This window comes from Amblyraja radiata, chromosome 26, assembly GCF_010909765.2.
Source record: "Amblyraja radiata isolate CabotCenter1 chromosome 26, sAmbRad1.1.pri, whole genome shotgun sequence".
Taxonomy (NCBI): Eukaryota; Metazoa; Chordata; class Chondrichthyes; order Rajiformes; family Rajidae; genus Amblyraja; species Amblyraja radiata.
In genome coordinates this window covers 2548623-2836980 of record NC_045981.1, presented here as the reverse complement: position 1 = coordinate 2836980, position 288358 = coordinate 2548623, and the positions used below count along the sequence as shown (strand labels likewise).

The 288358-nt window shown below is 43.1% G+C and overlaps 1 protein-coding gene and 1 long non-coding RNA gene across 2 annotated transcripts; both read right to left on the bottom strand.

Moving 5' to 3' along the window:
- Positions 1 to 149409: 149409 nt before the first annotated feature.
- On the bottom strand, positions 149410 to 263720 carry LOC116987811 (heparan sulfate glucosamine 3-O-sulfotransferase 3A1-like). Its single transcript, XM_033044049.1, has 2 exons — positions 262952 to 263720; positions 149410 to 150465 (listed from the first exon to the last, which is right to left on the bottom strand). Exons 1-2 carry the CDS (start codon positions 263482 to 263484, stop codon positions 149844 to 149846), a joined length of 1155 nt encoding a protein of 384 aa, XP_032899940.1. The 5' UTR covers positions 263485 to 263720; the 3' UTR covers positions 149410 to 149843.
- A 788-nt stretch (positions 263721 to 264508) lies between these two features.
- On the bottom strand, positions 264509 to 268406 carry LOC116987812. Its single transcript, XR_004415802.1, has 3 exons — positions 268111 to 268406; positions 267849 to 267861; positions 264509 to 264592 (listed from the first exon to the last, which is right to left on the bottom strand). It is a non-coding gene; the product is annotated as an uncharacterized LOC116987812 (long non-coding RNA).
- Between the last annotated feature and the right edge of the window lie 19952 nt (positions 268407 to 288358).

Here is a 288358-nt window from a genome sequence, read left to right as displayed (position 1 = left end):
CTGTGGCTACAGAAGTAGCTTACCACCACCGAGTGTGACTGAGGAGTGAATTAATAATGCGATGTAAAGCGCCTTGAGTATTAGAAAGGCGCTATATAAATCCCATCCATTATTATTATTATTATTATTATTATATTGCCCCTAGTTTATAGGAAGTGGCTGAGAAAGTGGTGTGACATAGAACTAGTTTGACCACGTGATCAATGGACAGTATGGACTCAGTGGGCCGAAGGACCTGTTGCTGTGATGTATCTCAAAAGTAAACATAGTGACTATGACAACTTCATTGTAATTTTTGCAACGGGGATGTTGAATTGCACCATTTGTATGGCACACTCCAATGATTATTGCAATTCCAACATTAATACCCAAATATGATAAATGTGCACATGGCAATGATTTCTATATTGTATCCCAGTTTTAGTGAATGGTGATGGATACAAAACTGTTCAAGCAATACCTCTGACTGACATCCAAAACCCTTGATGAGATTACTGCTCTGTAATCACTTCCAGGTATCCATTATATTCCCTGTAAGTAGATACTACCCAAAGGATTCTTAGTCATCAACACATGCTTTGTGATAAACTTGCACAAAGCAACCACATTATTAATGATTTAATGCAAAAATGAACTTGTCTCTTTAAAACAAACTATTGATATCCCTACAATTGATAGACAAAGGTCAAGGAAAACAGAAATGAGGAATAGCCACCCAGTGAGGATATTTATATATCTGGGGTCAAGACTGTGTATATTCCTGCCATGACCTTTAAATTATTTTCTCAGATCACAAGCCTTTCAATATATTTGATAAAAGATGACTAGCAATGTGTTTAATATAAAGAAAAGATCAACAATGAAGCACCCTACAATCAACATCGAAATTGATTCAATTATCATTTTCGGTCCCATCATTTACAGCACTTATGGAGTTTACTAAATGATAAACTGTGCAAAAGGCTTGCTGTTTGAAAGACAAGCCTGCACAAACTACATATCCAGAAGCAATGGTAAACCTTCCTGGCGTAATATCAAGATTAGATCTAATTTCACTCTTCAGGTGGCAGCTATTGTCCTTCTGAGTGTTACTCTGACATTGATGTACAGTAGTTTGAACACCTCAATCAGCTTTCTGCCTTGCAATCAGCCTCAGGTAACAAATGTTTCACTGACAATGGCTGAGAATTTCTTCCTTGCAATTTTTGCAGAGTACTTAGACTGGTTCTGAGCTCATGAAAATATATGTCCACATCATTGTTTTGCTTTGCAATCTCTGACCATAGGATTTCCAAGATAATGGACAGAAAGACAAGATATTTATTTGATAAAGAGATGAGAGGAATTTAACCAACTTCAACAACAAATCAACCTTTATTGTCATCTTGCAAAGCAACAATTGTACAGTGCAAAATGAGAAGACGTTTCCCAGGGAATACCGGAGCATCGCACATAAAACCTAAACATTTCACACATAATAACAGTAAAAACAATGCAGTCCCTGATGAAACAGTATAAATAGTTAAAAGCAGGTAAAACAGCAACATTAAAATACAGTAAAAACAGTCATTAAAATGTCCAGGGCAGCTGATTTGAATGGCCAGTGCCAGAGTTATTAAAATGTCAGTGCAAAGCAGCAGAATCAGGTGGAGTGACTGTTTAGCAGCCTCACAGCCTGTGGCAGGAAGCTGTTTAGCAGTCTGGTAGTCCGGGCTTTGATGCTACGGTATCTCTTGCCTGATGGCAGGAGATCCAGATGTATGTGGAGGGGGTGCAGTTTGTCCTTAGCTATTCTCAGAGCTTTTTTCAGGCAGCGGCTCTGGAACAGTTCTTGTACCGAGAGTAGGGAGACGCCAATGATCCTCTCTGCTCCCCATTCATATTCAGTGTCGATTAATTAGATAGACACAAATTGCTGGAGTAACTCAGCAGAACAGGCTGCCACTCTGGAGAGAAGGAATGGGTGACATTTCGGGTTGAGAACCCCAGAGTTTGAAGAAGGGTCTCAACCCGAAACGTCACCCATTCTTCTCTCCAGAAATGCTATCTGTTCCGCTGAGTTACTCCAGCATTTTGTGTCTATCTTCAGTGTAAACCATCATCTGCAGTTCCTTCCTAAACAGTTTACATTAGAACTGGTTGGATAAAGAGTATTTTATTTTTCTGGTCACCTAAATATACTGTCCAGGTATACTGGCAACGGAAAGATATTAAGCTCTGAGAGGTAGCTGATGCTGGCAAGACCCGTGTGAGGAGGAGCAGCACACTTTGCACATCTCTGCATCACAGAAAAGATAATGTTCTTATCTATAAATGATATAGTCCTCCCTCACACATGGGGGAAACTCACTGAAGTGAAATGTGCAAGAGCAAAAATGAGCCAAAAATGTAGAAGATTTCTATGAATATAGGAAAGATTATGTTTTCATCAGCCAGGAAGATAACATAGAATATCTATTCATAATATGACCTCCTCTCTCACTTGTTACTTTTGTAGAATTAAGATAAGTAATTAAGGAATAAGTTAAGTAGCATCTGCAGTTTTATTTATTTCTAATGGGTGGCACGGTGGGGTAGCGGTAGAGCCACTGCCTTACAGCACCAGAGATCCGGGTTCGATCCTGACTACAGGAGCTTGTCTGCACCATCTCCCCATGACCTGTGTGGGTTTTCACCGAGATCTTCGGTTTCCTCTCTCACTAGAAAGACGTACAGGTTTGCAGGTTAATTGGCTTGGTAAAAATGATTAAATGTAAAATAATTGTCCCTAGCGAATGTGTAGAGTAGTGTTTAAGAAGGAGCTGCAGATGCTGGAAAATTGAAGGCACACACAAATGCTGGAGAAACTCAGCGGGTGCAGCAGCATCTATGGAGCGAAGGAAATAGGCAACGTTTCAGGCCGAAACCCTTCTTCAGACCCTTCTTCAGTAGGTGTTAATGTGCTGGGATCACACGTTGGTGTGGACTTGGTGGGTTGAAGGCCTGTTTCCACGATTAATCTATAAAAACTAAAACTAAAACTATTGATTTAAGAAGACATGTTTTGGTGCAAGATGATTAGAACTCAATCTATTCTTTCCGATAGACCATCTAATCCAAGGCATAATCTGGTATGTATGCTGCAATCCCAAATGATTCTCAAGCGAGCTGTGTTCAGCTGCCAAATGCCACAGAAAATTCATTTCTCGATAATGAGATTATTTTTTGCTGAGCCCCAAATAATTCAAATAAGGAATGTGTGAGTGTGTGGGGCATTATAGACGAGCTAGACTGACTTACCACTCCTGGAATAAAGGGCTACTCTTGATTTATCTGGACTAGGATGCAGGCTAAAGAGAATACCCACCAGGGACTGTTCAATAGGAACATGACACATGAATTTCAGTAAGCCTGTTCACAAGGTTTTAAACTTGCAGATGAATGACTAAACTCCTAACTTCTTTTCTTTTCGTGTCCATCTTGTTACAAATGTTGACATCGCTGTCATCGTCCGTCCTGAAAAGGACGCAAGCTTCCGGCGACAATCAGTGGGAGCCATCACTTGTCGCAAATGAAATTATGGTGGTAGCAGAATTAGCTCAGGATACGCCCAGTTTCCAGCCCCGCGATGAGGATGCTTCTTTACGGGGCCAACTCCAAACTTGGCTGACCGTAGACCAACACCAGATTGAAAAAGAAAAACTGGAAAATTCGGAAACATTGACCATAGGATTGCAGGACTTGGCCTGGCCAGGCGATGTGTTGACGTCTTCTACTGCTATTTGCCATTAGTCCACTGCTCCGCCATTCTGTTTCACTGCAGGCAGCATCTGTTCAGTACTCAGCACATGTGACAATAGTAAACCTAAATCTAAAACTAATCCAAGCAGCATTCTGGTAGACTAGTTCCGCATCCTTCCTGCAATGGGGCGACTTTGTTGCTTAACTTTGCTTCACTGTTCTGCAACACTTGTCTGCTTGAAGGATGCTTTGAAGGATAACAAGTACACCCAAGAAAAAGTCTAGAAACTAAGAACTAGAGATGCTAGTTTATTTACACCAAAGATGGACATGAAGTGCTGGAGTAACTCCGCGGGTCAGGCAGCATCTCCAAAGAAGGTCTGAAGAAGGGTCCACACCCAAAATGCCACCCATCCTTTTTCTCCAGAGATTCTGCCTGACCCATTGAGTTACTCTAGCACTTTGTGCCTATCCAAGAAAACAGTAGCAGGATAGGCTCCTGAAACCAGATGTGCTATTCATTGTGATCATGGCTGATCCTTCCCCTTGCCTCAGCCCTTTACTGCCAGTTTTATTAGCCCTCAATTTCCTGATCTTTTAACAATTCATCTCACGCAATTTTATTTTGACTCAACTCCAGTGGTTTAGCCTCCTCGATCCTTGGGGTTACAGAATTCCAAAAAATGATCATCCAAGATTTTCTAGGCACTTTGACTTATGAATTCACATAGACTAACCACTGACGGCTAATAATTACAAGGACTATTTCCAATTGACATTTTAATATTTCTTTCACAAGCTCCTTTGCAAAATACATTGTATTTGCAAAAGAACATTGATGCTATTTCCAACATGGGTAATTAAAACAATTAATAATTTCTAAGCAATTTTTTTGAGCAAATGATTTAAATATGGTTCTGGAGAATTGAGAGGACCACTTATGCCTCGAAGTAGAAAACTCCCTGTTTAATCTCTTTAAAAATTGTTGTTTAACCAAATACTGCATTCAAGAACAAATATTCTCGCCTTCCTGTGCAAAAGGTTTCATCCAGGTGTAATTACCACCTTGTTAACCAATAGGCAATGTTTCTTATCTTATTATCTTATTAATATTATATTTGTGGAACACATTTCACCAAAAGAGTAATCAGAATGTTAGTCTAAAGTGTCACCCATAATATTCCATGGAGTTCTGATACATTTTAGGCAATTATTTAACTCAGCTTCTGGGTCTTTATGCCATTGAGTATTTCACTATTTCAAATCATTTGCAGCATTTTGGAAAATGGTTCTCCATTTAACCTGATGGCAGTGAAAATGCTTCAAGTGAGATTTTTTTTGCAGTATTGAACTTTAGACAGGCAGATCACAAGCCATATGGAACTCATTCTTTCACATGTCGCTCTTTGTTGAAAAATATAACATTTCAACACAATAATTGGTGTATCTCAAACAGTAATATGACGATTATCTTAACTCATGCAGGCAAATTAACTCCAGGTTACTTGTTTTTTCTGCAGAGAATTGTCTGGGAGCACAAATTATGGACAAGTAGCAAAAATAAATTGAAATTCCTTGGCAAATAATTCAGACAGTTTGGGTCTATTCCACTCGCAATGGTCCAAAATGGTGTCCTGGCACAGAAGCAGATTTTGGGGAAGAACCACACCTGATGCCACATGGATCAGGGCATTAATGAGGCCCAGTGAGCTCGTGTTGGATGTTGGAGAAGGGTTTGCAGATTATGCCAACATCACGGAGGGAGCCGGAGGTGTTGGATGCGAGAAGCAAAGTTACTTGGTAGTTACTCCAGCACTTTGTGTCCATCCAAGCAAATAGTAGCAGGATAGGCTCCTGAAACCTAATGTGCTATTCAATGTGATCGTGGCTGATCCTTCCTCTGGCTTCAGGTTTCCCCTGCCAGTTTTAGTAGCTCTCAATTCCCTGATCCTTCAACGTCGGTTCGCGGGAACCACTCCAGTACATCGAGCATGCGGGCTGACTGGACTTTAGACTTTGAATAATGGCGCCAAAAATGGAAGCACGTGCATGTGTGATATATGCAAAAATAATTTCACAGTGCAGTTGCACATGTGACATATAATGTACTATTGAACCATTGGGAAGCTGATTAAATGCTAGCATTCCCAGTATTGGGAGTCTGAGGGGAGACCTGATTGAAGTAAATACTATGATGAAAGGTGTAGATGGGGTGGCCAGGCAGGACCTTGTTCCCCTTGGTAGAAATGCCAAAGACACGAAACCTTTGCTTTAAGATGAGAGGGTCATTGTTTAACAGAGATGCGCGGGGCAAGTATTTTCCACAGAAGGTGGTGCGTTCTAACGTTCTACCAAAAGTGGCGCAGTGGTAGAGTTACTGCCTTACAGAGCCAGAGACCATGGTTCGATCACGTCTACAGGTGCTGTCGGAAAGGAGTTCGCACGTTCTCCCTGTGATCACGTGGGTTTTCTCCGGTTGTTCCGGTTTCCTCCCACACTCCAAAGCCTCATAGGTTGTAGGTTAATTGGCTTCAGTAAAAAGTGTAAATTGTTCCCAGTGTGCAGTATAGGTGTTTATGAGGTGATTGGTGGTTGGCGTGGACTCAGTGGGCTGAAGGGCCTGTTTCCACGCTGTATCTCTGAAGTCTAAAGTAATGTCTAAAGTGGTGGTGGAGGCAGACATGGCATCGGCAGCTAAGAGGGTTTTAGACAGACATGGATATGCAGGGAAGAAGGTGTATGGATCCTGTGCAGGCCAATGAGATTAGTTTATCTTGGCATCATGTTGGTCTTAGACTCTGGGAGCTGTAGGCCCTGTCCCTGTGCTCCACTGTTCTGTGTTCTATGTTCTTCATCTCTGTTCTCCGGCCTAATCTTGCACATTTAAATGCCCATTCTAAAACCAGAAGAACACCACAACAATAATGTCTAGGGGAATTATTCACTGCCTATAGCTTGCTGTGTTTCATGTCTATTCGGTGTTTTTATTAATCCTACACTTCACATAGTTATTTATTGTTTCATTGTCTGCAGGGATAGTTTTGACTGCTACTGAAGGAATAGTTGTTGGCCTCAAGGCTTCTGCAGGAACGAGTGAGGGGGGAAGGGGAGATGGGCTTTCAGTTGGAGATCCTATGTGTCCTGGGAGTTCACCAGCTAAATCTCCCACATGGTCTACATCCTCTGAGAATGCCCTCACTAATATTTGCTTCTTATTCACAAAGAACTAATCTAATTCCGCCTTACATAGAACATAGAACATAGAAAAATACAGCACAGGAACAAGCCCGTTGGCTCACAATATCTGTACCGAACAAGATGCCAATCTGCCAAGATGCAATCTGTAGGTCCCGCACTATTTGTGGACAAAACAGATTCATAAATTCAGTGTGTAGGAAGGAAATAATCCCGGCATTCCCTCTCTCTCTCCATCCCTCCCCCACCAAAGTCGCACCAACTTCTCATTTTCACCCAACAAACAGCTAACAATGGCCTGTTTCCTTTTTTGCAAATCTTTCATTCATTGTTCTATATCTCTCTACACCATCGTCTATACCTCTCAATTCCCTTTCCCGTGACTTTCAGTCTGAAGAAGGAACTCGACCCGAAATGTCATCCATTCCTTCTCTCCAGAGATGCTGCCTGTCCTGCTGAGTTACTCCACCATTTTGTGTCCATCTAAGGAATTGCAGATGCTGGTTTAAACCTAAGATAAACATAAAATGCTGGAGTAACTCAGCGGGTCAGAGAGCATCTTTGGTGACGTTTTGGGTTGAGACCCTTCCTCAGACAATAAATGCAGTATCGACTTTTCATCAGAACAGTTTTCTGTAAAGGACAACACCTTAAACTACGCAGAGTCTAAATTACCTGAATGTTCACAACAATTTACTTTTAAAGTTTAGAATCACAAAGAACAGGGACCACCAAGGACATTTTCTTCATTGGGGTTGAAGTTTATTGTGATCAATAAATAAAGATGCTGTCAGACTGTAATTGTATAATCATTTCCATCCATACAATTCTTGTTATTTCATTATACTGCCGAAAACTAATGTTAACTTTCATTGCATGCGCGTTAGGGAGCGTGTTATAATTCTGAAGAAGGGTCTCGACCCGCAACATCAGCCGTTCCTTCTATCCAGAGATGCTTCCTGTCCGGCTGAGTTACTCCAACATTTTGTGTCTATCTTCAAATTCTAATTAAAGAGATTTGACACCTGAAGCATCCTTTACTTTTATGAAATGTCTGTAAGCACTTCAAAACGTTGGTTGTGGTAACTGCAATTGCTCAGCAAGGTCAAGTGATGAAAATGATTTCAACACACTATAACATTCTCTGGTCCTTCATTGGGCATCTGTGAGAAAATTGAATTGCCTTTGCATGGGTATATTATTCCACTGTATAATTCCTGCAACGTGATCTTGGCCACCGTGGTCTGTTTATTATTTTGCATTCAGGCTCAAATCTCTCCCAGATATTGCAAAGTTGGGGCAGAGATGTTTGTTTAGCTGTAATTGTTACTTGTAGCCTCTGCACTCCAGCCTGTACTACTGTCAGACGGGATGTGTTTCGCTCCTTTGAACTGGTCCACGCCACACGTGAGGAACATTATCTAGAAATGCCTCCTGTAAAGACCATTCACACTGTCATTGCTACTTCTCAGATTACTAGCTGGCGATGTGATGAAACATTTCTTGGTTGCTATGCGAGCAGTTCAAATACTTTTCTTTTAATTAAATTTGAACAATCTTTAAGCAGGAACTTCTCAACATGAATGGCCTGAGCTGATGTTTTCCAAACTATAATTAGAAGTAACTGCATCTAAGTCAAAGGTCCAGTAAAAGGAATTATAGACTGGTAAAACTAGATGATACTTTGAAAGTTGCGTAATTAAAATGACCACAGTTTCAAACATACTAAGGAGGGTGGAATGAAGTCTTCAAAGACAATTGTGAGATCTCCCTCTTCGTGTCATCATAATTATGTGCAAAGGCAGAATAAACAGCCTCAGGAAGAATCTGATGGGCTTTACTAATCTATTGACCTGGCTTTGACTGGATCAAGATCAAGGGCAGCATGGTTGCGCAGCGGTAGAGTTGCTGCCTTACAGTGCGAGAGACCCGGGTTCAATCCTGACTACAGGTGATGTCTGTACGGAGTTTGTACGTTCTCCCCGTGGCCTGCATCAATTTTCTCTGGGTGCTCTGGTTTCCTCCCGCACTCCAAAGACGTACAAGTCTGTAAGTTAATTGGGTTGGTAAAATTGTAAATTGTCCCTAGTGAGTGTAGGATAGTGTTAGTGTGCGGGGATTGCTGGTCAGCACAGACTCGGTGGTCTAAAGGGCCTGTTTCTGTGCTGTAGAAGAAACATTTCACATGCAAGAATAATTTAGGGGGACTCTTGTGTTATATAAGGAAGAGTTGAGATTTTATCTCAGTTCTGGATTGTGTCAGGAACAGCAAAAATGGTATGTGTTGTTGTTCCAGTTCTACAATTGTAGTTTCCCTCCCAATGAATTAGTTGCTCTTAAAGCAATCAAGGATAGAATTGGCAGGTTAGTTTCAATGCCAAGGGAGAGAAAGGGGAGAGGTAAAGAAGGGCTGCTTTAGCTGGGTAAACCTCTGGCCAGTTCCAGTCTGGTGCGTACCAGAGGCTCGTTGACCTTGGATGTATTCTCGGTCCCTTCAGCAGAATAATACCAAGATGTAACCGATTAAATTATGTGGACAGTTTGCTCAAATCTAGCCTTGAGATCAGTAGATAGAAGTGCAATCTAACGTACACGTCGAAAATGGTAAAGGGAGTTGATCGGACAGGCATAGAGTAAACTCAGCAAATTAGAGCTAGTTTCGTTTAGTTTAGTTTAGTTTAGTTTAGTTTATTGTCACGTGTACCGAGGTACAGTGAAAAGGATTTTTGTTGCTTGCTATTTTGACCTGACCATTATTGAGCACAGTATTCTGGTTGTGGACAAGCCAACGTTTTATAAAATTAAAAAAACAAAAGATTGGCAGATCAGTCAGCACATGTGGAAATAAATGGACAGATGGTGTTTTGGGTTGGGACCCTTCTTCAGGCTGGGAGTGGAGGGAGATAGCTGGAAGTAAGGTGAAAAGAAAGGGTGAGGCAAGTGATAGGTGGATCAAGGTGCCAGAGGGCTTGATTGGGAGATGAGTCAGGTGGAGGAAAAGAATGGAGAAGATGATAACCAAGGCTGGAGGTGGAGAAGACAAAAGACAGAAATTTGTAGAAACTGATGAAGAAGGAAGATTCCATCCCACAGGGAGGGATGGGGGTGGAAGTGAATGAGAAGGGGAAGAGAAAATGGGCGGCCCAGCGTAGGGAGGGATGGGAGATGAGTGGATGGGGAAGATGTGGGAGGGGGACAAACTGGGTGACATGGGTTGGGAGTTGGGGAGGTAGGGATAGAAATATGTGCCCAGTGGGGAGGGGGATGAAAAGTGGAGGGGAACTACCTGAAATTGGAGATTTCAACGTTCATGCCTTTGGACTGGAGGCTACCCAAGGAGAATATGAGTTTGTGTTCTTCCAGTTTCTGCTCACTCTGACATTGCATGAGACCAAGGACAGTGGTTGGTGCGAAATGAGAGGGGAATTTAAACGGCTGGCAACGGGAGCCCCAGCTAGCCCTGGCAAATGGAGAGCAAGTGTTCACCAAAGCATTTGGCTGGACTATGTTTGGTGTCAGTGATGTAGAGGAGGCCACCTTAAGAGCACAAATTGCAATGGACAAGGTTGTAGGACATGCAGGTAAACCTTTGTCTCATCTTGGGATATCAAACTGTATCACAACTTCTCGATATGTACATTCTATATCCTGGCTAATGAAGGTCAACGTCTTGTATGCCTTCTTCATTGCCTTATCTACCTGTGCCACCAGCTTCAAAGTTTACCAAAGTTTATCAATGCTCTGAAGATAGACACAAACTGCTGGAGTAACTCAGCGGGTCAGGCAGCATCTCTGGAGAAAAGGAATAGGTGACGTTTCAGGTCGGAACCCTTCTTCAGACTATTCACTGTGTATTTCTTATCATGATTCAACCCCTGAAAGTTCATCACCTTATGTTCCATCCCCATTCCTCTGCTCATTTTATTAATTGATTAATATTTTTCTCCAACCTAAGACTATCTTCCTCACTATCAACAACACCAGCAATGTTAATGTCACCCTCAAACTTACTACTCATGACTATCTAGACCCGTAATCTACATCAGAATCAGCAAGGGTACCCGGCGTTACCCCTGATCACAGGTTTTGCATTCATAAAGGAAAGCAAATAAATGGAACAGTCAGTAAAATTAGTAGCAAATAAAAAGCCAAATCCAATTGTGAGGGATAAGATGATTAAACCACCATCATTGTGAGGGGCCGAATGATTGTAGTCACCAACCTTGTGATGGGCCGAGTAGTTGGAATCACCAACTTTGTGATTCGAACAAACAGTCAGACCTTCAGAGCTGTTGATAACATTGTAGAATAACAAGATGAGGTAAGGAATGTAGCTGACAACACAGAAGCTATTCTTTAGGTCAAAGGCAATTAAGTAGGTTAGGGCAACAGCTACTGAGCATGCTTAATAAGTTAAATGAATATTAACTTTACGCCCCTCATGACAAAGAACCTAATTTAAATGTACATGCGATGTATGATGTGGGAGGAGAGGGAATGATTGATGACGCACGGAGGGGAGGGTTGGAAGATTGTGAACCTCGGTACCCTGATTGGAAGGGGTCAGAAGGGGAGGCGTCCGATCAATAAAGACTGTATACTGAATTGTATTAAAATAGACGTTTTTCCTTTGCTTGGGGTGTCTCAACTTGGAGAGGCACCCGATTCTGCAGACTCGCAAATAAAGCATTTCTTGTTTCCACGATTTAGTCTCTGAGTAGTGATTGTGAGCACAAACCATATATCTCACACAATTAATGTCAACTGAAGATGATGCAAAGTGGCATCCAGCCCCAGACCAATTAACATGGGAATCTCAGCAGTTATGACAAAGCATTGGAATCATTTAGTTTATACATTGAACAGATGGAGATGATGTTTAGTTCAGTTTAGTTCAGTTTACTTTAGTTTAGTTTAGTTTCATGATGTGCCGAAACTGGCCCATTGGTCTACTGAATCCATGCCGACCAGTAATCCCTGTGTACTAGCACTATCTTAAAGGGCATATCCCACTTGGGCGTCATTTGCGCGTCATTTACGCAACTTCATTTATGCGTCATGACGAACGGGATGCGCGCATGCCGTGCATTACGTGCACATGGTGCGTGGTGATGTAGGCAGTGATATGCGGCTGCGCGCGGCGCCCCAAGATTTTGGGATTCACAAAATCTTTGTGCGCCACCTGCGTGACACGCAAATGACGCCCAATTAGGTCAGGCCCTTTACACACTAGGGGCAATTTACAATTTTACCAAAGCCAATTAACCTACAAACCTGTAGGTCTTTGGAGTGTGAGAGGAAACCAGAGCATCCAAAGAAAACCCGCGCAGTCACGAGGAAAACGTACAAACTCCATACAGACAGCACCCGTGGTCGGGATCGAAGACGGTCTCAGGTGCTGTAAGGCAGCAACTCTACCGCTGCACCACCATGCTGCATTAGGGGGGAAGAAGGGGCCAATGGCATTGCCAAAACTGGGGGTGGAGGGTGAAAATGCTCAGAATGAACCATATGTGAATGCAACAAGGCAATCTTGTTGGTAGAAATAGGACTGGATGCTGGCAAACATACTTGGAGGGCATCCTATTTAATGAATAGAAAGAAAAGCTGCATGTTTAAACGCAATATTGGAGGTTATGGAAAGGTGGAAAGCTTGGAAACTGTATCCAGAGCCCAGGAGAGGTGATTAGTGATTATATAATCATTCCAAAAAAAAACAAATGCAGCATTGTAATTTTGGCCTGTTCTTCAATTGTTTCCTTGTGACAGCTTCCAAGGAAACCATCTCTGAAAATTGAAGGAAGTTTGGTCGCCACAGACTGTTAGTGGTTGTGATTAGGGGCCTGTAGCAGAAGCAATGGCCAAAGCTCCAATTCAGAGTACAGGTCATATGAAGGTGAGTGATGCAAAATGTGGATCTGATGGAAAACTCCGCTACCATTGCAGTGGGAGTCATTGTAACATTAATGGGTTGTTTCAGACCCATTAGATGCTTTCATTATAGAGATCAAGTGGTAGCGGTACACAGTGGCTGCCTGCAGGGCTTAGCAGGGTAAAGTGAGCCAATGTAATGACCATCGATGATTCTTCAGACTTTCTAGGAGCAGAATTAGGCCATTCGGCCCATCAAGTCTACTCAGCCATTCAATCATGGTTGATCTACCTTTTCTTCTCAAATCCATTCTCCTGACTTTCTCCTCACCCCCGACACCCTTACAAATCAAGAATCTGTCAATCTTAAAAATACCCATTGCCTTGGCCTTCACAGCCATCTATGGCAGAATTCCACAGATTCACCGCCCTCTGCCTGAAGAAATTCCTTCTTATCTTTGAAAAGATACATCCTTTTAAACTGAGGCTATGACCTCTGTTCCTAGATTGTCGCACTAGTGAGAACATCCTCTCCACATTCACTCTTTCCAGGCCTTTCACAATTCGGTAAGTTTCAATGAGGTCTCCCGTAATCCTTGTAAACTCTAGTGAGTACAGGCCCAGTGCCTTCAAATGCTCATCATATGTTCACCCAATCATTCCTGAGACCATTTCCGTAAACCTCCTCTGGACCCTCTCCAACACCAGCACATCCTTCCTCAGATTCGGGGCCCAAAACTGCTGACAATACTACAAATGCCATCTGACCAGTGCCTTATTAAGCCTCCGCATCTCACCCCACCAGGAAGGTCACAAGGCCCTTCGGTTCTTCCTCAAACAGAGGCCCAAGTAATTTTCCTCTACTAACACTCTCCTCAACTTGGCGGAACTTGTCCTCATCCATAACAACTTCTCCTTTGGTTACTCTCATTTTCTTCAAGTGAAAGGTGTGGCTATGGGCACTCGCATGGACCCCAGCTACACCTGCCTTTTTGTCGGTTACAAGGACCAGTCATTGTTCCAGGCCTACACTGGCATTATCCGACAAAAACATTGTTCCACTTAAATCTACAAAATATCTAAATGTTCCATAACTACAATTTTATTTTTAATCTCAGGAAAGGATTATTTTTTTGTAATATAGCAGGTCAAAAAATGGTTTTATATGAATGTTTGTTTATAAATGCTCTAATCTATATCTCTAATCCTAAAACCAAGTGTGCATTATGCCAGGTTAATTTTATTTACTTTGAATTTTTAACACCAGATTGGTCTCATAACCTTTGTTTTGCTGTGTTTCTATATTTCAGCTGCTCATCTGAGTAGAAAGAAGTTGAAAACCAAGGAATCCCAAAGATTTGTTGCCTTTGTTTAGATTAGTTTTAGTTTAGTTTTCGAGCGTGGATAGGTCCTTCCGCCAACAGGTCCGCGCCAACCAGCGATCCCCGTACACTGACACTATCGGAGACACTAGGGACAATTTTATAGAAGCCAAGTAACCTACAAACCTGTATGTCTTTAGGATGTGGGAGGAAATTGGTGCATCCGGAGAAAGCCCATGCAGTAACACGAAGATCGTACAAACTCCGTACAGACAGCACCTGCAGTCAGGATTGAACCTGGGTCCCTGGCACCGACAGGATCAACTCTACCGCTGCTCAGAGTTAATTGAAATTATATTTGGCTCTTTGCACAACCCAGGCCCAGACCACGGATGAACATCTGGGAAGAACGGAGGGGAGGCTGGCTGGACTATGGTGCCTTCCTCACCTTGGTGCCACTGTGTTATGTTGTGTCGTGGACTTTCTGTGTTTGTGCTTTTCTTTTTTTAATTGAATTTTATTTTTAATATGTTTTATTATTTATTATTTATTTATTTTTGTGATACTGCCTGTAAGGAAAATTCATTTAGTTGTCTCTAATTGAGACAATGACAATCAATTTGAATACAATACAATATAATACAATGTCATAGATGATCCTGTTTTTAGCTTGGTGCTTGGTGCTCAAATTCACATCAAGTAAAAATAGGAATGCAACCTGCATTAGCTTCCCTTTTTCATTATGCAGCATGCCTGGCTGCAGGCTGTCTCATTGCATGCGATCAAATATTCTGTGTGCACTTTAAAGGCAAACTAAAAGCCTATTAAAATAATACTTTCAGCTAGCTTTCTAAGGCTTCTTAGGAATTTAAACCACTTCTGTTTCATGGTTGGAGCAATCACATGCGTATTTGTTTTCATTGTACCGACTCCAAATTGAAATGGTTCATTTCAAAGGGTGTGCACATTTCTTGAACATATGTGGTGTGAATGTGTGGAAACGCAAGCATTGCCATTAGAGTCTGGATTGTAATGTGGTCCTGGATGTTATGTTTGCAAATTTCCTATTCTCTAATTCTCCACTAGATAGGCCAAGAATGTCATACTCAAAAATAGACACAAAATGCTGGAATTAACTCAGCGGGACAGGCAGCATCTTTGGATTCGGATCGCGACCCTTCTTCAACCCATCTTCTCGAGGGTGGGAGATTGCAACCTTCACGTGGTCCGCCCTGTTTTGACAAATGCAATCAACCTGGCGTGCACAGTCCAATAAGATCAAATAGAACAAGTTGTCCTACAACTTTAGGCTGTGCACGACATATGCAAGAAGAAGAAGAACCCTTCTTCTCAATCTGAAATGTCACCCATTCCAGAGACGCTGAGTTACTCCAGCATTTTCTGTCTAACAGAGGCTGTATGCCGTCTTAGACAATGACCGCGAAGAAAGCAGCGAAAATATATTCTCCAATCCACCAGTAAAGATTGTGAGACCTCAGTCTGAAGAAGGGTCTTGACCTAAAACATCACCCATTTCTTCAATCCAGAGATGCTGTCTGTCCCACTGAGTTACTCCATCATTTTGTGTCTATCTTCAGTGTAAACCAGCAGTTCCTTCCTACACACAACGTCATACTCAAACTTGTACAGCTCTGGATCCATCATAAACTACTCTGACATTCTGAAAAGAAGCTGTTTTCAATGCAGGTTTGCTTGCATGTAGATCACAACCTGTATGTTTAATTCCATCGTCTTCCCAGGAACATACATTGCCACTTTATTTATATATTATCCAATTGAGTTATCCAGAAAAAAGAAACGTTCCTTAGTGTGTAAGATGGTAACCCATAGTTTTTTCTGTATTATTCTGCAAAGTAGTTTCTCTGCGTGGCTTTCAAATATTTGAACATGTCAATACTCAACAAAACCAATACCAGAAGAGCTACACAAGATACTTATGAAAACAATCTCAAAGAAGATTAATATTCTCCACTTTTGATTCATATTCAGATTCAAACTTTATTGTCATTGTGCAGTGTACAGTACAGAGACAACGAAATGCAGTTAGCATCTCCCTAGAAGAGCGAACATAGAATATGAGCAATAAATATATTTACGTACATACAATACAATACAATACAATACCTACAATACCTTTTATTTGTCATTTGAACCTCACATGAGGTTCAAACGAAATTTGGTCGTAGATAGCAGAATTGGCACTCGATAGTAAAATTAAGAATAAGCTTATATCTGGAAACTTCATAGCTAAATGGATTCATATTTCCTTCATGATATTTCAAACAAGTGCAAAGTTCTAAATCTACTGAAGCAATGCAACATTAAAACCCTTTTGTGTGAGACTTAATTAGGCTGCGACCTCAACATGTTTATCAGAGAGTTTTGTTTGTAATCTCAATAAAGTTAGAACATTCATTAAAAAATTGCAATCTGCAATATCAGCTAACTTTCCTAGTTCATTCAATTATGATAGCAATCATTTTCAGAACATCTAGAATTTCTGATCTTCATAAACAGGAAATCTGAAGACTTGAAAGAAACGTTACGCTGCTGGAAGTCTTTGTGGCTTCTGACATTTTCAGTATTCATTCTCACAGGCCAGTGTAGTATTGGATTGCCTTATCCATCTATATTTGATCCATCTACGATAGCAAGCACTTGAAAAATGCAGTTTATGATAGTTCACTTGTAGACACCAGCCTGTGGTGGTTTAGAACTAAATGGAATTTCTAAAACATCTGTCTCATCATTTATCCATCAATTTATTAGTCAATTCTTCTTCTCATTTTAGGTTTATATTTCTTTCCTTCAAAGGACAGATTAAAAGAAGACATTTTAGTTTTAATCAGACTAATTACATCCATCATCTTATACTTTGACCGCATTATCCAACGTGAGTTTGTGAATTTCTTTGTGGATGTATAGTATATCCAATTGCACATAGATTCAAGGAACATGGGCCCTTTACAGAACAGCAATAGGCAACCATCAAGCTGGACAGGATACAGAGAAGATTTATGAGGATGTTGCCAGGACTCGAGGATCTGAGCTATAGGGAGAGGTTGAGTAGGCTGGGACTCTATTCTTTGGAGCGCAGGAGGATGATGGGTGATCTTATAGAGGTGTATAAAATCATGAGAGGAATAGATCGGGTAGATACACACAGTCTCTTGCCCAGAGTAGAGGAATCGAGGACCAGAGAACATAGGTTTAAGGTGAAGGGGGAAAGATTTAATAGGAATCTGAGGGGCAATTTATTCACACAAAGGGTGGTGGGTGTATGGAACATGCTAGGTAGTTTAGGCAGGGACAACTGCAAAGTTTAAGAAACAATTAAACAGGTATATGGAGAGGACAGGATTAGAGGGTCACACACAGACAGGTGGGACTAGTGGGACATGTTGGCCAGAGTGAGCATGTTAGGCCGAAGGGCCTGTTTCCACACTGTATGTTTCTATGACTCTATGACCCTACTGAAGCAATGGTTCAGATCTGAAAATATGGGGAATACTGTCCTGGTTGTGTTACATTTGATTTTAATGTCCAATAAAGTATATTGTAAAAGTATGTACACAGGACTTTTGCAAACTCAATGTCGAATGGTGAATGTCACTTTATTGTCACCTGTACACAATACAGTGAAATTCCCTTTTTGCAGACAACTCAGTGACAACCCTACTATACAATAGGCATATAATCTACTAAATCTACTAAATCTGTGTGTAAGGTAATAAACCACATTGAGTCAGTATATAAGAGTCGCCATGTTCACGCAACATCCCTCCAAGTTCGATTTTTAAAAACATTTTAGCCTTCTACTCAGCCATAAAGGCTTGATGTCTTCTTCTTCTTCTTGCGTATGGCGTGCACAGCCTAAAGTTGTAGGACAACTTGTTCTATTTGATCTTACTTGATTGTGCACGCCAGGTTGATTGTATTCGTCGAAACAGGGTGGACCATGTGAAGGTTGCAATCTCCCACCCCGGCTTGATGTCTTGATGGCAGCACTGAGTCGGAGTTGCAGGGTTCGGCCTGGCTACATGATGTGTTGACATCCTCTACCGCTGCTCCACGGCCCCGTGCACTGGATGCCCCGATCTATTGGAGCTACAGCGTGGCACAGGGCATCCAGTGACCTACTGCATCAACTCTACCATTAACCTCACATTTATCTACATAACTTCATTGGCACCTGTGAAGCCATGGACAAGTGATGTTTTGGGTGAGGACTCTTCTTCAAACTGTTGGAGTAGGATGGAGAAGGTTGGAAAAGACAGGTGGTGATGGGGCAACATCTGGCAAGTAATACGTGGGTACAGGTGAAGAGGGTTTGACAAGCAAATGTGTGGAGTAAGTGACAAAGAATAAAGGGGACAAAAAGATGGCTAAAAGGAAAGAAAGGAGGATTTGGGTGGAAGGGTATGGGAAGAGGGCGATAAAATGGAAATATGTGCCTCGGGGATGGGCCATAACAAATTATTGTCCAGTCTAGGTCAAACTAAAGCTGCATTCCTTGTGCATTGTTTATTCTGAAGCATTGCTGGAGAATTTATCATGGCAACTCTCCGAAAACAATATGGCCTTCACCCTTTGGTACCAATAGCATCATAGTGTCACAAGCATGGAAAGAGGCCCAAGAGGGAGTAGTGTAGCTGGGACATGTTGCCCGGTGTGGGAACGTTGGGCTGAATGGCCTATTTCCACAATGTATCACTCTATGACTATGACTCTATGACTCTACTCCAAATGCAAGTACATAAAATACTTACCCACATACCTAGCCTCATCCTCCTTCTCTGCTGCAGCCCCTGATTCCCAACTGCGCTGTACACCTTCACAATCCACAGCCTGTGTCACAATCCACTCCCCATTAAATACTACAATCCTCCGCTCCTGTCCACATGTGATGCCACCTCACATATTTACAGTATCACATGTCTACATTATCATCTATACTTAAATTTAACAATTGGGAGATCACAGCTGATTCAAAATTACACAAAGATTATTTAAAGATTTTTATGTCTATCTAAAAGTGCTTATGAAAAGGAACCTATTTTGTCCTGGCAACCAGATACATGCAATAGCTGTTCTTCAGTGGCTGAATTTCTGGTGACAGTGTAAGCATAAGTATTTAATTATATATGCTGGAAGCTTGGTTCTATTCAGTGTAAATAAGGAAACTAATCATGACTGTTTGGGGTATTGTGTTAAAACAAAGTTAATCCATACCTACAGGAGCACCAGTCAAAGTGAAATCACTTTTATTTAGTCAAGTCATGGTCCTATATATTGGCATCAAATTTCAACATTCAGTCTGACTTTAAATTGAAAGGATGGGAGTGATATTCAATGGCTTGCAATGGATAATTGCAAACATCAGGTAGCGACAACTTTATTTGACATTTGAACTTTGTTCCAGGCTTTTAATTTCAGTTACAGAGATAAGATTAGGAAATGGTTTGGGTATTAAATGTGCAGCACTGTTTGAGAGATTGTACGCTGAACTGAAGTAAATTGATGAATTAAACAGCAATGTTTTTCCAATTGAAGATCTGCTTTTACTGTAAGCGCTAAACATTGATCAGCACAACAAGATGAGTCATGTTGTGGAATGAATGAACATGCATTTAGTGTTTAATAGAAAAAAACCAAGGCATTGCATTCCAGTGGATGATTCAAAGCTCATATAACTTTGTAGTTCAGACAAGAGAGTTTCATGTTGACGTGGTGGGTCTCATAGAGAGCACGCTCAGATTTCGTAACGACAATTTACAGTTTCCCTTGAGTGCAAGTTTATTTTACAAAGGCATTTCTGTAGATGCTTGTGGATTGATTAAAATAGAATGTCTCTCCAATGTAATTAAAGATACCATTGAACATCTGAAGTTAAATGTATCAGAATTTGTAGTGTAGCATAATTGTTTAAATCATTTATCATAGACACTGGAAGTTTTGCCATGTCAGGAATAGGCAATAATTAGTTTTGTTTGGTTTAGAGATACAGTGGGGAAACAGGCCCTTCAGCCCTCCGAGTCCGTGCTGGCCAGCGATCTCCATACACTAACACTATCCTACACACAAGGGACAATGTTTACAGAAGCCAATGAACCTACAAACCTGCACGTCTTTGGAGTGTGGAACGCAACCGGAGCATCTGGAGAAAACCTATGCGGTGATGGGGAGAATGAAGGAACTCTGTACAGTAAAACTGGCAGGACAACTAGGGTGGGGGAAAGACGGAGAGAGAAGGAATGAAAGAGTTACTTGAAATGAGAAAAATCAATGTTCATACCACTGGGTTGTAAGTTACCCAAGCGAAATATGAGGTGCTGTTTCTCCAATTGAGAAGAGGAACCGAGCTCCATTAGGATCATCATTCCTAGTCGTCCCGTCTGTACATTGGCTGGGATTCAGGCCAGCGGTACGAGCTGACAATGGAAATCCTTCTTGCCTATTCTTATGAAACATCAATAAAGCAAATACAGCGTGGAAACTCCCTCCATATGTGCCGACCTACCGTGAGGTGTATTCCCCCCAGATGTTAAATGGGGAGCTGTAAATTCAGAGTTTAATAAGAGTTGTGAGTGAATTGTTCCCAGAATGAATGAATGAGGAGGAATTTCTTCAGTCAGAGGGTGGTGAATCTGCGGAAATCATTGCCGCAAAAGGCTGTGGAGGCCAAGTCAATGGATATTGTTAAGATGGCGATTGATAGATTCTTGATTAGTTGGGGTGTCAGGGGTTATGGGGAGAAGGCAGCAGAATGGGATTGAGAGGGAAAGATAGATCAGACATGATTGAATGGTGGAGCAGACTTGATGGGCAAAATGGCCTAATTCTGCTCCTATAACATGAACTTATGAAGGATGTCACTGGTGGAAGATGGAATATTAGATATGTGTTTTCAGAACCAAGTGCCAGTGGTCTGGATACATGTGTAAGTTTAATGCTCATCCTCGCTACCCAGACAATGTCTCCACATTGGAAAGTGTGCTTGACCCCCATTGCGGTCATGAATAGTATATTAATAGTTTACAAATACCGTAAAGGACTTCATGGCCTTTCAAATGAACTTAGTAATTGTGTTTTTATTACTGCCAAGTGGTTGGGCACTACTTAATGCATAATTCCAACTCCAAGCAACTAAATGGAGTCTAATTTACTCGGCTTGTACTCGCTAGAATTTAGAAGATTGAGGGGGGATCTTATAGAAACTTACAAAATTCTTAAGGGGTTGGACAGGCTAGATGCAGGAAGATTGTTCCCGATGTTGGGGAAGTCCAGAACAAGGGGTCACAGTTTAAGGATAAGGGGGAAATCTTTTAGGACCGAGATGAGAAAAAAAAATTTCACACAGAGATTGGTGAATCTCTGGAATTCTCTGCCACAGAAGGCAGTTGAGGCCAGTTCATTGGCTATATTTAAGAGGGAGTTAGATGTGGCCCTTGTGGCTAAAGGGATCAGGGGGTATGGAGAGAAGGCAGGTACAGGATACTGAGTTGGATGATCAGCCATGATCATATTGAATGGCGGTGCAGGCTCGAAGGGCCGAATGGCCTACTCCTGCACCTATTTTCTATGTTTCTATGTTTCTAATGTTACCTTGGATTCTTAAGGGCTTTCATATTTGAAATTAAATTCCCCAGAGTGAAAAGACAGAACGACGGGCTACTGACCCAGCGCCTGCTGCTTCTTACTAATCCTATTCCTTGATTTGATGACATCAAGAAATGTCAGAGGTCATTTCTATTTGATTCTTCCCTGCTTATAATTAAAAATCCAATCAAAATTGTCAGAGCATGACTTGGCAATAGCACGTGACTTGACTGAGTCTTGACTGGTGGTCAGATCAAGTGGTCGGTAGAGAACGTGTGGAAGTTTATCCGCAACTGCAGTTGTACAGGGTCTTGGTGAGACCACACCTGGAGTATTGCGTACAGTTTTTGTCTCCAAATCTGAGGAAGGACATTATTGCCATAGAGGGAGTGCAGAGAAGGTTCACCAGACTGATTCCTGGGATGTCAGGACTGTCCTATGAAGAAAGACTGGATAGACTTGGTTTATACTCTCTAGAATTTAGGAGATTGAGAGGGGATCTTATAGAAACTTACAAAATTCTTAAGGGGTTGGACAGGCTAGATGCAGGAAGATTGCTCCCGATGTTGGGGAAGTTCAGGACAAGGGGTCACAGCTTAAGGATAAGGGGGAAATCCTTTAAAACCGAGATGAGAAGAACTTTTTTCACACAGAGAGTGGTGAATCTCTGGAACTCTCTGCCACAGAGGGCAGTCGAGGCCAGTTCATTGCCTATATTTAAGAGGGAGTTAGATGTGGCCCTTGTGGCTAAGGGGATCAGAGGGTATGGAGAGAAGGCAGGTACGGGATACTGAGTTGGATGATCAGCCATGATCATATTGAATGGCGGTGCAGGCTCGAAGGGCCGAATGGCCTACTCCTGCACCTAATTTCTATGTTTCTATATTTCTATGTCTATGTTAACTCTGGCTCAGCCATTTCAACCACCCATTGCTTCATTCTGTGCCTCCTCAGTTTGGTTCACGCATAAAATGGACACCAAATACTGGAGTAACTCAGCGGGTCAGGCAGCACCTCTGGAGGCAAGGAATATGACTGAGAGTCAGGGGAGAGGGAAACTAGACATACAAAAAGGTTCAGAACCAATAAGAGCTGGCACCAATGACCCAGGAAAGGTAGAGCCCACAATGGTCCATTGTTGGTTGTGGAAGAGGTGATAACAGAGGGATACAAACAGTGAAGCTAGCAGGACAACTAGAGTGGGGCAGGGATGGAGAGAGAGAGAGCGAGAATGCAAGGGTTACTTGAAATTAGAGAAATCAATAATCATACTGCTGGGTTTTAAGCTGCCCAAGCGAAATATGAGGGACCATACAAAATATTGCTGCCAATATCATGGACTCCTGCAAGCAGAATGTAACTGAAACATCCTTCAAGGTGACCGAATACTCCATGAATGGTTGCAGCATTTCATAGCCATAAAGTCAGAGCATATTATGGGTTTGGCAATAGCATCTTGTAATACATGGCAGCTGGTCGTGATCAGGGACCAAATGCACACAATTTCTGAAGGTACGAAGGCGTTATCTTTCTTGTAACAGCTGGGCTGAAAGTCTTTGCACATTTGCTTCAGTAGAGCACAGTAGTGGTTCCTGCATCATCCGTCCTATGTCCACCTCAGTCAGTCACACAGTGCAGACCTCAATCAGATAAAAGCCTCATTGCAGACACCAATGCATCATCGTAACTGCCGATTTTCCTAATGGGAATATATATTACAACAGCAGTTTACATTTTTTTTAAACAAAATAAACTTTATTCAGAATAAAAAGAATACACAAAATAACAACTGTGCAAAATTCCTCCAACATTCTAAGCGGCTATATATACATTCATCAATGGTGTATTTAGTAATGTTCACAAAAACTATCATTTTACTTCGGAGTCACGTGAGTGATTCCGTGAAGAACCCGTTCAGCGCGCATGCGCGGCATACTTCAAAGCAGCGGTGTGGAATCACAGATAGACACAGTTGTTGAAGTAAACATAGTAAAGATAAGGAGACATCAGTTTATGAATTTGACCCATATTATTGAGGGTGGGAGCGGAGGGCACGTAATCCCTCATCGTAACTCCTCATAAAATACAGATCAAACTTCAAACTGGTAAGTTCTCGTTTAATCTTACTATTTTACCAGGCACCCTTGCCAATCATGGGGTGATGTATTTCTTCCCTTGTTTTGGGGGCATCTCCCTGCCCCCCAATATGCGGCACAACTGCACCTCACTGAACAGATGCAAAAGGGGTCAGACTTTGATCATTTCGTGACTACTGTCACCAGCAGCAATCTCCTCATCTCTTTGGTCACTGCCCATTAACTAGCTGAAATTCAGCGTTGTATCGTTACTTCAGTAGTTGGCAACATCTCAGTTGTACTTTGTATTTATTTACCCTTTGTCTTTCTCTTCTCTTGTTCCTGAGCAACTCCTGGCTGCAAATCACTTTAATGCTTTAGTTGTTGAAACAAAAAAACATCATCTGCTCAATTGCCCTTAAACTCCACGGAAACCACACTTCCACTCACGTAACTTATGAGTTCCTTTGGAACTTCCTTAATTACTTCTGCCATTGATGATTATTTTGTGCCTTCTATTATAAATACATCAGTTTTTCAATATATGCATTTTCCTGCATTTTAATATAATACAAAATTCCTCTTTCAGTTCTTATTTCGTGTCCTTTTGCCTGTATATTATCTTGTTCACTTAATTAAATCTGCATACAGCCAGCGGAACTGCTTTTAAACTAAAGCTTTTCTTTCCAGAATTGAATTTAAAAGATTGACTTCACTGAGTTTAAAGCAATAATTCAATTTTGAGATTTTTCTGGAGATTATAAACCATTTGTATCCTACTCTGTTTTGCTGATGTCATTCAAAGCATTTGATTTGAATTCGACTTTAATTAGAAAGTCGAGAGACTGACACAAAATGCTGGAGTAACTCAGCGGGTCAGTCAGCATCTCTGGATAAAAGGAATAGGTGACGTTTTGGGTTGGCACCATTCTTCAGGCTGAAAGTAGAGGTGGGGGGATTAAGCTGGAGGCGATAGAAGGCCAGAACAAATCAGGGCTGGCAACAGATGACCAGAGGAAGGTGGAGCCCACAATGGCCCATTGTTGGCTGATAAGGTGTGATAACAAGAGGGATACAAGGATGTGAACAGTGGAAGGTAGACAAAAGTGCTGGAGAAACTCAGCGGGTGCAGCAGCATCTATGGAGCGAAGGAAATAGGCAACGTTTCGGGCCGAAACCCTTCTTCAGAACTGGCAGGACGTGTTCAGAACTTGTTAGGACATCAAGAGTGTTAATAACTAAACAAAATGCATCAATAATTTATGAACCAAATGCTTGAATACAGAGAGATTTCAAAAACCACGAGTGTATAAATAATAGAATCTTCAGTCAGAAGAAGGATCCTGACCCGAAACGTCACCTATTTATGTTCTCCACAGATGCAGCCTGACCCTCTGAGTTAATCCAGCGAACCCTTTAAGTAATGCTGGCAGCATGTCTTTAATTGTTGCTGTATGTGTGTTCAGTAGAGCGAGGTTAGGAGAAATGATTAAGCATCAAAATGGTAATGTCTACATTATATCAGTTGATTGACGGCTTGATTTTCCTGATATGGAGATGAAGCAATTCAAGACATTAATCAACTGTGATTGTCTGCTCAAACTAATTCCCTCACGCACAATGTGTAACCCTTGCATCCCCTCTCTCTCTCCGTCCCTTCCCCACCCTAGTCGTTGTACTAGTTTCACTGTCGTCCTATTGAGTTCCTCTGTTGCCAACTATCCCACGGCCAACAATGACCTATTGTGTTTCCCACATTTCCTTGATTATCATTCATTTTTGCATATCTTCCATTAATTTCTCCTATGTACCATCTATATCTCTCGTTCCCCTTGCTATCAGTCTGAAGAAGGGTCTCGACACGAAACGACACCTATTCCTTTACTCCAGAGATGCTGACTGACCCCCGGAGTTACTCCAGCCCTTATATGTCTGTCTTCCGTCACGCACAAGATGCCCTGTCCATTTTAACTCGTATTTCACCTGGGTACCATCAAGTTCTAGGGGCTCTGCAATCCCCCAAATTGGGCAATATTGAGCCCGATTACACCAGTGCAACTCCACTCACATCAGCTTGTGTTGGAATGTTCGAAGGAGTAGTTGTGTCGGAAACACAACATGCCTGGCATTTGTCCTGCTTCATTCACACCATTTCATTCCACGGAGAGATTACACACATGTTCATGGCTGCTTCCTGTGGTAATAGCCAGCAGGGGATTGTTCCAGGGGATATATTAATTTGGTTGCAGTCTCTGTTGGATCTTTTAATTAGCCCCCATTAGTGAGGAATAGAAGCTACGCCATTCAAAAAGCAGATACACATTAAAGAGGTTCATAGCAATTTGCTACTTGATATAGTTTTCCTTGAGTTGGACTTGGAATGAAGCCAAGGTCAATCTAATACATTAGCTTAAGACCAAAACTGTGAAAAATGTGGAAGCTAAGCATCCATCACAATGCCTTTTGATTTGATATTGTTTCTTGGATTGTGGCAAGAAATAAAATAAATAATGACCATTTGGGAATCATGCCAAGCACTGCATTTCAAATTGTCTTTAGACTGTACTTTAGACTTTCACAAATAAAGCATGGAAACAGGCCTTTCAGCCAACTGAGTCCACGCCGACCAGCGATCCCCATACACTGGCACTATCTCACACCCTAGGGACAATTTCCAATTTTACTGTAGCCATTTAACCTGCAAACCCTCGTGTCTTTGGAGCATGGGAGGAAACTGGAGCAGCCGAACAATGCCCATGCAGTCACAGTGAGAACTTGAAAACCCCGCGCAGACAGCACCAGTAGTCAGGATTGAATTCGGGTCTCTGGCGCAGGAAGGCAGCAACTCTATCACTGATCCATTGTGCTAACCTCAACACTGTCTTCAGGAAGGAAATAGTGCTATCCAAAGACTGGGCTGGTAGTTTCTTTCATTGACTTGAAAATTCTTACTTAGTCTCCATGTTTTAGACTGTTCAAAGGTGAGCTCAAATCTTTGAGATAGAACACAAAGTGTTGGAGTACGTTGCTGTGGGTCAGGCAGCGTTTCTGGGTCTGGATCCTTCGTCAGACTCTGCTTGACCTGTTGCTCTAGCATTTTGTGTTGTACGCAAGATTCCAGCATCTGCAGTTCCTTGTGTTTACATCAAGGTTAAAGTTTAGGTTTATTAATGTAATGTGTACCACGCTACAGTGGAATGCTATCCAATACAGTGCAGATTATACCACAAAAAATATATAATCAAGTCAAACTCAAGTACAATACATAGAGCAAAGGGGAAGATACAGAGTGCAGAATATAGTTCTCAGAATTGTAGTTGCATCAGTTCCATTGACAAAGTCTAATGTCCGCAATGGTGTTGAGGTGAATCGGACATTACTCTGGCATATGGAAGGTCCTGAATCTGGTGCTGCGCACTTTCAAGCTTCTGTACCTTATGGCCAATGGATCAGGGATAAGATCGGGATATGATAAGATATAAATAGGGTGTGCCTTAGTTGCATCTTTAATATTGTTCCACTTGCACTTGGCAAATTAGCACTACATCAGAAAACCTTTATTAAATATCATATCAAACAGTCACAGTGGCGCAGCGGTAGAGTTGCTGCCTTACAGCGAATGCAGCACCGGAGACCCAGGTTTGATCCCGATTGCAAGTGCTGTCTGTACAGAGTTTGTATCTTCTCCCCGTGACCTGCGTGGGTTTTCTCCAAGATCTTCGGTTTCCAACCACATTCCAAAGACGTACAGTTTTGTAGGTTAATTGGCTTGGTAAAATGTTTTTTTTTTTAATTGTCCCTAGTGGGTGTAGGATAGTGTTAATGTATGGGGATCGCTGGTCGGCGCGGACCCGGTGGGCCGAGGGGCCTGGTTCCACACTGTATCTCCAAACTAAACTAAACTAAAGTTTGTTCTATCAAATCCTCCCGTGGAACCTACATCTTTGAAATTATGCACCACTTCTAGAGCTAGTCCTCTTGGACACCCTCTTGACCGTTTAATTTCTAAATGCCGGAAGGACATCAACCATCATAACTTTTTGACTACCCTCATCTCCTCTATAGAGTCTGAGGAAGGGTTCCAAACCAAAATGTCACCTATTCCATTTCTCTCGAGATGCTGCCTGACCCGTTGAATTATTCCACATTTTGTGTCTAACTTTTAGAGCAAACATTATTTTATGTTTCCATTGTAGAGCAAATTTATTAAACATGAAGAGGACTGTGAAAGAGTAAAAGCAAAATCTTTATTTCTATAACATCTATTTGTTAATTCTTAAACTCTGCGTTAGAGATTTACTTCTGGATAACGTTGCTTTAATCTTTGCCTTAGTAACAGTAAAGATTGGCCATCTTACCTTGTTCTCCTCAGAAGTGCTGATCAAACAATCTCTGAAGGCTCTAAATTAAACTCAGCTGATTTTCAAATAGAAACTGATAAATATCTCGTATTAACCAGAGCTTCAGCAATTTAAGCAACTGTTCAATTTCAAAGGGCTGTTAATCAGACACATCAACCAAATGAATCAATCTAAATCAATGGAATGCAGATGAGACTGCATTGTGAGTGGTAAATGCAGACTACTAAAGTAAACCAAACTCAAGGGAGGGAGGGAAGGAGGGAGGGAGGGAAGGAGGGAAGGAGGGAAGGAGGGAAGGAGGGAAGGAGGGAAGGAGGGAAGGAGGGAAGGAGGGAAGGAGGGAAGGAGGGAAGGAGGGAAGGAGGGAAGGAAGGAAGGTAAAAGAGGTGCTGCTTAGATGGGTAGGTGTTGTGGGTAGGAGGAACAATGGCAGATGGGATTTGAACTAGAATGGGTAAATGAATTGTGTGGGAAGGAACTGCAGATGGTGGTTTATACCAAAGATAGACACAAAAAGCTGGAGTAACTCAACGGGTCAGGCAGCATCTCTGGAGAAAAGGAATAGGTGACGTTTCGGGTGGAGAGCCTTATTCAGACTGAAATGGATTGTCACTTTACAGTGCTGAAAGGGGATGCAATCGAAGAAGAATGGACATTTTAATTTGTTATGGAGCTGCTGAAAATGGAGAATGATCACGTCAAATGTGGATCATTTGGGTCATTCGGACTCCCTGCTAACCAAACTCAGTACCAAACACAAAGTGTTAGAGGAACTTAACGGATCAGGCAGCATATGGGAAGGTAACGGACAAGCGATGCTTCAGGTCGGGACTCTTCTTCAGACTGAACAAACTCAAAACTTGTTTCATCACTAACTTCTTCCAGTTCCATGTGAAAAACGATTGACCCGAAAGGTTAACACTGATTTTTGTCCACAGACATTGTCCGATACATTGATCATTCTAGCACTGTCACTTTTAAATCATGCAGTATGATTGTAAGTGATTTATTTGAGCTTGGCTTCCTCTGCAAGAAAGCAGTTCAGCATATTATTAATTGTTGTAAGTTTACCGCCAGATACTGTTAAACGACAATTGTTATAGTCAATGTAGCTAATTATGGGATTATTTTCATTTTATGCAATTTTACTGAATTCAGTAGAGTAACATCAAGCCAAAAGTCCAGCAAATGTTTACATTCTAATTCCAGCGCTTAAAGTAACAGCAAAAACAAAGCCATTTTTTTATTATCGCCTATTTGGCCAGATTTACCATTTGAAACCAATTCAAATTTCTGCATGTCCATCCCTAAAACCAAACATCTCCGATCATAGTCAGTAAGAAAACTGTTGTAATATTGGAAAAGGTCATCTGTCACACTGTGTGTGTGTTCCGTAGCACCCTTTGTCAAAGTGGATAAAATTAACCTGCTCCAGCATCTCCCGGCCAATGTCCACTTCTCCTGCCAACATTTACTGCTTTTGTTTCCCCTGGACATCTTCTGTTTTTTTAAATTCACATTCTATTTTCCGGTTACACGACCTAAACCACGGAGCTGTCCCTGTCTCTCGGCAACGGAACCACATTTTTGATGTCATATTTGACCACAAGATTAGCGATGATTGTGCTTATTATCATCTTACCTAATGGTACGTTGGCGCAGCGGTAGAGTTGCTGCCTTACAGCGAATGCAGCGCCGGAGACCCGGGTTCGATCCCAACTACGGGTGCCGTCTGTACGGAGTTTGTACGTTCTCCCCGTGACCTGCGTGGGTTTTCTCCAAGATATTCAGTTTCCTCCCACACTCCAAACATGTACAGGTATGTAGGTTAATTGGCTTGGTAAATGTAAAAATTGTCCCTTGTGTGTGTAGGATAGTGTTAATATGCGGGGGATCGCTAGTCAGCGCGGACGCAATGGGCCGAAGGACCTGTTTCCGCGCTGTATCTCTAAACTAAAAAAGCGAAACTAAACAAACATTTCCTTATGTGACTCAATTTTAACTTTTATTTGATAATATTAATATAAAGTGGCTAGAGACATTTTGATACATTACTGATATTATACATGGAAGTTCCTGTTGAGTCAACCATTTTAAATAACCCCCAGGATGAAAATAAATCCTCAGACAACATTTATGAAATTACCTGAGAATTATCTATAACCAGATTCCCCGCTCTCTCGCCTGCTGAGCTGAAATTTCAAGTACAAAGGAAATTTTCCTAAATAAGAAATGCTATTCAAAAACCTGTGTAGGAAGGAACTGCAGATGCTGGTTTACACCGAAGATTGACCCAAAATGCTGCAGTAACTCAGCGGGACAGGCAGCGTCTCTGGAGAGAAGGAATGGGTGACGTTTTGGGCCGAGACCCATCTTCAGATCGGAGTTATTCCAGCATTTGTGTCTATCTTCTACTCAAAGAGATTTTATATAAACCTGAGTATTATGGTTACACACAAATAATTTACGCATTCTATTAATCTTTACTTTATCTAATTTCACGATTTACTGTGCACAGATTTTAAATGGAAACTTGTGTTTTTGGGAATCTATTTTCTATGAATATGAGCAAAAGAACATCCTGACTCTCTTCTCAAAATAGGATGTCTTTCAAAAGAACCAACCATTATAAAACTCAATTTTAACTCACTACCTATTGCAAATATTTAATTTGCACGGTACAATCACAAAGTATTCAATTTTATTTTTCTCTGCACAACAGTGTGGGGCTATAATTTATTTCTGCACTGTAATCTACAGCTTATGAACTCCACAGGGAACAATTATGCACAACCATTAACTGAAATCATGATTATTCAACGGTGCTTTCAAGGTGCAGAAATAGCAGAAAATTGCTATAGCATGTTGTTTAATTGAAATAGTATTGAATAGCTATGTGACAGGTTTCTGCAACCCATAGACCACATCTCCTGCTTCTGCTGACATCAGTCGCATAAGAAACAATCACAGAATGTTTAATGATCTTAAGATGGTTTTACAGTGCAAATTGGCAAATATGTATTCATAACTAACTCTCCCCAACCATTCCGACATTTTAAGTTCTCTTTCTGTATGAAGAACACTTCAAAGGTGCAGCAGCTAATGTCAGACATGATAAACTAAATCAATAATCGCTCTAGAAGTGCATCAATCCTATGAATCATTCAATTTTTAACTTCAGACAATTTCCTGTGCAAACGTTCTATGTTTGTAAATGAGATTGAATGCGATGCTTTGCTTTTTTTTCTGCGGATCCCTAGCTCCTTGTCACACTGCAATACCTAAACATTTGTACATCACGTGAGCTTGCTTAATGATCCCAATCAGGTACAAGCAATCAAACAAGGATGTTTTCCTTCAACTCCATGATATTACACCCAATGTTTTATTTATGATTCCTGTGGCTATAAACTTACCAAATGAGGAATGCTAAACAGTCTCGTTCACTCGGGGTGAGAACCTAGTTGTCCTGCTGATAGCTTCTCTTCCCTGTGATAAATGTTCCTGAACGATTCCTTTGCATCTCAAAAGTCTGTGTCACTGATGTTCACAAGGCCTGAACTGACACACATAGTGCGAGTCGCTGGAGGAATTCACCATTCGGTGTCCCCGTTTTGGTGTCAGCCATTCAGCGCCATGCAGTGTGGGTGTTTGATGTTCGTCATTGCATTTTCAGAAGGGAAGCTCCTGGCGGGCAGGAGAGGACCCAGCAGCCGGCCGAGAACAAAGACCCTGCAAATCTCAAATACTCTCTTGAACCTCTACAGTAGAGAAAATATTGGCTGGTTGCATCACGGCCTGGTTCGGCAACTCGAACACCCAGGAGCGAAGATGTCTGCAAAAAGTGGTTAACACTGCTCTTTTCCAGGGATGCTGTCTGACCCATTGAGAAAAATAGCCTGTTCCACTTAGGCTATATTTTAGGCAACTACAGGTGACTAGGCTGTTGCCACATGGTTGCCGGGGTGTTGCCTGTATGGTCGTGAGTTGTCTCCTCAGTCACCCAAAGAGTCATAGCGTCTTTCTGGTCGCCGCTGGATTTTCAACATGTTCAAAAAAATTTGCCGACAGTGGGTTGACACCAATGAGCGTAGCTTGACCTCTCCTGATGTAGGTGCTGTCGTAGGTTGTCGCCAGGTGATGCAGGTTGTAGCTGGTGCTGACTTCGGTGAATTCCATTGGCGACTACCTACGTCAACCGGCGACAGGTACCGGCGACTGAATTGTCTTCAGTTGTCGCCGACAGGGTCGTTGCTTGTCGTAGCTTGTCGTGGGTGGACGTAGGTTGACTTCGGTTGTCGCCGGTATGTTCGTGCCAATGTCGTGGGCGTGGTCATAGATAGACGTCCTTACGGGTCGCCGGTTGTCGGTAGCTTGACGTCGACTAGGTGGCAGGTTGTTGTAGCTTGTCGTAGACATTGTCGTAGGGTGGTCAAGTCGCCGGATTTACGGTGACCTGCTACGGCTATGACAGTCCCCGGCAGTCGCCATAAAAATTGCCTAAGTGGGACAGGCCCTTTACTCCAGTATTTTGTGTCTATCTCCAGTCCTGAAATGTTGGCCGTACATTTCTGACCATAGATGCTGCCTGACCCATTGATTTGTCTCCGCAGTTGTTCTTTACTCATGAATTGAGGACCGGCAGTCTTTTGTGCCAATGCCTCCATGGATGGCACAGTGGTAGAGTTGCTGCCTTACAGCGCTTGCAGCGCCGGAGATCCGGGTTTGATCCCAACTAAGGATGTTGTCTGTACGGAGTTTGTACTTTCTCCCCATGACAGTGTGGGATTTCTCCGAGATCTTTGGTTTCCTCTCACTCTCCAAACATGTACAGGTCTGTAGGTTAATTGGCTTGACATAAATGTAAATTGTCCCTAGTGTGTATAGGGTAGTGTTAATATATATTTTAATATTAAATTGTTTCAATATCAGAAAAAATATATTGATTTTAACGTTGGAACAGCATTCCTGCATCTGCTTTGCAACTTCCATTATAAGTCTGAAGAGTGGTCCTGACCCAAAACTTCACCCATTCCTTCTCTCCAGAGATGCTGCCTGTCCCTCTGAGTTACTCCAGCATTTTGCATCTATCTTCGGTTTAAACCAGCACCTGCAGTTCCTTCTTCCACATAAGAAAGGTTTCATTCCTTTAGGCAATTGCTTCTGGCTGAACTGAAGACATGGATCTGTGGTGATTTTAACTATTAGAGAACAAATTATTAAACCGTGAGGCAATGGTTGTCACTGTCCAGATATAACGCGTTCGAGACTGTAAGAAGAAGTTAGGAAAGAGACAGCTTAAACATTGCCAGGTGTCCCTGAGAATTGCCAGCAGAATTGCAGTAGCACACTTCAGTGTAAGAATTTTAGGATTTCTGCTTAACATAGACAGTAAAGAAACCTCAAACTCCCTTGCGAGAACCATTCTGCCTAAAAGCCCTGACATATGCTCCTTGTGGAGTCTTGCTGTCTCGATGTTGGAAGGGAGCGACTGTTAAATGTAAAGGTAGTATACTCTCTTATGAAGTTAGTTTTTTATTAACTTAAGTGAGTTAACTTAAATATATCGAATTTAAAAAATACCTTCCAGTCTTTTCAGGTTAGTTTTAAACAATTCAGTTGTTTTTAAAGCCTTAAAGGCCACTTAGGTTTAGGAATGCTGGTTTAAACCGAAGATAGACACAAAATGCTGGAGTAACTCAGCAGGACAGGCAGCGTATCTGGAGAGAAGGAATGGGTGACGTTTCGGGTTGAGACCCTTCTTCAGACCGGTTAGGGATAAGAGAAATGAGAGATATAGACTGTGACGTGGAGAGATAAAGAACAATGAATGAACGATATACAAAAAGGTAACAAAGATAAAGGAAACAGGCCATTGTTAGTTGTTTGTAGGGTGAAAATGAGACTTGGGTGGGGGAGGGATAGAGAGGGAGGGAGGGAATGTGGAAGAATAAACACAGTAATGAATACAAATGCATATTTCCTTGGCAGTACTATTTAATCTGATGATCTATAAAAAATAGCCAATGGATTTTGCTACAGGGGCACCTCAAGGCTTCATGCGTAGGGTTCTGCTCTACTCACTCTATACTCATGAATGTGTATCTGTACACAGTTCCAACTCCATCATCAAATTCGCCGACAACATCATCATTGTTGGATAAATTCCAGATGGCAATAAGTCAGAGTATAGGAGGGAGATCGATCGACTGACCAAATGGTGCCAGAACAACAACCTTGCTCTTAACATCAGTAGTTAATCAAGGAGCTGAATGTTAACTTCGAAAGGGGAAGGTCGAGGATCCACAAACGATGGGACAGCGATGGAGAGAGTCAAAAACGTCATATTCCAGAACATTGGTGCTATCATAAAGAGATCCCATCAATGCCTCTACTTCCTTGGAAGATTGAGGAGATTTGGTTTGTCAATGAATATTCTCTAGGACTTCTACAGATGTAGTAGAGAACATATTCACTGGTTGCATCACAGCCTGGTTCAGCAACTCAAAGATTGCAAAAAATGGTGAGTACCCAGTCCATCACGGTTACTGACCTCCCCACCACCAAAGCAGTTTACAGGAATCATTGTCTCAAAAAGGCAGCCAGTATCATCGGAGACCCACACACCCAGGACACACATTTATTTCAATCCTGCCATCGGGGAAAAAGGTACAGGAGCCTGAACGCTGTAATGTCCAGGTTCAGGAGCAGCTTCTTCCCTACAACCATTAGGTTATTGAACATTACAACCTCCAACTAATCCCTCGTTCTCTCATGTGTCAGACGATGCCTAGCTCGGTGTTGGCTTTGTCCAACATGTTGACAGAATTGGTCACCCGACGCGCCACTGACTGCATCGTGTCGTCGTTTCCGGGGATCGCCACGAGGAGAGTTCTGTCATGATCCCCAAACTAATCTCTGAACTACATAGAGCAATGCACAACGACATGGGGGCATTGTTTCTGTAGTTGCACTATTCTTGTTTGTCTTTTTCTTATATATAATTTGGTGCATATTATGGTGTTTACAGAATGCTATGTTTACATATCTGTTGTGCTGCTGCAAGTAAGAATTTCATGTTTCCTTTATCGGACATATGACAATAAAACACTGTTGACTCTTTGCTCTTCAGTCTTGCCTCCTGACTCTAATAAATGGAGGCACAGTATGAAAACACATCTGCCTTAATTACTGCCTCTGGCAGCTTGTTCCTTATACCCACCATCCTCTATGTGGGAAAAACTGGCTCTTGGATTCCTTTTAAAATTTTCCCCTCTAAGTTTAGTTCTAGTTCTTGACTCGCCTAATTTGTGAAAAGACTCTGCATATTCATTGTATCAAACCCCCTCGTGATTTTATACACCTCTATCAGATTGAGGAAATGGTCAGCTCTGGAATACAAAGGAAAAACTGAACATTTTGGAAGTTCTATTATGAAAGGACTGTTGGGGTCATCAAAGATGCACACCACAGGAACATATCATGGGTGACAAATTATAATGTTTCAAATAAAATACCATTGCCATTACCATATAACCATATAACCATATAACAATTACAGCACGGAAATAGGCCATCTCGGCCCTACAAGTCCTTGCCGAACACTTATTGAAACTCCAATTGAAACTCCAAAGATTAATTGAATATTTCACAGTGGTTTTAAAGGAGTTTTATGGTGAGAATCAGGAAAATATTTCATTTGGTTGTTTAGTTTAGTTTACTTTAGAGATACAGCTCGGACACAGGCCCTTCGGCCCACCGAGTCCGTGCTGACCAGGATCCCCGCACACCAGCACCATCCTACACCCTAAGAACAATTTACAATTTTTCCGAAGCCAATGAACTATAAGTCTTTGGAGTGTGGGAGGAAACCGGAACACCCGAAGAAAACCCATGCGATCACAAGTAAAACGTACGAACTTCGTACTGACAGCACCCATAGTCAGGATTGAACCCGGGCTCTGGCGCTGTAAGGCCGCAACTCTACCGTGCAGCTCTGTCATTCCAGAGTGCCCCATAGAGTTAACTTTAAGTTACATTGTGCAAAAGTGGGACTGGAAAGGAGGAGGTTAACAGCACAGTACAGGGGAAGCATTTTAAAAGCAATCATCTCCCAGCACCTCTGGTGCATTAGCTAGTCATGCTGTGTTAATGGCCATTGCTACATTAATGTGTTTGTTGGAAAGCAATCATTTCATGTTCTCTAGCCTGTCAAACATGGACATGAATAAAATCTTTGTATGTGTACTTACCTTCTTAGCAGGTTGCAATAAAATAAAATTGATTATGTCTTGTACCGAGGAAAATAAATAATCTTATTTATATAGTGCTGAGGTGACTAGAATGAGCTTCCTCTGTGAGTCTCCTACAGGGCAGAACCTTCATCAAACTAATATTAAATCTTAAAATGTACGCTTCATAACCTCCAGTGCCCAGAAAATTGCAAATACCTAAATTTTCATTTTAGAATCGTCTTGTAAATGGTCTAAATCAAATATCTTGTATTCCTCAGAGTTGATCATTTATCCTGGAGCACCCGTGTAATTTGGTTTACAAAATACATTAATCCTGAAGTGTATTTGATCACCCACTCTTACCCTTTCAAATTACGAGACATCTCTGGTGTGATGGCTGCATTTGATCAAGTACTTGAAGGTCCTTTAATAACCAGTGATCCTTTGATTACCGCCATGTTGTCGTTCCTTACTTGTAGACCTTCTGACTCATTGATAGTCATTTTAACCACTGGCTTTTAATAACAATTTATTCTCTTGATTAATATAGATTTATTTCATTCTAACTGTTGCCTGTAAATTTGATAAATCAGCCCCCCCCCCCCAAACTCCTTTCCTCTTTTTCACTTGAGCTCCCCTTTCTTTCTTTTGTTTCTTTCCTTCACTGGTTTTAGAAAAAATATTGCTGAGTTTAGTTCATTGTTATGTGTACCGAGGAACAGTGAAAAGCTTTTGTTGTGTGCTAACCAGATATTGGGGGAAGTATTTCCACTCCTTCTCTTTGCACACTTAATGCCCCTGTCCCACTTAGGAAACCTGACCGGAAACCTCTGGAGACTTTGCGCCCCACCCAAGGTTTCCGTGCGGTTCCCGGAGGTTTTTGTCAGTCTCCCTACCTGCTTCCACTACCTGCAACCTCCGGCAACCACCTGCAACCTCCGGGAACTGCACGGAAACCTTGGGTGGGGCACAAAGTCTCCAGAGGTTTCCGTTCAGGTTTCCTAAGTGGGACAGGGGGCATTATGCTCTCAATCAGTTTTCCCTCTCTCCCACTTCTCTCACCATTGTGCTTTCTGTAATCACTTTCTCTATAATTTCCATTGACTTTAATCTCCTTCAGCCCATGCTGTCTCTAATCTCTCCCTCACAGGTGGTTTCTTCAATCTATCTATCCCCTTCTCTCACTCAAGTGTCAAACAGAAACATAGAAAATAGGTGCAGGAGTAGGCCATTCAATATGATCATGGCTGATCATCTAACTCAGTATCCTGTACCTGCCTTCTCTCCATACCCCCTGATCACTAAAGGTACAGGTCGCTAAAGTCACGCACTGCCAGACTCAAGAACAGCTTTTACCCATCAGCAATCTTGGAACTGAACTCTGTCTCGGGAGCGGGTTATGGGGAAGGAGGGGGGGTGGGAGACAGTGTTCATTTATGTAAATGTGAATCCATGGGTGGGTTTGGGGAGGGAGGGAGTGTAAAAAGTATGACTATGTGAATGTTTGAAGTTCTTTTAAATGGAGAGAGACAGTAATCTCGTTGTATGTGACACATGCAATGACAATAAAGCATTCTGATTCTGATCCCTTTAGCCACAAGGGCCACATCTAACACCCTCTTAAATATAGCCAATGAACTGGCCTCAACTACCTTCTGTGGCAGAGAGTTCCAGAGATTCACCACTCTCTGTGTGAAAGAAGTTTTCCTCATCTCGGTCCTAAAAGATTTCCCCCTTATCCTTAAACTGTGACCCCTTGTTCTGGACTTCCCCAACATCGGGAACAATCTTCCTGCATCTAGCCTGTCCAATCCCTTAAGAATTTTGTAAGTTTCTATAAGATCACCCCTAAATTTTCTAAATTCTAGCGAGTACAAGCCGAGTCTATCCAGTCCTTCTTCATATGAAAGTCCTGACATCCCAGGAATCAGTCTGGTGAACCATCTCTGTACTCCCTCTATGGCAAGAGTGTTTTATTATCATACATCCCAAACAGAACAATGAAATTGTGTCAGTAGGAATTGTGCAGATGCTGGTTTACACTGAAGGTAGACACAAAAATGCTGGGGTAACAGCGGGACAGGCAGCATCTCGGGAGAGAAGGAGCGGGTGGCGTTTCGTGTGGCGACACTTCTTCAGACTGATGCCTAGTTGTGTTCTGGCAGTTTAACATGGAATCAGAACTACGCCAAGCTTCACAGTTCTCTGATTCCAGTGAGATCTGCACTTTCAACATAACTTTGTAAATTGTGCCCAGAAGCATCTGAACGGTGGAAGATGCCCCTAACTAGAGAAGGTGCTTGTGGTTCACAATCCCCATTGGTAGAAACATAGAAAATAGGTGAAGGAGGAGGCCATTCGGCCCTTTGAGCCAGCACCGCCATTCATTGTGATCATGGCTGATCGTCCCCAATCAATAAGCGAATGGTATGTTAGCTTTCATAGCAAAAGGATTTGAGTATAGGAGCAGGGAGGTTCTACTGCAGTTGTACAGGGTCTTGGTGAGACCACACCTGGAGTATTGCGTACAGTTTTGGTCTCCAAATCTGAGGAAGGACATTATTGCCATAGAGGGAGTGCAGAGAAGGTTCACCAGACTGATTCCTGGGATGTCAGGACTGTCTTATGAAGAAAGACTGGATAGACTTGGTTTATACTCTCTAGAATTTAGGAGATTGAGAGGGGATCTTATAGAAACTTACAAAATTCTTAAGGGGTTGGACAGGCTAGATGCAGGAAGAATGCTCCCGATGTTGGGGAAGTCCAGGACAAGGGGTCACAGCTTAAGGATAAGGGGGAAATCCTTTAAAACCGAGATGAGAAGAACTTTTTTCACACAGAGAGTGGTGAATCTCTGGAACTCTCTGCCACAGAGGGTAGTCGAGGCCAGTTCATTGGCTATATTTAAGAGGGAGTTAGATGTGGCCCTTGTGGCTAAGGGGATCAGAGGGTATGGAGAGAAGGCAGGTACGGGATACTGAGTTGGATGATCAGCCATGATCATATTGAATGGCGGTGCAGGCTCGAAGGGCCGAATGGCCTACTCCTGCACCTAATTTCTATGTTTCTATGTTTCTAATAACCCGTGCCTGCCATAGAAACATAGAAAATAGGTGCTGGAGGAGACCATTCGTGAGGTCACAGAGGTGACGTGCAGGGGCCTGTTTTCTGTACGTATTTTTCTGTGCTTGCCTCACATTGCCTGTTTGCTACATAGAATGTGCTCACTTTTCAAAGCCGTTGAGTGCTGCATTAAGATTGATGCTACTTATGGGTGGCCATCTTAGTGTATTGTTACACCACAGGAACTGGGGCAGCACGGTGATGCAGCGGCAGAGTTGTTGCCATCCAGCGCCCGAGGCCCAGTTTCGACTCCGACTCCGACTTCTCTGTACGGAGTTTGTATGTTCCTGCTGTGGTAACTTAAATTTCTCTGTACCATAACTGGTACATGTGACAATAAACTGACCTTGAAACCTTGAAACCCTTGACCGCGTGGATTTTCTCCGGCCTCTCTGGTTTTCTCCCACACTCCAAAGACGTACAGGTTTGTAGGTTAATTGGCTTTGGCAAGTTGTAAGAAATATCCCTAGTGTATGCAGGTTAGTGTGCGGAGATCGCTGGTCGGCGCGGAGTCGGTGGGCCAAAGGGTCTGTTTTCACTCTATGTCTATACTAAACTAAACTAAACTAAAAACTCCTGCTTATTTGGGGGAATCTCTGAACCATCGCAGTAATAAACACCTCAAGAGAGTATCATATGGAGTCATGGACGAAAAATGCTGGAGTAACTCAGTGGGTCAGACAGCATCTCTGGAGAAAAGGAACAGGTGATGCTTCGGGTCAAGTTCAAGTTCAAGTGAGTTTATTGTCATGTGTCCCTGTATAGGACAATGAAATTCTTGCTTTGCTTCAGCACACAGAACATAGTAGGCATTTACTACAAAAGTGTGTCCATATACCATGATATAAATATATACACACATGAATAAATAAACTGATAAAGTGCAAATAACAGAAAATGGTTATTAATAATCAGAGTTTTGTCCAAGCCAGGTTTAATAGCCTGATGGCTGTGGGGAAGTAACTATTCCTGAACCTGGTTGTTGCAGTCTTCAGGCTCCTGTACCTTCTACCTGAAGGTAGCAGGGAGATGAGTGTGTGGCCAGGATGGTGTGGGTCTTTGATGATACTGCCAGCCTTTTTGAGGCACCGACTGCGATAAATCCCCTCGATGGAAGGAAGGTCAGAGCCGATGATGGACTGGGCAGTGTTTACTACTTTTTGTAGTCTTTTCCTCTCCAGGGCACTCAAATTACCGAACCAAGTCGAGACCCTTCTTCAGACTCTGGTTTCGCAACCCGAAACATCATCTATTCCTTCTCTCCAGAGCTGCTGCCGGACTCACTGAATTACTCCAGTTTTTTCGTGTCTATCTTCGGTTTAAGCTGGCATCTGCAGTTCCTTCCTACAGATCACATTGAGGCATCTTGATGCATTCTTCATGTTCTGGTGGTTCCCTATGAGACTGATACTTCTTCTGCTAACTTATAGTATGGGCTTACAATTGTAATCACACCTCTGTGTTCATTTTTAATCCCTTGAACTAGTTTCTATTAGCTTGAATAGGCAAAACCCTCAGTGCTTTTTTGAATGGATAAATGTAAGATTCTAAATACCTTTTCGAAAGAAGAGTTATCCAGTTGATAATAGGTCGTCTAACATTTTGTGTTGGTGACCTGGAGGATTAGAGTTGATGCTGTTATGGCCTGCTTGTTGTCTCAGTATGGCTTATCATTCACGGTCCAATGTATATTAGAGGCTTTAATATACATTATTGACCTCAAGACGTATCCCTCGTGTGCTTAGCAGTCATCAAATCAGTTGGGTTAAATGCCCGTAATTTAAATTGCTCAAAGCCCAAGACTAAACACAAATGCATTATCCTGCACTCAAAACCTTTACAGGGCATTTAACCTTAGAAAATGGACTAAGTACTTAAGCCAGCAAAGCAAAGTAGCTGTGTAGAGCTTTGACAGTCATTTGAAGTTGCAGTGAGCTCTGTTGGAGACTAACGTGCTTCACTGTATTTTCCCATTAGGTAGTTTTGCTTTCAGCTCTATTTACTGAATCATGTCGAATGCCAAAAGACAATTCTCAGGATCATTCCTGATCCATTGACTTGACTATCCTGAACAATTGAGTTGCTAAATGTTAACTGGTGGCGATCATTTGAAGATGATGGTTTGTTGTTTGAACTGAGTGAACAAGGTAACTTTCTCAATCAGGGTAACTCTCTGTGTAGGAAGGAACTGCAGATGCTGGTTTAAACCGAACATAGACGTAAATGCTGGAGTAACTCAGCGGTCAGGCAGCATCTCTGGAGAAAGGGAATAGGTGACGTTTCGGGTTGAGATGAGGGGTGGAAGATTGCAACCTTCACGTGGTCCGCCCTGTTTCGACGAATGCAATCAACCCGGCATGCACAATCAAATAAGAACAAGTTGTCCTACAACTTTAGGCTGTGAAGAAGATGAAGAAGGGTTGAGACTTCACATTCGGGTTGATTCTTCACTTTCTTCACTATGGTCTGCTCGAAGTTTGTTGACCTTCCAGCAGACCGCGATGTCCATTGGGGAATGTTGCCGACTGGCCCACTCCAGACTGCAGCAGTATGTGCTGAGGGACTCACTGAAGTTTTGTGCTCTGTGGGGGAGGACTCCAGTCTGGGTTAGAGTCTGGTGGGGACATACTCCTCCAGATTCAGGGACAGTTTCTTCCCAGCAGTTATCAGGCAACTGAAGCATCCTCCCACAACTAGAGAGCAGTCCTGAACTACTATCTACCTCATTGATGAACTTCAGACTACCTTCGATTGGACTTTGCTGACTTTATCTTGCACTAAACGTTATTCCCTTATCATGTATCTGTACACTGTGAATGGCTCGATTGTAATCATGTATTGTCTTTCTGCTGACTGGTTAGCACGCAACGAAAGCTTTTCACTGTACCTCGCTACACGTGACAATATACTGAACTGATTCACACTCCAGAGGCACAAAAGAATGGCGTGGGTGCTTGGTTTAGGGATATTTGCGAACATTACTGAATATAACGCTAATGAATGTCTAGATGCTGAGAACTTCAGAAGAGTTTTTGCACTGCTTTGTTATGTATATATTTGTATTGTGAATAAAATGTATTTTTTGAAATTAAAAAAAACTTTCTCAAGGAGTGGCACAATGGCGCAGCAGTAGAGTTGCTGCCTTCCAGTGCCAGAGACCCAGGTTCAATCCTGACGGCAGCTGCTGTCTGTACATTCTCCCTGTGACCGCATGGGCTTACTCCGGGTGCTCCAGTTTCCTCCCACTCTCAAACACGTGAATGTTTCTAGGTTATTCTGCTTCGGTGAATTGTAAATTGTCCCCAGTGTGTAGGACAGTGCTAGTGTATGTGGGGGGGGGGGGGTCAGCATCGACTTGGTGTGCAGAAAGGCCTGTTTGCGCGCTGTATCTCTAAAGTCTAAAGTAAAATCAATACGAGTTGCAGGAGGAAGTGGATGAAGTCGGGGACAGCGAAAAATTAAAAAAAGTCGTAGATCAAGATTCATTTTGAAGTCTGAGGAAGTGACCTGACCCGAAACGTCACCTATTCATGTCCTCCAGAGATGTTGCCTGACCTGCTGAAATACTCCAGCACTCTGTGAAACGTCACCTATCCATGTCCTCCAGAGATGTTGCCTGACCTGCTGAAATACTCCAGCACTCTGTGAAACGTCACCTATCCATGTCCTCCAGAGATGTTGCCTGACCTGCTGAAATACTCCAGCACTCTGTGAAACGTCACCTATCCATGTCCTCCAGAGATGCTGCCTGACTCGCTGAAATACTCCAGCACTCTGTGAAACGTCACCTATCCATGTCCTCCAGAGATGCTGCCTGACCTGCTGTAATACTCCAGCACTTTCTGCTCTACGCAAGATTCCAGCATCTGCAGTTCTTTGTGTCTCCAGGATTCAAGCCTATGAGGTTGTTTTTTTTTTTGCTTTGCCATGAAGCAGAGTCCTTGATATAGCTTTAATGGAGAAAGATACTTTTAGTCTGACCTGAGGCAAGGGATTAGAGGAAATTAAGCCAAAGCCACAACAAATCATAAATGGTATTTCACTTTGGAAAACTGATCACTTAATTTATATCAGGAAGGCCATCAGCCTTGGGTATAGTTCAATACGTGTGTTTCATTAAAACATTTAAACAACTGTCACCCAATCTGACCAACTGAGACAGTGTTTATTGTCTCCTTAATGCGTCTTGACATGATTAGAGCCTGAAATGGTTCCTAACTATGTTTGGAGATGTTTAACTTGCACTTTTTTTATCCCAGTAGGTATTTATAAACAATCGATTGCACTTGGAAACAAAGTGCTCTCTTTCCTGAGCTGCTCCCTCATCAGGAGCCTTCTAGTCTATAGGAATCAGATTGCATCATGAATTTCAATTGAGTCAATGGTGAATACAAATTGAAAGCAATTTTCATTCTTATGCCTGCAAAGGCATTGTGGATAACAGTTCTATTTTATTTAAATCTCTGAGTTGTGTTTGTAATTGAAAAGGTGTGCTACTTCCTCTATTGTTGTCAATTTGCAGTTCTTTCTGTCATAAGGTTTAGCATTAAGTTCAGGTTTATTATCAAGGGAGGTTGGTTTGTGTGACTGCCTGGGTTATGTCCACAACTCTCTGCAATTTCTTACGGTATTAGATTGAGCTGTTCCCAAACCATTCTGTAATGCATCCTGATGAAGATGGAAGATTGATGTGATTGGGTATGTCAACAAATACTCCCTTGAACTTCTACAGGTATACAGTAGAGAGCATATTAACTGGTTACATCACAGTCTGGTGCGGCACCTTGAATGCCCAGGAACAAAGGATGTAAATAATTTGATATCAATACTATTGATATCGGTGGCACCTAAATTAGAAACATTATACCATCTAATGGGGGTGCTTGTTATAATTGTTTTTAACTTTCTGATCCAATACCATAAACATTGAGCAAAATAACAAGACATTAAAAAAGCTGCCAAGCCCATAAGTGGCGTGTTGGATTAATCGGAAATGGACCAACAAAATATCCATTCATTTAATACCTACTGTGGGATTTGGTGCGTTGGGTTGAGATTAACTGTCTTCTCATCTGAACTATTCCCGTCCAGCTGATGATAATTGCAAGATAATAAGTTTATATCTTTCCTTCATGATTGGAGCCGATTTCAATTAATGAATTATGTTTTAAAATATAAACTATGAAGACTAGACTGTTGTATTTGTGCTACTTTTTATCGTGGCCTTGTTGATTTTTTCCGATGACTTCTGCTTGGAGATTTTGGTTGGGTAATGGCCCATTGTGTTGATGCAAATGTTGGGAGACCAGTTCACAGAAAAAAATATTAGTGGAGGAATTGGATTTTTCAGTGAATTGGCATATGGAAATATATGGGAAAACTACCTAGAGACTCAAAGAACAGCAGACACTGGAATCTTGAGCAAAATAAATATACTGGAGGAGATTAGTGGATCAGAGAACATCAGGGGGGGGGAATGGACAGTTGATGCTTTGGTAGACATAACATGCTGGAGAAACTCAACGGGTGAGGCAGCATCTATGGAGAGAAGGAATTGGCGACGTTTCAGGTCAAGACCCTTCTTCAGACTGATGTCGGGGGGGGAGGGGGAAGAAAGGAAGTAGGCGGAGAGCAGTGAGAGAGGATGTTGCTAAACTGTCTTTGGAGAGAGGAGGAGAACTTCTTCAAAGTAGACATTCTTTGCGTTGGGATCTTTCTTCAGACTAGCGTAGAAAGCTAAATAAGAGAGGTGAGGACGGGACAGAGCCTGCGAGTAAAAAGACAGGTTCTGTCCCATCTTCATCTCTCTTTCCGCTTGCGTTTTGGTAACAATGCATGTTGAGATTCCCGTTCAATGATTGCTGACACTTCCTCACAGATCCTCCTTGTGGATGTTACTTACTGCTAGAGACCAGTCCTGAACTATTATCTGCCTTTTTCGAGACCCTCGGACTATCTCCGATCGGACTTTACTGGACTTTATCTTGAACTAAACGTTATCAACTGAACGTTATTCCCTTTATCATGTTTCTGTACACAGTGGATGGCTCGATTGTACTAATGTGTTGTCTTTCCGCTGACTGGTTAGCACTCAACCTTTTCACTGTGCCTAGGTAGATGTGACAATAAACTGAACTGAAAATCAAACTCAAAATCTAAAGTTAAAAAAAATCTCATAATATAATTTTGCTGGGGTCTACACTTCTGAATTGGCCAACATCACCTGTTCGCCTAAGATCCCAGGAGTATCTATTATCTGGTGTAGAACGGAATACCTGGTGCTTCAATGTCTTTAGTAGTGTATGACAGGGTTGAAAGAGAGGTGGTCCACAGAAAGAGCGTACACTATTTAAAATTTGATACCTTTGTCCCTGATCTCATTCAAACTGAATCCACTTACAAAAAAAAATCTACTATTGCAGGTGAGTAGATATTAAATTGTCACCACCTGTTATTAAGGCAGCAATTATGGGGCAAACCAGTAACTAACTGGTGGGTGACATATTGAGGTCCCATTACACAGGGAGTTGTTGCTGAGCTACAATAAGTCACGTGCTGTAATTAGTTAATTACAAATAAACTTTAATCAATGGTTTATAAGAGTAGAGTGTAGCGGTGACAGATCCTTCAAAGCTCAAGCCCAGAAGTGGAACACAACGTGCTTTGTGTTTGCGACCATGGCTGAATTTGTTGAAAGTTAAGTTTCCATTAAGATGGGATATGTTGGAATGTACAGCCAGTCAGCTGTACATTCCAGGATAGACACAAAATGCTGGAGTAACTCAGCGGGACAGGCAGCATCTCTGGAGAGAAGGAATGGGTGGCGTTTCGGGTCGAGACCCTTCTTCACACCTCCTTTCCAAATCTGCGGTGAATTAACTTGCCAAAGATTCCTCGTGTTTTGTCCCTTTCTCGTAACTGCGACCAATATTTGGACGACTTTATCATTTGAGTGGCACTTGTTTCCAACAGCACAGAACATGGAATATAGAAGAGTACAGCACATGAAAAGGTGATTCAGCCTGCAATATCTGTGCCGAACATGGTACAAAAACACAATTGATTTAAAAAACTTACATAGACAAGAGATAAAGATACACTTTTGGTTATTAGTGCTAAAGGTTTCTATAATTTTACTTCGGAGTCACGTGAGTGATTCCGTGAAGAACCCGTTCAGCACGCATGCGCGGCATTACGTCCAGCAGAGCAACAGCGGCGCAGCGGGAGTCGGGCTCTCCCGCTATGGAGGTGAAAGAACGGACCGTCAGGTAAGCTGACGTCGGTTTCCTTCACAGGGAGCCTTCTGCTGTCCGGCAGAGAAGAAAGGCTCTGCAACAAACCTGTTCCCCGCTCGACTCCACGGAGGAGCCTTCCATCAGGGGGGGCAGCAACGGAACAGACCTGTCCCCGCTCGACTCCACGGAGGAGCATTTTCCATCGCGGGGGCAGCAACAAGCCGGTAGGACCGCTTACCGGGCGGTCCGCTACCCCGACACCGCGACCGAGCCCAGCCCCGCCAGCGCCTGAGCAGCGGGCTGGATGTACAAGCCAAGGAAGAGGCGTTTCCGGCCGGTGGCTCCGACTTATCGGACGGGGACGTCTCTCCACCCAGGCGTGGAGAGACAGCCGCCTGAGCCGCGTGGAGCGGCTCTTGGAGCAGGAGCTCCAGCGAGGTGCACCCCAGGAGGGGCGCTCTCGCAGAGGGGGGTCAGGCACTCCCTCCACAGTGCCTTGTGCACTGTCCATTGCTTCCTCCTTTCCAGAGGATAGCTTTGGTGACCAGGACTGGGCTGGTCAAGAACAGGGGCAATGGCTGAAGATCTCGGGAGTATGCAAGGGGTGCAGGAACAGGAAGAGCTGCTAGGTGTGGTGGACAGCTACGTGGAAACCCCACGTGCAGGAGGCCGTTAAAAGCCTGACGACAGCCATCACATCGTTTTTTCTCCTCGTTCCATGGACAAATACGGAGATGACCACAACCTTCGTAAACAAGTCATAAGACCTGCCATAAAATCCTACATTGCGGCGTTGTGCATACCCCAGCCACTGAGCCAGACCCACTGCTCTTTGGCAAAAACATCACAAAGCATATGAAGGACATGCAAGAGGTTTTACAAAACCTTTGGCTCATGAGGGCAGGGCCGGGACGAGTAACCAAAAACAGCAATTCCTACGCAGCAGCACCCCATCGCATCCTTCAGTCAACGTCTACCATATGGGACTGATGAAAGCTTGGGGTCCGCATTCTATCACCGAAAGTCTTCTTTAGACCAGGGCCCAGAGCGGACCCCATGGAAAATGTGCCACCCCCCAACGTCACCGCCACGTCAGACAATGTGCAACACTTGTTGGACCGGCAGGAAACAGAAGAATACCCATAACCATGGAGGTAGGTGGGTCTGGTTCCTACCAGTATATAGAGTAATACTAACACATGGGAGTCTATCACGAGTGATCAGTATATACTCAATGGCATTAGTGAATACAAATACAATTCATACTAGAAAAATTGCCACCAGGTCAATATTCACCCCAGAGGGTATTTTTCCCCCTCTCCGTTAAAGAAACAAGAGGGACAAGCTGAACTGGTGAGAATAATTACAAAGGGTATCATGGGAAAACCTGAACCCTTGCAATTCGTATCAAATATATTCACTAAACCCAAAAGAAATGGTGGATGTCGCATCATCATTGACTTAACATCACTAAATATGTTTGTTAAGTATATACATTTCAAAATGGAACCGGTTGTTACTGCCAAACAACTAAATTCCAAAGGATACTTCATGGCAAGCATTCATCTTAAAGATGTTTACTATTTAGTACCATTCACAAGGATCATCGCAGATACCTGAAATTTACCTGGATGGGGCAGCTATAGCAGTTTAAAGCGTTACCCAATGGGTTCACATCAGCCCAAGAGTGTCACCCAGACACTAAAACCAGCTCTGGCAATATTCAGAAGACAAAAACATATTGTCATGGCATATCTTGATGATATTCTAAATGGTAGGCAAGACCATGAAATTGACTATGTTAGCTGTTCAGCTACCAAACAGTTATTCGAAACCCTGGCATTGTCTTACATCCAGATAAATCTAAGTTGAAGCCATCCTCTATCATGGACTACTTGGGCTTCACAATTAATTCAGTCTACGTGACTGTAACATTGCCAAGAGACAACATAGTTGAATTGGCACAATCATGCAACAATTTAATGGTCAACAAACTACCAACTACTCGACAAGTAACAGAGTAATTGGGATAATGGTAGCAGCATTTCCGGCTACAAAATTCGGACCTTTGTACCAAAAACGACATACAGGTCATTATTGATCGTTTCATGAAGTTACCCACTGAAGTAATATCAGAACTATAGTGGTGGGCAAAAAACGTTTGACATAGTTTCAGCCTATTATTATCACTAACCCTACGTCAGTTATCCAAACAGATGCCAGTACTCAAGACTGGGGAGCAACTAGCTCTATATCCAGTACAAGTAGTAGATGGACTAACCCAGAATCATCGTTACCACTTACACAGAGCATTAATTATCTAGAGATGTTTGGGTGACTTTTATGGTTTAAAAGCATATGCATCAATATGCATCACTTGCATGTACGGTTATAAATAGATAATACTACGGTGGTGGCCTACGTTAACCATATGGGCGGCATAAAATCGGTATCATGCGACAAGTTGGTCAACACAATTTGGCAATGGTGTGTCCAAAGACATATTTGGCTATCAGTAACTGACCTGCCAGGTAAGTTAAATACAGTGGCAGACACCAGGCCACATAGATTTAATGACAACATCGAATAGATGTTAAAACCCCCCAAATAAATTCACAAAAATTATCAAGCAATATGGCACGCCAGATATCAATTTATTTGCATCAAGGCTAAATCACCAGGTACCTATGTATGTCGCTTGGGAACCAGACCCTGAGGCAGCAGCGGTAGATGCGTTCGCGCTGGATTGGGGAAATTCTTCTTCTATGCATTTCCTCCCTTCTGCCTCATCAGTCGGGGACTACGCACAGTACAAATGGACTCTGCTTCAGGTATTTTGATAGTACCCGACTGGCCTACACAGCCATGGTTCCCAATACTCCATGACATGGTTGTTGTAACTCCAATGGTATTCCCCAGTGACCCAGAGTTATTAACACCCAGTGTCGGGCACAAGCCACCCGTGCCATGAAAAAATCAAACTCCTGGGTTGCAGATTCTGCACAAATCACTTCTGGGACTGGGATTATCATAACAAACCGTCGACACCATGTCAGCATCCCTCCGAACATCCACTAAAAAACAGCACTTGTCCAGCATCAAAAAATGGGAGAAGTACTGCTTAGATACAGGGACCACCTACTCAACCGCTACAGTTACCAACGTACTGGAATTCCTGGTGAACCTTCACCACGATGAAGGACTTCAGCTACAGAGCCAGCAACACAGCTAGAATTGCCCTGCCTGTCTATTTCAAAACCACCTCCAGGACAACAGGCCATGGGGTCCCACCAGCTGGTGGTCAAACTAATGAAGGGTATTTACAACTCTAAACCCCTAGACCAGGTACACCCATATATGGGATGTCAGTGTGGTCCTGACATACCTCAGGGGATGCCCACCAGCCAGATCCCTCAACCTGAAACCATCTATGCTCAAAACACTCATGTCGATGGCACTTGTAGCTGCACAGAGGGTCCAGTCACTACACCTATTGCGACTGGACACCATGCTCACAGCTCCAGACCAGATCTCTGTCGTTGTCCAGGGAATGGTCAAACAGAGCAGACCAGGAACACCTAATCCAGTCGTGGAATTCCGGGCTTACCCGCCAGAAACACGGTTATGTGCCATGACCCTATTATCCTACATAGACACAACCAAAATATTCGAGGGAGATGAAAAGCCTTGTGGGTCAGTCATAAAAAACCTTATGGTCGGGTGACGAGCCATTTCGGGATGGCTCAAGCAGGTGCTAAAAGCTGCTGGGATAAAAACTAACATGTACAAAGTTCATTCCACCAGGGCAGCATCCACGTCGACGGCTAAAAGAATGGACGTGCCTATAAACCACATCCTGGCTACAGCAGGATGGTGGGGGGAAAGACCGTTCAGAAATTTTATAATAAGCCGTTGGCAAAACCTGTTTTATTTGCAGAAAAGATTTTACAGACTGCAAATATTTAATTTAAGCCCAGGGGAACAATTTAATTTCTTTGTTGTTATTGTTAAAAAATACCATTGTGTTTTTCTACAAACAGATTCATTGGTTGATTACGATAACACACTTCCTCCCTCAAAGACTTCGGCAGTGATGTAGTAATAACTGTTACACGGTTTGAAATCACAGAGCTTTGAAATCTTCACGGAATCACTCATGTGACTCCGAAGTAAAATAGTAAGATTAAACGAGAACTTACCAGTTTGAAGTTTGATCTGTATTTTATGAGGAGTTACGATGAGGGATTACGTGCCCTCCGCTCCCACCCTCAATAATATGGGTCAAATTCATAAACTGATGTCTCCTTATCTTTACTATGTATACTTCAATAACTGTGTCTATCTGTGATTCCACACCGCTGCTTTGAAGTATGCCGCGCATGCGCGCTGAACGGGTTCTTCACGTAATCCCTCATCGTAACTCCTCATAAAATACAGATCAAACTTCAAACTGGTAAGTTCCCGTTTAATCTTACTATTTCAGCTTACCTATGTATTATCCCCACTCCAGAAGATCTGTGGGATTGAGTTCAATGGAACTGAATTCTAGGAGATAGACACAAAAAGCTGATAACTAAGCGGGACTGGCAGCATCTCTGGAGAGAAGGGTCGAGACTCGTCTTCTGAAGGGTTCTGAAGTTTCTGAAGAAGGGTCAAGATCCAAAACATCACCCATTCCTTCTCTCCAGAGATGTTGCCTGTCCCGCTGAGTTAGTCCAGCTTTTTGTGTCTATCTTCAGTTTTTAACCAGCATCTGCAATTACTTCCTACACATGAATTCTATGAAAGTTAAGGATCGGTTTGTAGGCAGCAGAACAATTGTCCCCCTTGTGTTTGTTCTCATCCCCTGGAGCTTTAAGGTCAGCCAATTTGGTCAGTCCACATTTTCATTCCCTGATTCCTGTCCACTTGCCTTTATCTACACACTGGGCTTAAGTGAACTGGTTCACTCTTTCATCTCCACTCTCCTTCTCTTGACAGAATACATTGCAGGACCAGTATTTGGTCCAATATGATCACTTCCATGGGAACCAAACGCTGCTTCCATGGGTTTGGAGCTTGGGTTAATGCACTGCCTTAGTGCTGATAATGTGGTCTCCCTTCTACTGGGCCAGACAAGAGTGAGTTTCTAGCCATATGTTTCTTTATTTCCCATTCTCACTCCCGTTCTTTCCTTAGGCTCTTACATTGTTCCACGGCAGCTCAATGTAAGAATGAGAAGCAACTTCCATCTAGGCACATGCGATTCAACACTGAATCCAACAATTTCTGCTAACCAGCCATTCCAGTCGTCTCTCTCTGTCGGAAGAAGCGTCCTGACCCGAAACATCGCCTATGTATGTCCTCCAGAGATGCTGCCTGGCCCATTGAATTACTCCAGCACTTTGTGGTCCAGGCAAGATCCCAGCATCAGCAGTTCCTTGTGCTTCTCTTCACTCTCATTTTCATGGTTTTGGATTAATATCTCTCTTGCTTATTTCAGATTTCATCCAACAGCTCATATTTACAAGTCTGAAGAAGGGTTTCGGCCAGAAACGTCGCCTATTTCCTTCGCTCCATAGATGCTGCTGCACCCGCTGAGTTTCCCCAGCAATTTTGTGTACCTTCCAGCTCATATTTACAGCTTGCGCAGCACAAACGTCATTATTCATTCATCTGTACCAGCTATTCCTACCACTCTTTCCAACTTTCCATGCTATCACAAACGTTCTCTTTTGAGTTTTCTATTCCTTTCTCTGCAGCCTTTATAACTAAGGTTTGTAAACTTGGTTTGTTTTCTAAGTTATGCTGAAAAGCCATTGATCTGAAAAGTCACACTTTTTTCTCCCCCACTAGTCCTCCCCGATCCTCTGCACATTTCAAGCATTTTCTGCTTTTTTTAAATGTTCAAATTTCCAGCATTTGGCTGTTGAATGTTTTAACGCAACTATGTGCTTGTGTGTAGTGAATTAGCAGTAAAATCTGAAGCACACTTTTAAACACTGGTCTCCAGTGTGTGTTGGTGCTTGAAATACAGGGTGATAAATCTGGAATCTGGTAGACAACATAAACCACATTTTCTTGATGTAACAAGAAGGCTGTAAAAAATGCACTCCTGCTAATGAGCAAAAATGATTCCACAAGACAGGGGAGACACGGAATGTATGTTTGTTGAGGTGTTCTGTTTAATATTCATGGGCTCGTGATTTATATGTCCGGAATAATTACATCTGCAGGCAGAAGCTGTTTGCGTTTTATAGCATTGTCTTCTTCAAATGATTGTACAGAACTATTTTATTTTACATTTTATGACTCTCTCTTGCTAATGCCATACAGGTTGCATGCTTTAAAGCTAATGTACTTATCAAGGCAAACAATCTCCAAGACTTAAAAATCTAATTTTATATATTTTTCAAATGGACCCTTGGGGGATGCTTTTAACTATTAATTGTGAAAGAAACGTTACCAGATCATCTGCCCATTGCACATTCCGCCTGATTTTCAGACACTCTGCCTGAAGAAGGATCCAAAGCTAAATCATCGACTGTCCATTCCCTCCAGAGATGCAGCCTAAATTCCTCCAGCACTTTGCATTTTGCTCAAGATTCCAACATCTGCAGCTCCTTATGCCTGACGTTCCCTTTTGTTGCTCGAAATGAAATTGGGGGGGGGGGGGGGGGGGGGGGGGGGGGTCAAATAGATCAAAGACGAGGAATGCATTGAGATTTTTTTCTGTCTTCGCTTTTTAATTGCCTTTCTCACTCTGTGTGAGTTCTAGGCTTGTGTTCACAATTTAAGACTGATGCGCATGGAATAACAGAGGCAGTTCAAGTTGGCTCATGGATAGAAAACAGTGAGATGTAGTTCTGGGATAGGCCCAGTCTACAAAGAGGCAGGCACAGCTGGGGCCCATACGATTGCCAGTGGCTACGCCATGGATTTTGAGGAAGTGGGAGGAGTCGAAGGAGAAGATGTTTAGAGAACTTTTCTCTAGAGAAAAGGAATCGGTGACGTTTCAGGTTGAGACCCTTCTTCAGACCCTTGCATTGAATGATTTTCAAAATTTGCAAATGTTTCCAAACGTGAGCACTACGATTTACCACAACATGACATCACTGGGATATCAATAAATTGGCAGACCAGTGGCAAATGGAATTTACTGCAGAAAAATGTCTGATGCATTTTGGTAGAAGGGAAGAGGTTTTTTGGACTTGCTGGCACACTTTTAGTTTAGAGATACAGCGCGGAAACAGGCCATTCGGCTCACCGAGTCCGTGCCAAGCAGCGATCCCCGCACACTAACCCTATCCTACACACACTCGGGACAATTTACATTGAGGTCAATGAGGAGAATTACCAGAATGGTTTTGCGGATTAGGAATTGTAACAACAAGATGTTGTTGGTGATGATGGCATGGTGGAGTAAAGGAGATGGGAGTGATTGAGATAAGTGAGTATCACCATGCCAGTGAGACAATCCTATTCAATAAAGCCTGCACACGACCAAACCTAACCAAAACTCTGTCAATGTAAGAGTGGATGATAAGTTTAGTTTAGCTTAGTTTAGTGATACAGCATGGATATAAGCCCTGTGGCTCGCCAAGTCCATGCCAACCAGCGATCGCCGCACACTAATACTATCCTACACACTAGGGACAAGTTACAATTCTTACCAAAGACAATTAACCTAAACACCTGTACGTTTTTGGAGTGTAGGAGGAAATCGAAGATCCCGGAGAAAACCCACACGGGGAGAGCGTGCAAACTTCATACAGACAGCACCCGTGGTCAGGATTGAACCCAACTCTATCGCTGCGCCACTGTGCTGCCGGATGTCTGGACGTTTTGCCCGTACATAATGTTTTCTTATATTTAAAAAAACGCTTCTTAATCCTTTTGCAGTAGTTAAAAGGCATTTAAGTATCTTTACTGCATTAAGGTGTAATTAGTCCTACATACATCTGTTCATCCTCCATCTTACCATCACTCACCTTGGCTCTCAAGGGCAACATTACAACATTCACAGTTTAATTTTCAATGATGTAAGATTCTTGCTTATGAAAGAAACATATGTACCTTACTGTATCTACCATTAGTCTAAGTCTGGTTTAAAGCACAGTGCACTACGTTGGAATAACCTTTGGAAGTTATGACTTCAAGATCCCTTGGGATGTTTGGAAGTGAATCATTTGTTCTATTTCTTTTGGCTTTGAGTTAGATTAACATGCTGGTCAGGAAACATGGAAAAGTTATAACCCAATGCCTCCTATAACCTGTAAAGTGCTCCTGATATGTAACTATTGCTGTAGAATAGGAAATGTAGCTGCATGGAGGTCCCACACAAGACAATGTGATAAACGCCCAGGTGATCTGTTTGGTGTGGTTCCATTAATACATTTTGACCAGGAAACTGAAGAGGCTGCACTTCAATTCTTGCCATTGGAAAGTTCTCCCCCACAGGGAGCAATGTGTCATGCCTCATCCCTGCAACGTATATATTGACATGAACCCATGGGTCGATGAGTCAAAGCCAAGGGCTGAGCCAAGCCTGACACCTTGGTCCCTGCTGCTCTTTAAATAAAGTAATGGCTGTAATTTCTACATGGTGAAACCAAAATGTATAAAAATGGCCTTTATTAAAATCTGACAATGAGCACTTGAACCAAATGTGATTTTTTCTATTACAAATCTCAAATTGTGGAGCGCAGAGGCAAATAAATAAATGAGGGGTCTTTGTCCCAAACATTATGGAGGGCACTGTATGTATAACATTCTTCTTTTAATTCATCTGAAGGAGAGTTTAGAGTTTTGAAGTTTGGACTTTTGTTTATTGTCACCTGTTGCAAGGCACAGTGAAAAGCTTTTCTTGTGTGCTAACCAGTCGGCGGAAAGACAAGACATGATTACAATCGAGCCGTCCACAGTAAACAGATACATGTTCAAGGGAATAATGTAAATGCAAGATAAAGCCCAGTAAAGTCCGATCAAAGATAGACTGACCGTCTCAAATCAGGTAGATACTACCTCAGGACTGCTCTCTAGTTGTTGGTAGGATGGTTCAGTTGCCTGATAACAGCTGGGAAGAAACTGCCCCTGAATCTGGAGGCGTACCTATACCTTTTGCCCGATGGGAGAGGGGAGAAGAGGGAGTGGCCAGGGTGAGACTCGTCCTCCAAGCGCTCCCTCTTTCCCCTTTCCCATCGGGCAAACGGTATAGAAGCGTGAAAACGCACACATGATGAGTTCTGATGCCACATAGTTACTGTAATAAGTTGTCAGTCTAAATAATATACCCAGTGTTAGAGAATACTTGAATCCATGAATTGATGGCCACGGTATAACTACCATTTAGATGACACAGATGCATTCAAAGTGTACTATTTTCAGAGGTGAAGAGTACAACTAATTCAAATTGCACTTCAGGCAGCTGAATGCTTTTGTGATTTTAATTTTTTGTTTGACAATAAAAGGTGGGTGATTTTTTTTAAAGTTTTACACAGCTAATGCATCCCAGGTATCAGTTTTGCACCAGTGCTGAGGGAAGGGTTCCCTTTCTCCTGACTCTCAGTCTGAAGAATGGGTCTCGACCCGAAACAGCACCTATTCCTTTTCTCCAGAGTTGCTGTCTGACCGGCTGAGTTACTCCAGCTTTTAGCATCTCCAAATCAGCATCTGCGGTTGTTTCCGACACGCCAGTGCTTTAGATCCACAGTAAACACCGTGGGCTTCCCTTTCCCATCGGCCAACCGGCTCCCCCAGTGTATTTGTGTTGTAGCAAGTCATTACAACCTTTATCAGATGTTGGTGACATTCTTGCTCTCTATTCATTATTGTTGTCACAAGAACCTCCATGACAGGCCATACAATGGCAGGCTCTCAGCGATAAAGGAACAAGTGATGGACTGAGGGCGCACAGCCTTGTCATACAGTCACAGCATTTCCATGTAAGCAGGAACATCTGTTTAGCTCTTGATTTTCAATAAAAAACCAACTATCCCTATCGACACTATTAACCCTTATTAGTGGGAGAACAAAAAGACCGGGGTTAATAGTAAAACAATGGGCAGGATGATGGAAGCCATTCCCACGTTGCCTTGGTGAGGAAGGTATGTGTAACAAGTGAACCGTTCTCAGGGTTGAACGAGCACTACAGTTTCCCAGTATCTTGAAAGAAAAGTCACTGTGGTGACTGAACAAGCCAGCATGCATTAACAAGGCGAAGAGTAAAGGCACTGAAAGAATAGTTTCTCCCTCGTGTTCAACATGCGGAAGCCCCCAAGAAATCTGCAGGTAACTTTCCTGTTCATTTGTTGAAGTACAGAATCTTTGCTAAGTTAAGGGCACATTGGATCAAGTCCGATGCGAGTGGAAGGAATGTGCGTGACTTTCTTGAAGCGCTTGTACTCCACATCCTTGTGTCTCCATCCCGTTCACTCATCCATTGGTACTGGTAAGGAACGAGCCCTCATTAGCACACATGACACATGGCACATGACACATGACACAGGGCACATGACACATGGCACATGACACATGACACATGGCACATGACACATGGCACATGACACATGACACATGGCACATGACACATGACACATGACACATGGCACATGGCACATGGCACATGGCACATGGCACATGGCACATGGCACATGACACATGACACATGACACATGGCACATGGCACATGGCACATGACACATGACACATGGCACATGACACATGACACATGACACATGACACATGGCACATGGCACATGGCACATGGCACATGGCACATGGCACATGGCACATGACACATGACACATGACACATGACACATGGCACATGACACATGGCACATGACACATGACACATGGCACATGACACATGACACATGACACATGGCACATGGCACATGGCACATGGCACATGGCACATGGCACATGGCACATGACACATGACACATGACACATGACACATGGCACATGACACATGGCACATGACACATGGCACATGACACATGGCACATGACACATGACACATGACACATGGCACATGGCACATGGCACATGGCACATGGCACATGGCACATGACACATGGCACATGACACATGGCACATGGCACATGACACATGACACATGACACATGACACATGGCACATGACACATGACACATGGCACATGGCACATGGCACATGACACATGACACATGGCACATGGCACATGACACATGACACATGGCGCTCATAACAGCTTCAAGAATTACCAATCGACAAAATTATCAACTTTGCAGCAACGACTAATGCAGTTGGTCAGGGCAAAGCACTTTTAGACTTTAGACATTAGAAATATTGGGCGAAAACAGGTCCTTCTGCTCACCGAGACCTTGCCGACCAGCGATCACCCCGTACACTAGCACTATCCAACACACAAGGGACAATTTACAATTTTACCAAAGCCAATTAACATACACACCTGTATTTTAGAGTGTGGGAGGAAATCGGAACACCCGTAAATAACCCAGGCGGTCACAGGGAGAACGTACAAACTCTGGACAGATTGAACCGTAGTCAGGGTCGAACCTGAGTCTCTGGCACTTTAAGTAAACAGCTCTACCATTATGCCATTGTGCTGCCTAGTTCCAATCTAGTTACAAAGAGAGCAGACAAATCAAGTACACCTTGCCGAGCTATTCAGGATATGAGAGACTTTAAAAAACTGAATTTTGAAAGGCAGTATTAGTTTAGTTTATTAATACAGGAAACAGGCCCTTTGGCCCACCGACTCCACACTGACCATCAATCACCCGCTCACACTAGTTCAGTTACCCTGCCTTCACATCCACCTCCTACACACCTGGGGCAATTTACAGAGGCCAATTAACCTACAAACCGGAACATTTTTGGGATGTGGGAGGAAATCGGAGCACCAGGAGAAACCCATTGTGGTCACAGGGAGAGCGTGCAAACTCTACACAGACAGCACCCGAGGCCAGGATCAAACCCAGGTCTTTTACACTATGAAACAAAGGCTCTACCGCTTTGCCACTTTGTAGTCCTGCAACACATTTTAAAGCATTATATTTTTGATTCAGTTCATCCCTTGTTGGCATTTCATGTTTTCATTCCCTGGATATGAATATGTTTTTAGCCACTGTTGTAACGATTTACTGAGCAGCTGGATGGTATTTAGTGCAATACCTGTGCTAATGGGATCATCATATTTACTGTACCATCAAGGGACAGCTGCCATCATTCAAACACAAGCCTCTCGTGTCAGCTTCATGTTTTACCTGTGATAATATTCTCACATTGCGGAAACCTGTGAGGTGTGAAACAAAGTTACATCAGCATTTATTCAAATTGATTAATTTGAATTGTCCAACTCTTTTTCCAACCTTATTTAAATACTGTAGGAAGGAACTGCAGATGCTGGTTTAAACCAAAGATAGACACAAAATGCTGGAGTAACTCAGCGGGACAGGCAGCATCACTGGAGAGAAGGAATGGGTGACGTTTCGGGTCGAACTGTAACGTCACCCATTCCTTCTATCCAGAGTTGCTGCCTGTCCCACTGAGTACTCCAGCATTTGGTGTCCATCTTATTGAAATACTTTTCACGGAAAACTGTTCAGTGGCAGAAGGAATAGATAAAAGCTCAGAGACAATCCAGTAGCAGCTGTTATCTGCTATCATACTTGAGTTTTAAGATTCTGTCAAAGTAAAGGAGAAAAAATGAAAAAGAGAAGGTGATCCACATAATGATTTAGAGTAAATGACAGCGTAATAAAACATTAGGACATTCTGGTATGATTTACATGCTTAGAACATAGTTGAAGAACAGCTCCTTTAACTCACATGGTTTGTGCCGAATACAATTCCAAGCTAAAGGAATCTCCTTTCCTCTGCCTCATATGATCCATATCCCTCTATTGCTGATCTAAAAGCCTCTAAAAACCCACGAGAGTGTCTTCCTCCACCACCGGTCCTGACAGCACATTTCAGGCACCCACTGTGTGGAAACAACTTGCACTACAAATTCCCTTTAAACTTTACCCCTCCCTTGTTAAAGCTACTGTACGACCTCTGAGCTCTGACATTTCCACCGTGGGACAAAGGTTCCGACTGGCCAGCTTATCTATTTTTCTCTTAATTTTATATACCACTGTCAGGAAAATATATATCCTTGCTTCCACATTGTACAACTGAACAAGTTGGAAACTTAAGATAGACACAAAGTGCTGGAGTAACTCAGCGGGTCAGGCAGCATCTCCGGAGATAAAGAAATGGATGATGTTTCGGGTTGGGACTATTCTTCAGACTGAAAGGTAGAGAAGTAAGGTAGAGCCTTCTCTATCTTTCTGAATGAAGAAGGGTTCCAACCAGAACGTCACCTATTCCTTTTCCCAGCCCAGTCCATCATCGCAGTCCAACACTGCCCAGATCTATATCGGTGAGACCAAGCGGAGGTTGGGCGATCGTTTCACCGAACACCTCCGCTCGGTCCGCTATAACCAAGCTGACCTCCCGGTGGCTCAGCACATCAACTCCCCCTCCCACTCCGTCTCCGACCTCTCTGTCCTGGGTCTCCTCCATGGCCACAGCGAGCAGCACTGGAAATTGGAGGAACAGCACCTCATATTCCGCTTGGGGAGTCTGCATCCTGGGGGCATGAACATCGAATTCTCCCAATTTTGTTAGTCCTTGCTATCTCCTCACCTTCCTCAGTCCCCCTGCTGTCTCCTCCCATCCCCCAGCCTTCGGGCTCCTCCTCCTTTTTCCTTTCTTGTCCCCGCCCCCCCCCCCACCCCCGATCAGTCTGAAGAAGGGTTTCGGCCCGAAACGTTGCCTATTTCCTTCGCTCCATAGATGCTGCCGCACCCACTGAGTTTCTCCAGCTTTTTTGTGTACCTTCGATTTTCCAGCATCTGCAGTTCCTTCTTAAACACTGCCCAGTCCATCATCGGCTCTGACCTCCCTACCATCGAGGGGATCAATCACAGTCGCTGCCTGAAAAAGGCTGCCAGCATCATCAAGCATCCACACCATCCTGGCCACTCACTCATCTCTCCGCTGCCTTCAGGTAGAAGATACAGGAGCCTGAAATCTGCAACATCCAGGTTCAAGAATAGCTTCTTCCCCACAGCCATCAGGCTATTAAACTCAACTCAAGCAAAACTCTGAACATTAATAGCCCATTGCACTTTATCTGCTTATTTATGTGTGTATATATATATTCAATGGTATATGGTCACACTGATGTATTCTATATTTATTTATGCCTACTATATTCTGTTGTGCTGAAGCAAAGCAAGAATTTCATTGTCCTATCTGGGACACATGACAATAAACTCTCTTGAATCTTGAATCTTAAACTAAGTGCATGTAAGAATTAGATTGATAGCTTTCCTGACATAAAATGACACACAGGATACATGGAGAGAATGGGAAGGTGAGTTTGTAGTTTGGGGTCAGTCCTGAACTTATTGAACGGTGAAGAAGGATTGTAACGACATGACCTACTACTGCATCTTTTCCTTTCTATTTTTAAACAAATATCTCTCTGATTGCAAATTTGATCTACATGTATATTTTGAAATTGAATAAGGAAGTTTTAGCCGACAATTTAAACCATTTAAAGAAAGCAAACTCTTAATCTTTGTTTCAACGGATTGGAGTTTTAATTAGACTCTGTGAGTGACACAAACCATGTGGAATAATATTTCTTTGCTCTGCAAACAAACTCTGTTCAAAGCGGGAATGGATCCCACAAATTACAACAATGGCACTTTAACATATTTTCAGACCACCACTAAGCTTGTGAGAGAAAAAAAAAATACAATTAAACAAATCCATCACTACGATAATGCGGTTTGGATGTGGTTTTAGTTGTCAGGACCGTGGAATAACAGCTAGATATGGATCAATAAACGTTTGTGGAATTTGGAAGGAGAAATGCCTCCTGCTGGTGTTACAATCGTATGCTTATGGTATTATTTTGAAACTTCAACAAAGCCTTGGTCCGTTAAACAGTTCAGACTTTCGAGCTTCTGCGGATATTTTTGAGTCGCAGTCTGTAATTAAATTGTGCGTCTTTTCAAAAAAAAAAAAAAAATAGCCATTGATGTCAGTTTTAAAAATTGCATTCAGTTTTCTGAAAACCAAACGTTTGCGCTAACAGTATTTAGAATTCAACTCGCTTGTGTTCCACTACTGAAAAAAAGTTTGCTTGTATTACTGAGCTGAAAGGCTAGAAAGTTCCTTCTGGAGAAATGTATAGTGTGACATACTTCAGTATGTAATTATGTCGTAATTGCAATTTTTTCTAAATTACCACAAAACCATCTTTCTTTCTATTTTAAACCCAAGCTAAATCCAGCATTTAGGTTTTTCAAGGCTGTCACTTTCATCAATTTTAGAAACATAGTAAATAGGTGCAGGAGTAGGCCATTTGACCCTTTGAGCCAGCACCGCCATTCTATATGATCATGGTTGATCATTTAAAATCAGTATTCCGTTCCTGCTATTCCCCCACATCCCTTGATTCCGTTTGCCCAATGAGCTATATCTTAAGGGCCCGTCCCATTTAGACGATTTTTTCAGCGACTGTCACAGTCGTAGCAGGTCGCCGAAAAACAGCGACTGGACCCCCCCTACAACAATGTCTACGACAACCTATCATCTAGTCAACGTCAAGCTATGACAAGCTACCGACAACCAGCGACCCAATCGGTGCAACTTAGGACGTCCACTTACGACCACACTTATGACAACCTACGACCACACAGGCGACAACCTACGTCCACCCGCAACAAGCTACCACAAGCTACAACCCTGTCGGTGACAACTGAAGACAATTCAGTTGCCGGTACCTGTCACCGGTTGACGTAGGTTGACGTAGGTAGTCGCCAACGGAATTCACTGAAGTCAGCACCTGGCGACAACCAACGTCACCTGGTGACAACCTGCATCATCCTGGCGACAACCTACGACAGCATCTATGACAGGAGAAGACATCAAGCTACATCAAGCCCACAGTCGCCAAAAGGTTTTGAACATTTCAAAATCTAGCGGCGACCAGAAAAACGTTACGACTCTTTAGACGACTTGAGGAGGCAACTCACGACCGTACAGGCGTCGCCCCGCGACCATGTGAAAACAACCTAGTCACCTGTAGTCGCGAAAAAATCGCCTAGGTGGGTGGGACAGGCCCTCAACTCTTTCTTGAAGCTTTTCCAGGTAGATTCATATAATGGATAATTGTGTGACCTTACAACACAATAGAGAAAGCTTGTCAGTTGAAACATACTCTGCCAAACACTAGCCGAGGACTTAAATCTATCAGCTGTAAGCCATTTGTGTCAAATGTGCTTTTTTTCACCAATTCCGTCTCACTATGAAATGCTAATGCATGGCATATTACAAAGCAGCAGCTGTATTTAAGTGTATTTATCTATGTATTATTCATAGTGGCTACAGGAGACCAGGTGTGAGTTACAAAGTAACTAATGATTAGGTTTCCAAAATGATCACCTAGAGGTAGGTGTCGGCAGCAATATAAATTATTCACATTTCAAAATAGCAATGAATAATACATTGAGGTACCAAGCAAACGGACTTAGCTCATAAATCCAACTTCCATCAACACAGAATTCCAACAGAATAGTGAAGTCTATTAAACCCGAGCGCACAAAAGGAATAAATCTCAAAAATATTTAATGACAACATCACATAGTTTGAGAAACTGGTATTTCCCTTTAAAACTGAGGGCTTTCTTCTAATAATTAAATCGCTGCAATTTTCTTCTGTAGTGCAGTACCATGTTTTCAGCTATATCTCACCACAATGCAGCTGTGAAGGTATTAGAATTATACAGCAGATCTATAAGCATGTAAAAAGTAACGATATTAATACCATGGGTGAAAGTACCCAGGAGACTCGTGTGTAGGAAGTCACTGCAGATGCTGGGTATTATCTACCCAGGAGACTGTGTGGAAACTCCCATGGAAATCCATTGCCACCGGTCAGAAGAAGAAGAGAAAAACTAGGAAGAAAAGCAGAGAACTAAATATAGATCAAATGAAGGTTGAGGGATGGGAAATGTTGAAATAAGGTCAACGTGAACTGTCAAAGGAATTCAAGAATTAGGATGGCCTGCAGCCAAATTGTTCTCTCTTATTTGTTTTACATGAGTTTAATGCCAAGTTCTAATGTGTTATGACTTTATTAATAATCTACTCAGTGTTTGAAATTTCTATGTATTGTGTACATTTTCTGCCATTCCTTTATTTTGGTTATGGTTTGAGGATTGGCTGCAAAATTAGGATATCTGTTCCATTTTTGATAGTCAAGTGAAATAGGAAATATAACATAGATCTTTATATTCTTAATGTGAATATTTCATAATACTATCCCGGATACACAGAGCCGAGTTGGAAAACAGATTTCTGCAACAAATCAGGGCTTGTTTTAAGAAGGAACTGCAGATGCTGGAAAATTGAAGGTACACAAAAATGCTGGAGAAACTCAGCGGGTGCAGTAGCATCTATGGAGCGAAGGAAATAGGCAACGTTTTGGGATGAAACCCAAAGGAAATAGGTAACGTTTCGGGATGAAACCCAAAGGAAATAGGTAACGTTTCGGGATGAAACCCAAAGGAAATAGGTAACGTTTCGGTCCGAAACCCAAAGGGTTTCGGCCCGAAACGTTGCCTATTTCCTTCGCTCCATGGATGCTGCTGCACCCGCTGAGTTTCTCCAGCTTTTTTGTGTACCAGGGGTTGTTTTAAGTTGGTTCCTTTGCGTTTTCCATTTTAATCAATTGTTTGCTTATGTTACAACCCTGGGATAATTTACATTGTTTCACAAATAGATACTGTCAGGTATATCGAACAAAAATCCTGTTTGTTAGTATTTTCTATTTGATGAACTAATTATATTCTAATTTTAAAATGAACTAGAAACACCAATTTAGTTTTGTGTAGGAAGGAACTGCCGGCAGTTATACCGAAGACAGACACAAAATGCTGGGGTAACTCAGCGGGTCAGGCAGCATCTCTGGACAGAAGGGATAGGTGACATTTTGGGTCAGAACATTTCTTCAGACTTGGGTTCCAACCCGAAACGTCAGCTATTCCTTTTCTCCAGAGATGCTGCCTGACCCGCTGAGTTACTCCAACATTTTGTGCCGATTTAGTTTTGGTTGCGGAGTTTGATTGTATCTCTTCTGAAATAAATATGCTCCGAGCACCAATCTTCCAAGTGCATTTGTGTGTGAACCTCTTCATATCACCTGACCGGGTCTAATTAAGAAACAAAAAGGACACCATCACAAGTTGAGTATAAACTCTTGACGAGCAGAGATCCTCGGAGATTTTCCTCCCACACTCCATAGACAAATCTGTAAGTAAAATGATCAGGAACTGCAGAGGCTGGTTTAAACAGTAGACACAAAGAAGGGTCTCAACCCGAGACATCACCTATTCCTTTTTTCCAAAGATGCTGTCTGATCCACTGAGTTACTCCAACTCAAATTGGGTCGAAGGGCTTGTTACCACGCTGTAAAACTCAGTGACTCTATGAGAATGGGGTCCTACAGATTGTATGAAGATAATTTGTGAAATGTAATTGCTTCATCAAGTAATGTTAATTGATGTAGTCGTATCTCCTGTGTTTCAGATAAAAAGGCTGAATATTTATTGGTTGAACTTAATGGAAATAATTGATATCCTTGTGATGGAGTTATTCACCGTCCTGAACAAAATGGCTATATCTTAAAATATCTGATTAGTTATAAGTTCCAATGCAATTGCAAAGTAGATATTAGCACAAATTAAATAGAAGTTAACACAGTGAAACAAATAAACACGTCCAAAATACTGGAATAGAAGAAAAGTCCAGGGGGTTATGGTGGCGCAGCGGGAAAGCTACTGCCTTACAGCGCCAGAGACCCGGGTTCGATCCTGCCTATGGGTGCTGTCTGTACGGAGTTTGCACGTTCTCCCCGTGACCCGTGTGGGTTTTCTCAGATATGTTCGGTTTCCTCCCACACTCCATAGACGTACAGGTTTGTAGGTTAATTAGCTTGGTGTGAATGTAAAATTGTCCCGAGTGTGTGTGTGGGGTTAGTGTTAATGTGCGGGGATCGCTGGTTGGTGCCGACTCGGTGGACCCGAAGGGCCTGTTTCCGCAATGGGCTAAGTGTTCGGCTGGCGACCGGAAGGTAGCCGGTTCGAATCCCGCTTGGAGTGCATACTGTCGTTGTGTCCTTGGGCAAGACACTTCACCCACCTTTGCCTGTGTGTGAATGTGTGTGAATGTGTGTGAGTGATTGGTGGTGGTCGGAGGGGCCGTAGGCGCAGATTGGCAGCCACGCCTCCGTCAGTCTGCCCCAGGGCAGCTGTGGCTACAGAAGTAGCTTACCACCACCGAGTGTGACTGAGGAGTGAATGAATAATGCGATGTAAAGCGCCTTGAGTATTAGAAAGGCGCTATATAAATCCCATCCATTATTATTATTATTATTATTATTAAATAAAAGGCAGAACGCTGTTCCTTACTGAAGAGTCACCTCAAGTTCGGCTTTCTGATGTTGATACAGTGTATTATCATGTAGCTTTTGTTTTGACGTTAATGGAATGTACTGACAATTTTGTGAGGCAGCTGATCACCATAATTAGGAGTCCAGGTGCAGATTTACATAAGTTCAAGGAGAATATTGGCGGAAGGAGGAGAAAATCGCAAACAACTGAGTTTTTTAAGGATATGGATAATTGCGGCAGTACGGAGAAATTTTGAAATTCTTTAGAAAGTCTGTATCGGTATTTCAACCCTTTGGTAGTCTTGATCAATGAACCATTCTATAGGAACGAATTTTGACGAGGGATGGGCTTGAGAATTGGCTGACAAAATGAGGGGAAAGCCACACGAAGGTGGAAGGTGGAAGGTGGATTGACTCCCGCATTTGAAGTCTGCAGCAGAATTCAGTAAACCCTGGCGATGACATACCATATATATAGCGGAGATGGACATGAAACGCTGGAGTAACTCAGCGGGACAGGCAGCATCTCTGGAGAGAAGGAATGGGTGACATTTAGGGTCGAGACCCTTCTTCAGACTGAGAGTCAGGGGAGAGGGAGATTAGAGATATGGAAGGGTAAAGTGTGAAAACGGCAGATCAAAGCAGACGATGATCAAGAAGGTAGACAAAAATGCTGGAGAGACTCAGCGGGTGCAGCAGCATCTATGGAGCGAAGGAAATAGGCAACGTTTCGGGCCGAAACCCTTTGGGTTTCGACCCGAAACTTTGCCTATTTCCTTTGGGTTTCGTCCCGAAACGTTGCCTATTTCCTTTGGGTTTCGTCCCGAAACGTTGCCTATTTCCTTTGGGTTTCGTCCCGAAATGTTGCCTATTTCCTTCGCTCCATAGATGCTGCTGCACCCGCTGAGTTTCTCCAGCATTTTTGTGTACCTTCGATTTTCCAGCATCTGCAGTTCCTTCTTGCACACGGGTGATCAAGGAAGTATAGACTGGTTTCACTTGTTGGCGGAGGGGGAGGTGATAACGTGGCCTACAAACAGCTAAATTAATCAGGAGCGGTTTTCGGTTGTAGTGGACCTAGGGTCCTGTTGAGGCGCCCTTCACCCCCGCTTCCACCAGTTACCCAACGAGCTGACGTCATGTGGCGGGAACGGAGAGAGCGAGCAGCATGAAGGGGGTGTGAGTACCAGGCCCATCTCTGGCGCACTGTGTGTGGGGCCTGGGATTCTGCGGATTCCAAGCCTGTGAATACCCTTATTTTTACCCCTTGCCCCCCCCCCAACATCGCGTTTCTTCACCCTTGAGATAAACTTTGCGCCTCTCACTCAGTTATAGCGGTCAATCAGCACCAATGGGCACCATTCCCCCCCTCCCTTGCGAGGGTTTACTGTATAACGCTGCATACGGGTGACTATAAAGTGGGCGGACTCTTGTCCTCTACAGTGGGCCCTTCTCTTTAATGTTACCACAAACTTGCAAAGAAAAGGAGGAAAGTTTCAAGCCACAACAGAACTTTCCAATCACCAGGTGAATGGTTTATTTGTTCTTCTACCTCAAATACTCTGTGACAATCAATAAGATGAGCATGTGGACCGGCTAAATGCAGTTCTGCATCGCTAAATCACAACCAACTGTTCCAGAAATTACAGTTATGCTTGGGATACATCGTCAACTAACTAGTCGATGACGCTGGAAATCAGATGTTTCACATAAACCCCCCCACATCATATCTATTAGTGTAGGAAGGAACTGCAGATGCTGGTTTAAACTGAAGATAGACACAAAAAGCTAGAGTAACTCAGCGGGACAAGCAGCATCTCTGGAGAGAAGCATTGGGTGACATATTGGGTCAAGACCGTACAGAAATGTCTCGACCTGAAAGCATGTAGAGAGCAAAAGAGAGAGCATGTTTTTCATTTGATTATTTCATTTTGTTGGTTAGCAGGCCCACAGTCATCAGTAGATGTCAACTATAAATATAAAAAGCACCTGAGCATTGGTAGTGGTCAATTGCTGTAACAGCTGTAAACATTTAAATGTACAATACTGTACCTGAAAACCTTTGGACTTTTGCTAAACTCTAAGAACATAGGAGAAGCCATCAAGCAGCAAGTTTTCTTGCAGAAATAGACTTTGTTGGCTGTTTGAATTCAGTGGATTAAGACCTTTAATAAACCATTTTCTAACTGGCCAAATACAACTTCCAGCTCAGTTTAGATCCCAGCTGCAGCTCTAAATTCAAGGTCCATTTCCAATTTGTCGGATTTCCCCTTCCTTAGCACATAGACTTTCCTCTGTTTAAGTATATTCAATAGGAAGTGAATCTAGATTTTTGGAATCTAATCATTCAACACTGTTTATACACAGTGCAGTTAAAACCCTACTTACCCCCAGCCTTGGTAAACCATGTCCTTGTTTCTGATCAGCACGTGTTTTGCTTTTGATAGCTGAGTGGTTTTCCCAAATATTATGCTTCCCTGGTTCTTACCTGAATATTTGAACCAACACATCCACACATTTTTAAGACACCAATTCATAGCTGCATGCAATTAAAATAACAGTGCAGTCTCACCAATTACCGGCCCAAATCCATCCACTGCTATATTAAATGAACCTTTCTTTATTGCTGTCAGGTCAGGGGGAGTTCCCTCTGCCACGGGTACCATGTAATCCCGTGCTACCTGCTCCATGGTCGGATAGTCGGCGACTAAACCATCTCCCCCACCTGGTTTGCCAGGTGAGGTGGGGGCTGTGGACCCCCAGCAGGACCAAAAACAAGACCTGTCAAAGGCGGATGAGCTCCTAGTGAGCCAACGGCCATACACACTTCAATAGAAGTTGCGATCACTGTCGTACATAGCATTGTAAGGAATGCCCATCGGAAACCAGCAACACTCCGTCGCTAATGTTTTCAACAATTTAATAATAAAAAATAATAATTCTTTATAGTAAGTGGAGCAGCCTCGGTGAAGACCATCTTTAAGTTGCACAGTGGTGCAACTGTTGGAGCTGCTGCCTCACAGTGCCAGAAACACAGTTTTGATATTGACCTTGGGTGTTGTCTGTGTGGAGTTTGCACGTTCTCCCTGTGACCACTGGGTTTCCTTTGGGTGCTCCAGTTTACCTCCCGCATCGCAAAGACGGCAGATTTTTCAACATAGCTTGTGTAGTTGAATGTTTGGACAAACTCAGCGAAGATATCATATGAAGTAGCTTAGCTGTTTGACAAATGAACATCAGAGCAGGAACAGTGTCCCTGTTTTACCATTCAACTGGATCACAGCATGTAGCGCAAGATAATGGTTTCAAACCACGGCCAGCACTAACCTGAACTAGCAAGCTAATAAAGTACTGAAGAAATGTTAGCCTTTCAAACTTGCCTTTTAATGAAACCCAGCTGTGGGTTAAACTAGTTCACATTGAGTTGAGTTTAGTTCAGTTTACCAAGGGACAGTGAGAAGGTTTTGTTGCGTGCTAAGCAGTCAGCGGGAAGACAACACATGATTACAATCGAAGCATCCACCATGTGTAGATACATGATAAAGGGAATAACGTGAATAGTGCAAGAAAATGTCAAATAAAATCCGATCAAAGATAGTCTGAGGGTCTGAAATGAGGTGGATAGTAATTCAGGACAGCTCTCTAGTTGTTGGTAGGATGATTCAGTTGTCTAATAACAGCTGGGATGAAACTGTCCCTGAATCTGAAAGTGTCCGTTTTCACACTTCTGTGCCTCTTGTCATTTGGGAGAGGGGAGTAGAGGGCGTGGCCGGGATGTGTCTCATCCTTGATTATGCTGCTGGCCTTGCCGAGGCAGAGTGAGGTATAAATGGAGTCAACGGAACATAAGGCTGGCTTGTGTGATAGTCTGGGCCGCGCCCACAATCCTCTGCAACCTCTTGTGGTCTTGGATCGAGGTGTTCCCAAAATTAAAGATTCCATGGCTGGAAAAACAAAGAATAAATAGAGAACTCTTTGAGTAACTGGACCAATATTCTCTTCCCAACCAGCAAAAGCAGGAAGAAACAGATATAACGGATCATTTCTCACCTTCCTGTTGGTGGGTTGTACAGTGTTGAGGATAGTTGCTGGGTACACTTACAACACAACAGCAAGTTCAGTTCAAAGTAGCTCAGCGCATGTGAATCACTTTGAAGTGTCCCTGTGAGACAGAACAGACTATATAAGTGTAGTTCGTTTTTTCTTTTAATCATCGCTAGTTGACCATTGTTTTAACTTTTCTCATTAATAGCACCTTCTCTCTTGTCAAAACTGATCAAACAAATATCAGGATCCCAGCAAGACGAGAGGAGGATGAAAAGGTGATCTAAGGGAATAAATCATCTCGCAAGGTCCCCAGCCTATTTTACAAAGGTGGGTGGTCATGAAATGAGACTGTAGTTAAAAATTGGCATGAAAAACAATAAACAATGAAGTGCAATGTACAATCTGTTGTAATATAAGACCTTTGCAGACAAAGGCTATGTTCATATTATCCAAAATGAAAAGTTTTATATTCCTTTCTGTTTAATGTAAGGGAACTTTATCTTTCTTTATCCATAATATATTTCTTCAGTTGGGGAGCAGTAGCATAAAGGATCAGTGTGTGTCTTTGATCTAACCCCTTGTGAATCAGTAATGATGGGAAATGTATCTTGTACAGTACCCTAGCCTTCACCACTCATTAGTTCAATTGTATTTGTTTTCCAGAAGCAACTATGAAGAATTAAGTCTCACATCAAAAAGATGGTTCAAGGTTAGAACACAAAATCTAAAAAAAAGATGCATGGCCTTGTATTACATGCAACCATTTAAGTTGCCATTAAACCATTACATGCAACCGTGAAGTGTTAGATTACAATTACGAAACACAATTCATCAGCGTTTATTCATAGTCCATCGCCTAGCATTCCACTTGCCTTAACCATAGAAAAAGATTTTCAAGATATACTTATCCAACTTCATCTCCTATATTTTTATTACTTTGTCTAACTTGATTACTTCATTAAGGTTCAACGTGTGTCCCAGATATTGCTTATGCCTGCGCATAATTGGACTTCCAGTGATGTAGGCATCACATTCCACATCAAGGTGACACGTTATTTTCTATACATGGCACCCTTCATTATTTTTATACGAGTTCCTCTTTCCATTTAGATTTCAATCTTTCTCCTTTAGGAACTCCTGTACACTATATTATTGCATGCAATAGTGGAGAGAGTTTCTTCTGCGTGGATATCCTGCTGAACAACAAACTCAATGTAGGTCATGTGAGGGTTACTTTTACATGTGTTTATCTTAGGACTTAGTCCTTTTACCTTAAGATGAATGTGATTCTTCATTGAAAGCCATGGCTTCAATGAAAGCATGTCATTTTCCAGCTCTTACTGTTTGTTTCAATGTGTCATCATAATGTCGACAGGTGAATTTCTGATGACAATTCTCAGCTGTTGTTGAAACTCAGCAAACCTAAAAACATAATATCACGTTAAATGTCAGATTAAGTATTATGAAGTAATTGTATACACTGGTGAGCTATGGTGAATGCCGTCTTTGTTCAAATACTACTCGACTAATTTTAAAAAAACATCAGTGTCATGACCATGGAGGTCAAATGTTCATCTCTGCACAAAGTCAGTGCACTGGTACAATGCAAACCCATTCATTACCAATTACTTAATTTGAGCAGCTTTGGGTTTTATAAATATACTAGACCAAGTGCAGACCCGTTGGGTCTGTTTCCCCAACGGCGTTTGCGGGGGGGGGGGGGGGGGGGGGTGGAGAGGAGGGAAGGGAGGGGAGAGGAGGAGGAGGAAACGGGATAGATTTGGGAGGGAAAGGAGAGCGAGGTAGGGGTTGAGAGATGGGAAGAGAGATGTCGGGGAGGGGGGATGGGGAAGATGGGGAGGAGGGAGAGGGGTGGGGAGAGAGGGGAAAGAGTGGGGAGGGAGAGTGGAGGGGAAGGGGGAGAGAAATGGAAGAGTGAGGAGGGAGGGAGAGTGATGTACCTGCCTTCTCTCCATACCCCTTGATCCCTTTAGCCAACGCTGCCGTACCCTACCCGTAGCCCCCCTTGGGGGGGGGGGCGGCATCACCCCCACTAACCACCCCCACACACAGAGTTGGAAAAGTGTATAAACACCGTTCCCTACCTGTAGCCCCCAGCGGAGACGTGGTCGTCGAAGTCGGGTCCCGGCCGTCTTAAAATAGCGTATCTTGAAGTCGTCAAAGTCGGGTCCGTCTCGGCAACGGGGGGGGGGGGGGGGGGGGGGGGGGTGGCGGGGCGGCATCACACACACGAAGCATCCCCACACACAGAGCCTTAAAAGTGTAATGCCCCAACGCAGCGGTTGCCTACCCGCAGCCCCCACGGGAGACGTGGTCCTCGAAGTAGAGCCGTTCCCGAAAGGCCGTTTTTAAATGGCGTCGCTTGAGGTTGTGCTGCGGGCGCCAGCAGCCGTTATGGTCGCTGGCCAGCAGGATGCGACAAAATGAGTGAGTGGGGCGGGGGGGGGGTGAAGGTTTTAATGAAAAAAATGGACATAAACATAACGAAATGTAATGAGGAGTGGATAGCTGGAAGGGAAAGTGAAATGTCTACCGAAATGGCTGCTTGTATGGGTGAGAAGCCAGTTTTTATTTGAAAAACTGGGGGGGGGGGAGGAGGCATTACACTTTTGCGTTGGGGTGCAGGCTTGAAGGGCCGAATGGCCTACTCCTGCACCTATTTTTCTATGTTTCTATGTTTCAAACCACGAGCAACCAAGTCCATCAGGCATTGAAAAGCATGAGCGGTGTTTTTAAGTCCAAAAGGCATCTGCAGCCACTCAAACAGGCCAAACGGAGTAATGATTGCAGTCTTGGGCACATCATCGGGGTGGATGGGTATCTGATGGTAGCCACGCACCAGATCGACCTTTGAAAATATGGTAGCGCCATCCAAATGAGCCGTGAAATCCTGGATATGCTGGACCGGGTAGTGATCAGCGGTTGTGACGGTATTCAGGTGGCGATAATCCCCACATGGCCGCCATCCCCCAGATGACTTAGGAACCGTATGAAGTGGGGAAGCCCAAGGGCTGTCGGAACATCGCACAATCCCCATGTCCTCCATCTGTTGGAACTCCTCTTGCGCTAACTTGTCGGGCGGGAGGCGGCATGCCCTAGCATGCAGTGGAGGGCCAGTGGTGAGGCTGTGATGCACCACCCCATGCTTAGGAGCAGCCGAATGGAATCGCGGGATCAGGATCTCCGGGAACTCCGCCAGGATCGGGGCATAGGCTCGAGCCGCGCTATCATGGTGGCTGAGCCCGAAAGTGTGCAGCAGCAACGCCTTCAGGGCTTCGTACTTGCCAACGGCAGGCGGATTCTGCAGGAACTGCAGCAACTGTGATGCCGTCTCCTGGGTGAGAGCGCCCAACACTTTTAAGTGGTGAAAGTTCTGACATCCCAGGAATCAGCCTGGTGAACCTTCTCTGTACTCCCTCTCTATGGCAACGATGTCTTTGAACATTGGGCATTGTGACATCACACGATGGAACGTTCACCATTGGCTGGGGCTCCTGCATAGGCATATGTAAATGAATCCATTCCGATTGGACATATGTGAAGATTGGGCATTGTGACATCACACGATGGAACGCTCAGCAGGGGCTGGGGCTGGTGAAGGTTCTGTGGGTGTGAAGCCAGTTTAGTTTTGAAATATTGGGGGGGGGAGGGGGGGTTAGGATTTGATTAAAAACGTACACTTAAACACGTCGAAATGTAATGAGGAGCGGATACTTAGAAAGAAAAGTGAAATCTCTATCAAAATGGAAAAGATGTCGGCGATTCAGCGTTCCCCCTTATCCTTAAACTTTGACCCCTTGTTCTGGTCTTCCCCAACATGGGGAACAATCTTCCTGCATCTAGCCTGTCCAACTCCTTAAGAATTTTAAACGTTTCTATAAGATACCCCCTTAATCTTCTAAAATCTAGTGAGTACAAGGCGAGTCTATCCAGTCTTTCTTCATATGAAAGTTCTGACATTCCAGGAATCAGTCTGGTGAACCTTCTCTGTACTCCCTCTCTATGGCAACGATGTCTTTGAGCATTGGGCATTGTGACATCACACGATGGAACGTTCACCATGGGCTTGGGCTCCTGCATAGGCATATGTAAATGAATCCATTCCGATTGGACATCTGTGAGCATTGGGCATTGTGACATCACACGATGGAACGTTCAGCAGGGGCTGGTGCTGAAGCTGAATCTATGAGTGAGAAGCCAGTTTAGTTTTGAAATATTTGGGGGGGGGGGGGGAAGGATTTGATTAAAAACGTGTACTTAAACACGACGGAATGTAATGAGGAGCAGATACTTAGAAAGAAAAGTGAAATCTCTACCGAAATGGAAAAGACGTCGGCGATTCTGTGTTAGGTTTCGGAGTTGCAGGGAATCAATGGAAGAAATGTGGCCGGAAGCCAGGCCGGAAGCCGCACATGTAAATGGATCCGTTCCGATTGGACGTCTGCGAGCCTCGGGCATCGCGATTGGACGTCTGCGAGCATCGGGCATTGTGACATCGCACGGCGGGAACGAATCGAAAGGCAGGCAGGCAGCCGGACGGAGTTCCGTTTCGGAATCTGGGGCGAGAGTTTTATATAATATAGATATTTTTTAAATTCATGTCAACACCGTTGCCAGAGTGGATGATTTCACATTTCTTCATGCCGTTATCTCCCTGTCACCTTTTTACAACTTGCTTTCTCATCTGACTTTACCTTATCGGCTAACTGGATATATCGCTCTCTGTGTCCTCAGCTACAGATATTGCTACAGATATACAGCTTGAGAACGAGAGCAGCACGGCGGTGCAGCGGTAGAGTTGCTGCCTTATAGCACTTGCTGCGCTAGAGACCCGAGTTCGATCCTGACTAACGTTGCTGTCTGTGCGGAGTTTGTTCGTTCTCCCTGTGATCGCCACGGGGTTTATCAGAGAACTTTGGTTTCCCCTCGTACTCCAAAGACGTACCAGTTTATCGGTTAATTAGCTTGGGTTTGTAAACTTGGTATAAGTGTAAATTGTACCTAGGGTGTGCAGGCTTGTGTTAATGTGCAGAGACTGCTGGTCAGTACAGACTCGGTGGGCTGAAGGGCCTGTTTCCGTGATGTATCTCTGAACTAAAACTAAACTAAACTAGATGGAGGAAAGAGTTCCTTCGGATTTCTTTCGGGATGGCATGGTGGCGCAGCGGTAGAATTGCTGCCTTACAGCGCCAGATCCTGACCACGTGTACTTTCTGCGCAGAATTTGTATGTTCTCCTTGTGACCACGTGAGTTTTCTCCAGTTATTCCGGTTTCCTCCCACACTCAAAATACATGAAAGACAATACATGACTACAATAGAGCCATTTACCATCAAGGGATATGTTCTTCCCTTATCATGTATCCGTACAATGTATATGGCTAGATAGTAATCATGTATTGTCTTTCTGCTGACTGGATAGCACGCAACAAAAGCTTTTCACTGTACCTCATGGCTATTCTTTGCAGATTTTTTTAATTCACACAACCCTGGGATGGTTTAGCTGCTTTTACACTATCACCATCCCTGGCCTCTCCAATGTGCATAGAAATAGCATTGTTTCCCTGGAGTTTTCATTTCTCAAGTATAATAAATAATTTTCCCCATTGCTTCCCTGTCATATTGCCATTAAATTCAATTTTTCAATATGCCTCATGAACTTTCTCTTTAAATTTTAATGCCTGTCATTGTTTAAATTTAAGGCCTAATTTTTGGACTCAGTGACTGAATTCCCAAATACAATTTGAAAAAGTATTGCATTATGATAATTTACTGTAATGTTACTAATTAACCCTGATCTTATTAGATGATGTGAAATAATTAGTATCCATATGGGTCTCCATATATTGCTGTACAAAATGATCTTGTGTACATTCCATGGACCCACCCTCCAAGTTGTCTGTATAATAATTTCAATCTCACGCCATGGAGATTGGAATAAAGGAGTAGATTGGGTAGATGCACAGAGCCTCTTGCCCAGAGTAGATGAATCGAGGACCAGAGGACATAGGTTTATGTTGAAGGGGAAAAGATTTAATAGGAATCTGAGGGGCACCTTTTTCACACAAAAGGTGGTGGGCGTATGGAACAAGCTGACAGAGGAGATAGATAGACACAAAATGCTGGAGTAACTCAGCATGACAGGCAGCATCTCTGGAGAGAAGGAATGGGTGAGGTTTTGGGACGAGACCCTTCTTCAGAGGACATAGTTGAGGCAGGGACTATCCCAACATTTAAGAAACAGTTAGACAGGTACATGGATAGGATAGATTTGGTGGGATATGGACCAAATGCAGGCAGGTGGGACTACTGTAGCTGGGACATGTTGGCCGGTGTGGGCAAGTTGGGCTGTAGGGCCTGTTTTCACACTGCATCACTCTATGAGTCTATGACTATAATTAGGGGGACTAAGTTATTTTCAACAGTGTTTTGTTCTCTGTGTGTCACCAATGCATAGCCTGCATCTTTTATTTGAGTTACCTGTATCCTTTCCTATTTTGTGTATTCCTTCTGAAAAATAATATTCTGGACTATTAGATTCTATATTCAATTACCCTGAAAATATACTGGGTAAATAAACAGTTTTGGCATCAAATACATTCACCTTTATATGTACCATTTAAGATCCTGCATAAGAAGAGTTGTTTTTCTCTCTCTCTCTTTCTGTCCATGAAACTTCTTTTCCCCAACTCTGTCTTTTGATCCTAACTTCCGAGGTAAAAAAGATGAAAACACTGCCTTTATATACTGAATTTAAGATTCTGTATCCCAAAATGCAATGCTGATGTATTGCGAAGGACCTTAGAACAAAGCATGCCCCGAAAATAATATTCTGCACATTTTTGAAGTTCGTCATGTGACATCATTCCATCCACATGCTACATAACTTCTTCCTGAGTCGAATTGTGGATTTATTTTTGTCTAATTTTAGTTTAGTGTAGAGGTACAGTGCAGAAATTGGCCCCCTCAGCCCACCGAGTTCGCATCAACCAGCGATCACCACACACTAACACTATCCTACACACACGAGGGATCATTTGCATTTATACCAAGCCAATTAACTTACAGACCTGTACGTCTTTGGAGTGTGGAGATCTCGGAGAAAACCCACGCAGGTCACGGGGAGAAGGTACAAACTGTGTACAGACAGCACCCGGAGTCAGGATCGAACCTGGGTCTCTTGTGCTGCAAGACGGTAGCTCTACCGCATCTTTACAGGTCTCAATAAAAAATCAATTAAACAACTGCAGCTTATCCAAAATGCCACTGCCAGAGTCTTGACCAACACCAAGAAAATGGACCACATTACACCTGTCCTTAAATCTTTGCACTGGCTCCCTGTGTGTAAGAGGATAGATTTTAAAATTCTGTTACTGACCTACAAGGCACTGAATGGTCCAAAATACATCTCTGACCTACTTGTTGTATATGAGGCACCTAGACTCCTCAGGTCTTCAGGGACAGGTTTACTCTGTGTTCCCAGGGTCAGAACTAAAAAGGCTGAAGCAGCATTGGGTTTTTATGCTCCACACCTGTGGAACAAGCTCCCTGAACACCTGAGGTGTGCACAGATTGCAAGCACATTTAAATCAGGCCTAAAAACACTGTTGTTTACTATAGCTTGTCCATAACCCGACATGCAGGTAATCTTAACCGTCTAATTTTAACCCTTTTATGTGCTTTTTAAAATCGTTTTATTGTTTCATTGACATTGTTTTATTATTCATACATTTGTCGCATTGCTTGTTTTGCAATTTTTAATTATTGACTATTTTATTTTTTCTTTCCTGTAAAGCACCTTGAATTGCTGTTTGCACGAATGTTGCTATACAAATACATTTGCCTTGCCTTGCCTTGCCTTGCCTTGCACTACCGTTACGCCCAATTTAAAATAATATGGATTAAAAACCCATCTAGAGATGTGAACCCAATCACTAAAAGAATAATTCCCTGCAGATCAGATGGAGTGCCACTTTGTCAAAAGAACAGGTTTGGGTGATGGACACAAATTGTTGGAGTAACTCAACGGGTCAGGCAACATCTCTGGAGAAAACATTTGGGTGAGATAGGAGCATGTCAAAATTGCACACTTTATACAACGCAGGCAAATTATTAGTTCTGTCGAGGTCAATATGTTATCCTTTGGCTAATGGTGCTGAGAACATTAGTTGGCCATTATGACAAGCCCCTTTGATGGACCCAGCTGTATACAGGCCGTTTGTGGAACTTCCTACATTCCAACAATAATTACATTTTTTAAATCTAGCACTGGATTTAAAGTGCTTCCCGGTGCCTTGAAGCCATGAAAGGATATATTCAAGTTTTATCCACTCTGCTTGTTGTTTTATTTGGGATGGTAAACTCAACTTAGATCTGCATGCAGCATAGTGGAAAATATTAATATTCAATAATATTTCTGCAAGATGGAAATGATAGGCAAATATTAAAGTGTAATTTATTACCCACTGGTTGCTGTAAAATAATGTAATTGTCAAACTGAATTCAGATGAAGTAAGGAGCAATGAGCAGGCATATCAGATTATACTCTGCTATAGTCCATAAGTTTATGTATTTCCTTTTTATTTTCCCCAGTTCAAGAAACATAACATACCTAAGAAAATGTATAATGATTCATGTATGGTTTTTAACTACAGATATATATTTTATGTATAAGTTCCATATGATGTAGAATCGATCAGTAGCAGCAACGTCAAAAGTGAATGTGGAAAGTCACTTAAGCTAAATGTATAATAGAATCATTTCCAGCACAGGCCTCTTGTGGTTTCAGCTAAAGTATTAGCGCAGGCTACAAAGATTCCCATTAAAGATGCCTTCTCGGCCTTTGTAGTCAAATTAGTGCACTTTGAAGATCAGAGGATGATAAAGTGGAATACAGAACAAATGAGAATTCTTTCTCCTTGCCGTGGTGAGATGCAAAGATCTCCGAAATCATTTACATGCCCGCAGGAAATCGATAAAATGTTTAAACTGTTTGTTGTATCAGGTTTGTAATGTTATTGAGCTCCAGCTGCCCCAAGCATTGAGATTACGTACAGATCTAACATTAAGTATTATAGCTCATTGGTGGCAAATTAAGAATAACATTCAGATGTTAAGTAACAACTCATAAACACATACATGGACAAAGACCATTTTCTCTTAAATAATCCAGATGGCATTCCCAGGGAAGCAGGCAATCTGCCTCTGTAGATTTTATTCATTGTAGTTACTTAAATTCAGCCAAAAATGTCAACAACAAAAAAATCACATTTAGTTCATGCTCTTCTTTTTCAACAGGAAATGAAAACAATGAAGCAAATCTTTCTCCTTTCATGCTTTTTGTCTGTTTGCCCTCCTATTATCAGAAACCCAAATCACTAATGGATGGCAAAGCTGCAGAAAACCAAAGCAGAACTGAAAGGAAAGCTTCCAGTTGAACAGCAGAACTTACAGCGCTGGAGACCTTGGTTTGACCCCGAATACGGGTGCTGTCTGTACGGAGTTTGTACGTTCTCCCCGTGACCGCATGGGTTTTCTCCGAGATCTTTGGTTTCCTCCCACACTCCAAAGAGGTTTGTTGGTTAATTGGCTTGGTATAAGTTTACGTCGAACAATCCTTGTTCGAGGCGTACCGTGGCCCTATCCCTCGAACTCTACCTCTGCTACATCGACGACTGCATTGGTGCTACCTCCTGCACCCACACACAACTCACTGACTTCATCCATTTCACCACTAACTTCCATTTTCCAATTTCTCCGTCTTCGCCGCATCTGCACCCGGGATGATGTGTTCCACACCAGGGCATCGAAGATGTCCTCATTCTTTAGGGAATGGGGGTTCCCCTCTTCTTCTATAGATGAGGCTCTCACCAGGGTCTCTTCTATACCTCGTGACTCTGCTCTCTCTCCCCATCCCCCTTTTCCCCCTTGTCCTCACCTTCCACCCTATCAGCCGTCACATACAACAAATAATCCTCTGACATTTTCGCCACCTGCAACGTGATCCCACCACTTGCCACATCTTCCCATCCCCCCCGTCTCCCTCCGTAACTCCCTGGTCAATTCATCCCTTCCCACCCGCACCAACCCCTCTCCGGGCACTTTCCCTTGCAACCGCAGGAAATGCTACACTTGTTGCTTTACCTCCCCCCTTGACTCCATTCAAGGACCCAAGCAGTCTTTCCAGGTGCAGAAGAGGTTCACCCACACATCCTCCAACCTCATCTATTGCATCCGCTGCTCTAGATGTCAGCTGATCTACATCGGTGAGACCAGGCTCAGGCTTGGCGATCGCTTCGCCCAACACCTCCGCTCAGTTCGCATTAACCTACCTGATCTCCCGGTGGTTCAGCACTTCAACTCCCCCTCCCGTTCCAAATCAGTCCTTTCTGTCCTGGGCCACCTCCATGGCCAGAGTGAGGACCACTGGAAATTGGAGGAGCAGCACCTCATATTTCGCTTGGGCAGTCTGCACCCCAGCGGTATGAACATTCACTTCTCTAATTTCAGGTAGTCCGTACTTTCTCCTCCCCTTCTCAGCTCTCCCTCAGCCCACTGGCTCCACCTCTTCCTTTCTTCTTCCTACCCACCCCCCCCCCCCCCACCCTCACATCAGCCTGAAGAAGGGTCTCAACCCGAAACGTTGCCTATTTCCTTCACTCCATAGATGCTGCCTCACCTGCTGAGTTTCTCCAGCATTTTTGTCTACCTTCTGGTGTCCCTAGTGTGTGTAGGGTAGTGTTAATGTGCGGGGATCGTTGGTCGGGGCAGACTCGGTGGGCCGAAGGGCCTGTGTCTCTAAACATAAAAGTAAACAAGAGCAAAAGACTGCTCAGATATAAACCTGGATTGATGGACATGTTATGGACATATAACTTTGACATATATTAACTGTCTTTCCAAGCACAGCCTGAAGAAGGGTCTCGACCCGAAACGTCACCCAGTCCTTCTCTCCAGAGATGCTGCCTGTCCCGCTGAGTTACTCCAGCTTTTGTGTCTATCTTCAGCATCTGCAGTTCCTTCCTACAACGTTTTTAATTTATCTGGCTCGGGAAGTTATTCATTTGACCTTGAAAGTCTACTACTACTGCAGGGTGTGATGTCTATTTTTGATCCCAGTTCTGGACAATTCTTGATGTGAAATTAAATTTGTTTTAAGCATGTCACTGTATAATATTTTCATTATTTGGTCAATTTGATTTGAGGAAGCACACTGTAGGAGTTGTGTCTGGTGGAATGTTGCTAGCTGAATCCTAACAGTACATTCATTATTTTTTTGGAGGTTCAGTCTACATATTGAATCAATATTTGTCGATATTCCAGACACAGGAGGTTCACAGCATGAGATTTCGGAAGATTTGCACCTTCACTAGAACACTAAGAATGCAGTCCTGTGCCAGCCTGCTAAAGGATCCAAATGCTCTTCCTTTCACAGCAGCGTTAACTGCTATACAGACAGGTTTCTGGTCCAAAATAAATAGACATTAATGGCACAAGGCACCTAAGTCTCAGTGAGTGAAAATTTAAATAGGTTGATGCCCTTCCTTACCTGTCAAAAAGGTACCTCTCCTAGTCTTGAAAATGGAGTGACTGACTTTGGGAGATTTTGAACATGTCAATTGCCCTTTGCACAAAATGTACTTTTTGAATCATTCCTGAATGCACCCTGCTCCCCTGCTCCCCCACTGTGGTCCATGGCTGATTCGCTCACCAGAAAATAAAATAATGAAGCATAAATGACACTGTTCTAAACTAAGGCCAGATGGCTCCAGTCTTGGATCTAACTAAGTACGAAACAAGTGAACAAACAAAGTTGCAGCCGACTTTTTCTTGAATCTGACACCACTAACAAAATTAAGTGGGAAAGACACCAGCTTCGCCACTTGTTATCTTTATTTGGAGAACTTGTTAACAAGGCTTTCCAAGTTTTTTTAAAGGGTGGCACAGTGGCGCACAGGTAGAGTTGCTGCCCTACAGCGCCAGAGACCCAGGTTCCAACCTGTCTATCGGAGCTGTTTGTATGGAGTTTGTGATCACTCATTGTGACCACGGGTGCTCCGGTTACTTCCCACACTTCAATGACGTACATGTTTTAGGGCTAATTGGCTTCGGTAAAAATTGTTAATTGTCCCTGGTGTGTAGGATCATGTTAGTGTACGGGGCAATCGCTGGTCGGTGCGGACTCGGTGGGCCGAAGGGCCTGTTGCCACGCTCTCACACTAAAGTCTAAAGTTCTTCCCATGAAGACGCAAACGCAAGCTGGGCAATTATTCGCTTCATTGCACCTTCTTTGACAGACTTCTGGAGAGAAACATTCATTCTCTCTCATCTTTACCATTGACTTAATGAAAGGGATGTCATCAAGTTGAAATCATGCCGACCTGGGTAGTTGGCTTATTATTGTCGACTGATGAATGATAGATTGGGCAATTCATTCCTGCGTTTGAATTCCTGCAGAGCAAGGATACGTTGGACAATCCTTTAGAGTCAAGGATGATTTGCTTCCATTCCAACACTTTTAGAACCAACATGTGCTCTGTGGGATGTGCAGACTAGGATACAGGTGGGGTAAATCTTTGCGATGTTGGGCACCCCCTTTCATTCTTACTGCTTGTCCTCCATGTGTTCACAACAGGGACACACAGATAACGGGTAAATGGTGATTCTCGGCACTTTGAGTGGTTCCGGGCGAGGGATTCACTGAACCTTATGAGGATATTATAATTGTTCAACAAGATTTGAAGGATAATAATTAGGGCTTTATTCCTTGGAGGGCAAGAGATGAGGGGTGATCTTATAGATGTTTGAAAGATCATGAGAGGAATAGATAGAGTAAATGCACAGAGTCTTTTACCCAGAGCAGGGGAATCAAGAACCAGAGGACATAGGTTTAAGGCGAGGGGGGAATGATTTAATAGGAACCTGAATGGCAACATTTTTGCAGGTATATGGAACGAATGGAAACATTTGGACAGGTACCTGGATAGGACAGGGTTAGAGGGATATGGGCTAAACACAGGCAGGTGGGACTAGTGTAGATGAATCATGTTAGTATGCATGGGTAAGATAGGTCGAAGGGCCTGTGTCCATGCTGTATGACTCTATGAATCTATGATATCCTTGAATCATATTCTCCCTTTTCCTGGAGTCTGTGCTCAGCTTGAGTTGAGAGCAGAGTCAGGAGCTCTACAGGCAACTCCCTCAGTGCAGAGAGGTAGCAAAGGTTGAGCAGCATTCAGGGAATTAATAACTCAGATGAATTTTGTCAAAATGAGCTTTCCAGATTCTGTAATTCCAAATGGAGTTGAAATTTCAATTGCCTTTAGGGTTTTTTTAAATGTTAACACATTCAATATGGTATTGCTCATAGATAGCCTTGACTCGAGAGCCTGTTTGTAATTAGCTGCCAACAAGACCTGAACCTTTAAGGTCACCCTCAAAGCAGGAAAATCCATTGTAATGGCAGCTTCTGTTCAATTTCTGAAGTCAATCAATTCTTTGAATTTCAGGCAGAGCAGTAATATTTCCATGCTTTTTGTAATGGAAATAGGATGTAGTGGATCTAGATTGTAAGCAAAACATTTTGAATCCCCCTTATATCCCCCCCCACCCCCCCCCCCCCCCTTCCCACAGTCCCCTTTCATATCCTTCCCTCCAGTTTTGCATTTCACTCCTCCTCTTTAGCCTTTAGACTTTAGAGATACAGTGCCCTTCGGCCCACCGAGCCCACACCAACCAGCAATCACCCCGCTCACTAGCACTATCCTACACACTAGGGACAATTTACAATTTTTACCAAAGCCAATTAACCTACAAACCTGTAAATGTGGAAGGAAACTGGAGCACTTGGAGAAAACCCACGTGGTCACAGGGAGAATGTACAAACTCCACAGAGATAGCACCCATCGTCAGGATCGAACCATATCAAACCGGGTGCAAGGCCACCAAATTCAAGTGCAGTTTCCTACCATTTCAAGCAGGGAGCAAGGCCACCAAACTTGCGTAGGCGGCATTTTTGAATTTTTTGAGGGATACGGGTGGAACTTAGGTAAATGAGACAAATGTAGACGGGCATCTTGATTGGCATGGAGAAGTTGAGCAGACGGGCATCTTGATTGGCATGGAGAAGTTGAGCACTCTATGACATTTTTGGTTCTCTGGTCAACACATTTTCCAATTAGATACATACTTCATAAATAAATTAATTTTTAATCAATTTCTTGGTTTTCCCTAAGCACAATAGAAAGACTACAGAACAATGCAGCTTGGGGAAGAGTATAAACCATCATTGGCAAGTACTTGGGGGCTTCCAATCTTACCGTTCATGTGTGGAAATTACAAACAAGCTACAGGTTCCAGATGTAACAATGGCAAACACTCATATTTTAATTGTAGTTAAAACAGGAAAATCCAGGCCAATTATAATTATAAACTGGATTTTTGAAAATGTATCTTGGTCTTAATCAAAATTTAATTTTCTGTAAATTAATCGTACCCACATGTTCAAACAGGCAGATAACCTTCGTGATAACGGGCCATAGGGGGGGATGAATGGTGTCCATTATTGCCGATTGTCCGGTATAACTGAGTAAGGGTGGGGGGGGTGGAAGAATTTGTACAGTGTTGGTGAAATAGCCATTAAACCCTTCCTTCCCAGCCTCTTCCTAAATGGTTTTACTACTTCTGTTGATGTACTGGAAGCATCACCATGTGACCATACTACCTATGCCATGGTGATTTCTGCATCATAGCCACCCATCACTAGCTGTAAACTTCTCCAGTCCCACATGCCTGGATAATTTGCCTGCTGCATTTTTGACTTCCACACCACGGATGTCTACACCACGGGAACGTTCTTGCTTGTACCATTTGTAGATGGCTTCCTCAAGATTTTTATCTCGCCCAGCTCTCATATGCTTCCGTCCACCAACAGAATCTACACCGAACCTTAATGAAAATGCAGTAAGTCTGTCATTCGCTTTTCGTATGTCTGACACTGTTTGTTTTTTTCACACCATATTCTTCACATACATAAGGTCATAGGGTCATAAGGTCATAAGTGATAGGAGTAGAATTAGGCCATTTGGCCCATCTAGCCTCCTCCGCCATTCAATCATGGCTGATCTATCTCTCCCTCCGAACCCTATTCTCCTGCCTTCGTCCCATAACCCCTGACATCCGTACTTATCAAGAATCTATCTATTTCTAATGGATTAAAAATATCAATTGACTGGTCGAGTGATCCCATACGAGTTGATGTGAGGTCCGAGCGAAGTCCGTCGGAGGTTCGCGCTAGGCGTACGCCATCAAGACGCTGTGTACGGCGTCAAGACACTGCGTACGGCGTTGAGTCGCTGCGTACGGCCTCAATTGTGGCTGCGGGCCGGCAGGCCGTTGCCGCGCGGAATTTTTGGACAGTGTCAGTTTTTCGGAGCCCCGCGCGATGTCGGGACCAGCTCCGCACAACTCCATACGGCTCCGGCGATCGAAATGGGATCGGCCCCGTGAGGCCGTACGGCTCAAGCGACCACGTTAGGCCGCACTTGCCGCATGCAGTCGCATGCTCGTGGGACAGGCCCTGTAGTCGACCACTGCACTGATAAATTAAAGCAAGCGGAGTGAACACTGTAGTCAGAGTGAGCACACAACAATGCTTTGGCACTGAGCTGAGGTAAACACAGACTGAGACAGAATTTGCTCCAACCGCTGCCCGCACGATCCACACAGCAACAAACTCAGTCCTTTAGCCCTGATACAAATGGATGACTCGGTTACATCAGATTTTGTCCGCTATAGCTGAAATCCGTTATAAAGAGGTCTGTGGGAACAAGGGTAGACCATATTGATTATATTGATTATATTGATTCTATTGATTAGTGCTTCCATTGATATACAGAGCGGTTTATCTAGCACGTGATGATATAAAACAACGTTTGATCATCGTTTCCTACTTCATCATACATCCAACCACCCACAATGAATAGTTAATATTTCTCTAAAAATGTTCTGTTAACAGCAAACCCCTTCAGAGGGGGAACAGCTAGCACTGGACTATTTCATCACAACAATAATAAACATATCTGTATTGTCACTTAACTGATGACAGCTCCACATACCAATGGAGAATTAATTTAAGGTCATTGAAGGTTTTTAAAAAACCATTTACTCCAGCAGAATAAACAGAGTATTCTGTTGGAGACTGATCTCCGTTCTATCTTTCACTGCCTATGGCCTTTGAGTTATGGGTCTTTCAAATATGTCATGTACGTATCCTGCATGCAATCATCTCAGCTATGAACCACAATAGGGTTATTTGTGTGCCAGCTCTCATAGCAACATTATGCATTATAAACGGAGAGAGAGGAGAGGAAAGACCCATTAACGTATCAAACCGCAACTGAGAATATTAACTTTAAAACAAGTTTATTTCAAACTAATTCATTTACAGGTGCATCCCAAATGCACATGGTCAATGTGACCCACAACTGCTTGCTGAGATGCAAATCACTCTGGAAATATGAAGCGCATGGAAGGCAGACACAAGGAACTGCCGATGCTGAGCACAAAACACGAGCGCCGGAGTAACGCAGCGGGCCAGGCAGCATCTCTGGAGGACGTGGAAAGGCGTGGAAGGGTCTCTCCCTCTTCTTTTCCCTCTCCTCCTCCCCTCCCCCACTCCTTCCTACACATCTCCCTCCCTCTCCTTTCCCCTACCCTCAGTCACTCCCTCCCTTAGTCACTCCCTCCCTCCTGCATCCCACTCCCCCACTCTCCCTCCTCACCTCCCCCAATTTCCCCTTCCTCTCCCCTCCATACCCACCTCCACTCTATCCCCCTGCTCCCCCACTCCCTACCTCCCCCCTATCCCACCCCTCTACAATGAAACACATATGCACATACACACATATGTCATATATGTACAATTAGTATGTAGAAAAATTATTCTCTGATTCTTCTATTGCAAAAATATTGTTTTCCTACAAATCCATTAAAACCCACCAGGAACAAACATTAACATTAAATATATTTGCATGGAATAATCAAGCTGCTTTACCCATCAGCATGTATAAGATGAAAAAGGAAGTGGATCAAATGTGCAAATTAAAACTGCACACAGTGAAATGTATTCAGATATATTCTATCAAGCTCATCACCACCAAGCGCGTTGCTTTATGATCATAGACTTAAGGCTTCATGTTGGGCGAAACAGTAATTAAACATTCTCCAATCCTGGCTCCGCATCAAAAACATCAACAATTATTCCTAATAACCAAGTCTCTAACATTCATTTTCTATCTTATGTTGCAATTGTAAGTAACTCATTATCACCCATTGCTGGACTATAATCTGCTTATAATAGAGAGAATTCTCAGCAGATCAAGGTCGTGTATATGAAATGCCATTCATGTACAAAGTTTTAATTACAGGGGTCATTTTGTGGCAAGGCCAATATTTGAAATTACTACCATTATTCAATACCCTGCAGCTCCGCTCTTGCTCCCCCTCCCCCCAGTTGTAACAGGGACAGAGCTCCTCTAGTGCTCACCTTTCACCCCATCAACCGTCACATAATGCACATAATCCTCTGATATTTTTGCCACCACGAACGGGATCCCACCCCTAGTCACATCTTCCCATCTCCACCCCTTTCCACCTTCCGAGGAGACCATTCCCTCTGCGGTTCCCTGGTTAACTAATCCCTTCCCACCCAAACCACCCCCTCCTCAGGTACTTACCTAGAAGGAGATGAGGAGAAATTTATTTAGTCAGAGGGTGGTGAATCTGTGGAAACTAGGGGCTTCCCTGGATCGGGAGCCGATCCGGTCGACAGAGCAGACGACTTTAGACTTTGGAATTGATGTCAAAATATGGCAATGCCCGCATGTGTAACTATGAAAAATAATCTCACTGTGCAGTTGCACATGTGACAAAGAAAACACTATTGAACCATTGATATTTGGGACTTGCAAATATGTCAAATCGCAAATTCACAAGTCACAAAGCACATTTAACGCACCAGGATAGACAAACATGCTGGAGAAACTCAGCGGGTGCGGCTGCATCTATGGAGCGAAGGAAATAGGCGACATATGTATTGTAGGCTTTCATCCCATATATCTTTCGAAATGGGCTGACCCAGATCGTCCTCCCATGCTCGCCTATAGATCTCAGAAGGTGGAGTGTCAATATTTAGAAGGGTATTATAAATGTAAGATATCAACTTGCTTGTATCGGCATGTATATTCAAACAGTCATCTAATATATCAGGGCCCATAAGAGAACAATCTTGTGTATATGTTTTCACGTAATCTCGAAGTTGGAGATATCTAAAAAAACTATTGGCATTCAAATCATTGGCATTCTCCTGCAGTTCTTGAAAAGAGGAGAGAGTCCTCTTCTGATAGAGGTCTCCAACAGTATTGAATCTCTGATTCTTCCATTGAGCAAACACCACATCTAAAGTAGACGGTTTAAAAGAGGGATTATTTGCAATGGGAAGAAGGAGAGACATGTTTCTCAATTTAAGACTGAGTTTCAGCTGTTTCCAGATACGAATAACACTATGTATAATCGGGTTTTGCTCATACGTTGACTTATTCAGATGTATTGGAGATAGGAGAATCGAGCCTATACATTCATTTGTTTTCTTTCAACTTAACATGCATGCTCAAGGATGTAACCAATGCCAACACCTAATAATTATTCTGCAGTTGTGGCTTGGTGGTCACTGAGGAATCTGATGTTGCTTGTCATAGTTTCGCTTTTCTTGTCTTGAGAAGAAAAATAACGATCAATTGAGATCAGTATATTGAGGATAAACTGAGAAATTTATTTACGGAGAGAAGGCAGGAAAATGGGGTTGAGAGGGAAAAATAGATCAGTGATGATCAAATGGTGGAGCAGACTCAATGGGACGAATTTCCTAATTCTGCTCCTACATCTTGTGGTCTTATGGTTCTATTTATAGATTTGAATGTGTAGTAGTTAGATAGCTAATTACAGCATTTATAAAAAATTATTGTCTAGGAATAATATAGAATTGTGGATATAAATTAATGTGGGGGAAGGAACTGCAGGTGCTGGTTTAAACCGAAGATAAGCACAAAATGCTGGAGTAACTCAGAGGGACATGCAGCATTTCTGGAGAGAAGGAATGGGTGACGTTTTGGGTCGAGATCCTTCTTCAAATTATTGTGGGTTTTATTTAGAAGACCCTACTAGCGATGTCAGGAGACTTTGGTTCATTGACCTCTGAAATCAACCATGATCTGCGGGTGAAGTATACTCATGTAGGACCAATGTACTACACAATACCTAAATTTGAAAGGATGGATGTAAGAGTATTTTACATAATAGTTATTATTTTAAATGACCAATGTGACTCCTGTATTTCTCAGAATGTTTGCTGCTAACGTCTATTAAGTCCAATGCAATATTGATGTGTAATACACTTTTAAAAGCTGTAATACGTTATAACTTTGAAACTATTCGGAAGCATAACCATCCGCAAAATTGCAGCAGATATATTCCCATCTGGCATGTTGGATGGCCTTCATCTGACCTTGTGTAGTTGCCGTCTTGTGTCTCAAACATCTACGATGAAATGAACTGATTATAGACAAAACTCACCTCACTCTCATCATTCGTGTCACATGAAATGTGTATGCAACTTTGAAGCAATTTAATAAACAAGCAATCATGCTCATATTAATCAAACTAATATTTACAAATGTGAAGTCAAGGATTATGTCCATGGGGAGGGTTTCAATGTCTCAGTGACATTCAGTTACAGAGCATTGAAACGTCAGGGATGAACAATGGAACACCATCAATCATTTTCTTAAATAAGAATGCAGCTTAAAGCTATCAATTGGATAAGGCATGTTGAACATCTGAAGGTGGGTGAGAAAAGGGAGACATCTTTGGAAAGCACATATAATTTTATACATGACGTTGATTTTGAAGCATACAAAGTTGAATTTTGGACAGTTAAATAGATTAATGAAGGCAGTCGAGAAGTTAGACTTCAGAGATACAGCATGTAAACGGGCCCTTCAGCCCATCAAGTCCGTGCCGACCAACAATCACTCCATGCACAAACACTGTCCTGCATACTAGCGACAATATACAATTTCCAAAAGCCAATTAACCTACGAACCTGCAGGTCTTTGGAGTGGAGGAGAAAACCGGAGCATCCAAAGTAACCCACGTGGTCACAGATAGAACGTACAAACTCCGTACACATACACACATGCGCGCACATACACACACAGACACACACATACACACACACACACACACACACACACACACACAGACACACACACACACACACACACACACACACACACACACACACACACACACACACACACACACACACACACACACAAACACAAACACACACGAGCGTGGACACACACACTCATTTTTTAAACCCTGTAAAATGACTTCAAGAGGCAATGAGTCTCCTCACCACCCCACCCCACGCCAACCCTACATTATGCTCAGAGGGGTCAAAGTTATCTGTCGGATCAGGGCATTAGAATGTCGATGAATGTGTTTGTCATTATACATCACTTATACAAGAACAGTAACTCATTCCTGGTGAGTAAATTACAAGACTCACGAGGTTCTGCGATGTACCTTCACCACTATGAATTGAACAACCCTCCATGGGGCAGAGAGTGCCCAATGCAATGTGGCAGGGTTTGGATAAGTGCTCTTAAGTAAAAAGAGGGAAAGATTTTTTTTTAAATTCTAATTATGCTTTCAGGAACCTGGCAAGGATGAACCCATTCTAACAAAAGATTACTGAATTGAAAAATATACCCTCTTTCCATTTCCGCATGTACTGGGTACTTCCAGCATTTATTCTATTTCCAGAACCTATTTTAAAGCATAGAACATGGGAAAGCCCAGTGCAGGACCAGGCCCTTCGGCCCACAATGTCTGGGCCAAACGCGAGCCAAACTAAAATAATCTCACCTGCCTGCATATGATCCATATCCCTCCATTCCCTGCATGTCCATGTGTCTTTCTAAAAGCCTCTTAAATGCCACAATAGTATCTACCTCCACCACCATCCCTGGCAATGCGTTCCAAGCCCCCCCCCCCCCCCCCCCCCCCACACACTATGTGTAAAAAACCTGCCCGCACATCTTGTTTGAATTTTGCTTCATTCACATTAAAGCGATCCCCTCTAGAATTTGACATTTCTACCCTGGGAATTAAAAAAAGATTCTGTTTACCCCATCTATGCCTCTCATAATCTCATAGACTTCTTCCATCAGGTCTCTCCTCAGTCTCTGACAGCTTCAGCTCCAGAGAAAACAATCCATGTTTGCCCAACCAAAAATATTTGTTTTCCATGCAGCATTGTGATAATATTATTCACACAAATCTGATTAATAATCAATCAACCATTACCCCAGCCATTCATTTCCTCTTCGGCTGTTTGAAATAAACACACACTCTGCAAGTAAAGAGGCAATATTTAAGAGAAAGATTGAGTGGAGGGGTGAAGGCTTTTAATAAATGGTTGGGTTGGAAAACTATCATTATACAATGGAGAATATTTCTGACTGACTGAACGTTGACTAAATAAGCACAGGACTAATCATCATTATATCTCGTCAATAATGCCTGTATGTATATGGAAAAATTACCATTGGCCTGAAGTGTATCAAACATTGTCCTTTATGTAATTGGGGTAATGTTTTTTTTCCCCCATACATTTTAACTAAGTTCTATTTATTTACCATAATTTCTATCTTCAACTGGAAATGGCATCATTATCATTTAACCATCGAGCAACTGTAATTCAGTCTTAGTAACATTATCATCGCAAATGCTTTCTCTATAAATAGACTTGAGAAAATGCCTTTTCTACTCATCAATATGTTTTGCATATATTAAGTTTGCTGTGTGTTGCTGCATTTTATATTTTTCTCCCTGTATTTTCCATTAATAGATAACCAAGTTACATGGTTTTACATCTCATAGAATGCACTCTGAAGATGATCAGTTTAATTTATTCCACCTGACAAACACGAGTTGTTACACAAAGGTTAGTGCTTTGCATGTCAGACTCTGTCTAACTGGGTGCTTGATAGTCCTTGAAGTGTCCTCTGGCATTCTTTAAATGAAGCAATAAGGCATGCCATTAAAAAGTAATGTTCTTCCCTTTCTGTAGACAAATTGGCAGTAACCCCCGTCTCCATTGGTAAAATGTCACGCATGCCACTGCTTTGCTATCTTGATGTACAGAAATGTAATTCCATGTTCTCAGATGGGCACTGTCCAATTTAGTTTTTTTAATTCAGTCCTTTTGATACTTTTCATCCATTATACTGAAGAGCTGATTCTATAAAGTGCCTTCTGATGAGGTTAAAGATGGAATCTTGGCCTTTGATCATCTTTTAGAAGTTAATTAGTTCCTATTTAAGTTAGATTTGTAATATTTACTTTCATTTTTCAGTTTGAAAAATGGTGCTTTGGGGAGTTGCTGAACACTATTCACGTCGATGATTTGAAGCAATAGGCCAAGTTTGCTCTAAGACCACCAGCGTTCACTGTTACAATGGGAGAAATCAGATTGCAATTCCTAGCGTTTACAAATGCACAGTTAATGACATTGCAGTCACTGATTCTTGCTACTCTAAGAAGCAGAGTTGCAGTGGGCTTGAAGGGAACTCATGGTAAATCTGTAAACTCTCAGAATCTTCAACTATTTATCCTCTACCTTAACTGAAAATAAGAATTTTACTTCGGAGTCACGTGAGTGACTACGTGAAGAACCCGCTCAGCGTGCATGCGCGGCATTACGCCAGCAGTGCAACAAGCGGCGGCAGCTGGAGTCAGGCTCTCCAGCTGCAGGTTTAAAAAACGGACCGTTAGGTAAGTACACTGAAGGTGGAAACTAACGGAGAGGAGAGTTGTGTGCGTTCTTTCTATTTTACAGAGATGAGTACACTGAGGAAAAAACTCTCAAAGAGAACTGCCCCCCGCGAAACTCCACCAGAGGAGCGTTCAATCTCAGGGGGACAGCGTAGAGCGGTTCACCATCCCTGACACCGTGCCAAGCCCAGTCCCGCTAATGCCTGAACAGCGGACTGGGAAAAAATCCGCCAGTAAAACCAACCGGCCGGTGGTTTCCGACTCGTCGGACGGGGACACGTCTCCACCTAAACGGAGGAGACACAGTCGCTTGAGCCGCATGGAACGGCTCTTGGAGCAAGTACTCCAGCGAGTGCAGGAAAAGCGCTCTCGCGGAGGGAGGTCAGGCACCCCCTCCACAGTGTTCTGTACACTGCCCTCTGCTCCCTCATTACTGGAGGCTAGCATTGGTGACCAGGACTGGGCTGGTCTGCAACAGGGGTTGGCGGACAAGATCGGGAGTATGCAGGAGGTGCAGGAGCAGGAAGAGCTGCTGGGTGTGGTGGACCGCTATGTAGCAACCCCACATGCTGGAAGACCGCTGGAACCGAAATTAGCGGCCAGCGTTAATCAGCTTTCAAATAAGCCCTTGCAGGACAAGGTGCTCTCTGAGGCAATGGATCTCTACAAAACACCAGAGAACTGTGAGGCCCTCAGAGTGCTGACTGTAAACAGCCAAATCTGGGGGTACGTGGGGGCACACATGCGCAACTATGAAGTTAAGCTACAGCGGATCCTAAGGCTCCTGACGTCGGCCATCACAGCCTTTGCTCGTTCTGTGGAAGACACGGAGATGGATACCTGCCAGCAGGATGTACTGGCATTAATGTGCAACACGCAGTACGAAATTAACAACTTCCAGCGGGAAATCATAAGACCTGCCCTCAATCCCAAGTTTGCTGGCTTGTGTAAAACCTCAGCCGCAGAGACGGACGCTCTGTTATTCGGGACGGACCTCAACAAAAAGTTGAAGGACATGGAAGAGACATCAAAAACTTTCAACCTCATGAGGGCAGGCCCCGGGACGAGCAAACCAAGACTTACAATACCCAAGCAGCAGCACCCCACGGCATCCACCAATCGACGTCCTCAATATGGGACTGGTGAAAGCTCAAGGACCGCATTTTATCCCCAAAGATCTTTTTTAGATCAGGGCCCAGAGCGGACCCCATGGAAAATGCGCCAACCCCCAACATCGCCAACACGTCAGACAAGAAAAATCTTCACGAACACAAGGAAACAGAACAAATGACAATAACCCTGGAGGTAGGTGGGTCTGGTTCCTGCCAGCATATAGAGAGTAAGGGTGCTTTACTAACAGGAGGGAGATTACACTTGTTCAAAACAGCATGGGATAATGTCACGAGTGACAAGTTTATACTCAACAGCATTAGTGGATATAAAACACAATTCATGTCAGAAAAATCGCGGCCAGTTCAACATTTGCCCCAAAGGGTATTTTCTCCCTCCGTCAAAGAGAAATGTGAGGGACAAGCTGAACTGGTGAGACTTATCACAAAGGGGGTAATCGAAAAGACCAAACATGAACCTTTGGAATTTGTATCAAATATATTCACTAAAACTAAAAAAGATGGTGGTTGTCGCATCATCATTGACTTAACATCACTAAACAAATTTGTTAAGCATATACATTTCAAAATAGAGACATTTGTTACTGCCAAACAACTGATTTCCAAAGGATACTTCATGGCAAGCATTGATCTTAAAGATGCTTACTATCTAGTACCCATATACAAGGATCATCGCAGATACCTAAAATTTATCTGGATGGGGCAGCAATGGCAATATAAAGCATTGCCTGATGGCCTAACTTCAGCCCCAAGATTATTTACCAAAATATTGAAACCAGCCATGGCAATACTAAGAACACAAAAACATATTGTCATGGCATATCTGGATGATATTCTGATAGTAGGGAAAATTATGGAATTGGCTGTGGCAGCAGTATCAGCCACAAAACAGCTCCTGGAAACTCTGGGGTTTGTCCTACATCCAGATAAATCTAAATTGAAGCCATCCACTATCATGGACTACCTGGGCTTCACAATTAACTCAGTCCATATGACTGTTACCTTGCCAAAGGCAAAAATGGTTGAATTAGCACAGTCATGCAACAATCTAATGGTCAACGAGCGACCAACTATCCGACAAGTAGCAAGAATAATTGGGAAAATGGTAGCAGCATTTCCGGCTACACAATTCGGACCTTTGCACTATCAAAATTTACAAAGAGCAAAGGTACAGGCACTAAAACGACATAAAGGTCACGATGATCGTATCATGAAATTACCCACTGCAGCAATATCAGAGCTACAGTGGTGGGCAGAAAACGTTTGGCATAGTTTCAGCCCTATCATTATCACTAACCCTACTCTAGTTATTCAAACGGATGCCAGTGCTCAAGGCTGGGGAGCGACTAACTCCATATCTAGCACAGGTGGGAGATGGACTAACATAGAGTCATCATTACTACTCACACTGGGCATTAACTATTTAGAGATGTTGGGCGCCTTTTATGGTTTAAAAGCATATGTATCTAATATGCGGCACTTGCATGTTCGGTTACAAATTGATAATACTACGGTGGTGGCTTACATTAACCATATGGGCGGCATAAAATCATTATCATGCGACAAATTGGTCAATATAATTTGGCATTGGTGTGTCGAAAGACATATTTGGCTATCAGCTACTTACCTACCAGGTAAGCTATACACGGTGGCCGACACCAGGTCACGCAAATTCAATGATAACATCGAATGGATGTTAAACCCTAAAGTATTTGCGAAAGTTGCATGACATGGTGGTTGAATCACCAATGGTTTTTCCCAGTGATCCAGGATTATTAACTCAACCAGTATCAGGCATAAGCCACCCATGCCATGAGAAAATCAATCTCCTGGGTTGCAGGTTTTGAACAGACCTTACCTAGAACTGGGACTGTCCGAACAAACCATCACCACCATGTCAGCATCCCTTCGAACATCCACCAAGAGGCAGTACCTAACCAGCATCAAAAAATGGGAGAAGTACTGCCAGGAAACAGGAACAACGTATGCAACAGCCACAGCCACCAATGTACTGGAGTTCCTGGCCCATCTACACCATGATGAAGGGATCAGCTACAGTGCCATCAACACAGCGCGGAGTGCGCTTTCTGCTTATCTCAAGCCACCGCCAGGACAACAGGCGATGGGATCCTATCCACTGGTGGTAAAGCTGATGAGGGGCATTTACAATATCAAGCCCCCTAAGCCCAGGTATACCCACATCTGAGACATCAGTGTGGTCCTGACATACCTCAGGGAATGGCCACCAGCCAGATTCCTCGGCCTCGAGCAAGCTACACTAAAGACACTCATGTTGATGGCACTGGTATCCGCTCAGAGGGTCCAGTCTCTACACATGCTGAGGCTGGACAACATGGTGACCACCCCAGATCAGATTGCATTCAGCATACACGGTCTGGTGAAACAAAGCAGGCCAGGAACAGCCAATCCAGTAGTGGTATTCCGGGCCTACCCACCAGAGCCACAGTTGTGTGTGGTGACCCATCTACAACATTACATCGACACAACCTATAATATGAGAGGGAGTGAAAAAGCCTTATGGGTCAGCCACAAGAAACCTCATGGCCGGGTAACGAGCCAAACCATTTCAAGATGGCTCAAACAGGTGCTGAAGGCTGCCGGAATAGATACTAATACATTTAAATCTCATTCCACTAGGGCAGCATCTACATCAACGGCAGAGAGAATGGACGTACCGGTTGACCATATTCTGAATAGAGCAGGATGGTCGAGGGAAACGACATTCAGAACTTTTTATAATAAGCCGTTGACGAAACCTGATTTATTTGCAGCCAGAATATTACAAGCTGCAAATATTTAATTTAAGCCCGGGGGAGCAATTATTTTTTGTTATTGTTAATAAATACCTTTTGTTTCTCGAAAAACAGATTCATTGGTTGGTTACGATAACACTTCCTCCCTCAGGAACTTCGGCAGTGAGTGAAATAAAACTGTTACACGGTTTGAAATCACAGAGCTTTGAAGTCTTCACGTAGTCACTCACGTGACTCCGAAGTAAAATAGTAAGATTAAACGACAACTTACCAGTTTGAAGTTTGATCTGTATTTTATGAGGAGTTACGATGAGGGATTACGTGCCCTCCGCTCCCACCCTCATTATATGGATCAATCTAAATAACTGATGTCTCCTTTTCTTTACTATGTTTACTTCAAATAACTGTGTCTATCTGTGATTCCACACCGCTGCTTGGAAGTATGCCGCGCATGCGCGCTGAGCGGGTTCTTCACGTAATCCCTCATCGTAACTCCTCATAAAATACAGATCAAACTTCAAACTGGTAAGTTCTCGTTTAATCTTACTATTAAAATATTGCATGTGCTGAATCTCATGCCATAATTCATGTTGAACATTTATTCTGGTCCTGAAAAACTCCATTTAGAGTCATAGTGTCATACAGCATGGAAACAGGCCCTTCAGCCAGCTTGCCCACAACGACCAACATGCCCCATCTACACTAGTCCCACCTGTCTGCATTTGGCCCACATCCCTCTAAACATGCCCTATACATGTGCATGTCCAAATATTTTTCAACACGTGGACATTGATTTCCAAAGAATAATTATTTTTAAATCCCATAGATTCCATGGATTTTAAAATACAATTTTGGTTCAAGTTTTTTTTAATTGGCTTTTCCGTTTCTACTTTAATCAAAGTACTTCTTCCAATCTTTAGTTTGGCCTCTCTATCATCAATTAAAAGTGTATTAATAATGTGTACGATCTTCTCCCATTCCTTCTCTTCAGGGATGTTGCCTGGCCCACTGAGTCACTCCAGCTTTTTGTGTCGATTCAGAATCTCTAATCTGACTGCTTGCATTGTTATAGAACAGTGGGATTCTGATACCTTGAGCTAAATGAAATGCCGGAAGAACTCGATGGGTCTGCCGGTATTTGTGGTGGGAAATGGACAGACAACATTTTGAATTAGGATCTTTCTTCAGACCAAAAGCTTTCTGCAGACTGATACTCTGACAATGGTTTAGCTCCAGTGACCAGGGACAGAATGCTTCCACGCCCGTGAACAATCCGTTCAATGTCGTGGCACAATGTCGGGCAGCAATAATGCACTAACAATCTTCAGACCACAGAGAGAACTGGAGAGAGAAAAATATAAGAATCACTGCCTTACAGCACCAGAGACCCGGGTTCGATCCTGACTACGGATGCTGTCTATACGGAGATTGTACGGTCTCCCTGTGACTGCGTGGGTTTTCTCCGGGTGCGCACACTCCCACACTCTAAAGATGTACAGATTTGTAGGTTAATTGCCCTTAGTAAGTTGTAGGGTCCCACATAGCAGAAGTGTCCACGTCATGGGGATGGAAACTGGAAGTATCCTGAGCTAATTCTGCTACCACCATCATCTATCGCGACCATTGATGGCTCCCACTGATTATCGCCGGCAGCTTGCGTCCTTTTCAGGACGGACGATGACAGCGAGGTCAACATTTGTAACAAGATGGACATGAAAAGAAGAAGAATTTAGTTGTAAAATTGTCCCTCATATGTAGGATAGTGTTAGTGTTCAGTTTTTGTTGGTTTAATTTAGAGATACATTGTGCAAACAGGCCCTTCAGCCGACCAAGTCTGGACCAACCAGCGATCCCTGTACACCTGCACTATCCTACACACGGGGGGCCAATTTACAATTTTTTTACAAAGCCAATTAACCTACAAACCTGTATGTCTTTGTAGTGAGGGAGGAAACTGCCTCCCACACCCTGAGAAAAGCCACGCGGGTCACGAGGAGAACGTGCAAACTCCGTACAGACAGGGTCAAACCTGTGCTTCCGGCGCTGTAAGACAGCAACTCTACCACTGCTCCACCCTGCCACATGCCCGTATACGACATGATCGCTGGTCAGTGCAGACTCGATGGCCGAAGGGCCTGTCACCGCGTTGTTCCTCCGAAGTCTAAAGAAATTTAATACATGATGCATTTTCTGAAATATTAGCCTAGAAATACATCAGCCTAGAAAGTCCGCAGCGCAAACACATCTTATTGTAATGGCCTCACGTACTACTCTGCTTCCAATATTAAGTTTCATTAACATCAATGAATAAAACAGTGTGGAACAGAAAGTACATCCAGTACAATAAACACGGTTACTGCTACCGACCAGGGAACAATCATTTGCTCCTTTAATTAAATTATTTCTCCTGTACGAGAGGGAATAAATATTTGACAGGCAATTTTCCAGCAACATTGTGCAATCTTGAGTCTCCATCTTAGTTATCTCTTCAAATTTGTTTTAAATTTCTGTATTTTTCACACATTCAGCTCAACAAATCCAAAGCATTGTTTGATGATCATTTTAACCTGGCAAGAAAATCACTTCTTTTTTTAAATGGTATTGGCACCTGTTGGGAAGCTATTTGATATTATAATCAATTGTTAAACTATTTATAAGGATTTGACATGAGTAAATATACAGTGATTACAGTCATTTGTTATTGAGTCATTATATTTGTTTATGCTGCGTTTCAATGAAGTATTAATTCCTGCTTTGAAAGTCACGACTTTAAATGTTACCATTCTTTGACACGTTATAAATGGAATGTTGGTTCGTAGGGCGCTTATCACTGTTAATCCGAATTTTAGTTTAGTTTAGATACAGCACGGAAACAGGCCCTTCGGCCCACCGGGTCCGCGCCAACCAGCGATCCCCGCACACGAACACTATTCTACACCCACTAGGGTCAATTTTTACATTTACCAAGCCAATTAACCTACAAACCTGTACGTCTTTGGAATGTGGGAGGAAACCGAAGATCTCGGAGTAAACCCTTACGCAGGTCACGGGGAGAACGTACAAATTCTGTACAGACAGCGCCCGTAATCGGGATCGAACCCGGGTCTCCGGCGCTGCATTTGCTGTAAGGCAGCAACTCTGCCGCTGGGCCACCGTGACTGCCTTCATTAATTATTCAAGGATAACATTGTAAAAGCAATGGTTAGTGCTGATATTCACAGAGTTGCAATCCTGGACTAAATAATTTTTTTAGAGATACGGCATGGAAACAGGACCATTTGGCCCACCGAGTCCACATCGGCCAATGACCACCCCGTACACTAACACTATCCTACACACTAGGGTCAATTTACAATTTTACTGGAGCCAATTAACCTACAAACCTAATAATAATAATAATAATGGATGGGATTTATATAGCGCCTTTCTAATACTCAATGCGCTTTACATCGCATTATTCATTCATTCAGTCACACTCGGTGGTGGTAAGCTACTTCTGTAGCCACAGCTGCCCTGGGGCAGACTGACGGAAGCGTGGCTGCCAATCTGCGCCTACGGCCCCTCCGACCACAACCAATCACTCACACACATTCACACACAGGCAAAGGTGGGTGAAGTGTCTTGCCCAAGGACACAACGACAGTATGCACTCCAAGCGGGATTCGAACCGGCTACCTTCCGGTTGCCAGCCGAACACTTAGCCCATTGTGCCATCTGTCATCCCGAACCTGTACATCTTTGGAGTGTGGGAGGAAACCTGAGCACCCTCGATGCTGCCGCTCAGTATTCTCAGTGCACTGTGGGACCAGGAGACTTTATGATACAATTTCTGACCTTCATGTAGGAGGAGACTCCAATTCAACTCGACAGGCCAAATCATTGTGAATATGTCCCATGATTCCAAAGGGAATTTTCAGGCAAGTCTAGATTGATTGAAATTGGGGACTTGGGATGATGAGTTGGTACTTCAGACCTCATCCAATGTCACTTACCCCAATGTGACTGAATTCCAGATTCCAGAAGTCATCTCGTGAGAGGCCATTCTTCATGAGTGACCACTGAAGGTGAGTTTGGCTGTTTATTGGATCTTGGAGCAAATACCACACCTAACACAGTAACCACTTCCATCATTGACACACAGTCCAAATCAGGAGTGGCAATTATGTTTTCCTTTTGTCTTATTCCATTTCCCAGACTGGAGCATCGAAGGCCAGCGGTAATGCTCCATATTTGACCATCCTGACTGAAATCAGCTACCTGAGTTCAAACTAGAGATTGAATCTGGGACCATCTTGTCTGTCAGGATCAACACCTTATTAATAGGTTCCTTTAACTGGAGAGCCAATAAAACACAAATTAGCCACATTCTGATTGATATCCTTGTTCATTCCAGTAAAAATTCCCATTGTTTAGTTTAGTTTAGATTAGAGATGCAGCGTGGAAACAGGCCCTTCGGCCCATCGAGTCTACGCTGACCAGCGAACACCCTGTACACTAACACTATCTTGCACACGAGGGACAATTTACACTTTTTACCAAAGCCAATAACCTACAAACCTGTATGACATTGGAATGCAGGAGGAAACCGAATCATCCAGAGATAACCCACGCGGTCACAGGGAGAACGTACAAACTCTGTACAGTCAGCGCCCGTAATCAGGACCAGGATTGAACCCAGGTCTAAGGCGCTGTAAGGCAGTAATTTACCCTCTGCGCCACCGTGCCGCCCATTGTACTTTGACTCCAGGATGTTTTTGCTCTGGCAGCATGATTTTACACTAAAAATATCTGCAGTTGAAGATCCCAGATCCAGTTAAAATCTATGGGCAAAAAATTTAAACCATCTCTTTGTCACTTCATTAGGGATGATAATCCCTTTCCAGTTTAGAAAATTAAACAAATGAAAGGATGGCTTGAAATCCCAGCTCCCCTCAGAAGAGAACGTCGAAATGGGCTTTCATCTGAGCCTTTTAAAATAAACGTCATTATAGACAGTGTAAATAACATTTCCTGTGGTATGAAGCAGCCATTAACACCAGTTACCATTACTGGAGATGGCTATTCTAAACAATTTATACAGCCATATAAATGTTCATGATGAACACATGACTATTAATCTGTTAAATGACTTTGGATTTTGGAACTAAAACATAATTTTCTGTAATATTTACATGATTACATTAGGGAAAGCCATTGAAGTGAAAGGATATCACTTATGTATTATGATGACATTTCCAGCTGTCATTCTTTAGTTACCGAGTTATTATGACTGCTTGTAGCCAATGAAGTAATAATGAACTTGGAAGCATCATTAAAAACAGGTATAACATTAATGCACCAGATTTTTAAACATCAGGTTGAGAAATGTTATGAAGCTTGAATAGAAATGTCTGCTGTGAAATGTCCCACATTATATGTCAAGTTAGGTCAAGTTTATTGCTATATAGTACGGAGAGGCACAGATGCACAGACTCCGACAACACACAAGGACATAAATCATACATATATTACCACAGATTCTGCATCACAGGAAAAATAAAAAATAAATTACATTTGTGCAAAACACAATTAGGTTTCATATAACAAATTCCAAGGATTCATCACCCTACTGCTGGTGTCTGGGTTTTCCTGTTGTCCAGTCCTGCATTCCTGTGCAAGGCTCACCCTGTTTCTCAAGTGTGTAATTTATATGTGACATGACCGACATCAATCAACATTAACGAGAACTGGCATTTCCAATGTATGTCCTGAGGTCAGAGGGCGTATAATTTAATTTTGCATTGAGGAGCGATATAGTGTTCCCATCCTGAATCATGATCAAAGCGTGCCAGGAACAAGCAGAAACAACCACAATTCTAACAATGCCTTCAGAATTGTTAAGAATATCACCAAATTAAACCATTCTGATTATGTAAAAGGTAGACAAAAGTGCTGGAGAAACTCAGCGGGTGCAGCAGCATCTATGGAGCGAAGGAAATAGGCAACGTTTCAGGCCGAAACCATGAAGGAAATAGGTAACGTTTTGGGCCGAAACCCGGAAGGGTTTCGGGCCGAAACGTTGCCTATTTCCTTCGCTCCATAGATGCTGCTGCACCCGCTGAGTTTCTCCAGCACTTTTGTCTACCTTCGATTTCCAGCATCTGCAGTACCTTCTTAAACAACTGATTATGTAAAACCTCGCTTACATTCAGTGAAGGCCATATACATCTGTGTATCGTTGTGCTTATGGGCCTGTTCATCAGCAAGTAAGAATGTCATTGTTCTGCACTCTGTATCTTTGCTTTTGTTCTATCTATTGTACTTGATTTTAACTTGATTATATTTATGTAAGGTATATCTGATCCATATGGATAGTATACCAAACAAAGTTTTTCACTGTACCTCGATACATGTGACAATAAACCTAAACCTAACACTCCAAATAGTGAAAGGCCTGGATAGAGTGGATGTGGAGCGGATGTTTCCACTAGTGGGAGAGTCTAGGACCAGAGGCCGTGCCCTCAGCATAAAAAGGATATTCCTTAGAAATGAGATGAGGAGGAATTTCTTTAGTCAGAGGGTGGTGAATCTGTGGAACTCATTGTTACAGAAGTCTGTGGATGCCAAGTCAATGGATATTTTTAAGGCAGGGATAGATAGATTCTTGATTAGTACGGGCGTCAGTGGATATGGGGTGAAGGCAGGAGAATGGGGTTCAGAGAAAAAGATAGAACAGACATGATTGAATGACAGTGTAGACTTGATGGGCTGAATTGCCTAATTCTGCTCCTATCTCTTATGAACATGAATTTATGAGAATGTAAATGGCTTCTACCCTACCTGCGGGTTTGGTGGGAATTTAGTGGGAGTGTTCTGTGGGTCAAAGTTAAACTTCAAGGACCGCTGATATTTACAGTGTTGTCGGGGGGTGGAGGGGTATTGTCATGGGAGGGGTATCATTTGAGTGATTTAATAGTGACTACATTGGTTTCCAGCAGGACCAGTAACATGAGGCAAAGGGAGAGGAGAAGCTGCCTTGCCAGAGGTGTCTGAAAGAGGGGGAGGGAAAGTGGGGGGGAAGTAATCTGGGCAGATAGACCAAACCAAGAGCCTAATGTAGGCAAATCCCTGATCATACATCGGATCGGTTTTGTGTCTGGAGATCAAATTCTTCAACATAGAATATAGAACATGAAACGGTACAGTGCTGGAACAGACTCTTCAGCCCACATTGGCCATGCTGTACATCAGAGTGGAAGTAGAGGGTGATGATGTTGCCACTTGACTCATGGTCTCATGGGTGATAGCGGTCACATTTCTAGGAGCTACTGTCAAGAAGGCCGCAACTAATTGCCAAGGTGCAGCTCGTAGATGATTAAGGGCAGCAGAGTGGCTCAGCTGGTAGAGCTGCTGCCTCACAGCCAGAGCCTGACCTTGGGCGCTGTCCGTGTGGAGTTTGCACGTTCTCCCTGTGACCGCGTGTGTTTCCTCCGGGTGCTCCGGCTTCCTCCCGCATCCCAAAGAAGCGTGGGTTTGTAGGTGTCTTGGCGTCAGTAAACTGCACCTAGTGTGTGCGGAGCGGATAAGAAAGTGGAATCACTTAGAACCATTGCAAAAGGGTGATCTATTGTCAGCATGGACTCAGTGGGCTGAAGAGCCTGTTTCCTTGCTGTATCCCTAAACTAAACTAAACTATATGTACTGCAGCCACAGTATGATAATGGCAGACCAATTGCTTTGAAATTGCACAGTGAAATTATTTTGCACAACCCACAAACGCACAGCCGCCATATTTTGGTGCCATTAACAAAGAAAAAATAAAAAGTGCAAAGTCCGCAGTCCGCATGCTGGAAGTACTGGAACGCACCTGATCCAGGTAAGGCCCAGGCTGCTGTAGGCTCACGTTCTGATGCCCCTCTCCTCGCCCGACTGGCTCTGTGTCCTGGGGGTCACCTCCTACTGCTGATCTTGAAGGCGCTGGAGGTGATACCCTGGTCCCTCTCCCAGCGAGCCACTCCTCGGATCCATCGTCTCCCTCTCCCACTAGCAGCTCCCTCCTCGAAGCACCAGTCTTTGGGGCTTCCGAGCTTCCGCCTGTAGGCAGCGGCCCACTGGGTCCATCTTCGCAGCGGTGAATCAGGCCTGTGGTCACAAGGGGCTATGTTCTCAGTGGCCACTGGACCCATCCTTGTTCTCATTTAACCATACTTCTCATTCTGGTTTAACCATTTAATCCAATGGAACTACACGCTCCAACTCCTGTTGATAAAATTAAACATGAACTATTAGCGTATGGGAGGCTGACTGGATACATTTTACATTGCCCTTCAGTCATAGGTGGACCTAGGTATTAGTGACATACAGTGCAAACAATAATACTTTACCTGTTCAGAAGAATTCTGAAAAATCTTATATTTCAGAACATATTGTCGCCTTTGCCAGTAAAATTATTACAGCAATGGTTTTGTGATTATCTTAGGCTTTTAAACCAATTACCCAAAGACTGCACAAAGTTCTAAATAAATCATGACTTTTAAAAATATAGATGTTTCCACCGGATATATTTTATATATATATTCAATATTTTTCATTTTTATCAACTTACTTCCAGTGACTTTTTAAAAAAAAGTTTGGCATTGCAGCTGGAATGTGTATATATATATATATATATATATACAATACAATACAATACTACAATACAATATTTATTGTCATATTGTCGCCTACATATATATAGGTAGTTGGATGATTTACATTACATTAATCTTCTGCTGTGCAAAAGCATGTTTTGTGAGTAAATGAGTAGGATCAACTTAAAATAATTGTTTCAATTCTGTGGAGGAGTATACAGCAACAAAGAACTCTCACACTAATTACCTACCAAATCAATGAGTCAAAGAGCTGAAACCATTTACAATGCAATACATTTCTGAGACAAACTAAGTGTTTGTCACTATGCTGTGCACTGAATAAAGTGAAGGCTGAAAATTGTGCTTAATGTGTTGATCTGCCATGAAGAATATTCTTTGTATTCTTCAAGAATAATCCTGTATGTTAGCTTACTGCCAAGGATTCTCGATTGGGGGTTTGCCTAACTCAGCGGGTCAGACAGCATCTCTGGAGAACACGGATAGGCGACGTTTTGGGTCGGTACTCTTCTTCAGTCCAAAAGCTGTGGAAGTAATTTTTCTGAAGTGTCAATCAGACATGGCAGGTTGTATGGAATAATTCTGTAGCCAAATTAATGAAATATATTTAAAACACAACAAAAACTGAGGAGGCAAATATAAGTTTTTGTAAGTATTGCTATGAATATGGAGGTATAAGGTTTAATGATCATCATCAATTTGAAAAGGAATTAACAAGGAATCAGAAAATGGTTGCAATATGTCAGCAATTTCTTGCAAAGCTTATGCCCGCCTTGTTCTTTCTTGTATTCTTGTTAGGTAACAAAGCATTATCAGCAGTGCCAATATTGATTGTGCAATCCTAACAGAAGCAATCTGTTGGTGGAATACAATGGGTCAAGCCAGGGCCGGCCTTAGGAGGTACGGGGCCCAATTGGGAACAATTTTGGTGAGCTCCAGGTTCCCAGGTCTGTAGAATCATAGAAATATAAATAAAGTCTATTATAGATATTATATCTAAGCTACATTTTAATATATAATTGCATACATGTAAGCCTACAAGTAACAAACAAAATGTGTAGATCGCCTCTGAAAAGTACATAGAGAGTAGATGACTCTAGCGCGGGGCCCACTTAGGCACGGGGCCCAATTGGGAGCAATTGGTCCAATTGGCTTAAGGCCGACCCTGAGTTAAGTAGCATCTGTGGAGAGAAAGGAATTGTCGACATTTCGGGTTGAGCCCTTGCATGCGAACAACCCCAATTGCCCTTCAGATGATGGTGGTGGGCTTCCTTCTCGAATCGCTGCAATCTTTCTGGTGAAGGCCCTCGCACTGCGCCATTGGTCAAGGAGTTCCAGGGTCTGACCCAGCAACAATGAAGAGATAACGATATAGGCCCAAGTCAGGATGACGTGTGGTTTGGAAGGGAAACTTGCAGGAGATTCTCATGTTCTATCTGGCCTATACCACCTCCCCCCCTCCCTTGGTGATGGAGGATGTATTTGGCAGGTCCTGTCGGAGTAATCTAGATGAATTATTACAGTACACATTGTTGATGGATTTCACTGGAACCATTGTGCGCTTGTAGATTTATTAAATATAAGTACTTTGTATCTTTCTTCTTCCCTGTGGCTATCAAACCGTACAACTCCTCCCCTTTCTGTCGTGGGACATTATGGACTTCCAGCGCCTTGTTATCAGTACAGCACGCTGAGGACAGTTTTGAGCTGAAAGCCAATTCCTATGGAGTTTCTGACAACTCTTTATTGAGAACTGTGTGCATTCAATTCAACACAGACACTACTCTTTGACTGCATAACCAAATGAACACACGAAGGCCACATTTACCATTCTTAAGTTCTCATTCTCAAGTTTTCAGGAGCCCAACACAGGCAAGAAATGATACCACCTGCCTCAATGACCACCTCCAGCTGCTCGTTCCATACACCCACCTGTGTGAAAAAGTGACCCCTCAAATTCCCATTAAATTCTTCCACCTCGCCTTAAATCCGTCTTTAATCATTGAGGAGTTTAGGAACTGAGCCGTTCTTGTCATTCGAAAATGTAAACAATCTAATGAGAGGTCTGGAAGGATTTGCTACAGTTAACTTGACTTTAACAATGATGTGCCAACAAAGTGCATCTATTGTCCTTTTTACCATCTATTTCATCATTTGATGCTTAAAAATAACTCTGCAGCAGGAAGTCAGTAAAGGAGTAAATCGACATCTGGCCTGACTTCAGTTAGACTGCCGTTGTACAGATGATCGGACAAATCTTTATATCTTTGGCTTCCCGAGACTTGAATGAAAATTTTATTCCATTAAATCAACTCTCAGAGACATTTTAGTCAACCAAACAATGCAATAATTAACTACTTTAAGAGCAGTTAATGGTCATGAAAGTGCATTGTTTGTGTGGTGACTAACTCTGGTTTGGAGTCAGCACTTTCACCTAATACTAAATATATTGCTGCTGTTATGTATTATACCACAGAGGGGCGATGCACTGAATCATGTCCAGCACTTTGCCCCAGGTAACGTTCCCGTCCTGGGCAGTGCCATGAGAAGGAACTAACTCATGACTAAAAATTAATGAGAAGAATAAAAAGTATTCTGTGACATGCTCCTTCTAGTTGTATGAGGGAGAGCATGAGATTACATTTTCCAACAGTTTAACTGATGAATCCGCAAAACACGAAAATGTCTCAGTGAAGGGGAGTCAAGAGGAGAGAGCACTGAGGAGAGAGAAATAGACTGAAGAAGGATTTCGGCCCGAAACATTGCCTATTTCCTTCGCTCCATAGATGCTGCTGCACCCGCTGAGTTTCTCCAGCACTTTTGTCTACCTTGGAGTTTATACATTCTCCCTGTGGCCATGTGGATTTTCCCTGGGTGCTCCGGTTTCCTTCCACACTCCAAAGATGTACAGGTTTGTAGGTTAATTGGCTTTGATAAAATTGCAAATTATGCCTAGATTATGCCTAATGTTAGTGTATGGGGTGATTGTTGGCCAGCGCAGACTCGGTGGGCTGAAGGGTCTGTTTCTGCACTGTATCTCTAAAGTAAAGTCTAAAGGAAATCTCCCTCGCAAACACTTAGGGCATAGTTGGGACGATGGCCACACAGGAGCCGGAACAGTGGGTGTACGACTGGATCTGTTAAAGAGCAGGAGTAAGTCGCGGTGAGCAATAGAGATGGGAGTCTCCACTGAGACTCCAGGATGGTGCATTTCCTCCCTTGTGCCAGGGTCAGCGATGTCTCTGAGCAGGCACAGGGCAGTCTGAGAGAGAAGGGTGAACAACTATTGATCGTGGTCTATATTGACACCCAATGACATAGATCGGAAGGGAGAAAAGGTCCTGTAATGAGAATTTAGAGAGTGAGGAGGCAAGTTAAAAAACAGGACCTCAGGTGTTGTAACCCCAGAAATACTATCTATGCCATGAGACAATGAGGCAAGAAACAAAAAGATAGTGCAGTCCACCACATTGGTGCAGAAGGGAGGATGTTAAATAAATGTCCTTAAGTTTTAACACAGTGGGTCAGAGAGCATCTGCTGAAATGGAATAGGTGACATTTTCTGAACAAGGGTCTTGACCCGAAACGTCACCAGTTCCTTCTCTCCAGAGATGCTGTCTGACCCATTGAGTCACTCCAGCTTTTAGTGTCTATCTTCAGTTCAAACCAGCATCTGCGGTTCTTTCTTACACATACTCCTTCAGTTTCTAGATAGTTAATGTGGGCCTTGGGGGAAAGTATTAAATTGGGGAGAGAAAATTACAGCGTTATTAATAAGGAGCTCGGCAGAGAAAATTGGGAGCAGCTGTTATCGGGTACGTCCGCATCTGACACGTGGGAGTAATTTATAAACCAGCTGCTCAGGCTTCAGGAACAGCATGTTCCCATTGGGGGAAGGGACTAGTGTGGCAAGGCAAGGGAGGCGGCGATGATGGGTGAGGTGGGAGATTGGGTCAAAATGGAAAAGGTTTCCATATGTAAAGTTTAGGAAGATGGAATCAGACAGGGCCTTTGAGGCATACAGAGAAGGCAGGAAAGTACACAAGCAGGGAAGTAGGAAGCCCTAAACAGGGCCATAAGATGTCCTCGGCAGATAGGATTAAAGAGAATCTTTATACAAGCATTAAAACATACGGGTAACGAAAGAGAGGGGAGGGTCAATAATAAGTGGGGAAATGTATCTTGGAATCAGATCATGTAGATGAGGTATTAAATGAGTATTGTATATCGGAATTCACCAAGGAGAATGAATGAATATTTTATTGACACGTGTGACAGGTCACAGTGAAATTCTTTGCTTGCATGCCCAACGTATGCAAATAGTCGCCCATAAAGGGCGTTTACAAAGTTACAAAGTACCTCTGCGCCCGATCCCACTTTGTTCTCCCCCCCCTACCCCTCCTCACGGCGGTACCCCCGAACCGGGTCCCCATTGTCCATTGTTCTTCCCCCGCCTCACGGAGACCCCCCCCCCCCCCCCACACCGGGCCCCCTTCGTTTTCTTTCCCCCTCCCTCATGACGGTCCCCCCCCACGCGCATCCTCCTTTGTTCCTTCTGCAGCGGCATCCTCACCTCCACGTTGTCCATCCTCACCTCCACGTTGTCCATCCTCACCTCCACGTTGTCCATCCTCACCTCCACGTTGTCCATCCTCATCTGTCCGTTGCTGCCATCATCGACCGCCGTACCGGCCTCTCCACTTCCACTGCCGGGTCCTCTCCAGACATCTCCACGCACACTTGTGCAGAGTAGGTCATGTTTAGAAACTTGATTGAGTTTTTGGAGTAGGTGATGAAGATGATTGAGAAGTTAGAGTCGTGGATATGGTCTGCTTGGGGTTTACTAAGAGATTTGACAAAGTCCCTCATGGTAGACTGAACCAGAAGCGTGGAATCTTGTTTGGATTCTGGTCTACCCATAGAAGGCAGAGGTTAGTGGTGTAATTCTAGCTGGAGGCCTGCGACCAGTGGTGTTCTGCAGGGATCAGTGTTGGGACCTCTGTTGTTTGTGATAAATATATGCATGATGTGGATGAAAATTAGATGGATTGATTCATAGGTTTGTGCACTAACAACAATTGGTGGAGTTACAAACAATAAAGAAGGCTGTCAACGAATACAGCAGTATACGAATCAGTTGAAGAAATGAGTGAGAAACCTTGTATCCTCCCTAGTCACAACAGAGGTCCCAGAATGTACAAACTCTGTACAAACAAGCATCCGTGGTTAGAATCGAACCCAGGTCTCCGGTGCTACTCTACCGCTGGGCCACCATGTCACCATTATGGAGTTTGTGAGCTGCAATGCCCAACAGTTGGCCAAGAGTAGTGAGTTATAGACTGTTGTGATAGAATGGGCTGTTTAGGTTGGGTAGAGGCTGTGACTATAGACTTGGGCAGCAATTGGTATCAAAAGCTCTTGAATTTAATACCAGGTGATTCATGGAGATTGTTCCCCAATCATCTTCACATGGGCAACTGTGGATGGATGGTAAATGTCCATCTCACTGACTACACTCTCATCCTGAAAAATGAATTAAAAAAAGATTGCAGAAAGGGTCCTGCCAATTTATACGTGCACATTTTAAAATGTAAGCATGTGATGTGCAGTTTAATGACTGCCGATGTAGAGTTTAGTTTAGTTTAATTCAGAGATACAGCGCAGAAACAGGCCCTTCGGACCACCGAGTCCACACTGACCAGCAATCACCCGCACACTAAAGCCCCTGTCCCACTTAGGAGACCTAAACAGCAACCTCTGGTGACCTTGCCCGCCACCCAAAAAAAAAAAAAAAAATCAAGGTCGAGGTGACCTGCAACCTCCTACCACCTCCCACGCATATGTTGAAAACCTTCCTCGACGATGAAGAAAACCGGCTTCGACTAGACCTGCGACTAAAAAATAATCGATTTTTAAAGCGGCAACCTATTTTTAGTCGAGGCCGGTTTTAAACATGATGGAAAAAATAGCAGCGACCTAGATGAAGCCTCGACCACGCGGAAACCACTTTCGACCATTAGGGAGAGTGGTCAAAACCTCCGTTGACCTCATGGAAACCTTGGGTGGTGGGCAAGGTCACCAGAGGTTGCTGTTTAGGTCTCCTAAGTGGGACAGGGGCTTAACACTACCCTGCACACACTAGGGGCCATTTACAATTTTTATTGAAGCCAATTAATGTCCAGCTACCGTTTCAGTCCAAGGTGTCGATTGTTCTGGCCTTTAGCACTGTGGGAGGTGATACACATCCAGACAGTGCTGTACACCACATTCCCACCATGTCAGAGGCTCGATGGCCATTTCATACCTGAAAGACTGGTGGTGGCTCGGAGTGCAATATCACAAGCCCGAAATACAAAATGTGACTTAATTTTCCAAGAGCTTTCTCCATTCATTCAGAATTGAATGAGATGTAATGGAGGAATCTCAACATTAAGTGCATCAAATGTTTGCATATATTTTCTTAAAAGCATATTTATTTGCCCATTTCAATAGGTGTCTGGTTATGTGAAGTGTGTGAAGTGCGTGACACTGATATTCAAACATGTGGTCTTTTGATATAATGCCTTGAGCTAACATTTGAAAGTTTTGATGTATTGGCTTTAATCTTTAATCTGGCCTCCATGAACAGTTGCTTTAAGTCTGGAAACTTTCCCTTTGTAAATACAAGGTAACATTTGTCTGAGTACATTTTCTGTTGTACATATTTCTTCGTGTTCAATGAACATTCAATGACGTACGAGTTAAGGAGCACAGTTAGCAGCAGAAATTATCACGTTAGATTCACTTCATTAATCAGCTAAACTTAGAGCAGACAAAATGTGCAGGAAAGAACTGCAGATGCTGTTTTTTGCCAAAGATAGACACCAAAAGCTGGAGTAACTCAGCGGGTCTGGCAGTATCTCTGGAGAAAAGGAATAGGTGACTTTACGGATCGGAACTCTTCTTCAGATAGAGAAGGCCAGAACAAATCATTGCTGGCAACAGATGACCTCAGAAAGGGTGGAGTCCATAATGGCCCATTCTTGCTGGGGAAGATGTGCTTACAATGGGGATAAAAGGATGCAAATATTGGAACTAGTAGGAAGACTAGGATCGGGGATGGTGGGACGCGGGGGGAGGAGAAGGGGGGAAGGAATGTCGGACTTACTTGAAATTAGAGAAATCAATATTCATTCTGCTGGGTTGTAAGCTGCCCGTGAAATATGGGGTGGTGTTCCTCCAATTTGCATGTGGCCTCACTCTGACAGTGGAGGAGGCCCAAGACAAAAAGATCAGTATGGGAATGGGAAGATGAATTAACAACCAGAAGATAGCGTAGGCCAAGGTGGAATGAGTCTAATGCCCCTGTCCCACTTAGGAATCCTGAACGATGTGTGTGTGTGTGTGTGTGTGTGTGTGTGTGTGTGTGTGTGTGTGTGTGTGTGTGTGTGTGTGTGTGTGTGTGTGTGTGTGTGTGTGTGTGTGTGTGTGTGTGTGTGTGTGTGTGGATCAGTGGGTCGAAGGGCCTGTTTCCGCGCTGTATCTCTAAACTAAACTAAACTAAACTGATGTGGCTAAAATACAGGGAGAAAGAGAAAGATGAGACACCTGAAGGTTATTCCTTCCAATGTAATTGTTCATATCTACTCTAAAAACCTGTAAGTCAGCAAAAGTAAATATCGCGCTCCAGCCCGCTCGCATAAAAACTGAGAGAGGAGAAAGCATTCGCCAGATTCTGCTTTCAGCGTAACAGTGAGACGAACGGTGTTCTCCATTATTTATGTGTTAATGGGAGAGTGACTTCAGGCAAGGGACAGATGTGCAGTCAAACTCAAATATCTAAACATTTGCCTTGCTGCAGCACCACTATCAGCTTGCATGTTCAGCAATTCACTACCCCATTTTAAATCCCAAGGACATGTCCCACGAAAGGCGAGGTTTTTGTGTTCAACTCTCAGGAGAGGTACTTCAGCCAAAACTTTCTACTTTAGAGGTAAAAGCATTCTCATCTGATCCAGAACCAGCCATTCGCCTCTCTCTACATTTATCTATCACTATCTATATTATTTGAAGGATATCACACAGTTTCATACTTCAAATTAAGTTATTTTGGAATATAATCACTGTTTGCATTTGATAAAAAACAGTAGAGCAAGTTCTCACACATACCTTAGCGATCATTATTACTATATCAGCCATGAATGAACGGCGGAGTAGACTTGAAGGGCCGAATGGCCGAATTCTACTCCGAGAACTTATGAACATATTCTAAACCTTATGTGGTTTCACTAATAAAGAATGATCCTTTCAACAATACAGCAAAAGTAAATATTGCAGCTCAAAAAGACTTGAAAGAGAAGTTACAAGAGGACACTGGACTAAACCTGTCCAAGGGGACTGTACAGCAGAGTGCAGAAGCTTGCATCCACCTGATAAGATTTCAATGAGAAGCAAGTGTCAAGAGTGATGAGTGTTGAACTGTTATATCTATCGGCAACAGAGCAGTGACATTCTAACTTGCTGCAGCTTAATAGGCCCATTGAGGCAATACATGTCTAGATAAATATAAATAATCAAGAGTACAATAAATGAATAATGCAAGAAACAGAGTCTGTAGTGCAACCAAAGACACAGTCCATGGAAGATCATATTTGTTAAGGTTAGTGTTGTGTCGTGTTCATGACGCTGATGGTTGTCGGGGTGAAGCTGTTCATGAACTTGGTGGTCAAGGTTTCGAGGTTCCTTAATGCCCCTGTCCCACTTAGGAAACCTGAACGGAAATCTCTGGAGACTTTGCGCCCCACCCAAGGTTTCCGTGCGGTTCCCGGAGGTTTTTGTCAGTCTCCCTACCTGCTTCCACTACCTGCAACCTCTGGCAACCACCTGCAACCTCCGGGAACCGCACGGAAACCTTGGGTGGGGCGCAAAGTCTCCAGAGGTTTCCGTTCAGGTTTCCTAAGTGGGACAGGGGCATTAGCTTCTTCCTGATGGTAGAGTAAAATGAGAGTGTGGCCAGGTTGGTGCAAGATTTCAATGTTACTTTTTGAGGCAGCTATTCCACTAAACCCCTTTGATGGTGGGAGGTGAGTACCTGTGATGCACTAGGCAGTGTCTATCACTCTCCATGGTCAAGAAGGAGAGCAGGACCAAGGATGCCAGTCAATAACCACACATCGAGCCACTCGTGTGGCCACATCAGTGATAATGAAGATCGTCTGGGAGCTACAAATAAAGGAACTGGTGCAGTTGGCTGGGGCCAGTGGTGGGTAACTTGTAGTTGGTAGAGTAGTCAGCCAAGTCAGTTGAAACTGAGAACATACACACAGACTTGCTATCTTAGGAACACTTATACACAGCAACTAAAAACTAAAGTTAGGATCTGAAAGTAAGGGACAGAAGTTTAGGGGTAACCTGAGGGGGAACTTCTTTACTCAGAGAGTGGTAGCTGTGTAGAATGAGCTTCCAGTGGAAGTGGTGGAGGCAAGTTCGATTTTATCATTTAAAAATAAATTGGATAGGGATATGGACGGGAAAGGAATGGAAGGTTATGGTCTGAGTGCAGGTAGATGGGACTAGGGGAAAATAAGTGTTCGGCACGGACTTGAAGGGCCGAGATGGCCTGTTTCCGTGATGTAATTGTTATATGGTTATATGGTTATATGGTTATATGGAAAGTAGAGTACTTTAAGAGATTTGTATTAATAGTAAAAGTGATACTATTTTTAGCAGATGTAACACATGATGGGGGTGACACAGTTACCATTAGCTGGGGTCCCAAGTTCAATCGTGACCTTGGATGTTACCTGTGTGGAATTTACATCCTCTCCTAGTGACCATGTAGGCTGCCCCAGGGTGCTTTGATTTTGAGCGCAAACCAAGGAAGGACAGGCTGACAGCTGCATTAGACACTGCAAATGGTTGCTTCAGCTGGGGGGGGAGAATCAGCGGGATATGGCAGACATGTATAGGGAAGGAAATTAGGCTGCTGTAGGTCAGTACATGATGGTCAGCGTGAACTTGTGGGGGGAAGGGTTGTTGCCATGGTGATTAGAATAAATTTACTTGGTTATGGTTTTCCTAGCCATCTGCCTCAATATATAGTACAAAATCAAACTATTTAAGATGGGCGTAATTGTTGGAAATGTTGAGGAGTAAGTACTGGTCATGGAATCGTAGAGTCGTATAGCATGGAAACAGACCCTTTGACCCAACTTGCCCATGACCACCAAGGTGCCCCATCTACACTAGTCCCACCCGCCCACATTTGGCCCATATCCCTCCACACCTTCCCTATCCATGTACCTGTCCACATGTCTTTTGTCTGAGGGGCAGCACAGTGGCGCAGCGGTAGAGTTGCTGCCTTGCATCGCCAGGGACCCAGGTTCAATCCTGTTTGTTCTAAACGTTCTAAAATAGTTGGCAGGAGAGATAGTGGTTGCATTGGCTGTGATCTTTGAATTTTCACTAAATTCACCACAATTGCTGGAAGGAGAATAAACAGGAAGAAATGGCCTAACATTAGTTGCGTGATAAATGCTGCAATATACTCTAAAATAACTTATGACGAAGAATGCTTTGAAGAGTAAAACGATTATAAAGAGCCCTCACGCTTTTATAGATTGAGTACCATATATATAATCAGCATTCGAGACTTCTTTGAATATGTAATCAGTAAAAGGGAAACCAATAGATGCAGTGATTTTAATTTTTACAGTATCGTAAATATGTACAAGCATCCTTCAACATTGAGTGTGTTATGTGGTGAGATAGTTGATTGTTTGATCAGGTATTTCTATTCATTTGAGAGATACTGCCTTCAAGAAAGGAAGTTCATTATGTAGATCTTTCTTTGCTTATTTGCTTGTGCAAAATAATAACACAAAGGAGATCACAGACTGCGTTGGTACTGAGGGCGGTATGTTACTGTTTGAAATAACTAGACTGCGAGACACTTTGATGAAGATAGAGAACAGGGTTCTTTAAATAGAGAAATGACTGGTTGCATCTGCAACTCAAACGCCCAGGAATGAAGGAGATAACAAACAGTAGTGAACACTGCCCAGTCCATCACGGGTACTGACTTCCTCACCATCCATGCCTGACCCATTGAGTTACACCAGCACTTTTTGTTTTCCCTTTAAAAAGTGTTCAGTTTGTTTCTGAACTATTCCTCATGCCAACATCTGAGTAAATGTCTCCTCAAATTGCTTGGCTTAAATTTCTGTTTGATAATGCTTGTGCTAGGCAGTCCCATCTGTCTTGGGACTGTTTTGTGTGTTAATTGTGCTGAATTAAAGTAGAAAATCATGGTTTTATTTGTCCAACTCAATCATGGTAGAGTTGATGGCAAATCAGAAAAGCCAAAGGATATCAAATTATTAACGAAAGCACATTCTCCCTGTGACCCTGTGGGTTTCTCCGGATGTATCAGTTTCCTACCACATTCCAAAGACGGCAGGTTTGTAGGTTAATTGGCACCAGTAAAATTGTCCCTAAGGTGTGGGATAGAACTAGTATATGGGTGATCATTTGATCGGCACGGGCTCAGTGGGTCAAAGGGCCTGTTTCCACACAGCATGTCTAAACTTAACTAAACTAAAGTCTTTGAATTCAAACTTGATTTGGCAAAAGGTATAGTTCAGAGGCAAATTGGTGAGACCACGGATGGCAGAGCTGGCATTTTAGCAGTGTCTGTGTCATGGGATATCTTGGTGCTGCTGGGAAGACATTTGCTGCAGGAGGCAGTGTTCAGGCATTGTTCAGTCTTGCCTTAGTCAGAGGAAGGTGAATCTGTGGAATTCATTGCTACAGATTTTTAAGACGGAGATTGACAAATCCTTGATTAGAAAGGGGGTTATGGGGAGAAGGCATGAGAATGGGGATGAGAGGGAAAGATAGATCAGTCATGATTGAATGGCGGGGTAGACTGGATGGGTCAAATGGCCTAATTCTGCTGCTAGAAATTATAAACATGAACATATAGTGTTATCTACCCATAGGAAAATACATGGTTGCAACCCTAGATGTTTGCAGAATGCTTAGGTCAGCAGGTAACTCCTTCCTGAATATGACGGAATTACCTCCTTTCCGTTATTGTACTCCGACCCCATGTTTTGTGGCTTAACCTTCGCAGTAAAAAGAGCAGCCTCTTATGCTTTCTGTGTTCTCCCATTCACTTATTGGTACCAAGGCTTGGTGCCCCCCCCCCCCCCCCCCACCCATTTACAGCACCCCCCTCCAAGGCAAACTCATGGGGATCCCAGCCAGATGCCCTTTGGCTCCATAGCCAACCCAGACGTGGCACAGGGGAGAGTATCATTTCACATGGAAGCTTTAAATATACACAGAAACCCACTTACACAAAATTCATGGCATCTGGCAGACACACAGCAGCACTTTAAGAACATAATGTTTTTCATTGGAAATATACAAAATAAAAAATACTATCCCAAACTAACTCATGCACAGATTTTAACAGACTGCCTCTTTAATGGTTTACCCTTGAGACCGAAGAACGGCCAGACTTCCTTCAAGATCCCCCATCTGTGGCCAGTAATGTCCCCACATTCACCTCGTATTTTTGGTTGGGTCTGAGAGCATATTTCTTTGCTGAGTCACAGAGCATAGAGAGCACCTTTGGTGCACTCCAGGATAATTGTTCCCAGATACTGTTGGGAGAACAGTCGACATAATTCTCAAGAATGGTGCCAATAGACATCTTAAATTCATACTTGCCTTTGGAATAAGGCCTTTAGAGAATGCAGTTAACTGACCATAACATATATAGTTAGAAGCCATAATTACGCAGGATAAATTCCCTGACATTTATATTTGCTCATGCAAGCCATTTCCAGCTAACCTAACATTGCACAAACTAAAATTAGAAATGGGTTCAATCAATTATTTCAAAGCAACATATCTCCAATGTTGGTCCCATTCCTTTCCAGTGTACAATAACATTTCAGAGATTTAGATTCAGTCACCACTGTTTTCAACTAAGGTCAATCTCTGATCATTCCCTCTTCCGAACCCTCCCAGTGAGGGAATGTGGAATTGACCGATCTCACGTTACTCCGAGTTATCAAGGCACCATATTTCCATAATGATTTTGTCCTGTTTTGCAAATATTTGACCTCCCATTAGAAAACATTATACTCTCTCAATTAAATTATTCATAATCTCAACGGTACAGCCCAGACTTTCAAGATTTCACATAATTGACAATGCTATGGAGAAATGATCAGGTTACATTTACTATCAAATTATTAGACTCATAGAGTCATAGAGTGATACAGCGTGGAAAAGGGCCATGCGGCCCAACTTGTCCAAGCCGACCAACATGCCACCTGCCCCGCATTCAGCCCATTTCCCTCTAAACCTGTTCTATCCATGTACCTGTCCTATCCATGTACCTGTCCTATCCATGTACCTGTCCTATCCATGTACCTGTCCTATCCATGTACCTGTCCTATCCATGTACCTGTCATATCCATGTACCTGTCCTATCCATGTACCTGGCCTATCCATGTACCTGGCCTATCCATGTACCTGTCCTATCCATGTACCTGTCCTATCCATGTACCTGTCCTATCCATGTACCTAGCCTATCCATGTACCTGTCCTATCCATGTACCTGGCCTATCCATGTACCTGTCCTATCCATGTACCTGTCCTATCCATGTACCTGGCCTATCCATGTACCTGTCCTATCCATGTACCTGTCCTATCCATGTACCTGTCGAAATGCTTCTTAAACATTCCAAGAGTACCTGACCCAACTGCCTCCTCCAGTAGCTCGTTCCATACATAAAACACCCTTTGTATGAAAAAGTTCCCATTAAATCTTTCCCCCCTCACCTTAAACCTATCTCCACTGGTTCTCGATTCCCCTGGGAAAAACACTCTGTGCATTTACCCAATCTATTCCTCTCATGATGTTGTCCACTTCTGTCTGTCGACCAAAGGCAAGCAACACAGCTGGTAGAGCTGATGCCACACAATATCAGATACTTGAGTTATATCCTGATCACAGGTGCTGTCTGCACCTAGAACTAGTGTGAATGGGTGATCAATGGTTGGAGTGGACTCGGTGGGCTGAGGGGCCTGTTACCATGCAGTATCTCTAAACTATAAACAATGATTAACACGTAAGCTTTCACGTAAACTTGGAGTGGCCCAGTGGCGCCAGGAATAGAGTTACTGCCTTACTGCGCCAGGGACCCAGGTTTGATCCCGACAATGGGTACTGTCTTTCCGGAGTTTGTACATTTTTCAAGTGACCATGTGGGGATTCTCCAGGTGCTCCGGTCTCCTCCTACACTCCAAATACATACAGGTTTGTAGGTTAATTGGCTTCTGTAAGAATGTAAATTGTCCCTAGTGTGTAGGACAGTGTCAGCATGCGGGGATCGCTGGTTGGCGCGGATTTCCTGGGCCTAAGGGCCCGTTTCCACACTGTATCTCCATAATGTGAAGTCTAAATTAAGCATCACAATTACCTGATGGGCAGAAAGTGCCCTGAGATCTCGTCTGGTCGTGGTGGCTCTTTCAGGAGCTGCAAGGGCCGAGGGGAAACCTTCAACTTATTAAATCATTTTTCATTCATACCCAATAACTTTCGAGGAAGTTACCTCAGTGATTGGACAAATTACCGCGAAAGAATAAATCTTTCATAACATTACCTACGGAAAGAAAGTTCTGACTTCAGCATCATGTTTTCATTTGCCGTTTGTCAGGACGACAAATCAGAGCTTAGTCAGTGATCCTCTGTAAACGTTCCACAGCAAGGGTGCCCAAATATATCTGCATACCTCCTTTGAAAGGTGTGCGCTCTGACATTGCCAAAATATACTTATGGATCAAGTGTGAGGTCTAATACATGAAATATGACTTGCATTAATGCCACATGCTGGTCCACACAATGGAGTGGGTTGAAAGCTGTGGTAACAACAGCAGCTTGTAGTTGAAAACCAAATGTGCAGTTTTCTTTATTTGACTTTTCCAAACCCCTTTCAGTCAGTTCAAATCCATGTCCCACTCAGAAGAACTTAGACCAAAACATGCAGATGTTGCACAGACTTTATTGTCATCAGATACAATCCCTTTTCTATTAAAATGATTGCGGACTTGCGAAATAAATATTTTGTGATTTTACTCTCCCAGGGGCGATACTGATAGTTATGGGGCCTGTCCCACTTACGCAACTTTTTCAGCGGCTGCCGGCACCCGTCATAGGTCGTTGCCGGTCGCCGAAAATATCAACATGTTGGAAATCCAGCGGCGATCAGAACGACGCTACGACTCTTTGGGCGACTGAGGAGACTAGTCATGACCATACAGGTGACACCCTGGCGATATTTCACGGGGTGAAGCCTGTGTGGTCGTGAGTAGTCGCCCAAAGAGTTGTACCTTGTTCTAGTCACCGCTGGATTTTCAACATGTTGAAAAAGTTGCGTAAGTGGGACGGGCCCATTAATTTTAGTTCATGTTTAGTTTAGTTTAGTTTAGAGATACAGTACAGAAACAGGCCCTTCGGCCCACCGAGTCTGCACTGCCCAGCGATCACCCCATACACTAGTACTATACCACACACTCGTTACAATTTACAATGTACTGTCGGGTATCATCTTACCAGGATCCTCCGTCCGCACCATCAGTAAAGTGATTATAAGAATATATTATAAAATATCTCATCATCAGTAATCTGCCCGGCAACTCACGGTTTAGTACAGGTGAGTCTTCTAGATCACTTTCCCATTGTGAACCAAACATAGATGCAGCAGAGGAATGCAAGTGTGCATGGCTGCGTTTGGCATTTAGATGTATCGGCCACAAATACATTTCAAAGGTTATTTTCGTATGAACTTTCCACTGTAAAGGAAGGTGTCCATGGTCTACCTGAGCCCTACAGTCGTACCTGGCCAGTCCACAGGTGAGACTGTACCAGATTTCTGCTTGCCTTTCCTCCTGTTCTGTGCCAATTCACTTGTCGTGGTCAGTGCCGGCTGCAGGGGTGGGGCTGAAACCCATACATTGGGAATGTCACAGCAGAAGACTAGCACCAGAGGGAAGTGTTTAAGAAAGAACTGCAGATGCTGGAAAATCGAAGGTACACAAAAATGCTGGAGAAACTCAGCGGGTCATCATAGATGCTGCTGCACCCGCTGAGTTTCTCCAGCATTTTTGTGTACCACCAGAGGAAAGTAGCAGCATTAAGAAGGCAATACAAATATCCTCTTATACTCCAGATCCAAGAGCCATGAGTCGAGTCAAGAGTGTTTTATTGTCACATATCTCAAAACGGAACAATGAAATTCTTACGTGCAGTAGCACAGCAAATATATAAACATAATGTAATAATAATAATAATGGATGGGATTTATATAGCGCCTTTCTAATACTCAAGGCGCTTTATATCGCATTATTCATTCACTCCTCAGTCACACTCGGTAGTGGTAAGCTACTTCTGTAGCCACAGCTGCCCTGGGGCAGACTGACGGAAGCGTGGCTGCCAATCTGCGCCTACGGCCCCTCCGACCACCACCAATCACTCACACACATTCACACACAGGCAAAGGTGGGTGAAGTGTCTTGCCCAAGGACACAACGACATAATAGAAAGGAACTGCAGTACTGGTTTATAGTAAAGATAGACGCAAAATGCTGGAGTAACTCAGTGGGTCAGGCAGCATCTTTAGAAAGCTGATCACTTTCTATCTTGAAAGTAAAATTTAAAAAAATGTTCAACCTTAGATTTCAGAACAAGTCACAGAGGTATCAGAGACTCAACATGATGCAGCATTCTCTTTACTAATGAAACCAAGATGTTTCAATAGCTGCAGTTTCTCTTCTCTGTAAAGTTGTAACTAGGGTTGTTGCAAGAATTTATGGGGAATAGTTTTAGAAACTCTGCTATTTTTTTAACATGCCATTCAACCTGCTTTTCGTAAGGTCTTAATGACAAATAAAGGATCTAATTTATGGAAAAGCAAATGCTCTAGACATTTGTATTCAGTAGCTTGCTTGCTTTTCATATGCTTTGTGCCCTTCTTCAGTTTTTTGTATAATTCATCTCATCAAGCATCAAAGCAAATATTCTTGATAATGAATCTCAAGGAGGTGTTCTTATTTCCGGCTGAATCTGTCTGCATAATTATATTGGTGAAGGCATGCGGAAATCGTTCCACAAGCCGAGTTGCCACAATAGTGTCTATAATGGTCAACGCACTCAGGCAGCGTTTGACTACAAAGTGCCCGCCGAGTCCACACCGACCAGTGATGCTTGCTCATTACTCACATCGCAGCGGCCTCTGCAGTCCGTTTGTCTTTTTGTTATTTTTTGTCCCGTTTTAATGTAGTTTTTATTTATATTTTGATGAGGTATGTGTGTGTGTGTGTGTGGGGGGGGGGGGGGGGGGGGGGGTGGGGGGGGAAACTTTTAAAATCTTTCCCCTGCACGGAGAACTCGACCTTTTCCCTGTCGGGTCTCCATTGTCGTTGGGGCTGCAACGTGGAGCGGCCTCCAGCAGGAACGTCCTGGGGCTCCAGTCACGGAGCTGCGGAGCTACTCACCATCATGGAGCTGGCCGAGTCCGGAGCGGGTGGAGCGGTGGTGGCGCACTGCTGTGATTCGGAGATTCGGAGGCTCCAACCGCAGGTCTGGCAGACAGTAATATCGGGAGCCCGCGGGTCCCTGGTGGGAGACCACTTTTCGAGGCTTCTGCAACGGCGACTTCTCCCGCCCGAGTAGCGGGGTCGAGGATGACCTGGAGCGGGGCCTTACATCACCGCCCGGTGTGGCTTCAACGGATGCGGGACTTTGCTAGTGCTCGCTGGGGGCTCCAACAACAAGACCCGGAGCGTGGCCTTGCATCACCCGGCGCGGCATTAATGGCCGCGGGACAATTGCCATCGCCCGCCGGGGGCTTTGACTCTGACATCGGGAGGGGAATGGGGAGTGCAGGGGAGAGATAAGTTTTTTTGCCTTCCATCACAGCGAGGAGGAGATGCGCTGTGATGGATGTCTGTGTAAATTGTGTTGTGTCTTGGGTCTTTTCTTCATGTGTGTATGACTGCAGAAACAACATTTCATTTGAGCCTCTATGAGGTTCAAGTGACAAATACATTGTATTGTGTATTGTGTATTGTGTCATTAACACTATCCTACACACACTAGGGACAATTTACACTTATACCAAGCCAATTAACCTACAAACCTGTAAGCCTTTGGAGTGTGGGAGTAAACCGAAGCTTTTGGAGGTGAACCACGTGGGGGACGGGAAGAACGTGCAAACTCCGTACAGACAGCACCCGGGGTCAGGTTCGAACCTGGGTCTCTGACGCTGCAAGCACTGCAAGGCAGCAACTCTACCGCTGTGCCGCCGTGCCAACGTGCTGGTGACAATGCGAGTTTCTCAGAACCTTCCTGGAAAGTGAAAACAGGCATTTCCCATTTTATTTAACTGGAGCCAAGCTTTTTAACAGCTGATCAAAGGATGGTTTAATAGGAACTATGTGAAAAGACAGATATCGCTAACAAACAACGCCATGTTCCATTTGGTTTTAACGATTGCTCGGTTCCCTCTTATATTTATAGATTATACCGGCAGACATATATCCACATTTGTCATTAACAATGAGAACACATGAAGAAAAAGCATGATGTATATTAGTACTGGCTCCGTCCTCATGTGGTTTTCATTTCAATGTAGGTGGAATATTGACTGATTCGAGCCATATCTATTTAGTAATCCAAAGGCACAAACTGGAACAATGTTTTATTGTCCAGCTGGGATACTGACTGCAACAAGATAAAAGCCTGAAACTGCATTAGCCCTTCTCCAGATTATAGGCAGACTCACTGGCCCACTAACACCCAAGTCACAAAAGCTCCTTTCTGAAATCCACTTTGCTATTTCATCTGTGTTGCAGGAAATGAATGAATGACTCAGACAGAATTTTATAGTTAGATTTATCTACAATTCAAACCTGGATTTTTGTTAGTTCGTTAAATCACTGAACCATATCTGTACCTTAAGCCAAATATAACAATCCTGAAAAAAAATAATTTATAAAGACAGCTATTATTGTTTTCAAGAAACATCTTGAAGCTTGGCTGAAAGGATTAGATCTGTTCATCAAATTCTTCAAATTAATGTCATTTCAGATTCCATTAATGATAGTAAACTTGCTATGGAGTTTTCATTTCAACACAATTGGTGATCAGGATTACAATATTCAAAGCCATGTTGATTTTAATAAGTATTTTTCTTTTAGAAAGTTTTAGTTCAAATTTATTTGCATATAAAAAGAAACTCTGCAATGAAATAACACAATTGAACAATGTCATAGAGCATTTATTTTAAATGTATATATATGTGTGTGTGTGTGTGTGTGTGTGTGCGTGCGTGTGTGCGTGCGTGCGTGTGTGTGTGTATATGTATTATGCGTGTATGTATATATGTATATATATATACACTGTGTACACACACACACACACACACACACACACACACACACACACACACACACACACACACACACACACACACACACACACACACACACACACACACATATGTGAAGTAAATGTTACCCAGCCATACTGCTGGAGTGTGTGCAGAAAGGATTCACAATGACATTGACAGGACTTGGACTCCGTTACAGAGAGAAGTTGGGCAGGCTAGGGCTTCATTCCTTGGAGTGTAGGAGACCGAGGAATGATTTTATAGAAAGAAGTGTATAAAATCATGAGGGCCATTGATAGGGTGAGTGTACAGAGTCTTTTCAACAAGGTAGGGGAATCAAGAACTGAGGGCATAAATTGTGAAGGGAACTATTTAATAGGATCCTGACTGGCAACTTTTTTCACACAGATGGTGATACAGATATGGAATGAGCAGCCAGGTGAAGTGGTTGAGGCAGCGAGTGTAACAACTTTTAAAAGTAACTTGGACAGGTAGATGATGAGGAAAGGTTAAGAGGGAGATGGATCAATTGCTGCAAATGGGACTTGCGCAGACTGGCAGCTTATGCAACATACTCTTATACTCTTGCTTAAGCAAAGCAAGAATTTCATTGTCCTATACAGGGACACATGACAATAAACTCACTTGAACTTGAACTTGAACTTGAACTTGAACTTGGACAAATTGGGCTGAAGGATCTGTTTCTGTCCTATATGATTCTTTTTGAGAAAGGTAACTTGATGCAGTTTGATTTCTACAGATGTAAATTGATCAATCACAAACAATAAACACTTTTGAATGACCAATTTTAATAAAAATCGGGAATTTTTTTTTAAAACTTGTACAGAACCACTTGCTAGTTATGTAATTGTGCAACTCTTCTTCGGATGTAGAGTCAGACTCTCAGTCTGAAGATGGATTTCAACGAGAGATGTCATTTTTTTTCTTTTCTCCAGAGATGCTGCCTGACCCTGTTCAGTTACTGCTTTTGTGTCTATCTTCAGTGTAAGCCACCATCTGCAGTCCCTTCCTACACATTTTGTCTGTTTCTCTCTCCAAGTGCCTGACTACTGATTGCCTGCACCGAGCCGTCACTGCCGCTCAGTTGGCCCTCGCTCTGAGCCCCATTTTAGATCCAAGATCATCTCCGCAAACGCTGATCTCTCCCCCTCATGACTTTGAATGAACGGACAAGTTCTTTGACACAAACCACATCCTGAAGATTTAACAACAGTTTCAAGATCTAAAAAGATGTATTGGGTGGGTGTAAATTACCAATGCTCTTGTCGGAGATCGGGTTAGCAGCACGAAGCATTCTGCGAAATTTCAATGTACTTTTCAATGGCACTTTATTTGTCATATGTACTGAGGTTCAGTGAAATTAATTTTGCATAAAGTTCATTACAGTACATAAGCACTTAGATGCATCTTGGATAAGCATCTCAGATACAGTACAAGTAGTACACTAATGCCCCTGTCCCACTTAGGAAACCTGAACAGAAACCTCTGGAGACTTTGCGCCCCACCCAAGGTTTCCGCGCAGTTCCAGGAGGTTCCCAGAGGTTTTTGTCAGTCTCCCTACCTGCTTCCACTACCTGCAACCTCTGGCAACCACCTGCAACCTCCGGGAACCGCACGGAAACCTTGGGTGGGGCGCAAAGTCTCCAGAGGTTTCCGTTCAGGTTTCCTAATTGGGACAGGGGCATAAGATAGTATCCAGAGCCGCCAGTTTTTGGCGCTATTTTTAAGTCTTAGTTTGTAAGTGCAGGGTTCTTGACCTGACCATGATGGCCCGGTGTCCTGGCGGGCATTGTGTGGTCAGCCCGTTCAAGCGTAGCCGTGGTGTCTTCATCTGCTCCTCCACCGCTGCTCCTCCCCCCTATAACCTGGGTCCGGTCCACGAGCTTGGCCACTTGGAGCAGCGCCTGGTCCAACCGAGTCCCAGGCTGCTGAATGGCCTCCAGCGGCCCACTCCACCGTTGATGCAGTGCACTCCCTCCCACCGCCAGTCTGCCTAACAGCCCTCTGTCCGACTTCACCGTGCAAAATGTTAATGCACTGTGCAGAGTAAAAGATGACTTGTTTAACAACTACTTTAGGGAAAGGCTACTTCAATCAAAAAGTTGTTTGGAACAACTGAAAACTGAAAGTTTGCTGCCAAAAACTGGGTGAGACAACTTGTGAGTACAATGATCCATTAAAGGAACTTATCCTTGCATTACAGATTTGGTGCTGCGTTAGAGCATGTTTGATTGGGGACTGTGGATGAATGAATTCACTCAAAGCCCTCTTTTTGGCTCTGGACCTGCATAGCACTTGACTCTGTTGAGCTTTAAGTGCTGTTGATTTGTGTAGTTTGCCCCACACCCAGAACAATCGCAGGCACAGATGAGTTTCCAAGCTACTGTTTGTTTAGCTCTTATCAATCCCCATTGCGCTTGCAATAATACAATAGCTTGACCATAATTCCTCCAAAGGAAATGTCCAATAAATTATCAGGATAATGGACTTAGAAGTGAATACATTGTTCAGGGAGAAAACCCAATTTTGGGATCATTGACTGATATTTGACAATCTGCAGAGAAACTGCAGTTTTAATGCCACAACATAAACTTTCCTCGACGTAATAAATTGTTCAGTGGCACCTTTACACATGGGCACATTGTTCTTTTTTCATTCATTCGTATTGTGATTGTGACTGAGCGGAAGAGTTATGTAGTGCACCAGTTGTGCAGTAAAGTAGCAATGTCACAAACTGGCCAGAACATTCAACCTGCAGCAAGACTCGACTATAAAGAGTGAAAACACCATGTACTGGAGTCACTCAATGGGATGCTGTCTGACCCGCTGAGTTACTCCAGCTTTTTGTGTCTATCCTCTGTTTAAACCAGCATCTGCAGTTTCTTCCTACACATCTGCAGAGGGAATGTCTTACCTCTCAAGCCCAAGGTTTTTTCTGTAACCTTTGACAGCCGTACTAATCAAGAATGTATCAATCTCCACTTGACCTCACAACCTCCATAAATTCACCGTTGTCTAGGTATGTTGACCCAATTATCCCAGGGATCTTTATCTTCTGGACCCTCCCCAATGCCAGCACATCTTTCCTCAGATAATAGATGCAGGTAAAATGTTCCCGATGTTGGGGGAGTCCAGAACCAGGGGGTCACAGTTTAAGAATAAGGGGTAGGCCATTTAGGACGGAGATGAGGAAAAGCTTTTTCACCCAGAGAGTTGTGAATCTGTAATATTCTCTGCCACATACGGCAGTGGAGGCCAATTCACCGATGTTTTTTAGAGGGAGGTAGATGTAGCTCTTAGGGCTAACAGAATCAAGGGATATAGGGAGAAAGCAGGAATGAGGCACAGATTTTGGATAATCGAAGGGCCAAAAGGCCTACTCCTGCACCTGTTTTCTTTGTTTCTATAGTACAATCATGCCAAACTCAGTTCAGGCCGAGCAAAGAGAAAAGTCCCATAGTCCAGAATATAGTTATTCAGTATTGTAGCGTAACAGTTCCAGAGAAAAAGTCCAAGGTCTGCTATAAGGTAGTTTGAAAAATTAGGACTGTACCCTAACTTATGAAAGATTCATTCAGAAGTCTGATAACTGAGGGCAAGAGGGCAAGAGGTTTTTCCGGACATCATGCTTTCAACTTTTTGGTTCTTCTGCCTGACAGGAAAAGGATGAGGATAGCATGACACAGATGGAATTGTCCTTGATAATGTTGGCTGCTTTCATGAGGTGGCATGAAGTGAATATGGGGTTCACAGTGAGGAGTCTGTTGGGCTACATCCACAACTCTCTGCAATTTCCTTAGCAGGAGCTGTTTCCCAACTAAGCTGTGATTTACAGCAGTAATGACCTACTGGCATGTCTTTGGATCTGGAAGGGAACCCAAGCACTTGGAGAGGTGGGGGTGGCAAGGGGGGGGGGGGGACGGGGTTAGTGGGGGGATATCCACACAGTCGCAGAGAGCACATGCAGACTCCACATAGATAGCACTGGAAGTTAACAGTGAGCCCAGGTTGTGGGTGCTGTGTGGTGGCCTCAGCACTTCCCATTTGCACAAAATGACAAAGTGTTGGAGTAACATAGTGGGACAGGCAGCATCACCGGATAGAAGGAATGGGTGACGTTTCGGGTCAAGACCCTTCTTCAAACGTCACCAAGAGATGCTGCCTGTCCCACTAGTTTACTCCAGTATGTCGTGTCGATCTTCGGTGTAAACCAGCATCTGCAGTTCCTTCCTGCACACAATGACAGATGCTCCTTTAGAACAATATCATCTAATGTTACCCACCATAGCTCTGAATAAGCTTTGAATACCAAATGGCATCATTACTGAGCGCCCAACGTACAAAACAACTCATTCACAGAAATACAACTCATGACTGGAAATTCCTGCGTGAATTTCCCGAGTGGTTCAATTCAAACAAGAAATCACATTTCATTCCGGAAAACATCAATTTTCATACATACTTCGAATGTCAAATATATCAAGTATGTCTTTCAATGCCTTTTAACTCTCTGTAAAGTTTCACTTTGAAAATGTAACATATTTGAGATATTGTTAACATATGAGTAAAGGACTGCTCCTGTTACAATGAGATGCTGTTTCTATTCCCTTTGTAGACTCCACGAGCAATAATTCCTGTTCTCGTGAAGATGGTGGTCTATTTCCTAATAACTACTGCTAGGAGGAAGAGTCACCTGGTAGCCACACGTAATGGAATGCAGGTGTGGGGTGCCTGGCTTGCACTAGGCAGTCGGATTAATGAATGGTAAATTGTGGACAACAGTCCCATAATCTCCTGATAGTCTGGGCCATTGCACCTGTCAGCCTGCCCACAGCTCAATTTGCCAAACCCAACGTTACCCGGACGTGGCACAGACATACAAGAAGCCGTAGCAAAGAAGTCGAAGCCAAAGAACGGAATGGAAACGAGGCCGAAACGCCAATAAGCCGAAAGCGTCCGAAGACGAAACGCCTACTAACCGAAAGGATGGGACGCCTAAAAGCCAACGAACCGTAAAGCTGCGTCGCCTAAAAGCAAACTCCCGAATGGCCGCTCTGTCGAAACGCCACCTACCTGAAAGGTGGAGTCGCGCGGTTCGCAGACTCGCCAGCCGCCTGCCACTTTTGCGGGCTGGAAGAGTCTGTGTACCACGTGTACATGGAGTGCGTGAGGCTGCAGCCACTGTTTCAATATCTAAAGGGGCTGCTCCTTGCCTTCTGGCTGCATTTTTCACCCACCATCCTCATCTTTGGACACCCTGTGCATAGGGGAGAGGGTAGGGCTGAAGATGTCCTGGTTGGGTTGCTCCTGGGCCTGGCCAAGCTGGCCATCCGTGAGTCAAGGCACCAGACGTTGGAGGGCTCTACCCGAGCCAGCTGCCTGCCCCTTTTCCGGGGATACGTCCGTGCCCGGGTGCGGATGGAAAGGGAATACGCCCTGTCTACGGGCACCCTGAGGGAGTTCCGGGACTGCTGGGCACCAAGGGGGGTTGAATGTATCCTTGACAAGGATTGCAATATAATTGTTTAGCAGTTGCTTAGCATATTTGTTCGTCTTGTATTATGGTGGTGTTTTGTTTTATTGTAGTGTCAATACTATTTTAATATTTGAATAAATATTTTTGATTAAAAAAAAAAGAAAAAAAAAAAAAAGAAAGGTGGAGTCGCCTACAAGCCAACGGACCGACTGCCGCTCAACAGAAAAGTCTAATAACGGACATGACGTTGCCGGGGGGCGGGACTTGTTAGCGATTGGTCCAGACCCCCGCATCCATCACATCACTGTGAAGGCATGAACATTGTCCCAAACCTCCGCTCCACCCGACCCGCAGCCCGCGGATGGTGGCCATGGGAGAGTGGGGGCTGACCCGATGGATGCACACCATCATTTTCCCACACAAGCCATAGGTTACTGGGCAATCTGAACCCAAGCACCAAGTTGAAAGCGGCCGAAGGTGTGCATTCCTCGGTCTCCAGGGAGGAAGCAGCCGTTCCAGACATCCAAGCCGCTGAAGAGTGTTCTCCCGACGTCGGAGCTTCTTCATCCGGTGAGAGGGCCCAAAACATCGGGCCGCCGTCGCGGCGACTGCGGAGGCCTCAATAGGCCCCGACCACGGGTGAACAAGAGGAAGAGGACTGGACTTTGTTGCCTTCCCTCACAGTGGGAACCATTGTGGGGGGATGTTCTTATGTTTTATGTTAAATTCTTCTTTAATGTGGTGTTTTACTTTTATTGGTGTGCTGCAAATGGCAACTCAAGTTTCACTGTGACAGTAAATGTCCTTTGTCCTTTGGGTAGTTAATGGACGCTATGAACATTGAATTCTCTAAATTTAGGTAACCTCTAAACTCTCCCCCACACGCTCTTTTCTCCCCCCTCCCCCCTCCCCCCTCCCCCCCCCCTCCCCCCACCACCCTCTTCCCACCCCTCCCCACCTGGAATTCCACCTACTTCCCGCGCCTTTGCGGTTGCAGCTCCTAGACTGTGGAACAGCATCCCCCTTCCCATCAGAACTGCTCCCTCCATCGACTCCTTTAAGTCAAGACTAAAATCTTATCTATACTCCCAAGCCTTTCCTGACGTCCACTGAGCGAGGGCTATATGTATATATGTATGTAGTTTGTTTGTTTATACTATTCTTATAACAAATGTAAAGCACTTTGGCCAACGAGAGTTGTTTTTTAAATGTGCTATATAAATAAATGTGACTTGGCTTGACTTGCCCTCTCCCTCCTGTTACATTCCTCCCTCTGGTTTCACAATTCGCAACTCTTCAAATTTCTGCTTTTGTTCCAACCATCCGCCTTGCCTATGCCCACCTATTACCGGCACACTTTGGCCTGCCTCTCCCCTCTTCCAGTTTTCTCTCCCCCCACTCTTCCCCCCCCCCCCCCCACCCCCGCCCACAATCTAAAGAAGGGACTTGAACTGAGACGTGGCCTACCCCTGTTTTCTAAAGAAGCTGCCAGACCTGCTGAGTTACTCCAGTACTTTTTAATTCGTTTTCTACATTGTCTTAACTTGCTATCATGAAGTCCTTTGTGGCCAACAATACAGGAGGCTTTCACGTTCATCTGCATGGATTGGGTTTAAACAGAGGCCTGGAAATAACAATGTGGATGAAGGAACAGCAGGTTTAAGCCGAAGATAGACACAAAACGCTGGAGTAACTCAAGGCGACAGGCAGCATCTCTGGAGGTACACAAAAATGCTGGAGAAACTCAGCGGGTGCAGCAGCATCTATGGAGCAAAGGAGATAGGCAACATTTCGGGCCGAAACCCTTCTTCAGATTCAGAAACACAGCATCTCTGGAGAGAAGGAATGGGTGACATTTCGGGTCGAGACCCTTCTTCAGATTATAGGGGGGGTTAGAAAGCTGGAAGAGGGGAGAGGCAGGACAAAATGTGGCAGGTAATACGCGGACATAGGCAAGGGGGAGGATGTTAGGCAGATGATTGCAACAAAGACCAGAGGTAAAAGCAGAAGGTGTGAGACAGGATTGGAGAGCTGCGAATTGTGGAACCAGAGAAAGGAAATAACAATGAGAGCCTTCGCCTGCTGTGCCAGTCAGTTCCCCCATTGTGGCATTTATATTAAACTTGCTTGATGCCAATGGCTTAGTCATGAACTAGGCCCAAGGGACTTCACTAATGTTCAGGGATACCTTCACATGTTGGACCACTTAGTATTCTGTTTATGTAAAGTGCAAAGCTCTTACTGTGCAATAAGTTTCCAATTATGTTTAAAATCACTAAATATCTTATGGGAATTGAATGAATGTTTTTCCCTGATCCTCGAATCCTCTCATTTTGGTGCTTAAGTTTGAAATTAGTTTGGTTCACACAAGTGTGGAACTGTAATAGGAAATTTAATTAGCCGCTGCCTTCATCCTTCTCTGAAGTATAACGACAATTTCACTCTGTAATTTAAGTGGTGAAAGTCAGCAGGATATCACAACGGAGGAATGTGCGCATAATACCCTCCACTGCCAGACAATGATGCACCACCATCTCATTTACAGCTTATTAAATGGATAATAAGACACACAAGGTAGACAATAATGCTGGAGAAACTCAACAGGTGAGGCAGCATCTATGGAGCGAAGGAGTAGGCGACGTTTCGGGTCAAGACCCTTCTTCAGACTAAAGAAGTCTGAAGAAGGGTCAGTCTGCAGTCGAGTCTCGACCCGAAACATCGCCTATTTCTTCACTCCGTAGATGCTGCCTCACCCGCTGAGTTTCTCCAGCATTTTTGTCTACCTTCGATTTTTTCCAGCATCTGCAGTTCTTTCTTAAACATAAGACACACAAGGATTGTTTAAAGGCACATTACAAGCCATCGTTCAGTAAAATTGCAGTTGATGGAAAATGTTGTACCCTCTTTCACCCTCAAGTTTCCCATCCTTTTCTGAGGGTACTAACTTAGACCAGTGTGAGATTTTGCATGTACACAAAAATGCTGGAGAAACTCAGCGGGTGCAGCAGCATCTATGAAGCGAAGGAAATAGGCAACGTTTCGGGCCGAAACCCTTCTTCAGACATTTTGCATGTTGTTTATACATGTAGAGAGGAACTGCAAAAGCAGGTTTACACCAAAGATGGACACAAAATGCTGGAATAACTCAGCGGAATAACTTGGTCTTGCCAAGATATAGGATATATATATAAAATGAGTTGATATGCCTATTTGTGGCATTCATTCCAATCAAGCTGTCCACATGATGCATGAGAGGAGAAATGCTGCTGTTGCAGTGGAGGTATAAAAGAGTGGAGCGATTGTGATCAATGATTGCAGATCAAGGGTGGCACGGCGGGTAGAACTGCTGCCTCACAGCGCCAGAGACCTGGATTCAATCCTGACTATGGGTGCTGTCTGTACGGAGTTTGCATGTTCTACCTGTGACCTGTGAGGGTTTTCCCCGGGTGCTCTGGTTTCTTCAAAGTATGTAGCATAGTGCTAGTATACGGGGATCGCTGGTCGGCGCGGACATGGTGGGCCGAAGGGCCTGTTTCCATGCTATATCTCTAAACTAAAATAAACTAAAAAAAATCACTTCTGGGACCAGCACTCAGAGCGTCGCCTGGATCAGGTGGCACGTTGGGTTTGAGCAATCTTCTCTAGAGCAAAAAAACAAAGTCCTTGGTGCAACCAAAGACAATTCATAAAAGTTGATAGTTGCTGAGTGTCCCCAGCATTTTCTGCTCATGTTTCAGATTTCCAGTGTCTGCAACCTCTTTTTTGCTTTGGCATTATTTTATGGGTAGAATGGGTTGAACTAAACAAAATCAATCATTTGATTGAAGAGGTGTTTGGACCCAATCTATTCTGCAAAATGCAACTCTTCCAAAACTTCAATGACATAAATTCCAGCTTTGACAAACTCTCCGACAGTTTCAGCAATAGGATTGATTTTCAAAAATGTTGATATACAGACATCAGTTATCATTTTTACCCGTGTTGCCTCTTTTAGTTCGGTCTTGAACATTTAATTTCATCAATTCTTCTACAAGTGTGTCCTGTGACTTGATTGCTTGATACCTCTGTAGTCAGCAGTTTTTCAATGAGGATATATACTCCTGACTTTCCCTCAACATCTTTCATTCTGATCCTGAAGTTGACATTTGCGCTCTGTAAGCTAACTTCAGAATTATATTTCCTACGTTTTTAGTTTAGTTTAAAGATACAACGAGGAAAGCCCTTCGGCCCACTGAGTCCGTGCTATGGTACACTTGCTAGTATACCAGCGATCACCCCATACACTAGCACTATCCTACACACACTAGGGACAATTTACAATTTTACCAAGCCAATTAACTTACAAACATGCATGTCTTTAGAGTGTGGGAGGTGACCGGAACTCCTGGAGAAAACCCACGCTGGTCACGGGGAGAACGTACAAACTCTGTACAGACAGCACCCGTAGTCAGTGAACCCGGGTCTCTGGCGCTGTAAGGCAGCAACTCTACTGCTGCGCCACCGTGCCAACCCTATAAAATCTTATTTTGTTCTATAATTCACCCAAAGGCTTCTTTGTATGGCAACTGTGTAAATAAAAATAAAAATAATTTATTTTCACCGCTGAATCCAAACTTAATAAATTGTATGTTTTGAGCATCAGTAACAACTAATATCCAGTTTAAATGTAATGGCAAAGAAGGTTGCCAGATTATTTCTGTGGCAAACCCACAATCATAATGGGTGGCACAGTGGCACAGCTGGTAGAGCTGCTGCCTTACAGCACCACAGAGCCAAGTTCGATCCTGACCTCAGGTGCTGTCTGTATGGAGTTTGCACGTTTTCCCTGTGATCATGTGAGTTTCCACCAGGCACTCCAGGTCTCTCCCACATCCCAAAGATGTGCGGGTTTGCAGATTAATCGGCCTCTGTAAATGCCCCTTGTGTGCAGGGAGTGGGATAACATAGGACTAGTGAGAATGGGTGATCGATGGTTGGTGTGGACTCAGTCTGTTTACATGCTGTATCTCTAAACTAAATAACTGGCATCTATCGTGAGAAATAAAAATACATCCCCTTTTTCCTAGTTCTTCTAAATTAGAGTCAGAATCATAGTCCTCGAGTCATAGAGCGTGGGACATGACACTTCCGCCCAACTTGCCCACGCCAACCAACGTGTCCCATCGACACTAGTCCCACCTGCCTGCGTTTGGCCCATATCCCTCTAAACCTGTCCTATCCATGTACCTGTCCACTTGTTTCTTAAACATTGCAATAGTCCCTGCCTCAACTATCTCCTCTGACAGCTCATTCCATATTAAATCTTTCCCCCTTCACCTTAAACCGAAATCCTCTGGTTCTCGATTCCCCAACTCTGGGCAAGAGACTCTGTGCGTCTGCCCGATCTATTCCTCTCATGATTTTATACACCTTTAATAGATCACCCAACATCCACCTGCGCTCCAAGGAATAGTGACCAGGCCTGCTGAACCTCTCCCTATAGCTCAGCCCCCCTGAGTCCTGGCAACATCCTTGTAAAGGGGCTGTCCCACTTGGGCGACCTAATCCGCGAGTTAAGAAGCGTGTCTTCGACCTTCAAGCTCGAGGGCACTCGCCTGGAAAGCCTTGACCTGGGTCGACCATCCGCGTTGAAACCGCGAGCTGAATCGACAGACCGCACACAAACACAGCGCTTCTAAACTCGCAGATTAGGTCGCCAAGTGGGACAGCCCCTTTAATCTTCTCTGTATCTCTTCCAAATTGACAACATCTTTCCTGTAACTTGGTGCCCAGAACTCAACACAATACTCTAAATGCAGCCTCACTAGCATCTTATATAACTGCAATATGACCTTCCAACTTCTCTACTCAATACTCTGACCGATGAAGGCCAATGTGCCAAAAGCCTTTTTGACCACCCTATCTACCCATGATGCTACCTTTAAGGAGCTACATATTCTTAATATTCTTAATATTCTACATCTTAAGTTTCTTAATATTCTTAATATTAAGTCAGTCTGTAATTCTTAAGTTAAATACAAAGCTCAAACCAGATGGTGTTTGACACTGTTTGGCACAATGTACTTCCTGACACAATATCCCATTGTTAGTTGGCTATTACAAAGCAGTTGTCCCATCCCCACTTATTGATGCTATTCTTTTGTTATAAATGTAAATTTAAAGTTAGGAGAAAACCCAGGGAACAGCAAAATCTTTCAGATAAGAACGTCATCTGCTAAATGGATAGTTTGTCCAATCAACGTTTCTATGTTAAATTAAGCATGAATTGAATGTTTTGGGAAGAGGCTCACATTGTAACTTGATAATTCATGTTATGTTTCCATCTTCGTAGGCACCTTGGCTGGGGATAATCCATCATTTACAAACTGCATAAGGTGTTCAGGGGAACGAGTCTCTCTCTGTGTTTGAAGATGAATGTATGTGTTAATGGTAATACATCAATTTGGCTGTTACAGGAGACCCCGACTTCATTGTCAAAAAGACAAATATGTAAAAGCTGCAGTCTTTTATTTTTCCTAATTGAGCGATATTACATAATATCCATTTTAATTTTTGCCCATTTACACAGAAAACATCATTAGATTTGTGAAATATGGTTATGTTAAATCATCCATCATGTTTCTAAGAACAAAGATAAATGTTCCCTTTTCACATGAAAATAAGTCTTCAGAATTTTGCCAAGGCAAGATATTTTTGTGTGTGCAATAGTTGCAGCTGTGCAGTGTCATCCAGACAATTATCCTTCCAAGAAGTCAGTTCACCAAACCTTGCTGCGAGCTTGAACAACTGTTTAGTTTATCAGCTGAACAAGCTCTTTGAGATTCAGGTCATGAGGAATACGAGCAAGGGCAGATCATTCAGCCTCTTCAGCTTTCAACAAGAGCATGACTGAGGACAGAACGACTGCAGATGCTGGGAACTTGTATAGAGCACAAGGTGCTGGAATAACTCTGCGGGCCAGGCAGCATCTCTGGAGGAGGGCATGGATGACTCAGGAACAGTCCCAACCCAAAACGTCACCTATCCATGTCCCCCGGAGATGTTGCCTGACCCGCTGAGTTACTCCTGCACTTTATGTTCCATGCAAGAACATGACTGGCATCCACACACCATGTTCTTGATCTTTTCCTTGATTCCACTGTTCTACATAAACCTATGGGTCTGTACATCAAATGTGTCAAATTTTAGTTTAGTTTAGAGGTACACCACGGAAACAAGACGGGTTGCACCCTGGTCACTCTCCCAGCTCCCCACTCCCATCTGGCAAGAGGTACTGAAATGTGAAAACGCACACCTCCAGATGCAGGGACGGTTTCTTCCCAGCTTGTATCAGGCTAATAATAATAATAATAATAATAATAATAATAATAATAATAATAATAAGTACTTTATTGATCCCCCTCAGGGAAATTCAGAGCCATTCTAACTGAACCATTCTACCACCAACTAGAGAGTGGACTTGAGCTACCATCTACCTCATTGGAGATCCTTGGACTATCTTTAATCAGACTTTGCTGGACTATATCTTGCACTAAACGTTATTCCCTTTATCCAGTATCTGTACACTGTGGACTGCTTGATTGTAATCATGTATAATCTACTAATCTGTAATGTCCTCTTCTGGGCTAGCATGTAACTTTCAAGTCTAAAGATCCCAAATCAAGTCTGTTTTTGGCCTAAGGAGATATCTATTTACCTTCTCATCTGCTGTCCTGATAGCACTGGGTTGATTGTGCAGGGGTGGGCTTGGCCAAGCATGATGTTGTTGGTTTCATTTGCAGCTGCTGTCACTTGCCCAGTGCTCACTCACCTGGCAACTAAAGGTGGTCCATCGGCCACTTCATCTTTCCATTCTAAAACAATAACCTGTGGCCACTGCATCTGTACAGCCACACCTCCCAGAGATGTCTCTCTGCTCCAGTACACTGAGGTCACCATGTCATGCTTTCACAAACTGACCACAAAGCCACCATTTTGTTCTGGACTGATCGCAGGAGAATTTGGGGAATTGATGGGCATGTGAGAGAGAATACGTTACTGGGAAATAAGAGGGAAATGTGACTGATGGATTGCTCTGTTGGGACCGAGCGTAGTCAAGAAGGACTATAATCCTTCCTTCTACACTGTAATGCAGTAACTATTCGCTGACTATTCTTAACATCAAGGCAGCCCTGTTAAAACTGCTCAATAGGCATCAAAAGGAAATCACACCAATGATTGTAGACATACCTTGCACAAAGAAATGTGGTTGTGGTTAGGGATGCATCACCCTAGCACCAGGGTTATACTCCCACAGTGCGTTTGGGAGGTGAACTCCAGAATAGGTGGCACGGTGGCGCAGCGGTAGAGTTGCTGCCTTACAGCGCCAGAGACCTGGGTTCGATCCTGACTACGGGTGCTGTCTGCACGGAGTTTGTTCGTTCTCCCCGTGACTGCCTGAGATTTCTCCGGGTGCTCCGGTCTCCTCCCACACTTCAAAGATGTACATGGAAACATAGAAACTAGGTGCAGGAGTAGGCCATTCAGCCCTTTGAGACAGCACCACCATTCAATATGATCATGGCTGATTATCCTTATCATCCTGTATCAGCATCAATGGCTGATACAGGCAAACCTTCAGTAAAGATTGTAAATTGTCCTTAGTGTGTAGTGCCCAGCATACGGGCATCACTGGTCACCACTGATCCAGTGGCCTGCTTCCACGCTAAACTCTAAACTAGACTCAACTAAACTAAACTCCTTCCTCAGATGGAGCCATCCAGTCACTGCACAGACAGTGCCTGAGGCCAGGAGTGTACACCAGTCTCTGGCAATGTGGGGCAGTGGCTCCACTGGTTGGGCTGCTGCCATGCCAGCCTCAGTCTCTGGGATTCTACATCTCGGAGGGTAGTGAGGTAACATCAGTAGAAGTATTGAAAGTGAACATAGATAAAAGGCTGAAAGATCAGCCATGATCATTTGAATGGTGGAGCAGCTTTGAAGGGCTAACTGTTTCTACTTAATTGTGTTTAGTTTTAGTTTTAGAGATGCAGTGTGGAAACAGGCCCTTCGTCCCACTGAGTACGCGCTGATCATCGATACCCTTACATTAGTTATATCCTTCAGACTAGAGACAATTTAGAGAAACCATCAATAGTAACTCATGCGTTCCTTCCCACACCGCCCCTCCACCCCCCCCCCCCCCACACTAGTCATCCTACTGGTTCCACCGTTCACATCCTTGTATCCCTCTTGTTATCACACCGTCCCCAGCCAATAATGGGTAATTATGGGCTCCACCCTTCCTGAGGTCATCTGTTGCCGAACCTTGATCTATTCTGACCTTTTCTCGCCTCCAGTTTATTCCCCCCTCCCCATCACCCACCACCTTTACTCTCAGTCTGAAGAAGGGTTCCAACCCAAAACATCGCCTATTTTTTTAATCCAGAGATGCTGCCTGACTCGCTGAGTAACTCCAGCATTTTGTATCCACCTGCACATCTTCGAAGTGTGGGAGGAAACCAGAGCACCCGGAGTAAACCCACGCGGTCACGAGAAAAACATGCTGCCTCCACGCAGACATGCCCCCGTAGTCAGGGTCAAACCCGGGTCTCTGTTGCTGTAAGGTGGCAACTCTCCTGCTACGCCCCTGTGTTCTTGTTTGTGTTCTAGTTTTACTCGCATCTCCATTGAATTATGTCAAATGTATTTTCCAATTGAAATTCTCCCAATTTTAAAACACATCCCAAAGAGGTTATTTTGAATTAAATGCTGTCTATTCCATTTTATTGGTGATCGTATTAAAATAAATGTGAACAATATTTCTTCCAAGTTTTCCTTGTTGTCGTAATTAATACAGGACAAGCAGGAATGTCAGGCAATCATCCGAATGCTGTTTCATTTGGATACACTGGTACTGCTCAATGTGTCATTCTGTCACTTAACAAGAACTGAGATAATTAAATTAATAACAAAAATGAAAAGGGCTCGGGTGGACACTTTATTTGTGTACTATCTGTGTTTTATTCGGGCACTGTTCAAGACAGAGCTCCCTCGATAAAATATTGCAATAACTGAGTCAAATAAATGGTGTTCTCTTTCTAATGAGAATGCAGGGGAAGTTATATATGCTGTACATTTCACATTCAGTGACTTTAATAAACTGGTAACTGATTGCTATAATGCAGCCATAAAAAGGGTAATGAGATTGCATGAAATAACATCGTGAGGTTAGCTATCAGTTTCCAAAGCAGCTACTGTGAAATGGGTCTGGTTTAAATGACATTTGAGTCAATTGACTTTTCAGTGTAAGGAAGACATTCTACATTCCTCCAGACATTTAATTGCATTCTATTATCTTGAACAGAAGAGGCACTGTAGCCAAACCGTGTCAATTAATGGCTTTGAAATTTAATTTATCTCTTTAGCATGAAAGCCTACATGTCTGAAATCGTATATTCTGTCCATCTCAACTGCAAACAATGGCTGCAGTTCAACGCCTTTGTTGTGAGTTATGAGAATCCAAGGTTTTAGAATGCATTGAAAGTTTGTGCAGTGGCCAAAGTGGCTCAATGGTACTTCAATGTCACATGTACCAAGCAACAGTGAAATTAACTGTTGTAGTATTGCTATACATAGCACATGTTAGATACTGTACAGGGGCCGACTTTGCGGGCAGGTGCCAGGGACCCCTCAGCGGCCTAGGCGGGACGTTCCATTGCCGTTGAACCTCATGGAGGCCGTGGTGGACTTGCCCTACAAACGCAAAAACGCTCGTCATTATGCTTGCATACATAAGCTGAATGTTGGAATAAAACATATAGTTTGGATATAACACGCTTGTTAAGAATTGAGTCTGCCAATTGAGTCTGCCAATTGAGTCTGCCTAAAACAACTGTGGGCTTTATACTTACTTTATCAACAGTTTGTTACAAACCTCCTTGCCAACCAGAAAATAGCAAACAGGATTATTTTTACCATTTTATTATTTCAGTCTTCTTTTAGAGTCATGGCTTTGTTTAAATCAATCCTAATCAGTTACAATCTAACCATCTGGACTCCAGAACCCTGTAGAAATCGGTAAATTTATACTTGCAGTTTGATTGACCTCAAGCACGAAGAACAGCATAGAAGAGTATAGCACAGGAACGGGCCATTCACCCCACAGGTCTGCATGGACCATTATGCCAATCTAACTCATTCCATCCTCCTGGACATGATAGTATCCTTCTACTCACAGCCATTCTATGTCTAAATATCTCTTAAACGTTGCAGATGTATCTCCTTCTATCACTTCTGCTGGCAGCACGTTCCTGACACCAACCATTCTCTATACAAAATGCTTGCCTCACAAATCACCTTTAAACATTCCCCAGCTCGCCTTGAACCTACGACCCCCACTCCTTGTCATTTCCAACCCAGGAAATAAAGATTCTGACTATCTAAGATAGACACAAAATGCTGGAGTAACTCAGAGGGACAGGCAGCATCTCTGGAGAGAAGGAATGGGTGACGTTTCGGGTCGAGACCCTTCTTCAGACCGAGAGCCAGGGGAGAGGGATTCACAGAGGTAAGGAGGGGTAAGGTGCGAAAAAGAGGCATCAAAAGAGATGAAGATCAAAAAATGTAGAATAGATCTTTGTTGGCTATGTAATCAGGGGGACAGTCAGACTGGTCAGAGAACCAGGAAGGGGAGGGATGGGGAGAGAGGGAAGGCAAGAGTTACTTGAATTTAGAGAAGTCAATATTCATACCGCTGGGGTGTAAGTAGCCCATGCAAAATATAAGGTGCTGTTCCTCCAATTTGCGCTGGGCCTCACTGGCGAGAATGGAGGAGGCTCAGGACAGACAGGTCAGTGTGGGAATGAGAGGGGGAGTTAAATTGTTTAGCAACCGGGAGATCAGGTAGGTTTAGGCGGACTGAGCGCAGGTGTTCAGCGAAACGATCGCCGAGCCTGCTTTTGGTCCTTTCCGCTGGCTGATCGCAAATGTTAATACTAAATTAAACACACCTCTCCTCTGGAACCAGTGGTAATACAATTGAAATTGAAAATAATCTTTTATCTGAACTAAAAAAAACGTGGGACTTTTCTGTTTCTTCCTTTAAAAACATTTTCAGGGCAAGTAATCCTTCTAGAACGATGATGCATTGAATGATGTTGAAATCAAATTGGCAGACACATGTTTAGCATCTTACTGTGGTCAAAATAATGACATCAATCTCTCATCGGAGTTACATTAGCCAAAACAGGTGAGGCAATAACAGGAGCCATGGGTGTTAACCAAAATTGATCCAATATGGAAATATTTTAACAACGCTTACATCTTCACTCAGTTTGCATGGATCTATGGCACAAAATATATTCCTGCAAGCCTTAGTAATACAATTGGTAAACACAGGTATACATTTCAAAGTAAAAGATGAAGGGTTTATTTTCCTAACATGACGGAATTCTCATCCTCATTTGCAAAGGGACAATGAGTTCATTTTACTTTTTGTAATTAAACAATTTGTCATTTTTCAATCATTACTCATCTCAGGTTTAAAAGTGCCAGAAATTACTTCAAAGAGGAAAAGATATCCGTGTGACTTGGTTGATAAAAAACAAAGTAATATCCTTGATATCTGGTCCACCAATAAATAATGGAAGCATACCTTCGGGCAATAAGAGCTCCTCGTCACTTCAGCTTGGTGAGGATGTTCGTAGAATTGTAATGTGACTTTGTCAAGTTCTGAGCCAGTGAGAAGTAATTTCAGTTCCTGGAACATGGTCTATTCCAATAAAGCTTTAAGGATTGAAGGTGACTTCGAATGAATAATACAAGACAGATGATAGAGGGCAGGCATGAGATGAATGTCTCACTTGTGACTTTTTTTGTCCAAAGGTAATATTCTGTTTTTTTGTTTTTTTTCTTTCAGAAACGATTGCCCTCTGACTGGAAGAATCCACTTTAGAGTAATAACAACACTTGCTTTTCAATGGTAAACAGAATAACTAGTAAACCAAAGTTTGAAGTACCTTATTTATATAAATATATATTTTTAATCATAATGAACCATCTTTTTAATTGCTTGGGCAGAGAGAGGAATGGGAAATGGAATTACATTATTTTCTCTGTAAATCTTCTATGATATCTTTAATTATTTCATGAAGAAAAATGACTGGCTACAGTGTACTTGGTTTCACTTCATGTTATATAAATAGGTGTTTGTGTTCATTTTAATGTAAATGAAGCCAGTGCAGAGGAATGATTTGTAATCGTTTAGTTTAGTTCAGCATGGAACCAGGCCCTTTGGCGTAATGAGACCACGCCGACTATTGATCACCCATTCACACTAGTTCTATGCTTTCCCACTTGTGCATCTAAACTAGTGGCAATTTACAGAGCCCGATCAACCCACAGTTGCACATGTCTTTGGGATGTGGGAGGAGATGGGAACACCCGGAGGAAACCTACGTGGTCACAGAGAGAACGTGCAAACTCCACGCACACAGCAACCGAGGTCAGGATCGAACCCATGTCTCTGACGCTGCGAGGCAGCAACTCTACCAGCTGCTCCACTGTGCTGCTTTGAGTACAGTACAACACTCTCCTACAGCTGAGCATTAAACACCAACTGCAGAGTATACCTTCCTCTATTCTGGCAGCTAGTTGTTTCAGAGTGATAGTTTTCACTTTAATACCAACTTCTCTGAGTGAAATAATTAAATGGCAGTCAGTATTGGATTTGTACTTTACTCTTATAAATACCTAAGGAGCTGATAAACATAGTTTCATCAGTCCATTTTCTAAACCAATGAGATCTGAGGACATAGAAAGAAATGGAAAAAAAGACTGAATTATATATGGATTGCATGCAGAAAGCAACATAAAGAGAGCTAAAGACTGATTAAAATGAGAGAAAGTGTGCAAGGAGACAAAAAACAGTGAGAAAAGCAGAAGTTATAAACAAAGAAGTGTAGATGCTACTTTATACCAAAGATGGACACAGTGCTGGAGTAACTTTTGAATAATCTTTCAAAGTTTCTACATTTTAAAGGCAGCATCTCTGGGGAAAAAGGATGGATGACACTTCAGGTCGGGACCCTTCTCCAAACTGAAGAAGGGCCCCAACCCGAAACGTCACCCGTACATTTTCTCTAGAGATGCTGCCTGACCCGCTGAGTTACTCCAGCTCTTTGTGTTCATCTTTGTAGTAAAACCGCTTGACTTTAAAATATAGAAACTTTGAAAAATTATTCAATTTGCCGGAATGAGACTCCGTAGTTTCCAAACTTCCTTTCCCAGGAAGGAGTGACTGACTGAGTGACTGACAACGATTGAACATAAATCTCTTTATTAAAAGCCTCCCTGAAAGCCATCCTTTACTCTCTGCGCTGAGTTTAATGGATACTAAATGCACAAACGCAGCAATTACTTGAAATTCATGGGGCTGCTGACAGCAAGCTTTGGTTTTTGTGAGGTTAATGGAAAAGCAATCCAGATTGTGTCACAATTTGTGGCAATTGGCAAGTCGTGGCATAAATCCCCCTCACCACAAATTACCGGACAATTTACACATCGATAAGGACACATTTTTCAAATTTGCCAATTTTTTTTTGAGAGTATTCGTTGCCTTTGTGTGAAATAAATTTGCAGAGATCATGATCCATAATATAGTCTGGTGGTGAGGGAGAGATTTATATACCCACACTGACAACGAAGAGAGGAGAGCATTTTACTTCCACTTAGTTTAATTAATGACATAGTTTAAGGTGAATCACTTTTTCTTCATTCACAATGTAGGTAACACATCTTTACTGTATTGAATGTTCAATAAAATGATACAATAAATTGGCAAAATACTAGAATTAAATAAATACTAGATAATCAAAATCACAGGGAAGTATTTAAGAAGGAACTGCAGATGCTGGAAAATCGAAGGTACACAAAAAAAAGCTGGAGAAACTCAGCAGGTGCAGCAGCATCTATGGAGCGAAGGAAATAGGCAACGTTTCGGTCCAAAACCCGTTGTTTAAACAGGAAGGTTTCAGATGCCCTTTCTGTGTGTTTATTCATCCGTCATCTTCCAAATACCCAGGTAACAGTAACAAATTAATTATTGATTCATCAGCCAAAGACAGCAGTCAAGAGTGGCATTGCATTGATGGTGGCACGGTGGCGCAGCGATAGTGTTGCTGCTTTACAGCGCCAGAGACCCAGGTTCGATCCTGACTACTGGTTCTGTCTGTATGGAGATTGTACATTTTCCTTGTAACCTGCGTGTGTTTTCTCCGGGAGCTCCCGTTTCCTCCCACACTCCAAATACGTCCAGGCTTGTAGGTTACTTGGGTGCGGTAAAATAGTAAATAGTTCCTACTCCTGTGTAGGATAGTGTTGGTTTGCGGGGATCGCTGGTCGGCCCAGACTCAGTGGGCCAAAGGGCCTGTTTCTGCACTGTGTCTCTAAACTCTAAACTAGGAGCATAAAGAATGGCAGATCAGATATTTGAAAGGTCCTTAAAATAGGACACAGATCATTAAGCACGATTTGCCTCTGTGAATAGCAACTGACACAAGCAGCATCTCAACAGCATTCCAACAATATTGTGGGAATACTTTCATGTTTGTGTAAGCTGTGCTGGTTGTGTGTCTTGGTTCTTTTCTTGTTGTATGACTGCAGAAACCAAATTTCGTTTGAACTTCATTTGAGGTTCAAATGGCAATAAACGGTATTGTATTGTATTGTATATTGGATAGGATGGACTGCAGTGGTTGCAGAATGTGGTTCGCCATCACCTTCTCAAAGACAGTTGCCATGGACAATAAATATTGACGTTGCTAGTGATGTTCATTCCAGAACAATTAATTAAATAAAGTTTATATAAATATTGTGTGTGGCAGCAATAAACACGCAGATCAACGCTCAAGGGCATCTGAAGATTAAGACCTCAGACCTTCGACAAAACTTATTGTCTACCGGCTGTGATGCAAGAACGTCAATCATATGATGGGAATGGCCAAGAATGCAGTATCTATCTTTATATTACATATTTGACCAGAAGCTGCATCAGTTAACTACCCTCATCATTCAGCTACCAGCAACCTCCATGGAACTGCCATCACACCAGTCATTTGTACATACTGTACTACCACACCCTCACACACGCAGGTCGTAGGTAGGTCGTAGGTAGGTCGTAGGTAGGTCGTAGGTAGGTCGTGATGCTAGTCGTGGGTTCTCGTGGCATCAAGTAGGTCGGGCCGTTTTTCTAGCCTGACGAAAAATGTCCACGAGTGAATTAGGTCGTGAAAGTGGGACAGGCCCTTAACTATGGCCAGTTCCTGAATGTAATCAAAGTTAAGAACGCTGTTTTTAAAAATTTGTGGGAAATCTACCGAACCAGCATAAATGATCAAGTAATCTCAAATATATTACACTCTGTGCAAAATGTGTTTCAGTGATTCATTGCTTTATTTATTTTAAAGTCCATAAAGGTGCACAGCCCCTGCTTGAATCCATCACCATTGTGAGTCTTCGCTCATTGTGTCCATAGGCCAGAAATGTTAAGTTATATTTTTTGAGCTTTAAGGGCATTAATAAGCATGAATTAAAATCTTGTAGATAGACACAAAAAGCTGGAGTAACACAGCAGGACAGGCAGCATCTCTGGACAAGAGGAATGGGTGACATTTCGGGTCGAGACCCTTCTTCAAACTTGTGTTAACTTTTAATTTATCCATGTTGCAGAGTAATGTAATCAAAGAATGTTTCATTGTAGTTATTTAGAAAATTTGTTTTCACTTATTTATAATCAAGATTACTCTTGGATTGGCCACTCCAATTAAAATGATTATTTCTTATGATAAACCCGTTTCCAAAACACACAACGTTGCCACACTCAAATATATCAAAGGATTATTAAAAGAAAACATACACTTTCAAACACTGCCCAACTGTGCTGGGCCGTGGCAGTGTTTGCATTTGATGATTTGTAAGGAAATTTGAGCTAATCTAGGGGGAAAAAAAGCATTTCCAAAACTGGGCGCTTGGCTACTACATCACTAATTTCACTCAAAGCAGAAATTTTACTCATGGTTGTCGAGGTGTGATCGGTTCCCAAGGTTATCATGTGAGAATGAAAAGAGAAACTGCCCCTTTATGCTTTATGCTATTTCAAATGATGCATCTGACAATCGATATCTTTATATTTCTACAGAAAATGGTGGCATGGCGGCGCAGTGGTAAAGTTGCTGCCTTACAGCGCCAGAGACCCGGGTTTGATCCTGACTATTGGCGCTGTCTGTACGGAGTTTGCACGTTCTCCCTGTGACCTGCGTGGGCTTTCTCCGAGAACCACGGTTTCCTCCCACAATCCAAAGACGTACAGCTTTGTAGGTTAAATGGCTTGGTATAAAAGTAAATTGTCCCTAGTGTGCGTAGGGTGGTATTAATGTGGGGGGATCGCTGGTCAGGGCGGACTCAGTGGGCCAAAGGGCCTGTTTCCGCTGTATATCTCTAAACTAGAACAAAAAAAATTAACATTGAAGGGCAAAGGGAGAAAGTAATATTGTCCAAATAAATAATATTTTGACTGTTCTTTTGCAGAAGCAACTATTTGACTTGATTGCTCTGTGCAGTTGATGTTGTATTGAGTTGGATGTGCAGTGCCTCAGGGTTGCTGAAAGTAACATGTAACATATTAAGTAGAAAATCAGATGCTGTACCTTATGTCAAATATCTCTTTTTCTGGGATCATCAAGCTCGCAGGTCTAATTGCATATAAAATTCCACAGACCTTTAAATCCTGGATATCATTCATGTGACAACTAACGGTGAGTTGAAGTGCTCTATAAATAGAAATCAGCCTTCATCTTCATGACAAATAAATGTCTAGTATCGAGGAAAGGGATGACCAGTGACAGGGCATCTTAGAATACCGCTCACCCCTAAAATCTGCACTTCTTTCTATTGTATCGAACTTTATCTCCATACCCCAGCAATCATAAAGAATTTATGTTCAACCTGTCAGCTATATCAGTGGGGCAACTAGAAATGAGTAAGCAATGTTAGGATGAAAGCAATAACATGCCTAAGGCATTGGTGATTATTCTGGCAACTCTATTAGTTTACATGGGCTGCGAACCTGACACAAAAATGCAGCTTATTTGGGAACAGCAGAAATTCCACAAGGTTAATAGATTCCACTAAAACACTAATCAGTTTTTTATTTATCCCACTAAATAAAATTGTCGTTTAGAAATTAGTTTTCGGGTGTATAGGCCAAATGAGTAATATATTGGTGTCTGTCACTGCAATCCACTTCTGTAATATTGTTCTTCTGGTTACAACAAATTCATCTTTCAGAAATGGACTACAATGCACAGCTAATACCTGTTGTGATTTAGGACATGCAATTGATTATTGTTCGTATTGCTGGTTCTCTGAGTTACAAATACATTGCCCTGTTCGACAAAATTAAAACTGATGTTCTTCATATTCTGACCTCACAATTTGTATAAATATATTAAATTCATTTTACGGAAAGTTAAGCTAAATATATTTGGGGCACATACATACACATGCTGAAAATTGAACAAATATATTTCTTCCGATCAAGAGAGATTAAGTTTGACATGTCATTTCTACTCACTAGATTTTCCTTGAGTTAACTCAAAAAACGCAATAAATACCAGATGCATAATCTTCCACCTCGTCACAGGGAAGTAGAGACTGCTGATTACAAATGATATTTTTATAAATACCCGTAAATTTTATTAAATGTGTGCTTTTTAAAAACTCATAAATGAGGTAAAAGAAATAATCCGGTACAGAAGTAGCACCCTTAGGTAAAGAAATCTGTGAATAAAATATTAAAGTAACACAAAGAATTTGCAATTCTGTAAAAATAACAAGATTTTGGTAGTTTTGAGATAAATGTCTAAACCTCTAAATAATTATGTTAAACTGAACTCTTAATGCAAAGGTCTAAATTGCTCATTCTATATTCTCGTTTAATATGTGACTATTGGTTTAAATAAATAATTCAGGAAAAATCGACCTTTGAACAAAGGGATAAAGCATCCTCGCTTGCAACAGATTTCTGCTTAAATTTATCAGAATATCTCTCATTTTTTTCCAATTATTTTATTATTTATAGTCCTGTGGTGAATATCTTACATTTTTAACATTTCAGTTATCCCAGCCAAAGTTCTGTCCTGTCATTTGGTAAAACTTCATGTTGAAAGGCCTGTAGAAGTCTCTCAGCCTTCGAATGACCTCTGGATCAATGTTGGGATGAGTTCTGCCCTTGGTCTTGCCCAGGCAATGGGGCTTACTGCTCCCCTCAGGCTTCTTCAAGCAGAGGAAGCCCTTTGTCTTGTTGAAGTAAAAATGTTTGTCTGTGATGATCCTCTTCAGACCCAGGAAGTCTTGTACTTTGCCCAGTTCTCTGGCTGGGTCATTGATTAGCCTCTCGCCACTCACAAACAAGATTTGTCCCATTGGGAAATATAGAAGCCAATTCTCCAGGTGCTTGGCATAAATACCAATCTGGATAGCATTCCAGGAGGTATCAATTAACCCCGAAGTCCTGTTTTTGAAGACCAAACTCTCAAAACTGGGTATGTTGGGTTTCTTTGAGAGAGCTTGTGTGTAGTCAGAGATAGCTCGGGTGACAGGATCCCGAACCACCAGTATCAGTTTGGCATCCTTCGACATTGCATAGATTCTGGCAGCTGATTCCTTGGTGACAAAATAACTAGGGGTTTTCTCCATGGTGACTTGCCCATCGAGTGTTTTCGGCATCAGGTTTCTGTGGAAATATAAATTTGCATTTTATAAAATTATTAGAATTTTACTTGTGCTCATTTGTGAAACAACTCACTAAACCCTGTTCTAATATGATCAAAATAAAATTTAGTTTCATAGTTCAATGTAAATGTTATTGTCACATGTACCTAGATGCAATGAAATTCCCTTTTCGCTCACAGTTCATGCGAGGTACTCATCATACCTTGTGTTCAAAAGGGAACTGCAGATGCTGGAATATCGAAGGTACACAAAATTGCTGGGGAAACTCAGCGGGTGCAGCAGCATCTATGGAGCGAAGGAAATAGGCAACGTTTCAGGCCGAAACCCTTCTTCCCATCATACCTTGTTGATTTCCCCTTTGAAATCACGGGCAACACAGTGGTGCAGCAGTAGGGTTGCTGCTGAAGAGTACCAGATCCTGACTACGGGTGCTCCTGTACGGAGTTTGTACATTCTCCCTGTGACCGTGTGGGTTTTCCACGGATGCTCCGGTTTCCTCCCAAATTCCAAAGACGTGGAGTTTTAGAGGGAAATTAATTTCTGTAAATTTTCCCTGGTGTGTTGTATAGAACCAGTTTACAGCAATTGCTGGTGGGCACGGACGCGGTGAGCTGAAGTTTCTGCGTTGTATCTCTAAACTAAACTATTAAGCAATAATATTGGAAAGTCATTACAGTGACATTGACATTCCCAATAATAATTTACCTCAGTTTCTGATTTATGTTTTCATCTCGGTAGTTCCATCCTGCACCCCTTCCCCAGGGCTTGGAACTTTAGTTCCCTGTTTGCACTCTTTTTTCATCCTGCCCCTATTTCCCAAATCATTTACACCCAATATAGATAATGGCAGCCACAAGATTGATCACTCTCTTCCATTCCAAACTAGTTCCATTTGCAATTATCCTTTATTTTCCCAAATTAAATCAATCTTCAATCCTGAGATAAAGACAAATTAAAACGCAAGTCTGTTCGTAAGGGAACCCAATTATTCACACAATGCACTCACTTCAGCTCAATCCTAATTGAGTCTTCATAAATCTGCCAAGGTATTTCGAGACCTGAACAAGACTTCAGAAAAGTCGGAATTAAAATATATCCAATTTGCACGTCTTTGCATCACAACCCTCTAATTTTCACTTGGTAAGTTAAATTCAAACGTAAATAGCTGAATGTTTTCCAAAAAAACACTGATTGTTCACAGTATTGATTTCATGTGGTTGGCTGTGAGACACACTGGCCATTTTCTATTTGCTGTGAGCATTCATAAAAGAAAATAGCTGGACTGTGTCTTATGAATGATACATGTTTTGGCATCATTACATTTTACACTGTAAATTAATGACATGATTTGGTTCAGTGCAACTATGTGTTTCAATCACAAATATACTTGGTTTAAATTTACGTTAGCCAGTAATGAGTACAACAAATGCTAGAATGTACAAACTGCTATTTTATGTTTTAGTTTTAGTGATATAGTAGTGAAAAGTCCATGCTGACCAGTGATCACCCCCGACACTAACACTATCCTACCCACGAGGGACATGTTTTACAATTTAATCAAAGCCAATTAACCTACAAACCTGTACATCTTTGGAGTGTGGGAAGAAACTGGAGCACCTGGAGAAAACCCATGCACCCACGGGGAGAATGTACAGCACCCGTAGTCAGGATTGAACCCGGATCTCTGACACTGTAAGGCAGCAACTCTACCGCTGGTCCACTGTGCCACCCTAATGTATGCCTGTAATCCATGTAAACTGTATTCCTCTCTGCATAGACTTGTAACATCGGCCAGAAGTTAGCCTCAAGGCACTTTACAGTCAACAAGGCACTGGCCATTTGGTGGGCACAATAGCAAGGAGGACTTTGATTGAAGAGAATTGCTTTCAATCCTCAGCACCAGTCAGCTCTCCTAAAATGTGGCTTCAATGTCAGGACTATTGTTCCCCCAGCAAAACCTCCCAAATCACATCTCCGCAGAGGCAATTGGAGTGAATCGGAGAGGCAGAGGGGCGATGTTTACCCCAGTAACAGACTCACTCCTCCCAGATGGAAATGTTGGGTCTTGGAATATTGGGTCTTGGGTCTTGAAACAATACTTCGCCACTCCTGATTTTCATACCAGCAGGGGAAGCAGATCAACACTGAGTTATTGCTGACTGATTTCTAAGAGGAGTCCAATTGCAATGCAGATGGTGTGAAGTTATTACCCCTGTTCAGTCTGAAGAAGGGTCTTCTATGTATCACTTTTACTATAAGAACATTTAAAAGACATTTGGACAAGTATATGGATAGGAAATGTTTAGAGGGATATGGGCCAAGCGGCAGGCAGGTGGAACTAGTATAGATGGGGCATCTTGGTCGGAATGATCAAGTTGGGCTGAAGGGCCTGTTTCCATGCTTTATTACTCGGTAACTTTATTTTCTGTGGCCAAGCCAATTTTGTATCCAATTTACCAATTCACCATGGATCGCATGTGGCTTAATCTTCTGGACTAGTCTATCATGAGATACCTTGTTAAATTCTTTACTAAAATCCATGCCGACAGCATCCACTGTCCGACTATTATCACTCATCTTCATCACTTCCTCAAAAATCTCAATAAAATCCATAAATCTGGACCTTCCCCACACAATGTTGACATTCCCCAAAGGTCCACGTTTTACCTAATGTGAATAAATCCTGTACCTTCTCCGAAACATTTCTTGTTTTCATGTCTACTAACATTTTCCATTCTGCTAATGTAACACTAACCAGCCTCTACTTCTTTGTCTTCTCTCTACTCCTTTCACAAAGTAGTTTGGTTACATTCATCACGCCACAATCTGCAGGAACTGTTCCATAATCTGTAGAGTTTTGCAAGATGACAAACAACGCAACCTCTGTTTCCATGGCTTCCACTATTAATATTTTGGGATACGAATTACCAGAGACTTCCAGTCCATGGATTCCAGTCCCGTTAATTACTCTAGCAATATATTTTCACTAAATCTACTTTCCTTTCATTCCTTTTCGATACTTTCTATCCTGGCATTTCTAGAAGGTTAGTTGTCTTCTTCTTTCATGAAGACAGAATGTATTTGCACCTTTTTCTATGTTTCTAATATAAGTCCTGATATCTCAATTGCCCACTACAAATCAGATGAGCACTCCAGCGAACAACAAACCATTGAAGATCAGTCTGAAGAAGGGTCTCTACCTGAAACGCCACCCATTCCTTCTCTCCAGCGATGCTGCCTGTCTCGCTGAGTTACTCCAACATTTTGTGTCTACCAAAGTATTTGTATAATTGTTGTGTCATTTCTTTGTTCTCCATTCTCCCATTTCCGTAAATCCATTGTTAAATAAGGACACCAAAACATTATCATATTCCAGGTTTAGTCTGTATAACTTTAATTTAGGTTAGTTAGATATAGTAAGGAAACAGGCCCTTCGGCCCATTGAGTCCTTGCTGACCATCCATTACCCCGTTCGTACCAGTTTAATGCCATCCCACTTCCTCATCCACTCCCTATGCACTAGGGGCAATTGACTGAAACAGATTAACCTACAAGCCTGCCCATCTTTGAGATGCGGGAGGAATCCGGAGATCGAGAGAAAACCCACACAGTTACAGGGAGAAGGTGCAAACTCCACACTGACAGCACCCGAGGTCAGTGTCGAACCTAGATCTCTGGGGCTGTGAGGCATCAGCTGCAGTAATGTGTGGCACTAACCAGAGTTATACCGTGTACCCTAACATTGTTTTTTTCTCCATGTCCTCCAATAGATTTGTTTAATGCAAACAAAGTTCTTGTCGGCGTACATGGCGAGTAGAAATCCGAAAAATGTTCGGATCGTCGGGGTCACCAAATATAGCGAGGCTACACAGATCGAGCAAAATGATTTTTATCTTCAATAAAAATGAAACAAAACTCGTGAAGTACACGTGTCTGACTGAACTAACAATAATAGCTCCTGTTGCTGGGAGGAGCGCTGACTAACTGACCCACCCTAAAAGCCCACGAACGAACCCCCGCGGTCATGTGACCGAACCGACCAATGATGAGGGTTCTGACCTCCCCACCCCACCACTAGGTGCCGCTACAATATCTTAACTATGATATATTTAAATTATCATCTTAACATTTAATTGTCACAAGGAAGCGAGTTCCAGATTTTTACAATGCCTCACTACTGTAAGGTTGTGACCATCAAACAGTGAAAACTGTGTATATTGTGTCGGAAGGAACTGCAGATGCCGGTTTAAACCAAAGATAGACACAAAAAGTCACAGGTCAGATAGCATCTCTGGAGAAAAGGAATAGGTGATGTTTTGGGTCGAGTCCCTCCATCAGACTTTCTCTCTATCCACCACATCAGTTCCTGCTAATACCCTAAAAAAAGTTATGATCTAAGCATTAAAAAATAGTTGTCAGGCTTTCTGATATGAGAATGGCTCTCTTTGTGAAAAATATGAAGATGATCATTTATTTGTTCCGTGACAAAGCCTTATTTAGAGCACACTTCTGCTTCAAGGCCGCATTTGTAAATATACTGCACTGCAAATTGGACCAAAAAAAACCCTATCGTACAGCACAGAAAGTGGTCTTTAGGCCAATTGAGCCTGTTCGGGCTGTTTGAAAGAACAGACATAAAAACAGTGTGGCTTATGGCCTGAATTTTACAGCATTGCACTTCTTTTGAGATTGTCACCATACATGCATCTGTTTGTATGTTTGAAATCTATAGCGATGTTGTACTAAAGCTGGCTGCTTTTGGCAAGACACAAAGGTTTCTTTTATTTACAGTTAATGTGCTCATGGTTATAAGATTGTGGGTTGGATCAGGAGTGCAAGAGTAGATTATTAATGATTTACAGCCATTTTCAGCCACTTCAATCTATTCTGAAGTTCAGGGAATTCAAAATCCGAAAGTCAAAAGAACAGTTTAATTATTTATTAAAACCGCTGGCACTGCTTGAAGGAGAGCTTTGTGTACAATAATTCAACCCATAATAGCAGTGCACAGCAAAGCATGTTACATTCTGAAAGCTAAATCTAAAATGAAAGGGACTTGCAGGAACCACTCAGTGCGATGCTTTGCAGAAGACCGACTGTGGATATTCTTATAGATTGACGCTCGCTGGGAATCCGCTCAATGATCCAGACAGTCCCTGGTGGGAGACCGCTTTTCGGAGCTTCCGCAACGGCGACTTCTCCCGCCCGAGTTGCGGGGTTGAGGATGACCCGGAGCGGGGCCTTACATCGCCCGGCGCGACTTCAAATTGCCGCGGGACTTGCTAGCGCCCGCCGGGGGCTCTAACATCAAGACCCGGAGCGCGGCCTTGCATCGCCCGGCGCGGCTTTAATGGCCGCGGGACTTATTTACCATCGTCCGCCGGGGGCTTTGACTTTGACATCGGGAGGAGAATGGGGAGTGCAGGGGAGAGATAAGACTTTGCCTTCCATTAGGACGACAGATGGCACAATGGGCTAAGTGTTCGGCTGGCAACCGGAAGGTAGCCGGTTCGAATCCCGCTTGGAGTGCATACTGTCGTTGTGTCCTTGGGCAAGACACTTCACCCACCTTTGCCTGTGTGTGAATGTGTGTGAGTGATTGGTGGTGGTCGGAGGGGCCGTAGGTGCAGATTGGCAGCAACGCTTCCGTCAGTCTGCCCCAGGGCAGCTGTGGCTACAGAAGTAGCTTACCACCACCGAGTGTGACTGAGGAGTGAATGAATAATGCGATTTAAAGCGCCTTGAGTATTAGAAAGGCGCTATATAAATCCCATCCATCATTATTATTATTATTATCACAGTGAGGAGGAGATTCGCTGTGATGGATGTTTGTGTAAATTGTGTTGTGTCTTGGTTCTTCTTCTTGTTTGTATGACTGCAGAAACCACATTTCTTTTGAACTTCTGGGTTCAAATGACAACAAATAAAATGTAATCTAATCTAATCTATCTAAGGTGAACACTAGTTTCCACTAGTGGAGAGTCTAGGACGAGAGGGCACAACCTCAGAATAAAAGAACGTACCTTTAGAAAGGAGATGAGGAGGAATTTCTTTAGACAGAGGGTGGTGAATCTGTGGAATTCATTGCCACGGACAGCTGTGGAAGCCATTGTGTATTTTTAACGCAGGGACTAACAGATTCTTGATTAATACGGGTGTCGGGTGGAGGCCGTAGAGAGGGAAAGATAGATCAGCCATGATTGAACAGTGGAGTAGACTCGATAGGCCAAATAGTCTAATTCTGCTCCTATTACGATACGATACAATACGATAGAACTTTATTTATCCCAGGAGGGAAATTGATCTGAAAAAAGTCATGAAACACAACATCCATGAAATATGAAATCAAAATAATGATTGCACAGGATTGGGGATGTGCAAAGATTTGGGGAGATGGGGGGGGGGGGGGGGGGGGGAGGGGAGTCAGTCTACCCCATTACAGAAGGGGGAGGAGTTGTAGTTTGATAGCCCCAAGGAAGAAGGATCTCCTGTGGCATTCTGTGCTACATCTTGGTGGAACCAGTCTGTTGCTGAAGGTACTTCTCAGGTTGACCAGTCGGTCATGGGGGGGGGGGGTGAGCTGTATTGTCCAAGATGCTCTGCAGTTTGAGGAATTACGTTTAAGAAGCCAGGCTGTGAAGCTCGGCGGACATTTAACATTACCGGTTGGTTATCCTTGGTTCTGAAAACTACTGCTCATCTTTTTTTCCCCAATGTGCCAAAGAAATTCACCGGTCAGCACCGGCTACAACCTACCAGTACCTCCGAGAACCTTCGACCTCCTGACAACCCACTAGGACCTCCTGGCGACCCACCCACAGCTCGAGAATTCTCGCTACTCTCCATGGCGGCTTCATTCTAGTCACCGCTAATTTTTCATCATGTTAAAAAATTCACGGCAACCATGATGAGGTCGCGACTAGTTCCCAGAAAGCGGGAACTCCTCACGACCATGAAGGTGACTCCCCGGCAACCACCCGCGAACATGTGGCGACTGCATAGTCTCCGGCAGTCACCGAAAAAGTCGCCTAAGTGGGACAGGCCCATAAGTTGCCTAATGTAGAGATGCTGCAATTATTTTCAACGATGACTGTGGACAAATGTGAAGCGTAGGAAAAGTGCTAGCAGATGTTGTAGGCTAAATATTGCTGTTCCTTTACGAGATTTTTAATTCATGCACCTTACTGCAGGGTGAGTTGTTTCATTAGCAAATAGTTTAGTTTATCATCACATGTACCAAGGTACAGTAAAAAGCTTTTGTTGCGTGCTAACCAGTCAGCGGAAAGACTATACATGATTACAATCGAGCCCTCCACAGTGAACAGATACATGATAAAGGAAATAACATGAATAATGTTTAGTGCAAGACAAAGCCCAGTAAAGTCTGATCAAAGATAGTCCGAGGGTCTCCAATAGGGTAGATAGCAGTGCAGGACTGATCGAATGGTTCAATTGCCTGATAACAGCCGGGAGGAAACTGTCCCTGAATCTGGAGGTATGAGCTTTCACACTTCTTTACCTTTTGCCTGATGGGAGAGGGGTGCAGAAGGAGTGGCCTGTGTGAGACTCATCCTCGATTATGCTGGTGGCCTTGCCGAGGCAGTGTGAAGTGTAGATGGAGTCAATGGAAGGGAGGTTGGTTTGTGTGATGGTCTGGGCTGCGTGCACAACTCTCCATAGGTAAAGACAAGAGGAACCACTGTACACCAGATGATGTCAGGCGATGCATGACTGATGTGAGCCAAGGTTGAAGCATTAAGCAGCATCATGCGTAGGCGACCTACCTCCGGATCACTGATACCAGATGTGACTGTTTCCAACATCTGAAGTATGGTTTATATGAGCAAGGTATCTTTCGTCATAAATCAATCCAGCTTGCAGGAATAATCTGTCAGAAATTGAATAAAAACTAGCAGAATCAAATCAGGTTCCGATGGCGTTAAATGCTTGTGGACCAGTACACTGTGATACACAAGGAAACTTGACGCAATCAAGGATACGTATCCCAGAAACTTCAGCATTTTGAGACAGCAGTGGATTAGCTGGACAGCACTGCAAAAGAATATGAACGTTGTCCCATTATGTGTCAACTTTAAATCCAAGGTGTTCATCATCTTTAATAAATTACAAAGTGCTGAAGTAACTCAATGGGTCAGGCAGTATCTGTGGAGGCCATGGATGGGCGACGATTCAAGCCGAGATCCTTCTTCCGGCTGATTGCCTTGACCTCTCCAAGGCTTTATTTTGTCCAATATTCTTTGAGAAGTCACGAAGCTGGCACTCTCACATGGGCCCAGTCTCATTGTGAAATCCTATTTCCTTTGACCCCCATCCTCCTTCACTACCACCAGCACCACCCTCCACCACCTTCTCCCCCCCAACACAACTTTCCAAATGTTGGGGGCACTTTCTCAGTTTACTGCACAAGGCACTGTGGACAATAAACACGGACAACCTTCCTTGGAAATTTACTGGGAAGAACAGCAGGATCAATGTACGGGTTGAAAATATAGTTCCGCCCAAGAAGAGATGTGTTATTTTCCGAGATTTTAGATTGAGATTGACTGATTAGATCTTTATTGGACCAGTCAACTGATAAGATAAACGCTGTGAACAGCTATTACTCCAGCAAACATGAAATAAGTTAAAAAATAAAGATGACCTTTATTATTCATGGCGAGACTGAAACATATTATTTGTGGCTTGAATTTTTCAGTTCAAGGACACAGAAGGGTCTCGACCCAAAACGTCACCTATTCCTTCTCTCCAGAAGATAGACTTTAGGCTGTAGCGACATAGTTCAAAGGGTGTTTTAGTTTAGGGATACAATGTGAAAACAGGTCATTCGGTCCACTAAGTCCACGTCGACCCCGCACACTAGCACGTGGAAACTCTGTATAGACAGCGCCCATAGTCAGGATCAAACCCGGGTCACTGGCGCTGTGAGGCAACAACTTTACCACTGTGCCACCATGCCACCCTTTGAACTACGCCGCTACTGTCTAAAGCCGACAGTAATTCTCCTGGTCTACTTTCAACATTGTTGAATAATTTATTCCCACCCTCCACCCTTCCACATTTGTCCTTTTTCCCCCTTGCTCGTGTCTCCCAAAGGAGATCAGAAATCCCATGGGTAGGTATTAAGGCTGTGAGGAATTTACTGGTAATAATAATAATAATGGATGGGATTTATATAGCGCCTTTCTAATACTCAAGGCGCTTTACATCGCATTATTCATTCACTCCTCAGTCACACTCGGTGGTGGTAAGCTACTTCTGTAGCCACAGCTGCCCTGGGGCAGACTGACGGAAGCGTGGCTGCAAATCTGCGCCTACGGCCCCTCCGACCACCACCAGTGACACAACGACAGTATGCACTCCAAGCGGGATTCGAACCGGCTACCTTCCGGTCGCCACAATGGGCTCACTATGACCATGCATCGTTCTCATTGGTTGACAGTATTAAGATCAATCCTATCATGACTGGAAATATTAATCAACCAATCTGCATTAGGCTTTCTCAGTGATCAATGTTCCCATTTGATCGTTTGCTAATCAAAGAGAAATTATCAATAATGTGTCAATAAGCTGGCTATCAACCAAAACGTTGTGATCGACATCTAAAGGACCTGGTAGAAGCAATAGATTCTATAACCTGACCTTCAAATTTCATATAAGAGCACAGAGCCTAATTCTCTTCGCAAAAATCCAATGGTCTTTATTGCTATCAATGAAAAAGGCCATCTATAGGAACACAGATATTACTGTAGATAAATTGAAACTTTCACTCGCCTTTTGGTGATGAAAATCCTGCAGAGGACTGTGTTAAACAGCAATTGAAAGCAATTGAAGTAAATGAAAATCCCGAGGAGAAACAGTAATCTATTTCTGTTATTGGAAAAGAAGCAGTTGATATGAATTGCATCTGTGAAGAGATGGAATACCTGGTATTGATAGAATAATGAATAGCTCTGACAGTGATAAAGGATATCAGAAACGTGAAAGGCTGAGATTTTTTATGTTCAATAAGCAGGTCAAACCATCAGTTATTTGAAATTAAGTGAAGAATTTGAGGTAAACTTATCTTTTCGGCCAAACGATAGAAATAGCAACAGTGGCTGAGTAATTGCTGAATAATTCTGAATGTTACTCTGTGACTGGGCTGGGAATAAAACCTCTTGTTAGACAATGGAATACATATGTGGAAAAGAGAAAACAGTGAATGAGTAGGATTGGGTTCCTGGAGTGAGGAAAATGGAATTCTGCTGGGATTACTCCAGAGAGATTAATAAACCGTCAAAAGTGAACATTGAAATCCCATCGATCAAATCTGATGAGGAGAGTGGGAAGAAAATATAAAATAAAATGAACACATAATGTCTATTTCACCAGAATGCCATTCTCTGGAAAAGAACAAACATCGAAAATGTAATATTTGCACAATGGAAAAAATGTCAAATATGAGCTTGGAATTAGAAGCAATTTGTCATTTCTGAAAAATTCTGAATTTTACACCGTGAAAGGGATGGCAACAAAATCTCATGTTAGATCAAACTGAAGCATTGCCCAAGAAATATAAAGTGGCTTAAATAACTCCAGTCTTACAGAAGATTGGAAGACTGGTAGATTGGAAGATTCTCTATATCACCAACTATACCTCTCGTTTTCCTTTCCCCTGGCTCTAGTCTGAAGACCGGTTTCAACCTGAAACGTCACACATTCCTTCTCTCCAGAGATGCTGCCTGTCCCGTTGAGTTACTCCGGCATTTTGTGTCTATCTTCGGTTTAAAACAGCATCTTCAGTTCCTTCCTACACATCCAATCTTACAGAGGTGCACCAAGAAATAGATGCAGTAAATTGCTGTTGGGATCATTTTAGAAGACATCTTGAAAGAGGGTATAATGAAAGGCTAGGTTAAGTATAGCGCCATAGGATTAGCACAGATCGATGGGGAACAAATATTCTGTGCTTCTTTGAGAAAGTGATATTGGTAATCGAAGCCCAGACTATGATAGATTCAGATATCACTGAGGCGACAATCTTTGACACGTCTGCAAATGCAACTGTGTTATTAACAAACCCACGGTCACTAGTGGAATGCTGCAGAGATTGTCACAGAACTCATCCATGTCTGCAGTGCTGATAAATGGTTCGAACTGAAGGCAGAAATAAAGCGAAAGAACTTTGCAGATATCGCACTAGAATAATGGACAAAGCTGAGGTAGTGTGTCCAGGGAAGTGAAAAAAAACTGTTGCAATATAAATTTAAGTTGCAAACGATAACAAGCTCACCAAACCCTATAGCATTGTGCAGCAGCAGCAGCAGCAGCAGCAGCAGCAAGGAAAGCTAATTGAATTTTGGGATTTATATCCAGACTGATAGAACATAAATCCCAGGAAGTGATACAGAGTTGGTAGAAGGGATTTGCTATTGCAAATATTTCTCCTCGCTCTCCTACAGAGATGTCATTTAAGAGTTGCGGCTAAAGCAGAAACAAGCAGCTGAACTAAAAAACCAGGATCTAATCTGTGAGCTGAGGTTGGGGTTGGCGTTGCCTTGTTTACTTTGAATGGAAAGTTTAGAGAAATATAATTCAAATATTCAGACTAATATTGAGTCCGCTTCAGTATTCTGCTCTCTCTCTCCCATTCCCCTTGCCCTACTTGTTCTACTTGAGTTAGGCTTGATTGCATTTAGACATTAGGATTTAGAGATATGGTGCAGAATCAGGCCCTTCGGCCCACCAAACCCGTGCTGACCAGCGATTACCGCGTACACTGACACTATCTTACACACTAGGTGTCCTGGCGAATGGGGTTTCTATTTGCATATCAGTTCTCTTTCTTGTTCTCCTTTCTGTTGAGTATGTTACGTATCTATCTGCAGTTATGCCCACGATCCCCTTTTGAATCTTGTACAACATGGCTAGTCTCTTCCTTGCCCTTCTTGTTTCCAGCGTTTCCCGCTGCAGGCCGGACAGCTACCTCTATTGTAGTTCCCGATGCAAAAACGTGCTGCGTTCCTTTGTAGCCCTTCTAGTTTGTTGATATGACCAGTTTTGTATGGGTCCCAGGCGCATGAGGTTCTAACCAATGTTGTATATGCTGTGGTTTTCACTTTCTTTGGGCAGAACCAGAGGTGAAGTATTTGTCCACAGAAGACGTGGTCTCGAGTAGGTGGTTTCTTCTTGTTTGAAATGACCATAATTGACCATTTGGTTGGGTTGAAGCTCATCTTCCATGTGTTTTGCCGTAATTCCAAAGACTTAAGGTCTTCTTGTAAGGAGTTCATATCTTCTACATCAGTGACAGGTGTATATGGATGTAGCAGGTGTATGACTGCTTCAATTTCGTTCAGACTTCGGTCTGAATGACAATAAAGGCTATCTAATCTAATCTAATCTAATATACAAGACAATCATCTGCGAAGAGTCTTGTTTTACAATTGATGCGTTCAGGTAGATCATTAATGTACGTCAGGAACAACAGTGGCCTGAGGACCATACCTTGCCATACACCTGCCAGTATTTGTTCTTCTAAAGAAATGTTTCCTTCACAGGCCACCCGCTGCGTCCGATTTGTGTGAAAGTCCCTAATCCAGTTATGTAGACAATTTCTGATGCCATAGTAATCAACACGTCACAACGTGTAAATTATGTTGTGTAAATGATGCGCAAATGTCGCCCAAGTGAGACAGGCCGTTAGTGAATCAAGCCACATCCTGGAGAATATAGATAGGTGATACTTCAGGTCGGGGGGGGCGGCGGGATGGGGGAGGGGACGGACGGGGGTGAACTGGAAGAGAGGAGGGGCAGAATAAAGCCTGGCAAGTAATAGGTGGATACAGTTGAGATGAGAGGGGTTTTTGATAGGCAGATGATTGGACAAAGACATGAGGTGTGAGACAAAACAATTGAAGAGATGTGAATTGTGAAGCTAGAGGATGGAATGCAGGTGGAAGGGGTGGGGGAGCGGTGAAATAGGTGTGGGCCCAGGTGGAGCAGAAGGGAGGGGGAGGGGTGGAGCAAGAAAGGAGAAGGGGATTAGGGTAGTTACCCGACAAAGACATGTTTTTTTAAACACAGCTTTATCAAGTCTACTCATAGTTAGTTGAGTTCATGAAAATGTCAACTTGTGCTGTATAGAAATTCATGGTAAACTAACATAGGAAAAGATTTGATTCAAGTACAAAATGGGGAGCCAGTGTGTAAAGGGGATAAGTACTGTGCCTCTGGTGATTCGTACTGGCCTCAGGCATCATCTGAATTCTGTATCAAATCTCCCTCCAACAGGAGGTGGTAGCTCCAGGCACCAACTGAGCATCCCAGTACAGTTAGTAATTTGTGAACTGCGGAACCCTGGCTGATTCTGATTAGGTGCAGCCTGCGGCTACTTAACTCTGAGGTGGATTTAAGTTGAGGAGTTAATCCCAAGACAGCAGCAGTTCGTAGAATTCCTGAAGAAATAGGAGGTCTGTTTACAAGTGGTCCACACTGGTTCTTTGCAGGGGCTGTGGAATCACTTCTGTTCTTTTGCAGTCCACAAGTAAATCAAACCTTACCTTGAATTATGTCCCAAGAGACCTACGCCTGACTTTGGAGGTATTAATGCCATTGAGTAACCTGAAAATACCAACCCACCCTCCTTCAAGATAGCTCTCTGAAAGTAAACTCTGCAATGCTCACATAGAAATAATCCCAGGAATGATCGGGTCAACATATGATGAACTCCACTTTAAATTCCATTTGGAATATTTTGGAGGACCAGGAAACCAAGAACTAAGAACTAATGATAATAATGAAAGGCCTGGATAGAGTGAATGTGAAGAGGATGTTACATAGAAAGTAGGTGCGAGAGTAGACCACCAGGTCCGTCGAGCCCGCACCGCCATTCGCTCATGGCTGAACACTAAACAGACACACTTACCCACAAACAGTAGACACAAGACACAGAACACAAGACACTACCCTCCCCTTTATACCGCTATCACCCCTTTCCACCCCAAAAACCTCGTGATCTCCTGGGAGAGGCAAAAAACCGGATAAAAACCCAGGTCCAATTCGGGAAAAAAATCCGGGAAATTCCTCTCCGACCCCAATCCAGGCGATCGACACTTGTCCAGGAGATCACTCAGGTCTTACTATACTAACCATACCTAGGTCCATATCCCTGCCCTCTCCCCGTAGCCCCTTATCCCCTTGGCAGCTAAAAAACCATCTATTTTAGTCTTAAATATATTTAAAGTTTCTGCTTCCACTGCTCCCTGGGGCAGTGAATTCCATAAATTAACCACCCTCTGGGTGAAGAAGTTCTTCCTCATCTCCGTTTTAAAAGAGCCCCCCCTTATTCTGCAACTATGTCCCCTAGTTCTAGTTTCCCCGATCATTGGGAACATCCTCGGTGCATCCACCCGATCAAGGCCCCTCACGATCTTATATGTTTCAATGAGATCGCCTCTCATTCTTCTAAACTCCAAAGAGTAGAGTTCCAGCCTACTTAACCTTTCCTCATATGTCAATCCCCTCATTGCAGGAATTAATCTTGTAAACCTTCGCTGCACTGCCTCCAGGGCTAGTACATCCTTTCTTAAGTATAAGTATGTTTCCACTAGCGGGAGAGTCTAGGACCAGCCATAGCCTCAAAATAAAAGGCATACCTTTCGAAAGGAGATGAGGAGGAATTTCTTTAGTCAGAGGGTGGTGTATCTGTGGAATTTATTGCCACAGACGGCTGTGGAGGCCAAGTCAATGGATATTTTTAAGGCGGAGATTTACAGATTCTTGATTAGTAAGGGTGTCTGGGGTTATGGGGAGAAGGCAGAAGAATGGGGTTGAGAGGGAAAGATAGATCAGACATGATTGAATGGTGGAGTAGACAATGTGCCAAATGGCCTAATTCCACACCTAGAACTTATGAACCGTATTATATTGTTTCCTGAAAAATCTATTATTTTAGTAGGCCTCTTATTTCAAAAGTGACAGGCCTATTTTGAATATTATGAATTTGAAAAATAAAAGCAGCATATCAAAATTCTAATATTGATGTAGAGCCATCAACTGCATGCGAGAAGAGAATTTCACATTCAGAACACAATGACCTTGATGGTAGAGTTCATTAAAGCTAAACCTTTAAATTCATTTTTATTCATTATTTAACTTCTAACATTATTATTTCATTTGATGGTAGCCGTGACTGCAGTGTCCCCTGAATGATTTTCATTTCAAATAAATTGTTGGGACACATACAATATGAATATAATTTCCAAATGAAATTAAATTCCTAGCACCTAATGGGTACTGTAATAGAAATAGTCAACTTATTTCCAGAGACTGCTATTTCACTTAAATAAGTCATTTTTTTTGTCACAATGCTACAGCACATCTCCCAGGCCTCACCTGACAATTGATTGTGGCTGTTGCTTTCGACAGAAGGATAGAAAGCAAAATAGTCCCAGGTTTTTACATAACGTATAATGCAAATTGCATTAAAATTTAGAGAAAATATACAACAGCAACTAACTACGGTCTCATCTTTTTAGGCTGCCATGGAGCATTGTAAATTTGTTTTCTCAACTAATCAATATTTCCATCATCTGGTCATCAATAAAATTTAATCCAAATTTTGTTCGAATAGAAGTTTTATTTTCGTAGTCAGGGAGCTGTACGTAACTTGCCAACATTTTATTACTATTCAAAGATAATTTACCGTACTTTCATCAACATCAATAATATCTGACCTTCAGCTGAATTTATCTCCTCCCTCAGTTGCGTTAATACTATTGGGATTCCATAGAATGAGAAAAATAAACTCTTGCATTTCATGTCTCCTGGGTATCAGAAAAATATTCAAAGCCAATTAAGTATTTTTGAAGGTACACAAAAATGCTGGAGAAACTCAGCGGGTGCAGCAGCATCTATGGAGCGAAGGAAATAGGCAACGTTTTGGGCCGAAGCCCTTCTTCAGACTGATGGGGGGTGGCGGGGAGAAGAAAGAAAAAGGAGAAGGAGCCCGAGGGCTGAGGGGTGGGAGGAGACAGCCCGAGGGCTGAGGAAGGGGAGGAGACAGCAAGGGCTAACAAAATTGGGAGAATTCAATGTTCATGCCCACAGGATGCAGACTCCCCAAGCGGGGGTTTGAAGTTGTTATCAAGGAAAATGTAGTAACTAATTGGACCAGGTTAAGGACAAACAAATAGAAGTTAGATAAATACTTAGGAAATCTGTGAGTCTGCAGAAGGATCCCGATCTGAAATGTCACCTATTCATTCCCTCCACAGATGCTGCCTGACCTGCTGAGTTCCTTTAGCGCTTTGTGTTTTGATCTAGGAAATCTGCTGCTGCTGATGCTGTGTGAGAGATAACTAGTGATCAGGACAGAATGGGTGTCTCACAAACTTATTTGAAAAAGGGGCTGAGCGAACTTTCATTTCACCTGAGATGGATTTAATGTCTTACTGTCAGCATAGATTATCTGTTTAAGTGTTTAGAGTGGTGTTCAGATACCTTATTCAAAGACAACAGTGCAACCACTGAGAAAATAATTCAGAAGAAACGCGCTGAACCATATTTTATGATGTGTTCAATACAGACTTAATATTTGTACCATGCATGTGAATAATGTGAATATTGGTACATACGTCATCTAGCCTTCCTGATTATAGATTATGGGGTTAATGAGGAAAAATCATGATAGTTATGTAATTGATGTGTAAATTAAGAAGGTGAGATGGGTAAAGTTTAAAAGAGATGTGTGGGGCAACTCTTTGTATAAAGAGGGTGGTGAGTGCCTGGAACGTGCTGCCAGGGTTGGTGATCGAAGCAGATACGAGAATGGTATATAAGAGCTTTTGGATAGACACATGGATATACAGGGGATGGAGGGATATGGATGATATGCAGGTAGATAAGGGTTGGTTTTGGCATCATGTTCGGTACAGACATTGTGGACCGAAGGGCCTGTTGTTGTGCTGTTCTGTTCTATGAGTTAACTAATGCACGCACGGAATCAGACTAGGTGGCACACCACAGTTGCTACATTTTATTACAGATAAAGCATTTCTTTTGAGACAATAATTTATCTGGAGCTTGAAACTTACAAAAAATGTGATTGTTCTCACGTGTGTAAATTCTGCACACACCTGATTTGCCCTGGAATAGTGATAGGATTGTCACACTCAAAGCCAAAGTCAACTCGAGCAATACAATGAGAGCTTTACGAATATAATTGAGAGGTTTTGACACTGATCAGCTTAGAGATGGAAATGTATCTCATGTGGAGATGTAGAATGTGTGGGGAGCTAATTCTTCTGAAGTTAAGCCGTTTCCAATTCTGCAATGAAGGATATAATATGAATGCTTAACATTCCAAATTAGCACATACCATTCACACGCAGAAGATTTAGGACATGTGGATATGATAAAACCAATTGGTTTGTCCTATGATCATGATTTTTCACAACATATAATAACATCTATATCTCAATGTGCATTTAACCAATAATCAATAAGCCACCAACAGCCAAGTGCAAATCCGTGCATAAAATATTATTTAATGCACAGGAAACATCTGCTAAAATACATCAGACCTAAAGGGAAATCCTCCAAAGTTTGGTTGATTTCACCACAAAGCTACAAAACAAAAGGACTGGAGTTTACTGCATGAAAAATAGATCACAGGAGTGGCCTTGTCTCTGGAGAAAAACCATTGATACATATGACCTTGGCTCTGTGTGAGACACAGCATGCCACTATCCTACAGCTAACTGTCTTCTGTGCAAGTAAGTAGCCCTTTAAATCCATTCTGCCTTCATTTCTTTAAAGGCTTGAATAACCGTTCCATGATTCAACAAGGCATGGCGTGAATCCTATTCATTGAATAGAACACATTTCAGTGGGGCATGTTAATATTCTGCGCTTGAACAGGTAATAAAATATGAAATCATTCATTCATGAGATACTTTCATATTCTTGTCACGTTCTATATCTTCTGTTTACTTCATTTAACACTGTGCCACAGAACAAATGCAGTTACACAAGCTTGCGTTACGCTCAGCTGCTGCTGGGCAAGAGGGGGTGGGAGAATAATACGTCCAAATAATTAAACATGGCAAAATTCACAAGGTTACGAGATTACCAAAGCACAGATAACCCCGCTGATAACCATAAACTGCTGAACGGTTAGATTTCTTAAACCGCTCATCAGCCTGAATGATATGTGAGTTGCGAATATCCAGTTGAAGCACAAGCAATGGAAATTTGCATTCATCTCAATGGAAGGAGCCACTCAAAATAGATAGCTGCCTGATTAATATAATTAGAATGGAGTCCATGGCCTATTCTGGAACTCATACAATCTTCCTTTGCTCTTCTAAGAAACACAAACTCCCCGCCTGGTGGAATTAAGCATAATTTTGGCCGATTATGAGTAAACTGGACCTCAAATCAAATCAAAACTTGCTCCAGAAATGGGACAATTAGACATCATCACTTCTTATGAAAGTATACAGTCTCATCGCATTTAATGACTATACGGCCACCAGGTAGACTCAGGGAGTCACAGAGTCATCCAGCATGGAAACAGGATTGTCCATGCCGACTAAGATGTCCCATTTACACTAGTCCCACCCGCCCACATTTTCCCCATATCCCTGTAAACCTTTCCTATTCATGAACCTGTACAAATGTCTTTTAACTGTTTGCATAATCCACCATACACATAGATCTTCCAGATATACCCCTTGAGATAAATTATCCACATCTATGTGAGAATAGCAACGGTAAAATCAACAGCAGGCAAATAAAAGCAGAGAATCCCATGAAGTTCAGATCAATACTGTTACAGCCGAGGGATATAGTTTTGGTGAAATATGAAAACCATAGAAACAAGGAAGCATCTCTGTATGACATGCAGCCTTTTTGAAGAGATCACCATGAAAGGATCCACAATCAGAGCATCAAATATTTCACAAAACTCTATTCAATTGTGTAATTCTCTGAAGTATTCGAAAAGCTTCTATTGGTAGGAAAGAATAATAGTAGAAACAGCAAAACCAACGCCTCAGCCTATGCATTATATCCCAAATCATTAAATATTACTTGTGAGCGCAAAATGTTTTTCCCCCTCCACCCCTTGTGTTGATTGATTATGTGAGATACAACAAGGAAACAGGCCCTTCGGCCCACTGAGTCATGCTGTCTATCAATCACCCATTCATTACTTGGTCTATGTTAACCCATTTTCTCACCCACTCACTACACACTACATGTTAGGGGGCTATTTACAGAAGCCAAGTAACCTTCAAATCAGCACGTCTTCGGGATGTGAGAGGCTACTGGAGCATCCAGAGGGTAGGTGGTATATGGAACAAGCTGCTAGAGGAGGTAGTTAAGGCAGGTAAAATACAGTTGGACAGGTACTTGGATAGGGAAACTTTAGAGGGATATGTGTTAAACGCAGGCAAATGGGAGGCTTAGATGAGGCACTGTGATCGGCATGGACAAGTTGGGCCAAAAGGCCAGTTTTCATGCTGTTTGACGATGACACCCTGAGGTGATCCATGGGTTCACAGGGAGAATATGTGAAGGACCAACAAACAAAATGATACAATATCAAAGAATATCAGATTGTTTCTTTGAATTAACACAGGGAGAAGTGTATGCTTGTTATGTAATTAGATTTTGTTAACATTTCCCCTTTTTAAGCATATTCTGTTTCCTCCTTAATGCTGTGTGCATTTCCACCCTCAATATTATAGGTGTGGTTATCAAGAAAGCAACCATTGTTTTACACCCTGCACAGCAGTGAGTCCAAATAATTATTCACAGATACAAGGGCAAGTAAACTTGTAACTTGCACCTTCAGAAATGGTATAAAAAAAACATAATTAAAGTCAAAGTCAAAGTATCCTTTATTGTCATTCAGACCCTTTGGTCTGAACAAACTTTTGTTGCCTTGCAGTCATACATATAATAAAAAATAACAAAAACACACAATAAACACAAATGTAACATCCGCCATGGTGAGTTCACCCGGCACCTCCTCACTGTGATGGAAGGCAAAAGTCTTAAAGTCTTTGTCTCTTCCCTCCTTGTTCTCCCTCTGCGCTGAGGCGATCCAGGCCTCTGATGTTGTGACCCCACCGGGTGATGGTAATTAACATGTACAAACAGGCTGCATTTCATTTGAAGAACCCGAAACGTCACCCATTCCTTCGCTCCATTCACTCCAGCATTTTGTGTCTATCTGGTTTAAACCAGCGCCTGCAGTTCCCGCCTACTGCATTTCATTTTACACATTTATTGGAATTGTGTCAAGATTTTTTTTACAATCAAATGGACACATGCCTACTAGTTGGCAGCACAAACAAAACATTTGCCACTGTTTATGGAACAGATAGAGTGATTGACACAATGGCTGTGAGCAATGAAACACTATTATAGTTTTGACAGCAATGACCAATTGCTTGTGGCTTTGACCTTTCCTTGCTGCCTACACCTGCCCATCCCAGCATGTACTCAATGATTGTTCCTGCAGCTATTTATTGGCCCCCTTTACATGTATATCGTATTGGGTCTCTGTGACCTTCACGTGATCAGACTCGGAGGTCATGTGTCTGCTCTCAGGAAGTGGCTGGGTTTGGCCCACACATGTGAAAGTCATTCATTAGATTGAAACAAAGGTTCTCATGTGACCCATTTACTTTCTCACCTGACTAAACAATTGGGACATTTACACCCCTTGGAGTACTGAGTTTCCTTGCTACCTTGAAAAAAATCTGTGTGTAGTTTTCGTAATAACTTCAACCTACCGAGCTTGTAACTCTAGACCTCTAAGCATTATAATTAAAAGAACAAATGGAACCATTTTCAGTCTAACTGAATCAAAACTCTCAAAAAACCAGTGTGCAGTTTAAATTTGATAGACAAAATCCTGCCTTTGCCCTTAAAGGTGAGTGCAATGTAATACAATTTAAACATTGATGATCATAAGGTAAACAGATTAATACGTTCCAACCAGATCGTAAAGGAGAATTAAGATTTATGCATTTGTCCTCCACCAATAATTTAAAAACATGTCTAGCTTTGTATGTATTGATGCTAATGGAGGCTGTGCACAATTTGGGTTGCCTTATTTCTTACATTATAAAAGTAACCACAAATGATATAACTTTGTTGTAAAACATTTTGAAATATACCTTGATTTGTTCCTTTCATACCTTTCATTCTTTTGTTCTTTGTACCTTTTCCTACCTCCAGTTTCCCTCTCCCCTGACTCAGTCTGAAGAAGGGTTTCGACCTGAAATGTCACCTATTCCTTTTCTCCAGAGATGCTGCCTGACCCGTTGAGTTACTTCAGCATTTCGGGTCTATCTTCAGTGTAAACCAGCATCTGTAGTTCCTTACTACACACTCAGATCGAGATATGTGCTTTATAAATATTTGTCTTTTCAACATATTGCAAGATAGTGCTGAGTAGCAAAAATCATTCCTTGATTTGCTAACTGATTTGATACGTAAAGCTGAAGGTCACCCATGGTTTTCATCCTGAGACAGTTGGTATTGGATTACCCAAACAATGAAAGTTTAGTGATTTTTTTAGGAAAGACCAGTAAACTTTCCCTGCCTTGCATCGAGCATCAAAATAAACTTAGAAAGTCACAGGGTCATACAGCACAGAAAGAGGCCCTTTGGCCCACTGAGTCTGTGCCAAACATCAACTAACTATTTACACTAATCCATCATTAAAGCCTGTACTAATCCTGCATTCATCCTATTTTAAATATCCCCACATTCGTATCAACTCCACCCAGATGTTACCACTCACCTACACACTATAGGTGGTCAATTAGTTTACAGACTCACACATCTAGGGCGTGAGAGGAAACCGGAGCACTTGGGTGAAAATGCAAACTGTGCAGGGAGCACCTGAGGTCCTGGGTCTCTTGCCCTGAGAGACTGTGGTTCTACATTGTGCCTTCCCCCACAGTGGTATCCATTGTGGGGGGATGATTTTTTGTGTGTAATGTGAATGTGTTAGTTTGTGTCCAAGATGGCTGTCGGAAGGGAGAGTGGACGCTGGCGCGCTTTAGCTGCCGCTGCTCTCTCTTCACATTGTGTTTTTGATTTTTTTGTCTTTGGAGCGAATTCCGTCTTTAATGTGTGTATTGGTGATGTCCTTATTATTTATTTTACTCCGATTATATGTTTTATCTCTCTTGTTAATTTTCTGTAAGGTGTCCTTGAGACTTTGAAAAGCGCCCTCAAATAAAATGTATTATTATTATTATTATTACTTTCTGCGTCAGTGTGCGGCTTCAGAAGATGTTTTGGGTGTTAAAGGAAACGTTATCTTTAGTTTCAGTTTTCGAGATACAGCATAGAAGCAGGCCCTTCAGCCCACCAAGTCTGTGCTGACCAGCAATCCTCATACACCAGTTCTATCCTACACACTAGGGACAATTTACAGAAGCGGAATAACCTACAAGCCTGCATGTCTTTGGAGTGTGGGAGGACACCGGAGCACATGCAGAAAACCCACGCAGTCACAGGGACAACGTACAAACTCTGTACAGACAACACCCGTAGTCAGGATCAAACCCAGGTCTCTGCCGATGTAAAGCAGCAACTCCAGCACTGCACCACTGTGTTGCCCCTTTTTCTATTACAAAAGTTGACTACCAGAGTTTAATCATACATTAAATGGACCATTTCCCGGCAAGTAGTAATATAGTTTCCCCCGCTCCTCTTCACTCAGGCTGGTGACTGACTTCACTATAGAGGTATGATTTTCCAGCAACTATAATTGTAGGCTTCTCCAGCTCAGATGAATCTCCCTGAGGTTCTAGTTTTGTGGCTTCTTTTGTATTGAACTCTTCTTCAGATTCATTTGTTTCACTGTCTGATTTTCATTTGAATTGAGGATTGAAGTTAGATTTATTTTCAGTTGACATTTCTTCATGCCTTAGAACTCTGTGTTAAACTGGGCTATTCTTTTTTGGTTGCTACTGACTCAAACCCCTGTTGGGTGTCATTGGAAACATTGGTGTGACCTGTACTCCCCTTTCTCCATCAGTAACATAGAAACATAGAAAATAGGTGCAGGAGAAGGCCATTTGGCCCTTCGAGTCAGCACTGCCATTCAATATGATCATCCAAAAACTATTGGTGAGGAGCTCCTCACAGGTCCATCTATAGCATGCTTCCACACCCGCGCATTGCAGCTCCTCTGATGGGTAGGAAGGAACTGCAGATGCTGGTTTACACCAAAGATAGACACAAAATACTGGAGTAACTCAGCGGGACAGGCAGCATCTCTGGAGAGAAGGAGTGGATGCTGTTTCGGGTAGAGACTCTTCTTCAGACTTGGATTCAGTCAAACATGACCTGCTCATTATGAAAAAATACATATTCAGCAAAAAATGCTAAAAAATGCAAAGTAGTAAAGGCCGTACCTTTAACATTTGCAAACCTGTCGCTGAATGAAACTGAATCTTAGTAGTGCTGTCCTTCCTATACATGGGAGCAATAAACATGTATTTGATGCAAGTGACTAGAATGGAATTTTCTAAAATCCACTTAGGAGTGTGAGTGTGCAAAAACAATCAATAACAAGTGTCTTCTTGTAATTGATTTTATGAGGACCACCATGAAGTGAACATTACTGAAATACTTCGAACATATGCCTTTATGGAAAGATAGCGTGACATTTATATTCTGTGGTTATTTGGGATTATTCCAAGCAACCAAGAATTTAGATTTGCAAGATACAACTACTTGTGGCAGTCCCTGGTTCCGACTGCGAGCCCGTTGAATCAAATTTCAAGTCGAAACTCAGTTGGTAACATCTGTCTGTACAGGACTAATGGTGTAATTGTGAACATTGAAATAATTTATCTGCAGTACATTCAAATAGTTCAACAATCCCAGTAAATTGCAGTTGCAGGGCAAGGCCTAAATTGAAGCCTAATTTACCGTTACTCTGTAGAGGTAGAATTTTTTTGCATTAGTTTGAACAACATTCTTTTTCATGAGGTTTTATATATTGTCTCAGTGATCTTCAGTCACCCTGCAGCAATTAATTGATCTGGGGGAGATGTTGGTTGGTACATTCACATTTTTCCCCCTCTGTTATCAGGTTCCTAAACTGTCCTTCCATAACCTAGGGTACTGTTCGATTCATCTCTACCCCACTATGGACATTGGACTTTGTCTATGGAACTGATGGTACTCCAATGCTCAGAACTATATTCTGTATCTCTGCCACTCCATATCAGTCTGAAGAAGGGTTTCGGCCCGAAACGTTGCCTATCTCCTTCGCTCCATAGTTGCTGCTGCACCTGCTGAGTTTCTCTGGCATTTTTGTGTACCTTTTCATAATGATATTATTTCTTTCGTTAAACAAGAAGACTAGGTCGTACACAATACTCCAGGTGTAGTGTATCCATTGCATGTATGAAGGGATCTGGATCATGTACAGGCAGATGAAATTAGTTTACCTTGTACATCATGTACAGTACAGACATTGTGGGCCGAATGGCCTGTTCCTATGCTGTATTTCTCTATGGTCTATCTACTTTGCTCTCCGTGCTCCTTACTTTAGTGTTCCAGCCCTCTGCAATGAAGGCCAACATTTCACCCACTGTATCTGCATGCCATATATTTCTGAACACCAACATTTAATAATCCTGCACCTCTTAAAGTTCTGCACTGCTGACTAAAGTACATAGTTTTACACTTCGGTTTAGTTTTGAGATACAGCGCGGAAACTGGCCCTTCGGCCCACCAAGTCTGCGTTGACCAACGATCACCCCGTATACTAGCACTATTCTACACACTAGGGCCAATTTACAATTTTTACCCAACTCAATGAACTGACAAACATGTATGTCTTTGGAGTGTGAATGGAAACCAGAGCACCCGGAGAAAACCCGTGTGGTCACGGGGAGAACGTACAAACTCCGTACGGCCGGCACCCGTAGTCAGGACCGAACCTGGGTCTCTGGTGATGTAAGGCAGCCGCTCTACTTGATTGAAGCAGAGTTGTTATTTTAGAGGATTCAGCTTCACCAGTAATTAGTGTCAACAACCCAGGGAAGTCTGTGGAATATTTTGGGAAGTCGAGACAGTTGGGTCAATTGTATTTCTCATTTTTTCCAAAAGAAAGTAAAAATCTTTTGAAGCGTGGATGTTGCTTACATTTTCCAGCCTATTTTAGAGAATGAATTCTAGGCTGCAGACACCTCAGGGAGTGGGGTATTGGTTTACTGCAACCAGGGAAGCATTCATTCGTCATTCCCCACTGCCAGCAGTCAGCTCATTGTTTAAATATTTAAAATCTCACTGCTGGTATTCAGTCATTTAATGGCCAAAAATGAACAATGTCAACAAAACAATGTCAACAATGGCCTCACCATGACATCCGGCTCACCAGGACAGAGAACCACATCTATCCATATTGGGAACAAACAAGTCACAGGCCCCTCCAAATAAACATGGCAAACATGTTCTGTATATAGTGTGACCATTTAGTTTAATGTTCTTTTATAGAATGCAGAGTATAATGTTTTACTTATGAAGGAATGCACATAAAAAACAACAATGATTCCAGGTACTTTAATACCTACGTAATCATATTTCTATAATTTAAAATGATTTCCCATTGAGAAGGTGCTCGTGAACCACTAGAGTGACCCATCTTCCTGTTACCTTGGAAGTCCCGGGATTCTCATCAAATGGAATGAAGCTTTCCTAATATACATCCATGGGGCGATACAGTGGAGCAGCGGTAGAGTTGCTGCCTTACTTGTTGCTACAGGTTCGATCCTGACTACAGGTGCCGCCTGTACAGAGTTTGTATGTTCTCTCTGTGACCAAGTGGGCTTTCTACAAATGCTCTGGTTTTCTCCCACATTCCAAAGGTGCACATATTTGTAGGTTAATTGGCTTTGGAAAAATTGGACATTTTCCTGTGTGTGTAGGGTAGTGCTAGTATACGGGGAGATGGCTGGTTGGCGACGACTCTGTGGGCTGAAGGGCCTGTTTTCCCGCTGAATCTCTAAGGTCTGTCTGCTGTTTGATTTTGAGGCAATGGTTTTGCCACATGGATATTAACCCTGATTCTTCCACATTAGAGCGTCTGGCCTGTGACGAGTGTGCTCTGTAGTGTCACGGTTGGTAACTGGGTGCAAGGCTAAGCTTTGGGAGAATAAATCCAGCTATTATATTGTCATAAATGAGACACTGAAGGTAAACACAAAATGCTGGAGTAACTCAGCGGGACAGGCAGCATCTCTGGAGAGATGGTGACGTTTCGGGTCATGACATAAATGATTCTTAAGTGATCTTGCAGCTTCACCTATCCAGGTAAGCACACTACATTCGATCACACTACCGATTTGAGTATTGCTGGTAACAGAGAGAATTTATTGATTTCAAAAATGAATCTTTGCAGAATAGCCGGCAAAATATTTGACCATGTGATGCAGGCTTAATTTAATTTAGAGATACAGCATGGATACAGGTCCTGTAGCCCATCGAGCCCAGACTAACCATCACCCTTTCACAAAGGTTCTGTGCAATCCCACTTTTTATTTTAGTTTAGAGATATAGCATGGAAACTGGTCTAGCCAATTGAGCCCACGCTGACCATCGATCACCCATTCACATTAGTTCTACATTGTCCCGCTTTCTCATGCATTCTCTACACAATTTACAGAGGCCAATTAACTTACAAACCTGCACATCTTTGGGATGTGGGAGGAAACCGGAGCACCCAGCCAAAACCCACACTGTCACAGGGAGAACGTGAAAAACTTCACACAGGCAGCGCCTGTGGTCAGGATCGAACTTAGATCACTGGCGCTGTGAGGCAGCGACCAGCCGTGCGATGTCCACAAGCAGCTCAGTGCCAACTTGATGGAAAAAAAGTTACCACAATTTACATCTTTCAGGTTAAACCTTAAACTATTCAAACACAAATAAAACAGATTCCCTGGCACCTGTATCCTAGTACGGTTCATTCCTCACCCAGAGAGTTGTGAATTTATGGAATTCCCTGCCACAGAGGGCAGTGGAGGCCAAGTCACTGGATGGATTTAAGAGAGAGTTAGATAGAGCTCTAGGGGCTAGTGGAGTCAAGGGATATGGGGAGAAGGCAGGCACGGGTTATTGATAGGGGACGATCAGCCATGATCACAATGAATGGCGGTGCTGGCTCGAAGGGCCGAATGGCCTCCTCCTGCACCTATTTTCTATGTTTCTAATTGGTTAACAAATTGATCATTCATTTCGCTGCTGTTGGTTGACCACTGCTACAGCAAACAAGCTCCTTTAAAGCTCCTTTGCTTCAAAAAAAATTGCCATGAAGTACTTTGGTGGGCGAACCCACAAGAATGGATAATCCTTGATAGACACAAAATGCTGGAGTAACTCAGCGGGACAGGCAGCATCTCTGCAGAGAAGGAATGGGTGACGTTTCGGGTCGAGACCCTTCTTCAGACTTTCTTCGATCTAAACCAGCATCTGCAGTTCCTTCCCACACAATGGAAAATCCTTGTTCTTCCTTCTGGATGAATAAAAGGGAATATTGCCAACATTCTGCTGGCTCCCCACCACAACCTAAATGAAAACTATTTGATGCCCCAGAGAAATTGTGGAACGAGTTGCCAACCAGAATAAACCTTGTAGAAACTCAACCCTGTCAAACGTCAACACCAAGTATGATAAGATCTATTCTTAGGGCTTTAGGTTGTTGATCTAGAGAAAAACACAATGTTCTAGAGCAACTCCCTCAGAATAAAAGGACGCAACTTTAGAAAGGGGATGAGGAAGAATTTCTTTAGCCAGAGGGTGGTGAATCTGTCGAATTCATCGCCACAGACGGCTGTGGAAGCCAAGTCAATGGGTATTCTTATGGCGGAGGTTGACAGATTCTTGATTAGTAAGGGCGTCGGGAGTTATGGGGACAAGGCAGGAGAATGGGGTTGAGAGGGAACGATAGATCAGCCATGATTGAACAGTGGAGTAGACTCGATGGGCCGAATGGGCCACCTCTGCTCTTATGACTTATGAGTCCGGCAGCATCTACAGATAAGTGACATTTCAGATCAAGAGAAGTATAATTACATTCGCACCCTCCGAGCCAAGTGTAAATCGGTACTGCGTCTTAGACATATGTGTTCCATAGTTAATTTATCAAAACGTACAGGAATATAGACGGGAGGGAAATCACTGTAGTAGTATTGTCAACAGATAAGTATGTACACTATTGAACAATTTAGCAGTCATGGGTTGTCAGATCATGTCAATACTTCAAAATATCTACTGCCACTTATCACAGAATGTTCCATTAAATATATGCACAACATGAAAATATCCTGGCAAACTAATTGCAGTTAATTAGATGCTTAAAAATGTCATGTCATCCTGTAAACAAAAATGAATAGCGTGTTTGTTAACTAGATGTCCATGCTAATTGTTAGTGGTCTGAGTAAGGATTTAATTTTTGCTGATATTGTAGACATAAATAAAGACTTTAGGTAAAACTATGGGGGCAGTTTAATCTGTGTTTGTCTGTTGGAATGCGTAGAATGATAGTGCACAAGTAACTTGCCTGTTTCCCGCACTAGAAAGGTTCACTAGAAGAACTGAACATTTGCAGCAAAACTAACAAGATTGCCCATGTGTCTATATATTTAAAAAAATCACATTCTTGGTGGAATAAATATTTCAAACTCCCTAGTGCATGCACACACACACACATTCATTGCCAAAACTGGGTAAGGGCCAAAGGCACTGTTATGTAAATCACAAACCATATTCAGAGTTCTGACAGTGATTTTGCGGAAAGTTTCAAAGGATGTACAAGTCTCATGGCAAGGCTCGTTCTACTGCAGCTTTCTATTCCAGCTTAGTTTAAGTTCTAGCCCTTGCATTCAAAAGGTTGAACGAGCCTCTGCATGCCATCTATAGTCTGGGTTGATGAAAAATAGCTGATACGTCAATTAGGATTCCAATAACGTCAATGTTATCATGTTATCTCTGGAAATGTAGATACTAGGGTAACATTGGTGTGTCATAGAGTCATACATCATGGAAACAGGACTCAGTGGGTCGAAGGGCCTGTTTCCATGCTCCATCTCTTAGCTAAATGAATAAAGGCAGGCCAATGCATACAGATCATTGTGGTTCTAACGTGCAGCGTGAGAGTAGCGACCTGGTCCAAAGTACAGTGAAGGAATCGCATCAATCTTTATGTGGCTATAAAGATCTCCTAAACTTTAAACTAACACTTGGAGGTCATTAAACATTACCGCCCAACAGAGAATGCATTAAAATGACTGTAGTAAGAGTCTTGCCTATATTAATACCATGTACATTAATCATAAACATTTTAACTTCAGTAGGTTTTTTTATTAATATTTGCTCTAAACCAAACACAGCTGTGTGGATCACCCCATTAATTTCATTTAACATTTCTGCTCTCCATAAACTGTGTTCAATCTTTGACAATTTCGGCCCAATGAAAGCAGTGGAGTCGAGGTTTCCCCAGCTGTTAACAACGACACGCTAAAGTGTTTTCACTTTCTGTCGTTTGCGGTCATTAGAGAAGAGCTACAGATTTCTCCAACCTTCACTTTGTAAAAGTTTCATGGAGCAGCTGGAGAAGTAATTGGTTTATTTAAAAGGAGACCATGTTAATATAAGACAGAGGAATTTAGATGCACGTTAAATGGATGAAGGATGGCTGAGCAGAGTGGATTGCGGGGGTACATCTGTGTTTTGTCCTGGTCCGTCACAAATGCGAGATGACATCCCTTTCCTGTAATGAGCCCGTTTAGTAACTTATGGAATATCAATCTAGCTTTATTTACAAGCCCAATGCACAGAATTAGTGTCTTGCAGCAGAAGATAAGCTTAATGGAATAAAGGAAAAGCTAAATATAATTTCGATCTGCATTCCTTCGCAAAGTTTTATATTAGAATTTCACAGAAGGTCTGTGCTCCTTCAATACAACAATTATCTGCTTTCTATTTAAGAAGGAACTGCAGATGCTGGAAAATCGAAGGTACACAAAAAAGCTGGAGAAACTCAGCGGGTGCAGCAGCATCTATGGAGCGAAGGAAATAGGCAATGTTTCGGCCCGAAACCCTGAAGGAAATAGGCAACGTTTCGGGACGAAACCCGGAAGGGTTTCGTCCCGAAACGTTGCCTATTTCCTTCGCTCCATAGATGCTGCTGCACCCGCTGAGTTTCTCCAGCTTTTTTGTGTACCATCGGCTTTCTATTGTTTGTTTGCTGGATTGCTCATCTGATTTGAATTGAGCCAATTGAGATAAACGGACATATTAGAAACATAGAAAATAGGTACAGGATTAGGCCATTCGGCCCTTCGAGCCAGCACCGCCATTCAATATGATCATGGCTGATCATCCAAAATCAGTACCCCGTTCCTGCTTTTGCACCACATCCCTTGATTCCGTTAGCCCTAAGAGCTATATCTAACTCTCACTTGAAAACATCCAGTGAATTGGCCTCCACTGCCTTCTGTGGCAGAGAATTCCACATTCACAACTCAGTTCACCTGTCCTCAGTGTCATAAACAGCCCACACTTGTACTGGCATGGGCAAATAGTTGGTCAAACAGGTCCATGCCCACATGCCCAACAACTTCACTTTTGATTCTTTTTGCCATAATCCAATACCAAATGGCAATATTCCATCTCTCCACCAATTCCAATATTGGTGGCCAGTGGGGCGGAGGGGGGCTTTCTGGAGCACTAGTATGCGTGTTGTGGGCTGAAGGGACTGGTTTCCAGAGGGCTAGTATGGACATTGTGGCCCCAATGGATTCTTGGGCTAACAGCACAGTCACTCAGGCCTGGCAGGCTGGCAGCTCAGTCACTCAGGCCTGGTGGGCTGGCAGCTCAGAAACTGCCAGAAATTTTGCCCAAAACAGGTGAGAGACTGTGAGAGAGAAGGGGGGAGAGGGTGGAGAATCAATTTTAGACATTTTTCTTCTTTTTCTGCAGATCACAGCAATGAAGGAAGAAAGTCAATCCTGGCCTGGATATCACAGAGAGCCAATGAAGGAAGGGAGAAAAATACTGGGGTGAGGTTTAATACTTGCAGGGGGAATACTTACAGATGGGCCAAAGGGACGACTCCTGGGCTAGTCAGGCCTGATGGGCCGAATGGGCTCTTAAAAAAAAAATCTGCGAAATCTCAGTGAAAGGCACTTTTTCTGGACTTTTCCCGGCCTGGCACGGGCCTCAAATTCTCCTCCTGGGCTAATACGGGAATTTTGGGCAAAAGGGACTGGTTTCTCGGCTAATGTGGGCCTGTGGGCCGAAATTAGTGGTTTTAGGCTGGCCAAATAACTAATTTCATTTCATTTCCATTTCAATTTCAAGCACGGGGCAGGCCAAACTGATCATTGCATTTTCATTTCATTTCCAATTCTATTGCAGTTTCAAGCACAGGGCAAGCCAAACAACTCATTGCATTTTCATTTCATTTCCAGTGGCATTGCAGCTTCAAGCACAGGGCAGGCTCAAACAGCTCATTGCATTTTCATTTCACTTCCATTGGCAATGCAGTCTCAAGCACAGGGCAGGCCGAACAGCTGATTGCATTTTCATTTCACTTCCATTGCCATTGGCACTTATTCTTTTTCCCAGGAGATGCTGCCTGTCCCACTGCGTTACTCCAACATTTTGTGTCTGCAAACTGATCTGTTGCAAACATTTCATATATTTACTTTGTTCCAGTTGTTAATATTTATTATACATTCAGTGTTTTCCATGAACTGAATTGTGTCAAGATAGATCATCTTGTTTAAAACTGTACAATCACAATGCAGGAAATAGTATGGAAACGTTTGCACAAATGACTGATGGGCACGGTCCTATGTAGCGTAAATATTTGAATGAAGAGTATAATTTAGCCAAAAGAGTACAATACTTTTGGATTCAGATTATACTGTATGACCACTGGTGCGTAACTGTCAGATTGTGATATAATGATTTATAATTGCTTACACATGAGCTTCAAGAGTAACAGCAAAACAAGCATCCATGGATTGACATTATCATAACTCCAGTGGACCTTGGATGGAATCTACTTGAATATATTACTTTAAATTAGCTCAAAATCTGCTGTCATCTTAATTTATGTGTGAGTGTTTTCATTAGGATGTCAAAACATCAATTGTACACTCTTTTGAAAAAATTTCCAATCCATCTGCTTTTTCTGGTCATTCCTTGTATCATTATTAGCTGGGTAATGATGGAACAGAGTGGTTGCTGTGCATACAGAACAGACATTACCCATTAATATGAATGTGTGGATTATATTAGGCAAGGATTTCAAAGACTGGAGGCAAAATTATTTTTTTAGCAATCAAATAAAAATGTTGGAAAAAATGTAAGAAGAGAAATTAGTTTTGCTGATATTGACAGGGGAATCCTAAATGCTTTCATGGGACATTTGATCCTAAGTTCATTCATCTATTGGCAGACTGCTGCAATGCTCTCTGTGAAATAAACGTCAAATAGACAGCAAGGAAATGTAGACGCTGGTAAATACTGGGGTAACTCAGCGGATCAGGCAGCATCACTGGAGAATAGGAATTGGTGACGTTTTGTGTTGGAACCTTTCTTCAGACGTTCAAATAGTTTCATCAAATAGATTGACCCATCTTAGAACCCAGTCACACCTTAAAATTGTTGCTAGGAATTCCATGAGCAATCCTGCAAACCGAGGAGTGATTCTATATTCATCAGATGAGAAATAAGTGAAAGCGAGTGAACAAAAGAAGTGGACTCTCCAATCTGTTCACAACATTGGCCTCAGGAAATAGTCCTTTAAGACTCATGCCACACAACACTTGTGTTAATTTGCTGCTTCAGACGATCTGTGATCTCTGAAAACCATCAGAACATCTCACATTGTTCATGCTAACTCTTAGAAACCTTGCTTCAGGCCATCTCCACTAAGCTCTGCCACATTTGACTCTGTCCTGCATCGCACAAACCAAACTGCAATTGAACAGGAAGATGTTTGGTGAATTCACCTCTCTTCCTTTTACCTTAAGTGCTACCGGAAGTGTTTTTAGCGCTAGGAGGATGCCTCCTGCGTGCAATGTTCTTCTGAAGCTTTTGCAGGGTTTTTGACGCCTTGGGAGGATTTTATCCAGGGCAGGGAAATCAACGACCAGCGGACATAGATTTATGGTGATTGGGCAAATATTTAATAGGAACCTGAGGGGCAACGTTTTGGGTCAGAACCCTTCTTCAGATGTATTCCTTTTCTCCAGAGATGCTGCCAGACCCCCAGAGTTACTCCAGCATTTTGTGCCTATCTTCGGTATAAACGAGAATCTGTGGTTCCTTCTTACACATTTGCAACCCCTGGCTTGCTTACAAGGCCAGCAGTAAGGTCATCATAAAACAAGGATTCAAAAAGGAAAGTAAAGACTTAAGCCTTTATCAGTGGAAGAACATAGAACGGAAAACATAGAGTGCAATGCAGGACGGAAAACATAGAGTGCAATGCAGGACAGGCTCATTGGCCACTATGTTCATGCCAACCATTAAAGTAATCCACGTAAACCATCCATATCCATCCATTCCCTGCACATCTATGTCCCTATCTACAAGTCTCTTAAATGTCACTATCGTATTCTTGCACCATCACAGCTGACAATCCATTCCATGCACCCATCACTCTCTGTAATAATCTTACTCCACACATTTCCTTTATTCTTTGTCCCTCTCACCTTAAACTATAAATGTGAAGTATGTTAGTTTAGTTTAGAGACACAACACGGAAACAAGCCTTTGACTTACTGAGCCCATGCTGACTAGCGATCCCAGTATACTAGCACGATCCCACACACTAGGGACAATTTACCATTTTTACCAAAGCCAATCAACCTACAAACCTGCACGTCTGGAGTGTGGGAGGAAATCGGAGCACCCGGAGAAAACCCACATGGTCACAGGGAGCACATATAAACTCCGTATAGACAGAACCCATGGTCAGGATCAAACGTGGGTCTCTGGTGCTGTAAGGCAGCAACTCTAACGCTGAGCCATCGTGCCGTCCCTTTTGACCTAATTCTACCTGTATAAAATGTATTTTGTACTTCCATTTGTATAGTGCCACACACAAATGTAAACGCAGTGCAAAGTTCTTGTGCTATCAGGCAGAACTTGGCATTATGCCAGATATAGATACAAGACTGTTTAATCAAAGAGATAAGTTTCAATGAGTGAGTTAAAGGAGCAAAGAGAACAAGCAACAAGGTATACCCCAAACGTAGTGACCAGCAACAAAAGCAAGGTGAGCAATAGAATGATAGAGAAACAGACTCTTCAGCCCATCACATCTATGTCAATCTTTCAGCACCAATTTACACTATTCCCATTTACCAGCACTTGGCCCATAGCTTGCTTTGTTTCCAATTCACTTCATCAGTGATGGAATAATGAATATCAGTGTTGCAAGTTGTGGAGGAACAGAATACATTGGAGGACTGGAAATGTTATTCTTGAGAATGTGTGGAAAATGTGTTCAAGTGGACAGGTTACAAGGCACAATGGCTACATTTAGCATGGAATGTCTGCTGCTTTACATCTAATCGTTCTATGCCAAAGCTAGAAATATATTCACAGTTTCTCCATTGCCTGTAACAAATATGAGACGATCCCTTCTTCATGACACCTCTGATGCAGTAAACAACAACCTAAAACTTCACCAAATTCTCAAATGGCATCAAATGTCATGATGATTGAAATTGTGCAAACTTTGCATTCAGTGCAATGGAGAAAGTCAAAAAGCATGCACCAGGGATGAATGCAGAATATCACACTGGAAGCTCTGCGATCTGTCACGACAGGATGAACATATCAAATGGACGTAGAAAGCCATTGGGGCTGGAAGCAGCAATGATCTTTGACAAGTGCACAGCACATCAGACAGTTTCAAAACTTACCATCCTTGGGTAATACTTTTGAAGTGTTCCTTAACTTTCCTAGCTCCCATATGAATTTTTAACGAGAAACATAAATTATGCACATGTAGTTTTCTTTTGGCTGGTTAATTTATCCCATTATAAAGCGTGAATATTTGCACATTGTCAGAGAATTACTTCAGAAGCTCCATAACACTGGAATACCTTCCCATGTTTTCCATTAGCCACTTTGAACAAAAATCCAATTACTGGTATGTACACTTTGTGATCCAGTAACATTATCATTTAACGTTGGTGTCAAACAGGATTGATTTTCAAGTGGTGGAAGTCTTTGTGCAAATTGTTTTCTGTTTTCTTAAACAAAATGTAATGGGAGGTAAATGTGATCATCCCTTGTGCCCTAATCTAACAAGCTTTATACGTGCATTAAATTACGTTCCAATTTCCATCCGCACATCGCCTCTTTTTTAGAATATTAAACCACACAAAGATTAAGGGATTCCTGACAGCTTTTTTTTATAAAGGACCCAGGGAAGTCCACAATGTCTCCTGTCCTGCATCCAGAGGCACAATTCTTCACATAAGATTAAAGTATAATTGCTTCATGTTGGCATGGTCTTTCTTTTAGTCATCGAATGACATTGGCACTGGTGCTGCCTCTGGTCAGATCACCAGTATATGTTGACACCAAACTCTTCAACAGGAAGATGCCCAATATATGCTGGTGGGGTGGTGTTGGGTTGTGCGGCAACGGAGTGACTGAGGGATAGCCAATTACATGGGAAAGTAGGAACAAAAACCAGACACCATGCCCTTGACAAAGGAAGACGTGGCCAAGGATAATATTTCTGGTCAGATTCTGTGAGTTCTGCTGGACCCCCTGTCCCACTTAGGAAACCTGAACGGAAACCTCTGGAGACTTTGCGCCCCACCCAAGGTTTCCGTGCGGTTCCCGGAGGTTTTTGTCAGTCTCCCTACCTGCTACCACTACCTGCAACCTCTGGCAACCACCTGCAACCTCTGGGAACCGCACGGAAACCTTGGGTGGGGCACAAAGTCTCCAGAGGTTTCCGTTCAGGTTTCCTAAGTGGGACGGGGGCATTAGTTTAGTTTATTGTCACATGTACCGAGGACAGTGAGAAGCTTTTGTTGCATAGTAACCAGTCAGATGAAAGACAATAGATGATTACAATCGGGCCGTCCACAATGCACGGATACATGATGAAGGAAATAACGTTTAGTACACGACAAAGTCCAGTAAAGTCCGATTAAAGACAGTCCGAATGTCTTCAATGAGATAGATAGTAGCTCAAGACCGTTCTCTAGTTGTTGATAGGATGATAAAGTTGCTTGATAGCAGCTGGAACAAAAGTCCCTGAATCTGGAGGTGTGCGTTTTCACACTTCTGTACCTCTTGCCCGATGGGAGAGGGGAGGAGAGGGAGTGACCTGGGTGAGACACCGTGTGCACATGTGTGAGTGTATGTGCATACATGCATGTTCACAAAACAGTGTACACTCAATTAACTTGTACTGGGTTACATGTTTTTTCAGGCTTCGCATTGTCTCTAAAGAGAGCAAGTGCTGGCCACGGCTGTTGCTCCTGACTAGTCATCAATACTGGTTTGATGTCCAGTGAAATCCAGGGCAGCCTCAGTTGGGTTGCTGTGAAAATGACCTTGTTCCATCCTCTGCACTCTCTTGTTGCCCTTAGTCACTCGAGCTGCACCTTAAGCAACATAACTTAATAGCCAGACTATTTCATAAACTAATTCAGAAGATAGAGGTGCCAAAGGACTTGGGGAGTGCTGGACAGGATTCTCAAAAAGTTGATTTGTAAGTCAAATCGGTATCAAGTAAGGCGAATGCAATGCTAGCATTTATTTCAAGAGGGCGAGAATGCACAAAGAAGAATGTAATGCTGAGGCTTAATAAGGCGCTGGTCAGACCGCATTTGCAGTATTGTGAGCAGTTCTTGCCTCCATTCTAGAATTCTAGAAACATAGAAAATAGGTGCAGGAGGAGGCCATTAGGCCTTTCAAGCCAGCACCGCCATTCATTGTGATCATGGCTGATCATCCCAAATCAATAACCCGTGCCTGCCTTCTCCCCATATACAGTTGCTTGCAAAAGTTTTCATACCCCTTGAACTTTTTCACATTTTGTCACGTTACAACCACAAACGTAAATGTACTTTATTGGGATTTTATGTGATAGACCAACACAAAGTGGTGCATAATTGTGAAGTGGAAGGAAAATGAACATGGTTTTCAAATTTTTTTTACAAATAAAAAACTGAAAAGTGTGGCGTGCAAAAGTATTCAGCCCCCCTGAGTCAATACTTTGTAGAACCACCTTTCGCTGCAATTACAGCTGCAAGTCTTTTGGGGTATGTCTCTACCAGCTTTGCACATTTAGAGACTGAAAATTTTGCCCATTCTTCTTTGCAAAATAGCTCAAGCTCAGTCAGATTGGATGGAGAGCGTCTGTGAACAGCAATTTTCAAGTCTTGCCAGAGATTCTCAATTGGATTTAAGTCTGGACTTTGACTGGGCCATTCTAACACATGAATATGCTTTGATCTAAACCATTCCATTGCAGCTCTGGCTGTATGTTTAGGGTCGTTGTCCTGCTGGAAGGTGAACCTCCGCCCCAGTCTCAAGTCTTTTGCAGACTCTAACAGGTTTTCTTCCAAGATTGCCCTGTATTTGGCTCCATCCATCTTCCCATCAACTCTGACCAGCTTCCCTGTCCCTGCTGAAGAAAAGCATCCCCACAGCATGATGCTGCGGGGATGGTGTGTTCAGGGTGATGTGCAGTGTTAGTTTTCCGCCACACATAGTGTTTTGCATTTAGGCCAAAAACTTCAATTTTGGTCTCATCTGACCAGAGCACCTTCCTCCACATGTTTGCTGTGTCCCCCACATGGCTTGTGGCAAACTGCAAACGGGACTTCTTATGGCTTTTTTTCACCAATGGCTTTCTTCTTGCCACTCTTCCATAAAGGCCCGATTTGTGGAGTGCACGACTATTAGTTGTCCTGTGGACAGATTCTCCCACCTGAGCTGTGGATCTCTGCAGCTCCTCCAGAGTTACCATGGGCCTCTTGGCTGCTTCACTGATCAATGCTCTCCTTGCCCGGCCTGTCAGTTTAGGTGGACGGCCATGTCTTGGTAGGTTTGCAGTTGTGCCATACTCTTTCCATTTTCGGATGATGGATTGAACAGTGCTCCGTGAGATGTTCAAAGCTTGGGATATTTTTTTATAACCTAACCCTGCTTTAAACTTCTCCACAACTTTATCCCTGACCTGTCTGGTGTGTTCCTTGGGCTTCATGATGCTGTTTGTTCACTAATGTTCTCTAACAAACCTCTGAGGCCTTCACAGAACAGCTGCATTTATACTGAGATTAGATTACACACAAGTGGACTCTATTTGCTAATTAGGTGACTTCTGAAGGCAATTGGTTGCACTGGATTTTATTTAGGGGTATCAGAGTAAAGGGGGCTGAATACTTTTGCACGCCACACTTTTCAGTGTTTTATTTGTAAAAAAACTTGAAAACCATGTATCATTTTCCTTCCACTTCACAATTATGCGCCACTTTGTGTTGGTCTATCACATAAAATCCCAATAAAATACATTTACGTTTGAGTTGTAACGTGACAAAATGTGGAAAAGTTCAAGGGGTATGAAAACTTTTGCAAGCCACTGTAATTTGACTCCACTAGCCCCTAGAGCTCTATCTAACTCTCTCTTAAATCCATCCAGTGATTTGGCCTCCACTGCCCTCTGTGGCAGGAAATTCCACAAATTCACAACTCTCTGGGTGAAAAAGTGTTTTCTTGCCTCAGTCTTAAATGGCCTCCCCTTTATTCTAAGACTGTGGCCCCTGGTTCTGGACTCGCCCAACATTGGGAACATTTTTCCTGCATCTACCTTGTCCAGTCCTTTTATAATTTTATATGTCTCTATAAGATAACCCCTCATCCTTCTAAACTCCAGTGAATACAAGCATAGATCTTTGATTCCACCCTCTCCCTTGAGCCTTACATCCGCCATGTCATTAAAACCTCCTTCTTTCACCTCCGCAACATCGCCAAAATCAGACCCTCTCTCACACCTCCCGCTGCTGAAAGACTCATCCATGCCTTCTTCATGTCCTCCCGACTGGACTACTGCAACTCACTTCTCCTTGGCATCAGCTCCACCTACATCAACCGACTCCAGCTGGTCCAGAACGCAGCCGCCCGACTCATCACCCACACCAAATCTTGGCATCACATCACTCCAGTCCTCAAACAACTTCACTGGTTTCCCATCTCCCACCGGATCACCTACAAAATCCTGGTCCTCACCTACAAAGCCCTCCACCATCTGGCCCCCCCATATCTCACTGACCTCCTCTCCCCCTACCAACCCTCACGGTCCCTCAGATCCACATCAGCCGGTCTCCTCTCCATCCACAAATCCAACCTCCGCAGTTTTGGGGACAGAGCCTTCTCCATTGCAGCTCCCAGGCTCTAGAACTCCCTCCCCCAACTGATCCGCAATTCCGTGTCCCTCACCATCTTCCAGTCCCGCCTCAAGACCCATCTCTTCACCTCTGCCTATTCTTAGCCCCATGTCCCCCTCCCTTTTCATCTGTGCATTAATTGCCTCATACTGTGTTTTGAATTGAATTCTGTCTTTAATTTGTGTACTAGTCATGTCTCTACTATTTATTTCATTCCGCTTACATGTTTTTCCTCTACTTGCTAAATTTTTGTAAGGTGTCCTTGAGACTCTTGAAAGGCGCCCATAAATAACATTTATTATTATTATTATTAGTCTTTTCATTCTTTCCTCATATCACAGTCCCGCCATCCCAGGGGTCAATCTCGTGAACCTATGCTGCACTGCCTCAATTACAAGGATGTCCTTCCTCAAATTAGGAGACCAAAACTGTACACAATACTCCAGGTGTGGTCTCACGAGAGCCCTGTTAGCCCGAGAGCCCGATAGGAAAAAAGAGAGAGCATATGATGAACGTTTGACGGCTCTGGGCATGTACTCGCTGGAGTTTAGAAGGATGAGTGGGGACCTCATTGAAACTTACTAAATAGTGAAAGGCTTGAATAGAGTGGATGTGGAGAGGATGTTTCCACTTGTGGGAGAGTCCAGGACCAGAGGTCACAGCCTCAGAACTAAAGGACGTTCCTTTAATGTGGCTAAAGGGATCAGGGGATATGGAGAGAAGACAGGTACAGGATACTGAGTTGGATGATCAGCCATGATCATATTGAATGGCGGTGCAGGCTCGAAGGGCCGAATGGCCTACTCCTGCACCTATTTTCTATGTTTCTATGTATAGGAAGGAAATGAAGAGGAAGAGTTTTTTTGAGTGGTGAATCTGTATTCTTTTCCACAGAAGCTGCGGAGGCCAAGTCAATGGATATTTGTAAGCTGGAGATAGATAGATCCTTGATTAGTATGTTTGTCAGGGGTTATGGGGAGATGGCAGGAGAATGTGGTTAGGAGAAGAGATCGTTCAGTCGTGATTGAATGGCGGAGTAGACCCGATGGGCCGAATGGCCTAATTCTGCTCCTAGCACTTATGATCTTATGACCTTATGAGAATGGAGATTATCGATCTGATGTTTCTGATTTCTGATAAGGATTTGCAGTAAGTTGACCAGATACAGTTAAGTGCCCAAAAAAGATGTCACAGGCTGAAGGTTCCATCAGTTGCTATGTGGTCGTTGGGTGATTATTTGGAAGTGGGAGCCATGTATATCAATGCAGATACCCCTGAATACATTTACTGTACAAAACTGAAAGCTTGATGGATTACTTAACAATACTGAAAATGTGAAGGGGATTGAATAACCTAGAGAATATAGAATGGAGCTGATTAGAATTTACAAGACTGAATCCAATGTAGAATACAACCTATATCGTGTAAGTGACAGTTCAAACAAAAACAGAGCCAGATTTCAAACAGTGAGGGGTTATAATACATACCTAACCTTTTTGTTGGCACACTCACAAATAGTGTTTCAACAAGATGACTTGTGTAGCAGTGAAAATCATTCCTTGTACTGCCTGCCTCTCAGCTTGAGGTTATATTTATGTACCTTTGAATGAAACGGAATGATGTTTGGCCTGCAATTTACACCATGTAATGGGAATTCTTTCAAACTCTGGATAAACTCTCAAGAAACCAAAGGGAGATTTTTGTTTAAAATCCTGCCAAATAATCCACTTGCTCTAAAGATTTTCTCACCAGGAATGAAAGACCCATGGTCAGGTGTTGGGTCCATGCTAACAGATCATTCTGATAACCAAAAATAATTTCCACTGTGACACCTGAGATACTAAAGGAAATGAATGCACAATTCTGTAACAGTAATAGTTAGAGTCGTGTAGCACTGGAGCATAGGAAGAGGTCTCCCGGCTCACTATATCCATGCTGATCACATCCAAGGAAAACGCAAAGAGCTGGAGGAACTTAGCAGGTCAGGCAGTATCTGGGAAGAAATGGATTAGATAATGTTTCGGACACGTCTCCAGTCTCATGGAACAGGAGGGAGAAAGCTGGAAGAAAGAGTTAGGAGTAGGCTGATAGTGATTGGCGGTGTGTAAGAAGCAACTGCACATGCTGGTTTGTGCCGAAGTTAGACACTAAATGCTGGAGTAACTCAGCGGGACAGGCATCAGCTCTGGAGAAAAGGTGACCATTGTGGGCTCCATATATCCTGATATTGTGGGCTCCATATATCCTGATACAAACCAGGCTCTGCTTTGTTCTGGACCTTCCCATACCTCTAGTTGCCCCCTCCCTGACTCTCAGTCTGATGAAGGGTCTCGACCCAAAATGCCACCTGTTCCTGTGCTCCAGAGATGCTGCCTGGCTCACAGTGACCACAGCATCTATTTTAAGTGGTGGGCAAATACAGGTGTCGGGGAAGTTCATAAGACATAGGAGCAGAATTCGGGAACTGCAGATGCTGTTTTGTACCGAAGATAAACACAAAGTGCTGGAGTAACTCAGCGGGTCAGTCAGCATCTCCAGCAGTCTGAAGAAGGGTCCTGACCTGAATTGTCACCCATCCTTTTCCCCCAGAGATGCTGCCTGACCCACTGAGTTACTCCAGCACTTTGTGTCTGTATCCACCTATCACTTGCAAGGCTTTACCTTGCTCCCACCTCTCCTTTCCATCATTCTCCACTCTCACTTCATTCGTCTGAAGAAATGTCGTGATTCAAAAAGTTGTCATTCCATTTCTTCCACAGCCTGGCCTGCTGAATTTCTCCAGCACTTTGTTTTATCTCAAGATTCCAGCATCTGCAGGTTCTTCTTTCTCCATCTGACTGCTTTGAACTAACCTAATTTCATTTAAGTTTATCCTGCCCTTCCTCTCTTGCAGCTTATTGTTCCCTCTCCGACCATCAATCCGAAGAAGGGTCCCTACCCGTAACCATCAACTATCTATACTCTCCAGAGATGCTGCCTGACCCGCTAAATTACTCCAGAGCTTGTGTCTTCTTTGGTAAAGCAGCATTTGCAGTTGCTTGCTTCTTCATTTAAGTCCCTGTTTCTTTGTCAAAGTTCACTCTAAAGATCTGGCATTAGGCAGTCGGGGCAACGGAACTCTTTCCAATTTGTAAAATGCCATGTAATCAATGAAGAATGGAAAATCAGCAGAAATTTATAAAATCAACTGAGCTGCAATTGAGATGCTTGTTCGTTTGTTTTACATAATTGCTCAGAAATGTTTTAGTTTTAGTTTTAGATATACAGTGCGAAAACAGGCCCTCGACCCACCGAGTCAGGCCCCCGAAATAGGCCCTCGACCCACCGAGTCAGGCCCTCGAAATAGGCCCTCGACCCACTGAGTCTGCACTGACCTACGATCCCCGCATATCCACACTATCCTGCACTAGGGACAATTTTTACATTTATTCCAAGCCAATTAACCTAAAATCATGTACATCTTTGGAGTGTGGGAGGAAACCGAAGATCTCGGAGAAAACCCACGCAGGTCACAGGGAGAACGTACAAACTCCGCCCAGACAAGCACCTGTAGTCAGGATCGAACCCGGGTCTCTGGTGCTGTAAGCGCTGTAGGAAGCAACTCTACCGCTGCACCACCGTGTCTCCACATGTCTTGAGTTTGCAACCAAAGGAAGCAGAAAAGAGTGGGTCATGGTATCTACCTCCCTAGTACATTCTAGTGGATAAAACTACATCAGCAGCCGCACAGACAAGAGTCAAATTCAACCATTCACTTCATTGCAAGAACAGAGATTCAAAATAGAAATTGCCAAAATTAAATTAGCCTTTTTCTCCGATTTTTCTGAGTGTTCTCTTGTGTGGAACTTGAAATTCTTGTGTAACTTGATTAACATTTAAACTGTCACTAACTCCAGTAACAATTCAACAGAGACCCAGCAGCGCCGGAGACCCAGTTCGATCCCGACTTTGTGCTGCCCCTCCTCTCTTCTAGTTTTCTTTCTACCCCCCCCCCCCCCCCCCCCTCAACAAGTATGAAGAAGGGTCCTGACCTGAAACAACATGTTCTCTGGGCTGGGAAAATCATTAAGAACCCCTCACACCCCAACCATGGACTATTTGCCCTCCTCCCATCAGGGAGGCGGTACAGGAGCCTCAGGCCTCGCATCAGCAGGCTGAGGAACAGCTTCTTCCAAAATACCATTACCCTGCTGAACTCACAGGCCCGACGCTAGCTATCTTTTATACCCTTTTATCTGTATATATTTATTTGCCTATGTACTAGATTAATTATATCCACATTGTACATATTGTTTTAACCAGTATTTTACTACTTTGCACTCTGATTAGATGCTAAACTACATTTCGTTGTACCTAAGGTACACAAAATTGCTGGGGAAACTCAGCGGGTGCAGCAACATCTATGGAGCGAAGGAAATAGGCGACGTTTCGGGCCGAAATCCTTCTTCGTTGTACCTATACTTGTATTTGTGCAATGACAATAAAGTTGAATCTAATCTAATCTAATCTCTAAAGATGTTGCCTGACCTGCTGGGTTAGTCCAGCGCTTTGTATATTTTTGTTGTAAACCAGCATCTGCAGTTCCTTGTTTCCGCATGATGTATTACACTGTGTCAATTCTCAAATAATAATTTACATGCATCTATATTCCTTTGCTGCAACCCTGAATAGGGACTCATTGCACATTATACATAGAGCTATTTCTTGTGGGGCAGCACAGTGGCATAGCTAGTGGATCTGCTCCCCCACAGCACCAGAGGCCCGGGTTTGATCCTAATCTCGCATGGTGTCTCGCTTGAGTTTGCACATTCACCATGTGATCGTGTGTGTTTCCTCTGGGTGCTCTAGTTTCTTCCCACATCCCAAAAACTGATGAGTTGGTAGGTTAATTGGCCTCTGCAAACTGTGTAGGTAAGTGGTAGAATTTGGGGGGGGGGGAGGGGGGGGGGGGGGGGGGGGGAGGGGGGGGGGGGGGGGGGGGGGGGGAGGGGGGGGGGGTGGGTGTTGAAGTTGTGTGGGTTTTCTCCAGGATCTCCAGTTTCCACCCATACTCCAAAGACATACAGGTTTGTAAGTTAATTGGCTTGGTATAATTGTAAATTGCAGAAGAACGAATTTTAGTGTGGGGATCGCTGGTCGGCGCAGACCCGATGGGCCGAAGAGTCTGTCTCCGCTAACTATCTCTAAACTGAACTATCCCACTCTCTTGCAACATGCAGCGGTGAAACCAATTGCCGCAGGGATTTAAAAAAAGGGGTAGATGATCCACACGCACCTTCTGACAGCACGGGAATAATCATATCCCTGGTATCCTGCAGCAAAGTGTTTCGACGCTATTACAGAAAAAAAGGAATCAGATTGTGCCCTGAAGATTTACTGTAGGTAAGTGCAGACTGTCGCAGGAGCAGCCTGGTCATGTCTGCACTAAAAGCCGAGTGATGCTGAAGGCTTAGATCAGAAATTGCTCCATGTCTAAGGTAATACCAGCGGTCGACATCCAATTTGTCTGGGCAGGTTTTTTTTTCCTCCGAGCTGCTTTAGTTTCAGTGTAACCATCGAGCCTGCAGATGAATTGGCTGGACAGGGAGAGGCAGTGGGGTCATATAACTCCTTGGAAGAAAGACTTTAAATCATTCTGCAATCAAATTCTTGCCCTTGAAGTAGACAGTTTCTCACCAGCCACCTGATTAATCTGTTTATTTTGGTAATACATTGAGAATGACAATTGGCTGAGATTGAACCGTCTTGTCCAAGCAGGGACAGACATAATGATATATATAAAAAAACAGAAATATAATATATTTTCCACTAGCACAGTGTCTCCGGCCGATGTAGGAAATGTGGGCCCACTCCCATTACACAGCCCATTTACACCTTGCACCAACAATGAAGAAAATATTCCAATAAATCTTGCTAAACCATTTTTAAATGCCTAGTTTTGTTTTTTTAAACACTCCATTGATACCAAGCTGTCAAAGACAATACTGCCGGTAACCTTTGATTTAAAACAAATAATAAACTTAAATGACTGATCCTGTCAAATCCATGGTTGATAGTCGATCCATTTTGCAGCATCACTACATTATGATTAATGGGGTAAGGTTGTTGGCTTTGGACATGAGATATTCCTGAGTTAGATACAGCATAAATCAGTTACAGGCTAATGGTTCTCACTCTATCCAAGTCTCACCAAGCTGAGAGTCTAACATTTTTTTAATGTAGACTTTGAGAGTACAGAATGGTGCCTAAAACATGGTGACTCTTGTGTATTGTGTATACCCTTGGGCTATCCTTGATCGGAATTTGCTGGATTTACCTTGCACTAAACATCCGATTCACCTCTATCCCATTGAGGACATTGGAACCGATACGCTACAATGTTGAGGACTATATTCTGCACTCTGTATCCGCCCCTTTGCTCTACCTATGGTACTTGACTTTGACTTGATTGTATTTATGTGCTGGAGTAACTTTTCACTATTAATAAACAGAAACCTAAACCAAAATTCTTTGTGTTCAAGAAGGAACTGCAGATGCTGTAAAATCGAAGGTAGACAAAAATGCTGGAGAAACTCAGCGGGTGCAGCAGCATCTATGGAGCGAAGGAAATAGGCAACGTTTCGGGCCGAAACCCTTCTTCAGACAAAATTCTTTGTTATGATTCCAGAATTATTCCACTACTGAGTTGTGAGCTCAGACAGTGCAATTCCACTTGGTATTGAACCTCGAGAGATCCCTGCAGAACCTGATTATATTCTCCCCTGCTGTCCACACACAGACATTTTACAACAAGAAAGACTCTCCACAAAGGTTCCACTTAGTGTCCACACAGAATCCAGTACAGCAGTGTTCACATCATCCCTTATAGTTGTCTAATCATCTTAAAATTGAAACTTCATTACACTATGCTTTATGACTATGCTCAGTGGCTTCAGTGTTCACCCTTGGAGGTACCAACCAAACAATGCATATACATTATCATTAGTAGAGCACTGACTCTGATATCCTTTAATGTTGACTTTGTCTAAGCAGTGGCAAGTCTATGAAATTTGCAATGAGTAGCATTATGGAACACGCTGTGTTTGATATGTCCTCTGTTTGATAAAAAGAATAAAAAGGCAATTTACAGTCATTCTTGGATAGGAAAGAAGAAACATCAGATTGGTTCACTTTCCTGATGTGCAGAAGATTCCCCCTTGAACCAGGGGCCACAGTTTAAGAATAAGGAGTAAGCCATTTAGAACGGAGACAAGGAAACACTTTTTCTCACAGAGAGTGGTGAGTCTGTGGAATTCTCTGCCTCAGAGGGCGGTGGAGGCAGGTTCTCTGGATGCTTTCAAGAGAGAGCTGGATAGGGCTCTTAAAGAGCGGAGTCAGGGGATATGGGGAGAAGGCAGGAACGGGGTACTGATTGGGGATGATCAGCCATGATCACATTGAATGACGGTGCTGGCTCGAAGGGCCGAATGACCTACTCCTGCACCTATTGTCTATTGTCTATTGAAATTTAAATAAATGCAATTTCCCAACGAAAACATTTATTTTAACAAAAACTACTGAGGCAAAGTTTGCACCTGTTAAAAAGCACAAAGTGATCTGACATTCTCAATATCTCATCTCTTGTCATGCAGAATCAGAAATCTTGGGACATTTAAGTGAACTGCGGGTGCAGCAGCATCTATGGAGCGAAGGAAATGGGTGACTTTTCGGGCCGAAAACCTTCTTCAGACAGTTCATTTATCTATTAAAAAGCATTCCAAGGAAGTTGGCCTGAAAATACACGCTGCCTTTCCTGCCCACAGGTAGAGGATATCAATCACAGCCCAATGCACTTAATAAAGTTCCGCCTGCATGTTCTCACATATGGGTTTGGAACTTGGGGGGTGTCAGGAGAAATTAAACAGATCCACTATGAGCAATAGGAAAAGGGTAAAAAAAAATTACAGCAGAAACGAACAAATCAAACATTCAAAGCAATTTACCTTCTAGTGCATTGTGAAACAAGGTCACCTTCCATTAACTGCCTGAGAATTGCAGGTATAAGTCACAAAAACAATTATCGCAAGGTTAACTTTGTTGATCAGATTATAGCTATGGTAAAGGGGGGTGATTTAGACCGAAGGGACAATGGTTGCCTTATCATTAATGTGCATTTTTTTAAATCTTACTCCAGCATTTACTAAACAATTACATTAGTCATGTCAGGAACTATACTTTTAAGTTCCTGATAAAAAGCCAAGTTGAGGTTTATTTTCAAACTTTACACTTCATGGGCGGCAGAGTGGCACAACGGTAGAGTAGCTCCAGAGACCCAGGTTCGATCCTGACTACAGGTGCTGCCTGTACGGATTTTCTCCCTGTGGGTTTTCTCCAGGTGCTCCGGTTTCCTCCCACACTCCAAAGGCGTGCAGGTTTGTAGGTTAATTGACTTTGGTAAAATTGTAAATTGTCCCCAGTGTGTGTAGGTTAGTGTACGGGGTAATCGCTGGTCGGCGCGGACTTGATGGGCCGAAAGGCCTGTTTCCGCTCTGTATTTCTAAAGTCTAAAGTCTTATACCTTTAAAATGCATCATTTAAAATACTGTTTGCAACATCGATGTGAATTAGGTGTTGTTAGAACAAATCAAATCAAATCAAGTCAAGTTTTTTGTCATATAGACAAAGTATAATTATTATGCTGTTTTTATGCTAGGAATATTCAATTGTCCCGCTGAGTTACTCCAGCTATTTATGTCTATCTTCATTTTGAGCAGGATGTTCACATTCTTGTGGTATTTCAAACCACCTTGACATAATCCACCGGGGGCGCCGAACGATTGGCAGCCCCGCCAACAGTCTGTCTGTTTTTTCGTCTTTTTAAAATTTTTTAGTGTGTGTTAAAAGTCTGTGTAAATGTTCTCTGGTTTATTTTATGTGGGCGGGAGGGGGAGGGGGTCAGGGGAAACTTGTTTTCAATTTCTTACCTTGCCAGAGATGCGATTATTTTCCGGATCGCATCTCCGGTCACTGTGCGGCCTACCATCGATGGAGTTGGAGGCCTCCTCGGACTGATTTGAGCCCGACCGTGGAGCGTGGACTTAACATCGGAGTCAGTCTCCTACCTGGGATCGCTCTAACTGCGGCCTGCGGACTTTCCATCGGGAGCTCGCAGACTCGGGAGAGGCTAGTCTGGAGCTCCAACGATGCAGAGGTTCGATTGCCCAGCGCGGGGGAGCTGACATCCCCCCGATGCAGAAGCTGATCGCCCCGATGCGGAGGGCCAAACGCCGCCGGCTATGGGAGTCAAGATCGTCCCGTCAACGGAGGGCTCGTGGCCCCCGACCACGGGAGAGCAAAGAAGGGAAGAGATGTTAACTTTTTCACCTTCCATCACAGTGAGGAATGTGGAGGAGTCACTGTGGTGGATGTTTATGTTAAAATGTACTTTGTGTGTTCCATTGCTATTTATTTGTATGACTGACTTGGCAAATGAAATTCCTCGTATGTTGCAAAACATACTTGACTAATAAAGTATTATTGTGATTCGGATTGATTGTGATTAAAAGTTGCCCCTGTTACTGTTGTGACGTGGCAAATGCACATATGCTCTAAATAATGGTAAATATTCAAACTCCAGTTGCATTATTGATTTCCTTGTACATCTAATTAACACCAACAATAGGTTGCCCATCTTAATATGTTGCCCATCTCACTGCTGCCGTGAACTTTGTGAAATGCTATGTTCTGCACTGTGTAACTACTATCTCCCCACCTCCAAGAAACTTATTGATTGTGAAGGAATTAGTCTCCGAGATAGATTTAATAACATTGACGTGCTTCTTTTTCCATTTATTTATTCATGGGATGTGGACATCGCTAGCATTGGTGACACTTATGGTCCGTCACTAATTGCCCCAGAGCTGTGGAGGCAGTTAAGCCAATCTCATTGTAATAATGATTCACAAATATACCTTCCTCATCTTCTGCTGCTCATGAAGCAGAAAAATATATCATTGTTTTTCAAGTATTTCACATCCACTGAATTACAGAACATCTAGTATGGGGACAAACACCTCCTAAACACCTCCCTTGCCTCACAGTGCTAGAGACTTGGGTTTGATCCTGACCTTGTGTGGGGTTTGCACGCTATCCCTGTGTGTTTCCTCCAGGTGTTCTAGTTTTCACACCCTTTGTGCACACAAAGGGTGGTGGGTGTATGGAACAAGCTGCCGGGGGAGACAATTGAGGCAGGGACTATCGCAACGTATTAGAAACCAGATACATGGATAGGATAGGTTTAGAGGGACATGGGCCAAACGCAGGCAGGAGGAACGAGTGTAGATGAGACATGTTGGTCGATGTTGACAAGTTGGATCAAAAACCTGGTTCCACGCTGTATGACTCGATGTTCAAAGACGAACAGGTTTATAGATTAAGTGGCCTAGTGTGTAGGGAGGGGAACACCAAAGTGGGATAGCACAGAACTAGTGTGAGAGGGTGATCAGTGGTCAGCGCAGACTCGGTGAGCGGAAGGGCTTGTTTCCATGCTGTATCTTTCAATGTCGATCAATTCAGCCCTGTATTTTGAATGTACCGTATTTTTAACCCGTCTGAAGAAGGGTTTCAGCCCGAAACGTTGCCTATTTCCTTCGCTCCATAGATGCTGCTGCACCCGCTGAGTTTCTCCAGCTTTTCTGTGTACCATTTGAATGTAGTACTCTGAGGTTTTCACCGTAGCCAATGGGCGTGTTGTGGACGTCATCATATAGAAACATAGAAACATAGAAATTAGGTGCAGGAGTAGGCCATTCGGCCCTTCGAGCCTGCACCGCCATTCAATATGATCATGGCTGATCATCCAACTCAGTATCCCGTACCTGCCTTCTCTCCATACCCTCTGATCCCCTTAGCCACAAGGGCCACATCTAACTCCCTCTTAAATATAGCCAATGAACTGGCCTCGACTACCCTCTGTGGCAGGGAGTTCCAGAGATTCACCACTCTCTGTGTGAAAAAAGTTCTTCTCATCTCGGTTTTAAAGGATTTCCCCCTTATCCTTAAGCTGTGACCCCTTGTCCTGGACTTCCCCAACATCGGGAGCAATCTTCCTGCATCTAGCCTGTCCAACCCCTTAAGAATTTTGTAAGTTTCTATAAGATCCCCTCTCAATCTCCTAAATTCTAGAGAGTATAAACCAAGTCTATCCAGTCTTTCTTCATAAGACAGTCCTGACATCCCAGGAATCAGTCTGGTGAACCTTCTCTGCACTCCCTCTATGGCAATAATGTCCTTCCTCAGATTTGGAGACCAAAACTGTACGCAATACTCCAGGTGTGGTCTCACCAAGACCCTGTACAACTGCAGTAGAACCTCCCTGCTCCTATACTCAAATCCTTTTGCTATGAAAGCTAACATACCATTCGCTTTCTTCACTGCCTGCTGCACCTGCATGCCCACTTTCAATGACTGGTGTACCATGACACCCAGGTCTCGCTGCATCTCCCCTTTTCCTAGTCGGCCACCATTTAGATAATAGTCAGCTTTCCTGTTTTTGCCACAAAAATTCAATTCAATTCAATTCAATTCAATTTATTGTCATTTGGACCCCTTGAGGTCCAAACGAAATGCCGTTTCTGCAGCCATACATTACAAACAAATAGACCGAAGACACAACATAATTTACATAAACATCCATCACATTGCTGTGATGGAAGGCCAAAAAAACATCTCTCTCCACTGCACTCTCCCCCCCCGATGTCAGAGTCAAAGTCAAAGCCCCCGGTGGGCGATGGCAATTGTCCCGCAGCCATTAAAGCCACGCCGGGTGATGCAAGGTCGCGCACCGGGTCTTGGTGTTAGAGCCCCCGGCGTGCGCTCGCAGAGACCCGCCGCCATTCCAAGCCGCGCGGGGCGGTGATGTAAGGCCCCGCTCCAGGAGCTCTTCAACCCCGCAACTCGGGCGGGAGAAGTCGCCGCTGCAGAAGCCCCGAAAAGCGGTCTCCCTGCAGGGACCCGCGGGCTCCCGGTGTCACTGTCCGCCAGACCCGCAGTTGCAGCCACCGAATCTCCGGGGGTCGGGTCGCAGCAGCGTCCACCACAGCTCCACCCGCTCTGGACTCAGCCAGCTCCGCGACGGTGAGGTGAGTAGTCGGCACCAGAGCCCCCGGTCTTCCTGTTGGAGGCCGCTCCTCATTGCAGCCCCAACGACAACGGAGACCCGACAAAGAAAAGGTCGGGTCTCCCGTGAAGGGAGAGATTTAAAAGTTACCCCCTCCCCCCCACACCACCCCCACCCCCCCACAAACATACCCCAACAAAAATAACAAAAACTACATAAAAACATAGACATAAAATAATAAAAACGCAGACGGACTGCAGAGGCCGCTGCAGACGAGAGTCGCGCCGCCTACCGGTTGTATGGATAACCTCACATTTACACATATGGGTAACAAGTCCACACATGGAGCTTGAATACTGCTTGTTCTTACATTATTAATTCACACTTCATTCTTCTATTAAAACTACAACTTGTACATCCCAACCTGGGATAGTTAACTTGGCTTCTTCCCCACTTTTCTCCCCCTTATTTAGAAATGCTTAGAAACGCTGGAGTAGCCCAGTAACCGAAACAACAACTACAAGAGGGAGAAGCAGAGTTAATGTTTCAGGTCAATAAGTACATGTCCCCCATCCGTTGCATTTTGTTTCAGCTGGCCAAGGGACAAAATACACCCAATTTAAACAATGTCATTGTCAACAGGTTACCATAAGCTTTGGTACACAAAAAAGCTGGAGAAACTCAGCGGGTGCAGCAGCATCTATGGAGCGAAGGAAATAGGCAACGTTTCGGGTCGAAACCCAAAGGGTTTCGGCCCGAAACGTTGCCTATTTCCTTCGCTCCATAGAACAAATAAAACCCTTTGGGTTTCGGCCCGAAACGTTGCCTATTTCCTTCGCTCCATAGATGCTGCTGCACCCGCTGAGTTTCTCCAGCTTTTTTGTGTACCTTCCATTATCCAGCATCTGCAGTTCCTTCTTAAATACCATAAGCTTTGATTAGTTTGGCATTTGCTTATATTACATTAACCTAACTTATGCATCGTGGACCATTTCCACTGGCTAATCACTAACAGTCTTTCCACATCATTGACTCTCTTCAAAATTGTTGCAGAATTGTTCTGATTTAGCCCTCTTCATCTTTCCTCACAGCCGATTCAGTTAAGAGCTAGGAGCATGCATGCTCTCCGTTTGTGAACTCTCTGAATTAACTCGATTAAAAATACTGGCACGATTCTACTCCTTGCTTTTCTGTTTCGGCAACATGAAAAAGCCATTTGGCTTCAAAGGTCTCGGTGCTTCAATTCCTGACCTTTACATTCATTATATTCAGTCATTTACCAGTGCCATTGGTTCAGTCTCCTTAATTTATTGCACTTTTAAGGAGAAATAATTTGTGGTAATTCCTAGCCCTGACAGGCCATCAAAGAGCATATTTACTATGATACGGACAGGCTGCGAGCTATCGCAAATCTAACCTTTACCCAGTTCTCCAGAAGGTGAAAGATACCACGTGGCCAATCGCAGGCACAAGCTCAGCAACTTAGTTGATATATCTTACTGCAGCTAATGGTCTTTGATGTGGTTTATGTATATCTGACAATCACCACCAAAAAAAAAAAATACTACCGCATTTTAAAATGGAGATGTTATGCTCTAATGTTGGTGTTGTTTCACACTGCTACAGTGTTTCAGAGAAAGTGGTTCACTATATGTATTCGATCCCATGCATTGGTAAGAGAGTATATCTTTCCAATGACTGGTTAGCATGCAACAACAGCTTTTCACTGTACCTCGGTACACGTGACAATAAACTAAACTAAACTAAATTATCATTGCTTGTGATGGACCAGTAAACCTGTTGAGGTAAGCCTCTACCACATGGCTAGCCTTTGGATGAACTGATCAATATGTACTGTTTAAGAAGGAACTGCAGATGCTGGAAAATCGAAGGTAGACAAAAGTGCTGGAGAAACTCAGCGGGTGCAGCAGCATCTATGGAGCGAAGGAAATAGGCAACGTTTCGGGCCAAAACCCTTCTTCAGACTGATCAATATGTACTGTTGAAGATAGACACAAATTGCTGAAGAAACTCAGAGGGACAGACAGCATCTCTGGATAGAAGGAATGGGTGGCGTTTCAGGTCGAGACCCTTCTTCAGGTATCTCGACCCGAAACATCACCCATTCCTTCTACCTGCTGCCTGTCCCACTGAGATTCTCCAGCATTTTGTGTCTATTCTTGGTGTAAGTTCCCTCCTGTGTAATATTTACTGCCACCTGTCTTCTAGACCCCCATGCTAATTCACTTGAAATTCACAGCAACTCTAATTTGATGTAAAAATGCTATTGCAGTTAATGCAGAGAACCATCAATAACGAGACCCAGTTTTTAAAGTAGTTGTGTATTTCAAAAATTGGCGCTGTGAATCTATCACTTGTGCAATGCATGTGCTCAAACGTTGACCATCAGTAACACTAACCTCCCGCACAATATTTTCCATTAACTGGGAGGTGGTTTAAAAGGCCACCTTGAAAGCATGTTTAGTGTAGTTTAGTTTAGTTTCGAGATACAGCACGGAAACAGGCCCTTCGGCCCACCAAGTCCGCACCAACCAGTGATCTCGCACATTAACACTAGCCTATACACACTAGGGACAATTTACAATTATACCATGCCAATTAACCTACAAACCTGTAACGTCTTTGGAGAGTGGGAGGAAACTGAAGATCTTGGGGGAAACCCACACGTCTACGGGGAGAACGTACAAACTCCATACAGACAGCACCCTTAGTCAGGATTGAACCCGGGTCTCTAGCGCTGTAAGGCAGCAAATCTACCGCTGCGCCACCGTGCCGGCCTATAAACGAGAATGTTAAAGGAGACTCTGGCAATGTTCGTGTAATTGTGAACGTATTTTGATATAACAAAGTGGCAGGAATTCAGCCACTGTTTTATAAATAGTAACTTCTTCCTTCTGCTCAATAAAGCCACTGCCACTGTATTTCTTGAAACTGGTGTTCACAAGAACCTTGAATGATTTCCAAAGAATGTTAATCCCTGGACTCTTTTGTTCAGATGGCGTGTTAGTAATTTCTTCATTTCACTCTCCTGACCACTGATGATCATTCAGTTATTTTTATTAGCCTTTGAGACATAAAGGATAAAGCATTATAAAGTCAACAGTAGCTTCAAAATTCTATTGTGATGCCATGTTACGTTTAAAGTACAAATTTGTTTGATTTGACTATTTCCTTAAATCATTTCGGAAAAATGCGAGGTATCTGTTTAATCTTCACTTCATTTCTATACTGCCACACACATGCAACATGCCTTTGATCACTCAGCACTGGTTAACTTGTAAATTGGACACTGGACCTGTCTATTTAGGAAGACTAAATCTGGGCATAAACTTGGCTTTCCATCAAAGGGAATGTTAATTGGCCAACTCTGAGACATAGTTTATCATTCGCAGGGAATCTGATTTAGGACCAGGTTGACTCAAGTGGAAATTGGACACTCCATTCTGGAGAGATTGCAGTTAAGTCCCTGGCCTATGACAGGGAAAAGGGGTGTAAGTAATCTTGTTAACTGAAAGAAAACCCTTGAGGGTATTTGATCTGTTTGGAGTGCAGAAGATGGAGTGGCAATGTAACTCATTGTAAATCAGTCCATGTGCTTCACCATTGAATGAAACATGAACTGGTCAAAAATAGAGCACATCAAGGCGTTATTTGTTCATACGATTTAGCTCCAGTAGAAAAATACTTGGCAGTCTTGATCACCATCAGTTGCTAAATTCCCATTAGAATAAAGAAACACGTCACATTCATAGTGAGATGCTCTGGATAACAGCAAGAGTTCCTGATTTTGAAGCAATAGTTCTTCATATTCCATCCAGCTCTTTTGTTAGTCAAGAGCATTAACCAACGCCCAAAGGGGGTGTCACGGTGGTGCAACGGTAGAGCAACTCCCTCACAGCGCCAGAGATCCAGGTTCGATCCCGACTACGGAGTTTGCACCTTCTCCCCATGACCTCCCCATGGGTTTCTCCGGGTGCTCCGGTTTCCTCCCACATTCCAAAGATGTACAGGTTTGTAGGTTAATAAGCTTTGGATGTAAATTGGCTCTAGTGTTTAGGATAGTGCTTGTGTATGGGGGTCGATAGTGCGGACTCGATGGGCCGAAGGGCCTGTTTCTGCACTGAATCTCTAAACTAAACTCACGTCGAACTTAGGATGATGATTGCATGCACACTTGTTCACCCGCAGCATTAAGGGCCTGTCCCACTTAGGCAGTTTTTTCAGCGACTGTCACAGTCGTAGCAGGTCGCCGGAGAAGCAGCAACTGGAACACACCCTACGACAATGTCTATGACAAGGTACGACAACCTACCACCTAGTCGACGTCAAGCTACCAACAACTTGTGACCCATTAGGGCGTCCACCAAAAACCACACCTACGACAACCTACGACCACACAGGTGACAACCAAAGTCAACCTATGTCCACCCGCGGCAAGTTACGACAAGCAACGGCTCTGTTGGCGACAACTGAAGACAACTGAAGACTATTCAGTCGCCGGTACCTGTCGCCGGTTGACGTAGGTAGTCACCAATGGAATTCACCAAAGTCAGCACCGGCGACAACCTACAACATCCTGGTGACTTGAGGAGACTACTCACGACCACACAGGCGTCACCTTGAGGTGATTTCACAGCAGAATGGAGATTCAAGGAACTGCAGATGAACTGCAAAAAAGACACCTATCCATGTCCTCCAGAGATGCTGCCTGACCTGCTGAGTTACTCCAGCACTTTGTATTCTATCCATCTGCAGTTCATAGTATCTCCATGATCAGGTCCAGGGAATGCATCTAACTTTACACCCTTTGAGACCTCCAGCACCAACTCTTCAATGCAGACCCTCCTCAAGTATCACTATTAACTTGCCCATTCCCTGGCATCATAGCATCATAAATACAAATATCAAATATTAATTTAACATTTCGCCCACCAGATGTGGCTCCAGACATTAATGACTTTGTTGATTTCGAAAGGGCCCTCTTCTCTCCCTCTGTTATGGAACAATGTTCAATGGATATCTGGCCCTTGGGAGGAGGAGACAATTGAAAAGAATAGAAGACATAGGTTTAAAGTGAAGGGGAAAAGATTTAATAGGAATCAGAGGGGTAACTTTTTCACAGGAAGGGTGGTGGGTGTATGGAACGAGATGCCAGAGAAGGTAGTTGAGGCAGGTACTATCGCAACATTTAAGAAACAATAGACAAGTATGAGAGGGATTAGGACAGGATTAGAGGGATATGGGCCAAATGCAGGCAAGTGGTTCGAGGGTAGATGGGACATGTTAGACATGTTGGGACGACAGATGGCACAATGGGCTAAGTGTTCGGCTGGCAACCGGAAGGTAGCCGGTTCGAATCCCACTTGGAGTGCATACTGTCGTTGTGTCCTTGGGCAAGACACTTCACCCACCTTTGCCTGTGTGTGAATGTGTGTGAATGTGTGTGAGTGATTGGTGGTGGTCGGAGGGGCCGTAGGCGCAGAATGGCAGCCACGCTTCCGTCAGTCTGCCCCAGGGCAGCTGTGGCTACAGATGTAGCTTACCACCACCGAGTGTGACTGAGGAGTGAATGAATAATGCGATGTAAAGCGCCTTGAGTATTAGAAAGGCGCTATATAAATCCCATCCATCATTATTATTATTACATGTTAGTCAGTGTGGACAAGTTGGGCCGAAAGACCTGTTTCCACGCTGTATGACTCTATGAGTAACATATAAACTCGAAAGCAAAAGGAATAACATTTAAACTCAATCTGCTCCATTTCTAAGCGGTTTCAAACCCCCTGGTCCAATTTATAATTCAGCAAATGTTTCCTTCCTAAAGTCTATTTACAAGGGAAATCCACTCTAATTTGAATCAATTTAATCCATATCGACAATCTCCTTTGCTTATTTCCTTCTTCATTTGCAAGAAAATGAGAACTGTTTATCTCAAGAGTAAATCAATACAGATTAAATAGCTCTATTTGTGTCCCATAATGTTAGTGAGTCGTGTGAGGACTGGAACACTTTGATCATTTTGTGTCGAGTGTGTTTAGCTTACACTTGTTGGGCTAGCGTTTCCTTTGAGCTTGTTTGATGAAACATAAACAATAAACAAGAACACATCAAGTTCCTGGAACAAACAGGAACACGAGAAGAAGTGATCGGGAAGACAATTGGGTTGGAACACTGGGATTCATGCCCAGAGTAAGGGAATCGAGAACCAGAGGACATAGGCTTAAGGTGAGGCGGGGGGAAGGGCCGAATGGCCTACTCCTGCACCTATTTTCTATGTTTCTATGAAGAAGGGCCCTGTCTCTGAAACATCACTCATCCATATTCTCCAGGGATGCTGCCTGACCCGCTGAGTTACTCCATCACTTTGTGTCTTTTTTGGTAAATTGGCAACTGCAGTTCCCTGTGTCTCCATCACATGGCCCTGTCATCATGCCCCTTCAACTCATTAAACATCATGCTTCTCGTTTCTTGATAGCGAGGTCACTTGGGAGCAGGCGGGGTTGTCCCCACAGCAATGATTAAAGTGGCCAGTACAGGAGGCTGTGCCTCTAATGAAGCTAATTAATTATTGAGGAAGAAGTGATTTGTTTTTAGGAACTTAGCATGTTCCAATTACCCCCATCTCCACCACCCCTCCCCAACACACACATTATCTACAACCCCACAAGGGACAAGGGATCCTGATGCTGGAGCTGATGATTAAGAAGTTAGCATTTGTTGCCGAGGTTCCAGGCAGGCTACTGTTATTCTTTTCAGAATAAGCTTCTGAAAGAAGGGAATTAAAGGATTTTATGGAGAGCTTAGAAACAGGCAGCAGATGTCGATCGCAAACCAACACTGATATAATGAGCTCCTCCTGTACCTTTGCATTGACTCTCAAACTGTACGCAGTCCCTACATTATGTAACCGCTAACTAAACAACCCTCCTATGTTAAAGAATCAGGCAGCACAGTGGCTCAGCAGTAGAGCTGTTGCCTTACAGCGCCTGAGACCCAGGTTCAATCCTGACCACGGGTGCTGTCTGGATGGAGTTTGAACCGTTCTCCCCGTGACCTGCGTAGGTTTTCTCCAGGGTGCTCTGATCCCTTATCCCAATGACGTACAGGTTTGTAGGTGAATTGGCCTCTGCAAATTGTCCCTTGTGTCTGGTCAACGTGAAATTGGTGACCTGATGGGGAAGGGCCTGTTTCCACACTGTAGCTGAACTAAAAATAGGAGCAGCACACTGGCCCAGCGGTGGATCTGCTGCCTCACAGCACCAGAGATCGGGGTTTGTTTTCCCTGTGACCGTGTGTGTTTTCTCCGGGTGCTCCGGTTTCCTCCCACATCCCAAAGACACGCAGGTTTGCAGGTTAATTGGCCTCTGAAAATTCTCCCTGGTGTATGAGTGGATGAGATAGTGGGATGACGTAGAACTAGTGTGTGTGGGTTATAGGTGATCTGTGGGGGTCGAAGGGCTTGTTTCCCTGCTGTAAGAAGGAACTGCAGATGCTGGTTTAAACCGAAGATAGACACAAAAAGCTGGAGAAACTCAGCGGGACAGGCAGCATCTGAAGAAGGGTCTCGAGCCGAAACGCCACCCATTCCTTCTCTCCAGAGATGCTGCCTGTTCCGCTGAGTTACTCCAGCTTTTTGTGTCTATGCTGCATCTCTAAACTAAACGGAACTAACTAATACTTGTATATTTAAAGAGCCAATCGTAAAGGCCCTATCGGCCAATCCTTTACCCATTGCACTTAAAATTGTTTTAATAATTATACCACTCATGCTTGGAATTACAAATACTTCAAAAGCTGTACTGACAATGGATAGGCTCCGAAAGAACCAGATTCCATCTCCCTTTCACTGCGGCCGGCCCCAGTCACTAACTCTTTTAACTCCAGTCACATCTGGGTCACATTCATCTTTGACTCACTTGGGTGATACTTGCCAGACCAGGATTCGAGCACATTTTCTTCCCAAAGAATTTAAAAGACATAGCAAATAAGTGGGGGCTAACCTTCCCTTCAGATATTGAAGATCTCATTAAAAAGAAAAGTATGGACTGACGACTTGCATTCTTTGTGAGGAAAATTGAGCCTGCACCTCATACGGTAACCCAGCTAAAGCATGCAGGTACGGATATCTGGTGCGTTACTTGGTGCTTTCCTGAAACTGGCCCTTATTTTTTGAGACGGTACAGAGGAAAGACTGATTCAGATGTTATACATTAACACTGACATCTGAAAACCTTTATAAACCGTTTCCCCTCTGATGAGAAACCACGAACATGAAATTGCTTCAGTACAAGAATCCGACTGCACAATTGTCACTGTCAAATAATCGGTGTGGAGCCCAGCAGTTTGGGCCAGCCCAAATGTGGGCACACAGGTCCCCTTGGTCAATGCTTGACCAACAGACAGATTTACTAAGTGGGAGTTAACAGGAACAATGTATGAAATTTAGTGTTCTTCATCAAGAAAGTAACTATGAAGATAACATTAATATTATGCGTACATTCCACAAGAGCCTCTCTGTTAATCCTACAGTCGCCTAACACCTTCAGAACAGTGTGCAAGCCAGATATGCGTAAGCCAAGTGCACATCTGTATTTTGACATTTAAGCAGTTTGATTGTTGTTTAGTTATTGAATGTTCACACCTCCTTTCCATAGTTTTAATTTCCTGCTTACACACACACCTTTATTCCTGCTTTTGTTGGATGTTTTAATGGGCTTTAACCTCCTAAGACCCCTCGGCTGCTTTTGGGGAGACAGATTCAGCAATAATTCAACATCAAAAAGTTCTCTCTCTTGCCATATTTTTGATATATTAGTTTTAGTTTCATTATTTCCTGATAAGGCTCCCTTGATAACTAATTATCGTTTCATTAAACCCAATCAGTTTGAAATGCACCTTATTAATATGCTAATATGTCTTTTGAAAATCATGAATCTATCTTAATAAAACTTGGAATTTATACCTCATAGCAGTTGCCGAAGGCAGTCAGCTTATCTTTAATCGCGGAGAGTCAAAGTGCTGAGATTTAACTCAATATTTGGGCAATCAGTACCTCTATGCTATTTTGCTGTTCAACCTCTACCTTATTAGTCTTTATTCATATGATGCAATAATTGGGCGGCATGGTGGCTCAACAGTAGAGTTGCTGCTTTACAGCGACAGAGACCCAGGTTCGATCCTGGCTACGGGTGCTGTCTGGACAGAGTTTGTACCTTCTCCCCGAGATCTGCGTGGGTTTTCTTCAGGAACTTCGGTTTCCTCCCACACTCCAAAGACGTGCAGGTTTGTAGGATAATTGGCTTTGGTATAATGTAAAAAATGCCCCTAGTGTAGGATAGTGTTAGACTGTGGAGATCACTGGTCGGTGTGGACTCAGTGGGCCGAAGGGCCTGTTTCTGCACTGTATCTCTAAACTAAACTAAACTTCAGTTTATATTAGGAGAAGCCAGATTATATTATCAATGACCAGACATGAAGACGTAGACTATTGATTTAAATGTTTCTGTTTATGTTAATAAGACATTCCTGTAATGCTAAGTCAAAGCAGAAGAAGCTTATTGCAAACTCTGTTGACCATTTAACTGTTCGGCAACTCTGGGAATCAAAGCTGTGTCCAACTGTTGAGGAAATAGTGTCATAGACAATGGAATCCCATAAAGCCCCTTCCTAAGACAGCCTCATAAAATGGTTTATAGTTTTCCAAAAGCACCCGTTATTCATGTTTAGTTAAGTACTGCCTCTTTAGAAGCAAACTATGAACTGAACTAAGGAGATTCACCACCTTCTGACTAAAGAAATTCCTCTTCATCTCCTTTCTAAAGCTACGTCCTATTATCCTGACCTTTTATGGCCTCTGGTCCCAGACTCTCCCACTAGTGGAAACATCCTCTCCACATCCACTTTCATAGTCATAGAGTCATACAGCATGGATACAGGCCCATCGGCCCAGTTCCGCCTGGCTGCCTTTGCACCATATCCCTCTAAACCTGTCCTATCCATGTACCTGTCTAATTGCTTCCTAGACATTGCGAAAGTACAACTACCTCCTCTGGCAGCTCGTTCTATATACCATCACCCTTTTGTGTAAAAATTATAGCCTTCAGGTTCCAATCAAATCGTTCCCCCTTCACCTTAAACCTATGTCCTCTGGTTCTCTATTCCCCTACTCTGGGCAAGAGACTCTGTGCATTTATCCGATCTATTTGGCTCACGATTTTGTACATTTCTATAAGATCACCCCTCATCCACTTGTACACCAAGGAACAGAGTCCTGGCCTGTTCAACCGCTCCCTATAGCGCAGGCTCTTAAGTCATGGCAACATCCTCGTACATCTTCTATGCATGTTCTATTCTTGAGTTAGATGTATGATTAGAATTAAGTAGTGATGAAATTTCCCAGTTCCTCGCTTCATATTGGGACTACGCTAGAATATAGTGGGCCAACAAAGTGAAGAATATGAAAAAATATCCAACTTTTCTGTAAAACGCATCTCGTGTTGTTTTCTACTTGTGAAATTTTCTACTGAGAGAAACAAAATAGGATCCCTTGTCCCGCTGTAAAAAGAATCATTTCAGATCAGACACAAAATGCTGCAATAACTCAGCGGGCCAGGCAGCATCTCTGGAGAACATGGATCGGCAATGTTTCTGGGTGGCTTTCTTCTTCAGACTCAAAAGATCACCTATCCATGTCCTCCAGAGATGCTGCCTGGCCCGCTGAGTTACTCCAACACTTTGTACCTTTTTTTTTGATAATCCAGCACCTGCAGCTGCTTGCATTTGCCTCAACTCAGATCCACAGCATTCCCCTCGGTCTCAGATATTGCACATTATAATATTTATAAAGAAAGTGGTGGGCAACGTTTATTTTTGAATGTGAATGTTTTGCGCATATTGGTGACTTCTTAATGTGACTCTGGGAATCGTTTGTTCGTTCATGAAACATAGCTTCCTTTCATATCTCATTTTAAAACTCATGTTTATTTTCTTTGGAGTTCTTAGCACTTGGGGGCTGAAATGGCTTGAGTCTTTTGGTCAGTTGAATTGTGAAATTGGGAAACTCTGATATTATGTTTGCAAAGCAACATTATCTCATTTTTCTGCAAATTGGCAATGGGTCATATTGAAAAGCAGGCACTTGCGATGCAATTTTCATATTTTCAACAGTAAGAAGTCATTTGTTACATCAAACACTATTGGCAAATTGATGTTATTATATCACCATGCAATGTTATTATATCCTCCAGTGTCTACAGGCATGCTAAGGTATTGCTGTCTTCTGAAGCTAATCTAAATTCTGTGCTGGGAGCGAGGGGAAGTGATTTTTTTTTCTTTCTCCAAGGCTTTTGTCAACACTGTTCTTGAGTTATGTATTGCAAAAATATTAATAATAAGGAAAGTGCTTCCTTTCATTTGTAAACTGCCACCTGCTTCACAACGTTTGAAGCCGCTGCTTGAAGGGATGGGTTTGTAGCTTTTGGGGTGAGGGGAGGTGAAAGGTTCCTTGAGGTGAAATCCCTTCGTCCAAGCTCATCACTGGAAGAGAAACTGCATCCGTTCTCCATCCCCGCACCTCTCTCCTGTTCGTTCCAGCTTCTCCGGTCTTAGTTTCAAACCCATTTCTTTCCTCGTGCCATTTGCTCCCTCAGTTTTGAGTTGAGTTTAATTTAGAGATACAGCATGGTATCAGGCCCTTCGGCCCACCGGGTCCACACCGACCATCTATGTTATCCCACTTCACCATTCACTCCCTACACACAAGGAGGCCAATTAATTTGCGCATCTTTGGGATACGGGAGGAAAACGAGGTCAAGGTTTCAAGGTCCCAGAGGAAACCCACGCAGTCACAGGGAGAACATGCAAACTCCACACAGACAGCATCCAAGATCAGGATTGAACCCGGGTCTCTGGTGCTGTCAGGCATCAGCTCTACCAGCTGCACCACTGTGTCACAACCTTAAGGCGACACTTAAGTTTTCTCCCCTTCCTTTAACCTCTTTGGTGTTTCATCCTGTTATTCTGCTGCCGGATGTAGCAGTCATCTCAGTCTCCTAACAAACTAGTGTCTGATCCAGAAACATTTTCTTCTCATTTTCTTTTTAACGATCTTTCCTGTTGTGTGGATTCCAGTTAACTGTATAACTAATTTTTGCTTCTGAAGTGGAGCTGCTGTTTCCAAAATGCCAATTTATTTTTTAATATCTGATTTCTAGCATTTAGAATAGTTATCATTTGAAACCATTGGCTGCTTGTGTTGTGTTTGGACAGTTTTAGCTGTATGCTTAACCCATAATCTCTCCAATGCTTGCTACTGAATCTGACTCAACACTAATGTTTGCAACAATGAACTGTGTACCCTTCCTATCACAATCTGACATCAGTCCGTGTGAAAGTATAATGGACTTCTTTATGCTGCTTTTCAGTCAACAAAAAGATCACTTTGAAAAAACAGAGTCTGTTAGCATAAAAATTAATATAAACCCATCACCTTCATTCAGTTTGCAATAACCAGCCTGATCTCCCAGTGGCTCAGCACTTCAAGATTCAAGAGAGTTTATTGTCATGTGTCCCAGATAGGACAATGAAATTCTTGCTTTGCTTCAGCACAACAGAATATAGTAGGCATGAATAATTAGAGAACAGTTCAACTCCCCCTACCATTCCGAATCCGACCTTTCTGTCCTGGGCCTCCTCCATGGCCAGAGTGAGGCCCACCGTAAATTGGAGGAGCAACACCTCATATTTCGCTTGGGCAGTTTACACCCCAGCGGTATGAACATTGACTTCTCCAATTTCAGGTCGTTCTTGCTTTCTCCCTCTTTCCCCCTCCCCTTCCCAGCTCTCCCACAGCCCACTGTCTCCGCCTCTTCCTTTCTTCTTCCCGCCCCCACCACCCCCACATCAGTCTGAAGAAGGGTCTCGATCCGAAATGTCACCTTTTCCTTCACTCCATAAATGCTGCCTCACTCGCTGAGTTTCTCCAGCATTTTTATCTACCTTTGATTTTTCCAGCATCTGCAGTTCCTTCTTAAACATTATAATTTGCTATTAGTGCAAAATGTTTAAGAACAAAAATAATGGCTAGAGAAAATACAGTCATTAATGGTTACAGTATAGCCTCTGAACGTACAAAACCTAAATATCACCCAACCAAATAAAAAGAGTTAATGGGTAAGCAGTTCAGGAAGACAACTCACCATCATCTGAAAGGTTGTAAGCGGCAGGCAATATAATACTTGTCTTGCCCGAAAAGGTCACATCCAGAAAAAAAAGTTACAAATAATAATACAGGTTGTTAAAGTCTTAGAATTGATCCAGATTGAAAAGGGGAGGTGGTGAACGACAATGCTTAGAGTCATAGAGTCATAGAGCGATACAGTGTGGAAACAGGCCCTTCGGTCCAACTCGCCCACACCGGCCAACAATGTCCTAGCTGCACTAGTCCAACTTGCCTGCGCTTGGTCCAAGCCTGCGCTACACCTGGTTTAAGGAGGAGAAATCTGATGGAATTCCTAAATGGAGTAAACTCATCGCCATCGAGGGGGTCACAGTGGCACTGCAGTAGAGTTGCTGCCTTCCTGCGCCAGAGGCCGTGATTCGATCCTGAACACGGGTGCTGCCTGTATGGAGTTTAGTCGTTCTTCCTGTGACTGACAATAGACAATAGACAATAGGTGCAGGAGTAGGCCATTCGGCCCTTCGAGCCAGCACCGCCATTCAATGTGATCATGGCTGATCATCCCCAATCAGTACCCCGTTCCTGCCTTCTCCCCATATCCCCTGACTCCGCTATTTTTAAGAGCCCTATCTAGCTCTCTCTTGAAAGCATCCAGAGAACCCGCCTCCACCATCTTCTGAGGCAGAGAATTCCACAGACTCACCACTCTCTGTGAGAAAAACTGTTTCCTCATCTCCGTTCTGAATGGCTTACCCCTTATTCTTAAACTGTGGCCCCTGGTTCTGGACTGCGTGGGTTATTCATGGGTGCTCCAGTTTCCTCCCACATGCCAACGACTTGCAGGTTTGTAGGTTGAATGGCTTTGGTAAAATTGTTATTTGTCCCTGGTATGTGTAGCGTGGTGCCGGTGCACAGTATTATCGCTGGACGGTATGGACTCGATGGGCCGAAGTGCCTATTTCCCCACTGTAGTCATATACCCCCAAAAGTCCATCTCTACGCCAATGCCCTTCCCTCTTCCAAATGTGTATCCAAGGTAAGGTCAGGGTCAGGATTGAAGTATGAAGATCTTTCCCGATGTTCCCGATGTTGGGGAAGTCCAGGACAAGGGGTCACAGTTTAAGGATAAAGGGGAAATCCTTTAGGACCGAGATGAGAAAAACATTTTTCACACAGAGAGTGGTGAATCTGTGGAATTCTCTGCCACAGAAGGTAGTTGAGGCCAGTTCATTGGCTGTATTTAAGAGGGAGTTAGATATGGCCCTTGTGGCTAAAGGGATCAGGGGGAATGGAGAGAGGGCAGGTACAGGATACTGAGTTGGATGATCAGCCATGATCATATTGAATGGCGGTGCAGGCTCGAAGGGCCGAATGGCCTACTCCTGCACCTATTTTCTATGTTTCTATGTCTCTGTAGACAGAGGGCCTGCATTCACTCTCATGAACAGGCACGATTTCGAGGAGCTTCTGGAGGGACTGACGAGAGAGGGGAGTGAATGTCTCTGGAGTCAAGATTCAGCAAGGTGTGAAATTCAGAAGGGGAGAAATTGTTCTTAAAAATAGTTCATCTTAAGTCTTCAAATCATTTAAAATGGGTTCAGGGGAACATTTCTTTGATTTACAGCAGAACTGTAAACTATTCACTTCTGTTGATCATCTATATTTGTGGGTTATATCGGTGACGTAACAAAACTGGGCAGGGGGATCAAATAATAAAAAGTAATCATTTTGGGAGATTGGTTTATTTTCATCCGTCACCATGAGAACACACAATTTGCATTAGCCATCAATTCACATCCAATAGATTAGATTTGAAAACTGATACCCAGAAAATGGGAAGAATAAAAGCTGGATCAACTTTCAGTTTTCAATTGATCTCATTATAATTGCATGAGGTTTGGTTGAGTTCCAGTCTGCACCTGAAATGACCAGCACAAACAATGTAGGATCAAAGCATTGCCGTCAATGGGATGTTTAGAGATAAAGCATGGAAACAGGCCCTTCGGCCCACTGTCCCATTCACACTACCTTTATGCTATCCCACTTTTCCATCCACTCCTTCCACGTTAAGGGCAATTTACAGAGGAGGCCAATTAACCTACAAACGCACGTGTCTTTGGGATGTGGGAGGAAACCGGATCACCCAGAGAAAACCCACACGGTCACAGGGAGATCGTGCAAACTTCACGTGGGCAGTCCCCGAGGCCAGGATCGTGCTCTGGTCTCATGTGCTGTCAGGCAGCAGTTCTACCTGCTGCGCCATTGTGCCGATCATCATCAACGTGCCAATGTCCACAATGGAGAAAAAAAGAGGAGAAACTCTACTGAGCTGAGGGTGACAACCTATGACAACCTTCAACAGCAAAATTGTCGCCACTGTCGCCAAAAATGTTTCAACTTGCGGAAAATTTTGCAGCAGTCGCCTGCCGTCGCCCAAAAAATCACCTAAGTGGGACAGGCCCCTAAAGATAACAATACATTGTCACTGTGTTGTGGTAGTCTAATCTGATGGGCCCCACGTCTTAAAGTGTCCCAAGCCACTTGACAATACAGACTTGCAAGGAGCTGGGTATTGCAGTATCTTACGCCAGGATCCATAATACAGAGATGTTGTGATCATTGTCAGTGATGGCTCTCAACTACAGCGCAGCACTTAAGACAATGGTGGATTTTTGGTTCCAAAACTACAGTGTCTCAGTGAGGACTCATTACTTCACTTGGAAGGTGCAAGATAGAACATGGCAAATCTCTGTGTGTTGTTCTCTGTATTGAAGAGGGTCTTTTGTACTCGGCACTAGTATGTTCTCACTGGATAGCATGCAGAACAAGCATTTAGCTGTATCTCTGTACACATGACAATAAATAAATTCCACTGACTAAATTAGATATTGTCGGTTGTACAATAGTTGCTCCAGTTTCCATCAATAAGGTAGAAATGATCTTTGTGTGTGTTCTTGACATAATTACATGTGAGAATAAAGATAGAAAAACAACAGCTGAATGAAGGTGATGCAGAAAAGATGGCAGCCAGTCCAATTTCCTAATGGCAACAGCTTCACTGGACATAAGCACTACCAGGGGCGGTAGACTTGCTGTCTTACAGCGCTGGAGACCCGGGTTCGATCCTGACTAAGGGTGCTTGTCTGTACGGAGTTTGTATGTTCTCCCCGTAACCTGCGTGGGTTTTCTCCAGGATTTTGGGTTTCATCCCACACTATGAATACGTACGGGTTTGTAGGTTAATTGTTTGGTATAATTGTAAATTGTTCCTAGTGCGTGTAGGATAGTGTTAGTGTGCAGGGATCGCTGGTCGGCACGGGCTCGATGGGCCGAAGGACCTGTTTCCATGCTGTATCTCTAAACTAAACTAAAAATAAGCACTAATGTATTAAAACCTGCACGGACTGTTTTTTGCTCATTCTTTACACATAAGAAAAGGGGTACAAATGCTGCAATAGACAATAGACAATAGACAATAGGTGTAGGAGTAGGCCATTCGGCCCTTCAAGCCAGCACCGCCATTCAATGTGATCATCCCCAATCAGTACCCCGTTCCTGCTTTCTCCCCATATCCGCTATTTTAAGAGCCCTATCCAGCTCTCTCTTGAAAGCAACCAGACATGTTATTCACTTGCTGCTTTTGATTCCTCACTTAATCTTGGGTAGTCTCATCCTTCATTGCTTCAATTATCTGAGCATCTGGAACTGACCTGAATCTTTCTGAAGGAAATCAAGTAAAGAGGAAGAAGCGGCTGACCCCAACCCCACTGAGGCTCAAGAGCTTAGGATTCTGCCTCCATTTTTCGACAGAGCTGATAAAATATTAAAGCTGTAAATAGAATTAAAAAAAGGTTTTTGAGCCTCGGGCAATTCCAGGATTAGATCTGACGATGCTCTGGAATTCTACTCTTAAAATAAGTTAACGCTTTCATCTCCACTACGAGGTACGCTGTTACCTAGGTGACAAGTACTTTCCAAGAGGATTGCCTTTTGTTATTTGATAGTGCAGCTTCAGAATGGGGTATGGTTCAGGTTTTAGTCTTTGTTGTAATGTATATCTATCACTCCTGCAAAGAGGAAGGGAGCAACGACAAGGGCTAGGGTTGGCTAGCATGGTTCATTTTTCACCGGCAAGGTAGAATTTAACATGAGCCACCACCACTACTTCAAATGGAAATAGTTGAATTTAGAGAGGAATTGTTGCTTTAAATGAGCAACAAGAAGAGAGCAGGCAGGAACTGCTCATTTTTGAACAATAGATGACGGTCACAGAAGAGAAAATAGATTTGCAGCCAGCATAACCAAGTAGTGGAAGATAGACACAAAATACTGGAGTAACTCAATGGGAGAGGCAGCATCTCTGGAGAAGGGTCTCGACCCGAAACGTCACCCATTCCGTCTCCCCAGAGATGCTGCCTGTTCCGCTGAGTTACTCCAGCATTTAACAAGATACAAGATCCATTTATTTGTCACATGAACCAATTGGTACAGTGAAAATTTGTGTCTATCTTCTGGGTAAACTAGCGTCTGCAGTCCCTTCCTATACAAGTCGTGGAAGATTTCATTTCAATTGGTATAATTTGAAAGGTGTGCATTTCCCTCAATTTTTCTTGCTACTTCCCAAGTAATAAACTGGAGATCTTCCCAAAACATCTCATCCCATCCTAAAGGACGAGCTGTAAATTGCAGAACTCAAAGTGATGTTGGTCCATTCCCTTTGTTGTCACTGGTCACAGCAAACTTGATGTGAAGCATAAGCTCAAAACTAATTGGCCAAGTGGGAGAATTAGCTCGATCAGGAAGAACATCCGTTTCTTGATTGTGATCTGAGGAATGTCCATTCAAAATTCAAACAAATCCATTTAGAAACAAAACGAGAAAATAACCAACAACATGCTCTCCACACACATCTGTCAATTCATGCCAGGGGGCCAAATGCTCCATCGGCCATTATAAGAAGCATCAAACAGACCAACATTGTGAGTAGGGAGAAACTGCAGATGCTGGTTTAACCCGAAGATAGATACAAAAAGCTGGGGTAACTCAGCAGGTCAGGTAGCATCTATGGAGAAAAGGTGGCCCATTGTGGGCTCCACCTTTCTTCAGTCTGAACCCCGAAAAGTCACCTATTCCTTTTCTCGAGAGATCCTGTCAGACCCTCTGAGTTACTCCAACGTTGTAAATTGTTTCTGATAATTCAGGCGCAAGGAACTGCAAATGTTGGAATTTTCAGCAAAACTGGTGCTAAAGAGGAACTCAGCTGGTCACATTACAATCAATCTGGAGATGGGTCCCTTCCGAACGACTGCCGACAATGGTACAGCGGTAGAGTTGCTGCCTTACAGCACCAGAGACAAGGGTTCGATCCTGACTACGGGTGCTGTCTGTACAGTTTGTACATTCACCCTGTGACCAAGTGGGTTTTCTCCAGATGCTCTGGTTACCTCCCACATTCCAAAGACGTGCAGGTGTGTAGGTTAATTGGCTTCTGTAACTTGCAACTAGTCTGTAGGAAGTGAACGTAGAACGACATAGAACTAGTATACGGAGTGATGGTTGGTGGCCGTGGGCTCGGTGTTGAAAGGCCTGTTTGTATCTCGAAACTAAACATCCTCCCCACAGATGATGCCTGACCCTCCAGTTCTGTTTTTAAACTGATAATTAATGTGCCCGAGTAATTGTTCCTACATTGCTTGCTGAGACCTGTCCCATGGCACCCTTAATTACTATTCACCTTATCACAACAACAACCGCCATTTCTGAAGAACATGCCTGGCTTTGTCTTTTCTACTCAATGGGAAGATGATACCAACTGCTGAGATGTGGTTATATGTTGTCTGATTCTAGCCACATCATGTTAAATGGAAGGTCTATTCAGAATGCAAACCTTTGTCAGTTATTCACACCATCAACATATCCTCTACAGAAGGAACTTAATAGAAATGCAAAACTTAAAACCATGACTCAAACTAACACCACAGCTTTAGCAGATCACAGCTTTAGATCACAGCCCAACAAATATCAAGTAAGTGATTTTGGAAGCTTCATTCTGTCTGATTGTCAGGACAGAAGAGCATAGAAGACGGTACATAAAAATGCTGGAGAAACTCAGCGGGTGCAGCAGCGTCTATGGAGCGAAGGAAATAGGCAACGTTTCGGGCCGAGACCCTTCTTCAGACTGGAAGACAGTGTGTTCATGAGCTTTGGCTGAATGCCTCGACATGATTCAGAGTGAACCATTGACCTGCCAGGTTCTGACTGGAGAGCTACATCGTGGAAACAGGCCCTTCAGCCCACCGAGTCCACATTGACCATCGATATCCCCATGCACTCATGCTATCCCACACACTAGTGACAATTTACTGGTCTCTCCCAACCGGGACATTTTTTCCTGCATCTAGCCTGTCCAATCCCTTAAGAATTGTATGTGTTTCTATAAGAATCCCTCTCATCCTTCTAAATTCCAGTAAATATAAGCTCAGTTGATCCATTCTTGTCCATGCCACCAAAATGGATAACCTCACATTTATCCACATTATACTGCATTAGCCGTGCATCTGCTCACTCACCTAACCTATCCAAGTCACCCAGCAGCCTCATAGCATCCTCCTCGCAGCTCACACTACCACCCAGCTTTGTGACATCCACAAACTTGGAGCTGTTGCATTTAATTCCTTCGTCTAAATCGTTAATATATATATATTTTAAATAACAATAGCAATAACAATTGTCCCAGCAATGAGGAGTCACTGCCTGCCATTCTGAAAAGGACAGATTAATTCCTACTCTTCGCTTCCTGTCTGCCATAAAGTTCCCTATCCGTCAATACCCTAGCCCAATACCATGTGCTCTAATTTTGCACACTAATCTCTTGTGTGGGATCTTGTCAAAGGCTTTTTGACAGTCCAGATACAACACATCCACTGGCTCTCCCTTATCCATTCTACTTGTTACATCCTCAAAGAATTCCAGATTAGTCTTTCCCCTTCATAAATCCATGCTGACTTTTGTGGTCGAAATAGACTTTATAAAATAACCCCAAGAGCTGCTCTTTGCTGAGCTCTGCATCCTCAGTAAAACTCAGGATGCCAATATTTGGGAAATCCTTTCTGGAGAACAAAACTAAACCTTCCAACCATCATCGAAGTTAATACAGACAGGATTGTTAGCCACATTGTTATTGCATTTACCATGAATGGTCTCAGCCAAGAATAGAGTAATGTAGGAAGATGAACAGAGGGAAGATGTACTCGTATTGACTTCCTGCAATATTTCTATTGTGCAGCTCGCCATCTTGACTGGAACATTGAGTCTTTTTGAGATTTTGGAAAATGGTGAGTGATTCAATACAGAATGGAACATAAGATGCTTGAAAGTAATCTTCTTTATTCACACGTTCATCAGCTCTAGGAACAGAATTTGGCCACTCAGCCCATTGTCTATGCCACCATTCAATCATGGCTGATCGATCTTTCCTTTTCAACACCATTCTCCTGCCTTCACCCCATAACCTTTGACAACCGTACTAATCAGGAATCTGCCTTAAAAATATTTTGTGGTCATTTCAATGAACATACTGCACTCTCAAAACAAACTTTGCACATTTTTGCATATTCTCGTCACCTTAGCACAGAGAGACATGACCAGTATCAACTCTGAAGCTTAGGACCATTTAACATAACTAGTCTGAAGAGGTAGACACAAGGAACTGCAGGTGCTGGTTAATACACAAAATGACACAAAGGGCTGGAATAAAGTTAGCAGGTCAGGCAGCAAATCTGGAGAATATGGATAGGTGACGTTTTGGGTCAAGACCCTTCTTCGGATTGATTGTAAGGGGGGGAGAGGATAGCTGGAAAAGGGGAGAGGAAGGACAAAACGTGGCAGGTCACAGGTGTGAGACATGATTGAAGAGGTGTGAAGCCAGAGGGAGGAAGGTAGTGGGGGGGGGGGGGGGGAGAGGGGTAGAGAAGAAATAGGTGGTGGTCCAAGTGAGGCACAGGGGAGGGGAGAGGGAGAAAAGTGGGAATGTGGGAGAAAGGGGCATGGGGAAGATGAGGGGGTTAGTTGGAGATTGGGGGATTCAGATCCCAATCCAAAAAACTCACCTCTCCATGTTCTTCAAAAATGCTGGCTGACCCATTGCAATTCCACATATCTGTGGAATTCTCTGCCACAGAAGGTAGTTGAGGCCAGTTCATTGGCTATATTTAAGAGGGAGTTAGATGTGGCCCTTGTGGCTAAAGGGATCAGGGGGTATGGAGAGAAGTCAGGTATGGGATACTGAGATGGATGATCAGCCATGATCATATTGAATGGCGGTGCAGGCTCGAAGGGCCGAATGGCCTACTCCTGCACCTATTCTCTATGTTTCTATTACTGCAGCACTTTGTGTCTTTTATTTTGAAAGCCAGCATCGGCAGTTCCTTGTGTGTTGATAACTAGCTAAATGCTGTTTATGACAGAAGGGGAATTACTACTGTATGCGCTGACTTACAAGAACAGAGCCGATTCCAAAAAGTGCAGAAAAAACGTACACAGGCAATTTGTGGTGGAGTAATTATGGCGTATCTTTTGTCAGCAAAAAATTCCAAGTTTCTGACAGTTATAAATGCCAACAACTAAACTTCTTTCAATATGTCACATTAATCACGCAAGCAGCCAAATAAAACACTTGGCTCCAATAAGCATTATTCTTAAATATACTGGCGGCAACCTTGTTGTCATCAGTCTTGCCTGATATTGTGCTGCTGTCTTTGTTATGCAGCTTATTTTAGGTTATTCATGTTTGCTCAGCGCAATTAATTGATCCATGCCCAATTTCTCTTCTTTCCTGCACCCAAGATATTTTGCAGGATGATAAATTAACAGCCACTAAAAGAGGAAAAAAAAAAAATGCAAGGTACCAATAATTCTTTTTACCGAGTTGTTGTAATGTTCTTAACACATTAAATGATTCCAAAGTTGTTGCTGGATCATTTTGATGATTTATTTTGCTCATTTCCTGACTCATTTGGAGGTTTATTTTTCATGTGCATCACTTGGAATTGATTAAAATCTAAGCAAATTGATTTTGATCCAAGCTCCAACTGCACCTTGGGGCGTGGAGGATGAGAACGGAATATAGAGGGCAATTTCAGTCACCACATCGTAAAGTGGAGGCAAAAAAAGTCACAAGGACAGCACTTGAAATAAAATTCTCAGCAGTAAAGGACAAATAGTCTAGGCATAGGAAGGAAATGCAGATGCTGATTTAGACAGACACAAAAAGCTGGAGTAACTCAGTGGGTCAGACAGCATCTCTGGAGTTACACAAAAATGCTGGAGAAACTCAGCGGGTGCAGCAGCATCTATGGAGGGAAGGGGATATCCCTTCGCTCCATAGATGCTGCTGCACCCGCTGAGTTTCTCCAGCTTTTTTGTGTTGTCCTGAGACATGTTGAGTTCCTCCAGCACTTTGGGTCTATTTTTGTAAACCAACATCTGCTGTTCCGTGTATCTATAAATGTACTGGACAATTGTAACCATATTCGTTTATTACAATTTTATTGAACTCTTATAAAATGGTAAAATGCGAAGGCTGAAACAGTCTGTTACATTTAAGGTAGACAAAAATGCTGGAGAAACTCAGTGAAGGAAATAGGCAACGTTTCGGGCCGAAACCCTTGGGTTTCGGCCCGAAACGTTGCCTATTTCCTTCGCTCCATAGATGCTGCCGCTCCCGCTGAGTTTCTCCAGCATTTTTGTGTACCTTCGATGTTCCAGCATCTGCAGTTCCTTCTTAAGCATCTCTGGAGTGATGTTTCGGGTCGAGACCCTTCTTCAGACTGAGAGTCAGGGGAAAGGAAACCAAGAGATATAGACGGTGATGTGGAGAAATATAGAACAAATGAATGAAAGATATGCAAAATAATACGTATGATAAAGGAAACAGGCCATTGTTAGCTGTGTGCTAGGTGAGAATGAATACAGATAATGAGACTCACTAAGATGGCTTTGAAGCTTTGAAGCTGGTACGACGGGTGGGGGAGGATGGAGAGAGAGGGAATGAAGGGGTTACTTGAAGTTAGAGAAATCAATAATTCGTACCACTGGGTTGGTGTGCCTCCTGATGGGGTCATAGAACCATACAGCACGGAAACAGGCCCTTCAGCCCAACTCGCCCATGCTGACCAAAATGGATTGTTAGTTGAACTCCAGCCTCTGATGGGATTAAATCCATTATAACAACTGCAGTGCAAGGACTTCCTTGCCAAGTTTCATTGAGAAAACATCAGGGGATCAGAAAGTACAGGGAGATAGCTTTTGCTACATCAGCTTGATTGGTTATGAAAAGCCAAGTTCCAATTCGAAGCAATATTAAACCAAGAAGGCTGAAATAATCTAGCACGGAATGAATCTGAAACCTAATTTGAAATCTACCTCTTCAATAATTTGGCTACAGTCTGTCCTACCATTGAATAAAACCTAATTCTGTTCTTTTGCCAGTTCTCCCCATTGTATGCGATTGGTTATTTAATATCCAATTAAAAAATGAACAATTTCCAACCAAACAATTTGTAAATGAATCACTATATATATCACATGAAAAATTGTTCGCTGACATATATATAATAAACCAATTGAAATTATTAACATACTTTGAAGTGTGAATTGATTGCTTTTTGACAGCTGTTTTTATTTCTATTTTGTAAATATGCCAAGATTATTACATGGTGTAACTGTGACCAATAAAACCCAATGCGATTCCTTTCAAAAAGTACATTTTTTGAAAGGGTAAATTGGTCCGGTGCGGAATTCTGACTGAAGCTTGAACCCAGGATTAGATAAATAGTTATGTTCTATAATCTACAGACCTATCTCCACAGTTGTATTATTGGTAAATGATTCTATTCTTTTTTTTCATGTTTTTTTCCTTCTCTCTCCCTATCTATAAAAAACATAACAATAAATAAATAAATAAATTAAAAACTCATGCGATTCCAAGTTGTTTGATAAAACGTGAATCATGTGCAAATAAAATTCAATGGAAATTAAATTTAACACATTTATCATCTATAGATGGTTTGATCCATTATTATTGACAATATATTGACCACCCAATGACCCTCCTGTGCTGCCGTGTTTTCTTTGAGATTCAATATCCTTCAATCAATACGCCTTCTGGAGGTGCCACCGCGGCAGACGCCTTCCGGAGGTGCCGCTGAGAAGCCGAGGCTGGAACCTCGTAGCCCGGAGCCTCGCGGACTGCAGCCTCGCTGGTCAGAGGTGGAGCATCGCGGGTCGACGAAGCCCGTGTCCAGCGGTGCCTGGATCTGCAGAGCCCACGGCTGGGGCCTGGGTCGGCGCCACGGAGGTGTCCAGAGATGACCCGGCAGCGTTAATGGAGAGGTCGGTGCGGCGGTCGATGATGGCGCCAACTGATGGGCAAGGGCGGCCACGTGGCATTGAGGGCGCCACTGCCGGGGAAAGGAACAATGGAGGACCCGATGTGGGTGGACCGCCATGTGGGAAGGGGACGAGCAAAGGGGAAACTGGTGTGGGTAGGGATTTGTAAATTTGTTAGCGCCCTTTATTTGCAAGCTAAGAATTTCACTGTGACTTGTCACATGTAACAATAAAGTATTCAAGTCAATTCAATTCTTCCTTGTGGAGTATGGAGGAGGTTTGTAAATCATTTAGGAAACTTGCTTATCATTCCCAGTCCCATCGGGAAGCTTTCAGCGGGTCAGGCCGCATCTCTAGAGAGAAGGAATGGGTGACGTTTCGGGTCGAGACCCTTCTTCAGACTGCCTCCACTGTTGCACCATGGTGCCGCCCAAATAGGAAGTATACAGTATGAATAAGTGGGGTACACACAGTTTGCTGGTGATTATAATGTCCATCCACGACCACTGTTACTGCAGCCACTGCCACTAGTCCCCCATCCCTTGCCATTCTTTGCCAGCATCACATTCAATTGCTGCTTCAAGTCATGTCAAATTGCATGGTTAATCCCCTGTGATTTTGAAGGATGTCTCAACAATAGGATTGATATCACTATGGCTGAGCTTTCCCTCTTTAAGTTGTTTAGTTGACTTTGTTCCAGAAATTTATTTTTTTTAATAAACCATAGTAGCGATTTTCGCACCGATCAATGAATTAGCCAACCTCACTAATGCAAAACAAATGTGATTTGCTTTCCCTAATGCACAGCTCTCAAGAAACTACATCTGCTGCTGCTGCATTTGGAAGCTTTTGTGCTCATCAACTTCAGCTGGAATTGAAATCTTTTCCAAATTCCCTTTGCTCCAGTGTCAGCAATACATTTATATGGATCAATATTACATCATTTAAACTTTCCCGAAGGTTTTCATGACTTCAAAATAAATCTCCTTTCTCCCATTATCAATAGAAAAGAAATCTTGGAATTCACTGCTTAATTTCAGTGTGTGATTACACTGACCACAGAACTGTCAAATTCAAGAAGGCAACCCCCTCCCCCCCCCCCCCCCCCCCCCCCCTCCCCCCCCCCCTCCCTCCCCCTGAAGGGCATTAAGTGGTGGGCATCGCAAGCCTGGCTTGCTGGAAATCTGAAAAAAACTCAGCGAATGCTGGATTTATCAAGCTTATGAGATACAAAAGCAGAAGTGGGTCCTACAGCTCCATGTAGACACAAGAGGCTGCAGACACTGGATTTTGTTTTAAACAGCATGGAAACACGCACTTTGGGCCACCGAGCCCAAGCCGACCATCGATCACCCCAGCCTACACTAGTTCTGTGTTCTTCCACTTTCTCAACATTAGGGACAATTTTACAGAGGCTAATTAAACTACAAACCCGCACGTCTTTGGGACATGGGAGGAAACCGGAGCACAGGGAGGAAACCAGAGGAATTCCACCCAGTCACGGGGAGAACGTGCAAACTCCACACACACAGCACCCAAAGTCAGGATCGAACTCGGGTGCCTGCGGTGAGAGGCAGCAGTTGAGTACCAACTGAGTAAAAAGTAAATTCCTGGAGGAACTCAACAGGTCCGGCAGCATCTGTGGAGGGGAATGGGCAGACGATACCTAGTGTCGGGGCCCTACATCAGTTTCTCTCTAATCGGGACCGGTTCCAACCTGAAACATCGTCTGTCCATTTCCCTATTTCCCTAGAATACTAAGCTGGAACACTAACTGCAGTTATTGTCTCCAGGGAGGCTGCCTGACCCACTGAGTTACTCCGGCACTTTGTGTCCATCTTACACTAACTATTTATTTCCCCTGTACTGCAGAGTGTTTCCAGCGTTTATCGGCTTTATTTCAGATGTCCAGGACTGACTATATTTTTGCATTTATTAATTTGTTGTCCTTCATGCTTGTAAGGCAGAATCTATATTTTGGAACGGGTTCAAGAAGGTGGCTCACCACATTTTTTTCAAAGACAGTAATGAATGAGCAATAAATGCTGCTCAGGCCAGGAATGCCCAGGTCCCTGATAAATGAATAAATAGCAGACCCAGACCACTGTGACTTCTTCCCCAGCCTCTTGAAAAGCCTTTCACAATTCACATTTTGTGCTGCATTCAGCAAAGTTAGAACAAACTATGTTCATCAATCTAACGATACTCCTCAATCAGCTCATTAATGGGAATTTCTCCTCTGCGGCCACCAATTTTCCCATCAACGCTGGGACTCTGGGACTTAATTTGATTTTCAAGCAATCTCAGCGTACAGGATACAAATAAGCACTTCACAAGCTAATAAGCTGGACGATTGCCCATCCATAATGAAGAGCCTCTTGGGATTATTGGGAGAGGGAGTGGGGGCAGTGTAGGCTGGTGGGTAGCGCTCGGATGGTGGGGACGGGTTGGTGGTTTCTGAAGAATACAGTGTGCCAATTCAGTTTCTCACGGATTTTCTGGAATCCCATATTGCTGAATGCATTAGGGCTAAGAGTTATTTTTCAGTTCAGTTCAGTTTTTTGCTTAAAAGGTAAAGATTGATTGGTCTGCATGAATTTGTAGCTACACCGTTTTCAGTGAAAATGTACAGCAGGCAGCTCAGATATTGTGTAATCTAACTTGAGTGTAGGTGAGTCTGAAGAAGGGTCCCAACCCAAAACATCACCCATCCTTTTTCTCCAGAGAGGCTGACTAACCTGCTGAGTTACTCCAGCACTTTGTGTCTATCCTGAGTGTAGGTGGCAGATAGTCCCTGGCATGATCTCCACAGAATTCAGACAAGTAAAGTTATAAGTACATCTTACCCCAACCACTCAATGTACCCCTATCAAAGCAACATTTAACTCATCAATGATTGCTGGATTGATAATTATTCTTGCTATAATTGTAGGAAGGAACTGCAGATGCTGGTTTAAACCATAGACAAAAAATCAGCAGTAACTCAGCAGAACAGGCAGCATCCCTGGATAGGAGGAATGGGTAACATTTAGGGTTGAGACCCTACTTCAGATGCTACATTTAAGATGATAAGAGAGAAAGAATACGTATTTATATAGAATTCTTCAATGGAAGAGCTATCTACCCTTCTATATGTTTTCACTGTAAATGATGTTACTGCAAATTCAAACATACCAATCATTTTTAGTTTATAATCAAAAATAAACTTTAGCCCGAATACATACAGCAAAATTAAATTGTCAAGCTGGAAAGAGTGCAGAGATGATTTACGAGGATGTTGCCAGAACTCTAGAACCTGAGATATAAGGAGAGGTTGAGCAAGCTAGGACTATTCCTTGGAGTGCAGGAGAATGAGGGGTGATCTTATAGAGGTGTACAGAATTATGAAATGAATAGATCGGGTAAACACACAGAGTCTCTTGCCCAGAGAACCAGAGGACAAAGATTTAAGATGAGGGGGGAAAGATTTAATAGGAACCTGAGGGAAACGTTTTTACACAAAGGGTGGTTGGTGTATGGAACGAGCTGCCAAAAGAGGTAGTCAAGGCAGGTTGTAACTTTTAAGAAACATTTAGACAGGTTCGTAGGTGGGCTAGGTTTAGAGGGATACGAGCCAAATGAAGGCAGGTGAAATGAGTGTAGATGGGGCATGTTGGTCTGTGTGGACAAGTTGGGCCAAAGGGCCTGTCTCCACTCAGACTATGACTCTGCAGAAAATGAGTAGGAAACTGAATCATGATGACACTGGCTAGAAGGTGATAAATGATCAGGTGGACGGTGTTGGTGGCCTGAGTAGAGGCTTTCATACTGGCCAAGTTGACCAAGGAGTTGATCATATTATTCTTTAAGATTGCTCCATATAATATTTTGCTTTCATCTGAAATGGCTGAAGGAGTCTTGGTTTCACGTCTCACCCAAAAGAATGCATCTGCACACGTACAGGTCTCTCTGAGTACCGCACAGCAGTGAATATTATTTTCTTAAATGACCTCGTTGTACTGTGGAGACTCTTTCAGTTAGAAGCGTCATGCAATGTGCTGGGATACCTGGAACGTTGAATGAGCCCATTTATATTGCAGAAGCAAGTCTGACGGCTGGCAGTGATGGAAAAACAGGCGACTGCACCCAATTTTAACTTTCCCTTTCTGGCTTCCAATTTTCCCTGATGTTGGGAAGAAGGTTGCTGAACCAAAGATTGTAGTAGTCTTTGCACAATGCAAGCAGTGATGTTCACAGTGGCTGCAGTCTCACCAACATTAAATTATTCATTCACATGGATTCTAATTTTAGATTTTCCCATCCACCTGAATGCATACAAAAAGGTTTAGATCCATTATCGAGTGAGAGTTTTTAAGTCATTTCTTCACTTGATACAAATTAATAAGCACTTTAAAGGCAAATTTAGTTGTCGTTTAAAGATAGAGTACAGAAACAGTCCCAAGTCCACGCCAAGCATCGATCACCAGCTCACACTAGTTCTATGTTATCCCGCTTTCCCACTCACTCCCTACACAATAAGGGCAATTTAAAGAGGCCAAGTAACCTACAAACTGGGGTCAAGGAAACAGCGATCACGTCCCGGCCCTGTTTCCACCGATCTCTCCACCATCGCGCACAAGAAGCACAAGACGCAACAAGACGGACGCCATTGTATGCTGATGCCGAGACGTGTGTTCAGCTCTGGCTGAACAACTTCTAATCTTATGTGTAAACTCGATAAGAAAAAGACCTACAAACTCACATGCCTTTGGGATATGGGAGGAAACTGGAGCACCCTAGATGAAACCCAAGCATTCATAGGGAGAACTTGCAAACTCCACACATACGGCACATGAGGTCTGGATCAAACCTGGGTCTCTGGCGTGTGAGGCAGCAGCTCGACCAGCTACACCACGGTGCCCCCCTTTATTCAATACCATTTAGATATAGAGTGCAGGGGGAGGGTATAGTCCTCGTTGGACACACTCTACTGGAAAGAGCAGAAACTGTAGCAGAATGCAATGGCATTCCAGAGAGCATTTGTAAAAGACTAAAAGTCCAAATTAATTTCATTTCTTTCTGAGATTAGCAATAATTTCTGTGGCTATTGTTCAATTGATCTAGGGAAGTAGAGAGGAAAATCCCAGAGCTAATCTGATGAACCTTGAAACATTAACTCTGCTTTTCTCTCCACATATGTTGTTTGACTTATTGCGCTTTAACTGGCAGCAATTGTTTGCTTTTCCACTTGAGTTTAGACCAACAGTGTTGATGAGATTGAGGAATCAGAGAGTAATTGATGAGTAACTCGTTATAATGGAGGACCATTCAAAAAGGAATGTATGTTACACAGAAGTTTTCGTTCCCAATCCCATGCTTTGTCTGACCATTCATTGAATAATGCACTGACCCCCTTCATAGAAACATAGAAACATAGAAAATAGGCGCAGGACGAGGCCATTCGGCCCTTCGAGCCAGCACCGCCATTCATTGTGATCATGGCTGATCAGCCCTAATCAATAACCCATGCCTACCTTCTCCCCATATCCCTTGATTCCACTAGCCCCGAGAGCTCCATCTAACTCTCTCTTAAATCCATCCGGTGATTTGGCCTCCACTGCCCTCTGTGGCAGGGAATTCCACAAATTCACAACTTTCTGGGTGAAAAAGTATTTTCTCACCTCGGTCTTAAATGGCCTCCCCTTTATTTTAAGACTGTGGCCCCTGGTTCTGGACTCGCCCAACATTGGGAACATTTTTCCTGCATCTAGCTTACCCAGTCCTTTTATAATTTTATATGTTTCTATAAGATCTCCCCTCATCCTTCTAAACACCAGTGAATACAAGCCTAGTCTTTTCAATCTTTCCTCATATGACAGTCCCGCCATCCCAGGGATCAATCTCGTAAACCTACGCTGCACTGCCTCAATCACAAGGATGTCCTTCCTCAAATTAGGAGACCAAAACTGTACACAATACTCCGGATGTAGTCTCACCAGAGCCCTACACAACTGCAGAAGAACCAGTTTACTCCTATACTGAAATCCTCTTGTTATGAAGGCCAAAATTCCATTAGCTTTCTTCACTGCCTGCTGTACCTGCACGCCAACTTTCAGTGACTGGTGTACAAGGACACCCAGGTCTCGCTGCACCTCCCCCTTACCTAACCTAACCCCATTGAGATAATAATCTGCCCCCATTGTTTTTGCCACCAAAATGGTTCAAATGGCACTTTCATTTGATGGCACAATAAGGTGAATGTTTGTTCCACAAGTGATGGGCCGAATGGCCTAATTCTGCTCCTAGAACTTACAAACTTTTACGTACTTTTCCAACTTCTCCCCGTGATCCAATCCCACCCAAAAAATCAATAAGTTTTTTTCCTTCGCTGTTAATTATTGAAAGAGAATGAGTACATTAGCTAATGTAGAGAATGAGTTAATTATTGAATGAGATTGAGGACAATCATGGCACACCCGATAAACAGTTCCCCAGGTGAAACACTTGGAAATATTATGGAGAAAAGTACACTTTAAATGCTTTGACAGAGGCATTCACCCCTGCTTAATGAAGGTGGTGACACATTTGGAAGATGTCATGAAATTACCCACAGTTGATGACTGAAAATCTCTGCAGGTTAAATCAAAAGTCTCTCAACACACAATATACCTTTGCTTTGGTCCAGTTTGGTTATTATTGTAAATATTCAAATTAACTCCAGCGCAAATAAAATGCACTATTAACTTTTTGGGATCACTGGATAGGTTAATTCAATAGATTAATATTTATATTAGCTAACACTAAATAATTTTAAATGTGGATATCAATTAATATTTAGAAACCGTGGCAAAGATTACCTTTTTATTTTGCATGCAAACGCCATCTGAAGCTGCCTCAAGATAATGTGGAAATTAAAGAACAGGACTAAACACAAATGGGATAATTAGTTAATCAATATAGATTTCACTAAATGAACAGGATGTCTTAATGACGCTAGAGAATGTAATGGTAATGAAGTCACTATTACATGGGTAAGGCTGATAAGCAACTATCATTGGGGAAAAGAGGCCCATAGGGAAATTAGTTCCATGTTGATTTTCATCAGAAGTGCCTACATTATGTGATTATTTTCTAAACTCCCCAAAACAGAATTAGATGGTGACTTTCTTGAATCATCTGCAGATTTTGTTATTTTACATGGGTTTCTTAGTCATCTCTCTATCTATACAGTATATTACTAAAACTCTCATCTTGTTTGTTTGCATATATGTGTGTGTGTGTGTTCCCGAAACTCCGCTCAAACGGTACACGATAGTACTATAATTGTAGGCCCACCGTACTCACCATTGTCCTGTGATGTGCATAAGCCAAGTTTCATTCAGATTGATGTTATATTTTTAAAGTTATTGACATTTTAAACTTAAATGAACTTAAAACAGCGCCCCCACTTGCCTGGCCGCGCCTGCGCATTTGGTGGAGGCCTGCCAGCCACGTCACAATTGAAAATGATGCCAGTCAATTATGCCGTTTCTCCGCACCTGCGCAGTTGAGGCCTTTGCCTATTTTCAGATCGCGACTCATAACCGGTGTCTGTGCAGCCTGTTCCCAATTTGTCCCAATACATTCTCCCTGTGCTCCCGAGGGATTTTTTCCAGATGGTCCCGCGAAGGCCGCGCGCGACTTCATTCGACCGCACAGCCGTCTGGAGCGCGTGACGTCATTTGAAGATGGACGCAAAATGCTGGAGTAACTCAGCGGGACCGGCAGCATCTCTGGAGAGAAGGAATGGGTGATGTTTCGGGTCGAGACCCTTCTTCAGTCTGAAAAAAGGGTCTTGACCCGATTGGTCACCCATTGCTTCTCTCCAGAGATGCTGCCGGTCCCGCTGAGTTACTCCAGCATTTTGTGTCTATCTTCAATTTTCTTGGCCCCGCTCTGGGAGCAGAAGTGGGGGCGGGTCCAGACCACAACGGCCGTGGACCCCAGGCCGAGCTCGGCGATCGTTTGCCTGCTTCTGCTGCTGTTAGAGGTGAGACGTTGCGTCGCGCCAGGGTCTTGGGCCTGTCCCACTTTGGCCATCAGTTCCGCGACAGGCCGTTGGCGCGCGAAGAGTTCGTTCGCTACAAAAATTTCGGAGCCCCGCACGATGTCGCGCACAACTACATACCCCTCTGGGTTTCTCAGTGGGACTGGCCCTGCGCGGTCATACGATGCCCGTGCGCCTCAGCGCAACCACGAGGTCGCGTAATTTGCGTGCCAAGGACACGTAAGTGGGACAGGCCCTTAAGAGTACATTGCCGAAACCTCCGGATGGGGATGCAGAATAAGTGATTGAATTTGGACTCTGATAACAGTGGGGAAGGTAGGAGCGTGGTTTAGTTCAGTTTAGTTTTGAGTTACAACACGGAAGCCCACTGAGTCCGCATCGACTAGCGATCTCCGCACACTAACTGTCCCACACACACAATAGGGACAATTTACAATTTTACCAAGCCAAGTAGCCTACAAACCTGTACATCGTTAGAGTTTGGGAAGAAACTGGAGCGCCCGGAGAAAATCCATGCAGGTCACAGGGAGAATTCCATACAGACAGCACCCGTAGTCAGGTTTGAACACGTGTCCCTGGCGCTGTAAGGCAGCAATGCAACTGCTGCGCCACTGTGCCGCCCTTAACGGGTTTAAGAGGGAAAGGTAGATCAGCCATGATTGAATGATGGAGTAGGCTCGATGGGTGAATGGCCAAATCCTGATCCTATGACCTGTGAACCTATGAACTACAATCTGATATTTAAAGCTTCTGTAACTTCTCCTAGAAGGTAAAAGAAGAAAATGAATTGCCAGGGTGGGCATATAAATCAAACACATATTGTTTAAATTCCTGCAGCCTTATAATGAGGGTGGCACACAATTGATTGGCCTTTAAATTCATAGTGAGGAAGATAAGTGTACAGAAACATCATCCAGCCATTTCTCCAATAGTTGTCTCCATTTAATAAGATCATGGTCTGCACATTATATTATCTGTCTTGATTCTGTAATCCTAAATCCTCTCAGACAGCAGCCATGTATCAATATCAGGTTTGACATTTTCAATTGACCTGGCCCTGACTAGGTTAAAGGAGAGAATTCCACAGTTCCACGTCCCTTCATATGAAGAAGTGCCTCCTGACAGCATCGTTTAAACAACTTCCCTCTAATCTAAGGTTATGCCTTTTGTTCAGGGCGACCATCCCAGAACAAGTATCTCTCTATTTACCTTTAACTACTTTAATCACTCTAAACATCTCAATTAGACTCCAAAGACCTGCAGAGGCTGGTTTATACTGAAGAAATGTCCCGACCCAAAAACGTCACCCTTCCTTTTTCTCCTGAGGTTACTCCAGTACTTTGAGTCCATCTTCCATTACACTATGCTTCCACTTCCTGCCTAAAGACTGAAATGCATAACACCAGTCAAGAGGACCGTGAAGTGTTGGTCAAAGGAGGCACAGAGTCTTTGGGACTATAGGGCCTGTCCCACCTAGGTGATTTTTTCGGCGACAGTGGTGACTCTCACAGTCGTAGCAGGTCGCTGAAAAAGCGGCAACTAGACCCCCCCCCCACAACAATGTCTACGACAAGCGACGAGAACCTACCACCTAGTCGATGTCAAGCTACGGCAAGCTACCGACAGCCGGCGACCCATTCGGCTACGACCACAGAGGTGACAACCTATGACAACCAAAGCCAACCTACGTCCACCCACGACAAGCTACGACAAGCAACAACCCTGTCCACGACAACTGAAGACAATTCAGTCGCCGGTACCTGTCGCCAGTTGTCGTAGGTTGACGTAGGTTGACGTAGGTAGTCGCCAATGAAATTCACTGAAGTCAGCACCAGGTGACAATCTGCATCATCCTGGCCACAACCTACGACAGCACCTATAGGAGTAGACAAGCTACGTCAAGCCCACAGTCGCCGAAAAGTTTTGAACATTTCAAATTCCAGCGGCGACCAGAAAAACTGTTTGTAGAAGATGCACGGTGACACGGCACGTACTATACTTCCTTCGAAGATTGAGGAGTTTTGGAATGTCAAGGAATACTCTCTTGAACCTCTACAGGTGTACAGTAGAGAGCATGTTGACTGGATGCATCACCGCCTGGCCCGGCAACTCCAATGCCCAGGAGCGAAAAAGACTGCAAGAAGTGCCCAGTCCATCACGGATACTGATCTCCTCAGCATCAAAGGGATCTACAAGAGTCGCTGCCTTAAAAATGCAGCCAGCATCATCAGAGACCCACATCACCCTGGCCATGCTCTAATTTCACTTTAGCTGTTGGGAAGATGGTACAAGGAGCCTGATGAACTGTGAAAACGCACACTACCAGATTCAGGGACAGTTTCTTCCCAGCTGTTATCAAGCAACTGAATCATCCTACCACAACCAGAGAGCAGTCCTGAACTACTATCTACCTCATTGGTGACCCTAGCACTATCCTTGATCAGACTCTACTGGATTTACCTTGAACTAAACGTTATTCCCTTATCATGTAATCATGTATTGTCTTTCTGCTGACTGTTTAACATGCAACAAAAGCTTTTCACAGTACCTCAGTACATGTGACAATAAACTAAACTGAGAACTGTAAGGTCCAGGTTCAGGAGCAGCTTCTTCCCTACAGCCATCAGGCTATTAAACACTGCAATCTACAAATAGACTCCAAACTATATGGATTTGGGGACATTATTCTTGACATTTGCACTATTATTGTTTATTTATATGTTTGTTTGGGAATATAATAAACTTTGGATTATTATGGACTTTACAGAGTACTGTTCATTTAGTACTGCTGCAAGTAAGAATTCCATTGTTCCGTTTTGGGACATATGACAATGAAACACTCTTGACTCTTGAGCTGGTGAATGAATCACGAAGCAGATGCAGTGATCTCTCCTGCCGCAGGGAAGAACTGCAGATGCTGGTTTAAATCGAAGATAGACACAAAATGCTGGAGTAATTCAGCGGGACAGGCAGCATCTCATCAGTGTGAAGAAGGGTCTCGACCCGAAACTTCACCCATACCTTCTCTCCAGAGATGCTGCCTGTCCCGTTTAGTTACTCTAGCATTTTGTGTCGATTTTACCCTAATTGTTCTGGATGAGCTTAATATTGTCCTGGATTGGCACAACACCGTAATAGACGTTGTACCATGTTGGCTGAGGACAACACTGCTACATACATTTGGGAAGGTTTTGATGGAAGACATTCCTAGCAAGTACACAATCGTGTCCGCAGCACCTATGTAGGCTTGGATAATGGTGACTGAAGCGGTGATTTTGTTCAACTCCACTAACTCCTTGTGCTCCCTCCCAGCAGATTGGCTTCAGTGTTCAAAGTGTACGATTCCCTGCCTTTGGCTAAGTGGAGCCAGGCATGGTTTACTGCAAGCTCAAAATTAGCCAAGAGCACAATGAGATAACTGCTCACAATTTCCCAGAAACTCCTGTATTTGCATAATTATTCTAAGTGCCTTTGGCCTTTTGCCTGATTTTGGAACAAGAATGTTGGAGTTGAAATTTAAATGGAAATTCAAAGATAACTGGGCACATAATTACGTTGTTCATTCATCATTGCTGCTGGGCTAAAAGTCACAGTTGTGGTTTTTCCACCACCTGACTGTAGTGGGCAGAGAAGTGGCACATCACTCTGAACTTGCATCATAGCTTCATTTGGGAACAGCTCTGCCCAAGACCGCAAGAAATGACAGAGTTGTAGATGTATCCCAGTCCATCCCACAGGTCAAACCTCTCACCATTGACTCCATCTGCACTTTACGCTGCCTCAGAGAAGCAGCCAACAGAAACTAATACTTCTCCCTCCCTCACTGGTCCTATCCAGCAGAAGATACACAAGGTTAAAAGCACACACCACGAGACTCGGGTACAGCTTCTTCCCCTCTGTTATCAGGCCTCTGAACGGTCCTGCCATAAGTTTAGTTTAGTCTTTAGAGAAACAGCGCGGAAACAGGCCCTTCGGCCCACCGAGCCTGCACCGACCAGCGACCCCCACACATTAACACTATCCTACACACACTAGGGACAATTTACACATACACCAAGCCAATTAACCTACATACCTGTACGTCTTTGGAGTGTAGGAGGAAACCGAAGATGTCAGAGCAAACTCCGTACAGACCGCACCTGTAGTCGGGATCGAACCCGTGTCTCCGGCGCTGCAAGCTCTGTAAAGCAGCAACTCTACGACTGCGTCACCGTGGCCGCCCTTCTCACCATTTCTACCATAAGCTACGGATGGTAATGTTCATTAAAGCTCGACCTCATTGACGACACTGGACTTTATGAATGGAACTGATGTGTTACAATGCTGAGAACTATATCCTGCACTCTGTATCTTCCCCCTTTGCTCTACCAATTGTACTTGAGGCTGGACTGTTGTATCTATGTCTGGTTTATCTGATCTGATTTGTTAGCATGCACGACAATGAGTAAATCATTTCAAAACTCGACCGCAGTACATGTGGCAATAACAAGCTTCAACCTAAACTCAAAGGCAACTAGGCAGGAGCGATGGCTCAGGTCTTGCTGGTAATGCCCTTGACCACTGCTGGACATTGAGGGGTTGTGTCCAGTGGGGTCACCCCCCAAACAAGGGTAACAGTATCACCCCAGGGGCCACACGAATAGCACGGGTATTTAGTGTAAGGGCGGGTGTTAACACTGAGAGTGACACTATTGAATGTATCGACACTACGAAAGCACGAATGGTTTGTGCACGGTTTTTGTTTTGTAGATATTTTGAATTGTGAACAGTCTATTTTTAGAATATATCAACAGAAAAAAGCTTTAATAATGAAGGATTGCTTACCAAAGATAGTCGCTTACATGGAGAGGAGATACAGATCCAAAATGAAGTGGAGTTGCTGTCTTACAGCACTTGCAGTGCCAGAGACACGGGTTCGATCCCAATCACCCCACAGGGTTCTATATCAAAGACTGCCCTGTCCTTCCCAAAGGCACTGACATCCACATTAACTGAAACATGCCATTTTCTTTGTAGATAAGGCTAGAAGTTTCCCCCCCCCCATCAAAATGGCAGGCAGAAATGGGAGACAAAGAGGCAGCATATTTATAGGAGATGACTGTCCATTGGGCTCATAAAGAAGAGTTTCACCGGCTCAGTCTAGAAGGCTGCAGATTGTGTATATGTGCCACAGGGTGTGTGGTGAGCTTCTTAACTTCAATGGTGAGGGCACAGCTGTCTTGTCTTTCCCAAAATCACAGCCCTGCACGGGTATCAGCTGGGTGGGGGTGGCTAAACTGTAACCAAAGGGACAACATCTCCCTGTGTTTTTAATCCTCCTTCCCGAGTCAAGAGCTGAGCAAAGCAGGAATCAGAGTTGGAGACTCCCTTGGTTAAACCCTCGCAGGGTCCATTCACTCACTAACGCCTCCAGGCACTCGATCCACCTTCTCTGAGCAGAAAACTCTCCAAAGGAAATTAATGCAGCTGAGGAATTGGAAAGAAAGCTTTTGTGGATTGCTGCCAGTGTAGATGTAAATATTTAATAGGAACTGCATCTGCTAAAGGCCTTTTTGACTAAACATAGAATACATTTAGTTAAAAATGGCAATGTTAGTTACCAGAATATTCATAGGGTGAGACATATTTTCTATAAAGAAGTCATTATAAGGCATGATTCGGATGGTTTAATTTACAGAGCCCTGTGTCACGTGCAGCCCACTGGTCTATTTAATCACTGCAAGCCCACATTCTGGTGGATCCATTGAGATAAAATAACAGATAAGACTTGTGGAGTTTCCTGAACATTAGTCATCTTTCCTACTAAACATAGGGGACATTTGAAGACCCTTGTGAATCTGGCCATAGCCTGCACCTTGCCTCTCTTCACAATAGGACTGACAATTCTTGTGGTTATGATGGAATTTTATTCCGTTTTATCTATTGTTTACATGAATTTTAACGGCCTTGAATTATCTTGTGGTTATTGTGGAATGAACGATCCTGTAGGTCAGCACCTTTTGTTCATCTGATACCAGTAACAAGGGCTTAACCCTTTCCAAATACTGTCTGAAGAAGGGTCTCAACATGAAACGTCACCTATCCATGTTCTCCAGAGATGCTGTCTGACCTGCTTAGTTACTCCAGCACTTTGTGTCCTTTTGTGTACTAACCGGCATCTGCAGTTCCTTGTTATTACAAGGTAGCGTGCATTTTGTTCAATAATTACACACCTACACTTTATGGACAAGTTGGGCCGAAGGGCTTGTTTCTGTGCTCTATGACTCTACTTGCCATAGAGGACATTATTTCCCTATTTTCCTCTCCTCCATTCTCTCCATCACTATTTAGTTCTCTTGTTCTCACTCTCAGTGTTTGAGGAATGTCCCCATCAGACTCTTGCCCTCAATGTTCAGCAGCGGAAGGACCCTAGACTGTGGTCTTCCCCCACAGAGCCCTGGCGTTGACTACACCAAGCTTCAGTGCGACCCTCAGCACATTCTCAGGTTCAGTTCCTCCCCCATCAGATGCTGAGCTCTCTGGAAACACTAAGTAGAGGTAAGCAGAAAGCAAATCCATGTGGTACCACTCAGCCCAAAATCGTTTCAATAGTTTGCTGGATTTTGCCAACCAATTTAGCAGTTATTTCAGTGTGTCCTGATATTTTGCTCCTATTTCCTTCTCACTAATTTTACTAACAAATTACTCGAATATGATCTACTCCAGAATAATGAGGAGACACAACAGACTGGAGATGCTGCAATCAGGACCAATAAACAAAGTGCTGAGGGAACTCATCTGTGAAGGGAAATGCCCAGACTCACAATGTCATCTACAGATGCTATCTGATTCACTGAGTTCCTCTAGCAGTTCAGTTTTTTTCTCAAAAATAATATTCTTTTAAGGACATGTTCTGGAGATGTCCTTGGTGTGAATCCCATCAAAATTGTTGCTAAAAATATAGGCAGTAGGTACCACTGGCATTTCTTGATTACAATTGAACTGGAAATGTTTATACGGTAGCCCCTTTTATTCATAATCACAGTGGATGGTGGCTGCACAGCCCAAAACTGAAGGAGTCCTGAGTGATGTCTCGGGTCGAGACCCTTCTTCAGATTTCTTCTCTTCGACCTGAAACATCACCCATTCCCTTTCTCCAGAGGTGTTGGCTGACCCGCTGAGTTACTCCAGCATTTTGTGTCTATCTTCAGTTGAAACCAGCATCTGCAGTTCCTTACTACACACAGATACAAGTTGGGCTCAGCTCCGATCAGGTGTGTGCTCTGATGAACTTTGCTACCAGCTGCCAGGTCATGGTGATTTGCTCAATGTTACTGGCGTGAAAGTAATAGGTTTGGGAACGTTATTTATAGTGATGGTTATGTCGGGTTGGGTCGAGTCGGGGGAAGAAATAAGTCCTGGGTTTGTAATGGCCAAAGTCGGATCGGGTTCAAGTGAAGTTTCAATTTTATATTCAAACAGACCTCTAAATCACACTGTGCCTTCAACATATGGTTTTCTTCAATGTTTTACCACAGTAGCAGTCAAAATGACACAGTCCATTTATGTTGAATACTTATGTTTCTTCCTATTTCGTGTTTTCTTACCAATTACTAAGTCTTGTATGTTCATGAACACTCTTTTTTCTAATTTCCTGATTACCAATTGTGCAGTTATTATGTATTGCAAACTATTATCCATGCTTCATCACAGACCATGGAGATCAGAGGAATTAATCCACTGTTGTACAAAAGGGGCCTTGGTGTAATCTGAGTTGTAAACCTATTAACAGGGGAAAGCACCAGGTTAATGGCAATTTCCTGCCAGAGAAAGAATTTATAGAATGATATAAATTGCAAAAGATTTGGGATTTTTTAGCTTCTGTACACAGCTATCGGCAACAAGTGGAAAACCTCACAAAACATTTATCGGTTATCTATTATTTTTCTGTGTAAAGTAACGCTTATCAGGGAACTGTTTAACCCTAAACCTTTTATAACCGTGCTTTAATTAATTAAGTGGGTGCCTTGAATAATCTCCCGAAGAGATGCAAATTTAAGGAAGTGTTTTACAGATAGGCTGCAGTTATGCTAAAGGGTAACTTAGTTTAGTTACTGCTAGGTCAGAATTCAGAAGAACTTTAAATAGCTTAATGCCGTTGGTAATTGAGTTTAGTGCATAAATGCTTACTTTTGTTCATGAATTTTACATTCAACGAGAGTGCTGTTAATAATGTAAAGTGGATCCTGCACCACATTGAAAAGAATCTGTGAAGCTTTCACTTTTAAAAATAGTGGGCAGCGGCAGAGTTAGACTGTACAGAAATGTCAGCAAGGCACAGAGAGAGACAGGGCTGAATACAAATATGTAGAAGCTGCTTTCCAAAATGTGCTGCTCCAGCATTGGAATCATGAAGGCTTAGTTTAGTTTTGTTTTGTTTAGAGACCCAGTGCAGAAACAGGCCCTTTGGCCCACCGAGCCCGCACCGACCAGCGATCCCTGCACATTAACACAATCCTACACACACTAGGGACAATTTGCACTTATACCAAAGCCAATTAACCTACAAACCTGTACGTCTTTGGAGTGTGGGAGGAAGCTGAAGATCTCGGAGAAAACCAACGAGGACACGGGGAGAAGGTGCAAACTCTGTACAGACAGCAGCCGTAGTCGGGATCAAACCCGGGTCTCTTGCGTCATCGTGCCACCCTGCAATGATGAGTAAAGTGCAGTGGGACATCATCACCATCAACTGCCCGAGGGTCACCATTGATCAGAAATTCACCTGGATCAACCACATAATCCCATGTCTTCCAGAGTATAGACAGGTGAGTGGCTCACCTCCCGACACCCCAAAGACTTTAGCTAACTACATGACCCTAGTATGGAATGTGATGGATTATAATATACTTCCCTGGCTGCGTACAGCTCTGCCAATTCTCAACATCATCCAAAACAAAGCATCTGCTAAACAACTTTTCCCCCCCATCATCCACACACAGTGAGTACCAAATGCTCTAACACTTTAGAGTCTGTTTAGTGCTAGCAATCAAAGAAAAATATAACTGCAGTTAAATAGTCGTAGTTATATGATATGGAGATTAATGTTAATCAGAAGATAGACACAAAATGCTGGAGTAATTCAGCGGGACAGGCAGCATCTCTAGAGAGAAGGAATGGGTGATGTTTTGGGTCGAGACCATTCTTCAGTCTGCAGTTCCTCCCTACACTTAATGTTAACTAGTTTTTCTAACACCAGACCAATTCCTTTATATCCATAAAATCCTGGCTCCAAAACCGATAATTATGAACACAAGGAAGTTCTCCGAATACGCGTTGAGCTTACAGTGGGTACTGTATTTAGAAAACAAAGATGAACAATGTGTTCCCCTCTGGGATTAGATAGATGGATATTTCTAAAGTGATCTAATGGTAACTGACGGGCAGTTAAATAATGTTTCATTGATTTGTGAGTGGATGATGTACAATGATATGTTTGTTTCTGTACCACTAAAGATTTAGATTGAACGATACGATGATAACTCTTTATCGTCCGTCATCTTTTACTGTTTTGCTTTCTCTCCTGCACTATCTCTGACCACTGAACCCGTCTCCTCCCTTCGAGTCTGGTCCTGCCCCAGTGTATTCTCCTCCCGGACCCATCGCCTTGTACATTGGTGTCAGCATGAGGATGCACAATTGGCAGGTGGGGAAAGAACAGCTGGTTCAGCAAATCCATCCCACCCAATGATAGCTCAATCATCACAACTAAACATTCTGTGTCCACTCCACCACCCACCGCAATGGCATCCCTTGGGAGAGGCAGACAAAACAGACAGGGTAAGTATGTTTATGCCGTCTTCTCAATACACAACACTCTAAACCTCTGACCTGCTGTCCCCTACATTAAAGGGGCTGTCCCATTATACGAGCTAATTCAAGAGCTCTCCTGAGTTTAAAAACAAATCAAACTCGTGGTAAGCACGTAGAATGTACGTAGCGGTCACGTCGGAGCTCGGGACGTCTCTTAGCGGCTCGTAAGGTACTCGGGAAAAGCGGAAAGCTCGTGAAGATCTGTGAAGATTTTTTCAACATGTTGAAAAATGTCCACGAGAGCCCAGAGTATCTACGAGCGGCTATTACCGTAATTCTCCGAGTTCGAATCAGAGGAAACTCGGGAGAACTCTTGAATTAGCTCGAACAGTGGGACAGGCCCTTTAATGCATCAACACCCAATCCTCTTTTTTTTTCCTCTCTTTGTTTAAATAAATCACAGGAAGTTTTATTTTAATTCATGTAGGAAAGGGCCTGTCCCACTTTCGCGACCTTTACAGGCGACTGCCGGCACCCGTGATAGGTTGCCGAAATTTTTAACATGTTGAAAATTCAGCGGCGACCAGAAAGATGCTACAACTCTTTGGAGACCTCTCAGGATCATAGGAGACCTCTCAAAACCACGGTCGTGAGAGGTCTCCTATGGTCGTGAGTGGTCACCCGCCACATGTCGCCAGGGCTGGAGAAACTCAACGGGTGCAGCAGCATCCATGGAGCGAAGGAAATAGGCAACGTTTCGGGCCAAAACACTTCTTCAGATGCCAGAGGTCGCCAGGGATCGCCTGTATGGTCGTGAGAGGTCTCCTATGGGCGTGAGAGGTCTCCAAAGAATCGTAGCGTCTTTCTGGTCACCGCTGAATTTTCAACATGTTGAAAATTTTTGGCCACCTATGATGGGTGCCGACAGTCGCCTATAAAAGTCGCGTAAGCAGGACAGGCCCTTTAACTTTGCACATTGAATGGTGGTGCAGGAGTAGGCCATTCGGCCCTTCGAGCCTGCACCACCATTCAACATGATCATGGCTGATCATCCAACTCAGTATCCTGTACCTGCCTTCTCTCCATACCCCCTGATACCTTCAGCCACAAGGGCCACATCTAACTCCCTCTTAAATATAGCCAATGAACTGGCCTCAACTACCTTCTGTGGCAGAGAATTCCAGAGATTCACCACTCTCCGTGTGAAAAATGTTTTCCTCATCTCGGTGCTAAAAGATTTCCTCCTTATCCTTAAACTGTGACCCCTTGTTCTGGACTTCCCTCAATCAGAGGTTCACTCAATGTACGGACAGCATAAACAAGATACCGGTCGGCAAAGTTGGCCTCGGAACTTTGCTATGGGAACCGATCTGCCGGCTGCTGCCGGGCTGGTGTTCCAGAGCCCCGGCCCTATGCGGCAAATTCAACCCGCTGATCGTTGCGGAAGCCCCAAAGAGCTTGAGATCAGTCGCCTGCCCGACCTGGACACTTTATAATCGGGGGGGGGGGGGGGACTTCCGGGGGGGATTTCAAGTGAGCTCTCATTATTTTGCCCGGATCAATAGGAGGCACCAGACCATCAGCTGCCAGAAAATTGGTGGTGGCCCTGTCTGCAATATTTAGTTTAGCTCAAGGATACCTAGTTCAAATTAATTGTTCAACCTCTAAATCATGTCAGGCCAAATATGCCACGCCTTGTACCAAATGTAACATCTTTCTGAACAATTAATTAGCCTGGGAGCTTTTTTTGCTTTTCACGGTGGAAGATCACTTAACATCTTTCAGTCGTCTTTTTGATAGCAGGCACGTCCTCAGTGAACTTCTGCAGAAGACAGCTTAATCATAAGCTTTACCTCACACGCCTCAAGGCATTTCAGAACTCTCCCAGATTCGTGCAACCAAAGCTATAAAATAAAACTGAAAACAAGGATGAATTTGTCCAGAAACTTGCTGAAAAATCCTGAGGGGAAACATTACAAAGAGTAACTCAGCGGGTCAGATAGCATCCTCGGAGAGCGTGGATTGGTGACGTTACGGGTTGGGTCCCTTCTTCAGACTCCACATTACAGCCAGCACTGGCCATTCTAGACTCGGAGGCAGAATACAGTCCTGCAGCCACCATATAGAAGACAGCAAAATGCCACCATGTAATGGTACAGACCCTTTGAAACTCATTGCCAACCCCATTGTCCCACTTGCCATTCAACACAGTACCAACATTCTACATGATTTAGACAAGTTCATGAGTAGCATCACCAAACAAATTCGCTAATAATTTTAGTTTTCATTTAACAGATATAGTGTGGAAAAAGGCCCTTCGGCCCACCGAGACTGCACCGATCAATGATTACCCATACACTAGTTCTAAACTCCACACTAGGGAATTAATCGACTAACATGCGCATATTTGGAGTGTGGGCGGAAACCGGAGTACCCAGAGAAAACCCACACGGCCACAGGGAGAACGTACAAACTCTCTACAGGCAGCACCCAGTGGTCTGGATTGAACCTGGGTCTCTGGTAGTGTACGACACCACCTCCGCCGATCCGCCACCGTGCTGTCCATTTTTATATATTTTATTTTAATCTGGAAATGGGGAAAATACAGGCATAACTTCCCTTAGAGCCAGCTCCGCCATTTAATACGATCATGGCTGATCATCATAAATCAGTACCCCATTCCAGCTTTTTCTCCATATCCTTGATTCCGTTAGCCCTAAGAACTATATCTAACCTATAGACCAGAGGCAGTAGATACCTATGACACTCTCAGTGAGAGCAAAGCAGAGGACCATTGTACTCTGAAATAGACACAAGATGCTGGAGTAACTCAGCGTGATAGGCAGCATCTCTGGAGAGAAGGAATAGCCATTGTACTCTGTCTCATTGTACACTTCCATAAGCACCACAATGTAGCTGGTAGAGCTGCTGCCTCAGAGCACCAGGGACCCTATATTGATCCTGACCTCGGGTGGAGTTTGCACGTTCTCCCTGTGACCGCATGGGTTTGCTCCGGGTGCTCCGGTTTCATCCCACATCCCAAAGACGTGCAGGTTTGTAGGTTAATTGCCGTCTGTAAGTTGTCCCTAGTGTGTAAGGGGTGGATGCGAATGTAGAACTAGCGTGAATGGGTGACTGAAGGGCCCGTTTCTGTGGACTGAAGGGCCCGTTTCTGTGGACTGAAGGGCCTGTTTCCATGCTGTATCTTGAAAACTAAACTAAAACATCCCAACGAGGATTTAAAATTGCCTTGTAGATCAATCCAAAACACTCTTGTGGCCCTCACAATGGCTGGCCTAAGAACCATATTTGGCAGAGGCTTACAAATTATCATTTACTGCAGAGTGGCATGGAAGCATAATATATCCATCTTCCTCCAGAAAGAAATATGGAGGAATATGCAAAGACTGAAAAACTAGTGTTGATATAGCACCAGGCATGACACTGGGACATTCACCATGTTCTCCAGTACATGAAGAACTGTTTGTATAGAGACACAAGAATCCTGATGCATGGTCTCCACCTAAAACACTGACCATCCATCTACCTCCGTAGACGCTGCCTGACCTTCTGCGTTTCTTCAACAGATTGTTTTTTGCTTGTTTGGAATGGAGAACGTGTAACAGCTACAGAGAGTTCATAAACATCAATGCAGATCTATTTTTAGTGGTTTAGGATGAGGAATGAAATTGGTGAGAATGTCCCAACTGTAGAATCTACAGTTCAGCTTGATGGATCATAATATCCCCCAATCTCTGAACAATACCAATTTCTAGCTAATGATAATCAATAAATTACTAAATCAAAGCTCGGAATGTGACATGGAAACAGGGAACCAGGAGAAACTGCCATTGGCAAGTTTTGTTTTTTCCCTTTTTATTTCCAGCAAGAAATTTGCTTTTAGTCCAGTAATTCATTTTAGTCCAGTACACAGAAATTGGCTTAAGATAGAAAAGGGCTACAGATTTGGAAATTTCTCCGCAATCAATTAATTTGACTGATTACTCATTCCCGTTTCTGGCAATTACTTTTTCTTTCAAAACTGCCCATTTTTAAAATGTGCAGCATCTCCGTCCAAATATCACACCTATTCCTTTCTACAGTCGTACAGTTTCATCAATATTAATAAACAGTAACCGATCTCTCCAGTTAAAACTCTACTAATGATTCACACAATATTTAACTGCATGGTTAATGGCATTGTGAAAAACAATCTAAACATCATTTACGAGGATGTAGCCAGGACGCGAAGGTCTGAGCTACAAGGAGAGGTTGAGCAGTCTGGGACTCTAGTCCTTGGAGTGCAGGAGGATTGGGAGTAATCTTATAGAGGTGTACTCATGAGAGGAATGGACACACAGAGTCTCTTGCCCAGAGTAGGGGTATCGAGAACCAGAGGACATAGATTTAAGGTGAAGGTGCAAAGATTTAATTAGTATCTTTAATTAGGGGTAATCTTTTAATTAGGGGTAACTTTTTCATACAATGGGTGGTGGAGTATGGAACGAGCTCCTTGCTGCTGGAGGTAGTTGCGGCAGGGAGCATTGCAACGTTAAAGAAACAATTAGACAGGTTCATGGACAGGAAAGGTTTTGCGGGATATGGGCCAAATGCAGGCAGGAGGAACTAGTATTGATGGGATATGTTGGTCGGTGTGGGCAAGCTGGGACGAAGGGCTTGTTTCCACACTGTATGACTCTACGACTACAGCATGGGTCGTTTTTTTAAACTTGGAAGCTCTATCAAAAGAAAAGAGTCTGCAGGAAACATTCACTAAGCAATATTTTTCTGCCAGCCATTAGTGTGTGATTATTTCTCAACCTTGAATTTCTCTGGCTTATTTTTACTGGAGGTTTTTCATAGTTGTGAACAATCAAACCCGGTCGGTTCAAGGGGGAAATTGTCTGATTTGGATCCAAAAGGTTAAACACCATTACAGCGTTCGAATGATGGTTGCAATCAGCCAAAAATAACGATTGTATTGAATTCCCCTTAAGCTATTCTTGATACGGTACGTGCAGAACAGTCACCCAGCAATCAACAACAGATTAGTTCTGTGTAGACTGGCAGCATATGCTCACTGTTTCCATCCGCATCCAGTACCCTGAGCACAACATTAGCAGCAGCAGTCTCTGCCTCTGACAAAACGCTAAGACGTCCCAAAATATTTTACATTAAAGATCACAAAATCATGAACATAACAATGGAGAGAGAGTCAGTGAAAATCAAACGTGATTGAGCAGATGATATAATTTAACGGCCAGATTGTTTTTTAAGAGATATAGCTTGGAAGCTGATCCTTCGGCTCACTGGGTCCGTGCCCAACAGGGATCGCCCGTGCACTAGTTCTATCCTACCCTCTATAGAGATAATTTACAGAAGCCAATGCATGTCTTTGGAATATGGGCGGAAACCTGCGCAGTCACAGAGAGAACGCACAAACTCCATGCAGACAGGACCCGTAGTCAGGATCGAACCAGGGTCTCTGGCGCTGTAAGGCAGCAACTCTACCGCTGCGCCACCGTGCCACACATTTGTTATTGTAGAGTGGAGTACACAATTCTACACAAAGATAAATATAAACTTCCAAATGTATTTCAAGCAGAGACCAAGGGAACAATATCAGGCATTGTGAACATATTTTTTTGGGAAGGAGGATAACACTGGATACAAGGAATTGCAGACGGTGGATAAAATTCTTGAGTAAAATACTAAGTGCTGGAGTAATTCAGCATTAGGTGACATAGACACATAGAAACTAGGTGCAGGAGGAGGCCATTCGGCCCTTCGAGCCAGCACCGCCATCCATTGTGATCATGGCTGATCGTCCCCTATTGACGTTTCAGGTCGGGACCCTTCTTCAGACTGATTGCAGTAGGGAGAGAGGGGGGAATAAACTGGAAGCGAATGACAAAACAGGCCAAATCGGGGCCAACAACAGATGACCTCTGACATGGAGCTTCCCTGATAGGCTGGTTGTCAGGGACAACCCCCCCCCCTCAATCTTTGCACATCCACAATCCTTTCCACCAGTCACTTTAATTTCATGTTTCCTGTATTACTGTTGGCAGATGAATTTTCCCCCTGGGATAAACAAAGTTCTATCGTATCGTAGTGTAGGTGCTGCCACGGACTAACTCTACCAACCTCAGTTCTTGTGTTATTGCACTTTTAGCAGTAAGACTTTTAGATTTATTTTAAACTCGAGCCATAGAGTTATACATCGTGGAAACATGCCCTTCGGCCCAACTTGCCCACCCCTGAACAACATGCCCCAACATGCACAACTTCTGATTGCACTACAATCTTTGCACCATTCTGCTGTTTTGAAATCATCATTGTATTTGTCGTCGTATTAATCATTGCTCTAAGTTTACTGTTAACTTTGTGAGCTTCGTGCCAACAAGGAATTTCATTTCACCCTGACCTATATAACAACAAACTGATCTGTATGTGTCTGTAATATATGACGTTGGAAACCATGTAAAGATTAATGTTATAAACATGGCCGTGGAGCATAAAGGAGAAATAATTATGTTATTAACATCTTTAAATGAGCTTTAAATTCTTTAACTTTTTATTCTTCTTGCATATGGCGGGCACAGCCTAAAGTTGTAGATTAAGGGTGGACATCCAGGCCAGGACAGCATCAGTTACTGGGTGGATGGCTTTGATGCCCCCAGGTAAAGGCCTCAGTGGGCAGTCATTCACCATGTGTGGGATGATCTGGTCTGGATGTCTGCAGTCACAAGCAGGGCTGTCTGTCATTCCCCACTTATGCAGGTGATGGGCTGTTCTTGCATGGAGGGTGCAGATTCTGTTCAGGTTTAGCCATTGCTTGTGTTGGAGGTCAAAACCCGGTGGTTTCATTGTGGGGTCTGTGATGGCATCTCTGTTGTTGGTGTTGGCATCTTTCCAGGCTCTGCGCCACTCATTCTACAACTGAAAATTGGTCATCAAAGAAATGTGTGACACCAGGGAATCACTATTATTTTTAATGCTGAATGGGTAGAACAAAAATATTAAACGTGTAGGAATGAACTGCAGTTGCTGGTTTAAACAGAAGATAAACACAAAAAGCTGGAGTAGCAGCGGAACAGGCAGCATCTTCCATATTATTAAATATTATAAAAATATTAAAAGGCCTGATGAAAACAAAATGTTAAAAGACTTTTTTGCAAAATGAGGGCAACGTTCCAAGGGACAGCTTGTAAACTGCTGCTGCTGCAAGTAATACTTCCATTGTTCTATCTGGACATGACAATAAAACACTCTCGACTCTTGACTCTAAACGGATGTCCCAGGGGAGGGGCAGAAGTGGAGTCCCATGTCAGATGCGCGCGAACACAATTCATGCAGGGAGTTGGGACGGAGATTAGAAAAATAGCCCACACTATCTCCAAACTACTGGAGTAAAGCTTATTGCAGCTATCGGAGGGGAAATGTAACGAAGATGAGATGCAGATCCTCTGGCACTTCGGGAAAAAGAAAATACGAGTTGCAAAGATTTGCATAAATTGAAACTCATGGAAAACCATTGAGAGGGGCGTAGCTGAAAGTTGTGAGCCTTAAGGCAATAAAAACTTGGACTAGGATCCTGGATCCTAGTGGGAGAGAGGTAGAGGCAGATGTAGATATTGTTACTGAGCTGGAGAAAGCTTGTCTTGGTAAAAGAACAGACATGTGAGAATCAGTAGAGGGCCAGGTCAGTGTCCAATGATTCTGCATGCTTTCACCACAAAGAACCACTGGAGGTCTACATTGGCACCGGACAATATCAATATTATGGCCTTAATCCTGAATAAGCAAACAAAAATAATGACTCACTGCCTCAAGAGACAAGAATCAAGAGTGTTTTATTGTCACATATCCCAGATAGAACAATGAGGTTCTTACTTGCAGCAGCACAACAGAATATGTAAACATAGTCAACTGTAAACAATATAATAAATGAGATAAACTGTTTCTCTTCACTTTCCTGAATTAATTCTCAACTTATGAATTGTGCCCAGGCCAAAATATAAAAGGATCTCTCAGCTCTTCTCTATATTCTAACTCAACCTGTAGAAACAAAGAACTGCAGATGCTGGTTTACACCAAAGATACATACAAAGTGCTGGAGTAACTCAGCGGGTCAGGCAGCATCTCTGGAGAAAAAGGATAGGTGGGCAAGTTGGGCAGAAGGGCCTGTTTCCATGCTGTATGACTCTCTGTCTTCCCCATTCCCCCCCTTCCCCTCCAGGGCTTCCCCTGACACTGCTTGGAACAGAGTCTGAAGAAGGGTCTCAACCCGAAACGTCACCCATTCCTTCTCTCCAGAGTAGCTGCCTGCCCCGCTGAGTTACACCAGCTTTTTGCGTCTATCTTAGGAACAGAAAGAACCCTTTATGTGAACTTGGATTTGCTGTGTGACAGGTTTTGAAAGTGGTGTGAAATACTTGCAAACTGCAGGCAAACGTGGAGCGTTACCTCAGCCCTCAGTTATTTTCAATCCTCTCTCATTTTCTGGCAATACTTGCTTCAGCACTGGCTACTGAAAGAATGCATTGTCACTCCTGACTGCTTGATCATTGGGCAATGATCCCTGTTCCAACTCCTCCCTCTCATTATGTCATGACTGAAAACACAGGTTACATGAAGATTAAATGCTACTACCAGGGAGTCAGGTAACCTTTCATTATTTCCCTTTAATCCTGCATAATAACAGTGTCAGAATGCCACTAATGCTCCATTACATACAAAACAACTCGAAAGGAAAGCCTGAATTTCCCTAAGGACATTCAGTACCATATTGACACAGATATTGATTTTACCGAATGTACTAAGAAATGCATTTAGAGAATTTCTACTCAATTTCTTTCTACTAGATTTTTGCTTTCCTTTCCCCCACAAAACAGCGGGCAGACTCATCACAGGAAAAATAGTGCCTAACAATAAGATTAAAATGCATAGTTTATTTTCTAATTATGTTTTAAACAATTGGCCAAAAACAGAAGGAATTATGTTTGGGTGGTGATAGAATGAGATAAGCCTGGTACATTTAGATTGCAATGCTACTAATGTGAGATTCCATGTACATTGCAATGAATTTAATATGCTTAGAACCAAAACTGCTGGAGGAACTCAGAGGATCAGGCAGCCTCTCTGGAGGACATGGAGAGGCGACATTGCTGGTCGGGACCTTTGTTGCTGCCTGACCCACTGAGTTACTCTAGCACTTTGTGTTCTATGCAACTGCAGTTATTTGTGTCCTGAATTTAATGTGTTGTTTGATTTGCTCAAACTGCACACATAGAGGGAGAATGAGTGAAATCAAAATCCAGAGATATGCCACGCATTAATAGTTCAAAATGAACAAATCATTGTCGAAATTAATGGTATCATTGTTGGTGACTTTGATATCTCTGAAAATCAGGATTTTCTTACATATTCCAAATATTGCAATCAAGGATCACAGTAAAATATTGGTGCCTTCACAATATGTTGGTCAAGCTATGGTAGGTATCTATAATCCAGATCATACAACTGATAAAATGAATTTACCTGCAAACAGGAGAGAAATTAGCAGTGTATCAGTGTGGTATCTCAGATTAATATCAGAAGAACCAATATTTTTCACCTTACAGCACGGTGGCGCAGCGGTAGAATTGCTGCCTTACAGCGCCAGAGACCCGGGTTCGATCCTGACCACGGGTGCTGAGAAGGGGAGGAGTAACGGTTCGCAATAACCAACCTGATCTCCTGGTGGCTCAGCACTTCAACTCCCCCTCCCATTCCGAATCCGACCTTTCTGTCCTGGGCCTCCTCCATGGTCAGAGTAAGGACCACCGGAAATTGGAGGAGCAGCACCTCATATTCCGCTTGGGCAGTTTGTACCCCAGCGGTATGAACATTGACTTCTCTAATTTCAGGTAGTCCTTACTGTCTCCTCCCCCTCTCAGCTCTCCCTCTAGCCCTCTGGCTCTACCTCTTCCTTACTTCCTCCCGCTCACACCACCCTCACATCAGTCTGAAGAAGGGTTTTGGCCCGAAACGTTGCCTATTTCCTTCGCTCCAGAGATGCTGCCTCACCCGCTGAGTTTCTCCAGCACTTTGTGCCTACCTCAAGAAAACAAATCTCAATAAGATTTATATTATTTAATGTATTAAATCCTTTAAATCTTTTAATTTTTATGTTAAATAATTAAATATTTAGTCTATTTCTGACTACAACCAATGGCAAGATCAATTCTTTTGGCAGTGAGTTGCATAATTAAATATACATTTTTCTATGTCACATATCACACACCCACAAGAAGAGATCAAAGAGCTGAATGTATTTTTTTAAGTTGGCTGATGTTTACTGTTGTTGCTCAGTTTATTTGCAAAGTCTTGGTTCCTGAAGAATGGTTTATTCCCATAGATATTTTGCTATGAAGAAGGAATGAGAATTTAGTTTAGTTTTGGATATACAGCATAGAAACCGGCCCTTCGGCCCACTGAGTCCATCAAAAACCAATCACCCATTCACACTAGTGCAATGTTATCCCACTTTTGTATCCAATCCCTACACATGAGGGCCAATTATCAATTGACATTGTCAGGCAGCATCAATGTAAACAGAAACTGAGTTAAGCTTTCAGGTTCAAGATTTCATCATAAATGAGTCCTTTTCACAGATGCTGCCTCACAAAGACACATTGGCAGCAAAGCAGGAAGTTAGTTTTCGCTTTGGGCGACATGGTGGTGCAGAGTTGCTGCCTTACAGCGCCAGAGACCCGGGTTCGATCCTGACTACAGGTACTGAATATATGGCGTTTGTACGTTCTTCCTGTGACCTACGTGGGTTTTCTCCGGTTTCCTCCCACACTCCAAAGACGTACAGGTTTGCAGTTTAATCGGCTTGGTATAAATATAAAATTGTTCCTCGTGTGGGTAAGGTAGTATTAATGTGCGTGGATCGCTGGTCAGCATGGACTCGGTGGACTGAAGGGTCCGTTTCTGCGCTGGATCTCTAAACTAATAAACTAAACTAAATAACATTTAAATCATGACAAAGAAAGTAATATAAAGATTGCACTAAAGGAGACATATTTAAATAGAGAATCTGAATAAAATTAACCTGTTTTTAAAAAATTGCAAATTAATTACTGCTGGAGGAACATGTTTGTAAAGTTAAGCATTAATGGTCAGAAGATATTTTTCAGTAATCACTTATTACACTGAAGAAAACGATAGTTACGCCTCGTTGTGCAATCTGAAACTCTTACATAGAGCAAGAGAACGAGGCAATGAGCTCAACGCTACTTAATAAATTGATTTTTGTGCATAGTCCACTGCTGGAAATCGAAACAGTGCACCTTGTGGAGAAATGAAGTATTACTGTTGCTAGTTTTCCAGATTCCCATGTTTCATGCAACTTGTTAAGATGCCAACTAACCATGAGCTGATGACACAAAAGGCCGTCACGTCTAGATGGACAATAAATGCTGGAGTAACTCAGCGGGTCAGACAGCATCTCTGGAGAAAAGGAATAGGTGACAGAACATGACCCTTCTTCAGACTTAAGACTTCAGTCTGAAGAAGGGTTCCAACCCGAAACGTCACCTATTCCTTTTCTCCAGAGATGCTGCCTGACCCGTTGAGCTACCCACATTTTGTGTCTATCTTTGGTATAAACCAGCATCTGCAGTTCCTTCCTAGTGCAGGCTTTCACTTTCATCCCATTAGTTTTGTTAGTTTTAGTTTTAGTTTTAGAGATACAGCACAGAAACAGGTTCTTCGACCCACTAAGTGCACACCGACCATCGATCCCCGCACACTAGCACTGTCTTGCACACCAAGGATGATTTACATTTTTCTTATCGAAGCTAAATTAACCTACAAACTGCACGTCTTTGGAATGTGGGAGGAAACCGGAGCACCCGGAGAAAACCCATGCAGTCACAGGGAGAACGTACAAAGTCCGTACAGACAGCGCCCGTAGTCATGATCAAACTCGTGTTTCTGGCGCTGTAAGGCAGCAACTCTACCACTGCACCACCACACTGCCAATTCTTTTCAATAATGAATGAGTGCTGACAGCTTTGTTGTTATTTGCAAAGCAAAATCCAGTTCAATTAACCTACCACAGGTGCATAGGTAAAATTACCAATGTGTGCATGGCCATTGTTTAGTTACTAAGGAATTTGCATCTGAATTGATGTTTGTTGCTGCACAGACAGATGTTACAAGAATAACACTGGTGAAATGGACAGGGCAGGGCCAAGCTATTTTTCACAGTGTTTAATTCATACTGAATTTAAAGAAGGGCTTGCTCGTGATCTTCAGGGACTGCACAAACAAGCTTGTTTTCTTTATTTGGGATTCAATTTAAATTACAAATAAGCACATCTGGTTTGGCTGAATCAGAACAGGAACTATCTTTCTCCAAAACGTATCATCCAAAATGGGACGGACTAACCACAAACCACAGCGCTCTTAACTTTGCATATGCTTTTCCATCTCCAAGTGTATTTATCCATTCTGCAGCTGGCTGCACTTCCTATTGCTTTCGAGAATACTTGTAAACCACACGCAACTTTGGAACATAACAGAGAGAAGTAATTTACTTGCCACAGCTTTTGCTGTTTGCCATCAATGTGGCAATACTTTTAGCGCTGGAGCGACATCAATCATAGTATAAGAAGGTGTGCCTTGACAACAAAGTTCAGAAGATGAGGCTACCTTAAATATAGAAGATAGACACAAAAAGCTGGAATAACTCAGTGGGTCAGATAGCATCTCTGGGGAAAAGGAAATGGTGACATTTCGGGTCGAGACCCTTCTTCAGATACAGATATGGATACTAGGGAACTGTAATGCTGGTTTACAAAAAAAAACACAAAGTGCTGGAGTAACTCAGCGGGTCAGCCAGCATCTCTGGAGAACATGAATAGTTGACATTTCGGGTCGGGAGTCTGAAGGGTCTATATATGTACATATATGTTTCAAATGCAATATTAACAAATTAGAAATGTTCGAGTGAGATTCGAAGACCAAATTCTTATGATCATTTATTGATCATGTGGCTTTTACCACAATCCATTACAACAGACATAAGTGTAAAATTATACCTTGTTACACTTGTTTTCAAAGTCAGAAATTCCTTTATTTAAAATGATTGACCTGCTTGGTGAGAAAATCCTTTAGACTTTAGTTTAGAGCTACAGCATAGAAACAGGCCCACCGAGTCTGCACCGACCAGCGATCACACAATACGCCAACATTATCCTACACACTAGAGACAATTTCACCATTTTTATATCAAAGACAATTAACATACAAACGCAGGTACATCTTTGGAGCGTGGGAGGAAACCGAAAACCTAGAGAAATCCCAAGTGGTCACAGGGAGAGCATACAAACTCTATACAGACAGCACCGTACAGTGCAGCATCGAACCCGGGTCTGTGGTGCTGGCTCTACCACTGCCTCACCATGCAGACCTTATCCCTGGTTCTTGTGCATATTGCCTACAATGGGCCCAAAACCAATGTTACTGCACAGAATGAAATCAGTTTTAGGCCCCATCACAAAGGGGTGACAGTGGATCAACATCCTTTCCCATTTTCCAGCCCCCAACCCGTACATCTGCACAAGATCACACTATCCCATATATTTGAGGTTCTTAAATGTACCCATCTTAAAAGAAGAATCTTTTCAGAATCTTACACCATGAACATTTTAATGTTTGCTGATAAGGCTTACTCAGTAATGAACCGCGCGTAGCAAGTCCTGAGATATTTGAAGTTTTGTAAATATACAATAGACAATAGACAATAGGTGCAGGAGTAGGTCCAGCTGCAGTCCCAGCACCGAGCCTTGCGGTACCCCACTAGTCCCTGCCTGCCATTCTGAAAGGGACCCGTTAATCCCTACTCTTTGTTTCCTGTCTGCCAACCACTGCTCTATCCATGTCACTCCCAATACCATGTGCCCTAATTGTACCCACTAATCTCCTATGTGGGACCTTATCAAATAACTGTGTAAGGACTAAAAGATAGAATAGTGAATGTATTAACATGTTAAGAATGCAGGCAAATTGATGACAGCACCTTCACTTTTCTGACATGTTATGCAGTGATGTTGTATCCACTGTTTGCTACAATGCAGAAAGTAACTTGAGATACCTTTACTCTTATGCCCAATGTATAAACAAAATCGTGGTTTTACTCCCTCTGATCTAGAACATGTGTTCAAACTCATTCTAGAATTTAAAGGGATCCAGTTGCATGCCACACCTCTGACATATCGAGGGACAGTTTGTGGAAGAAACAAACTGTAAAAACAGATTATTACTCTCTGTAATAGGACAGTATATAAGGAAGAGGATTTATCACATCATATAAGGTTTATGAATTCAGGCTCTCATTGATTATGTAACAAATGTCCAATCTCACAATGAAGATCCACAATGAAGATAAGGTTCTGGGAAGGCGAACCAAGTTGTAACTTCCATCGTTCCAAAATGTTCTTCAACGGCCCCCCAAGCGTTAACTCAAAGAGATGTTTGATAGAGATTAACCGTGTATTCTGACTTAGAGAGAACCAAAGGAGTAGGAGTGAATTATTTGAAAATTTAATTGCATCTAAAAATTGCAGGAAACCTCTTCGACCACGTCATTCGTAGAGAATACTGGAGAGAGAACAGGTCAAAGTTGATTGGGAGTTTTAGAAACAAGATGGAGTGAGTTGGGACAAGTACTGCAGGATCTCCCTTCATGATGCTACCTAGTGCTCCAAGTTGGGAAAAGTTGACACCAAGATTAGAAGCAACAATATTGATGGCCGGTCATATCCAAAATTCTTGAAAAACATGAATTCAGTATATATGGGCGTTTGTGCCCTCAACAACATTTTTAATAGAAATGCCATCATTGGCATATCCTTATTTATAAGACTATCCTCGGTGTTCTTCCTTCATACCTGCAGAAGTATGTAATTCGAAAAAGCACAGGAACTTATCAGCTCCGCTCTGAGGATTTGTTCTTACTAACTGTACCTAAAGCCCGTACTGAACTGGGGAAAAGGGCATTTAGTTATGCTGCTTCCTTCGCATGGAACCAGCTGCAGAATGAACTGAAACTTAAGGAGCTGGTTTCTATAAACAGATTTAAATCCCTTCTTAATGATGTTGAAGCGGGCTCTTCTGTCTGTACATGCTTTGTTTGATGATGTTCTGCCTGTGACTCTATTTATATGTTCTCTGTTGTTTTTAAATTATTGTCTGTAACTGTGGAACTGTGCTGCTGCCTGTCTTGGCCAGGACTCTCTTGTAAAAGAGATTTTTAATCTCAATGAGACTTCTCCTGGTTAAATAAAGGTTAAATAAAAACACCTTTGAATTTCCTAAATTGATGTACATGGGGAGATATAATCAAATATGGTCTTAAGGATAACCAGAATTAGAGACAAATGATGATTGAATTAGAAATGTCCAGATATTATTGTATTCATATATTGTAACGTGAAAATAAATATTTTTATTTAAATGAAATATTTTAATGCTATATTTCGAGGTGACTTATGAAGCCTATTGTAGTAAACAGAGCAGTAAACATAATGTTACTGGGAGTTACAAAGGAACAAAGCAACACAAAATTGACATACTCATTGCCATTGCTGCCCTGAGATGATGCAATTACAATATGACATATTTAAATTATAAATTATCAATTCAAGTAGGATAACAAGAAATATCGGCAATGACAGAAAGCAATTTTTTTAAGATAGAAACATTCTGCAAATATAATAAAGTGACAGATACTAAATCGATGAAAATCAGAAAATATCCTGCAAATCTGTATTTAAAGAATTTCTGCAAATACTAAATTAAATCTGTTTACTGTCTTCATGGAATGATGCATCGCAAAAGGAGATTGTAATTTGCAGTCTTCAAAGATGAGGGTTACTGATGCTAGTGATTATAAAACATGTTACCGACCTGTCCAGAAGGTGACTGTGTTAAAATGATATACAGGTATACCACAGACGCAAAAACACACACACACACAGCTCAAAAATGAACGTGGGTTAGCAGTTTTTTTGCAATTACTTTCTAACAGTAACAAATTAATTTACTTTCAAAAGCTGGGAACTGGTCTGAGAAATATTATTAATTAAAAATTAATAACTTAATTAAACTTGTCAGTTTAAGTATTATAATATCAAAGCTACTTAAAGAATAATGTAGAAAAAAACCATTAATTTCTTACAAGGAAGAATGGTTCTCTGGGCTAATTTCCTGACTCTTCCAGTAACTTTTTACTTCAAAGAAACTTTTGGTTTTGAGTGAAAGCTCCCATATTTTGATCCTGTGGCCTGTTCTTGCAATGTTATTAGCTTCCATTCAGTTGGAGGTGAAGTAAACATAATGCTATTTCTTTCACTCTTTTGACACACAGTTCTTCAATAAAAATTTGTTTCGTAATTGAGGTCAATTGTTTTTCAAGAGTCATATTTAAACTTTCAACATTTAATTGGGTCCAAAAATCAAAAGTTATCAGCAGCATTTGATCCATGTTCAGCTGTGCAAAATTAGGCACTTGTAATTTAGAAAAGTAAATATGAAATAAAATAAAATATTGTTTATGTAATTGCATTTAATCAGTAAATAGAATCGATCACGTCAAAAAGAGTGTGCAAGTAATAATGCATGAAGAAATTTAGCTGTGCATATTTGATCCTACATAGCGCATTATATCCTTGGTGACACTACTACTGTTTGCTAACAAATGTACGCAAATTACTAGTATCTTCAACCTGACTTATTAAAATATTTTTTCAGCAGTTTTTTTCTTAAATTAAGGATATTTACATTTTATTTTAATATGTAAATTCCATGACTTTATGAATTTAAAAATATCAATATTGTGATAAAAATTATCATTATCATTACGTAATTTGACGTTAAAAAGTCCAAATGTAATTGGTAGGACCGAACAGGAACAGGAATCATTGCCTCAAGAACTTCTGACCCCGGAGTGTGAATTCAACTCGTCTCCTGATTAGTAATTCCTTCACGTTCAGAACGTGAACCAAAACATTCCCAGATTTAAGATCTAATCTTAAACCAACATACCTGTTGAATTTATACCAGTGGTACATTTATAATCAACTCAAAAGTCGGCAAAATCGCTGCAGTTCGTTTCTCTGTTTGACTCCTCTAAAACTTATTGGGGTTGCGAATTTCTTTGTTGTTCACACTCTCAAATGAACAGCCTAAGTGAAATTAAATACAGACGGTAGCCCGTTCTAAATCTGTTGTGCGTTAGCTTCGTTTACAGATAGATTTCAGCCAATTGATAATTCATATATACATATTTAAATCATATGAAAGAAAAGGCTGCAGTAACTGTTGGTGGCCTTCTAGAATTGCGATCAGTTGATAATGAAATTTACACTCAAACAACTTTAGCCTTAGTTGTATTATTGTCACGTGTAGCGAGGTACAGCGACATGTTTTACATGCTATTCAATCTGGTCAGATAATACTATGCACAAGTGAAATCGAGTCAACGTCGCGTCGAGCACAATAGGTGGAGCGAAGGGAAAGATACAGAGCGCAGAATATAGTCCTCGACATAGAAAGACACAAAATGATGGAGTAACACAGCGGGTCAGGCAGAATCTATGGGGGGGGGGGGGGGGGGGGGGGGAAATAGGTGACGTTCGGGTCGAGACCCTTCTTCAGACTGAACGTGACTTGCTTCGGTAAACCAGCATCTGCTGTTCCTTGTAACCACATTACAATTCTCAGCACCAGTTCAACAGTTTAGAAAGAGTTTCAGCAGAATACTACATCCCTCTATTAACTATCGGAGTTCTGTGCTTGGTAACCAGCCACTATTTCTTCTCTGTGCCCCAGTGAAAGGGAGCCACTGTTAAAACGCATTTAACAGCTAGTGTTGCCCAGTTTGCAATGGAAAACAGACCGTTCGCGCCAGCCCACTTCACCGTCGCCTCCAACCAATTATTTGGCTTCCCCGCAACAGTGGCAATATTTTTATATTTTCTGCCAAAGAACCAGCCAGCCAGCCACGAGTGGTCCAAGAATCACTGAGCACATCAACTGGATACTTTGTGAAGTTGGCTTACAGTGCGGCACTGACTGATGCAAGAGGAAAGTCGCCTTTTATGTTAACAGAAATTGAAATCTTTTTTATATAAATCTGCAAAACCTTTGTTACAAAAAAAAACCAATTCAATGCTGAAGCAACGATCACGAGAAACGAGTGTTATGCACGGGTTTCATCCAGAAAACAAGCAGTGACATCAAACAGGATTCCGCAGCGCCTGTTCAGCATGTGCACAACAGAAGTGGGTTGTGTTTAGTTTATAAATATACCCTATTCTGGAAGTTAATTACTCCTGAAAGTTTGCTTCTCCTCTCGGGAGATCTAGATCAACAAGTGACTGCTAATGGCTGACTGGCCCGTGTGTACGTGTGTGTGTTGTGTATGTTGTGATCAGTCTTTACCTGTACCAGCGCAGGCCCTTGTCATAGTGTCGGTCGAAGAAGTGCGGCTCTTCGCCCACGGCCCTGATGTCCGGGTGTACCCGGACAAACTCGAGCAGAGCCCGGGTGCCTCCTTTCTTCACCCCGATGATGATGGCCTGCGGGAGCTTCCTCACCCCGTCCTCGCTGAAGCTCAGGGTGCTGGGTGGATTCGCCGCCAGCGACCTGCCGATCCTCTCCTGCTGCTTCACGTTGGCGGGCTGCAACTGCAGCCTCAGTTCCCTGAAGTACTTTTCGGGGAGCTCGCCGTTGAGATAGCCCTGCATCTGCAGTTTCTGCAGCAGCCTCTTCCTGCGGAGCGCCTGCCACTCGCCAAAGTCTCCGGCCAGGTTGCTCTCCTCTTCTGAGCTACGGACGGGGCTGGACATGGTGTGGCAGAGATCCGTTAGATAATACAACAAGTACAAGGACATCATCAGCGAGCAGAGCATTAGCACGATTTTCCGGCAGACAGTCGTGGGAAGAGCATCCAAAAAGATTGAGATAAATGCCATAACGTGTAGCAGTCCCGGGAGTAGAAGACCATGCTAGGCTGACATGCTCCAATCTAGTCATGTATCGGCTTTGAAGAAGTATTTTATTGATGTGTGTGATTGTGACTGTCTGATGCTTTAATGTGTGTGTGTGTGTGTGGTTGTCAAATACATAAACAGCCACTGTGTTGTCCCGGTTCTTGTTCATACGCTGTAGTTTCCAGCCGCTGCCCGCTTGCCTGGTGCATCTTACAGTCAGTGAGTGAGTGAGTGTCGCCTCCACTTTGCTACATGTGTCCGCCCGCCCTCATGTAGCAACTCCCCCAGCTGACAGACAGCCCGGCCCGCCAATCCACGCCGCCCGCCCGCCCTCCCTCAACAAGCCCAGCCAATGGGGGAGCGCGGGGTGGGCGGGACCTCGTCTTGAAATGGCCCTGAGCGGCGCGGAGCTGCTCACAGACGTGGGGGGAGGGAGGGAGAGAGGGAGTGAGAGAGAGAGTGGGGGAGAGAGAGGGGGAGAGAGAGGGGAAAAGAGAGTGGGTGGGGTAGAGAGAGGGAGAGAGCGAGAGAGAGAGAGAGAGAGAGAGGGAGGGAGGGAGGGAGGGAGGGAGGGAGAGAGGGAGGGAGGGAGGGAGGGAGGGAGGGAGGGTGAGGGGGGAGGGGGGAGGGAGGGAGGGAGGGAGGGAGGGTGGGTGAGGGGGGAGGGTGAGGGTGAGAGGGAGGGTGAGAGAGGGAGGAGTGGAGGGTGGGAGAGAGGGAGGGTGGGAGAGAGAGATAGCGAGGGAGTGGGGGGAGGGGGAGAGAGGGAGGGAGAGGGGGAGGGAGAGAGAGGAGGAGGGAGGGAAAGGGGGAGAGAGAGAGGAGGGGGGGAGAGAGAGAGGGGGGGGCAGAGGGAGGGTGGAAGAGGGGAGAGGGAGGGAGATAGAACGAAGGGGAGGGAGGGAGAGAGAGAGAAAGGGTTTGTCTCTCTGTCCAAGACTCATACAGCTTGGGACCAGTCCCACACCAAATATGTCCCACACTGACCAACATCTACACTACTCCCACCTGCCCGCGTTTGGCCCATATCCCTCCAAACCTGTCCTATCCAGCTACCTGTCTAATTGTTTCTTCAATGTCGCGATAATCCCTGCCTCGACCATCTCCCCCGGCAATAGACACAAAATGCTGGAGTAACTCAGCGGGCCAGACAGCTCTCTACAGAGAAGGAATGGGTAACGTTTCGGGTGGTTCCTTCCTACACATACCTCCTCTTGCCATACACTCACCAACCCTTTGTGTGAAAAGTTTACCCCTCAGATTCCCATTAAATCTTTTCCCCTTCACCTTGAACCCTGTGTCCCCTGGTCCTCGGTTCCCCTACTCCGGGCAAGGGACTGTGCGTCTACCCGATCTATTCCTCTCATGATTTTATACACCTCTAAGATCAAGATCTTGTCAAACTGTTTGCCAGCCTTGTGTACAGACTGGGCTTGTCCTAGTACACCCTAAACACAATGTCACTGATTGACTCGCTGAGTTACTCCGCAGGTCAGACAGCATCTGTTAGATATATTAAGAGTGCATGACTTAATATATTGTGCAAGAGTTACTCCAGCACTTTGTGTACCTCTGTGCACCAACCAGCATCTGTAATTCCTTGTTTCCACCGCTGAGTTACTCCAGCATTCTGTATCTATCTTCGATGTAAACCAACATCCGCCTTCAGTGTACACACTACCCCAAGCGCAGGGCTGCCTACCGACTGACCCGATTAGTTACTCCCGCACTCTGTGTCTTATTTTGCAAACCAGCATCTGCACTTCCTTGTGTCCTTGTGTCCACCTGAAGCAGAACCCCCCGTCAGATTTCCTCGTTCGTAAAAAATAGTCTCCGTCTGTAAAATGACGCCAGATAATGAAATAAGTGACGCATATTTAAACGGGAGAAAGGTATCTAGCGAGGAGTTCACCCCCACCCTGGACTAAATGCGAATCCCACTGAAGAAGATTATATAAACATCATGATGTAAGATGGACACAAAATGCTGGAGAAATCCAGCGGGACAGGCAGCATCTCTGGAGTAAAGGAATGGGTGACATTTCGGGGCGAGAAAAGGAGTCTCGATCCGAAACACCACCCACTCCTCTCCAGAGATGCTGCCTGTCCCGCTGAATTACTCCGGTATTGTGTGTCTATCTTCGGTGTAAACCGGCAGATGCAGTTACAAATGTCACCATGTTGAGCCGATTCCCGCTGAAATGTACTAAACTGGGGCGTGTAACACTCAGACACAAGGAACTGCAGATTCGTTTGTAACACGAGTCGGACGGGCCGTGGTTTGGAGACCGGTCTCGCAGTGCGGTGGCGGCGGGGCTCCGGTGTCTCTCTGGCCGCTGGTTCCTGCTCCGGTCACCGAGGTGGCGAAACGCACCGAGCCCGGCCGCTGCAACTGGCAATGGACAGGAGCAAAAACAATCCCGCCGCGAAAAACGAGCTGCTCTTTCCGTCGCAGGAGACTGTAAACAGCGGCCGGAACAAGGCGACGTCTTGTCAGATGGGAAGATAATTGATTTTATTTAAAGCAGCTGCTTTAATGCACTCTTAATATATAGCAAATCGCAGCCGATTGCTCGTCCCCGCGGGCCTGCACCCTTAAACGGTTGGGCAATAGACGCAGCATTGTACAAAATAAAGCGCTTTAGGCGAAGTATACAAGTCAGGGACATTCGAATGACTCTACACGCTTAGATGCAACCCATTTTAATTGACTCCTTCAGAGGTTATACAGATGGCATAGTTCAAAGGGGACTAAAGGGGAGATAAAGATTGAAGGAGATTCATTACTTTAAAAAGAAATATTTTATTAACTTGTAGAACGGATGTTACAAATATAACGTCAATGATGAGATATTCCTTGATGTTGACGTTACATATGTATGCATGTCAAAGAATAACACACACACACGCACACACACATACACACACACACACACACACACACACACACACACACATATAGAGAGTAATACTTCCAGTATATCTAGATCTATCACACACACATATCCTCAAAGAATATACATATTTATAGGAATAACACGTATCTATATATCTATTATACTTATAATATATAACGTCAAGGAATAACACACCCACACAGACATTTATACATATATTTATATTTATATATCAAAGATGGACACAAAATGCTGGATTAATTCAGCGGGACATGCAGTATCTCTGGATATATATCTATACCATACGATAGAACTTTATTTGTTTCACTTTATTATTTGTGTGTGTGTTATTCCTGGACGTTATATATTATAAATATATATATATCGAAAATGGATACAAAATACTGGATTAACTCAGCGCGACAGGCAGCATCTCAGGATATATATACTTGTAGAAGTTTATATATATATATAACTTCTGCAATTATATTCTCCGATTATATATATAATATATCCATAGAACATCCATATATAGTTCCAAATATAACGTAAATGATGTGTTATTCTTTGATGTTGGCGTTATATGTGTGTCTGTCAAAGAGTAACATATCTATACATGTGTGTGTGTGATAGATATATAGATGGGTCTCGATATACGGAGTTTTAGAAGAGGCCACAGTTCTCGACGGACAATAGTTTTTTTCCAACTCGAGAGTTCCAGCATGTTGTGGAGTTTATTATATATATATATATATATATATATATATGAAACTACACACACGATCTGTTGCTTCATAATAAGTTTATGTGGCTGTCACCTGTATTTTACCACCCTAAAGGCCCAAGTCATGTCGCCGACGCTGTGACGATCTCAAGTCGTGTTCCCGGAGAAATCAGAGAAACGGTCCTGACGCTCTGTGAAGTGGGGACATGTCTTGGTCCAATTTGAATTCCGTTTCAACAACAAAAAATGAACTGAAATTATTTTCTCCCATGTATCAAATGGGCTTGATGTCGTTACACAACGCTCCTCCCTTCAAATGAGCATTTAACTATATAAAAATGCAACACTTGATATATCACACCCACCAAAGGCAGCCTATCTTACACTCGCCTGCGCGATTGAAAGCAAAATACTCAAAGTATACTAAAAGTAATATACTCAATGGCATTAGGAACTGCAGATGCTGGGATCTTGAGCATAAAATAAACTGCAGGAGGAACTCAGCGGGCCAGGCTGCATTTGTGGAGGGAAATGGGATTGGTATTGGGTCATTCTTCAAGCCTTCGTCTATCCAATTCCAGAAATAGAGAAACAAGCTCTTCGGCCCATCTCATCCAAGATGCTCCATCTAAGCTTGTCCCATTTGCCCGCGTTTGGCCCGTGTCACCCTCAGCCATTCCCATCCATGTACCCGCCCTAGTGTATTTTGAATGCTGTTACAGTACCTGCCTCAACTACCTCCGCTGGCACAAAATGCTGGAGTAACTTAGCGGGCCAGGCAGCATCTCTGGAGAAAGGAAATAGGTGACGTTTCTGATCGAAACCCTTCTTCAGACTAACACCCTGACTCTCAGTCTGAAGAAGAGTCTCGACCCGAGACGTCACCCATTCCTTCTCTCCAGAGATGCTGCCTGACCCGCTGAGTTACACCAGCTTTTTGTGTCTATCTTCGGATTAAACCAGCATCTGCATTTCCTTCCTACATACCTCCCTTGGCAGCTTGTTCCATACACCCACCAGCCTTTGAATGGACGGTCTGATCCGCTGAACAACTCCAGCAGTTTGATTTTTGCTTATGTTTCTAACATTGCCGTGGCTCGTTGTCCGTTAAATACCGCGTCTACCCCAGTCTAAATTGCAAAACTTCCCTTATCATATTAGTAACACTAGTGGGGAGAACAGAAGTGTCCAAGACAACGTTTGAGGAATAGTGTGTCACCTAAAGATCAATATTAAACAGCTGAGAGCCTACAAAGAGGTTAAACGCTGACCGCTGGAAAAGTCAGCGAGCGACCAGCTTTTAATTCTCAAGTCCATTTGTCCCAACGCGAGCTAAGAAAACGGGGCCAAACTGCTTTCCGCAACCCGATCGTTTCTGGTTCAGTTAGTTTTTGTCCAGTTTTGTTTAAATTCTGTCACTTGTTGTGTGTTAACATCTCGATCCCCCATTTCGTTGCATCGATTTAACCCGGTTTTGCTCCAAACTTCATTACGCAGCCCACCAAAGACGACCACTTTGCTTATCTTTTCTTGCCTTGATGGAGCTCGATTCTTTCTACACAAGCGAAACAAGAACAAGACCAAATGTTTCACATCTGCTGCCTTATTTTGTTTTTTGTTGTTTTCTTCCGCTGCTTTCTGGAGGGCAGGATTTGTATGAAAATAACCAAGAGTGCTTCAATTTATCCACACATCATTGCCCGAGTAAAGGAGAACGACCCAAAAATCAGCGACCCCCGCCCGCTCCACCATATGTTGCTGGCTCCACAATAATAGGGAGAGCCGATAGTTAACTAATCACCTCAGTACGATTTATATTTTAGGACGGGGAAGATGAATTGTGGGAACCGATATCCGCGAGTTGTTTCAAAACAAATAATCCTTATTATAAAGTTATTTAGTAAAACCATACTTAGACTTTCCTTTGTGTCACTTTGTTCAGCATTGGAACTATCCGCCCACAAGTTTTGTCCTCGCATTTACACCAATATTTACAAGTGTGAATTGTTAGTTTACGATTGTGTCCGTGTTTAAATTGCAATGTCAACTTGTTTTATTTCCCCCAAATTATTAGAGAGGCGAATATAATAAAAATACATTGGAAGACCGAACATCATAGTTGTGCTTTCTCGCCAATTTTAAATTTAGTCAACTATAGGGCGACTTCTTTACGACATCGATATTTTAGTTAGAAGTTAAAACTGTTAAGTTTGTGTTTAAAAGATGGTTACATTACAAAAGTTCAAATTGTTAAATCATTGAAAATTTGCCAGGTTGAGTTTCAATTAGTAAATATGATTTCTGTTATTTTTGAGACAAGTTTATCTAATGCACTTAAAACGCCGAAGGGAACTTTGACCCTAAAATGAACATTGGAATGAAGTTTGTTTTCTGCCATTAGCAGTAGAGCCGATGACCCTAGCTTCTCTGTAATGGTAGTAAACTTTTAACAAACTTTCGCAGGGACACTAAAATCGCGAAAAATTCTTAAACTTAGAGACGCCGTGGACTATTTAGATAATGAGATAGTGACTTCAATTATTCAAAAGCAAAGGCATTATCTCTTATTCGATTAGCAATCTAATCACTGATGCGGACGTTCTCTGGTTGAGGATAATTTGTTAAGGAAACGAATATTAGTCTATACCCCGGCCGCACACACACATATCCCAATGTATTACAGGAGCCACCATCTAAAACAAATGTATTTCATTTTTTTCGCTTTCATCTGTAAATTCCCTCTCCACGATGCAATTAGAATGGTTCCAGGATATTTAGATTGCATTTTATTAAGACATCTCAGTCGCTGTTAGAAAACGTTCCTTCCCCGCCCCCCACACGCCCGATCTCTGGAATTTGGAGCTCAGAGTTAACGCATTCTTGCCTCTAAGAGGCAGTAACCACCAATGTAAAACGTCTCTCGCTGACTCCAGAATCGGAAACGTCTACTGCTGCATTGCTGAACGCCCGGGCAAAGCCAATAACACGCTGGGAAATAAATATATATTTTATTTCCGAGAACCATCAATCGGCAGTAAAATTAGCTCAGACTTTTTTCTTTAAACAATCATTCAATGATAAGTAATTGCCACGTGTACCATTTGTATACATTGGGTAAACAAGCAACGGATTTTTCACTGTGCCGGGTCACATGTGGCAATAAGGTATTCCTATTATTACAGTGACATTATTTTATTGTTGCATACAGTTAAGTAAAAATCCTGCTATACATAGGCACAAATATACATACGTAAGTACAAAGAGTGTAAGAATAATAGATTGCAATGAGGCCGTTGCAACTATTAAAACCAGTCCTTGATTCTTCCAAACGACTCTTTTCGTGGAAGTATAAAAGTCACATCCCTCAAATCTAATACATCGACTATTCATTTGGTTAATGCAGTCATTTGGTCATGTCCACACCACCATTCCCAACCAGGCCAACATCTAAATGCACACAATGTATATTACACGCCTTCCCATGGGTTGAGACGTGGGGACATTTTAGTGCTGAATAACTTTTTTGAAATAAATAAAAAATAAAAAACTTCTTAATTTTTAAACTGTAAAGGGTTAATGTCCAGCGACACGCTCCAGTTACTGGGAAGGACGCGCTGCGTACAAGCATCAACCATTTGCTTGCAGGGATATGTCGGACAGAGTGATAAATGAAGGCCCAGCAAACGAGAAATTAACGGAGTGGTTTGTGTTGGAGACCGAAGCGACACAACGTGCGTGAAATGAATACATAATTGAACTTGAATAAACGGCATCAAAAGTTCTCGGGAGATACTAGAATATGACAGATGCTGGAGGCGAAAATCAAATAAAACAGATTAAATAATGCTGACACGAGTTGATGTTGATGTATTTATAAGAGCGCTTTATTAAACGATACTCGAAACAGCCTCGTTAATGTCTGAAAGGCAGATCTACAAAGACATTTGGAATGAACTTGCTCACGTTCAACAGACGCGACGTTAAACGACACGCTGTTTCTTTCCTGTAGGAAGTAGCTGCGAGTTTAAACCCTATTGTGAATCTGTCCAGCAAGAGGAATTCTGAGCAAGATCCAAAGGCCTTCATGACATGTTCGCCGATGTAACTAAGCCAGGCGCTCAGCAACAATATGTAGGAAGGAACTGTAGATGCTGGTTTACATCGGACAGACATAATCTTTAGTTTATATATTTAGGACCAAAAGAAGAATTGAGTTGTCCCTCTCCCCCCCCCCCCCCCCCCCCCCCCCCCCCCCCCCCCCACCCAACATTTTAATTATTTATAAAATGCATTGGAGCTGCGTATGTTTGTGTAACGTGACGAATTGTTGCTGAAATTGCCTGCTTCATAAAACAAAATGTTTCAGGCAAAGCCCATTATAGATCCTCAGTCTGTGCACCTCTGCTTCCCACAACCTTCACCCGGAGCTAAATAATTAAAATAAAATAGCTGGAATTATAAATATCCACTTTACCATTCAAGTCTGGTCACTTGGAAAATAAGTAATGAGGATCATTTGTTAATGTCAGTGATGCGTGTGATACGTAGCTTTTCTGGGTCTGTTGTGTTTTCCCTTCTCTCTCTCTCTTACCCCTCTCCCTCTTCATCCAACAACCTGCCGTTCTAATTCAATCTTCACTGCCTCGGCCACACATTGAACCAGCTACGCCTTCGAGCGGCGCTAAAACTAGTACCCCTCATATGGCTTTGTGTTTGGAAGCAAAATGTAGGAGGCAGGAAAATCTGCAGATGTCGGAATCTTGAGCGAAACACAAGGCGTCTGCGGGAACTCAGCGGGCCAGGCAGCATCTGTGGAAGGACATGGGAGGGTGGGTGTTCCAAGCCGGTTCCCTTCTTCGGAGTGTAGGAAATAGGCAAGTTAACAAAAGCACACGCCGCAAATTGGTCAAACTGTTCTCACATCCTAGGTACACAAAATTGCTGGGGAAACTCAGCGGGTGCAGCAGCATCTATGGAGCGAAGGAAATAGGCGACGTTTCGGGCCGAAACCCTTCTTCAGACTCCTCACATCCTCGTAATAATACTCCACTGTAATAATAGGAATACCTTATTGCCACATCCTTGCTGGACTGTTCCCGCACACCAGCCTTTCTGACAACTCCACAACTTCTTCCAACTAAATCCAGCCACCCAAACATAACTCTGCATATAGTATGTGGGAAATCTGAAATAAAAGTCGAAATTCTAGAAGCAATAAACTAAGTTCATGGCATTCTATTACAAACGGGGGGGGGGGGGCATTGTTTTTAGGAGGCAGGGAACGGGGAAGGTGCTAACAAGAGAGGTGGAGAAGACAGTGGTCTACTGTAGATACTTCTCTACAAAATGCTGGTGTAACTCAGTAGGTCAGGCAGCAACACTGGAAAAAATGGACAGGTGATGTTTCCGGACTAGATTAGTGTAGGTCAGTTTATTACTGAGGTACAGTGAAAAGCTTTTTGTTGCGTGCTATCCAGTCAGCAGAAAGACTATACATGATTACAATCCAGCCACCCACAGTGTACAGATACATGATTAAGGGAACAACACCAAACATTTCCATCTACCATGAGGCACAAGCCAGCACCAAGGTGGATTCTCACCACTTTTCTGATGAGAGCAACTTTCATGCTTAACACAATCCAAGACAAACAAGCCCTAAATATTTTTCCTTGCACCACCAGTACAGTGTGTACCAACTACAAAGTGTACTACAGTTACTCAACCAGTTAAATATGAAGTGCCGAATGTACTGAGTGGGTCAGGATGCATCTGTGGAAGGAAAGGACAGACAACATTTTGAGCTGGGACCCTTCTTCAGATTGTGTCATTCCCTCTACAGATGCTGCCTGACCTGCTGAGTTACTTCAGCACTTTATTTTTTGCTCAGGATTCCAACATCTGTAGCTTCCAGTGTCTTCAGTTGCTCAACCAGACAGCCTTGCCCTTGTGCTGCTCCTTGTCCTTGACAGCTGCAAAAGACAAGGGCATCACTTTCACAAGGTTCATCTCTAAGCCACACACTGACCAACCTTTGAAATTTAATGAAATCTATCACCTGTCTTTCACCGTTGCTGGATCTAAATCCTAGAACTTGCTGCCCAACAGAATTGTGGAAGTACTTTTACAAGGATGCCAGCAGCAGTTCCAGAAGATTGGCGGCAGTGGCACAGCGGAAGAGTTGCTGCCTTAGAGCCCCAGAGACCCAGGTTCGATCCTGACTATGGTTGCTGTCTGTACGGAGTTTGTACGTTCTCCCTGTGACTTGCGTGGATTTTCTCTGGGTGCTCCGGTTTCCTCCCACACTCCAAAGAAGTATAGGTTTGTAGGTTAATTGGCTTTGGTAAAATTGTAAATTGTCCCTAGTGAGTGTAGGATAGTGTTAGTGTGCCGGGATAGCTGGTTGGCGTGAACTCGGTGGGCTGAGGGGCCTGTTTCCGCGCTGTATCTCTAAACTAAACTAAGCTAAACTAAACTAAAGATTGCTCAGTACAGCTTCTCAAGAGCAATTAGGGATGGACAAAAAAAATGCTGGCCGTAATCTCAGAAAAATTCAACAAAGTGTAAGTGACAAAATGACAGTGATAGATGGAAGTAGCTATTAGTGACACAATGAAAGGGAGACACAACCAGATTGGAGGAACCCAAAATGACAGATTGAAGCAGAATCATTAACTTAAAACTATCGGAATAAAATACAAAGGTTGTTTCTACAATTCATGGCACACTGAATGTGTAAATAGTATAGTTCAGGAACTTTTTCACTGAAGCTATGTTGAGAGATGTAACTCTCCTCTCATCCTTCAATGTCCCCGACCACCAATAAGTAGAATTATGGAATGAATCATAGAACACAGAAAGATATCACCTAGTACCAATGCAAATATTGGACATCTTTCTTACTCTGAATCCATCTCTTCTCCATCCCTCTCTTCATATCTTTTTCTGCGATGAATTTATCTTTCATTCCCTGTACATTTCTTAGCCAACTTAATGTTAGTCAACATAATCAAACACTTGTCCCACCCCAGTCATTCCTTTCTTCTCCCTGGTCCTATCGGACAGAAGATCCAGAAGCTTGAAGGGATGCACCAACAGTCTCAACTGTCTGTCCACTTTGAATTAAAAAATCTGCCAATTTTTTTCATCTAACTCCTTTTAAATGGAAAGGTGTGTGGATCAGATTTATGGTGCAATCTGACAATGCCCTTAGTTCCACATATCTTGGCAACATTGGGACCGAGAGCTGGAACAACAAAACAGAATTGCAATGTGTTAAATCTATCTAGATATTAAATGAGCCTCATTTCGCCCCATGGGGATCTCATGGTGAGATGGATGGGCTGTCTCCAGTCAGCCAGAAACCCCCTTCAAATGCATCTATGGGGCCAAACCATTCCCCCATCCAAACCCCACTGGCCCAGTGAATGCTCCATCCCACTCCATCCCACGATGGTGTAATGTGTGCAGACTGCAAAATAATTTGGATAAGTGCAACAACATTCAGTAATGGCTTCCTGGGGTTGAACGTTCAAGTTCAAGTTCAAGTGAGTTTATTGTCATGTGTCCCTGTATAGGACAATGAAATTCTTGCTTTGCTTCAGCACACAGAACATAGTAGGCATTCACTACAAAACAGATAAGTGTGTCCATATACCATGATATAAATATATACACACATGAATAAATAAACTGATGAAGTGCAAATAACAGAAAATGGGTTATTAATAATCAGAGTTTTGTCCGAGCCAGGTTTAATAGCCTGATGGCTGTGGGGAAGTAGCTATTCCTGAACCTGGTTGTTGCAGTCTTCAGGCTCCTGTACCTTCTACCTGAAGGTAGCAGGGAGATGAGTGTGTGGCCAGGGTGGTGTGGGTCTTTGATGATACTGCCAGCCTTTTTGAGGCAGCGACTGCGATAGATCCCCTCGATGGAAGGAAGGTCAGAGCCGATGATGGACTGGGCAGTGTTTACTACTTTTTGTAGTCTTTTCCTCTCCAGGGCGCTCAAATTGCCGAACCAAGCCACGATGCAACCGGTCAGCATGCTCTCGACTGTGCACCTGTAGAAGTTAGAGAGAGTCTTCCTTGACAAACCGACTCTCCGTAATCTTCTCAGGAAGTAGAGGCGCTGATGAGCTTTCTTGATAATTGCATTAGTGTTCTCGGACCAGGAAAGATCTTCAGAGATGTGCACGCCCAGGAATTTGAAGCTCTTGACCCTTTCAACCATCGACCCGTTGATATAAATGGGGCTGTGGGTCCCCATCCTACTCCTTCCAAAGTCCACAATCAGTTCCTTGGTTTTGCTGGTGTTGTGGGCCAGGTTATTGCTCTGCTTCTTCACCTGAATGTGCTTCTTCACTTCTGCCTGGTAGCTGCTTCAGAGAGCTGGTTCACACAGCATTATGGAGCTTGAACATTAAAAGATTAATTTCATTAATGGCCTCGGAATTTTTCAACTAATAATGATCAGCTAAATTTCAGAAATTAGATTACCACTTGCTCTCCAGTATTAGTTTATATAATATATTGTTTCAACTGCCTTTGATATTTTCCATTTTAATTTTGAATGACTGAAGTTCGTCCATGTATCAAATGGTTGATCGATGATGATGTTTTTAAAAGGAATATTTAATTAATTGCAAAATTAATAAGCATTAATTTCCTACTAACTGAGTTCAGCAAGATTGATGGCAGCTGCCGTAAATTATGTTCTTTTGGCAACCTTACACAAGTGGCTTGTAACCGTCTTAAATTAAAATTTTCCAAATTGAACACAAACCCAACAGCCAATACAGTTGTAATCATTTGAATCACCTGGACTTTTTTGGATTGCCAAATACATCTATTATGCAATAAACATTAACAGATGCTATACAGATAGCTGTAACTCAATCCTGGGCCTTGTGTGGATATATGTAAACTGCCCAGGCTACATTCCTATGCTTTGCAAAGTCACCCGGTCCTTTGAATTAGACAACCTTGCAGTTCCTTCTATGGTCAGCCAAATATAAACAAGGAACCTTTATTTCTTTGTACAAATCCAATCTATTTTCAGATACATTGATCTGTTATCTCCCTCCGTTTATGAAGCAAAGAGAATTTTACAAATCAGGAGTGAGCTAATCTTGGTCCATACGATCTTCCAAGAATGTTTTGCATGCCAGTCGTGCTCTACCCATCCACACAGACCCATCACAACATTACTGGGCCAATAAGCTCAAAACTACTTCAGAGAATATGTTATAAGATATTCATGAATTCATAAGACATAGGAGCCTGATAAGGCCATTCGGCCCATTAAGTCTGCTCTGCCATTCAATCATGACTGATCTATCTTTCCCTCTTTCCCCATTCTCCTGCCTTTTCCCTGTATTCTTTGACACCCTTACTAATCAAGAACCTATCCCTCTCCGCTTTAAACTTTCCCAAAGATGGCCTCCACAGCTGTCTGTGGCAATGAATTTCACAGATTCACCACCCTCTGGCTAAATAAATTCCTCCTCATCTCATTTCTAAAGGTACGTCCTTTTATTTTGAGGCTGTACCCGCTGGTCCTAGACTCTCCACTAGTAGAAACATCCTGTCCAAATCCACTCTATCTAGGCCTTTCGTTAATTGGTAAGTTTCAATGAGAACCCCCCTCATCCTTCTAAACTCGTGACTCCAAGCCCAGAGCCATCAAATACTCATCATACATTAACCCAATCATCCCTGGGATTGTTCTCATAAACTTCCTCTAGACCCTCCCCTTCCAATGCCAGTACATCCTTCCACAGATATGACCTTCTGACCTTATGGCCTTATGATATGGGGGCCCAAAACTGTTCACAATACTCAAAATGCAGTCTAGCCAGTGTCCCACAAAAGCCTCAGCATTACATCACTGCTTTTATATTCTAGTCCTTCCAAAATGAATGCTAACATTGCAATTGCCTTCCTTACTACCAATTCAAGCTGCATATTAATGTTTCGGGAATCCTGCATCAGCACTTCCTTGCCCCTTTGCACATCTAATTTCTACATCAATTCCCCATTTTGAAAATGGTCTCTGATTCTCCCCTTCTCCCACCCCTTCTCCCACCCGCTCTACCCCCCATCCTCTTTTAAAGGACTTATCGTACACTGTGGTAGCCATCTTAATTACAGCGCCAACCTTCCTGTTCATCGCGGTGTGTGTCTGTATCACCTTGGCTTTGTACCGTGTGGATTTCAGATAGCGCTCCCCCCGCTAGCCCTGGCACCTTTGTGATGTGTGTGTGTGTGTGTGCGTGTGTTTGTTCCACTCTGACAGTCGCCGTTCCAGTTCCCGGTTTTTCAGGCGACTGCCGGCAACTTGTCAGTCACCGGCAGTCCGCTGAAAAATCACCTAAGTGGGACAGGCCCATTATTCTTTTGACTATTGTGTGCTGAGCTTTTTTTTATAAACTTCCTTTATAAGGCATGTCCACACATTGTTCTAGAAGCTTGGATCTGCTGCAAGTACCATCATCATTTGACCTGATGACCTGAGCTTTGAAACGTATTATTTTATCTCTTGGAGAACATGGTTTGCAATTTAATTGCTGGTCTCAATGGCTTTAGTGGGATTGGTGTTCCCCCTCAGCCTCCCAACATTTACAATGGGCCAGTCATGCCTGGGTCTAACCTAGAGATTTAATAAATGAGAACACATGGGAAGTCCTTACTCTTTGTTGATTTCGCTTCACTGGAGATAATAGAGGCCTTAATGTAAAATCTGATACTATGATAGCCTTTCTCTCTAATCTAGTTTTGCAACACACAGATCCTGCATGTATACAATCACCCCAGGGTCTGCCCATGACATGGTACTCATAGCTTCTGATTGTAGTCATTTCCTGCATTCTAAATAATAGGAACCTAAGGGCCTTCCTATAGACCATACTAAAGATTTAAAGATAGTAACGAGTTTAGTGAAGATCTTTCTGAAGATCTCCTGAGTAAAGAGCATTTGGCAGAGATGTTTATCGTGTGCAGTGAGCCCTGCATGTCCACAACCATCTACAAGGGAATACAATGGTTCTTTGTTGTCACGTATGGACCTCACAGTGAAATTCCTGCACAAGTCACCATATCTTGGCTCCATTTACAAAATAACAATATTCCAATGTCCAAAGTGAGGAAGGTGCTGGAGCACCTCCGATCCAGGTAAGCCCAGGTAAGGCCCAGGCTGCTTCTGGGCCTCCTCTATCACTCTTGGCCCACGAACCGACGTCCCTCTCCTGGCTCGACTGTCTCTGCATCCCGGGGAGGGGGGGGGGGGGGGGGGGGGGGGGGGCTCCTGCAGTCAACCTTGAAGCCATTGGAGGCAATATCTCAGTCCCCCTACCACCGGCCCACTCCTCGTGTTCTCTGTCTTCCCCGACTCTGGTCTTCATGGCTGAGCTCGGCGGCTCCTGAGCTCCTCCTGTAGGCAGCGGCCCGCCAGGTCCTTCTTCGCAGCGAATCAGGCCTGCCGCCAGATCTTCATTCCCCGCGGCCTGCTGAGTCTTCCCTTCGTTCTTGTTCCCCAGGAGCATTCTGCTCAAGGTCAGTCTGTGACAATCCAACAAAGTTAACCTACCAATTGTAGTCATCTCATGGCAGACATCTTAACTTTAAGATTAAATTGTGCCAACTGTAATTGTAGCTTCCCCTTTAACATTACACTAATTTCCTCACTCCACGCCCCGCCCGGACAAACTTAAATTGATCGCAAACTATATCTCCCACCTCTTTCGCATGTACCTGTGTCACCTATTTTCCAGAATTTTAATATGTATCATAATCAATATTTGAAATACATTACAGGTGAGAAAATAAAAAATCTCATTAATTACAACATGATTTTTCGTCATAGGAATAATATTTTAGGTGGGAAAACTAAGTTCCAGTAATCTCTGTTTCTCTGTCCCTTGGCTAGTATCCTGCTACAGGAAAAATGTCATTAAGCTGGGAAGAGTGCAGGGATTTACGAGGATGTTGCCAGGACTTGAGGGCCTGAGGACACAGGCTGAATGTGAGAGGTGTAAGATTGAATTGGAACTTGGGTGGGCAACAGAGGGTGGGGTGTATATGGAATGAGCTGCCAGAGGATGTAGTGAGGCAGGTACAATAGCCACATTTAAACGACATTTGGACAAGTACATGGGTAGGAAAGGTTTAGAGGCATATGGTTCTTGGTTCTTGGGTCCTCCAAAATATTCCAACTGGAATTTAAACTGGAGGTGGTGAAGGGAGGGATTAAGCCAGAAAGGGTATAAAGAACACACACTATAGAATTTAACATAAAACATCCCCACACAGCAGAATCAAAGTTTCCCACTGTGTGGGAAGGCACCAAAGTCAGTCTCTTCCTCCACTGTTCCCCGTGGTCAGGGCCACCCCAAGCCCTCCGCAGTTGCAGCTACGGGCGGCCCGATGTCCAGGACCGCTTGCCGGGGTGTTGTAAGTCCGACGTCGGAGCTGCGGGACGTCCTCAGTGGCGTGGACACCAGAGTCGGCCCCCTCCAACCGGAGTCGGCGGCTTCCAAAGTCCGTAGGCCGCGCCGGGTGGAGACTGCTGCTGGCGGCCCTCTGCAAGGCGCCCCAGGACTCCACGATGTTGTTCAGCGCCGCCCGCGTTGGAAGCTCTCCGCACCAGAGCTCCACGATGTTGGAGCAGCGGCCCAACGCTCCGGAGCTCCAAACGGTGACCCAGGTAGGCATCGCCCGCTCCGCGGTGACTCCAGCGCTGCGCCGCCGCTGTAGCAGCCCTGGTCCGGTTCCCGGTCCCCGGCAGGAAAGGCCGCTCCGATCCAGCTGGTAGGCCGCGAGGTGGGGGTCGAGGGCGCGACTCGTAGAAATAGTCGCGTCCCCGCCAGGAAGAGACTGGGAAACGGTTTCCCCCTTACCCTGCCCCCCTCCCCCACATAGAAAAGTTAAAGTTTCCCCTGGATGAAACACAGGCAGGTGGGACTAGTGTAGATGGGGCATATTGACTATCAGGGGCAAGTTAGAATGATCAATTAACCTACCTACCGACCTGTAGATATTTGGGTGCCTGTGTGGAACCCAAATCAACTAGAGTTCAGGTGGAGCTGGGGGCACCAGCTGTACCGGCTGCCATACTGTCGCAGACTATGTTTGGTTCTTACAAAACAAAACAGCCTCATTGATAGATAAAAAAATAAAGCGTTGGGGTAACTCAACTGGACAGGCAGCATCTGTGGAAGGAAATGTTTCAGTCTTCATTTCCCTTCACCTGATCTGTTGAGTTCCTCCAGCAGATTGTTGTTTACTCAAGATTCCAGCATCTGCAGAGATGCTGCCTGTCCCGCTGAGTTACTCCAGCATGTTGTGTCCAACATCTGCGGTCTCTGATATATCCATCTGATGGATGGGCTAACCACCCAACACGTTAGGCAATCTATCCCTTCACCCCAGGCACACTGTGGTTTCACCCTGGACTATGTGCAACATGCACTACACTGACTTATCAATGCTTTTTCAATGGCACCTCGCAAAGCTACAAACTCTATCACTAGAAGGAGCAAGCCAGCAGGCACACATGATGCTACATTGGGAATATATTGCCACTCCTTCATCGTTCAATGATCATGATCTGGCACACATGAATCGATACTAAAGCCTCGACCTCAAGAACGCAACCAGTTCAGCAACAGGCCTCCACCGCACACACAGGTAATTAGGGGCCGACATTATCATGTACAAAATCATGAGAGGAATAGATCGGGTGGACGCACTGCATCTCGTGCCCAGAGTAGGGGAATTGAGAACCAAACAACATTTATTTTACAGTCACCATAAGTAAATGCTGCTCTGAACCTCTGCGGGCAGCCTGTTCCACTGGGAATTGACTGAACTCAAATTACTGTAATCTTAGATGGATCACTCTTCCATTATCTCCATTTCCCTCTCAGTCGATTCACCTTCCTGGTGCAGAATAAAGCACGTTCCAAACTGAAGCTATTTGGCCATAATTGTCTATCCATATGCACACACTCCACGCTGAATGTTCCCTGCAAGCATTTACTCCACTTGGTTCAGGCAGAGTAAAAATATCGCTGAACAGTCTGTGTTCAGTATGTAAACACCTTTAATATATTGCAGATGCATGGTTTTGTAAGACAGCCTTTAAGTATTCTGCAATGTGGTGAAGTTAACCAACTAATACCTTTGATACACATTGGCCGAGCATCTTAATCCTGGTATCGCACTGTCTCCATAATGTTTAATTAAACTGTGCGTTTCTCTCTATCCTGCATCTCCATAATTGTAATTTATTCGTCAAACTTTTCACTTAAATTACACTCCAACATGCAGATGCCAGTTATTTGATATATGATAGGACATATGTTCAAGAAAATTCTTCAAAGGAAATGTGTTTTTTTTTTAACTGTTTACCAAATGTGTGTAAAAGGGTTATTGTCGAAACCAGTCTACCAAGTGCCAATGTTGATGGGGGTAGAATTCAGAAATGGGAGGTGCAAAGGGGCTTGGGAGTGCTGGTGCAGAATTCCCCAAAAAATAATTTGCAAACCGAATCTGTAATAAGAAAGGCGAATGCAATGCTGGCATTTCTTTTGAGATGGATAGAATACAAAAAAAAGGGATGTAATACTGAGGCTTTATAAGGCAGTGATCAGACCACATTTTGAGTATTTTGAGCAGTTTTGGGCCGCATATCTGAGGAAGGATGTGCTGGTGTTGGGGAGGGTCCAGAGGAAGTGTACATGATTATTACAGGGATGCTTGGGTTAACATATGAGGAGCATTTGACGGCACTGGGCCTGTACCTGCTAGAGTTTAGAAGGATGAGAGGGGTCCTTATTGAAACTTACTGAATAATGATAGGCCTGGATAGAGAGGAGAGGATGTTTCCACTAGTGGGAGAGTCTAGGACCAGAGGCCACAGCCTCAGAATAAAAGGACGTACTTTTAGAAAGGAGATGGGGAGGAATTTCTTCAGTCAGAGGGTGGTGAATCTGTGGAATTCCTCACTACAGAAGGTTGTGGAGGCAATGGATATTTTTAAGGTGGAGACTGATAGATTCTTGATTAGTATGGGTGTCAGGGGTTATGGGGACTAGGCAACTTAAGCAGTTAAGAACTTATGAAATAAGAGCATGCATGGGGGTTATTTGGCTGTTTGAACATGCCCACATATTTGTATACCCCAACAATGTTTCCATACTGTATCTCTAAAGAAAATAGGAGTAGAGCAACCGGCATCTCACACACAAGCCGTGCCCATTCAATATAATCATGGCTCATGTATCCCAACCCTCACCTCCTCTCTGGTACCTTTTCCTCGAAGCCCACAATTCCCCAATCTTTCTGAATAATTTCTACATTGCTCCTTCTTTGACTCCTTTCATTGATCAAGTGTCCACAACTCTCTGTGGACATACCAGAAAACCACCACCCTCTGTGAGAAAATAATCGTACACAGCTCAGTTTTAAATAGTCACCCACTAATGTAAAATGTTTGACACCTCATTCAATATTCTTCCACTCGTGAAAATATCTTGACATCTACCCTGTTATCATCTCACAGAATCTTATATGTTTCAATGAGATCAACCCTCATTCTTCTAATCTCCAAAGAATACAGATCTAATGTCTGTAGCTGCTCCTGAAAGGACAACCCTCTTATCCCGGGGGTTAGCTTGATAAATCCCGTTTGGATTGCCTTCAATGCTAGTAAAACCTTTTCTAAATAAAGAAAACAAACAAACACTCTGCACTGTTGTAACTACTGTGCTCTGATTCTAAACGCTGGTACTTTTGCAATACAGGCCTTACACACAATTGATTTTCCATGTATTGCTGCATCTGCAAGCTAACATTTTGTATTCAATGCTCAAGAAAACTTTAACAATCTCCACACCCCATTCTATTGCAGACTGTCTCCATTTAGATCATTGAAGTGCATGACCTCTTGCTTCCCTACATTAGACTACATTTATCCAGTTTATGCCCACTCATAGGGCGACACGGTGGCAGAGTTGCTTCAGAGACACGGGTTTGATCCTGATTATGAGCGCTTGCCTGTACGGAGTTTGTCCATTCTCCCTGTGACCTGCATGGGTTTTCTCCCACTTTCCTTAGACGTACAGATTTGTAGGTTAACCTTCTTCATTCAGGACCACATGTGGAAGTCCAGCACTTACTGAAATTTTAATGAGAACAATCAACTCCAGCCCAGCAAGATTTGGCACGACTTACCCAAGTTTCATTGGAATATTATCAAACTAAATTTATTACCGGGCATTTAGTTTGTGCAAATGACAAGTGCAATTAGACGGCCATTTCTGTGACTCTTTGCACCTTGGTTTGAACAAGTGCAAACTTTATGAAGAAAGATTATATATTGTTCAATGTGTACTTTGGCATATCTTGCATTCTTCCTCTCCAAAATTGCCATCATACAAAAAAATACTCAAAATGCCTTGAATTCAACGCTTCCAATGTCATGCAGGTGCAGCAGGCAGTGAAGAAAGCGAATGGTATGTTAGCTTTCACAGCAAAAGGATTTGAGTATAGGAGCAGGGAGGTTCTACTGCAGTTGTACAGGGTCTTGGTGAGATCACACCTGGAGTATTGCGTACAGTTTTGGTCTCCAAATCTGAGGAAGGACATTATAGCCATAGAGGGAGTGCAGAGAAGGTTCACCAGACTGATTCCTGGGATGTCAGGTCTTTCATATGAAGACAGATGGATAGACTTGGCTTATACTCGCTAGAGTTTAGGAGATTGAGAGGGGATCTTATAGAAACGTACAAAATTCTTATGGGTTGGACAGGCTAGATGCAGGAAGATTGTTCCCGAGTTGGGGAAGTCCAGGACAAGGGGTCCACGCTTAAGGATAAGGGGGAAATCCTTTAGGACCGAGATGAGAAGAACTTTTTCACACAGACAGTGGTGAATCTCTGGAACTCTCTGCCACAGAGGGTAGTTGAGGCAGTTCATTGGCATATATTTAAGAGGGAGTTAGATGCTGTGCCCTTGTGGCTAAAGGGATCAGGGGGTATGGAGAGAAGGCAGGTACGGGATACTGAGTTGGATGATCCGCCCATGATCATATTGAATGGCGGTGCAGGCTCGAAGGGCCAAATGGCCTACTCTGCACCTAATTTCTATGTATCTATGTATCTATGTAGAACAGGCATGTACTGTACACACTGTAAACTTTGGAGGGAATTCTTGTGCTTGATATATCGATTTATTTTAAATTCAGAAAACTTTTCTGAAATATATGACATTATTTTGAAGATGTACAAGTTGAGAAAGAAATGTTACACACAGGAATAGCAAACTAATGGGGAAATTCAATAGTTAAACAGGCTTCATGCACCTTGAAGGTTGGCTGATGTTGTGCCTTTATTTAGAAAAGGGATTACAAGAAAAAGCCTGGGAATTACAGACCAGTGAGCCAAACATCATTGGTGGGCAAGGTATTGGAGGAAATTCTGAGGGGCACCATCTACATGCACTTGTAAAGGCAAGGAATTAGTAGGTAGGTTCAGTGGTATGTTATCAAGGCCTTTGATTACGTAGCACTTGGTAGGTTGGTCTAGAAGGTTAGATCATATGGGATCCAGGATAAGCTACCCAATTGGATACAAATTGGGTTGAGGCCAGGAGACATGAGGTAATAATGAAGGGTTGTTTATCCTGGAGGCTGCAACATGCCTCATGTGCCACATTAATCGGTCCCTGGTCCACGATTGGTCATTATTTATATTAACAACTTGACTGAAGAAGGGTCTCGACCCGAAACGTCACCCATTCCTTCTCTCCAGAGATACTGCCTGTCCCGCTGAGTTACCCCAGCTTTTTGTGTCTATTAACAATTTGCCGATGCAGGTGATATGGGAGTAAGTTTGCAGAGAACACTAGTGGTACAGTGGACAGCGATGAAGGTTATCGAAGATTATAGTGGGAACTTCATCAATCAGACCAATGGGCCAACAAATGGCATATGGAATTTTAATTAAGATAAAAATGTGGTTAAACAGCAAATATTAGGGCAATAGGTAGTGTTGTAGAACAGAAAGACCCTGATGTATAGGCACATAGTTCTTTGAAAGTGGTGACACAGGTATTTGTCGACATAAATAAAGCAAAAGGAATAACCATTTGTCTTAAAAGTTACTGAATTAACTCACTAATTACCAGTGAGCAGTAAAATGTGGAGGGTTCATGGTTTTACAAGGATTTAATTAACACCAGCTGCTAAAATGTCAAACATAAATGCTTCTTGTACTTTAAGATCAATGTGTAGGTGGTATTTGCATTCAGTAAACCTGGAGTCGGCAATGGGAGAGACCATAATAAATACAATATGTTAGATCTGATCATTATCATAGTGTCAAAGATTTATCCATCACAGAAACAGGCCCTTCAGCCCAACTTGTCCATGCCGACCAAGTTGCCCACCTGAGCTATCGCCCAAGTTGCCCATTTGCTATTAGATCATTTCAATCCATGTAGTAATCTAAATTACTTTTAAACATTATAATTGTTCGAACTTATTTTATGTTAGAGATGTGGGAATCTTTAGGTACATTATCCCAGAGCCCTAAATGAAATTCTCACATTACCCAGCTTTGGAATAAGGATGTTTATGGCTGTTGCTATATCAACTGTTACGGCTGGACAATGTTCCTATAATGTCACTGTCGTCTGATAAAAAGCAAGAAGCAAGTTGTTGTAAACAGCACTAGACTCAGCATGGGTCCAGTGTTTTCAAAGCATTAATGAATTATAGTTTTGAGTGGTGCACTTAAATGAGGCAGACTGAATCTCATTTATTCTTTCAATTAGCCCCTGAAAAAAAGTATAGAAAACAAATTAATTTAAAGTAGAACGCTGTGTCAAATGAAAAGACAAATTGAAACTCAATTTACTGTGATAATTCATCTCCCAGTTTGTATGGGCATTAATTGTGACCCCAGCAGGACATTTTTTAAATATTCATACGAATGAATATCATTGGTCATCATTTGTTGCCCAACATGAATTGCACTTCAGTAGGTGGTGGTAAGCCACTGTACTGAACCTCTGCAGACAGTGTGGTGAAGGTACCCCTACTGTGCAGTTGGGCAAGTGGGGTAAGAGGATCTTAACTCAGTGACAAAGAAACCACAGCGGTCTATTTCCAAGTCAGCATGGTGTGCAACTTCAGGGAGATCCTGTGTAATTGGTTTCCATGTTTCTGCTGCTCTTATCCCAAGCATCAGACCTAAAAACTTTGAAAATAATTCAAAGGAAAATACAAACTCTGGAGATATTCAGAGGGATGCACAGTGGTGCAGCGGTAGAGTTGCTGCCTTGCAGCACCAGAGACCCGGGTTCAACCCTGACCACAGGTGCTGTCTGTACGGAGTTTGTACGCTCTCCCTGTGATTGCGTGGGTTTTTTCCAGGTGCTCCGGTTTCCTCCAACACCCCAAAGATGTACAGGTTTGTAGGTTAATTGGCTTCGATATGTTGTAAAAATTGTCCCCAAAAGCTGAAATGGCCTTGCTACCATGGTTTTGAATTAATGACTTTAATTAAGTTTCTGATTGTGGTGGGGAATCTTGATAGCAACTGAACAACTAAACAACATTTTCTGTAAGCCTTAGTAGCAGATTGAAATTTATTTTGCAAAGGACCATGGCAACAAGGTAAGCAGAGATTCACATGCACTTCCTCTAACCCTGTCCATTGAATTAGATGCTCTCGATGTGGTCTTCTCAAAATTATGTTCAGAATTTATCGGAGCAGAATTAGGCCATGTGGCCCATCAAATGCTGGGAATCAGTCATGGAAAGAACTACACTTGAACCTAATCTTATACTTGGCTGAAAACTGCCAACCATTATGGCTGAAGCTGGAAGTTATTATTGGCTAGAAGCTTTTTTCCCACCCCATCAACTCCCAGCTCGGTAGAAAATGATCTTGTATATATTCCATGAAAACTTGGCAACATTGGAGCCTGGTCATATTTTGTGCCAATACTGGCAGCAGCATTTACTGCTTCCTGACCAGCACTAGACTTAATCCAACAGTTGAATAATTGGAGATTGTCCTCCCCCTAGTATCTCCAGTACTTTCAGGAAGGATTACATAAACCATAAACCCTGGGAACAAAGAACTGCAGATGCTGATTTACAATAACTAGACACCACTAGGTCAGGCAGCATCTCTGGTGAACATGAATAGGTGACCTTTTGGGTCGGGACCATTCCTCCTTCTTACATAAACCTTCATTTGTTCTCTGTTGAATGTTTTGTCTTATTCAACAGTACAAGCGTTTATAAGACTATGGACCTGTACAATCACTAACAATTAAACCTAATTTCAAGAATGATAGTCTGGACTTTTCAATTGGTGTTAATTTATTGTCACTGTTACTATGTTTATTTTACAGTGCGACTTTTAATGCCAATAGTGATCTTACAAGAAATCTAGGTCATTGGTTGTATTGGGGACATTTAGGAATTTGATCTGTTATTGAAGCACAAAGTTACTTACATTTATTTAACAAAACATTAGTGTATGAAGTTGGAAGTGACTGTTTGTGTCCAATAATGAACCATTGTTCCAAGGCAGGTACAGTACTGGCATATTTAGTAGAGGCCGCAAAGAAGAGTAATGAGAGAGAGGCAGTAAGAAGAGCAAAAGGCAAATGATGTAGCAAGTGTTTGTGCCGCCAACAACTGTGAGGGTTCGGTCATAGGGTCATAAGTGATAGGAGCAGCATTAGGCCATTCGGCCCATCAAGTCTACTCTGCATTCAATCATGGCTGATCTATCTTCCCCTCCTAACCTCATTCACCTGCCTTCTCCCCATAACCCCTGACATCCGTACAAATTAATTTGACTTCATTGAAATAGTTTTCAGTGAAGGATTGCGAGTGGCATCAGAATGTGCTGCTATGGAGAAAATTCTGTTTTTTTTAAACATTTAAACAATGGGCAAATCCAATATTTCAAGTTAATTTGTAAAGTTTTAGTCTCCAATGGTCTCCTGAATGGAAACAGATGCATTTCACAATAAACCTGGTGGCTATCATGGATCAGTGGTTCATTACAGCACCAACAGTGAAAGATTAATTTCCGTATTGTATTCGGAGAGATTACAATATTGCTGGTCCTATCACTGGCAATGATGTGGGATTCAAGTAAGGAATAATGTCTGGGCCCTGGAGGGGTAAGACCAGTTGTGCCACAAATACTGAC

Coding starts and splice junctions, on each gene's coding strand:
- LOC116987811 (XM_033044049.1), bottom strand. CDS start 263,484: ATGGCATTTATCTCAATCTTTTTGGATGCTCTTCCCACGACTGTCTGC. Junction 150,466..262,951: donor AAGGGCCTGCGCTGGTACAG/GTAAAGACTGAT, acceptor ATATTTCCACAG/AAACCTGATGCCGAAAACAC.